The sequence below is a fragment of the Schistocerca americana genome, chromosome 6, assembly GCF_021461395.2.
Source record: "Schistocerca americana isolate TAMUIC-IGC-003095 chromosome 6, iqSchAmer2.1, whole genome shotgun sequence".
Lineage (NCBI taxonomy): Eukaryota > Metazoa > Arthropoda > Insecta > Orthoptera > Acrididae > Schistocerca > Schistocerca americana.
Genome location: NC_060124.1, coordinates 150,778,077 through 151,010,887, shown reverse-complemented (window position 1 = coordinate 151,010,887; position 232,811 = coordinate 150,778,077). Strand labels below are relative to the sequence as shown.

At 39.4% G+C, this 232,811-nt stretch overlaps 2 protein-coding genes and 1 long non-coding RNA gene across 4 annotated transcripts; 1 reads left to right on the top strand and 2 right to left on the bottom strand.

Annotated features, from left to right (window-relative positions):
- The first annotated feature begins 15,140 nt into the window (after positions 1 to 15,140).
- LOC124619907 (sister chromatid cohesion protein PDS5 homolog B-B) lies at positions 15,141 to 203,179 on the top strand. Of its 2 annotated transcripts, XM_047146540.1 has the most exons (23): positions 15,141 to 15,414; positions 17,637 to 17,748; positions 24,633 to 24,833; positions 27,405 to 27,589; positions 27,989 to 28,196; positions 32,049 to 32,308; positions 40,123 to 40,369; positions 56,423 to 56,574; positions 63,304 to 63,450; positions 79,873 to 80,110; positions 86,294 to 86,407; positions 98,960 to 99,064; positions 108,184 to 108,325; positions 117,826 to 117,977; positions 133,180 to 133,305; positions 135,322 to 135,563; positions 146,283 to 146,406; positions 156,201 to 156,420; positions 164,379 to 164,650; positions 179,429 to 179,773; positions 190,060 to 190,092; positions 198,846 to 198,896; positions 201,632 to 203,179. In XM_047146540.1, the coding sequence occupies exons 2-23, from the start codon at positions 17,665 to 17,667 to the stop codon at positions 201,707 to 201,709; spliced, it is 3,726 nt and encodes a 1,241-aa protein (XP_047002496.1). In that variant the 5' UTR covers positions 15,141 to 15,414; positions 17,637 to 17,664; the 3' UTR covers positions 201,710 to 203,179. The 2 variants fall into 2 exon arrangements, with proteins under 2 accessions (XP_047002496.1, XP_047002497.1); XM_047146541.1 differs by lacking the exon at positions 190,060 to 190,092.
- Positions 200,801 to 209,248, bottom strand: LOC124619909. The gene is made up of 3 exons (XR_006980162.1): positions 209,170 to 209,248; positions 203,816 to 203,850; positions 200,801 to 200,904 (listed from the first exon to the last, which is right to left on the bottom strand). It is a non-coding gene; the product is annotated as an uncharacterized LOC124619909 (long non-coding RNA).
- Positions 209,249 to 225,492: 16,244 nt separating this feature from the next.
- LOC124619908 (tRNA wybutosine-synthesizing protein 2 homolog) lies at positions 225,493 to 227,064 on the bottom strand. Its single transcript, XM_047146543.1, has one exon. It carries the CDS (start codon positions 226,948 to 226,950, stop codon positions 225,571 to 225,573), a length of 1,380 nt encoding a protein of 459 aa, XP_047002499.1. The 5' UTR covers positions 226,951 to 227,064; the 3' UTR covers positions 225,493 to 225,570.
- Between the last annotated feature and the right edge of the window lie 5,747 nt (positions 227,065 to 232,811).

Here is a 232,811-nt window from a genome sequence, read left to right as displayed (position 1 = left end):
GAGGCTCTAAATGTAAATATGGGCATTTCAGATCAAGACACACTAGTAACGTGTATAAAGTCTTCTACACACAAGGTATTAGAAAGTAAGAGGCCAGGTATATAAAAGGCACACCTACCCAGAAAAGGTGAATATCTTTATTTAACTATTAGCAGAAGAAATCTGAAATAATATATTTTAAAAACCTACAACCATTAAATAATTCAGTCCATTTTACAGTTTTTTATGATCCTATTTGAGATGAGTTTTTCTAAAAACTCACAAAAATGAATGTTGTGGCAGTAACAGCAGCCAGTATTTATCACCTGCTATCAGAATATCTAGTCAAACTTCACAGAATGTGTTAAAACATAAAAGAACATTTATAGGAAAGTGATTTAAACAGCTGAGACAGTGGACAATGACAAAGGGGTTATATGAAGAGCAAACAAACCAAAAGCAATACAGGATATAGTAAAAAAGAACTATACAAAAGTGTTAAAAATCAATATGACATTTGTTAAAAGATGATCATGGAGTGGGGGATACCCTGGTCAATAAATGCCATACGATAATTTCATTTCAATGGAGAATAAAATATCTTCAGGAATCAACGAGGATGTGGTGGTCATAATTAACACTTGACACCATGTGGCCAATGCCAGCCACAGCAGAGCCTCACTCATGCCTGAGTATGCACTCACTGGCCTGACAGTGAAACATCCCCCACTAAAAATCTGCCAGTTGACATATTAAATGTTCCAGTACCTATCAGAACAACTCTCGCATACCATAAACGCATCTTATCAAAAGGAGTGTTTCTACAAAGATTAAAAATTTCCAAATTAAAACCACTGTATAAAAATGATAATTTGTATGAAGTAGGAAACTATAGCTTAATAGCTTCATTATCTGCAGGGTTTGCAAAAGCCTGAGTACAAAATCAGTTATTACTCAATTCACTGAAAATATTCTAATAGGACTGGACCAACAACAACAGAACAGGAATGAACTTAGATTTATTGGAGGCATGCAGTACAGTCCAACATAATATACTGCTACATAAGTTAGAAGTTATTGATATACCATAGGAATCAAGAAATGATTAGTAACATCTCAAGAATAGTTGAAATTACTTCAACAAATATGAGAATTGAAGTACTGTCTACAGAACTGATATTCATACATAGTGTAGCAGTAGGGGTACCACAGGGCAGTGTGCTGTAACCTCTCTCATTTATTGATGTAAATGATGTCAAGATTCCAATTTATGGTACCCATGTAGCTATGTTTGATGATGATACAAATTTTCATATAATTGTTGTAAACCAGGTACTGTCAACATCTGTGATTAGAATTTTAGGATATATACAAAACTGGTTTGAAATGATCAAGTTAACACTAAATCTTTCAAAAACTAACTATATTTATTTCTGGAAAACAGATCATGACTTGGCTCCCAGAATTAAAAATAAACAAACTGGGAGAATAGGTGTCGCCAATTTTTGGGTGTGCAAATTGATGAAAATTTACACTGGAAAGCCCCATCCTCTATCTCATTAACAAGCTAAGCTCTGCTATATTTACACCAACTCTGCAACTCTATATGGCCTCATCTTCTGGGATCATAACAACATAAACCAGAAAACCATCTTCATTAAACAAAAGTGAGAGGTTATAATAATTATCAACAGTTCAATGCTAACGCCATCTAAACCATTATTTCACTAGCTAAATATTCAACCATTTCTAAATAGAAAAAAGTGTAATTAATATAAAAACATACATTGACTATTTCAAACCCTGAGATCTTCATTCTTAATGTCATAAGAAAAGGTGAACAAGGTTTTGGCGTGAGAACACACACATCCTGGGTACCAGATTGTACATCAAACTTCAGGTGCAAATAAAAGAAATAGTAAATGTTCTTCATTTAAGAAAACGATACTCAAAATGTTTGCGATCAACTGCTATTATAATGTAAATGAGTACCTGCGTCCTGCAATGAACTTGTAGCAAATAACTATACCCATTTACTATATGTCAACAGCACTTTTAATTAAGTGGTTGTTGTAATGTGAATGAATATTTTGAACAAAACTGTTAGATTTTATTTGTACGTAAATGTCAACTACATATTCCACACAAAAATCCTTTTTCATACGTTTTCGTAATTAATCACTGCTGTATATGTAATTCTGAAACCAGTGCTGTGCAGGATACTGTACACCCTTGTATTCTTGCTATGTGTTTTTTGAAAATATGCATACAACATATATTGTCTCACGATGTCCGCAACTGGCTCTAGACCAGTGTTTTTAAACCTTTCTCAATGCGCGACCCCTTTCCAAGTAAAAATATTCTGGCGACCACCAGAACCATAATAAAAATATGTCAGCGATTCAAAGGCAACACATTTAATTTTGTTTCTATTGATACTATACTGACCGAGAAATCAAGTTCAATATGAAGAGGTCGTAGTGCTTTGCGAACAGAGATATAATTATAACTTTGCCGCGGTACTGGCGCGGCGGTGAGAATGGGTTAGCAGGGGCATAGTCGCGCGTTTTCTGTCACTACACTCAGTTGTCCGAGTACGCCAGCAAGTGGGGACGTGATTACTGTCTTCGCTCTGAGTGAGCATAAAATGGACAAGTTTCTTTAAAGATCTGTGCAGCCCTCCACGTCTGGTACAAGTGGCAGTGGCGGAAGCTAATCAAAATCGAAAAAAAATAGACTTTGCAACGACAGTTATCTGAAGTCTGGTTTTGCAGTCATGAAAAATAAACCTCAATGTGTAATTTGCGACGATGTATTGTCACGTGAGATTATGAAACCATCAAAGCTTCTGGATCACCACTCAACTATACGTTCCAAAGAAGCTGATAGACCGTCGGATTTCTTCGAAAGGGAACTGAAAACCACAGTCTAATATAACAGTCGCGACACTTCGCCTCGATTTTGTTGCCTACAGCGCCAGCAGCGCCCCAAGCGGCTGGTAGGTTACACTGTGAGTTCGGCGCGATCGTGAAGGAGAATAGTGGTTGTTTATTTTGATTTTTACAATGGCTTTTACTGGCGGGAGCGTTTGTAGCGCAATAAATTGCACCAACAACAGAAAGAAGACACCAAAGCTGTCTTTTTTTAGGTTTCCTAAGGATCCTGAGTGGTATAACCATCATGTTACTAAACTGTATCGTCAGGATTCACTTGCAAACTATATGTGTATAAATGATGAATGTTTCGTTTTAGGAGCAGAAAATGGCTTGTTAATAGCAGGCGAGAAGACCTCATGAAGAAAGACCCAGTGTACCTGTATAGTAATATTAGGTTTTGTTCGCTACATTTCGAACAAAACCACTTCATGAACGCAGACAACAACAAACTCGTGTGGAATGCAGTACCCACCCTGTTTGACATTCCAAATAAGCCACCTCAGCTGACGATGAAGAGGAAACTGCCACAAAGATTCGACAGTCAATCTAAAGCAGTAAAACAGTCCTATGACACAGAAGCAGCTGGTTCAGCTCACCATGTATCAGTGCCAGATTCGTGTGAATCGTCAACACAGACCTGCTTTGACGATGAAGTGGTTAGATTAAGTGCAGCTGTTCGTGTCTTGCAAAAGCGTGTGAAGTGTCAGAATGTGCAAATCGCTAGACTTCGAGCGAAACTATTACGGGACAAGGAAAGTGCCTACAGACAGCGACAGAAATTGTATCAGAAGGAGCAAGTGAACAAGGACAAACGAATGTTAAAGACTATAGGATCCCGATATTTAAAAAAAGATGCCCTTGACTTGTTGTTAAGCCAGATTAGCATGCCATTGAAAGAGAAACGTGCTGCAAGATGGAAAGACGAAAATAAGCTGTTTGCTCTAAATTTACTATATTACAGCACTCAGGCATACAGGTTTTTATCAGAATGTTTTATGCTTCCATCAGTGCGTACACTACAAAGGTATGTGGAAGGCATACAAATAAAATGTGGGATAAATGACAATATATTCCATCTTTTAAAGCAAAAGGTGCAACATTTTTCTGATAATGATAAACTTGTGAATATGTCATTGGATGAAATGTCGCTAATGGCAAATTTGACATATGACAGCACTTCTGACACTGTTATTGGTTTTGAGGACTTGGGGTTTACACGCACAGCTAAAATTGCCAACAGTGTGTTGGTGATAATGATTAATGGCATTTTTTCATGTTTCAAACAACCATTGCTTTACTGTTTTTGTAAAGGAACAGTGGGAGCTATTCATTTGACTGCTATATTTTATGAAGTAGTCAAAAGACTTAAGGAAATTGGCTTGGTTGTGAAGACCTGTGTGACTGATCAGGGTTCAAATTTTGTGGACTGGAGAAAGAGACTGGGAATTACACAAGACAATCCAAGTTTGGTATATGAGGAGCAGAAGATCTATTTCTTCTATGACACCCCACATTTGTTTAAGAGCATCAGAAACAACCTACTTAGGTATGACATAATTCATACATCAAATGATGGTTTGGTTGGTACTGCTTCTTGGAAGGACATTTCTCAGCTCTTTTCAAATGACTTGCACAGGAAATACAAGTTAGCTCCCAAGCTGACTAAAAAAGCTGTCGAACTGCCAGCTTTTTCAAAAATGAAAGTGGGTACTGCAGTTCGTGTGTTAAGCCATACAGTGGCAGCTGGTATTGACACACTTGTGTTTTGTGGTAGTATGCCATTATCTGCAACTGGCACTTCAGACTTTTGTCAGAAAGTTAATGACATTTTTGATATCTTTAATACATACAGTGTGAAAGGGCCTGTGCATCTAAGGAACTGTATTAGGAGTGATTCAGAGCATCTGGATGTTCTACATGTGATGAAGCCATGGATTCACTCTTGGAAATTTGTAGGCTCTGATGGAAAAGATTACTCCCTGAGGATAAAATGTGTAAAGGGGCTTCTAAGCAATATATGTGCTTTGGAAATGCTTGCTGCCGAGGTACTGACTGGAACAAAATTGTACTTATTCTCACGTAAAATTAACCAAGACACATTGGAAAACCCATCTCCAAGGCAATTTTGTGCTGCATTTAACAACTGTACACTAAGCAAACTGATAAATTCTTCTAATGTGGCAAGCAGTAATTGTGAAGGAATTGACTGGGGTCAGGCAATACTGGACATGAAATCTGCTCAAACATTAAAGGTCTCACAGTTGTTATGCAGTAGTGATACAAGTTCTGCAACAAAGCTACCAAATGTGGAAGTTCCAGCAGACCTTGGAGAACAAAACAGTATGAGATATGTGTTTGGTTACATCTTGAAGAAACTTTTTTCTTTACATAATTGTGTCAAGTGCAGGAATCTACTTGTAGACAACAGCCAGGACTTAGATGCAAATGACAAATTTTATTGCCATTTCAAAAGCTACGAAGACAATTTTGGAAGCTTCGTTATTTGCAGTGAAAATATTTGTTTATTTTTTAGGGATTGTGAAAATCAGATGGCTTCAGTTTTTGATGAACATTCTCACAAGAAAAACTGTGGTGAATTATATGTGAACTTGTTGATGGCTGTCCCAAGTTTTCCTCCTGGATGTTGTGAAGAAACTAAGCTGCTGTTAATCAAGTTATTTGTTAAAGTGAGACTCGTTTACAGGCTGAAATATTGGAATCAAGACGTAGTTTCTAACAACAAGAAAGCAAATAAGAAACTGAAGAAGTTGGCTCATTTGGGCTGCTGATTTCTTTGGTATGTATTTCGTTCACTTCTGTTGTTAGTCACTTAATTTCCCTTGCTTCTTTCGTGTGATGACATTATTTTGTCAGCACCTTCTTCACTGACAGATTGTTTGAAAATTATACAAATATTTGGTTTTTCGTGAAATGTAGTGTAATCAGCTCATTATAGTGTTTTCAGCATATTCTTCCCACTATTTGGCAGTTGCTTGTCCCACTTAGAATAATAAAAAGATGAAGGTCGTACTTGTGGCAACAGGCGAAAATGACAAACAAACGCAGTAGGCCTACAGAACGATAAACGAGCTGTCGATCGTTTTTGCAAGTAGAGGTACATGTCTGTGCTTCTGACATGTGAATCTGTGTGTTTATATTCTTTTGATATGAACGTGGTAAGCTGCAATTCTGTCCAATGTCACAAGTGTTTCTTCACGAATGTGTTGTAGCTTGCCACTCTATTCATGATTTTTGTCTGTGCTGGCGCTTATTTTAGAATCATTTTTAGAAACATATATGCCTTCTGATACCACACAAACCCTTGGAGGCAAGAAAATAACTCAAATAATGCGGAAATTACGTAGGAAATGGATGTAAACAAACATTATGCTTACGACGCGTCTGACGTTCACCTTACCTACCGCTTGGAGCGCTAGTGTCGCTCCATCTGTCAAACGGCAACAACTTTTACAGCAGTGAGTGTCGCGACTGTTATATTAGACTGTGCTGAAAACACTTAACCAGCAACAAACTACTAAGATTCAGGTAATAAAATAGAAATGTTATTTGTTGATTTAAAATAGTACTAATGTTTCTGATTTTTTATTTGTTTTTCTGATTTAAATTTTTTTAATTGTAGATATCCAGTGTCGACGAGAAAGCGTTACTAGCTAACTACAGAGTCACATTCCGAGTCGCTAAAGTAGGGAAGCCGCATACAGATGCAGAAAATCTTATTTTGCCAGCAGCCCTGGATATGGTTGAAATTATGTTAGATAAGCAAGAGGCAAACAAGCTAAGGAGCATATCACTTTCTGATAATACCATTGAACGCAGAATAAACGATATGACTGGTGATATTCGAGAACAGTTAGCCGAGAATTTGAAGAAGAGCCCACATTTCGCTTTGCAGTTTGATGAATCTACTGACGTTTCACAGTGTGCTCAATTTATAGCATTTGTGCGCTTTGAAGCAGATGAAACTATCATGGAAGACATTTTATTTTGCTAAGCTCTCCCTGTGAACACTACTCGCCAGTGTTTGTATGACATGTTTTTGGAAAGCACTCGCAACTACGAGATTGAGTGAACAAAATGTATCGTCACTTCTAGTGATGGTGCTAAAGTGAGACTGGCAGTAAATGTGGGCTCGTCGTGAAATTACAATCAATAATGCCAAATTTTTCGTGGACACACTGCTTTCTTTATCGACAAGCTCTGGCAGGTACGATTTTAACTTCTGATTTAAATGATGTGCTCAAAGAGGTGATCAGAGTTCTAAACTCTCTCAAAAGTAAAGCGTTCCAAACTCGACTGTTTAGGATCATTTGTGAAGACATGGGTTTGCTCCACCAAAATCTCTTTTATAACACAGAGGTCAGGTGGCTTTCCAAAGGAAAGGTTACAAGTTCTGGGACTAAAAGATTAACTGTTAATGTTCTTACAAGATTCTAAATCTGGATATGCGAATTACTTTTGTGACCCTGTTTGGCTATTAAAATTATCATTTCTCACAGACCATTTTAACCACCTAAATATTTTAAACAAGAGCCTCTAAGGGAAAGAAGGAAAAAATTATAACAGCTAAGGATAAAATCGAAGGATTCCTCGCAAAACTTGGTTTGTGCTCAACGTTTTTACAAAAAAAAAAAAATAGTGTTTGAGTCTTTCCCTTGTATTCAGACAATTGTCGAAGAAATTGCAATGTACCAGCGGTGGTACCAAGTTCTCACATTCCTTGAATGATACAGAGCTTGCATAATTTGGAAGAGAAACTGTTAAGTCACTTTCCAGAGCTGAATTCTGTCGCTGACAACGATCATAGATGGATCCTAAATGCTTTTTTAGAGATTTCAGTACAACTGGCTGATCTGAGCATGATGACAAAAGCAACACATGGATTTAGCAGCTGACAGGACACTTAAAATGGAATTCAATTAGCGAAAGATTGACGTCTTCTGGATGAAGAGAAAAGAAGAGGATCCACAGCCGGCAAAGGAAGCTCTGAAATTATAAGTGCCATCGCCACTTCCTACTTTTGTGAATTAGTGTTATTTTCAGTGGTGAACGTAAAAACTAAGAAGAGAAAGAGACTTCAACTAGAAAATGAGTTAGTGATTTGTGTCTCAAAAATAGAACCACGATTTGACAAAATATTAATAAATAAATAGGCACAGCCTTCTCATTGAAACTGTTGTATTTTCCTTGTAGTCAAGGACCTATAACCCTTGCTTACTGTCACCTGGCTAAGTGTCACCTGTGGCAGATATCACTGGTGTGGCTCTATGAATAAAAACTGTTCAGAACAATAAAATCTTAGTAAGAGCCAAGTATGCTTTCCACTAATACAAATGAGAGACATTAGTCATCAGGCATCAAATTGCAGTTGTGCCGATAAAGCACTGTGCATTTGCGTATAATCGCTGGATCGTACTATTATGTTATTGACTACATTTGACAGAATGGCTTCTGCACCGCGCGAAAGAAATGACAATGAAATAACAGAAAACGAGGAGGAAAAAAGAACGAAATTTTTTACATCAGTGTTATTATTATTATTATTATTACGACGAACAAAGTACATTAGACGCTCCGACAAAGACAACGCCGCCGACAACACAGTTTTCAGTATTATAAAAAAAAAAAAAAAAAAAATGCGATATTCCTCGCGTCAATTATTATAGATGATACCTCCGCTCGGGTCTCCTCGGCGATGTTGCAAAATCCTCCGTGAATGTGTTGCAAGCAAAACTGTTACTTCATGGCCTTGAAATACCATCCATATTAGCTATGTCGTCGTTAACCAACACGAATTTAATAAAACTGCACATTAACCAATACGTAGTCAGATGTTCCATTCAGCTAGCCGTCTTCTGTGTTTATGACTCATTTTGAAGAGAAGGTAAAAACAAATGCCTTTAAGCGACTTCATATAAAAAAGGATGTACATTTTATAAACTGTTTTAGTATTTTTTCGGGATGGAATGCATTATCCTTTTTTTCATGATTTCCAACAGAAAAATATGTTTCGCATAACGAGTGTTTCGTAATGCAGATAAGACTCAGAACTGAATTATCCTCGTTAAACGAGGTCACGCTATAGTCAATTTCTAAACAAGAAGATTTTTTTTTCGAGTTTCTCACAGTTACGCATTGGATCCTCTTCATTTAGTTATCAATTAGTTCCTGGAAACAGTTTTCCTGCTTTGTGTTTATTTATCGTTAAAACGGTGTATTTATTATAAATCGATGTCCATTATGCTCAATTCAGAATTAATGTTACATGAGGAATCCTAAATTTTAATATAAAATAAATACCATATCCCATAGGCCTATGTTTTTGTATTACAGAATCCCTAGTTTTGAGACATGAAGCAAAATGGTTATTTCATTTACTTTCAACCAGTTCCAAAAGAAGACAGCATTTCTCTGTAATTAATTGGGAGAATATGTAGTATATATTTTTACAAATGATGGTACTAGCTTTTTGTAAGATATTTTTCAACTCTTTTATAAAGTACTATCAAAGAAACAATGATTCACTTCACGACAATCACCACAATTAAGTACACGAAAGTAATGAGAAATTAACCAGGTGCCCAGCAACGACGATTTTGTGGGAATCCCGATGAAGCCACAGAACTAGGAAAATACAAACAACGTCAACATCCAGTGTGTGAATTAAAGTCTGGGTTGAGTTCAGACATCCTAGATCTGCTCGATAGTAATTGCTGTACTTCGTGCCTTGTGTTACTGCTGCCAATCGTAGCGATCCATTGTTTGGTTCGAAGCTTGTTACCAAAATGCATTCTAGTAAATGCGGTGCCAAATCCTGCACGTGAGCTGTGCGCCTGTTGTTGCAGCCTTTTTGTATCACATTTGAACGTGAGCGTCTTTTTAAATGCGCTTACATAAGTTGCTCTCGTTCTGTGTGATATTTTTGTCACATCAGATGATTGGCACGTAAACTAGGTTGTCAGTAATACATAAGAAGCTGTCACTGCACCGCCGTTCCAGCCCGGAAGTTGATGTGGTCTTTTGCCTCTGTAAACCTCTCAGAGGTAAATGACTGTCGCCGCCCTAGATCAATTCCGCAGAAGTGGGAAGAGATCGATAGACATCGTGTTGCTTCTCACTGCTACAAGTGTTTGCGTATTTGAACTCTTCAACAGGTGAACGAGAGCGAATTTGCAAGGTGCTTTCACAAAACCTGGTCACTTCCGTGTGACATTTATACCATGGCAGATGATCGTCATGCAACATACGTTACCAGCCATGCTGCAACTTCTTTCTCCTGCGACCTCCTCCGCCCCTCCCTCTAGGTTGCGACCCACAGGTTCAAAAATACTGCTCCTAACCATGGGATTCCAGGTTCAATTCCTGGGCGGGTCGAAAATTTTCACTCGGAGACAGTGTGTTTGTGTTGTCATCGTTTTGTAACATCGTCACTTACGTCCAAGTCGCCAAAGTGGTGTCAAACGCAACAGGTAGCTCTCCACTCACAGATGGGGCTCCCAGAAAATAATGTCATACAGTCATTTCATTTCATTTCGTCTCTTGGTGAATAAACAGATCAGGTTAACATAAATAATTTTCTTTTCTGGCCAATAGAAAATCCAAAACACCATAAGCCATAATGGTGTGACTTAAGGCAATGTAATGTTTTCCATATAAATTAACGACATGGTCAGCAGCATGCTACATGCTCTTCCAAACGCAGCGATGTTTCTGGGCAAATGTCTGCGCGTTTCGGATCTGTGTCGTCAAAGTGCTGGATGTGAACAGGAGATTTCTGCAGATATGAGATGTGCGCAAACATGGAAGTTGGAGGTGGAGGTTCGAGTGAAGTTGCTCAAATCTGTGGGTTCAAATCACATCTGCGCATACACGACGGAATGTGTGGTTTTAGAAATCGCCACATATCTGGCGCACTTAAACGTATTTGAGTCAGTTAGGCGTTTCTCGTCTGTGTGTGCGTCGTAGCGAATTTTAAAATGGCAAACACATGTCAGTGTTCTAGAAAGTTCATCTGCGGATTTATCGAAATGTGTAGGAGTCAGATATGTTTGTGGAAAATTAAAAGCAGGGAATACAACGATGAGGATAAGAAGGAAGCTGCATATAATAGAGAAATTTATGGCAGTGGACCATACGGCAAACAGAGAAATGGTACCTAATTAAAAAAAATCGCTATGAAGGTGAAACGTCGAATTCACTACTACAACAGTAGAAGTAAAGCTTTCCAGATACTTGTAGACTATGCCATGAATCCCTCTCTAGAGTTCAGAACAGAGTTTTACTTTCTGATGCATTCTGGTGGGGAAATGAAAATTTTGATTCAGATGCAAAATTTACTACAGCTCATTGGCCATGTATATAATTTCTAAGAATATAGGTTACTGTGTTTCAAACAAGTATAAAACTCTAAAAATGTTATCTGTAACTTGTTAGAATTGAGACAGCCTACAGTATTTTACTGGTCTTCGTGAAATCGTCCGTCAGTACAGTGTAAATAGTTTCGGAGGTATTGGGTGTGATTACACTCAACATGAACTGCAGTAGCTAATTCTAGATCCTCATAACTCCTGTTGCCAGGAATGTTAACGTCACTGTCAGTCGCTCACGTAGAGAAATTGCTCTCCTCACACAAGTATTTTCTTGTATTGCACAAGGTGTATGAGCGTCGAAAGACAATTATATTTTTCGAAGCCATCTTCAAATAATTACGCCAGTCGCTGGGTTCGCCCTACAACTCGGAAAGTAAATTTATGTGCAAAAACTGTCTTCGCTGAAGCAGCTACACTCCAGACCATTTGCATTGGTCTTTCTGCTTGTCACATTTCGTTTGGCTTTGTTTTGCAACATAAGCTGCAAACACGACCATTACGAAATTTCCTCATTTCTGGGCAAATTAAATAAACTTTTAGGTTATGAGGAGATAGTCACCTGCCTCTGAAACTGCTTTTCTACCGCGAGAGATGGCGGGCGTTCAGTAGACTGGCACTTGTTGAATATACCACATTTGCAGCGATCTGTTGTACACAAAGACTATTGTACAGATACCTTTGCAGGCAGCTCGTTGCATGTGATCGAGCAGTAAGAATATTCGGTGGCTATGCTGTGATGTAAAGGATTTGGACAACATTTGCAACTGGTATAATGAATATAATTTTTCTTTAAATGAGAACTAAGGCGAAAAGAAAACTTAGATATGTTGGAAAGATTCTTGTAAAATTTAGTGCTTCTCTATAGGAAATTCCATTTAAGATGTAGTGAAATCAATTCTAGGGTCTTGTTCCAATATTTGGAGCCACGATAACCGATATCAAACGAATTTAGAGATGTGCTGCTAGGGTCATAAAAAGTTTTACAGAAATGCCTGGGGAATTTAAACGGGAGTTCTTAGAAGGTAGAAACAGTAGTTATCGAAAGCTCTCTTGGGTAAATTTAGAGAAACTGTATTCGATGAAGACTATGTGACCACTATGCTGTCACCATCATATATCTCATGTAGGGCTCACAAAAACAGATCAGAGGCGTTTTATGCGTACATAGACATAAATACATTCTTCTCTTACTCAGCATTCGAATGGAAGAGAAGAAAACCGCCGGCTGGAGTGGCCGAGGGGCTCTAGGCGCTACAGTCTGGAACCGTGCGACCGCTACGGTCGCAGGTTCGAATCCTGCCTCGGGCATGGATGTGTGTGATGTCCTTAGGTTAGTTAGGTTTAAGTAGTTCTAAGTTCTAGGGGACTGATGACCTCAGAAGTTAAGTCCCATAGTGCTCAGAGCCATTTGAACCATTTTGAGAAGAAAACCCATAATATGACTAAAATTTATCCTTTGTCATGTACTGTACAGTGATGTGCAGAGCGTTATACATAGTAATAGATTTTGATGTCAGTGCCTTCTGTCATGCCTAGAATTTATTGCGCTAGCGTCTTGGATGTGCTTTCTTATATGGGTGTAGTGTGTTTTCCCAGAACCCTTCCAACACTCTATTCGTCAGACGATAGCATGGTTACCTGGCGAGGATTGCCTGCTAGCCAGACACACACATGGTGCATGTAGTCTCAGTGAGCGAGCTGCCCGTGTGTAGAATTAGGAAGGCATGTGATCTATCTGATTTGGACTAAGGGCAGATTGTGATGCCCAGATTCCTGGCATGAGTATTTCGGAAACTGTACGACTTGTCAGGTGTTCGAGTAGTGCTGGAGCGATTGTCTTCACCATGGCAAAACCAAGGTGAAACCATGTCCAGATGTCTTGAGGCTGCCCGGGCACCCCTCATTACAGGTGTTGGATGTCGTAGGCTGGGCAGACTGGTAAAAGAGGAGGGTCGGCCAACTCGTGGTGGAACTAACATAAGACTTTAATGCTGGGCAGAGTAGAAGTGTGTCTGAACACACAGTGCACTGACCATTCCTTATGATGGGCCTCCGCATCTGGTAGCCCATGCTTGTGCCTTGTGTTAACCATTGACAGTTTTAACCGAAATGGCTGCATGACCCTCGGTTTGGATTTTAGTGCAATGGCAGATCATTGTACAGTCTGAGTAATCCCGATACCTCTTTCACCATGCCGATAGGAGGGCATTAATCCATCGTCTTCCAGGGGCACAGCTCCTTGGCACCTGGATGGCAAGAGGGAGACATGCTGGTGGCGACTCCGTTATGCTCTGGGGAACAATCACTTGGGCAGACCACGTACATCCCTTCATGACGATCTTGTTTCCTGACGGCAGTGGCATTTTTCAGTAAAATAATGCACCATGTCACAAGCTTAGGGGTGTGATGGAATGGTTGAAGGAACACAGTGGCTAGTTCCAGTTGCTGTGCTGGCCCTCCAACTCGCAGGTCCGATCCAGATCAGACACCTGGGATGTGATTGAATGTGGGGTCAGAGCTCACCCCCCCCCCCCCCCCCACTCCTACCCGCAATGTATGGCAATTAGGTGACTTGTAGTAACACCAGCTCCCTCCAGCGACCTACCAAGGTCTCATTGTTTTGATTCTACGGTGTGTTGCCGCTGTTATCTGTGTCAAAGGTGGATTGGCTATTAGGAAGGTGGTCATAAGGTTTTGGCTAATCAGTGTATATTTTATGCGATTGTACTACAGTATTTTTCCTTTAATGTTAGTTAGTTTAATGTTTCATGGATCATTTGCATGATAATTCGTAACGATGTGGAACAAATCATTTTACTTACAGATCGCAACTTAATTTTTAAATGTTGCTATATGCTGAACATTTATTTATTTTTAATATCTATAGATGTTAGTTAGTCCTACCCACCACCTTTTACACATTACAGTAACAGAAATTCTTCTACAGAACAGATGTTATAAGGAGAAACTTTTTTAGTTTATTTTTAATTTTTACTTTCGTATTTGTCAGACATTTTATATCCCTGGGGAAGTTATTTTTTTGCTGCGTTTTTCGCCCTGTTGTTACTGGGTAGTATCTAATAGTGATACTTACCCTATCTGATAAATCGCATAGTATCAATTTATTTTCCTGTAATTATTGAGCTGTCTTTTGCAACCATGAATTCGTTCATTTATTCACAACATTCGCACACTAATGTGATATGAGGAATATTGTGCCACTAACATACGCAACTCTTAAATACAGCAAGAAATTTGTTAAAGAATTCATGTAGACTATAAACAAGAAAAGGAACAGGTCAAATCCTTGTAGGCTCCCATATTTTACTTTATAGAGACCAGAATTTTTATTTGACTAATCAACTACCATTTGTTTTCTGTTAGTCAAATAGAATTTCGGTTATAGTAGTGCTGCGTCAGTTATTCTATAATTTTCGTATGTCTTGATTAGTATGGTGTATAATTTGGTGTCAATGACCTTGCTTAGCTTTGTTCTTAACTAGTCAATAGCATTACAGTGGTAGCGATGGTTCACTCGGCTACATGCGTGGATGACATCGTAGAACTTTCCCTTGTGTTTATAGTTTATGAATTTCAAGCTTTATTCTATACATATTTTTTTTATCAGTATGGTAAGCGCATCGTGTAGTAGTATTTAAGGGATAAATCATAATATATCAGGCGACTATAATTTTGATAAATTAAAATATATCCATAATTAAGGGGATTTTCCGCCTTCGTAATTACGCTCAAGTAAACATTAAACAGTGGGTCTGTATACCCAATGTCATAGATAACATTGATCGTCAGGTTTTGGGTAATGTGTTGGCGCCCCTGTTTTTCGCGTTCCGTGGCTACAGAAGGGGTGTATTTTTCCCGCAGTTTTAATGTTAGGTGTAATGTGTGTTGTTTTCATTCGTCCGTTTGATCGTGTGATTGTGTAAAAACAATATACGTATCGCATATTTTTCCCTTTAGCTAGATGTTGACAAAACACAGTGTGGAAGTGAAGATGATACCGAGTGAAATTGGTGTTTGTGATTAAATAACAGTTCTCTGACATCTATTAGTATACAGTTGAAGGAAAGATAAGACTGCATGTTGTATTTGAGGTAATGCCATATTTGAGGTGACATTAGATTCATTTGAAGCTGAACATTTTGCGTTAGTTGCGTGTTTTGCAGATGATCGTTCATTAGCAATCGTTTATGACCCATATATATTGATGTTCGGCAAACACGAGGTATAAACAAACTTGAAATTGGGATAAAACTGATCTTGCAGCAAATGGGTGTTAATTTCATTGGTGTCAGACTTCAAGTGTTTTACGTCAGTAAATGTAAAAACAAATGACGCTAGAAAACTCTTTAACTTTCGTTTGTATTGTGAATCAGTCTTGGTTGTCAACAACATACCTATTAATTAATGTAAAATTATTAAAGGTACCATTTGTTAGTGATGTTTTGTTCGTGTTTATTACACGTGCATCGTAATCCAGACTTTGGTGTACTCCAAAAAGCTATGGAAAACGGTACTCCGTTTCTGAACCCGAATTTATAAATTTAACATTCGACGCATCACGATCTTTTATCGTTTATTCAGTTCGTACAGAGCTGCTGCTACAGCGCCCACGCATATAGTGTTTAGTGTTGTGTTTTATGACAACAAATTTCATTGTTTTTCCTGTTCCGCATAGCCATTTATTTGGTCAGTCGTTCTTTGCGTTTGTTATTTACATCACATTTATCTTATGTTGGAGTTTGCTGGATTGTAGAAAAAGCTAGGTTAATTATGTATGATATTGACATAAACGTAAAATGATTTTTTAAGAAATCAGCATACACAAAGATGACCATTTAATAGTTAAATGGATGTCGCATAATAGCCCTAAAACCATGAGGACATAGGCCCTAGTTAGATATTTATGTAACACCCTTGGTACCCTTCACCCATAAATGTGACAGATCTAACTAGGAGGTATACAACCTTGAGTTGAGGTAGTCACTGAGTGTGGAGGAGGATGAGAGTGGGTTTCGTGTTTCTGATGTACTTAACAATCTATGGCAAATTTGAGTTTAAAGAATGCCAGTTACATGCTCATATTATTGCACAATTTCTGTCCAAATACTTCTTTGAGGAAGCGAGTTTAGTTTAAACTACCATACATAGAAGCATAATAGGTATACAAAAATAGATAACTATCCACTAAATACAGTACACACCAACTGGTGGTCAGGCACATAACTAGGCGGAAGATCAGGTAGTGTGTAGGGCCCATCAGTAAAGTCCTTTGTCAATGTTAGTAACATCATACACAGCTGTTACTGCTGCCTGGTGGAATGAGATCTAACAAAATACTCTGCCACTGTTGCCTCCCAATGCTAGTACTTGGTGGATAGCAGTCTACCGTCTTATACACAATTCCATTCTGGAATTTTCTGTTGTATGCGTAGTAGCTGCGTGGATTTGTTCAGTCTGTTTGGAAGTAGTTCCATACAGTTAACTGCAATGCTTGCACTGTAATCACATCCTGTTTTATAACCTTTTGTTTCTCTTGTATTCTTAACATTTTCAGCTTTGAGTATACAAACTTGGTATAAGCTACACTATTGTACAGTTGTCACTTTTTTCTAACCATAATATTTCATGTTAAATAGGCTCATCATTATTCTGATTCATCACTAGTTGTGCTGTTCTGTATAGTAGTTAGTATCAGATTATATCATTAATGAGGGACGTCAGATTATGATTTATTCACGAACTTTTAAATTCTGTGAAACTGGTGTCCCTCCTGGTGAATAAAATAATCATACAACTTATGGGAATGCAACTGCATGGCATCTTTGGCAGTTGTAAAAGATGTCACCTGGCTACAATCCTATAAATTGTTTAGATCTTGTGAAATCTTCTCATCATCATCTGGGGAAGCAATATGAAAGACATATTTTCAAGAAACAGCATATGAGAGACTAGTGCTACCTATTCTACACCATTGCTGTGTTGTATGTTTCTTTCCAAGCAGACGCAGAACCTATCAAAGAAACCTTGCAAACGAGATTAGTGAGTTATGTGCAGGGGAAATTATTTTTTTCCTCATTCTGTAGGTGAATGATTGAGAGCTAGGATTGTCTGATTTTGGTGGATACTGGTATAATGTAGCTACCAAGTGTTCTCTGTTGCCATACTGTTATGTTCTGTCCCCCTAGTTGTCTGATTTTTATGTTCTGTTATGTAATTTCATACATGTGAGTGTAGAAAGAAAGACTAAATTTTAATGTTTGTTGGTGGACTTTGTTGTTTGCCACTTAAGTTTTCTGTGTTGTTGTTTTTATAGGTTGTGGATGGTGTTCTAAGGAAAAAGGATGCCACATGATATAGTGTACCCTCAGGGCTGCCGGCCAGTCACTGATGACCTTGGTCCGGATGAACTTATTAGAAGGCTCAAAGTAAGTTTTAATGAGTATATCAGTACATTTGATTGTATGGGTAAGTTTATTTAATTTAGTGTGACATATCTTTCCTTGGAAATGGATACTGGAGGAGGATTAAGATTATGGTTTAATTTCCAATCAACATAAAGTTAATTAAAGATAGGTCAGAAGTTTGGGACTGGAAAAGGATTGGGAAGGAAATAAGTTATGTCTGTTCCAAAGGGATCATTTCAACATTCATTTTAATCTAAGTCTGAATGATGGTGTGGAGCCATGAACACACTTCAGCCCAGTGAGAGTTCAGGCCTTTAATCACTGTGTTACCTCACTTTGTGTAGGCCTGTAAGGAGAGTTGCAGGAGTACAAAAAGTAGTATTAGCCAATGCTGGTGTTCAGAAATAAAATAGTGGACAGCAAAACCAAATTTTTTGTTTTTTCCTGTATCCATTTGTTTGCCTGCTTTCCTAGTAATTTCCTTTATGCATTTATTCATTGTTCACTAAGCAGCCCTCTCTTGTGATGTTTTTGCATGAAAAGTCCCAAGCCTCACTGTCACAAATAAAAACTAATAATAGATCATTGGTTATAAGCTTTCTTCTCACTGCAATGGAAGCTTAGTTTGAAAATTATGTTTACAGCAGCTACCCTAAATACAAAAACTTTTAAGGCGGTTCGGTGACTACATTATTAACTTGTACTCCTTTAAATATAAGCATCTGTTATGTACTTAAAAAATTGCCTTTAACTGTAATGTTGGTTTCAACATTGCATGCCTTCATTGAATGTTCACATTTGAAGTGTTATACCCTTGCCTTCTCCCAACTTTCGAATTAAAATAACTGTGGCATTGTAATTGATTTCCAGGCCTACTTTCAAATTAGGTATATTAGGTTCTTCAGTTCAGTGTCGAGATATAATTGCACTAAAGGCACAGAGGAAGATGTGAATTTGTAATAGAGGCATAGCAACATAGTTGTGGTCATCGAATAATCTGCAAATGTGTGTGTGTGTGTGTGTGTGTGTGTGTGTGTGTGTGTGTTGCACTGAATGATACATTTTGAAAGATCCAGTTTACAATGAGTAACTATTTCCCAGTTTATCAAACTGAAATATTCCAAGTATGAATGGGCTTAAGAAGATCGTACATTCTATATAAGCCAAGTGAAGTAGTTCATTTGTAGGACACTGGCCTCAGATTCAGGAAAATGTAGGCTCATACTCTGACTATCCTTGTTTAGGTATCTGTGGTTTTCCCAAATCACATCCAACAAATGCTCGGGTGATTAATATAGATTGGTATACTTTTTTTTCTTTTTTTTAAAGTGATAAATCATGTATTATTCTAAAAAAACATCCTTACTATTACACAAATAAATTTATACTGTCCTGTGCATCTCCAGGGAATGAAGTGAAAATTTCCTTTGGGGCAGCAGTGAATAGATTGCTTTGACCAACTTTTTTCAGTTCTAACATTTTCAGTACTCCGATGATACCTGATGGAGGCAATTTCAAAGATGCATATAGTTTTAGTGAATAAACCACCTTTATTAGGACCTTGCCTAGTATGGCAGTGCGGGTCTCCTGCATCGTTCCCCTGTGCTTTGTCAAGAAGCATGGGACTTCATTTCCATTCCATTACTATGGATAGGAGATTCATGGGGCAGTGGAATTTTGTCTTTTCTCACTCTATTCTTGTGAAATAGAATGATTGCTGCAATGTTTAAATTTTGAGAAAATATTTTCTTTCTCAGACATTCTGTGAATAAATTCCTTTTGTGTAATTTCATCCGGTTTCCACCATTTCTATTGAAACATTTTCACTTCCAGGCCCTTACTCTTTCTTCATATCTCAAATGGCTTCCTATACTTCAACGAGCATTACTTCCAGAATTTTATTGTTGTTATTATGAACTGTCTGTGCTTCCAATGCATCTCTTGAACTGTTCTAGTATTTAAGGAGATCTTGGAAACTCAGTACAATTTCTCTGTTTGTTACCACCGTAACTTGATGGAAATGTGATGTCTACCCAACACTAGGTTGTTTTCTTTTCTCCGTACTTTTATTGATTTCAGTTGTTTGTCTCACATAGTGAATTTTCTTTTCATCTTTTGATATCCTCATCAATGCATATTTCAATAGTTTTGTTTCATTCAGCAAATGTGAAGATCACATTGCATTTGCTTGAAACTCTCACTGCCTTTTTAATAGCCACCTTATTCAATTTGATATTTACTCTCATTGTACCTGTTAAAATTATAGAGAGTTATATTAGAGTACTCTCTTTGAAATTCTGAAGGTATCATGGGTAAAACACTGGGAGCAAAAGGCTGTTTTCCAGTTGTACAGTAACCAGTTGGCAGTTACAAGAGTCAGGGGCCATGGAAGGGAAGCAGTGGTTGAGGAGGCAGTGAGACAGGATTGTTATTCAATCTGTACATTGAGCAAACAATAAAGGAAACCAAAGAAAAATTTGGAGTGGGAATTGAAAGTTCAGCAAGAAGAAATAAAACGTTTGAGGTCTGTCAATGACATTGTAATTCTGTCAGAGGCAGCAAAGGACTTGCAAGAGCAGTTGAATGGAATGGATGTCACATTGAAAGGAAGCTATAAGATGAACATCAACACAAGCAAAACAAAGGTAATGGAATGTAGCCAAATTAAATCAAGTGATGCTGAGAAAATTAGATTAGGAAACTCGACACTAAAAGTAATAGACAAGTTTTTCTATTTAGCCAGCAAAGTAAGTGATGATGGCCGAAGCAAAGAGGAAATAAAGTGTAGACTGGCAATGGCAAGAAAAGTTTTTCTGAAGAAGAGGAATTTGTTAACAATAAACACAGATTTAAGTGTTTGGAATACTTTTCTGATGGTATTTGCTGCAGTGTAACTGTATATTAAAGTGAAACATGGACGATAAACAGTTTAGACAAGAAGAGAAGCTTTTGGAGTTTGGTGATACAGAAGAACACAAGAGATCGGATGGGTTGATAGTGTAATGAAGGGATACTGAATGGAACAGGGGAGACAAGACATTTGTCGCACAACTAGACTAAAAGAAGAGGTTGGTTAATTGGACACATTCTAAGACGTCAAGGGATCACCAATTTAGTATTGGAGGGGGGGGGGGGGGGGTTAAAACTTGTAGAGTAAGCAGATTCAGAAGGATTTCGGTTGCAGTAGTTATTCAGAGATGACAAGGCTTGCACAGGGTAGAGTAGCATGGAGAGCTGCATCATACTAGTCTTCGGACTGAACACCACAACAACATATTAGAAGAACCAAGGGGCGTAAAAACAAGGAAATAGTATATTGAGTACCAAATGTGGAAATAAGACAAAGAGAGTTTTCTCTCTTTTCAAATCAGTTTTGGGTCCATAGTGTGTTGGTGCAATACCGTACTCCCCCGCCCCCCCCCCCCTCCCGCCAACCCACAGGGAAAGAGATCTCGATTGTGATGATCTATATTGTAGCCCAAGGTCTAGGTCATGTTGGAAGTTGATAACTTCTATTATTTTCAAGGTATTATGTTTACAACCTGGAGTTTAAACCTCTGCTTGCATGACACTCCTCCAAGCAGTAGTCAGTTTATTCCATTTTTTACATGGAACATACTATCAGTGGTCATCAAAGCAGCATTGATGCATTCTAAGAGCTGTTCCAGTGTTCTTGGCATTGGGATTACATGAACATGGTCTGCTCAGTCCATCGAAGCAGAAGTTAGTCACTTAGTAGCGATGAACGTTGCCGCTCTAATGAGTGGGTGCCCCATCTTGTTGGAGGATGAAATTCTTGGAATCAGCAGTCAGGTGTGGAAACAACTACTACTCCAACATATCAAGGTAAGAAGTAGCTATCACAGTCTTCTCACAGATGAGGAATGGCCCTTACAGCTTCGTCAGTGACATTGCACGGAGAACATTAACCTTCAGTAACTCTTGTTGATGTTCCACTGTTTCATGAGAATTTTCAGTGTCCTACACTCTACAGTGTGGTGAACAACCTTTCCACATAAATGGAAGGTTGCTTTGTTGCGGAATATCAGTGTGGAGGTGATATATTAATCCCCTTGTTTTGTCACCATTTTCTCAAGGTACTACACTCATAATGCCAGCATACTCTGTGAGTTTACGGTTCTGCGTATGCACCAGTAATATTTGTACATTTAATACTTTGAAAAATATAGAACATTGAAAATTAATCAATCCTTTACAGTGGCCTTGCAGATGAGATTATGAGTGTTTTGGTGCATATTGCACCCATATATCGAACATAAACAATGAAAAATATGAGAAGGGTCCACTACGTAATTTCTACCCCATTTAGTAGTCCATTGTTATAGTTGTGACATTTTGCAAATTAACTTTAAAAATTCATTAGAGGATATAATATTGATAATGTGTTGCCTATTCGCATTTGTCTTGGGATCCTTGGCTGAAGTTTGTTTGTTTGATATTTTAGATGTTTTCGCTGCATGAATGGCTGCCATTGTCAGAGATTCAGCCTCCATTCCTGGTGACAGATACAGCAATAGAGATTGAATCTTTGACAATGCCAGTCATTTGTGCTGGTGAAACATCAGAAAAATTGTTAAACGAAAGGCGACAGAGCATCCTGGGTCAAAGCCAACAGGTAATAGATCAATAACCTCTCACCATCTTGCCAAACTTCTCTGAAGCTTTTCTGAGTGCCCTGCTGGTAAGTGTGTTGCCCATCTAAAGTGCAGTTAGAATCCTGCTCTGGCACTCAGTTTTAATCTTCCAGGAAGTTTCGGAACCATGTACGTTGTTTGTTCTTTGTACAATGTTGGTGTCATATGCACCCAATGAATGAGTCAGTTCTGTGACTGCTGTCACACTTCGCTCCTTCTGGGCCATTTGGTAGTCATATTTTGCTTGTTACATGTTTATAAATTTGTATACCAAGTGTAGGCCACAGTGGTGCATAATTGCTAATGGTTTATTTCAGGTATTACATACAGCAGTGCCAGTCTAAATTCATCACCAACCCATGACACAAATGAGATTCATTGCCTAGGCTCCATATTAGACCCAGTCCTATTTCTCTTCTATGTTAATGACTTACCATCAAATATCAGCTACCCATCAGTTCTGTTTGCAGATGATACTTGTGTCTTAGACGAAAATCAGGATTCGGGAAAAATTCCCAAATCTGTGATTAGTACCTTAGAATCTTGGCTTCAGCTAAATGGGTTGAATCTAAACATATCTAAGACCCACATGATGCAATTCAAAACCAAACAGTCAAAATGTGAGCAGGTTAAGATTGTTCTCAACAACCAAGATATAGAAGGAGCAAATTCTTAGGTTTTAATATAGATAAAAGTTTAAGCTGGCAGGCACACATTGTATACCTAGCAAACAAACTGAGCAGCTTTGCATTTGCAATGCAAATTTTATCAACTGCAGCTGACACTGACACATAGAAAGTAGCATATACAAGCTACATTGAATCCATTATTAGGTACGGTATTGAAACTTCCTGGCAGGTTAAAACTGTGTGCCGGACCGAGACTCGAACTCGGGACCTTTGCCTTTCGCAGGCAAGTGCTCTAGGAGGTAGGAGGCGAGGTACTGGCAGAAGTAAAGCTGTTAGGACGGGGCGTGAGTCGTACTTGGGTAGCTCAGTTGGTAGAGCACTTGCCCGCGAAAGGCAAAGGTCCCTAGTTTGAGTCTCGGTCCGGCACACAGTTTTAACCTGCCAGGAAGTTTCATATCGGTGCACACTCCGCTGCAGAGTGAAAATCTCATTCAGGTACAGTATAGTTTTTGGGGGCAACTCGACAAACATAGTGCGGATACTAAAAATGCAGAAAAAAAAACCACTCGAAATATTTGCACCGCAAATCATAAAAAATCACGTCGTCCCTTGTTTAGAAAACTTAAAATATTAACTCTGTCATCCCTATACATATGAGATTATTATATTTTTGTACATCATACATGAATTATATGAGGGAAACCATTTTGTCCATTCACATGGTACTAGAAACGAAGAAAATTTCATGCTCCCCACCTACTGCGTCCAACTGTGTGCCCAGGGACCTCAGTGCATGGGAATGAAAATTAGTGATAAATTAAAAGGGAACAATTTAATACAGATGAATTTAGAGCCACTTAAAAGAAAGCTATATGAGGCACTGACACGGAAATGTTACTACTCAGGATGCAGTGTGTTACATATCCCAAGAAATAACCTTAGTGTTATATTTTATTTTAGTACTATTATTTATTAGTGTAATAATCATTGCAACATATCAGCATGTTAGCGGAAATTTTCTTGAGAGAAATTTCAGATGGCCACTGCTTGAAATGGTTTGAAAAATAATGGTGGTATGCAAAAAAAAATTAATGCTTCAATAAATTTTACTTGTGGGTATTATGTATACTCATGTTCAGTAGTGCTGTGAGCTAGTGTGAAAGAATGATCTTTTTACCTGTCACGGTTCAGATGCTATACGAACAAACTGATCACTGATCCAAAGGTCTCGTGTTTGATTTCCAGACAGACCTATGATTTTTATGTGTCACTTACCACTTCTTTTACCTCCAGCAGTGTTTGTTGATGTGTAAAATGGTGAGTTGCACAGTGCTTCATAATCCGCATTATATTGTAGGTTCCCCTATAATTGGCTGTGCGAGTTCGAAGGTTGGAGGAAGGGAATAGCTTACCACCTCCAATTGGACAGTGTCTTGTAAACCACAGTAGTGCTCAAAAAATAAATAAAAAATAAAAAAAAGTCTACATATTGATAACTGCTTTACTTACCAGCAATCACTTGAACTGTTGTCTTCTCTTGAAATTCAGTGTGATAGGGGCCTGTGTTTCTTAGTTCAGAAATTTTGTGACACAGATTTATTTCATAATTATTATTTTGCAGACATTGGCGCATACATTGCAAGCAATGGACCAAGATGAGGGCATGTATCAACAGTACATTCCATTGGCATTACATCTGGCTGATGACTACTTTTTGCATCACCCAAGCCGAGATGTCCAGTTACTCATTGCTTGCTGTATTGCAGATGTCCTCAGGGTATATGCACCAGAGGCTCCGTACAAGGATCCAGAGCAGGTTAAGGTGTGTATTCTTTTTTTTGGTAAATTCTCACTTTCTATCCTGTAGATATGCTCTTGAAACCAGTTCTATTTTACTCTTCTTTCGTAGTGCTGCCATTGATATTCTTTTTTTGGGTACCTTTTATCTATTATTTGCTAATTTTCTCATTCACTTCTCGTTGTTTGTTAGTCGGCATACATGTCACCAATGTTTCACTACAGTTTTTATTCAGAAAAATAAAAATTTATCAGACTCAAGAACATACAAGAAAAAAATGTATCCAAGTGACAGCAAAAATTGTTGATAACAGTCACAATATGAATTTCTTGTGTGAAATTTTAAAAGTAAATCTGTTATACAAAGTATGCCTAATACAATTTTTCATTACTGACAGTGGTCAGAACACCACACCATCTCTGACATAATCATACAGTGATGACTCTAGAGTTATTATCTTCTAGTTTTATGACCAGTGAAGATATGAGACTTTGCTTTGTTCTTGGCATCTGAAATTATTTTGATTTCTTACTTTTTCATGCTTTGTATTTCTGATGAAACTTAGGAACATGTTATGGCACATTCAGATAAGCTTTTGGAGCTGTACTGCAGCAGTGACTAACGGAGTCTAGAGAGTAATTGAGATTCTGTGGCATATGGCTTGGATTTCAGTCCCACAGATTTCACTATGATTCAATTTTCTCATGGATTTTTGAGAGTTGCTTCAAACTGCATAGGCAGATTGACATTTGAGTTCTCAACTTCATTTACAATGAATATAAAAGAATACAAAAATACAATTGCTGCATGCTCTTATTGTTAGTAAATACAATGTTCATTTCATGATTACCACATTGTCAGTTACAATATAACTAAAACTTGGTTATTGATGTTAATATTATGAGGATTGACTGAAAAGTTATGCCTCCACCTTCGTAACTCTTCAACAGTTGGCAGCATTGGTATTTGTCAGGTACTGACTTGTTCTGTAGCTTCTTCTCTACAGCTCCAGTCGGCAGGAAGTCGTAGCAGTGAATGGTTGTGTGGTTACAGTGTAAAGTATGGAACCCTGCGCTGATGGTTGGTCAATGCGATTTAAGCAATGTGCAGTCATTAAATTCTAGACAGCAGAAGGTGTCACCCCAAAGGAGGTTCATCAGAGAATGAAAGTGGTTTATGGTGATTGTGTTGATGTGAATACTGTGCGTCATTGGGTGAGTAAGTTTAAATACGTTGAGGCAGAAACATCTGACCTGCATGACACACAAAGAGTTGGGTGTCCTGTGACAGCAGCCAATGAGTTTCTGAAGCAAAATATTGACAGATTGATTCAGGACAATCGTCGTATCACTCGGAGAAAAATTGCAAGCACAATCAGCATTTCACAAGAACATGTGGGTCACATTACTGCTTTGCTTGGCTATCGGAAGATATGTGCACGATGGGTTCACCGGGTGCTGACTCCTGAAATGAAAGCACACAGACTTGAAATTTGCCAGGAACTCCTCTCGCATTACGAGAATGAAAGTGGTGCCTTTCTCCATCCAATTGTGACAGGAGACGAAATGTGGGTACACCATTAAGACCCGGAGATGAAACGTTAGTATATGGAATATCGACACACAGACTCGCCCCAGAAAAATAAATTCAAGACGCTGCCCTCAGCTGGAAAAATCATGGCTACAGTGTTCTGGAATGCAGGTGGTGTTATCCATGTTGATTTCCTTGATTGTGGAACTACAATAAATTCAGATCGTTACATCACAACGCTGTGAACTCTGAAACAACGGCTAACAAGCGTCTGAAAGGGAAGGGGCTGAATCTCACCACCGTACGGCATCCTCCATACAGTCCAGATTTAGCACCATCTGACTTCCATCTGTTCCCGATAATGAAATATGATCTGCGGGGACATCATACCCTTCTGATGAAGACATTGAGAGAACTGTGACTGTGGTTGCGGAAACAGTGTCAACTTCTTCCGTGATGGCTTCAGTAAACTTGTTCATCGTTGGCAGAAATTTATCCAATTGGCTGGTGACTATGTGGAAAAGTGAATATTGGTAATTAAGGACCACATTCTAAGGATTATTACTGCATTTGATTTATTAAAATATTCCCATCCAAACCCAATTAATGAAGGTGGAGGCATTACTTTTCATTCAACCCTCATAGTTTTGAGTTGTATTTATGTCTATTTTGTGCTGAATGTGTTATTTGTGCTGCTGGGTTAAGTTTAGCCTGTTTATACAGTTTCACCATTTTTTATTTCAGATATTTTATTCTGGTAATTGTGTATGAACTTCCTGTCTGCTCTTGAGTTTGTCATCAACTCACTTACCGTTGAACATTTATTTTAAATTTCTTCATTGTAAAACTATTGTACAGAGTTCTGTTGTGATATTATGGTTTCAAATATGTCATACCTTTGTGTTTTTGTCTTGTTTATGTATGAACTGCATTTAATTTTCATATCATTTTTTGTACACAACCAAAGCGTTGCTGTGTAATACAATTTTAAGTGTACTTTTAGGAAGAGTAGGAAATGAATATACACACTGAAGGCCATAACATGTTGTCTTCTGTTATTTTCAGACAATCTTCTTATTCCTTATAAAGCAGTTGTCAGGATTGAAAGATCCAAAAGATCCTGCTTTCAAGCGCTATTTTTATCTTTTGGAGAATTTGGCATACGTCAAGTCATTTAACATGTGTTTTGAGTTGGATGACTGCCAAGAAATATTTTGTAAACTTTTCTCACTTATGTTCAGAATTGTCAAGTAAGTACCAAGTCATTTAGAATGTAAGGATCAAAATAAATTTTGTTATATCTCTTTGTAGTGTTTAGTCCTATTTGGCTGTATTGTTGAGTTCCATACATTTTAAGAAACAACAGAATACTATGTTTTGAGTTAGTAAGTAGTATTTTATGTATATTAGCATAACTTTTTGTATTTTCTGTTGCGAAATATACAGTAATTAGTCACACCTTTACATATAAACACAATTATTCAGATTTCAACATAAATTTCTCATTAATATAACTGAAATTAAATATATACTTTTCTTACGAATATTAAGAACAACTAAAGTATTAAATTTTATGAATATTTTTTTTATTTTGAAACTTATATAGTTCAAAAATGCTTGTATTATATCAGGATGATTTTCTCTTGTAGTGATGAACACTCTGGTAAAGTGAAGAGCTTTATGCTGGATGTACTATGTCCACTTATTACTGAGTCAGATTTGGTCTCTAATGAGCTCCTGAATATTATACTTATGAACATTGTGGAACCAAATAAGACTCAACGAAAGAACGCATACCTTTTGGCTAAGGAGTTGGTAATTAAATGTAGTGATACACTGGAACCATACATTCAGACTGTAAGTTTAAAGGCCGCATTGTTTTTTTACTACTTGATAGTTATATTTGTAAGTGTTGATACATATTTTTAAGTAAAAATAAATAATGTACCGTCTGTGACTAAGGTTTGATGTAACATTCTACCTTCAATTTTTTTGTTAGGAGACTGACTGATGTATTGTGAATGATATTTCAGTGAAGTTAGATTACCTGTTACTTGATATCCCCGAACTTCTGACTCGTTGCTGTCTAGACTTTTTAATCTGAAACAGTAAACCTGAACTTCAGAAAAATAGTTTTCTGTCCACTAGTGATGAAGTAATAAAACCTTCAAACACCCCCCCCCCCCCCCCAAAACCCCCAAATTGAGTATTTCCTGGGAACGTGAAGACCAGGACAGGGTGGTGCCGTCATTGTGTTTATGCCCGAGAAACAGGAAGAGCCCTAACATGCTGCATGTCTGTAAGTCAGTGCTCTGCGTTGTGCTTTGCAAACACTGACTGGCATTTCTTTGACTCTACTACTCACAAACTTCAAAACATTTGTTCACAGTGTAATACATATGAATGCATGTTTAATTTGAATAGAACACATTAATTTTAATTCTGAAATGTCATTTTTATATAAAAATTTAGTACAGTATGCCTTTTTTGCAAATGTCTTCTTGTTTGCACACATGGTGGGCGACATGTTTCTTCCAGCATCTTTTTAAAACCAATTCCTATAAACAAATTGGTTATTCTATTTGGGATATATTGGCCTAATAACGTATTTTCCGTATCACAAATAGGATATTTATTTTGTGCACTTTGCTTCTACAAACTTACCACCAAAACATGAAGTATTAAGATTATGGATGCCCAAAAATAACTGTCTAAAATATCCTGTAACCTCAGGGCAATTTTCAAAGGCATCCTACTTTTAATGGTTATTTGAACATGGGCAGCTTCAGTTAATAGAGGAGAGAAAAAAATTAGACTCGGGGACACAAGATTTGTCAAATATTCAATAGTATTCTGGATTGAGCCCCACACTGTGAAATAAACTTCCATTTCATTCTATTAAGCTGTATCTGCTAAGGGATGTCAAATTAAACACCTTTCAGCCATCTAGTTTCCAAACTTATTTTATTTAGCTACCAGTTTTAGCATTTTACATCATCATCTCCAGGCCTCTGACCGATGTGTAGGAAAATTCATTGTCGGTTCTGATCAAAACAGCTGGCAGCATTACTGGTATTAGTAGATTTTTGCTATAGCGATCACTTCAACCATCATCTACCAGCTCTGAGTCTGGGTCGGCAGATGATGGTTGAAGTGATCACTATAGCAAAAATCTACAAATATCAGTATTGCTGGCCCCTGTTTTGGTCAGAACCGAGTTAGAATCTTCCTGCTCGTCATTCAGGGGTCTGAAAATGGCATAGTAAAACGCTGAAACTGGTAGCCAAATAAAATAAGTTTGGAAACTAGATGACTGAAAGGTGTTTAATTTGACATGCAGTATAGAACAGCTGAGACCTGCAACTATCAGAGACTTGATGTATCTGCTAATGATGAGATCTGCCAGTGAAGTAAACTGACTATAAGTGGAATAGTTGCATGTTATGACTCTTTCATTTGACATGTTGTGTTGGGATATATGTTAGGCAGACTTTGTGATATGTCTGAATTAACTAATTTTTTTATGTATATATGTTGTCACAGTATGTGTGCTACCACTCTCAAATGGATCTGGGTAATTCTGTTTCAGGTCATTCCATATCAACCCACCGAGGCCTCTCTGCAAGACCATGAAGGGTTTAGCTGAAATTTTATGTGAACATTCGCACATGTCTCCAATGAACATTGGTAAAGTTTAACGACTGCCAAAGCAACACAGGCCAGGATATACTCCTTTGATTCCATGCGCGGCTGTGCAGAGCGAGCATGTATTTCTGGTGACTTCAAGCTGTTATCTTGGGCAATAATTTGTTGTAAAGAATGAAATATGGCTATCTTGTACAACTTTTGTTGTCTTAAGAATAATAATGAAACGAATCTTAAGAGCCACATTCAGCTGGAAAATTTTTGGCAGAATTTCCCGAAAAAATTAGTGTCCAAAAAACTTCAAATTTGGCTAAGGCATGATGAATGTGAAACTTGGCATTTAGTAATCTAACAACACAAGGGTCGTAAATATAAAATTTTGTTTATTATGTACCCCTTTAGAGCACTGAACAACTTAATTGAAGAATTTGTAAAAAGGTCAAAAATGCAGTATGTTCGACTTGATTTTGCAACAAAATATGTTCTACAAAACTTTCCAAACTGAGCCTATTAGAAAGGCCATGGTTTTAACTGCAAAGAAAAAAAAAAAACTTGATTATCCATCGTGGGCTGACAATGCTAGATAATTTGAATCGGAGCTGGCACGGAAATCATGTCATGGAAAAAAATGTAGACTTCGGATCCCTATATATCATAGAGTAAAGAAATGCTGAACATAAAATTCATACACAGTAGCTTGGTAGCATAGGGATGTGGAACACAAAATTTCATTCACCTACTACTATCCAGTAGTCTACAGATTTGGTGGCAAGACAAATTTTTTTTTGAAAATACGATGTATTGGAAACTTTTATAAATACTGTCTTCTGTCGACATTTCAAAACCAGTCTCCTTTGGAAAAATGTGTTGTCAAATTTGTAAACTATTAAACTATTGAAAATAGTAGGTGAATGAAATTTTGTATTCCACATCCTTGTGCTACTGAGCTGTTTCATATAAGTTTCACACTCAGCATTTGTTTACTCTGTGAGCTCTATTGCATTTTTTCCTTGCCATGATTTCTGCTCCCAACTTTGACTGCACTGGATAATCAAATGCATTTTTTTCTTTGCGGTTAAAACCATGATACTTCTAATGAGGCCACTTTGGAAAGTTTTGTAGAACATAATTTTTTGCAAAATCAGGTGAAAACATCGCATTTTTTACCTTTTTACAAAATCTTCAACTTCTGCACTTAATTTATTTAGCATTGGAAAGTGGTATGTAAATTACATTTTATATTTGAGGATCTTGTGTAGTTAGCTTGCTGCATGCCAAGTGTCGCATTCGTCATACCGTTAGTACCTGAGACGTAAGAGGCCAGACTTTGAACTTTTATCGGCTTCTGTTTTTTTGGGTTATTTTGCCTAAAATTTTCTGGCTGAATATAGCTCATAAAATTATTTTTATTTTTATTCTTAAGAGAACACACAAATTTCTTTCAACGAAATATTGCCTGTGATATAACAGCTGAAAGTTGCCAGAAATTCATGCTCACTCTGTGCAAAGTTGCGTATGAAGTCAAACAAGTGACTATATCTTGGCCAGTATTGCTTCAGTAAATGTTAAACTGTCTCAGTGTTCATTGAAGACATGTGCGAATGTTCACATAAAATTTCACTGAAATCGGTAATGGTCGAGCAGGAAAATGTTCCCAAATTAGGCAATTTGACAAGGAATGGCCCTTACATTTGCAATAAATGCTATAATATATTAAGTGATTAAATTCACACTCCTTATTGTCCCATGTATCACACAATCTTTCTGGTAAGAGAGAACTTACGATGGATTACTCTTGCATAAAATATTTTGTTTCTCAACATTGTTGATATTGCTTTGTTCTTAAGGTTCCAGCAAAAGTGAAGATGCTTCTTTTGGGGTTATTTCCTTTTCTAAAATTTGTGCACTATCCATGATGACCATTTCATCAGTAAAATGTTAAGCTGTAAATCTTATTTCCTTTCTTTTAGGCATCACTGATTTTGTATCATATTGATAGGTCATTGCAGATGTAGTCATTTTGATGTAAATAACTTGTATGTATTGTATTTCTCTTAATTGCAGTTTTTCAACCATGTGCTCATTTTGGGGAAAGAAGAAAAGCAGTTGGAGATTTGTGGAAAAGTTTATGATCTCATATATGAACTGAACCATATATGCCCGAGTGTGTTACTTGCAGTACTCCCACAGTTGGAGTGCAAGCTGAAAAGCAGTCAGGAGTCTGAACGGTTAGGTGCTGTTTCTCTGTTAGCACGGATGTTCAGCGAGCGTGACTCAAATCTTGCACGTCACCATACTCAACTCTGGAGGGCATTCCTTGGGAGGTATACTCTCTACTTCTTGTCTCATCCAAATTAATTTTAAGTGCATATTTACTAAACTTCAGTTACATGGAGTTGCCTTTTGTCTCTTGTAGTTAACCTTATATTTAGAAAGAGTATGTACTTTTTCGTTTTTATGAACACTAAGTGCTAGTTAGTGGTAATGAAACAATTTTCAGACAAATAATGTCATAAATTATAAGGAAAGTACATTACTCCAGATGAGATCCTACTCCCTTTTTTCCCCAAGTAGTGGGTTCATTAATGAAAGGCAGAAAATTACTTTTGTAATACAATTGGATAGATAGAAAACCTACTCACCAAGTGGCGGCAGGAGAGAACACGTAAAAAGTTAAGAAAACGTGCAAGCTTTCAGAGTTGGAGGCTCCTCCTTCTGGCATAAGGGTTGAAGTGCAAGGAAGAGAGATGAAAGAAAAGGAGTGGTGAGACTTTGGGAACAAGTAAAGTTACGCAAAAGTTGACCAGAACCCCAGGTCAGGGGAGACTTACTGGATGGGATGAGTGGGAAAGATTGATTGTTGGGGACTCAACAATCAGTCTTTCCTTCTCATCCCATTTGTTAAGTTACCCCTGACCTGGAGCTGGGCAATTTTCCAGAACTGTATATGTTCGCTACATCTCGCCAGTTCTTTTCTTTCATCTATCTTCCTCAGCCTTCAGCCCTTATGCCAGAAAACAGAGCCACTGCCTCCGAAAACTTGCACAGTTTCTTAACTTTTACATGTGTTTCTCCTGCCGCAATTTGGTGAGTAGATTTTTTATCTATCCAATTGTATTTTCAAAAACTGATTATTTTTGTAGAAAATGAGTTTTGGCATTTAGGATCAACGTTCTGATTTGCTGTATGAAGTAATTTCCTTGCAATATGGTGACTCTCTCTGACACACAACTTGTTTAGTGCTACCTACTGCAGCCATATTGCTTATAGGAATTATTGTACATTTGAAATGTCATATGCCATAAACGACAGGAGATGTTTTGTGTGTTGGCAAGACAACTGAACTGTATCTCTGCTTTGGCTAATGATGTCTATTGTTGATATTCTCTGCACCCTTCCTGCCCCTCTGTCCTAGCTTGTTTCTGTTACAGTCTCGTGATTAAAATTTATTTACTTACTATTTTCCCTTTTAGCCCATCTTATTTTCTGACTCGACACACTCTCTCTCTCTCTCTCTCTCTCTCTCTCTCTCTCTCTCTCTCTCTCTCTCCCCCCCCCCCCTCCTTCCTCTCTCTTTCCCACCCTCCTCCACCCCACCTCTCCTCTACGGTGTATGCTTCATCACCACTAGCTTACGTTTTCTCTGTTGTTGATAATTTCTGTATAATTTTTTGCGTACGATTTTCCTTTGAGTTTTTGAAATCCCACATGCTAATGCTGGTTTTATTCTCTTCCTGTATGGTTGGCTCTTCTTTGCCCTAAGGTAAAGTATACTCTTCTGCTTAATTCCTAAGGCCACACCCTATGCAAGCATCAGAAGTGACCAACAGCAATTGAGACCCGAATATGTTAGACTCCAGAAACAAGCAGCAGCATTGTGCAGTACGGTCAGGTGTCTTGTGTGCAAGCAGCGATCTCCTGCTACAAGGTGGCTCTAGAGCTGACCAGCCGTTTCTATAAAACGGTGCCCGTAAACTAGAGAATGCTGGAGCTTGAGAGTAAGGCAACAAAATTAGTTTTACTTAGGAAAATGAGGTGATAAAAGAGCGATGTGCTTTACCTTATTTACTCGAATCTAAGCCACACCTGAAAAATGAGACTCGAAAGCAAGGAAAAAAAATAAATAAAATCCCGAATCTAAGCCGCACCTGAAATTTGAGACTCGAAATTCAAGGTGAGAGAAAAGTTTTAGGCCGCATCTCCAAATCGAAACAAAGTTGGTCCATTGTAATATGAGACACAATTTAGGTCAAATGACTGACAATACAGCTACTGTAGTTTGTTTCGAGTCGTAAGCTTAGCAGTTAAGCTTTACCAGGTAGCCATTGCTATGCGTCAGGCGTTCCGTCCTTATTTATACGGGTACCCTTCCTTTTTCTCGTGCTTCGTCTGGTTTGTATTGATTGCTTATTTTTCTTTGAACTGATATGCGCCGTTTTCTTTGTTATAGGTGTTTACGTCACTCTAAGCTGAAAATTCATTACTGTACTGTGACATGCATTGTTTGTCGCATTCCGATGGTGCGTGTTTACGGCCTGTCGCCACTCGTGGCATGGCTTGCTTTTGTGCGCGCTACAGCCGCTTTTTTTTTAATAAAAAGTCTCATTAGCGAAACAATGGTGAGAGACTGCTATTTGTTGTTACTTACACTGCTGCTTTCTTTGATAATGATCAACAAGAACCAAATAATAGACTGCGTATGATAGAAGATGTTCTGAACGAGAGTTTAGTGAAAATTTTTCTCTGTTTGAGTATCTTTGCAGGCACCTCTTTAGTACATTACATTCTGCACAGAAATTAGAGTCATCTTAGATTAAAAATCTAGTCAATTGCTGTGCTTAATTTCTGACTGTATCACTATTAGGCATAAGAATAATACGAATATAAACATGACACGATATGTGTGTTCTTCCACGTTTGCTGTTTGTCTCACTCTAGTTTCGTTGTTTATTAGGCAGACAGGATTTAAATGAGATAGCAGCAAACACGAAACAATACAAGGCAAAATGTTTATATTCTTATTATTCTTATGGTGAAGAGAATACTGCATGTGATTCACAATTCATAAAAGTTCCTATTAGCAACCATCTCTTCTCACAGGTAGGAAAAAATTCAGAACGTAGAGTTGGCCATATTGACAAACATCCCAAACAGTCTTGCCAGTCGGATTTTTGTAGTACATTGAAATGCTGCTACATTCAAAGATGAACAATACGGAATTTGTATTTACTTCGTTGGATAATGTACGAAAATGCAGTGGTCGAAACTTGGGGCGGAGAAAAAACTCGTCTCCCACCTTTTTTTTCTTTAATTTATTGACTGATGCAGAGGTTTTGGTGCCAGTATTTATCTTTGTGCCTACAAAACATGCCTGTGTAGCACTACATATATTTGACGGCAGAAGTTAGTTGTGGCGGCACACACCAACATTTTTCAGAACTTCCACTTGCTTTGCACTCGATTCTAAGCCGCAGGCGGTTTTTTGGATTACAAAAACTGGAAAAAAGTTCGGCTTAGATTCGAGTAAATACGGTAAATTCACAAAAGGAAGAATATTCATGGAGAAGTTCACAATTTGCATCATCAGATGTGAAGATCACCAAACATGTTCTTCCCAGTCCCTAGAGTGGAAACACCTTTTCACCACCAACCCTAACAATTGGACTCAACCAAGACCATTGTTGAACACTGCCTAACTCAGTTCACTCCTCCATCCAACTATGACCCACCTCCACTGCTCCCAAATCACCCCCTGTTAACTTTCCAGAATTTCTGAACATGGAAGCGTGCCTCACCATCATTCCCCAAATTTCTCAATGTGCAAACTAACCTTACATCTGCAGAAAGAACTGCAATTCACCACCTAAAAACTGATCTCAATCTTATAATCCTACCTGTTGACAAAGGCTTTGAAACCACAAAGTTTACCGGACAGAAGAACTCCGCAAGCTGTCAGATTCATCCACCAACAAACCCTGCCATATAGTGGCCCCATTCCAGAAATCAATCACGATCTCCAGTCTCCCCTCAAATCCTTATGCCCATTTCAGAACCTCTTGCCAGAGTCAATCTCTTTCCTCACCCCAACCTCTCGCTGCACTCCTACCTTCTACATGTTTCCTAAAGTCCACAAACTTGCAACCATTCGGGATGCCCCATTGTGGCCGGTTACGTGCTGCCACTGAGAGAATCTGTGCTCTCATAGAACACCACCTTCAGCCTATTACCCGCAGCCAACCTTCCTATACAAAAGATATCAACCATTTCCTCCAACTCTCCACAGTTCCTGTTCCTTTACCACATGTTGCCATGCTCATCACTATTGATGCCACCTCCCTTTATACTAACATCCCTAATGCCAATGGCCTTATCACTTTTGCACACTACCTTTCTCAATACTCCACAGATTCCAAACCAACAACCACCTTCCTAGTTGCTATGACCAATTATATTCTCACCTACAATTACTTTTACTTTGAAGGCATTACCAACAAACAAATACGGAGTACGGCCAAGGGCACCCACAGGGCACCATCCTGTGCCAACCTATTCATGGGCCATTGAGAGGAATCCTTCCTAAACGCCCAGAATCCCAAACCCGTCACTTCATTCAAATTCATCGATGACATCTTTTTGATCTGGATCGAGGGTGAGGACACCCTATCCACATTCCTCTAGAACCTCAACATTTTCTTCCCCATTCACTTCACCTCCTCCCACTCAACCCAACAAGCCTCCTTCGTTGATGCTGACCTCCACCTCAAAGATGGCTACATCAGTACCTCCATCCAAATCAAATCTACCAGCCACCAGCAATACCTCCACTTTGACAGCTGCCACCCACTCCATACCAAGAAGGCCCTTCGATACAGCCTAGCCCCCCCGTGCCAGTCACATCTGTAGGGTGGTCTCTGTCGAAATATACTGAGGGTGTCAGACCATGCCTTATCTCTCCAGTCACCCACCACCTCCCATGTTCCACCGGTCATCCACAGAGGAGCATTTCCTTCACGCCTCAGTATCACTCAGGACTGGAGCAACTAAATCACATTCTCCTCCCTGGTTTCAACTACCTCTCGTCGTGCCCTGAAATGAGGAATGTCCTACCCAATACCCTTCCCACAGTGGTATTCCACTGTCCATCTGTACACGATCCCTGCTCCCAACCCTTTGACTCATCGCTCAGATCTCTGTAATAGACCTAGATGCAAGACCTGTTCCATACATCCTCCCACCACCACCTACTCCAGTCTGGTCACAAACATCACCTATCCTATCAAAGGCGGGGCTATCTATTAAACCAGTCATGTGATCTACAACCTAAGCTGTAACCACCGTGCTGCATTCTACTTGGGTATGGCAACCAACAAGCTGCCTGTTTGCATGAATGGCCGCTGACAAACTGTGGCCAAGAAACAACTGGACCACCTGTTGCTCAGCACACCACCCAACCCAACATTCTTCATTTCAGTGTCTGCTTCACAACCTGTGCCATTTGAATCCTTCCCACCATCATCAGCTTTTCTGGATTGCGCAGGTGGAAACTCTCCCTGCAATATATCCTACATTCCTGTAATGCTCCTGGCCCCTAGTTTTGTTAATCATTGTCCTTACCATTCTAGCCTCTACCTGTTCCGATGCCAGCACTACACAGCCTTTTGTGGCACCAATGCACTGCTAGTCTTTTTATGTCTCTCCATTTTCGCTACCACCCTACTTCCTCCCTGCTCCCTCCGCCCTCCGTGTAACTTTCTGACTGCAGCTAGTTACCCTACCGACTCTCCAACTCACCCTCTGTGCTCCCACAACCAGCAGAGTACTGTCCCCCACCCCTACCTGCTATCCCTCCCCCTCCCCCAGCCACCACATTACCCCTACCACCCAGTTGCCTCTCCCATCATGCACTGCTGCTAACAATCTGGCCTCAGCAGCCAGTGACTGTGCGCGTGCGAGCGCACGCTCGCGTGGGTGTGTGGGTGCAGGTGCGCATGCGCAAAGGGCTTGTTGGCCGAAAAGTTCACATTTTGATAGTCTTTTTGTCTGCCTGTCTGCGACCCAACTTCTCCATTATATGGTGAGTAGCCACTATCCTTTTCATGATACTGTTACATGGCTTCCAGGACTTTCCGTTGTTTGGTTTAGACACATTCTTCAAACATACGTGAATGAGCAGACAGACATTCAATTATCTCATCAATAAATTAAAGAGTGGGTGTTACCAACATGATGACGAACTTAGCAGCTGATAGGTACGGAAGAATGACTGACTGCAGTAAAAATGGAGGAACGTGTGATATTCCAGAGGAGGTGTCCTTGGTGTGATGGTAGAATCATAGGCTAATAATCAGAATCATTTTTGGTACTGGGTTCGGTCCTGGCTACTTCTTATGTTTTAACTGACTTGGTTACAATCCTGTCTCCAATTTCGTGTAGTTAGTTTTATCTGTACTGTTTACAGTGCATCTCGAAGTACATTTTTAAGATTTTGCCAAAGTACTTGATCCTTAAATGTATATATACCTATCCCAGTATATCACATATATTAAATTCCTAATGAAACACAATCAACAACTATGAAATTTTACTGATATTTGGTTGTTGGGAACATAATTCATCAGAAATCAATGTTAAGGCCAAATGTTTCTGTTAATCAAAACAGTGTGCGTAAGTAAAGCATTCAAAGTTTGTGAAAAGTGAGTCTAAAGTTTAATGAACTGATTTGCCTAAAAGTAATAAGTGAAATATGTTCGAGAAACACATGATACACCTCATTTTCTGTATATGAATTCAAGCCTCTTTCAGAGGCGTGTGAAATGTTTCTGTGATCAATTTTATTTCTTTTAGACAAATCATTGCACAAGATATTGGACTGATTTTTTAAAATATTTTTTTGATTTTTGAGTTTAATTTAGAAACCAGATGAACTTTTTGACATTTCATTCACATAGATAGCAGCAGTTATTCATGAAATATTTTAATTTTTCGTCAGATCAGTAATTAGGTTTTTCTTAATTATGCTGATTACTTTCAAGCAGTTAAATATTTTCTTGTAAAAGTAGACCTCACATTGGTCACTGTGATTCCCTATTTGCCCATTATTCACACTTAATTTTGCTATGAAAATTTGGACAAAAACTCATTGTGTAATTTACAGGGAGTCTGGTTTTGCTCCGCAGAAACATTTGACAAAAATATATTGGTTGTTATTCATTGACAAAATGTGTCCTTATTGTGTGCCGTTGTATCCAAAAAACCTCATTTTGATATCTTTAACTGTTTATGAAAAGATGATGATTTTTATGACCACTTGATTCCCGATGCATAGGAAAGGATTAAGACATGCCGCGAGCAACCTGTCTGTGGATTTAATAGCCAATATCTTGAGAATGAAAATAGATATCATTTGGCTCTCAACTTTAAATATAGTTTTGATATATTGGCCACATTTCGTATCCAATAATGTATGGCCTAATATGTGCTGCACACAAAGTCTTTGCACTGTTATTTTACCAATGCAAATTCTTAAAAATTTTGTACAGTCATTTACTTAATTTCGTGCTGCTCAGTAACTATGACGAACAATGAAATAAATTTGGTCTTTCATCAAGCTGCAAGATACAGAAGAATCAAATTGTTTCATCAGATGTTTCTCATAAAATCGGATGCTAAGTATTTCATAGCAGCTGGTGCGTCCCATCCAGTGCTTCAAAGAGAGGATTCGTAGATGTTGCTCTCACTGTTGTGTGCTCCAGCAACAAGATTAAAACACATTTGAATTCATACGTCACAAGTTGTAGCAGAGAACAGGCAGTGCCGTGGGCGTTGCTCACCAAGGACAGTTCTGTAACTATACCTGTGGTGGTTTTTTGTTGTCTGAAGACATGGTGCGCAGTTGGTCGCTTCTGTCGCTTATGCAGGATGCAGCCTAAGTAATATTGTTTCCTCCAGCTGTGTGTGCACTTTTTACCATTGGAAGTAATCTCTGACTTCTGGAGGCAGGTGCCAACTTTATTTTCATCTGCATCGGTTGCCTGAAACATGATTATGTGATGGGTCAGATAATGAGACTGCTTTATTGTATGTGTAATTTAATTCTCAAGTTTCTTTTGTATTATTAATGCTGTGTTTCAATTAACAGGTTTAATGACATTAGTGTGGCAATACGCATTAAATGTGTGCAGCATTCCATGCATTTCCTCCTAAATCATCCTGAGCTGAGGAAGGACATAACAGAGACACTGAAGTTGAGACAGCATGATTCAGAAGAAAATGTGAGATATGAAGTTGTGATGGCCATTGTTCAAACAGCCAAAAGGGATTTTGAGGTTGTGTCTGATAGTGAAGATCTTCTTGAGTTTGTAAAGGAAAGAACATTAGACAAAAAGGTATTGTTTTCTATTGTTCTAAGCGTAAGTTACGTACTTGGTAACATACTTTATATATATCAATGTAGTAAAACCACAGAATGAAAATGTAAAATTTTTAGGCATCTGGATTGATAACAACCTGGTACCAGTGTGTCAACCACAAAGCTCAGTGCTGTCTGCTTTGCATTTAAAAATATTTATCAATGTGTTGACTTGCAGGTGGGATTGCTAGCATACTTTCACCCAGTGCTGTACTGGTGCAATGCAGCTGAGGAGGGAGGGGGGGGGGGGGGATTGCTACGGAGATTGGTAGTAATATTGCAGAAGCCCCGTCAGTGGTCGTGGGATTTGTACACACCGAATGGTGTTCTTGGTTAATAATAAAAGTAAATTTAGGGTGAACTGTGAAATACACAACTACAACATCAGAAGTAAAATTTATTTCTAGATACAAGCATCAATGTAGGGTTTAGAATGGTGTTTTACATTCTGGTGTCAAATTCTTTAACTGGTTGTCAGTAGATATCAGGAGAAAATTTGAAATCCCCAGATATTCCAAAACAAAGTAAAGAATGCTGTATTAGCCACTCCTTGTGTAATTTATCAGAATATTTGGGCTCTGGGATATTAAATACCAATTAATACATAATGTTTCTCTTAAACCTATTTAAAATATTTTCCAGTATGTAGGCAGGTGATAGTATTCTGTGAAACAAGTAAAATCCCACAGTACCATTTGGAATAGATAAATACGAATCATAGCTGATTGGTACACTTTACATAAGTAGCCTACAGTGACTGCTTGCTAAAGTACACTGAGGTGACAAAAGTTGTAGATATCTCTTAATATTGAGTCGGACTTCCCTTTGCCTGACGCAATGCAGCAACTCGATGTGGCATGGACTCAGCATGTCCGTGGAAGCCCCCTGCAGATATACTGAGCCATGCTGCCTCTGTAACTGTCCATAATTGTGAAAGTGTTGCTGGTGCATGATTTTGTGCACGAACCCAATATTAAGGCCCATAAATGTTTGATGGGATTCATGTTGGGTAATCTGGGTGGCCAGATCACTTAAAATGCCATTGTCATTTGGGAACATTAAAAAGTCCATGAATGGCTACAAATGGTCTCCAAGTAGCTGAACATAACCAATTAGTGACAGTGCTTGGTTTACTTGGACCAGAGGACTCAGTCTATTCCACATAAACAAAGCCCACACCATTATGGCGCCACAACTAGCTTGCACAGTGCCTTGTTGACAACTGGGTTTCATGGGGGTCTCCAGCACACTCGAACCCTTCCATCAGCTTTTACCAGCTGAAATCTGGACTCGTCTGACCAGGCCACAGTTTTCCTGTTATCTAGGGTCCAACTGATGTGGTAATGAGTGCAGTATAGGCATCACAGGTAGTGTCATGCTGTTAGCAAAGGCACTATAGTTCAATTCTTTTATCTTGGCGGCTCGCGCATGCCCGCCTAGACGCGGGAGATTGCTGCGTTGCCAGTTGCACACGACGCACGCGCCAATAGAAGCAGCGCCATAGTATAGCATAGTTCGCAAGCTTACGTTTATGGGGGAGCGCGCAGTTCGTGAAGTAAAGCCACCACGGCCGCATTAACCCTTTCGCTGCTACAAAGACGTGCTCCCTGCATTCCGCGCTGTGAGCGATTTTGTCACTGCACTGCTCGCCTGTGCAGACACATTGTGTTCCGACTGCTTTGACACTCTTTATCATTCGATTCCACAAAAACTATTTGGCTCAAAAATTAGATTTTTACCTATCTTCTTGACTGATACCTTCCCCCCATAAATGACTTAATTTTGTATCGATGTTCAACGCAGTTATGATGAAGCATTAAATACAGTAAACCATTGCACGAAATTTTGAAGAGTTTGCAGAGGTAAAAGCCCATAGAGTATACTTTCCGGATGGTCGATTTTAGTTGCCACAATGTTGAGAATGAAATGTGGACAAGATACCTAATATTTCATTTCATTTAAGTACCACATAAGTGTCGTATGTAATATTGAGAAATATTCCACCTTTCGCGACTGTAACAAAAGTTTTACTTACACTGGGCACGTTTGGCTTTATTTTAAAGCACTTCAATCAATCAAAAGGAAGTAGACAAAATACATTAAACGAAACTGTGGACTTACAAAAACATTAGGTCTCGAATATACCGTCTGTCAGTGAAGTGCTCAGAGCTATGTCAAATATAATTTTGTGTGTGGCACATACAAACAGCATTTATTTGCTAAAACACAGATGAGCCAACACAAACGTTGAATATTGTGCTACCGCAGCACAAAACTACGAAAGGTGACTTGGCAATGAAGGACACAAAATACATGATGCTTCAAAAGAGAGAAACGCGTCTGGTCTAAATAAGTCGCTTATTACAGTTGCAGAAGAGGGATATATTTCAATACCATTGGTAAAACTGCGACTGTGGAACAAAAACAAGAAATAGAACATGAATACCATTGTGTATGTGCCATACCTTTCACCGATGGAAGTGCTTTAAAATAAAGCCAAACGTGCCGTGTGTAAATAAAACTTTTATTACAGTCGCGAAAGACGGAATATTTCTCAATATTACATACAACACCTATGTGGTACTTAAATTAAATGAGATATTGTTATACAGTAAATATTATATGAAATTTAGGTATCTTGTCCACATTTCATTCTCAACATTGTGGCAACTAAAATCGACCATACGGAAAGTATACGCTATGGACTTTTACCTCTGCAAACTCTTCAAAATTTCGTGCAATGGTTTACTACATTTAATGCTGCACATCAAAACAAAATTAAGTCATTTATGGGGGGAAGGTATCAGTCAAGAAGACGTGTAAAAATCAAATTTTTTGGCCAAATAGTTTTTGGAAATCGAATGATAAGTGTGACAAAGCAGTGGGAACACCATGTGTCTGCACAGGCGAGAAGTGCAGTGATGACAAAATCGCGCACAGCTCGGAATGCGGGGAGCACATGTCTGCAGCAGCGAAAAAGTTAATGAAGAGGCAAAGCACTAGAAATTTCAATCAAACGAATAAAATTCGTGAAGTAAGCCACTCCAATATTGTTTTAAATAAAGAAAATATTAAACACCACACAAGGTTTGAACTCATAACCTTTCACTTGGCAGCCCAACACCTTAACCGTTGCGCTATCTCACCTCATCAGACAGTGTAACTCCATAAGGACTCTAACATCTCACGCAACTACTTATAAACATTGTTGGTATGACTATGAATTACTCACGCTTCGTCGAAGTACGATAGGAAATAAACAATTACCGCTGTTGTTTATTGCGAAAAAGCAGTTCGTAGGATTGAAACAAACACCTTTCCTCGCTATCGCCTGAATTAGGAGTCTTATTGCTTGTTTGGTTTAATTAATAGAATATGAAGCAATTGGTATAAAGAATGCTTTTTCCAAATTTTCTATAAAAGAAAGTCTGCTATCAAGACATTGCTTTTGTTCTATTACTTTATTTATGACTGAACATTTCTGAAACTGATGACACTCGTCCGTGCTCTGCACTGCAGTCGAGATGTGGCAACATCGTTCTCTGTTCATTGGCTGACTGTGTTTTGTGACGTCAGATGCGCAGAACGAACCTAAACTCGGCCGCCAAGATATATGACGCGCACTTTAGTGTTGGTTGTCTGTTGCCATAGCCCGTTAATGCCAAGTTTCACCACACTGTTCTAAGTGATACGTTTGTCATATGTACGACGTTGATTTCTGTGATTATTTTGCGCCGCTTTGCTTGGTTGTTCGCACTCTACAAAAACTCCACCAGTTTCGATTTTTAAGAGAAGGCTGTCAGCCACAGCATTGTCTTTGGTGAGAGGTAATGCCTGAAAATTTGCTATTCTCAGCACACTCTTTACACTGGAACACAGACTATTGAATTTCCTAATGATTTCCAAAATGGAATGCTCCACGCATCTACCTCACACTACCGCTCCAAATTCAAAGTATGTAATCTCCATTGTTCAGCCGTAATCAGGGTGGAAACCTTTTCATATGGGCCACCCGAGTAAAAATGATAGCTCCACCTATGCACATTTTTTATTCCTTGTGTATGTGGTACACTGCCACTATATGTATATGTGCATATTGCTATCCCATGACTTTAATCACCTCACTGTAGAAGCTGTCATTTTGCAAATCCATCAAGCCATCAAGGCTCTCCTCCCTCATGGAATTTACAGAACATGATATAAATAACTACCTGTGTGTAGATAGATGCCATATCATGGTTTCAGAATACACTTCTCCTTTTGTGCTAATGTTTAATATTGTATAAGTTTTTGTTACTTGTTGATTCACACAAACTTCATTGTGACTATTCGGCCCCATAAATACAGTAACACCACTATAGAAAATCTGATGGGTGAAATGTGATTTACTGATCATGCTCATTTACTAAATAAGTTTTGTGGGTAGGCTGCTTCTGCAAATGGTTGAAGTTACATGTGATATAATTCATCACTAATTGATTGGAATGAATGTGTTGGTCTTCACAATTTGACAGCAAAATATATTAAAGCTGTTTAAGAATGAATTTCATAATTTATTTGTGGTATTTATTGATATGATATGTCATGACAACAGATTAACAGTAGAGCCTCTATATGGAAATGGTAGGAGGTGATTACAGAGAGCTAATTTGAATTGGGGTGATGTGAGTGTCCAGTCAAATTGTCAGTGCTGACTCCATTATAATCTGTTGCAAATGCTAGTAGACATAACAAACAAAAGCTTGCACATCAGTGCAGAGTAGTGTGCTGCATGCTGCTTCTGTTCACTTTATATATGTATATAACATTTGATCTACGTGAGGGCTAATAGGGAATGGGAAGCACTGGTTTTTTTTTTCTGCAAAAGATTTATTGTACTACACTCACCAGTCTGCAGTGGGTTAAAATTTTAGAATATTGACAGATCGTATGTTACAAAATACTTGAGGATTCTGTGACCACTTGTTGACATTACCAGTTTCCTTTTGCCTTGGATTTTTGGCTGATGTTTATTTAATGATTTTTCTGTCATTTCAGCAGTCAGTTGAGCCAACAGGCAATGCATAAAATCGTACATTTTGGCATTCTTTTAGAACAAAGCTTATCTGTATTCCTTTATACAGTAAAAACAAGGGCTTATTACTGTTTTGGTAGTGTGTAGTAAGGGCTACTTACAGTGGTAATAATCAAAAAACTATTTTGTTTCCCTTGACACCCTATTAAATGGAATGCGGAAAAAAACAACTTTCGAAGCACCTGGCAAAGTGGTGACATGAAATTGTTTTCATTATAAATGTCCACAGTTACCTGATTTCAGCTATTTGAACTACACTAGATTGACAGTTGTACATCAGGAAATGACACGTTTTTTTGAGTTGCCTGGGAGCAAATTTGTGTGATGATTTTAATTTACATTATGGTTAATATAATTGCAAAAAACGTATATCTAACCATAGGATGAATGTCTCGACTGCGTATATCTACCATAGGACAATGTCTTGACTGTGTTTCGTGTTTAATTGTAGTATAAATATTTGCAGACTTTAATTCTGAACAACCACTGATGTTGAGTGGCAACTTCTACAAAAAAATTAGCATTCGCCATCTTCCTTCATTTTGTGCTCCTAATTTGTTGTTTATATAATTAATGAGATGAGAAAACATGCCATCAAAAAAAAATCATGTCCATGGTTTTAATTTTTGTTTTGCAGTTGTGCTTTATACTCAATATATTTTCACACAGGCAGATAACTCGGAAATATGCTACAGATCACAGTTCTACAACCATCTGGTTCACAGGTGCCAACTCCATGGGGCCTGAGGGAGCCTGAGCCCCCTCAAAAATTCGTTTGGGAACGTGGAGCCCCCCCCCCCCTCCCCCCAATAATTTAAGAAAATTATTTGTTATATTATGCTCTGTAAAATCACAAAATTATGTTGGAATTTTTTATTTTCCTTGCTTGACGATAGTTTCCTATTAAAATACATTCAGTAATGAGTTAAAATTGAAGAATTATTACGGTAGTAAGCAGGTTAACTGAAAACGAGTGGTGTGAATCATGATAGGGTTATGGTGTTGCGGGCACACGTAGAATCTGTCCCGGTGCGCGAACCTTTGGGTAAAGTCTGGCACCAGTGGGCCAGCGCTGCGGCCACAGTGACATCAAAAGGACTGGAGCAAAAGCGCCTGGAACACTCCGCCTCTCGTCGCCTTGATGCTTCGAGACATTATGATGCCCTGGCTAAATAAAGCCCAAACTGCTGTCGCAGTCACTCAGTGTGGATAGTTTGTTCAGTGCATGCTGCAGACGTGTTTAGTGTTCAGACTTTAGTGTCTAGTGGACCATTTTATATGACTATATTTTATTTGTTTACTTTAGTCTCCTAGTGTATTGTGAATTAAGTTTGCAATGGGTTAATTTGTTACAAAAAATGCGCGCTTGGAAGTTGATGATACTGCAAGTCAACCTCCAATAATTATTGTGTCGTCAGTTGCTTCATCATCTTCAGGCGAGAACCATTCACAGCCAAAACCTGGACAATCCAGTAAGGGAAGATCATTTCAGAAGTCTTGGTTGATCAAATATACATGGCTAGAATATGAAGCATCTACTGGAAAAGTTTTTTGCAAAATCTGCAAAGAGGCATATGCTGAACATCTACTACAATTTTCTTCAAAAAAGAAGATGCATTTACTTCCATAGGGTTTTCTAACTGGAAAAAGGCTCTGGAAAAATTCCGTCTTCATGAAAATATGTTTACGTATAAAGAAGGTGTTCTCACATTAAATTCTATCACTAACCAAAGTGTGGCCTCCCAATTGAATGAACAGTAAGATAGTGATATGAAGATAGGTGGTTTAGCTCTTGAGACTATTTTTACTACTGTGCAATTTCTGTGCTGACAAGGACTAGCAATTAGAGGACACGAAGATGTAAATCAAATTTTTTTCAATTGTTGGAACTCCGAAAGAATGACATACCAGAGTTTAAAGATTGGTTAGAGCGTTCGGATTATAAGTGGATGTCCCACGATATTTAAAACGAGATTATTGATCTACTAGGAAAGTCTGTGTTGAGACAAGTATTGGCTACAATCAAGATGACTGAACATTTTTCTATTGTGGTTGACAAAACAAGTGATTCTTCGATTCACAAACAAGTGTCATTTTGTATTCGTACTGTCGATGATTCCTTAATCATCAATGAAGACTTGATTGGCTTATATGAGACCCCCAACACAGAATCACAAACTCTGTTTAGTATTTTAAAAGATGTTTTTGCTCCTCTTGATTTGTCAATGGATAATTTAAGAGGACAGTGCTATGATGGTGCCTTGAATTTGAGAGGTAAGTTCAAAGGACTAAAAAGGTTAGGTTGGATATATAACCAAAAGCATGTTACGTGCACTGCACTGCTCACAGTTTAGACTTGGCCGTTTTAGAGTCTCAGACATCTTAGGTCTATGAGGGATATTAAGGCTTTAACCAAGTACTTAATAAACACTGTAAGGGAATCCAACAAAAGGATGGGACTTTTCAGAAGCATACGCTGTGAGATCACCAACGACTAAGCTGGTCTAAGACCCCTTTGCACGACTCGATGGACTGTGCGAGCTTCTAGTATCTTGAGAATATTGAAAAACTTTGAAGAACTTCTAGAGTTTTTTGAAACATTTTAGGCATGTTACAAATGTGCAGGCTACCCTGAGTCAATGTTAACAATTCAAGTCTTATTTCTTTTTACGTCTTTATTGCCATGCCGTGAACCCAGTAGAGGATGTCAATGAAAAAATTCAGAGCCTTCATCTAAGTGTTGCTGATCTGGAAAAAATATATGTGGGTTTGATTTGTATATTGAATGGAAGGCGTGATAGTTTTGAATACTTTTGGGAATTGTGATTAAAGAGAAAAACCGTCACAAGTTGATGATCCTTCGCTTCCTTGGAATTGAAGTATACCAAAGAAGTGTGGAAAAAACGAAGCCAGCTCAATGCCCACTTTCAAAACCCCAAAGGAGTACTACAAAGCTAATTAAATTGAAGTTTGTCAAACGGTGCAATCTTGCATTATTGAGAGGTTTGCTTCAGCTGGACTCACACAGGTCATTGCAGCTGAAGAAAAGTGCTTGCTTTTAGTAAACAGAGGTGAAACAAATTTGGAAAAATCGACTGAGTTTAAAAAAAATGACCTAGACATTGAGAGACCGCGCGTACACTTGAATACGTTAGCCTATATTGCTAATAAAAAACAACTGGTCTTAAAAAATGTGAGATGTAAGAAAGTATATTACACAAGAGCCTGCAATTGGAGAAATGTTACGTGAAGTAGTGAAGTGCATTAAGCTTCTCCAAGTAGTTTCAATCACAACAGCAACAGCAGAACGGTCATTTAGCACCCTTAGACGTTTGAAATCATATCTCCGACCAACAATAGGACAGAAGCGATTGAACAACTTGGCTGTTCTTAATGCCCACCTTGATCTTTTGGATGAATTGGATACCTGACCAGTCATCAGCTACTTCATATTCAGTAATCCAGTCAGACAGTCGATATTTGCACCTTTCTAAAGACACTCTAGCCCTAATAATGGCATTTAGAGCAATATTAAAAATCTTTATAAAATAGAGAATAATGTTAAACTTTTCGTTTTGAAATATTAGTACTGTATTTGTTATTTTCAAATACTTAAATATTTTTAGGGTATAAGATTCAATTAAAACCCACTATTTACATACTTTTTGATTGGAAGTATTAGGCATACTGTATTAACTTTATTAACTGTATTAAAGCGTTAACTTTGAGTTTTTGTTTTTGTTTTTGTTTAATGAACCCTGAGCCTTATTCAAAGTAAGCTTAAATTAGCAATTCCACTTATTAATCAAAGTGCTATTACTGTGCGACAGCAATATTTTGTGTTTCATTCTTTTAATGGCAGTTTAGGATTTATTTAAATATAATTTCAGTCTTTTCAGAGCCTTATATTCACTGCTCTGTAATAGTCTATAAGCATGTTTATTACTGTAAATTAAATTAGCTTTTTACGAAAATACCGTGCGTGTTTATGTTTTGTTTCATTTTTCAGAGCCAAAAAATGTGTCGTGCTTGTCGAGTTTGCCGGAGTGTTGAGTTATCGAGAGTCCAGCTTTCGGGGTTCTAATGTTGATCGTATTAGTCTAAAATGCTTTAAAAAAACTTTAAACTCGCTATTTTTCATCTAAAATTTAGAAAATTTCCCTGGGCAAGCCCCCAGTATTGGCACCCCCAATATTTTTTACAAGTCAGCGCCCCTGATTTGGTTGGTGTTTGCAGCACTGCTAATGGCCAGCTGTAGTTTCATTGACAAGTGATGTATGCTATTTTGAAGTAGCGACTTGTACAGTTTCATCCAAGACATCAGGCGTGTTGCACCATGAACCTTTTTGCCTAAAAACATTATGAAAAAGGCTAGATTGCTATTCACCATATAGTGGACACATTGAGTCACAGGCAGGCACAAGAAAAAGCTACAACACACACGAAGTGCAAATGCAGCTCACACACATGACCACTGTCTTTGGCTGCCAGGACCAAACTGCGTGTGATGGGAGAAGCAGTGTAAGTAGCAGGAGGCAGGGGCAGGGAGGGGAAGGGGGAGCAGGGTATGGGTGGGCAACGGTAAAGTGCTGTTTGTGGGAGCATACAAGGACAAGGTCGAGACAGGATAGGGCAGCTAGATGCCGTCAGGAAGGTTAGACAGAGGGCAGGAGGGGGGTGGAAAAGGAGAGAAGTAAAGAGACTGTGGGTACTTTTCTGGAATAGAAGGTTGTGGAGTGGGAATGGATGGGATAGGTGGGTGAACAATGATGTCTAATGAAGGTTCAGGGAAGGAGAGTTACAGGAAAGAAGGATAAATTGCGGGAAATTCAGTAAAGCTGGTGTTGGTGGAAAGGATTCAGATGACACAGGCTGTGAAGCAGTCATTAAAATGAAGAACTTTGTGATTGGCAGCATGCTAAGGAACTGTATGATCAAGCTGTTTCATGGTCACATTTGTCTGTGGCCATTCATGCAGACAAACAGCTTGTTGGTTGCCATTCCCATATAGAACAAAGTTTAGTTTGTTGATCAAATGACTGGTTTGACAGGTGGTGGTGGTGGTGGGGGGGGGGGGTGAGATGGGTCTTGCATCTAGGTCTTTTACGGGGGTATGAGCCAGTAGGCAAGGGGTTTGCAGCAGGGGCTGTGTAGAGATGGACAAGGATATTGTGTAGGATCTATGGGCAACGGAATGTCGCTGTGGGAGAGATGGGTGAGTCATGAGGGGTACGCTCCACTGTGACCGGATGGTGGGACTTGGGAGATGGTGTGTGTCTGGAGTGATAAGGCATGGGAGATTTATTTCTGTACAAGACTGGTACAATAATTAAGGTCTGAGAAGACCCCAGTGAGCCCTTGGTTTGTTTTGAGAGGGACTTCTTACCACTACAGATGCGATGGCCACAGGTGGCTAGGCTGTATGAAAGGGACTTCTCGCTACGTAATAGCGAAGTGAAGGTATTGGTGGTGGTTGGTAGGTTGAGATGTGTGAAGGTACAGCTGTAGCTGTCTTTGAGGTGGAGTTCAACATCAAGGAAAGTGACTTGTTGGATTGAGGAGAACCGGGTGAAGTGAATTGGGAAGAGGGTCTTGAGATTCTGGAATATGTAGATAGGGTGACCTCACCCTCATTCCACTTCACAAAGATGTCCAGTTTGTAGGTTTGGAATCCATCGGTCGTTGGGCAAGGTACATCTTCCTTCCTGGTCACTGTGATCAACTACATCCTCGCCCACAGTAACTTGTCCTTTGAAAGAATCATCTACAAATAAATTTGGGGCATATCAGTGGGCAACCACATGGCACCACACTATGCTAGCCTATTCATGGGCCATCTAAGAGAATCGTTCCTAATACCCACATTCTTAAACCCCTCACCTGGTTCAGATTCATTGTTGATATCTTTGTGATGTGGATTAAGGGTGAGGACACCCTGTCCAACTTCCTCCATAACCTCAACGCCATCTCCCTCATCTGCTTCACCTGGTCCTTCTCAAACCTACAAGCCACCTTCCTTGATGTTGATCTCCACCTCAAAGATGGGTATATCAGTACCTCTGTCCACATAAAACCTCCCAACCACCAGCAATACCTTCACTTAGACAGCTGCCACCCGTTCTATACCAAGTCCCTTCCATACATACAGCCTAGCCACCTGGGGCCATCACATCTGTAGTGACAAGCAGTCCCTCTCAAATTTACCACGGATCTCACTGAGGCCTGAGATGTTGTTGTTGTTGTGGTCTTCAGTCCTGAGACTGGTTTGATGCAGCTCTCCATGCTGCTCTATCCTGTGCAAGCCTCTTCACCTCCCAGTACCTACCGCAGCCTACATCCTTCTGAATCTGCTTAATGTATTCATCTCTTGGTCTCCCTCCACAATTTTTACCCTCCATGCTGCCCTCCGGTACTAAATTGGTGATCCCTTGATGCCTCAGAACATGTCCAACCGATCCCTTCTTCTAGTCAAGTTGTGCCACAAACTCCTCTTCTCCCCAATTCTATTCAATACCTCCTCATTAGTTATGTGATCTACCCATCTAATCTTCAGCATTCATCTGTAGCACCACATTTCGAAAGCTTCTATTCTCCTCTTGTCTAAACTATTTATTGTCCATGTTTCACTTCCATACATGGCTGTACTCCATACAAATACTTTCGGAAACGACTTCCTGACACTTAAATAATACTCGATGTTAACAACTTTCTCTTCTTCAGAAATGCTTTCCTTGCCATTGCCAGTCTACATTTTATATCCTCTCTACTTCGACCATCATCAGTTCTTTTGCTCCTCAAATAGCAAAACTCCTTTACTACTTTAAGTGTCTCATTTCCTAATCTAATTACTGCAGCATCACCCGACTTAATTCGACTACATTCCATTATTCTCATTTTGCTTTTGTTGATGTACATCGTATACCCTCCTTTCAGGACACTGTCCATTCCATTCAACTGCTCTTCCAAGTCCTTTGCTGTCTCTGACAGAATTACAATGTCATCAGCGAACCTCAAAGTTTTTATTTCTTCTCCATGGATTTTAATACCTACTCCGAACTTTTCTTTTGTTTCCTTTACTGCTTGCTCAATATACAGATTGAATAACATCGGGGATAGGCTACAACCCTGTCTCACTCCCTTCCCAACCACTGCTTCCCTTTCGTGTCCCTCGACTCTTATAACTGCCATCTGGTTTCTGTACAAATTGTAAATAGCCTTTCGCTCCCTGTATTTTACCCCTGACACCTTCAGACTTTGAGAGTATTCCAGTCAACATTGTCAAAAGCTTTCTCTAAGTCTACAAATGCTAGAAATGTAGGTTTGACTTTCCTTAATCTTTCTTTTAATATATGTCGTAGGGTCAGTATTGCCTCACGTGTTCCAACATTTCTACGGAATCCAAACTGATCTTCCCCGAGATCGGCTTCTACCAGTTTTTCCATTCGTCTGTGAGGAATTCGCGTTAGTATTTGGCAGCTGTGACTTATTAAGCCGATAGTTTGGTAATTTTCACATCTGTCAACACCTGCTTTCTTTGGGATTGGAATTATTATATTCTTCTTGAAGTCTGAGGGAATTTCGCCTGTCTCATACATCTTGCTCACCAGATGGTAGAGTTTTGTCAGGACTGGCTCTCCCAAGGCTGTCAGTAGTTCTAATGGAATATTGTCTACTGCCGGGGCCTTGTTTCGACTTGTACAGACCGTCTATATACTCCTTCCACCTTTCTGCTTTCCCTTCTTTGCTTATAACTGAGTTTCCATCTGAGCTCTTGATATTCATGCAAGTGGTTCTCTTTTCTCCAAAGGTCTCTTTAATTTTCCTGTAGGCAGTATCTATCTTACCCCTCATGAGATAAGCCTCTACATCCTTACATTTGTCCTCTAGCCATCCCTGCTTAGCTATTTTGCACTTCCTGTTGATCTCATTTTTGAGGTGTTTGTATTCCTTTTTGCCTGCTTCACTTGCTGCATTTTTGTATTTTCTCCTTTCATCAATTAAATTCAGTATCTCTTCTGTTACCCAAGGATTTCTACTAGCCCTTGTCTTTTTAAGTACTTGATCCTCTGCTGCCTTCACTATTTCATTCCTCAAAGCTACCCATTCTTCTTCTACTGTATTTCTTTCCCCCATTCCTGTCAATTGTTCCCTTATGCTCTCCCTGAAACTCTGTACAACCTCTGGTTCTTTCAGTTTATCCAGTCCCATCTCCTTAAATTCCCACCTTTTTGCAGTTTCTTCAGTTTTAATCTACAGTTCATAACCAATAGATTGTGGTCAGAGTCCACATTTGCCACTGGAAATGTCTTACAATTTAAAATCTGGTTCCTAAATCTCTTGTCTTACCATTATATAATCTATCCGAAACCTTTTAGTATCGCCAGGGTTCTTCCATGTATACAACCTTCTTTCATGATTCTTGAACCATGTGTTAGCTATGATTAAGTTATGCTCTGTGCAAAATTCTACCAGGCGGCTTCCTCTTTCATTTCTTAGCCCCAATCCATATTCACCTACTACGTTTCCTTCTCTACCTTTTCCTAATGTCGAATTCCAGTCACCCATGACTATTAAATTTTCATCTCCCTTCACTACCTGAATAATTTCTTTTATCTCATCATACATTTCATCAATTTCTTCATCATCTGCAGAGCTAGTTGGCATATAAACTTTTACTACTGTAGTAGGCGTGGGCTTCATGTCTATCTTTGCCACAGTAATGCGTTCGCTATGCTGTTTGTAGCAGCTTACCCGCACTCCTGTTTTTTTTTCCATTATAAACCTATTCCTGCATTACCCCTATTTGATTTTGTATTTATAACCCTGTATTTACCTGACCAAAAGTCTTGTTCCTCCTGCCACCGAACTTCACTAATTCCCACTATATCTAACTTTAACCTATCCATTTCCCTTTTTAAATTTTCTAACCTACCTGCCCGATTAAGGGACCTGACATTCCACGCTCCGATCCGTAGAACGCCAGTTTTCTTTCTCCTGATAACGATGTCCTCTTGAGTAGTCCCCGCCCAGAGATCCGAATGGGGGACTATTTCACCTACGGAATATTTTACCCAAGAGAACACCATCATCATTTAATCATACAGTAAAGCTGCATACCCTTGGGAAAAATTATGGCTGTAGTTTTCCCTTGGTTTCAGCCATTCGCAGTACCAGCACAGCAAGGCTGTTTTGGTTAGGGTTACAGGGCCAGATCAGTCAATCATCCAGACTGTTGCCCCTGCAACTACTGAAAAGGCTGTTGCCCCTCTTCAGGATCCTTACGTTTGTCTGGCCTCTCAACAGATACCCCTCTGTTGTGGTTGCACCTACGGTACGGCTATCTGTATCGTTGAGGCACGCAAGCCTCCCCACCAACGGCAAGGTCCATGGTTCATGGGGGGAGGCCTGAGATAGATGGAGGGTATTACTGTCCCAATCATGTACAGAAACAGGTCTCCCATGCCATATCTCTCCAGACACCTATCACCTCCCAAATTCCCACCAGCTGGCCACATAGGACCATTTCCGTCGTGACTCGGTACTACCCAGGACTGGAGCAACTGAATCCTATTCTCCACCAGGTTTTCGACTACCTCTCGCTGTGCTCTGAAATGAAGAATGCCTTACCCACAATCCTCCCCACCACTGTCACAGTAATATTCCATTGCCCATCGAACCTACCCAAAATCCTCACCCATCCGTACACAGCACATGCTCCGAACTCTTTGACTCACAGCTCATATCCCTGTAATAGACCTAAATGCAAGACCTGTCCCGTACATGTTCCCACCACCACCACCTAACTCCTCTCTGGTCACAAGCATCACCTATCTCATCAAAGACAGGGCTACCTGTGAAACCAGTCGTGTGATCTACAAGCTAAACTGCAACCACTGTGCTTCATTCTACATTGGGCATGACAACCAACAAGCTGTCTCATCAGCATGAATGGCCACCGCAAAACTGGCCAAGAAACGGCTGGACTACCCAGTTGCTGAGTGTACTGCCCTTCACAATGTTCTTCATTGTAATGACTGCTTCACATCTTGTCTGTCCTGGCCTCAGCCATCATTAGTCATTGTCATACACCCATTTCTCTCTCCTCTGTTTCCACTCCACAGCCTTCTGTTACACAAGCACACCCATAGTCTTTTTACTTCTCTCCTATTCCGCCCCTCTTGCCCTCCGTCTAACCTCCTGACTGCACCTAGCTGCCATAACCTCTTTCCACTTTGTCCCTCTATGCTCCCACAAACAGCACTTCCCCATCCCCCCAACCTGTAACATGTTCTCCCTCCCCCTCCTCGCCCCAGCTTCCTCCTTTCTCCCACCAACCAGATTGCTACTCCCACCAAACACAGTTCAATTCAATTCAATTCAGTTGCTAACATTCTGGCTTTGCAGCCAGAGACAAAGGTCATTTGTGTGAACTGTGTGTGTGTGTGTGTGTGTGTGTGTGTGTGTGTGTGTGTGTGTGTGTGTGTTTATTTCAGAAGGAGGCCTCCTGACCAAAAACTTGTGTGTTTAGTAGTCTTTCTGTTGTACCTGTCTGTGTCTCACCCCTCTGCTATATGGTGAGCAGCAGTCTTTTCTTTTCATAATATTGTCATTATTCCATACTGGATTTTCCATTATTTGATTTACATAAAAACATAGAAATACACAAAATCAGAGAAAGACATTTTTTGTCAATTTTCTCAACATAATTAATTGGCATCATAATTCCTATATTACCTTTATTCTTGTCGTAATTATGATGAGAGAGCATATTTTCCACAGTAAATTTGTGCATGCATTGATCATTAATAATGCTTTCTTGTGTGTGTGTGTGTGTGTGTGTGTGTGTGTGTGTGTGTGTATTTCATGATGAAAGAGTGAATTAAAAGTTCGGCATAAGGGGTGAAGTGGAAAGTAGTGGCACAACTTGAATTTAGAGATTGTTACTTTTCTTTCCAGTTCAAAATTCGCAAGGAGGCAATGTCGGGTCTTGCCTTGATTTATAGAAAGCACCTAAATGATGCTGATGTTCCTCAAGCTACTAAAAAGGCAGTAACTTGGATCAAAGATAAAATCCTTCATGGTTATTACATGTGTGGAATGGAAGATAGGTGAGTAAATTAAATGGTGTCAGAGGAAAATTCAATCGTCCTTACTGCAGGTACAGGTGGGTCCAGCTCATCCAGGGCACCAAGCAATTGACTCTTCCTTTTGAACTTTTCCCAACCTGTTCATCTCTCTTCCATAAGGAAAGACTTTTAGATGCAAAGATTATGATGGTATGTCACTTTTGTAAGTGCCGAGTAGGAATGCTACACATTTCATTTCCTGAATCTAAGTACTAACCAGCAATCATGTCTTGTAATTTATCACTGAGCTGAAAAAAATAAATTGTTTTGAACTGCAATTAATAAATGTTTAATTTCTGTGTTTGGTATAGTGAAAGATATTTAAAAAAAGGTGTACTCAGACAAATATCTGTAAAAATGTTTGCTTCCAATATTTTCTATCTTCAGTTAATTTGAAGATATATGTATAAAGAAAACCAAACAACTTAGAGGAATTTTACCAGGGTCTAAGAGTGAAGCAAATTCTTGCAGTACACAGTTGTAACTGCTTCCTCAGGTCATGGCAGAAGGTGTCATTTGAAACATGAAACTGATATTGGAGCTGTCACTCTGAAATACATATGAAAATAAAAACAAAACTTACTGATACATGACAGACTTCATTCGTAAAGTATACGAGAGTGGTTTGATAAGTCTGGTAAATTTCTGTGAAAGAATGGACCATTTTCGTTGCACTTCCATGGTTGGTAAGCTTTCTTATTCCGAGGATTGAATAAAGAATTCCACCAATGTATGGTCTCCAGTTCATTGTTGACAGCCGCCTGAATTGATCAGTGTGCCAACTGCGATTGAAAATAGAGAAAACCAAGATTTAGGCTGTAACTAAACATTTTCATTTGAACGGTTGGAATGCTGCACAAATCAAAACAGAATTGGATGAAGTTCATGCACCATCATTGGAGACCATTTATTTTTGAATTAATTTAAATGTTGTTGGACAAGCATGGAAGACACATTGGCCATCTAGTTGAGGTCAGCACAAAGAAAACCAATGACAAAGTGACACGCTAATGCAAGACTGCCAGATAAAAATCGTGAGATTGCTCAGGCTGTAGGTATCTTAACTGAGTGAGTGCATAATATCCTGCATGGAGAATTTGCTATGAAGAAGCTGTGTCCAAGGTGGGTCCCGCAATTGCTCATAGTTAACTAAAAGCCCATCTGGCTCAGCATCTTGGCACAATGTCTGGCATTGTTTAATCATAACCTGCAAGACATTTTGAGCTGATTTGTGACTGTTGATGAAACCTGGATCCATCATTACACACCAGAGTCAAAATGGCAGTCAGAATAATGGACCAAGGCTGGTGAAAGTGCACTGAAGAAGGCAAAAACCATTTTATCAGCCGGTAAGGTGATGGCCTCTGTTTTTTTAGGTTTAGCAAGGAATAATCCGTGTAGATTTCTTGGAAAAAGGCAGAACCATAATTGGATGTTTCATTATTGGATCGTTTGACACTTCCGTTTGCTGAGAAAAAACCAAGGTTGGCAAGCAAAAACATTCTCTTTCACCAGGATAATGCACCATCCCACACATCGGTGATAACAATGGCAGAAGTGCATAAATTGGGCTTTGAATTGATTCCTCATCCACCCTATTCAGCAGACCTAGCCTCAGATGACTTCTTCCTGTTCCGTAACTTGAAACTTTGGTTTTCTGGGAAGAAATTTTCATCAGATTAGGACGTTGTACCAGGGCTATCCACAAAGTACATTACGTTTTGGAATTTAAAATAAATAAAGTATTGGAAATTTTTTTATTATATACAGATGAAAGCCACACTTAAATACTACTTTTCTACATAGTAGCCATTTAAATTAAGGCACTTATCATAGCGATGGACGGGCTTGGAAATTCCTTTGTCGTAAAATTCGGCCGCCTGCGCCTTCAACCACGTGGTTAATAAGTAACCCGGTAGAAATACGACTTTTGTGGATTTCCTGGAAAGAGGCACTACAATCAACTCTCAAAGGTATTGCCAAACTCTGCACAACCTCAGAAGAGCAATACAAAACAAGCACAGGGGAAAGTTGGGCTCAAAGATCTTGCTGATTCACGACAACGCCCGGGCCCACACTGCAAATGCCACTCGTGAAGTTCTCGAATCTTTTAAGTGGGAGTTGTTTCCTCATCCGCCGTACAGTCCCGACCTGGCACCGAGCGACTTCCACTTATTCCCAGCAATGAAGAAGTGGTTGGCTATGCAGCGTTTTGATGACGACGCACAGCTTGAAGAAGAGGTAACCATGTGGTTGAAGGTGCATGCGGCCGAATTTTACGACGAAGGAATTTCCAAGCTCGTCCATCACTACGATAAGTGCCTTAATTTAAATGGCAACAATGTAGAAAAATAGTATTGAAGTGTGGCTTTCATCTGTATATAATAAAAAAAAAATTCCAATACTTTATTTATTTTTAATTCCAAAATGTAATGTACTTTGTGGATAGCCCTCGTAGTTGCAGTCAACAAGTATTTTGAAGAGTTTGACAGAACCTATTTTTCTGATGAGATGAAAAAGCTACATGATTGCTGGACCAAATGTCTATCCTTCAGAGGAGACTGTTGAGAAGTGAGTTGTTTAAAAACCAAACTTTTTTTTTTACCAGACTTATCAAACCAACCCTTTTATCTTTCTTTGTCTCTGTGTGTGACATGTTACCGTTTTGTATTCATTAAAATTGCTGTAGATTTTGTTTTTGGGTGCACTTACCATCATATGCTGTAGTTTTAAAGTGTTGGTTTTTATGCATGGCTAACACATTAAAAAATGCTGCTACTATGTCATAAACATGATGTGCTAAAAAGGTACAGCAATTGAGACATATTGTGGGGAAAATTCTGCAGTGATAAAAGTAAAAACCTGTTTTGAGTAAGCTAATAAATTATGAGACTGAATTGCTCTCCAGGAAGCAAAATGTGTAGTACTGCCAATACACAATATAAGTAAGAGGATTCACTGCCTAGCTTTAGGAACTAATAGTTCATTCATCTGAGAGGAGAGGGATGTGTTGGGAGGGTTAAAAAAAGGTTTGGGTCACTCAGATTCCATTGTAAGAGAGACTGTCCTGTACTGAGGATGAAGGAGACAAATATCAAACTTTTGTTTCGGTATCATTGTACACTGCTTTGCACTGCATGAACTTTCTGAACCATATAAAGATGTATACTTATCAGCTTTGAATTACCTGGGTACTGAATATGTAACAGAGATTGCAAGATGCTAGAATATATAGTGTTTCCCTGGAGGAATAGCAAGTATTCAATGATATGACAGGAATGTTCATTTCAAGGAAAAAACTTCATGTGAACATATTCCCTATTCCAACCGATTTCACATACGGTGTGTCCGCAATATTCACGTTGGTGACAGCAACACCTGACTTGAATTTTGACACTGGTTAAATTACAGACGTCATCTGCTTCCAGTAAGACTATTCACTGATGAAGCCATGTGTACACAGAATTGAATCACCAACACACACAATAATCATTGATGGTTGCAGGAAAATATACACACTGCAGTGAAAACTACGTAATTTCAAAGTTCATTTTTTGATCAGTGTTAGGTGTGGCATGATTGGTAACACATTGATTGTTCCAGTCATTTTAGCAGGGAGAATGGTGGGATATAACTTGCATCTTTCGGAAAAATTGTTGGTTGCACACCTTGAGGACATTCCTTTGGCCATGTGGACTGCAATGTACTCCCAGCGTGACAGAGCCCCTCCACACTTTACCGGACATTTGTGAGAACGTATCAATCACACTTTTGTTGCTGGATTGGTCATGTTAGTGCAATTAACTGGTCACCAAGATCTCCAGATCTTATGCCATTAGAGTTTTATTTATGAGATTGGATGACATCGGGTTGTACAAACAAAAGGTGAATACACAAGATGAACTGCTTAGTCAAATCATGGTCATTGCTGGCTTCATTAGAGAATGTGCAGAGGCTCTGGGCGAGCGGCATAACATTCTGTCTCGGAAATCATTTGGAATAGGGCATATGTCCTAACGAAGTTTTTGCTCTCTGGCACCTTTTTTTCTAATTTGTGCATTAATTAGTGTTCAGGTTGAGTGTGCGTAGTTTTTTAAACACATTGACTGCCACACTAAGTTTTAAGAAAATCTCCATCAGGCCAAGTTGCTGCTTAAAAGTGCACTAGTATTGTGGTATAGCAGTGGCTAATGCACTTCTAAGATTGACACTTACTCGATGCAGGTTTGTAAACACATTTAGGCCAATGTTTCTCATTTTAGTAGAAGATAATTATGTTTAGAATGAAATGCTTGTAGTCTTTAATTAAAAACATTACACACCAGGTCTGTTTTGTCTTGCTTATCATTTGGTCTGTGAGGTAAGATTTCATCGAAACCTGTTTATGACCAGGGATCTGTTTGGGTTATGACAAAGCAATACAAACATTGTAGACTGACATTTATGTTTGTTCTGTTCTCTGTAGTTCTTGGTCCAGTGCAAAACATCTGTCGATAAGCATGTGTCTTTAGCCTTGAAGCTGAAAATGTCAGTTGAAGAATATGAAAGTGATAGTAGTGAAGGGGTTTATGCTAAAAAGAAAATGGCGCTAAGTGGTATCGTTTTGTGATTGAAGGGAGAGGAGAAGAAAGTTGAAGAAAGACCTGATCGGAGAGGTGATCAACCGAAGTTTATACCTTTTATCTATCATTCTGGGTTTAGAATTGAAAATTTGAATATTAGGTCACATGTAGCAACAGAAACCTGATATAAACTATTTGCACCAAATAAATTTTTCAAGGAATTTGCTGAACAAACAAACTTACTTGCATCACATCAAATAGAAGATGGATATTTGCAGCACTTGGTCAAATGAAAAGTGACAATTATTTCTTTGAGTTAATACTGTGGATGGTACTACCACCCATTAATTTATATTGGTCTTATGATCTTACATATATTCAAACATTTCCAAAAAACCATGTCCAGAAGCAATTTGAAGTATTATCGAGAGTGATACGTTTTGCAGATAATACAGAGAGTAATGGTCCCAATCGTCTCTCCAAAATACCACCGCATATAGACACTTCAGAAATAAATTTTTAAAAAATATTGCAATCAAACAGAAGATACATGTATTGATGAATTTTTGATTTCCTTTTGTGGTTGCATTATATTTAGACACTATGTAAAAGAAAAGCACCACAAATATGGAATTAAAATATTTAAGAGGTACTGTGGGATCTGGTTATGCAAAAGCACTTTGTGTATATATAGGGAAAACTATGGGAAAAGAAAAACTATGCCCACTAATATTTTAATGTGTCCACAAAGAGATAAGAGGCACATGCTATACATTGACAACTGGTATAAAAGTTTAGAATTGGAAGACAAGTTAATCACTCAACTTACTCATTTAGTGGGACCACTATGTTCAGACTGACAAGAAAACCTACAACAAGCAGTATCAAAAAATTGAAAGTGGGGAGAAATTATCACAAAGAAGAAGGAAAAATGAATAACTGTTTTAAAATAACAGAGTAAGTGGGACATCCTGCTTCTGTCAAATAAGCATTCATTGGAAATGGCGAATGTTGAGGCTGATCAGAAAACAACGTGAAATCACTGATTGTAGTCAACTGTCACACAGGAAATGTGGCTCTTAACTTACCTGACCAAATGAAGCATGTAACAGTATTATGAGGATAGTTGCTACTCACCAGATAGCGGAGGTGCCAAGTCGCAGATAGGCGCACGCACACGACTGCAGTCTCTGGCTGCTGAGGCCGATGTGTGGCCTCAGCAGCTAGAGAGTGCGGTCGTGTGTGTGAGTTGCGTTTGCGTTAGTATGTGTAGGTATGTTCTATCTCTGACGAAGGCCCTGTTGGCCAAAAGCTCATTTCCTGACACTCTTTGTTGTGCCTATCTGTGACTCAGCATCTCTGCTATATGGTCAAATGAAGCTTACGGTAATCTACGAAGCAGATCTATGAAATGGTTTATAAAACTAGCATTTGAGATCTTACTGAATACTGCAACTTATGAATGCTTCCATTTTATATAAACACTTCACCAAGAAGACTGTCATTGTAACTGACTTTTGGAAGAAAGTAGCTGTACACATCATGAATTGCCAGAGCAAAAACATTCCGTGTGCCGCCATCGCACATATGACCCAAACTCAAAAAGAAAAACCTGGAAAAGTCTCTACAGTGTGAAGATTTTATAACCTATGCTTCGAAGAAAATATGGCACAATTTGTTCAAGAAATGGTCAGAAAATTTACTAAGCAGTTTCCACATGTCGTGATATTGTGAAGGACAAATGTTTTTATGTTTACCGTGTTTCAGTAAAATGCATTAAATTTTTTTGGCCAGAAATATTTAAGTACATTAATTATATGATCCTATAATAAATAAAAATTAAGGAATTGTTAAATAAATTTTAAGTAATGACTTAAAACAATGTAATTTTTTAAGTTTCATGTTATATTTTACAGTCAGTCACTGATGAGTGACATGGCCTGAATGGTAAGTTCAGTGTCTGTCACTGATGTCTGATGTGGCTCTTAACTGTTATTGTACTGTCTTCTTCTGCATGGTAGTGTTTGGGATGGGATTGACAACTGCAGTTGTGTACAACATTTTGGAATGTGCTCTTTGTTAGTTGTACAGTTATTTTTATTGGATGTATGGCATAGCCTGTTGCTGATAAGTGTTTTGGGATTTGCAGATTGCTTGTGGAGAGATTGCTCAATACTTGTTTAGTGCCATTTCAGTTACCTACTGAAGAAAGGATGAAAAAACTTTATCATCTTCTGGGAACAGTAGACGATCATGCTACAAAGGCATTTATTGAACTGGAAAAACATCAACTGGCGTGAGTAATTTATTTTATCAAAATTTAGTTCTGCCTTTCTAGTTGAAATACAACTGCTCCATGTTGATGGGAAATTTTCATCACAAATTCAGAATGTGTTTTGTTCTTTTCGAGATTTCAGAAGAGACACTTGCTATATGTATTAGTCATGCTTTCTTTCATTTTTTCTATTCATGTTTTCATAGTGTGTACTGCTTTATTTTTAGTCTAATTCATGAAAATTACTTGTAGTGGTTGGCTGGTTGGCATGGTAGTAATCTGGCAAAGCAATAGAAAAAGAGAGAACTTGAATGATGTGCACCTGTATTTGGTAAACAAATTTTAAGAAAAGGCTAATATTCTCAATATGAATGAAGCGATTTGGTAAAACTTGAAAAGCAGTTCAAATGTTCGTTTTTGTTTGAATTTTGAACCACTCTGTTTGCATCAAATTATGATCTCTCTCTCTCTCTCTCTCTCTCTCTCTCTCTCTCTCTCTCTCTCACCCCCCCCCCCCCCACACACACACACACTCTCTCCATTGACATAAGATAAAATGAGAATTTACGTAAATAATGCTACCAGAATGCATCAACAAGTGCAAAATAAGAATAAGAATTTGAAAAATTCACAGTAGCAAAGACTCACAAAACAATATATCATCATCTTAATTAATGAATAAAATTCATGATAATGAGGCATTTGTGCACCTTTGATACATTGTGGAATTCTGCAATTAACACTCAAAAAAGAGTAATAAAAATAAAAATATCAAATTTATTAATTCCTGAAGTAAGCAAAGTGACTGAATACTAAGTGTCTTCGTGAACTACAGAAAATCTATCTCATTTGTCAGTGTATAAAATGCACTTTTTTCTCTTTGAAAAGAGGCCCAAAAACTGGATTCATCCACAGGTAGCAAGTGAAGGTTTGTCCATTTCTCCAAAATTTCTATGTTTTGACTTGCAACAGTTCGTTGCTAATTTCCTTTTGAAATTTGAGCATTTCAGTTGTGAAGAGATCAGTGAATACACGTGTTGTCGTTAACGGTTTTTATATTGTTTTTTCAAACTTCAGTTATTGTTTAGTGTGGAGATCTACTTCAGTTGTACCTACGTATATTGGTTTTATTTGCAAACTATGGCTGGAAAACAATGTTGCTACACTATTTACAAGTGATTGCATATGCTACAGAGCTTGGAAACAGGGCTAAAGAAAGGCATTTTGGGCTGCCACCAACTGAAAAAGATAACTTGGCAGACTCAGGAAGATTTTTTTTTTTTTAAAGCACCATTTAGTTGACATAATCTGCAAAATGAATATGTTAAATGGCCAAAACTTGAAGCAGAACTCGGTACTTGGATTTTGGAGAACAGATAAGGCAGAATTTTAGTTTCTACAAAAATGATCATTCATCAAGTGAAAGCAGTATACACTAACAAAGGGGTTGCTAACTTTACTGGATCAACATAATGATGTTCAAATATTTATGATATTAATGAAGAGGTATCGGTTTTATATGCAGAACAATACAAAAAGTATCACAGAAGACGCCAACTGAGTACAAAGAACAAATTTTGAATTTCGTTGCTTTATCATTAATGCAAGGGAAATCATGTTTGTTAAAACTTTGGGGCACAAAAAGACTCATTACACAGTCGTTTTATCCTACTGTGCTGATGGGGCAAAATTGCAGCCACTTTTGATTTTTAAAAGAAAGTTGCTTCCTAAGGAATAATTGCCGAAAGGAGAATTTGTCCACGATTATAATAAAGACCAGATGAATGGAGGAGGAATGAGATTGTAGATGGATAAAATTTGGTGTAGGTGACCTGGAGGCCTACTGAAGAAGCCTGCCCCAATAGTATGGCATCTTTGTCACAGACTTTAAAAATTTGCCGAATGAATTGAAGACTCTGTTAGCTGTAATTCCAGAAGGGCTAACTAGTTTACTTCAACCATTAGATGTATGTGTCAATAGACCATTCAAAGGACTTACAGAGGAGGAGTGGAACAGATGGATGCAGTCTACAGATTTTGAAACTACACTGTGAGGAAGGAGAAAGAGACCATGCATTTCTCAAGTTTGTGAGTGTTTCAAAGCTTCATGGGATACTAGAAAAATCGAAACAGTGATTAAATCATTTAAGAAGGGTGAAATCAATAATGAACTGGATGGTACAGAGGATAACTTATTCTATGAGGATTCAGATTCTTATATGGTGGCTTCAGGTATTTCATCCTTCAGCTTTGATGATGATTTTTGCGGGTGAGCACTTTTTCCTACTTATATTTCCAAGATATTTGATGTACATGCACATGTGTGCTATAATTCTTTTGCAGTAAATGTATTAAGTCATGTGATTTACAAGCTAAGCTGGAACCACTGTGCTGCATTCTATGTAGGCATGAAAACCAACAAGCTGTCTGTCCGCATGAATGGCCACCGACAAACTGTGGCCAAAAAATAAGTGGACCACCCTGTTGCTGAACACGCTGCCAAACATGATACCCCTCATCTCAATGACTGCTTCACAGCATGTGCCATACGGGTCCTTCCCACCGACACCAGCTTTACTGAATTGCGCTGGTGGGAAATTTCCCTGCAATACATCCTACGTTCCTGTAACCCTCCTGGCCTCAACCTTCGTTAGTCACTGTCCTCACCCATCCAGCCCCCTCCCTGTACCCATTCCAGCACTACACAGCTGTAATTTCACCGCAAACCCAGTCTTTTAATTTTTATTTCTCTCCTTTCTGCTACTTACCCCCCCCCCCCCCCCCCTCCCTCCCCCGCCCCCCTCCCCGTCCGCACCTTCTCTCCTGCCCTCCGTCTAAACTGCAACAATTCACTGTCTGCCATTCCCACCATACTATCCATCCCCCTCCCCGCCCCAGCCTCCTCCTTACCCCCACCCGGTCGCCACCCCCATCCGGTCGCCACTCCCATCATGTGCTGGTGGTGCTGCTGCTCGCAGCATAGTTTCAGCTCTCTGAAACTGGAGACTGCAGATGTGTGTGCAAGTTGCGTTTGTGTGTGTGCAAGTTGCGTTTGTGTGTGTGTGTGTGTGTGTGTGTGTGTGTGTGTGTGTGTGTCGCTGTCAAAGGCTTTAATGGCCGAAAGCTATGATTGTGTTAATCTTTTTATTGTGCCTATCGTGACTCGGCATCTCCGCTATATGGTGAGTAGCAACTTTCCTTCTCTGATTAATTTCTTGTTAGTTTGCTTATTACACATAGCTGGAGTGTTGTTATTGTTGCAGAATCCATTATGTACTGCAGAGTGCTTTAATATGAGAAAAGAAGTTATGTTAGAGTGGACATGAAACATAGGTCTTGGCTTCACTTAACACAATTTTATTCTTTTTCTGTTGCTGAACGTCAGTCTTGATGGTTACAGGTTATTGTTGCCAGCTTAAGCATAGATTTAAGCATAGATTCTCTTATTACAAATTCTCTCTTTAATAAAGCGTGTCGTAAGTGGTAAATAGCTTGCATAGTTACTGAAACTTTCAGTCATCAGTACTTAACATAAGTGCTATTAATTCTTGGTTTTAAAAAATATTTTGTAAATAGTGCCAGCCACGCCCTACAGTTCTGCCTTAGATGCAGAAGCCTTGCTCACACATGCAAAAACTTATTCACACATGGAAACAGATAAGAAGTGAGAAATTTACTTGGACTCTAATCACTTTAAATATATTTATAAATTGATAAGCAAACTAACCAATTCCAAAATAGGAGACTGTTTTGGACTCTGTAATGCATTATAAAGTGTGTAGCAAGAGAAATCAAAATAACACTTCTCTCACTGTCTTAGTAGTAGATGAAGAAACTTTCTCAAATTGTTTGAAACATTGGCAATGCAACTTCCAAACAATTTCAATGGTAGCAATCATATCCAAGATAATAGAAAATTGGACACCTAACCAGATGTATAGCTGTATCGAAAGCAACAAAATTTCAGATGAGCAGTTGTCCCATTCTGGTTGCAGCTATCAACTCTGCACACAATTGAAGTTTTGGTGAATAATGTTTGTAAGGAAGGGTATGAAAGAAGACTGCCTGTGTATGGAAAACATTGATTTAACCAAAGCATTTGACTCAGTGCCTCGTGACATAGTGTTTAAAAAGTTAGGCTACTATAGCATTGCAGAAAAATCATTCTGTTTATCCAAATATTATTTAGGCAATAGGTTACAGCTTATATAAGCAGATATCAGCAATACTCCCATTAAAAGGAGGAAGAACAAAGGTTTTTGGACCTTTCCTATTTTTTGTACATTAATTTTCTTCTTCTTACTCCTCCTCCTCCTCGTCTTTTCACATTATTCTACACGGTGGGTGTCGTCGTATGGGTTTTGCCAGTGTCAGTGGTAGTTGGTGGCTTTATGCCCTTCCCGATTCCATGTGTACATTACTGACTTTTCAAATTATATACCGTGAAAGAATGTGCTATATGCTGATGATGTGACAATAATAACTGCAGGTGGTAATTTACAAGTTTTGCTAGATAACAGAGAAATGACGAAGAAGACTAGCAGCTGGCATTAAGGGGACAAAAACAGAAGAAATAATTTGTAATCTCAATATAATAAAATCAAAACAGTGTAATTTATTACACTGATCATGGACTGGAAACTTTAGGGAAGGATACACAAATTGTTTTCACATTAAACTAGCTCATATACTATTTTATTGTATAAATTGAAGAACAGTATCAGGAGACAGGTGTCACTCCACTCATACTTTGATTTCTTCCATTCCCATGTGCAGTATGGAATATTGCTTTGGGTAATTCCACAGGAGCTATACGTCTTTTCAGAAGAAAGCAATCAGGTATGTGCTAGAATTACCTCTCAAAGATGCTGCAGAAATTTCTTTAAATGTCGCATAATAGTGACAGTGCCTAGCCTGTACATATATAACTGTTTAATGCGTGCTAGAGAAAAAATCGGGGAAAATTTGTCATGAGATGTCATAATGTGTGTACACAGAACCAGACACAGTCAGTGGATGGATTTGCGTAAAGACTTGGCTGTAGTCCAGAATTTCGAACAAGTTACCATCCTCGCATCCTACAGACCACTAAATGTGTATGAGCGTAGTACACAAACTTTGTCAAAGTACAATGAATTCTGTTCAGTTCAAGAATTTCTGGAAAGTAATCATTATGATACGTGGTTTTCCTAAGTAATTAAGAATATCTTTTACTTTGTAAAATAGTTATTTTATGTGGCCATGCGTATAATTGATTTTTGTATACAACTTGACTCCCCTGTAAGCTTTGAAGACAATTGTATGAAAATACTGAAAGGCAAATAAAGATTCTGATTCTGATTATGCATATCTATCATTTTGCAATTTCTTCCAACCACTTCTAAGTGGTAATGTGTGTCTACTGAAATGGGCTTGGCTTGAGACAACAATTTTACAGTACATACGTGCACTATACTACCTTTTGTTCCAATTGGTAAATCACTAGATGCTGTGATAGTGTGATTGATTCAATCAGAAACAAGGCATTGGTTCTGAAATAAACTTTAGAGGTGATGAATATGTATAAATTCTGTTGTAAATTACAGTAACCCAGCCCTAAATTTTCTAATGCTAAACTTGTAATTCATTAATAAAACAATGTTAGTCATTCAGGTCATGTTAGGTGTCAATTTGGTTTCAGGTGCCCACCCCAATTTTGTATTACGGCATTTGAATAATAATCCAGCAGTGTGTGCATGTTTCAATAATAATCCAGTTGCCACTGCATTAAGGACACATTACATTGTCTCAACTAGTAGGTTATTGAACTTAACACCTGATATTATCACAGGGGCATATTTGGCATCTCCTTAAGCACCCACCATTTCATTCTTATAAACTTATGTACAAAAATGGATACTTTTTTTTTAATTTAGGAAGGTTCTTATTTCATCTAATTACAAAATAAAGCATATTTATTACAAATTTAGCACACAAATTTTATTTAAAGTTCAATATCTATTTAGTGAAATAATCTGTGTAGATTCGTATTACTACAATTAACAATAGTTTGTCTTTTTGTGGTACAGTTTGAAACAGTCTGGCATGCACAGTAGAACTTTACAGACAGGGTACCACCATACCGTTTTTTTCTTGAAGACATTACACTGGACAGTTTTGCTTTTTCTGTGCAAACTTTGCAGAATGGTGGTATGCATCTTCTTTTCTGTGAAAGGAATTCTGTCAGCAAAATGCATTCCTAGAAGTATGTTGCTACACACATTTTGGGGAATAGCAGTATGTTGATATATACCCCCTTTGTTTGCAATTTCCTCATCTAATTGCAGAAAATGATTTGCCACTGGCAGCCTTTGTACTGATTATTTCATGTTTTTCAGTACGCCATTCCATTTGGAGTCTTTTGAAAGGTAGTAAGGTATAAGTTGGTCATTCCTGTTTGCACCAGTAGTGTTGAGTTTGTAGTCCAGAATGGCATGAGGTTTTATGTTCTTAGTGATCCCTATGCTGATACAAATCTCGGCTTCTGTTTTTTCATCTTGCGAAGACTTGACACACACCACACACAGAATCTCTCTTGTGGCCCCCCCCCCCCCCCCCCACCTCCGCCACTTCAGGCACAACGGATGTATCCTCCTTATAAATATACAGTCACCTTTCTTTAGCTTTTTGTTGAATACATCTTGTTTAGGAAGTCCTTTATGATTAGGCATGCACATTTCCATAGAAAGTCAATAACAGCTGGTGAACTGTGATATCTGTCCATGTAAATGGAATATCCCTCATTGAGGTGTCCAGAAAGAAGTCTCTAAAAAGGGGCAGTGACTGAATTGTCTTCCCACCTTTTTCCTGCATAAACTTCAGCACACAAAACATTCCTGACTTTGAATCACACAAGGTTAACAGTACGATACCATATTTGTTAGGTTTATTTTTTATATAGACACAGAAAACAACTCTTCCCCTGATTCCACACACACACACACACACACACACACACACACACACACACACACACACACACACCTTCATCAATGGTGGTAGGGTTTTTCCTCTTGTGAAAATGATTCTGTGAAAGCTAATGATTCAGGAAAGGTCTGATATTATGCACGGGATCATGACCATCATCATTTCTTGGAATGGATAAGACATTGTCATTTATGTTCAGATGAGAGGAATCGTGAAGAATCCTAGCCTGGAAATGGTGCACACACAAAGCTATTTGTAGACTGTTTTAATCTCACAGTCTATTTTTCTTTACTAGACATATATGCAGTATAACAGCAAAGAACAAATACATGACCACAATCCATATGCTTCACATGTTGGCAGATTTCATGTTGTTTGATCTTCTCATTTTATTTGCAATGGATTTTACCTGTTAGTTTCTACCTTGGTGTGCTTTCATTGATTCAGAAAAAAATGAAAAAATACAAATACATATTAAAAGGACCGGTGCTGTCGTCCACTTCTTCCACACGTTTTTCCTTCCTTAAATTCAGGAAATGATGGTTACTTGTCTAATGGGGCTCCATCCTAATTACGCATCAGCAGATTTTTTGAGACTAATACATCTTTTTTCATGTGGTGGCTCCAAAGATGGCACTACATTTGAAGCACTACCTTGATTAATAGGAAATATGTTAGCATTGGTGGAGGTGGAATCCCACCTCAAAACATTATGAAAGTTTAATTCACATAGCAGGTTTCTCAAGCAAAATGGCGTAGAATGATGGAACAGTGGAATAATGTATTCATTCCTGAGTCTGATTCAGAAGCAGTATTACTGTATATGCTTTCAAAAAATCTCCTCCTGCACCAGAGTCTTCAAATAGTTCATAGGAAAGCTTGTTGATCTCAGTATTGGACAAAATCTTTGACATATTTATTGGACAACGTTTCGCTAGCATAGTAAGAAACCCACAAAAACTGCAGCTCCATGCATTAGCAAAGTGATTTTTAACATGTGAGGGTTGTCCTTGAGAGGACATGGGATGCTTGCAGTGTGCCCACTACATTAGCTGTGCTTGAGCTTGGGATTCGGTGTTAGTCTTGATATTCAAACTTGTGAGTGCACTACAAATTTCACAATTTGTGCAATGTGCAGTTATAACAAAATATCCCTTGCTGGTATTAAAATCCTGAAGTTGCATCCACACACATTAACTAGTAACTTTCGAAATAATTGTGTACTGACAAGCTGTACATTTTATTACTAAATGAGGATATTGACACACAAAAATTAATTAATTGTCACTACAAATAAAAACTTGGCATTACAAAAAATATCAGATCACTCAATGAATTACATTTTATACATTTTCAATAACAAAAGCCTACTCACAAGGCAACCTCCCCATCGCACCCCCCTCAGATTTAGTTATAAGTTGGCACAGTGGATAGGCCTTGAAAAACTGAACACACATCAATCGAGAAAACAGGAAGAAGTTGTGTGGAACTATGAAAAAAATAAGCAAAATATACAAACTTGGAAGTCCATGTGCAAGATAGGTAACATCAAAGATAATTTGAGGTCAGGAGCGCCATGGTCCCGTGGTTAGCGTGAGCAGCTGCGGAACGAGAGATCCTTGGTTCAAGTCTTCCCTCGAGTGAAAAGTTTAATTTTTTATGTAATCAACTTCGCTCTCCACAATTCGAGGACATGTTCAGATTTTCTTGGACATGTGCAGGTTTTGACGGTCTACACAAGGAAAAATTTGAAAACATTAAAAACATGTTTTGACAGAGCACAGGGAAAACTGTGCGACTGTTCATTTGTTGCAGTTTATTTGACAAACTCTTATGTTTTCATCACTTTTTTGGGAGTGATTATCACATCCACAAGAAAATCTAAATCGGGCAAGGTAGAAGAATCTTTTTACCCATTCGTCAAGTGTACAAGTTAGGTGGGTCGACAACATATTCCTGTCATGTGACGCACATGCCGTCACCGGTGTTGTACAGAATATATCAGACGTGTTTTCCTGTGGAGGAATCAGTTGACCTATGACCTTGCGATCAAATGTTTTTGGTTCCCATTGGAGAGGCACGTCCTTTCGTCTATAAATCGCACGGTTTTGTGGTGCGGTCGCAAAACACAGACACTAGACTTATTACAGTGAACACAGACGTCAATGAACGAACGGACAGATCATAACTTTGCAAAAATAAAGAAAGTAAAATTTTCACTCGAGGGAAGACTTGAACCAAGGACCTCTCGTTCCGCAGCTGCTCACGCTAACCAAAGGCCACGGCGCTCCTGGGCTCACATTATCCTTGATGTTGCCTATTTTGCACATGGACTACTCAGTTTGTATATTTTGCTTGCTTTTTCATAGTCCACATAACTTCTTCCTGTTTTCTCGATTGATCTGTGTTCAGTTTTTCAAGGCCTATCCACTGTGCCAACTTCTAACTAAATCTGAGGGGGGGTGTGATGGGGAGGTTCCCTTGTCAGTGCTGAAATACTGCACACCAAGCAGTACCCAGGACACAGAGTATGCCCATAACATATGATTATTTATGCAATTGAAATTCAGTAAAAAAATATATGTCTCTCTCTCTCTCTCTCTCGTTTTGCACTTTACTGATTTTAGATTGTAAAGCTCTGAAGCAGTTAGCAATAGGAAATGGTATTGTATCCCAGGTGACAATGACTAAGAAAAGATAATAATTTACAACTGATCTGTAATTAGAAACTATTTATGACTGGCGCAGCTGTAGAGTCTAAAGGCTCTCTATGTGGTTGTTCGTATGCAGACAGTGATGATTTGGTAGTGATGTTGTCGTTTGGTAAATATGAGAATGTTCTAAAAGATTCCTTAATTGGACAACCCTTGATCATCACAACAGCATTGCAATTACGAACGGGGTCAGTTTTCATTGACGATCATACTGGATGTTACCACAGAATGTCAGATACTTAACAACTAACACATAATTGCAAACACCACCATCACATTGACCTGTCCAGAGATGAACTGTCTTCAGAATAGAATGCCCATGTCCAGTGAACCTTCTCCAATGCAGTGGGCTTGAAGTTACCTTATTCCTAACAGTTATGAGACGAAAGTCGCTGGCATGTCTATAGTGATGTAATTTGTAGATAAATTTACAAGCTGTCACAGAACATTGAGAAATGTAGCATACATAATTGTTTGTGTTTTGATAAATATTATCCCAAAAAATGTTGTTTACTGATTTGTTGTGTGTGGGGACAATGAGATGAAGTATGGAAGCAGTTAGATGTTCAGGAAGAAGTTATGCAAGTGGATATTTTAAAAGTTTAATGTAAAGAAGAGTAAGCTGGTGGGTAAAAGAAGAATGACTGAAAGGCCTATAGAGAGCATGACACTGGGTGGGCAGCAACTGAAAAAGATTGTTTCAAGTACCTGCATTTTATAATACAGAAAAAGTGACGGAGATGTCAGTTAATGTCAGAGACAAGCTGATCAATTTTTGAGTAGTGTGAAGGAATGAAATAGACATAAATTCCCCGGGGAAGTGATACAATAATGGACTGAAATGCTATATTTTATGAAATCCATGAAATGTAACTGACTGTAAGTCCTCGATTATCACCGCTGCTTTTAGTTAATAGCCATCATCTCAGTGTTCGTGTACAGCAAACAATGCATGAAACAACCAGAAATGCATATAGTACAATCAGTCATACAAGAAGTAACGTAATACCTACAAAATTTCACTTATGAATTGTATCATGTCATATCAGTATGGCTAATGGCTCTTATCAGAACTGCTAAACAGCAAAAGAATAAATGGGTATCCATATTCAAGGTGTGAAGTGCCAGATTTGAATGCACACTTACAGATGATCACGAATTATTTGTAAGCAAATCAAAGAGTTAGTGACCATAGATGTGTATGGTGAAAAAACAAACCAAAGCCAAGAAAGAGCTAGTGTTGCTTCTTGCATTTATTGTTGAAAGTTTCTAAAACATGTTAAATCGACTTTAGGATTAAGTAGGATAAATATATACCATAAAACTACGGGTCATTTGTACAAGAATACAATTAAAAGTGATTACAGTTAGCTGATGATCTGTTATAACTGTGCTTTCAACTCCTCTTGAACATGGCGTCCGGTACAGTTGTTTGTAGTGAGAAAGTGAACAAAAGTTATAGTTGTGTAGTGAAAAACGGAACATACATAAATTATAACAGTGAAATAGTGAAGCTAAATGAACGTGTATCAAGCCTGCAATTAATTGTAGATGTACTAAGGCGGGACATTGCGCATTTAGAAAATGAAAATGCCGAACTGAAAAAGGCGCGTAATATCCCGATCGCCAAAGCAAGTAAAACACGGAACTGGGAGCACAGGACTAGCATGATCACGGAAGAAAGAAGCGAAAAGGTGATAAATACAACGAATGGAACGAACCGCAGCAATAAAGGCAGTTTCAGTGTTCTACCTACAATAAACGAGTGCTCTGAAGTGGATATAGGCCTAAAGGCAGAAATAACAAGGCAACGTATGTTTACTAAGCCAAAAAGGGTTGGTCGTGTGAAACCCAGTGACTGTAGAATTACTGTGGTAACAAAAAACCGTTTTCATGCAGTAGATTCAGATATAAATGAGGAATCCATGGAAAACTGTGATGACAACAACACTCCGAATCTATATAGTGACAAGCACATGAGAAGAAACTTCCGCAATAAACGTGAAGACAAACTCAAAGTGAAAATATTCTCTGATAGCCATGGACTTGAGATCGGAAAAATACTACGTTACAGTCATTGTATACAAGCAACTAGTATTGTCAAACCAGGTGCACCCATCCAAGAACTCGTTAGAAACATAGAAACTAAAAATGATCGTCATATTGTCGTCACAGCTGGAGCCAATAATGTATATAAAAGCGACCTCCACAGTGCAACACGAAACCTTAAGGCAATACTAAATTCAACAGGAGAGAAATCAGTTTTTGTAGTCGGAATTCCACATAGGCATGACCTTTTGGAATGGTCATGTGTGAACGTGGAAATCATAAAAGCAAACAGGCAATACTCAAAGATTTGCAGGGCCTACCAAAATGCATATTTTATAAGTATGGACTCCTTGCAAAGAGACTGTTACACGAGACATGGCATGCACCTTAATAACAGAGGCAAGAAAATTCTGTGCCAAAACATCAGCATGATACTGAAAGCATCTGACAACCAAGAAGTAATTGCTGCTCTTCCAGTTCCTTGCTTGACGCATGCAGAGCCTGAAGAAATGGTTACTTCTATTGCAGCAGTAGAAGTAGAGGTGGAAGCAGCAATTGTACCTACACACATAACAAATGCTGCAGCAGCAGTACCTACCACACTTCATCTACAGGATTCAACAGCAGCAGAAGGTGAAGCAGCATCCAAATCTCCACTGTCACCAGTTGCCACAGTGCCTACAGCAGCAGCAGCAGCAGTACCTATCACACTTCACCAGCAAGATTCAACAGCAGCAGAAGAAGAAGCAACCACCTTATCTCCTCAGTCACCAGACGCCACAACAGTGCCTCCAGACACCATAACAGCAGTTCCATCAATTCCTCTAGTAGCAGCTTCATCTACAATATCATCACAAGGAGGGAAGAGTAGGTATACAACAGTAGATGTGCTACCACTCCAAGTGAACAATTTTTTAGTAAAAGGCAACAAGAGGCAGAAATCCAAAAGATAAGCTCTGAAAAACATTTGAAAACCAATCACCATAGTGTTCAGTGTGTAAGCAATAAGAGCATGGATCTTAAAATATGTTACCTTAACATTCAAGGACTGAAAGATAAAGAATTTATCATAAATGAGTTTGGTCTTGATAACCAGTTTGATTTTTTTGTCTGAGTGAACACTGGGCTAATGAGAATGAACTTGCAGTTGCCAAATTTGACAATTTTAGTATAGTAAATAGCTACTGTAGGAAAGAGCACATTAGAGGTGATGTGGCAATTTATTCCAACCAGTCACTCAATTGTACAATAACCAAACTAGACCTAAATTCCTTGTGTGATGAACAGCACTTTGAAGTTACGGGTATAATCATTAATAGTCATAAGCTAATAGTAGTATCCATGTACAGATCACCAAAGGGAAGCATTAACATATTTTTAGAAAAAATGGACATGCTATTGAGTGAATTAAGTAATATTAAATGGCTACATTATGATATTGCAATAGGAGGAGATTTGAATGCCAATTTTGATGTTACTAAATGTAAGGGTAATGTTGCAGATCTGGAAAAGTTACTAAGACAATACAATTTACATCATGTTAATAACAGGCCCACAAGAAACAAAGCATGTTTAGATAACATCTTTGTAAACTTCAAGACCACTGAAAACACATGCAAAGTTGTAGTGTTCCCATTCTTTGACCATGACTCTGTATCTCTAAATTATGCAAGTAAAATTCCCCTCAATAGGAGCAATGCAAACAGACCTGTCCCAACAGTTGTGATTACCAGACCCATAACTGAGGATAAAATTAACACATTTCGTAATTCCCTTGCTGACAGAGACTGGTTTGGCCATTGTAGTATCGATGGACATTACACATCAAGTAATGACCTGCCAGCCAAAATAATATTTGATAGATTTTTTAATGCATTCTTGACCCTATTTAACCATAGTATTCCCATAAATAAAATCAAAATAATGGACAGCAGCCACAAATCCAGATCTCAAAACAGACAAAATATATGGTACACTAAACAGCTGACAGATCTAAAGAAACAAGTTTTGTTACTGTACAACATATACAATAGTATGAAGTCTGACTGCGCCAAATCAGCCTATGTGGAATGCAGGAATGAATACAAAAAAGTCATCCTGCAAGCCAAAAAAACCTACAATGCCAACAGCATACATAATTCCACCAATAAATGCAAAACCGCTTGGAAAGTAATTAACAGTGCTGCCAGAGATACTAAAAAAGACAAAATTAATATCCCACCACAAACACTCAATGAGTTTTTTCTTAATTCAGTGAAAGAAATAGGAGATGCAATTATCAAACCAATCATTAGTCCATCAGAGTTACTCTCCCAAAATTGGGGTAGACAGTCACTAAATACAAGCATGGTAACCTTCTCCGAAGTATTGCCTAGATATGTACAAGGGATCATAAAACAACTGAAATCATATGATAGCTTAGATATATATGGCATATCATCCAACCTGCTAAAAAAAGTGTGTGACACATTCTCTATCCCTTAACCCATTGCATAAACAAGTGCTTACTTGAGGGATATTTTCCTGATGAGTTAAAACTGTCTAGGATCGTCCCAGTATACAAAAAGGGAGATAAAGACTCTCCATCTAGCTACAGGCCTATTTCAATAGTACCCGCATTCTCCAAGGTAATAGAATGCATCATGTACCAACAATTATCATCTCACTTTGAGAATCTAGGAATAATTAATGCTACACAATACGGGTTTAGGAAGAATCTGTCGACCATTGATGCAATCGACACGGTAGTCAGTTACATCCTCAAAGTTTTTGAGAACAGAGGCTTTGCTCAGGTCTCATTCTGTGACCTAAGCAAGGCCTTCGACTGTGTTGAGCACATGCCAGTACTAGAGAAACTAGAATTCTACAGCATCAAAGAAAACAGTCTCAGACTATTAAAAGCTTATCTCAACAACTGTAAACAGGTAGTTTGTGTTGGTAAGGAAATGTCAAACATGAAAATGTTAAAGTAGGTGTGCCTCAGGGATCTGTACTGGGGCCCTTCCTGCTTCTGATAATGATCAATGACCTCCCCTCGTTTATTAGATCCACCACTGTATTGTATGCAGATGATACGACTTTTCTCCATAGCAGTAACAATCTTAATGATCTTAAAACCTGTGCTGAAAATACACTCACTCATGCAGCATATTGGTTCAGAGCAAATGGTTTCCTGCTAAATGAAATTAAAACTCAGCAGATAATCTTCACTCTAAGAGACAAGCCGCTATCTGATGACCCTAGTTCTGTTAAATTCCTGGGAGTTTATTTAGACGAAAAGTTATCCTGGGGCCAACATGTAAACTATATTAGTAGTAAACTATCTAGAGTAATTTATTTATTAAGACAACTCAGAAATTGTGTACCTGAAACATACATCAGATCATCTTATTTTGCATTTTTCCAGAGTATAATATCCTATGGCATTATCTTGTGGGGTAACTGTAGTCATATACATGACATCCTATTATTGCAGAAGAAAGCCATTAGGATAATTACAAATTCTTCACATAAGGCTCACTGCAAACCCTTATTTACTAAACAAGAAATTATGACTGTAATAAACCTCTATATATACAATGTCTTAATCTTTACGAAGAAGAACCTACAAGATGTGAAACGTAGAGAAAATGTACATTGTTACAACACGAGAAGCATCAAACACGTATACACACCGTACCACAGACTATCAAAATCAATCAATAGCTATGAAGTCACAGGGCACAAGCTATTTAATAAGCTGCCACATGCCATACAGGATCTTCCTGAACATACATTCAAAGAAAGACTGCATGAATGGTTTATTGCCCACCCGTTCTATGATATCAATGAATTCTTCAACTGTAAAATGCAGTAATCGAACAGATGACCCACTGTACATTTATTGTAATATAAGCTAAAATATTTCAGTAGTCAATACCTTATCACACTGTATTATAAATTGTAACTTCATTTGACGTTGTCAATTGCTGTAATGGCCTAAAGACAATAAAATCTTTATTATTATTATTATTATTTGATGCATAGTTATTAAAATTATTATTAAAAATTAAACTTCTTCCAGCAAGCACAAGCACTTATGAATATATTTAGAAATCAGTAAGAATATATTTTAAAGATTTTGATGCAAAAAAGAAAGAAGGAAATAATTTTTCAGGTTCTGGCATATTTTATTCAGCTAGTCTGTGCGAAGATAAAGACAATTGTATATTATATCCAATGATCTTATTTGCCTATTGCCATTTAATATGATGGTGTATGTGCTGTAAAGCACAAGCATAAAATGTAGTTATCACTGAACAGGCCATAGGATTTGCAAACAAAGGAAGCACAGATTTTGGGTATGGTCAGCTGTGGTAGTGTAACTGCAAAGTAGGAAGAACTTTGCAGTTGCTCCCAACAAAAGTGCGTACCATATGTGCAAAATTATTAAGATCAACTAGAAATTAAATAATGTGATATTTCCTATTGACTCAAAGCTCAAGGGCCTTATTTGGAGAAAATGCATTGCTGTATTTGGTGATGTAGAGTTGTTATATCAGTTTCTTTCCACTGTTTTATTGTGGCGTTCAGGGTGAGGAGTGAACTATCAATAATTATTTTCATGAGCAGTCCAGTTTTCACACCAATATACGGATATCATTCTTAAATGATGTATTCATTTAGTTTTTACATTTGATCTGAAAGATGCTGATGAATTCAATATTGTTGACAGTGTCCGAAGAAGTGTCGCAGAATGGTTAGAACTTCACAGGCGGCCGCAGTCGATGGAGCGGGATCGTGAAATAGTCACTAAAGTGGCTGTGCTGTCACGGTATCTTCCAGAGCCTGTCAAGGCACAAGAGTTCCTCACGAAATTCTCTTCTGATTTGCTTAGAGATGGTGCACTACTTGCAGCTATGGAGAACATTGTCCGTCCTGATATCAGCTGCAAGGAATGTGCAGACACCACGGTAAATAAAACTGTATCCAACTAAACTGTAGAATTTGTAGTCTTTTATCAGATTTTATTTGATTTGAAAAGCTAATTGGTTCTGACTTTACCTTCGGGAGATATGCCATTGTTCAGTTGATATTTTATGTCTTAAATCTAAAGTGTTATATGAAATAAGACATGCAAATTGAAAATAATTTTAACAAAAAGTAAGGACTTCTGCAGTGTGCTGCAGAAACAGTTTGAGGTATATTGCTGCTGAAGGGATACAACATGAGTGGGATCTGTTTTCAGTTAAGACCCGAATTTAATCAGGTAAACACTGTAATTTCATCATGGATTTGTTTTCAAGAAAATAAAATCTGTGATTTTGGTCCAAGGAGGATTGCACAAGCTCTTATTTGTTTGATGTTCTCTGCTTCTTGCTTTTTGAGATAATTTTCACTATGGGTTTCTGACATGAGGGCTGCTGTGCCTGTATTAAAAAGCAAACCTAGTGGCTGGCAGCCTGAAACTGGGTAGGTGATTTGATATGCATCCAAACTCTGCAAAGGAAGACAGTGGTGGTAGCTTTCCTGATTTGAAATCAAATTATGAGGAGAATACTACAAAATGACTATTGATTACATTTCCACACGTGAACCTGCCAAATCTTTGTTTGGGAAAATCACAATCTGTGCCCATTTTACTTGTATTATTTCACAATTTGAATGCCATGTGAGACCAAAATAAACCATGAGTCCACAAGGCCTCAAGGTGCCACAGTAGTTTCACATTGGCATTTACAAATGTGTTAAATTAGTGTAAGGGGCCAATACACCGTGGAACTGTACTTGATCTGTTGAACTGTTGGTTGAATGTAATACCTGTGGCATGTAACTCATTACAGTTTATCAGGCTCTCAGGACATTTCAAAGACTTTATATACAGTTTACGAAATGCACAGTTTTAGCGCTGTTTCAAATCAGATTTTACCCAAGAAGATTCTAGAAGCAAATTTATGTGTCATCTTTCTAATTATGCCACAGATCTTGATGACACAGCATCTTTGTCTTCCTGCCTAAGTAAATCCTCTTTGTGGGGGAATATTTTCTGTTGCGCTGGGGTAGTATATCGAGATCATTGTTAACATCACATGTTAGCGGTTTGAGAAGTTTTTTTGAACTGGGTAATGGATGTATTTTTATTTCAAAGTTCATTGTAAATATGCACTGCATTTACTGTGGCCTTACCAATTAATATTTTTTATGCCTCCTTTTCAGTACCTTTTTTCTCTTCATTTCTGAAAGTAATGTAACTCCTAATCTGGTAACTCGACAAATGGTTTTGGACTTGTTGTGCTCCATTGTATGCAAATTTAACGTGCTAAAGTAGGATAAATCATGTGGCGTTACATAGGCATAACATGGCCAAAATGACCAGCGGGTCATCTCCAGGTCAAAACAGTGATTTGATCAAACTTTTTAAATTGAATTTATTGGCCTTTAGTGTACACAATGCAGCTGGTTCACATTTGCATAAAATAAATAGTTTTTGATAGGAAATTAGTGTTGGAATCTATTTTTGTTTCCATGCGCACACATTGTAAAACCAATTGTTATATAACACTTTTGTGCATTCAATTATTAGTGATATTTTGGTCTTAGATTTGCATACCTGCGACAACAGTGAATGTGCACATTGCGTAGAAATGTCTGTTGTTGTGTTGATAACAGAGCCATCACAAGTGTTGACAATGGGTGACAAAGTTTCACAGTTTCTAAAAGGATTGTGGTTCTTCCATGTAGTCTGTGTCACTCTTCTTCTCCCTAAGAGCAGATTCTTTGCCAGGAAAATCCAATCCATGAATTTATAATGTTCAGTATTTTGCCTGAAAAAGGAAATGATCCTACAGTCACCCATAAGCAACAAAAAAATTGCCATATGCTAAGTAGCATAAGGAAATGAGTGTTTCAATAGATACTTAAAAGTATTTCACTATCTTTCTGCTGAAGCTACAGTTCTATTTGCTGTTGTTGCATTCATAAATTCTCATTATCATTGTTATGTGGATAGAACACAATTTGTTTGTACATTGCTCACAAATAAAGATACTGACCCCCCCCCCCCCCCCCCTACACACATACACACACACACACACACACACACACACACACAAATGTGCATGCAGTTCAATCCTTTTCATAGTGCCTGGAGAAACCAAAGGGGACCACACCACATAGTATGGTGTAGTGGCTAGAGGTGTGTGAATTGTTTGTAGTTGCCTGCTTACTGCACTGCTTTTGTAGTAAATGAGCAGATAATCTCTGTCTCACTGGCATTTGTTTCCTGTCAGTTAAAGCACTGAAAACAAAAATATTAATACCCAGAGTCAATGTAAGTGATCATTTGGTATTTGGTATGTACATGAGGTGACAAAAGTTATGTACATGAGGCGACAAAAGTCGTGAAATACCTCCTAATATTGTCTGATATCCTTTTGCCCATTGTAATGTAGTAAAGTGATGTGACATGGACTCAACTATAGTTCAAATCTTTTATCTTGGCGGCTCGCGCATGCCCGCCCAGACGCTGGAGATTGCTGCGTTGCCAGTTGCACACGACGCACGCGCCAATAGAAGCAGCGCCATAGTATAGCATAGTTCGCAAGCTTACGTGTAGGGGGGAGCGTGCATTTCATGAAGTAAAGCCACCACGGCCGCATTAACCCGTTTGCTGCTACAAAGACGTGCTCCCTGCATTCCGCGCTGTGGGCGATTTTGTCACTGCACTGCTCGCCTGTGCAGACACATTGTGTTCCGACTGCTTTGACACTCTTTATCATTCGATTCCACAAAAACTATTTGGCTCAAAAATTAGATTTTTACCTATCTTCTTGACTGATACCTTCCCCCCATAAATGACTTAATTTTGTTTCGATGTTCAACGCAGTTCTTATGCAGTATTAAATATAGTAAAACTTTGCACGAAATTTTGAAGAGTTTGCAGAGGTAAAAGTCCGTAGAGTATACTTTCCGTATGGTCGATTTTAGTTGCCACAATGTTGAGAATGAAATGTGGACAAGATACCTATATATTTCATTTAATTTAAGTACCACATAAGTGTCGTATGTAATATTGAGAAATATTCCACCTTTCGCGACTGTAACAAAAGTTTTACTTACACTGGGCACGTTTGGCTTTATTTTAAAGCACTTCAATCAATCAAAAGGAAGCAGACAAAATACATTAAACAAAACTGTGGACTTACAAAAACATTAGGACTTGAATATACCGTCTGTCAGTGAAGTGCTCGGAGCTATGTCAAATATAATTTTGTGTGTGGCACACACAAACAGCATTTATTTGCTAAAACACTGATGAGCCAACACAAAAAACGTTGAATATTGTGCTACCGCAGCACAAAACTACGAAAGGTGACTTGGCAATGGAGGACACAAAATACAGTCCTCTTATGATGATTCAAAAGAGAGAAATGCGTCTGGTCTAAATAAGTCGCTTATTACAGTTGCAGAAGAGGGATATATTTCAATACCATTGGTAAAACTACGACTGTGGAACAAAAACAAGAAATAGAACATGAATACCATTGTGTATGTGCCATACCTTTCATCGATGGAAGTGCTTTAAAATAAAGCCAAACGCGCCGTGTGTATATAAAACTTTTATTACAGTCGCGAAAGACGGAATATTTTTCAATATTACATACGACACCTATGTGGTACTTAAATTAAATGAGATATTGTTATACAGTAAATATTATATGAAATTTAGGTATCTTGTACACATTTCATTCTCAACATTGTGGCAACTAAAATCGACCACACGGAAAGTATACGCTATGGACTTTTACCTCTGCAAATTCTTCAAAATTTCGTGCAATGGTTTACTACATTTAATGCTGCACATCAAAACAAAATTAAGTCATTTATGGGGGGAAGGTATCAGGCAAGAAGACGTGTAAAAATCAAATTTTTTGGCCAAATAGTTTTTGTGAAATCGAATGATAAGTGTGTCAAAGCAGTGGGAACACCATGTGTCTGCACAGGCGAGAAGTGCAGTGATGACAAAATCGCGCACAGCGCAGAATGCGGGGAGCACGTGTCTGCAGCAGCGAAAAAGTTAATGAAAAGGCAAAGCACTAGAAATTTCATTCAAACAAATAAAATTCGTGAAGTAAGGCACTCCAATATTGTTTTTAAATAAAGAAAATATTAAGCACCGCACAAGGTTTGAACTCATAACCTTTCACTTGGCAGCCCAACACCTTAACCGTTCCGCTACCTCAGCTAATCGAACAGTTTAACTCCATATGGACTCTAACACCTCACGCAACTACTTATAAACACTGTTGGTATGACTATGAATTACTCACGCTTCGTCAAAGTACAATAGGAAATAAACAATTACCGCTGTTCTTTATTGCGGAAAAGCAGTTCGTGAGATTGAAACAAACACCTTTCCTTGCTATTGCTTGAATTAGGAGTCTTATTGCTTGTTTGGTTTAATTAATTAATAGAATATGAAGCAATTGGTATAAATAATGCTTTTTCCAAACTTTCTGTAAAAGAAAGTCTGGTATCAAGACATTGCTTTTGTTCTATTACTTTATTTATGACTGAACGTTTCTAAAACTGAAGACACTCATCCGTGCTCTGCACTGCTGTCGAGATCTGGCAACGTCGTTCTCTGTTCATTGGCTGACTGTGTTTTGTGACGTCAGATGTGCAGAACGAACCTAAACTCGGCCGCCAAGATATATGACGCGCACTTTAGCTGTTGGAAATCCCCTGCAGAAATACTGAGTCATGCTGCCTGCACAGCCATCCATAATTATGAAAGTGTTGCCAGTGCAGGTTTTTTACACAAGCTGACATCTCAATCATGCCACCTAAACGTTTGATGTGTGGCCAAATCATTCACTCGAATTGTCTAGAATGTTCTCCAAACCAAACGCCAACAGTTGTGGCCCTTCAATGTGTCTGGCCATTGTCATTCATAAAAATTTAGTGTTTGTTTGCGAAAATGAAGTCCATGAATGGCTGCAAATGATCTCTGAGTAGCCGAACATAACCAATTCTATTCAATGATCGGTTCAGTTGAACAAGAGGACCCAGGCCATTCCATGCAAACACAACTCACCCCATTATGGGGTCACCACCAGCTTACACAGTGCCTTGTTGACAACTTGAGTCCATGGCTTCATGGGGTCTGCACCACACTCAGACTCTGCGACCATCTCTTACTGACTGAAATCAAGACTCATCTGACCAGGCCACAGTTTTCCAATTGTTTGGGGCCAACCGATATGACCACAAGTCCAGGAGAAGTGCTAATGGCGATATTGTGCTGTTAGCAAAGGCACTCTCATTGATCGTCTGCTGCCATAGCCCAGTAATGCCAGATTTCGACACACTGTCGTAATGGATACATTCGTTGTACGTCCCACATTGGTTTCTGTGAGTATTTCACACAGTGTTGCTTGTCAGTTAGCACTGACAACTGTATGCAAACACTGCTGATCTCAGACGTTAAGTGCACTATGTTGTCCATATTGAGAGGTACTGCCTAAAATTTGGTGTTCTCGGCACGCTCTTGACCCTGTTGATCTTGAAATATTGAATTTCATAATGATTTCCAAAATGGAAAATCCCACAGTTCTAGCTCCAATTACCATTCCACATTCGAAGTCTGTTAATTCTGTAATGCAGCCATAATCACATCGGAAACGTTGAGTCACCTGAGCACAAATGACAGCTCCGCCAATACACTGCCTTTTTGTATGTTATTTACACGGTGCTACTACCATCTGTATCCATGCATATTGCTATCCCATGACTTTTGTCACCACAGTGTGTTCCTCATTTACCCATAACATTTCTGTCACTATCTGTAACAAAAGAACTTAGTAAGAGATTACATAGTTAATTGTGATCAAGTGACCATATAACCATCTATTAAGCATTTGTGTTTATTGGAGAGTGGAACTGTGAACTTTTCTTTCAGCTCTTTCAGTTTTATAACTTTGAGAGAAGGGCAATAATTTAGTGTATTTTTGAAAAGGTATTGGTATTTTTCTGTTTTTACACTAAAAAAGAAAAAAACTACATTTATTTATAGTTGAGATTCTAATAACTTTCAGATGAAATGATGTTTTTTTGTAGGTGTTATTTTTAGAGTCCTTTCATTTCTTGTTTTACAGAGCTTGATTCTTAAGAAGCTTGGGCAACCTGTGATGACAAATCTGTATTATAATACTGTGAAGATGTTACTGGAGAGGATATCGTCCGTAATGGTCGATCACCAATCAATTAAGGTATTCATACAGAACTGAATAAATGTTCATTGTGTATGGAACTAATTATTATTAAGACAGAATTTTCTGTTTTGGAAGCTAATTAGAATAGATGTGTGCTTATGTGACTTACGTAGATTGCAAATAAAAATTAGGAGAGGCAGCTATTCACCTACAATTCATTTTTGGGTGTCTCTCTCTCTATCTCTCTCTTTCACACACACACACACACACACACACACACATTTTAAATCACTTGCCAATGAACTAAGTTATTGACCAAGATCCGAACCAACCAATTATATGCGCCTATTGCTTTATCTTTTGCTGAGTTTATTACAGTCTGTTTTCACATCCCCACTCTCATAAACTGTGGACCTGCCAATATGTCCTGAACATATGTTCACAATTTCAAGAGTACAGCATATTTCGTTTGTTTTCACAGATAGAAAGGTTGGACATGTTTTAGTGTGCTCGGCGATTTTCGGTTATTATAAAAAATGGAGCAAAGAATTTGCATCAAATCTTATGTAAAAAAGAGGATCAAGTGCTCTAAAACACTTGAACTGTTGACAGTGACATACTGTGAGTCTGCTCTATGTATTAAAAAAAAAAAATAGTAGTTTACAAATGGTGCAAGCTCTTCCAAGATGGCCAAGAAGATGCCAATGTCAAACCTCGCTCTGGATGCCCCAGCACATCAACAACAGATGATAACATCGAAGCAGCGAGGAAAATTTTTTTGGAAAATTGTTGAATTACTGTAAAAGAAGTTGCTAAGGATGTTGACATATTGCTCAGCTCATATCATGCAAATTTTTTGGATGTTTTGGGCATGAGACGTGTGTCGGCAAAGTGTGTTCCAAAACTTTTCAATTTTGATCAGAAGAACTGTCACAATGGCATTGCGCAGGAGCTCTTGAATGACATCAGTGATGATCCTGATTTGCTCAAAAGGGTCACAACTGGTGATGAAACATGGGTTTACGGTTATAACATTGAAACAAAATCCCAATCATCCCAATGGAAGCATCCTGGAGAGCCAAGACTAAAAAAAGCACACCAAGTTCGATCAAATGTCAAAATTTTGCTCACTGGTTTTTTTTCCCCAATTATTTTGGTGTAGCGCATCATGAATTTTTGCCTCAAGGTTTGTACGGTCAGTAAGGAGTATTACCTTGACGTTATGGGCTGTCTGCGAAAGGCAATACACAAAAAGTCTGGGATTGTGGAAAAAAAAATTTGTGGCTTTTGTATCACTACAAAGCACCTGCTCATTCATAATTGCTTGTGAGAGATTTTTGGCCAAAAACAACATGACAATCATGCCTGAGCCACCATATTTACCGGATTTGGTCCCCTGCGTCTTTTCCCTGTTCACAAATCAGAAGAGACCTATGAAAGGATGAAGATTTTCAACGATTGAGGAAATAAAATACTTTTTGTATCAAAAAGTGCTTATGATAAGCGCTTTGAGGATTGGAAGAAGTGTTGGAAAAAGTGTATTGTATTTGAGGGGGATTGCTTTGTAGGGGACAACGTGGAATACTGGTGAATAAAGTATGTTGTCATAAAAACATAAGGTCGTCTTACTTTTTGAACACACCTCATATCTCACAGAACAAGTTCCTCATGATTTGCGACTGCAGCAGTCTCCAGTAGCAGTCGTGGGCTGCGTCTGGTGCATTTATCACACAGTTTCTCTACAAAAATGGACACATGTTGAATAGCTGCTTTAACCCTGTTGGCAATTCTTGAAGAAGGGAATCTCCCAGTACTGTTATTTATTAGTTCATTTTTCCTGGGATATTAGTGAAATCAAGCACACTCTCAGGTAGAAAGCACTCTTATCTTTATAAGTAAAAATCAGTTGCCGAAGGTATAAAAGATCATCACTTGAGAACGCCTCGACCGATTGGGCATTTTTTCCCCCTTTTCTTTTTTTCCGTAATTGTCAGGACGAAGTATGTGGGAAAATTTTTTTTGGAAAATCGGGAAAGTCGTCAATTTTGATGATATTATATGAAAATCTCAGTGAAAGAATTGTGGTCATTTTTACAGTTATGCTGTCATATGTTGTCATACCAAAGAAAATTCGTGTTGAGTTTGGCAGTTCTCCTGTCACATGCTTTCATAAAAACAAAAAATTCCATTTGAGTATTTATACTTTGCGAAGAAGAATACAACTGGAAGCGATACTCCAATGTTTTATTGGTGTTGATCATATCTTTGATGTGCTGCAAAGATTGAATTGATGTCAAAAACTGCCACCAGTGAGGCATCGAAATATCAGTTGGTGTGCATGCAGTGCAGGCCAATACATGACCGCCTATTCAATGGGACTAATGAAGAGCATACACAGTGTTTGGAGCACGATCCATTATGACTCCGGAACAACAGATACAATCGAGTTTGAATAACTCAGTTGGAATTTACACACATAAGAATTTTGAACGTGACATAGCAGGTGGCCAAACATGTTGTCAGTGGTGATCATATTGGAGCGTGTTGCAAACATTCAAATAATTTCAGTTCGTGGTTTATTTCCGTGAAAAAAATGGCGCCAGGAGGTGTCAAAATATCAGTGGCGTACACACAATGCAAGTCAACTACATGATCATTGACTCAGTGAGACTGGTGAAGAGTGTAGACAGCATTTGTAGGAAAATCAAATACTAAATTATCAGGCATGATCCGTTATGGCTCTGGAGCAATGGATTCAGTCGAGTTTGACTTGCTTGGCTGGAGCTTAAGCACAGTGACTTCTGATTTATTTAAGTTCAATAAATTCATGATCTTACTGACATTGTATGAATCCCTTCTCGACTGACTGACAGATAATGCACAGCCTAAACCACTGGAGATATAGATATGTTATACAATAAACACTTTCTGTTGGACTGCCTGCAAGAAACATGTTAAACCGTGCTGTGAAAATATGCAGTTTTCCTTTCCTTTTGCAGTCATTTTTAACAGAAAACGGGAAAGTCGTGTTAATGGATAACTTTACAATTCTACGTGTTCCAAAATTAAAACCATGTGAATGTTGTCATTAAAGCTAATATCTTCGTAGCTCCAGCAGCTCGATAGGTCTCTCTCATATCCCATATACCAATGGTTCCAACCATTTACCCATTCATTTTGACTTCTGTTCCCAATCAAGGTTCCATTTGTAATAACAATAAATAAGATCAGAGAGGGGAGGGAGGAGGTGGACAGAGTGGGTGGGTGGGGGGGGGGATGAATGTAAAGAAGGGGAAGGAGGATATGGACAGAGAGATGTAGGAGGAAGAAATGGATAGAGTGAGTGTGGGATAAGAGATGAGCAGGGAGTGGGGAGTGGAGGGAAGATAATGTATGGAGATTGGGAGGGGGGTGGGAGGAGGAGGAGGAGGAGGAGGAGATGGACAAAGGGGGCTGAAGGAGAGGGAAATTAGGACATACCTCCAATTCCCATACATATTTAACAATTGCAAAGCATTGCTGGATTTGCTAGTTTACTATGAATAACACTGGGTATTGCAGAATATACTTCTATGAAATTAATAAGAAAGTCCCTGAGTCTTTTGGAAAACATAAGGTATAAGTAATAAATACTCTATAGTGCTGAAACAGCATACTTTCGTAGTATGCAAGTTATAACACAAAAAGCATCAAATATGAGAACCCTTAATCTATAAAATCATAGTTTCTCATTATTTTACAATTACAAATTGTACTAAAAGTGAAGCATTTTTGAGAGATCCTCAGTGTGCTTTTAAAAGTCTTATACCCCTAGCATGAATGTTCGTATATAAAAACTGCCAAATACAGATTACAACTCCATATGACTTAATCCAGTATGGCACCTCCTAAATTCTGCTCTTGACATAAAACCAGTGTTGCATCTCATTGGTCACATTGCTCTCCCTAAGGCAATAATTCTCCTTCGCACAGTCTTCCTTTCATTCTCCACAGTGTATGGGATACGAAATTCTATTCTGTGACATCACTAAACTGTACCAGCTCCTCATTTACAAACACATTCATGTACCACGAAAGGATGTCCTTACTGTAGCTGCAGTCAAAATGGAGGGGTATCTGTGCAGAGACCAGACAAATATACAGTTCCTGAAGAGAGGCAGCAGTGATTTCAATAGTTCCTGGGACAAAAGTCTGGATTATTGACTTATCTGGCCTTTTAACATTAGCCAGAAGGGCCTTCCTATGCAGGTACTACAAAAGGTTGAAAGCAATGTGAAATTACAGCCATTATTTTTCCAGAGGGCATGCAGCTCTACTATTTGGTTAAATCATGATGGTATCCTCTTGGGTAAAATGTTCTGGAGGGCATATACTTTGTTGGGGTCTCCAGGCAGGGACTACACAGGGGGATGTCATCATCCATCCATACTGCTGTTTATACATATGACTATTAAAGGAGAAATAGTTGTAGGTTGATACTACCCTAAGCAGTGGAATAAATTCTGCAGTTAAACTAAACAGTCATTCTACTTGTTGCAGTGTGGAATGTCAGCAGAAAGACTGGAACTTCTGTTCTGATGACAGGGTGTATACGACCCGGGAGATCTGGGAAAAACACGGGAATTTTTTCATCCGGGAGAAAACCGAGAAAAACCCGGGAATTTTTTAGAATTCCGGGAATTTTTCATTGTTTTAGTTTTCAGTTAAATTTTTGTAACTTTGACTGGTAAGAACCAATACTCTAACAAAGAATATTACTGCATCTCGCTACTGCAGATTAATACTGCAGCAATAAAAAACGAACGAGAGAAAAAAAGAAAATAAAACTTTAATTTGCAAAGGAAATGCACCATATACAACAACAAAACACATTGCTCATACAAGCGTTTGCCAACAGCAAAACGCGTCAAAGGCTTAACGAAGACTATTCATGACAACAAATTGCCTCCGATGAGCGTGACGTCACAATTGTTTACATTAGATTTGTTTGAGCAGTTGCGAGCGAGATTATGAGCATGTACACTTGAGTCGCGTTTCAGTAGTACCCTCTCCTGCTACTGGCTACAGAAGTGTGGCAGTTAGCAGTATAAGCAATAGCAGCAAGCAGCCAGATGCTATCCGGAAAAATTTTACTGGTGCGCCTAAGCTGCCAGATTCATGTATGCGCAACAGGCCCGGAACTAGGGGGCGGGGGCAAACGGGTATCTGCCCCGGGCGACAGTTTCAGTGGGGGGAGGGGAGAGGGGCACCAAATTCATATTATTGAGGAAATGGACCTTGTTTCACAAAGCGCCAAGCATCCAGCGCTCGTTGGTATATCGATTACTCATATGATTTTGAACGCATCCCTGTTGGTTTTTGAACAAATTCTAAGTTGATTTCTGAAATAATCGCAAGTTGATTTTTGAATGCGTGCATAGTGTACTTGATGTGTCTGTCAGGGGAATCCGCTTCGCATCTAGAAAGAAACTATCCTGCAGACCAAAGGGAATGGGTCTATATGAGCTGAGCGGAATAAAGCCGAACGGGTGAATGAATGCCAATCGCCGTTTATGTGGTTCATTGGGTTTGCAAATGATCAGCGTTGTTATAACTACTAGCGAATTCCATAGATTCAGACTAACAGAGTGGAAATAAATGAATAAAAGGAATAACAGGCACAAATATTGCGTATTTTCTCCTCCGTGTATCCAAGGAAATGAAATTTTGACATAAAATTTTTGGCCAGACCGCCACACTACTAAGGGCCACTTATACAGTCCCCGGCTAGCAGCCGCTACAGTTCTTTTCTGGGAGTAGTGCGGAAAACGCGTTGTACGAACACGTAATAACGCCTAACCGGAGAATAAATGCGGGTTAACTAAACCAGTGATTGTGGCAGGGAGGTGAAGTTAACCAGAGAATAAGTTTTGACACTGGCAGGAATAGTTACAGAATTAGTGATGACAAGATTGTTTGTTAGAACAAGGAAGGAGAAGAAGCGGGGACTCACAAATTACGGAAGAATATGACGATTCCAAATTTATATAAAAATTTCGTACTACTACTACTTTTCGATCTAATGCTTCAGAAGCTATAGAGTATGAATGAAATGTGAAACTATTTCCTACCATAAAACTTTTTGCTTGTAGTTGGTCTAATAGGCATTTGATATTGGTACTTCGTGAATTATATTCTGTCTGGTCTTGGGTTCCATTTGTATTAACAGCTTTTTTAGTATTAGACAACATCATTTCGTTTTTTGAAGTGGCAAAGCGTTTGATGAACTTTGGTGAGATAATAGATCCTTTCACAAAAAGGAAAGGACACCATGTAAAGCTGCAGCAAAGTTAGAGAGAAATTAAGGACTGAAGAAATGTGTACTGTCTTGCTTGTCACTTCTCTTTACTCGTTTTATATATCCTATATTTAATTTTATGTCACACAAAACAGCAAGTTATTAGCTAATAGGCTGTAAAGACTGCAAATTTTCTGAAGAGTACTTGTTCTGCCGGTTACAAATAATCCCATCCAGTATTAATTGCGAGATTTTTTTAAAGAGGGGCATGATGTCAGACTGGCCAACTGGGAGCAGGAGAGGCACCACAGGACATTTTAATTTCCACTGTCCTGAATATAGTTTGATGGCACCCATTACAAAATATTACATGTTTGAATTCCACAGAGCGAAATTCAGAGACGTGCGACAGAAGAATGCTGTGTGAGGAGGCGTGGCACTGCACTTTGGCACGCTTAAGACCAAATAATATGTCTTACTTTCCCTCGAGCATATATGTTTCATGTATCAGACTCTTCAGAAAGATGTACGCTACAAAATGAACATATTTTATAAAAGTCGATTTTTTAAAATATGCAGTGTGCATGTTGCTGCAATCAGACATCTTTCCAAAACGTGTTTTTTCCCCCTGAGTTTCGTTTTCTAAAGTGCCTGGAAATTCTACGCCGGTGTATAAAACCACAACCATTGAGAGGATTGATAAGTTTTACAGTTCCGAGGAAAATTGTACTGCTACTTAAAACGGAAAAAGTGTGCTTTCATCCGGGAGAAATTCTATTTTTAACTGGAAAAAATCCGGGAATTTTTTTTTTCTCGTCCACGTATACACCCTGGATGAATACAGGATTATAAACAAATATTAAAATAGGGATAACTCGAAGCAGGTCTGATAATAAATAAAATGACAAGAATATGGGTAAATTACTACAAAGAGCATTGTGAACACGTTACCACAGCCTAGAAAGACATCAAGCCAACACCTCCTGCAGTAGTAGAAGTTTTAAGAGATTGAAAGTATATATGCCAGGGTAAAAGAAGTTATTGAACTGCTCAAGGGAGATAAAAATTTAATTGTAATGGGGGACTGGAATTTGATAATAGGTAAAAGAAGAGAAGGAAAAATAATAGAGAACATGGACTGGTTGGCAAGAAATAAAAGAGAAAGTCACATGGTAGAATTTTGCCCAGAGCATAATTTGTTCATTGCTAACACTTGGTTTAACAATCATGAAAGAAGGTTGTGGAGACATTGAAAGGTTTCAGACTGATTTATAATGGTACGACATATAGTTCGGAACCAGATTTTAAACTGTAAAACGTTGAAATGAAATGATCGTATGGCATTGTTGGCCAGGAGGCCCCATTCGGGGGAGTTCAGCCGCCGTATTGCAAGTCCATGGGGGCAGATGGGGACTCTGAGCACAGTTTATTGGTTATGACCTGCAGATTAAAACTGATGAAATTGGGAAGAAGGTGGGAAATTAAGGTTATGGGCCTGAATAAATTGGAGCCAAATGTCAATAATTTCGGAGGGAACCTTAGGCAATGTTTGACAGGAATGGGAAGGAATGCAATAGAAGATGAAGGGATAGCATTGCAGGCTGAAATATGTAGCATATTCCAAACCTAAGGTCTGCTTGGTCATAAGAAATAAACTCATGAGGAAATGTTTTTATTGACCGTAATATTGTACTACATACCTGCTTTACTTTTACACATAATCACCATTCATATCTATACACTTTTTGTGAAACTGGACCAGCCTCTTATACCCCTCTTCAGAGAAGTCTGCCACCTGAGAATTGAACCAATTGGTAACGCCAGTCTTGAGTTTGAAATCATTATGCACCCAGTTCCATTTTTTCAAATGTAAGAAGAGGAAATAGCGACTTGGTGTGAGGCCAGGCCTATACAGAGGGTGCTTAAAAAGTTTCCAACAAAAGACTTGGTTTCTGCAGCAGTGTGAGGGCATGTGTTGTCGTGAAGGAGGATTAGCCAGACGGCAGTTTCCTCTAGCATCGATTTTGGATCGCACATCTCAGTTTGGTTAGTGTTTCAATGTATATGTTGACTGTAATTGTTGACCCACAATACAGGAAATCAATCAAAAGGATTCCCTTTCTGTAAACGGTAGCCATCATTTTTCTATTTGGGAGCAGAGATTGCTTAAGCTTTTTTGGTTTGGGTGAATTGAATGGCACCACTGTATCGACTGTTGTTTCAATTCTGTGTTGGTGTATGATATCCATGCTTGTCACCCGTTACAATGTGGGAAAACAAACGATCTTCATCTTGTCTATAATGCTCCAAAAACTGTCATGCACTATGCATTCTTTGCTCTTTGTGCTGATCAGTGACCATTTTTGAAGTCCACCTTGCACACAGTATGTGATATCAAAGCTATTTAGTGACAGCCCTGTAAACTGAGTTTTATATCAGCATTTTGGAATTCATCTTGAGGTTGAAGCCTTTCTATCTGTGTTTGTTTACAAATAGATTTGTTTTTAAAGAGGGACTGTCTTGATCGAAACACCCTTAAAAATAGTGTTTTGCTCAAGTCAGACCCTTTACAAAACCAAATTTATTTTGGAATTCATTAGCCAGCCCACTAACTGTCCATCACCAATCACTTTGAAGTTTTTGGTTCACTTGATCAGCTATCCTTGGATACAAAGAATATATTGAATTTAATTGAAAAAGAAGAACATGTTATAATGCATGGAATGAAGCAGGCAAATAAGAATACAGATGTCCAAAGAATGTGATTAATAGAAAATGGAGCATTGCCAGGAGAAATGGCTGGAGAAGAAACACAAGCCTGTAGAAGTGTGCATGACTATGGGAATGATAGAGGCTGCCTATAAGAAAAATTTGAAGAAAAGACAAACAGCTGTCTAAATATCAAGTGCTCAGATGGCCAGCTAGTATAGTTAAAGAAGGAAAAGCTGAAATGTGGGAGAAATGTAAGATGAGATGTACAAGTGAAATAAAGTTGAAGGCAATATAGGAAGGGAAGAGGAAGTAATTCCAAGATAAGTTGGGAGTATGATACTGTGAGAAGAATTGACACATCACTGAAAGAAGTTGAAACAAGGCCCCTAGCATAGACAACATTCTCTCTGAATTATCAAAATCCTTAAAAGAACCCATGCTGACAAAACTATTCCTTGTGGTTTGTAAGGCATATGAGACAGTCGAAATACTCTCAGACTTCAAGAAGAAAGTGACAATTTCAATTCCAAAGAAGGAGGGTGCTGAGAGATGTGAATATTAGTCAGCTGCCAATCTATTAAGCCAAGGTTACATAATTTGAAGTAAATTATTTGCAGAAGAATGGAAAAACTGGTATAATTTGATCATTGGGAGAGTAGTTCGGGGTTTGGAGAAGTTTAGAAACACACAAGGGAATATTGACCATATGACTTATCTTCAGAAGATAGGTTACAGAAATGCAAACCTATGTTTGTAGCATTACAGACATAGAGAAAGCTTTTGATAATGTTGGTCAGAGTACACTCTTTGACATTCTGAAGATAACATGGATAAAATACGGAGAACGAAATGTTATCTACAACTTGGACAGAAACCAGACTTCAGTTAAAAGTGCCAAAGGACTTTAAAAGGAGGAAGTGGTTGAGAAATGAATGAGATGGGGTTGTAGCCTATTCTCAATGTTATTTCAATTCATACATTTAACAAGCAGCAAACGAAACCAGAGAAAAATTTGGAGAGAGAATTAGAGTTCAGGGAGAAGAAATAAACATGTTGAGGTTTGCTGATGACACTGGACAGCCAAAGATGTGGAAGAACTGTTCAACAAAATGGGTAGTGTCTTCAACAGAAGTTACGAGATGAATATAAACTAAAGGAAAACAAGGTAATGGAATGTAGTAGAATTAAATCAGGTGGTGCTGAGGGAATCGTATTAGAAAATGAAACACTAAAAAGTGCCAGATGAGTTTTTCTATTTGATCAGCAGAATAACTAATTATGTTCGAAGTAGGTAGGATATAAAATGCAGAATGGTAATTGCAAGAAAATCATTTCTGAGAAAGAGAAATATGGAACATCTACTTTAAGTGAAAGCGATAAGAAGTCTTACCTAAAGGTGATAGTTGGGTGATGGCCTTATATGGAATTGAAATGTGGATGATAAACAATTTAGACATGAAGAGAATAGAAGCTTTTGAAATGTGGTACTGGAAGAAGGGATCGGTTGACACACACATCGTGAAGAATCAAGGAATAGTCAGTTTGGTATTGGAGGAAAACATTTATTGTATACATTGTAAAGGGAGATATAGATGTTGAATACATAAAGCAAGTTCAAATGATTGTACATTGCATTAGTTATGCAGCGACAAAGAGACTTGTACTGTCAAGCAATGGAAAGTCCAGTTTGGAATATGAGCAATATTATGAAATGGATAGATTGCAACTCACAGTGAGAGAGCAACTCACTGTAGAGATGACACATTGAGTTGCAGACAGACAATGAAAAGACTATTACATATTGAGAAAACACACACAGCCACACGGGGAGGTACACCTCATGCATACATGTGCTGCTGTGATCAGAATGCTACTCTCTAGGTGAACAAGAGCAGCAATCAGGATTGGGTGGGAAAGGGGGAGACATAGCAGGGTACGGGTGGGGTTTGGATTGGGGGGGGGGGGGGGGGGGCAGAAGACCGTAATAGAAAGTGCAAAAAAAAAAAAAAAAACTGGCAGTGCATGCTGGGGCTAGATGGCAGCAGGACAGTACTGCCAGGCACAGCACTGGGAGGCTGTGGGGGATGGAGTGGGAGTAGGAATGGGAAGTGGAAAAGGAGAGGAACAGAGAAGGGGAAGAGATCAGCAGGTGTGTGGGGAGAAAGGGGCACATAATGAGGGTGAGGGTATGTGAAGTGGAACGAGGTGATAGAACAGATGGGGTGGACACTGTTGGGTGGAGGGTACGAGGACAGTAAGTTGCCATAGGTTGAGGCCGGGATAATTTCGTGAGTGGAGGATGCGTTCTAAGAATTACTCCCATCTGCGCAGTTCATAAAAACTCTGGAGCTGCCAGATATAGCAATCATGTGTGCATGAGGTATACTCAGTTTTGTGTGTGTGTGTGTGTGGTTTTTTTTTTAAAGTCTTTTCATTTTGCCTGTTTGCAAGTCAGCATTTCATCTTTACGGTGAATAGCAGTCTGCCTCATAATATTGTTGAGGTTTGTACTTTGTCATGTAACACATGACATACTATGCAGAAGTACACCATCAATAACTTACAGATCCGTTTTTTTAAATTTTGCAACATGGAAGAAAAGAAAAACAGAAAACAATTTTTAGTGCTGTTTAGTGTTCTGTCTTTCTTCTTTCTTTGTGAGAAATTTGATCATGAAACGGCATGTGTCATCCTGGCAACTGTCTTCACAGTAAGCATAGGTTCTTTTCTAACATTGGGAGTAACACATCCATCCTACAGTTGTTTTAGTGTGCTTATTTGTACCAGTATAGTAGGATAGAATGACAAGAAATTATTTTCATAACATCCCTCAGGTGCAGGGTATACACATGTATTTTAAAACAACATTAATTTTGAGCATACATATTCATTACATGGGATCTGCTACTATTTTGTCCACTTCATCTTACTTGAACTTCACTTTCCGAAACAGAAAGATTTTGTGGAGCCATATTTTTAATGACTCCATTATTCCAGATTCATTTCCTGGCACAGTATGGGTGGAATGAGGATTTAAATTTTCCTCCGGTGATGAGGTAATTAGAGCTGAAGGATAAACTCTGTCTGGACAGAGATTTTTATTCTGTTCATTCCAAATGCATGCCCAGTGCTTTAACAATTTCTTTACCTCACTTGGTCACTCAGACTCCAGTAAATTTAAGAAAAACTCAATATTGACCTGCAATCTAATTTCTTCATAGGTGACACATGATTGAAAATAGAAAGGAAGAGAGATTTCTAAATGTCTTAAAATGGTTAGGAAAGTTCGAGATTACAAGAAACTTTTAATCGACTAATGTATTTCAGAATTAGCGGTTTCTACATATCATTGTTTTTCCAAGTAATTTCTTGCTATGCTATATTGATATACAGACTTCTGCCAAGAAACAGCAAAGAATATGAAGTAAATGTTGGGATCAACACTACCCTGTGCACTGCTAGCAATTCATTGTCTTAGAATATGTAGTGTCACTGCACACACTCTGTACAAAATTCATATTATAATACCTTATTGCCTACTTCTGTAAATCTGCTTTCTTATTTCAAGATGTAATTCTTACTAAAATATACAGGAAAGTTGTTTGTGTTGATATTTGTAGGTATTGGTTGGTTATATTGAAGACTGCCTGAAGGGTGGAAATATGATTGAAGAAATGGGTCTACACCCTAACACAGCTGGTGAGAGGGGCCTTAAACTACTTGTGGTGAGTAATTGCATTTAATTAGTTTTTGTAGCTGTCTAAAATATCAATCATTTGATAGTTGAGAAAAAGAGGCATTTAAGAATGAAGTGTTAGGAAAGGAATCAAATAGATCTTATTCAACTGTTGGAATGTTACAATTGTTTGTGGCCAGGTTGTCCCGTGTCCTATGATATATGCAGGAATAGTTGGGCCTGTGATGGAAAAGTATCTAATGACAGAGGCTACCAGAAATGACCACATATCCATAATTGGTAAATGTATGTCTGTTACTAGATAATACAAATATATGTTTTAAGCCTTTTGATTGTCGGGCACAAATAGGACAACTCTCTTTTTATCCAATTTCCTGACGAGTAAAATGCAATAACAATAATCAGTTTCTGCATGTTCAGCAGCTGTGGTCCTATACATACTAAAGAATTCGTGCAGGGACAGATTAAAAATTGAGAACATTGATGTAGCTGATAGTGTGGATAGTAGCCACATTCAGGTAGAGATTGCCAAAAGATAATATAAACAATAAATAAGCCAGAGACTTCAATACATGAGCTCCTGAAATGAGTTGTCCACTCTTAAACTACCATTTAAAATACTCACTCATGAATTAGCAAGGCTGAATTGATAGACTTGCTCTTTGGATGATGGAAGTGTGACTTGATGCTGTCCACCACACTACACAAGTGAGTCCAACTAAAAAGAAAATACTTGTGTATGGCAATTTTATATTGGTTTAAGAATTTCGAAATGGAGAAGTCCGAGTAATACGCTTAAGCATTTGGTGTTGGTTAGTGGACTATTTAAAAATGTTTAGGTTGTATGACTTCTTGAGGCAGATGTTTTTAGAGAAGACATAAAAATCTTCCCAGAAACTGCTTTACTGACTTTTTAATTATACAACCTGTTAAATCTGTAAGCTATGTTTTTACAAGGCATCTTTGACTAAGAACATTGTATAAATTAATTCTGGGCACAGAAGACTGGAATATATAAAACCTGGGTAGTGATATAAGCCATATTCAGGGACTGTAAATTAGAAATACAAACATCCTCTTGTTTTCATAAGGATTGTTGAAATTCATATACAGTGCCAGTACAAAAGTTGTTACAGTGTTCTCCAAAGAAGTGACTTTATGACAGAAATATCGCAAATCTATGACAGATATGCTGTAGTGATAGAGCTTCAAACATCACAGGGGCACTTATAGTTACAACAGGTGTATACAGTAATGAAAAAAATAAAGATAGTAAATTATAAGAGACTAAATCAAGCAGTGGAAAATCGAGAGTGGAATAACAGCAATACTAAAAGGACAGATTGCTACTCACCACATAGAGCAGGCATTGAGTCGCAGACCGCACATTTAAGTTTTTGGCTAAGATGCCTTCATTGGAAACAGAAACACACTCTCCTGCCACTGTGGCCTGACTGCAGACTACAGACTGTAGCTGTGTCTGACATAAGCAGCAGCAGCCTGCATTGGGAATGGTGGGTGGGGGGGTTGGGGGTTGTAAGGAAGAGGGATAGCAGGATCGAGGTGGGAGAAAGTGTTGTGCTGCCTGTGAGAGAGTGCAGGGACAGACATCTGTATGACCCTCTTACAAGGAAATGGTCCAGTCCAGCATATCAAAACCTGCCCTTACATTTTTTTTATGTATTAAGAATATACTGAAAGAAACACAGTGTTGAAGTTTTAGCTGCTAAGACACACTGCAAGTATAAAGGTTATTCCACTCCATGATAGGCTGATTGGATGCATGTGCAACATGGCTGGTACATATCCTTGACTGACGGCACATCGGTAAACAGTTAACAAAGCGCAACACAATCATAATTTGTAAAGCAAATTTCAGTTTCCGTTCATAGTTTCACTGACACAGTTGTTCACAGTTATTGCTCAAATTTGTAACTCATTGAGTATCCATAATAATTAGCAGCTGCCTTTGTGGTATCACAAAGTGTTAAGAGTGGAGGTAAACCAAGTTTTTATATACTTTCTAATAGCACCTGTCTCTGTGCAGATTCTGGAGTTCCACAGGAACCTGATAGCCAATTACTGTTTTTATTTTTCGACCTTACAAAGATAGAACAAGAAGAATGTGGTATGCAGTTGAAATCACCTACTTCTCCTGAAGACTTACATATGTATTATTCATCAGATAGTTTCTTGGACATTAATTTGAATGAAATCAACATTTCATTAGAAGAAAGAAGAAGTAACTCTGACTATTTCCTGAATTGTGGTTCGAACAATGATTGTTGATTGAAGTCCAGAGCAAAAATACAATACCTTCCTAACCTAAAGAAAACGTGGAGAGTAATAGCTTTCAGTGACAAAGAAAAGGCTGGAAATCTTTTGATTAAATGAAGGAGGACCAAATACTTGAAGTTAATTTGTCTGCAAAGCAGGTTTTGTTTTGTAAAATTTGAATGTAACTTATCTAAATGGAAGAAAGATTTACACCCAGTGCGAAATATGCACACAGCATTGTATCTGTCTTCAAGAACCTTAAAGCAAATTAGGGCCAAAATTAAAAAAAAAAAAAAAAAAAAAAAAAAGACTGTTTGGTTCCAGATATCATCTTTTTGACATAGCAAAATCTGGAAAAATGGGAGAGAGTAATTTTCAATACTACATCTGAAATGTCTTATTACCAATCACTGTGAATAATTTAGTGATTTTGTTGGACCTTTGGCCTAGACATAATGACACCTCTGGCTTTGAGAAGAATGAAAAGACTGTTAATATAATTTGGATTCCACCCGGAACTAATCGTTTGATTCAGCCGCCAATAAAGAAATTTTTTGACAGTGTAAAGCATTATTCAGAAAATTGCCAGACAATCTAATTTCCAATAGCTCTTTATCATGCCAGGTTTATCATCGTAACAGTATTGTTAACTTCAGTCATTTGTGCATTGTCAGTTTGCATTAACACAGTTTACAAATGTGACAAAGTATGTCTGGTACACTGCAAAATATCCAGAACAAAAGCCATGATCATTTCGTACTCTGTCTCAATTCTGTCTAAATAAAACTAGTAATTACTGTCAAGTGCCTGTATATGCCAATTTTTTTTTTGGTACCAGGTGTGACTTACCGAAGGAAAATGTTTATTTTCATCATCCAGTACACCCTTCACATTTTTGTGATGACTAGAGAGAATAAACAAGGAACTGTTTCATTGTTAGTAAAATATAAATTATTCAAAAATTACCATAAGAACTGTGCTACAAATTTTTTTTATAAGATATTTCATATCAACAAATTAAAGTCATCTGTAATGTAACACAATACACTGCTTTGATTTTGTTTCCTCTGCCAGTCAGTTGTGTAACAGTTACATCTGCAACAGTTTAACTGTCAATATGAACTACACATTATTCAAAAAATTAAGATGTGATACATTTTTGGTATGTTCAAGTGCTTCAAATTCACATGTGTGCACCTTGAACTCTGTGCTATGCAGTGCTACACTTTCTCATCATGTCTGTGTCTGCGTAAGAATAAGAATATTTATTAGCCGTTCAGTATTTTCTTATACAATGGGCTTTGTCTATAAGCTCAATTACAGTATAAAGGTGGTTATATTCTCATAACAATGTATATATAAATCATATGAATGTTAGTATAGTACAATAAAAAAAGAAAACATTATAGAAATTTATATTAAGTGGGGAGTATTCATGTTGATGACATTATGTCATTATCATATACATGTTGATAACACTATGTCATCATCCTAAGATATTGATACAAATATAGAGCACTCGAAGTAGGTCTATTATGGCTATATGTTAGATATTATTTTTCCAAATTTAGGTCCTACTTCAGGCAGAGGTACCTTTCTCTATGTTAAAACAGCAAATCTGCCATATTACAATCTTTATATTCATCAACTGAGTAAAATGCTTTACCTTTGAGCCATTGACCCAATGTTGTCTTAAATTTATTTTTAGATACTGTTTGTACAATTTTAGGGAGCATATTAAACAGTTAGAGGCCTACATATTTATAACTATTATGTATATTTGATGTGACTTACCATACGAAAGCGCTGGCAGGTCGATAGAAACACAAACAGACACATACATACACACAGAATTCAAGCTTTCGCAACAGACTGTTGCCTCATCAGGAAAGAGGGAAGGAGAGGGAAAGACGAAAGGAAGTGGGTTTTAAGGGAGAGGGTAAGGAGTCATTCCAATCCCGGGAGCGGAAAGACTTACCTTAGGGGGGAAAAAAGAACGGGCATACACTCGCGCGCGCACACACACACATATCCATCCACACATATACAGACACAAGCAGACATATTTAAAATAAATATATTTTTCCCGCATGGAATGTTTCCCTCTATTATATTAACTATTATGTATCTTGGACAATCTAGAGTATGGCAGATCAATTGTGTGGTTTTGTCTTGTATTATGGGTGTGGACAGATGACCTAAGGGTATATTGAGCTATGCTTCCTTTTACATGTAATAAGCAATAATAGATGTACAAACAAGGAACTGTCATGATGTTAAATTTCTTGAAATGTTCCCTGCATGTATCCCTAGGAGATTAACCCACTATACAGTGAAGAGCTTTTTTTGCCATCTGAAAATTGATACTGAAATGGGAGAATTTCCCCAGAACAGAATACCATATGAAAGATGGGGGTGGATATAAGCAAAATATGAATGCAGCAGTAAGTTTTGGCTGACATTATTTCTGAGCTTATAAAGTAGGAACATAGCACGTGCAAGTTTAGAACAGACATATGTGATATGTTTATCCCAGCTAACTTTCTGGTCAATCATAATTCCTAACAGTTTAACAGACTTATTTTCTTTGTTTGATACCTTCAAGTTAAAGAATATTTCCTCAGTTTTTGCTTCATTTATGAATAGGGAGTTTGTACTAAACCAATGAACCGATTTTTCAAACATTATATTATTTTTTTCTCCTACAGATTCAAGAGCCTGTCCTGAATTGATAAAAGTTGTATCGTCCGCATAGAGGACTGTTTTACAGGGTAAATACGTATTCAAGGGATTGTGTACTAGGCAGGAAGGGCTGTACAAACTACTATTATAAGTGGTTCTTTGTGTTACAGAACTGAGCACTGTAACATTATTTTTTTTCTTGGTTTAATAGTTCCAGTGTGCCTTAGCAGCTACAATTTTGACAGGGCATTTCCCTTGGTATATTCTTCCTGTGTGAAAAATTTCAGGATAGGTTATGACATGTTAGATTTGACAATTCCCTTGTTAGTGTGTGCTCCCCATGGTCCCTACCCCCACCCCCACCCTCAACCTTGTTTAGAACACAGACAACAAATTAGGACTAACCTATTTCAAAGAAGTAAATTTTGTCACCACCATGAGCTTTCAGTGTCAGTTGTTCTCAGTTGTTCAGGATTATCTGGGTGATATCATCATTCACACAAGGGTCACTAAAGCCATGGATTGAATGGGATATGCTTTTTACATCTCCCATTGGACAAGAACACAGTGTTTTTATAGTGAAGCTGATACCCACTAACAGAGTTGTATGTTTTATTAAACAGTTCTCCCTTGTTTGTGTTTTAATTTGTAGTGTTCCAATGAACAGTTTCCAGGATATTCATTGCTGTTACCCTTGTCACCCTACCATAATAGCTGCTCATGATATTCTCTTTGACCTTAGTCATACTGCTTGCTTAATTCTCTCTCTCTCTCTCTCTCTCTCTCTCTCTCTCTCTCTCTCTCTCTCTCTCTCTCTCTCAGCCCGAAGCCAGGTGGATATCCCACGGAATGAACTGGCCAACCATTTGCATAGAGAAGCATTTACTTGCCCGTCATTTGTGTTGATTACCCAAGGTGAGAATTTGTTGGTGCAAATAAGACCTCTTCTCACTTGGTGAGCTACTGCCATCCCTATTAAACTCTGTACTGTAAGGAGACAACTGCTGCCTGGTGCTGCTCCCTTCATTTCTCTGCGAAGGGAACCACATCGTCTCTGCATCAGACTAACCTATAGTTTTATCATATGTAATGAGCCACCCCCATATCGTAGTTGCAGAGCCTTACAGACAGTAGCTCATTTCCAGGTGGGGTGCCACTTCCTTCTGGATCTCTTAAATTTGGTCTTCTGGATTCTTTGTCTCTAATATTGGCAGATGACGCAGGACAGTTTATCCACTTCATTTTTTCCATGAAAGTAGTTTTTATTCTCAGTTATAAAGTTGTAAACTTTTTTCAGTCTGGATGGAGGGAGGTCGGAGTTGGTGTATCTCTCACCACATGCCGGATATGAGTGACTCTCGACCCAACTTTCTATGCCAGCTGCCTTAATCATCTCTTACTCTGTTTACTTTCTTTTATATTTGGTTAGCTCTTTTTTTCTGCCAAAGCCTATTTTCTGTTTTAGGGGCAGCATTCCTGTGATGAGTGGGTGCTGTTCTCATCTTTAACACTTTGACTATAGCGGATTGGTGGTTTGACAATTATAGGAGGGTAAGCCCATATTGCATGCAGGACCCTGGGGACACTTCTTTGCCTTACCCAAGTGGTTATTTTTCTCAGTGTGTTTCATTAATGCTAGTCCATTTAACAAAGGAGAATTAGTGGAAAAATTTGTGTAGTAAAATATTTTTGTACAGTAATAGAGGGGACTGTGATGAATAACTCTCTAAATATCCTGCCCAGAGGGGTGTGAGCATGGGGGTGAGAGGCATGTGAAGGTAACTTCATGTTTTTCTTGACTATCTTGAAAACTGTGGCTCATAGTGAAAATATTTCATAGTACAAAAGTAAGCTACATTAAATTTATTACAAAAAATGTCTGATTCATTTTTTCCTATGCCATATGGTTTCTGCATTGTAGGGATGGGCAAATCACACATTATTAAAAATAATGTTTTGATAGTATTAAATTAATGTATATTGCTTAGCAATGTGGGTCAGAACTACTATTTAATGTTTGTACCACACCGAAGTGCAGTAGAGCAGCGTTAAGGATTAATTGGTTATAATAGCGTGGAAAGACTGGGTGGGGGTTGAGGGAAGGTATCTCGCATGGGGTTGTGGGTGTGCGTTTCTATCCTCCATGGGCCTGCAAAATAAAGAGTGAGCAGGCAATTCCCCATTCTGTACTGCACTGCATCACAAAAATCAACTTCAGGATGCTTCACAAAGTTATACGACCCTTCTGCAGCTCACTGTAAGAATCACTGGCGATGCAGTGTGCAAACGTGCTTGGAGGTGTCTATTTTCCACAGAGTGCTTTAACACTTCATAGTATACAGATACAAATTACTAATGATAAGAACACAAGAAACACATGTGGACAGAATTTACGTAAATCTTCGAATGCTGTTCTACAATGATAGAGGAAAATTGATTCTTAGTCATCCTATAGGACAGCTGTGACACTCTTTTGGGGAAGGTAATTCCCCCTCCACCCCACCACCACCACAAGTGCTGCCCACTTTGCAGTCTGCAGATGGACTATACCTTCCCAGCATTTCCTGTCCACTTCCCTCATGTGAGTAGACAAACCAATTCCACTGAGCTCATGTTTGTATAGTTATTTTCTTTGTATTAAGTAACTGTTCATGTGAAGTTGAAGCTCAACAACTGGAGCTGTCAGCTGTATACCACACTGAGTATCCTGCCCCAAGAGTAACATGCTGTTAATTTTTATTTGACAATGTTGCTTTCATTGTCTCCACTGTCAGTGGCTGGAATACTTTTTACAGCTTGAGGTATCAAATGCATCACCACAGTCTTGGCTCTCCCACTATCCGAAGACACACAGAGGCTTAAATTGGCTTTCTCCATAGCAGATGTAGGTCACCTAGATGTTATGGAACGTAAGATATTTTAACATCAGTCAAGGAATGCATTACAGCAGATTACTGTTCCAGACGTGAATATATTCACAACCTACCTCGGAAGATATACTGTGGATATATAGTAAGCTGCTCCACTCAGTGCAGTCCACTCTACAATGATCAGCAGTTCTGGAATGGCAGAGATTTAGACAGTCTACCAGTAAAAGAATTAATCGCGAGAGAAATTGAGTTCATTAATACACTACCAAGTGACTACAACATGGTTATATGGTGGAAAACATATAAATGAAGTTTTAATGTATACAGTAAACAGTCTTAACATCCTGCCCGAGAAGGACCCTGTGGTTCCTTTTTGTGACGCAGTGCAGTAGAGAGAATGGGGAACTCTCGGCTCACTCTTCATTTTGCAGACCTGAGGAGGAGGGAAGTGCTTGCCCACAGTCTGGCAGTCTACCTTCCCTCATACTTCTGATCTCCAACCCCACCTTTCCAACCTATTACACTTCCAGATTCCTTAATATGTTTCTACTGCATTTAGATGTGGTAGAAACATTTAATATTTGTTCCTTACTCATCTTATTTAACAATATACATTAAACAGTTACATCCTGCCCCTTCTAGTCTTGTTTTCCACATATTCCTTTCTTCGCCTGCTGATTCTGGAGAGAAATTGCACAGTGCTCATCTTGTTAGACCTCTTAATTTTCACCTCTTTTCTTGTGGTTTTCCCACTTTCATACATTATTACGTTCCGGACATACATTCTCAGAAATTTCGTCCTCAAAAAAAGCACATATTTGATACTAGTAGATTTCGTTTAACAAGACATGATCTCTTTGTCAGTTTCTTTTACAATTTTTTAAATAGCAATTTGTTTTTTTTATTTCTTCTAACAATGTTAAAATACAAGCACTGCACAGTTAAGAGAAGCTAGCATTGATGTTGAGAATACAGATGATAAATCTGTTGAAACATCAGGAATAACTTTCTTGGTATGAGAGAGAGTCATAGATGATAAAACCATAGTAGAAGACAGAGACTGGAATCTGTCCAAAAAGTAATTGAGGACATTGGGTGTAATTGCTAATCTGTGGTGAAGAGTTTGGCGAAAAGGAGGAAGTAATTATAGACTGTTCCAAACCAGTCACCACTTGATCCCAGAAAGGATCAGGGTAATCAATATTGTGTCATATTGATTGACAGTTGTTTTCATTTTACTCTTAATGTTAATTGCATGTATAAATTACATTTTGTGCAGTTTTATTCTTCTTAAATATTCAGCTTTTTCTGTTTTCAGATCTTGTCATTTGTCTTCCCATCACACTTCTTACACGAAGATGTTATCACACACCTAGTTTCATTCCTCGACATGGAGGATGAGACAGTGGCACCGCTAGTACTTTCTGTTCTTACATTCCTTGGACGATACAAGCCTATAGGTAAGTCACATTTGAGTTAAGACATCATATATGTGTGATTTGACACAGAGTAGTATGTATGATTCAGAATTCATTCTTGCAAGTACTGCACCATTCTTTTGAGTACATGGTAGTTATGTTATATTATGTTATGTGGTTTATTCATCTCATTACATACAATTTTCAAATCATTTGATTTGATGTACAGGAGACATGTCAAGGTTTACAAAAGAAACTTTTTTCACTTTTTTAAGAGAAATACAAAAGTTAACATTATATTTTACATTTCTAAGTTACAGCTACACATGTACATAAAATAATACATGTAATACAATCCCTGTGTTCAGATTGTGAAGCTGTCCTCAATGAATTCATCGACGGAATAATAACCCTTTTCCACCAGAAGAGTAAAGAGCAATCTTTTCAGTGAACTAATCTCCATTTTAAATATATTACTGCCTTTTATTTTATTGAAAATTTTTAACCCCATATACTCTGGCATTTGGGCATAAAGTTTTAAATGATGTGTTGGAAGTTTGAAGTTATCTCTGTGGTGAGTGCTGTAGTTGTGGTCAAAATGGAAAGTGTCTAGTGTATGTTGATTTCTATATAGGAACACCACCATCTCATAAATGTAAAGTAAGGGAATAGATAGTATTTTTAAATTTTTTAACAGTGGTCGACAGGATTCCCGTTTTTTTGCAACACACATGTTTCTTTTGTAATACTAGGAGCCTAAAGTGCGCGTCATTTATGACGGCGGCCGAGTTTAGGTTTATTCTGCGCATCTGACGTCACAAAACACAGTCAGCCAATGAACAGAGAACGACGTTGCCAGAGCTCGACTGCAGTACAGAGCGCAGACGAGTGTCTTCAGTTTTATAAACGTTCAATCATAAATAAAGTAATTGAACAAAATAAATGTCTTGAAAGCAGACTTTCTATAAAAGAAAGTTTGGAAAAAGCATTCTTTATACCAATTGCTTCATATTCTATTAATTAATGAAACCAAACAAGCAATAAGCCTCCTAATTCAGGCGATTGCAAGGAAAGGTGTTTGTATCATTCTCACTAAACTCTTTTTCGCAATAAAGAACAGCGGTAATTGTTATTTCCTATTGTACTTTGACGAAACGTGAGTAATTCATAGTCATACCAACAGTGTTTGTCGGCATTTTGCATGATATTTTAAAGTCATCTGCCGGGAGGGTTATTGTATAACAAGTTAGCGTAATGGTTAAAGTTTATTGCTGCTAAGCGAAAGGTTCAGAGTTCAAACCTTGTTTGGTGCTTAATATTTTCATTCTTTAAAAACAATATCGAAGTGTCTTACTTCATGAATTTTATTCGTTTGAATGTAACTTTTTTGAAATTTTTAGTGGCAACTAAAATCGACCATATGGAAAGTGTACGCTATGGATTTTTACCTCTGCAAACTCTTCAAAATTTCGTGCAATGGTTTACTACATCTGATGCTTCACAATAACTGCGTTGAACATCGAAACAAAATTAAGTCATTTATGGGGGGAAGGTATCAGTCAAGAAGATGTGTAAAAATCAAATTTTTGGGCCAAATAGTTTTTGTGAAATCGAATGATAAAGTGTGTCAAAGCAGTCGAAACACCATGTGTCGGCACAGGCGAGCAGTGCAGTGATGACAAAATTGCGCGCAGCGCGGAATGCGGAGAGCACGTCTCTGTAGCAGCGAAAGGGTTAATGCGGCCGTGATGGCTTTACTTCGTAAACTGCGTGCTCCCCCCTTTTATATAAGTTTGCGAACTATACTATACTATGGCGCTGCTTCTCTTGGTGCGTACAACTGGCAGCAATCTCCCGCGTCTGGGCGGGCATGCGCGAACCGCTAATATAAAAGAATTCAACTATAGTGACATTTGCTGAATTTCCCCAGAAGATTATGCCGTAACGAATAACTGTCTCAAAGTAGCTACTCAATAGCAAATGCCTTTGTGTTACAGTAGTAATATTGCTTGTTTTAATCTATCACATATTTAACTTTTAATTGATTGAGATTGAGGAGGAATACTAACAACTGAAAATACTACTGAAAAAGATAGCATCATAGTGACAGATACGCTTGAGTGTTGTCATTGTTCACTTTTTAGGGACACACTGAGATAGTTGATCTACTTAAAGAGAACCTCTTTTGTCAGCTTTATTATTATTATTATTTCTTCTATTTTTCTCAGACCTTAGGTCTGGTTAAAAATGGAAAGTGACGCGGACCTTCATCAAGCGTGACTTCCTTTTAACTGTATGGTATATGTTACATTGTATTTAGGAACTTTCGGGTTATTGAACACGTATCAATAATTACGGATTTCTGTAGTTGTATATATACATTTGGATGTAGCTGTATTGCATTGATGTACTGGTGGATATCGTGTGGTATGACTCCTGTAGTTGATAGTATAATCGGTATAACGTCAACTTTATCCTGATGCCACCTGTCCTTGACTTCCTCAGCCAGTTGGATGTATTTTTCAATTTTTTCTCCTGTTTTCTTCTGTATATTTGTTGTATTGGGTATGGATATTTCGATTAGTTGTGTTAATTTCTTCTTTTTATTGGTGAGTATGATGTCAGGTTTGTTATGTGGTGTTGTTTTATCTGTTATAATGGTTCTGTTCCAGTATAATTTGTATTCATCATTCTCCAGTACATTTTGTGGTGCATACTTGTATGTGGGAACATGTTGTTTTATTAGTTTGTTTTATGGCAAGTTGTTGATGTATTATTTTTGTTACATTGTCATGTCTTCTGGGATATTCTGTATTTGCTAGTATTGTACATCCACTTGTGATGTGATCTACTGTTTCTATTTGTTGTTTGCAAAGTCTGCATTTATCTGTTGTGGTATTGGGATCTTTAATAATATGCTTGCTGTAATATCTGGTGTTTATTGTTTGATCCTGTATTGCAATCATGAATCCTTCCGTCTCACTGTATATATTGCCTTTTCTTAGCCATGTGTTGGATGCGTCTTGCTCGATGTGTGGCTGTGTTAGATGATACGGGTGCTTGCCATGTAGTGTTTTCTTTTTCCAATTTACTTTCTTCGTATCTGTTGATGTTATGTGATCTAAAGGGTTGTAGAAGTGGTTATGAAATTGCAGTGGTGTAGCCGATGTATTTATATGAGTGATTGCTTTGTGTATTTTGCTAGTTTCTGCTCGTTCTAGAAAGAATTTTCTTAAATTGTCTACCTGTCCATAATGTAGGTTTTTTATATCAATAAATCCCCTTCCTCCTTCCTTTCTGCTTAATGTGAATCTTTCTGTTGCTGAATGTATGTGATGTATTCTATGTTTGTGGCATTGTGATCGTGTAAGTGTATTGAGTGCTTCTAGGTCTGTGTTACTCCATTTCACTACTCCAAATGAGTAGGTCAATATTGGTATAGCATAAGTATTTATAGCTTTTGTCTTGTTTCTTGCTGTCAATTCTGTTTTAAGTATTTTTGTTAGTCTTTGTCTGTATTTTTCTTTTGTTCTTCTTTAATATTTGTATTATCTATTCCTATTTTTTGTCTGTATCCTAGATATTTATAGGCATCTGTTTTTTCCATCGCTTCTATGGAGTCACTGTGGTTATTCAATTTGTAATCTTCTTGTTTAGTGTGTTTTCCCTTGACTATGCTATTTTTCTTACATTTGTCTGTTCCAAAAGCCATATTTACATCATTGCTGAATACTTCTGTTATCTTTAGTAATTGGTTGAGTTGTTGATTGGTTGCTGCCAGTAGTTTTAGATCATCCATGTATAGCAAATGTGTGATTTTGTGTGGGTATGTTCCAGTAATATTATATCCATAATTTAATAGAGGGAAACATTCCATGCGGGAAAAATATATTTAAAAACAAAGATGATGTGACTTATGTATGTGGCTGTTTGTGTTTCTATCGACCTGCCAGCGCTTTCGTATGGTAAGTCACATCATCTTTGTTTTTAAATATATATCCATAATTTGTATTATTTAGCATGTTGGATAGTGGGTTCAGAGCAAGACAGAACCAGAAAGGACTTAATGAGTCTCCTTGGTATATTCCACGCTTAATCTGTATTGGCTGTGATGTGATATTATCTTAATTTGTTCGGATATTAAGTGTGGTTTTCCAGTTTTTCATTACTATGTTTAGGAACTGTATCAATTTAGGATCTACTTTGTATATTTCCAATATCTGTAGTAACCATGAGTGGGGTACACTATCAAAAGCTTTTTGGTAATCAATGTATGCGTAGTGTAGCGACCTTTGTTTTGTTTTAGCTTGATATGTCACCTCTGCATCTATTATCAGTTGCTCTTTGCAGCAGCCTTTTTGTTCTTCATTTATAATTTTGCTCTGTGTTGTATGTGTCATTAATTTCTGTGTAATGACTGAAGTTAATATTTTGTAGAGTGTTGGTGGGCATGTTATGGGGCGATATTTAGCTGGGTTTGCTGTGTCTGCTTGATCTTTAGGTTTCAGATAAGTTATTCCATGTGTAAGTGTATCAGGGAATGTGTACGGGTCTGCAATGTAACTGTTAAATAATTTAGTTAGATGTGAATGTGTTGAGGTGAACTTCTTTAGCCAGAAATTTGCTATTTTATCATTTCCAGGGGCTTTCCAATTGTGTGTAGAATTAATTGCTCGGGTGACTTCATGTTGCAAAATTATCACTTCAGGCATTTGTGGTATCATCTTGTATGAGTCTGTTTCTGCTTGTATCCACCATGCATGCCTGTTACGTTGTACCGGGTTTGACCATATGTTGCTCCAGAAGTGTTCCATGTCTGTTATGTTTGGTGGATTGTCTATTTTAATGTGTGTGTTATCTATTGTTTGGTAAAATCTCTTTTGGTTTGTGTTGAATGTTTGGTTTTGTTTCCTTCTATTTTCACTTTTTTTGTACCTTCTAAGTCGTTTGGCCAATGCTTGTAATTTCTGCTTCTTTTCATCTAATTGTTCTATTGCTTCTTGTTGTGGGATTTTACCTAACCTTTTTCGTTTTTTGTCTGATATTTCATTTTTTATAAATTGTGTTAGCTGTCCGATGTCTTTTCTCAGTTTTTCTATTCTGATCTGTAGCCTGTGTTGCCATGCTGGTTTTGTGGGTTTCTTCTGTGTGTTGGTTGGTTCTCATCTCTGCCTAGTGTGTATATTTAGTGTAGTGAGTGCTCCGATATAAACCAGTAGTTGTAACTCTTCCATAGTTGTGTTTTCATTTACTTTGTTGTGTATGATTGTGTTGATAGTTTTTATTGTTTCCACTTGTGGGTTATTTGGCGGTCTATGCAAGAATGGTCTAATGTCTGTATTTGTGTCTTTGTATTCTATATATGTCAGCTGAAATTTTTCTTCTATATCTAATATGTGTGTCACTTCGTGTTCTATTTGAGCTTCTTCTGGTGGCTGTCTTAAGATTTTGTTTTCCTCTGATTGTTGAATTGATGCGTGTTGTTCTTTGTTTGTTTGCTCTGGGATGTTTGAGTCCATTACTGTATTTTCTTCTTCTTCTGATTGCACATTATTTTGTTCCAGTATTTGTTGTACTTGTTGTTTGATGTTTTCTAATTCTGACTGGGGTATCCTGTTATTTTTTATTATTACACGGATCTGATCAGCTAGTCGTTGTTCTGTTAAAAATTTTAATCCTGGGTATCTGGTAATAAATGTTGAGTATACTTGTGATCTGTATCCAGTTGTGTTGGTTCCTAGGTTTGTTGCTTGGTAATAACAGGACATGAGGTGTCGATTAACTTCATCTGACCATCTCATCCTCTGTCTTTGTTTTCCTTCTAGGGTGGTTGCAGGAAGCATATCCTGCAAAACACCTCTATTTGGATTTAAATCATTTTCCAGTCGGCTAGCAGTGTCGTTACCATTGTGGGCGGGCATAGGGTTCAAGCGTCGTCCCCGACCATGACGGCGCTTGTTCGAGGCTTCTTTAGTTCTGTCCTGAACCAAGTAATCACACTAAAAGGGGGGTTAGCCGTGTTAGTGGTTTGTTCTTTTCGTCGCCTTTTACGACTGGCAGAACATACCGGAGGCCTATTCTTTTCCCGGGCCTCCACGGGGTTTATTATTATTATTATCATCTTTTGACCAAACAGATGCCTGTGTACTAGTTCCACTCATTCTGTCTACGCTTTCTTGATGTGTGTAATGTTCATTGTTGGGAGTCTTTGAATGTTTACTCAAAATCGCAAACATTATGAATCTGTTTCCACTTTCCTGAACAGCCACACATAGAGAGGTCTTAGGGTTAAAAACCATCAAAACAGAAATTACTGTGGGAAAATTAATATTATTTTAAGGAGGTGATGATTTACAGCTTCGAAAAATCATAATTTGTTGTCATAGATATGCCACTTTATGAAGACTACCACTTTGTCTGTTGCTTATCCAAAAACTGATAGTTTTAATAAAGTGGCATGCAGCTGCTGGGCCAAATGCAGAATGTATATGCCCCAGGACAACCGGAAAATCTGGGAAAGACCAGGGAGCTTTTTATTGTTTTAGTTTTCACATAAATTTTTGTAATTTTGACTGGTAACAATTGATACTCTGTTAAAGAATATTACCATATCCCGCTACTGCAGAATGATAATATTGCAACAATAAAACATAAATGAAAGAAAATTAACCAAACTGAAACTTCAGTTACAAGGGAAATGGGGAAATGCACCATTTACAACAAAACACCATGCACACACAAGTGTCTGCCAACAGCAAAATGTGCCAAAGTGCTTAGGACGAAGACCACAACAAACTGCTTGCAATGAGCGAGACATCACAACTGTTTACATTAAGTTCATTTGAGCAGTTGCCAGCGAGTGCATGTGCAGTTGAGTCACGTATGAGCAGCACCTTCTCCCGCTTCAGCTGCTTAAGTGTGGCTGTTAGCTGCATCAGCAGTGGCAGCAGGCAGCCAACACTACCCCTGATCCTTGTCTACGTTTAATGCTTTTGCTGTTTCCCCTTTGTTTACAACTTGCACATCAAATGAAAATAAAATAAATTTCTGTGGCCGGGAGCTATCAGGTGAATTAAAATACATTCACATAATTACGGAATGCTGAAATATATTATTAGTTTCCTTTCCGGTTGTATTTTATTTCCACGTTTTTGGCAGTTAGTATTAATCGCTTTGCAGAACAATGAAGTTATTTTTGTTGGTCTGATAAAGAAATTTGGATTTTATCAATCTTTCTCACTGAGGCCGTATGTTTATTTGAAACGAAGTGTTTCATTCCACAGTACTGGCCAGCTCCAACTGTTTGCTGAATTTTAACGGCACATTTTCACCTTCTGCCACTTACATATGGCATTATGTCATAATAAAGAACCAAGTGTGAGATAATACAGTGCAGTGCAGTGCAGTGCAGTGCAGTGCAGTGCAGATACTCGAAGAAAATTTACATCCTGTAAACCACACTGAAAAACTTAGTATCAGGTTGGGGCTACTTCATTGTGAATCTGGACGTATGAATGTGCACTTCAAGCCGAATTAAGCATTTTAGTATTGTTTACGAAGTTCCAGTGCTCTTTATGACATAATGTAAGATCTCTTAATGCTCTATACCTATGAACGGGCTTCTCACGTCGTCATAGCTGTACATGCCTAGTAACGCCTGGTTTCTGGCGCTCTCTGGCAACTGCGTAATGAACCCTTTTCTAACAGGTCTTGGGAAAATACTGTGAATGGTAGTTTGAAAAGCATCACTTTCAAAGTAAATTTCCTTTTACGCATGATGAATTACGTTACATGTGAGAATGTGTGAGGAATTTCTTAAATTACAGAGCGTTGACTCTCATTTAAAACTTAACACTTTGAGGACTGGCTATCTAGAAGAGTTTCAAGCCCAGAAGACTAGACATTTATATCATTATTTTAAATGTTACTGGCACATTTGTGTGAAGTATCTTAACTGGCACATTTGTGTGAAGTATCTTAACTGGCACATTTGTGTGAAGTATCTTAACTGGCACATTTGTGTGAAGTATCTTAAAGTGTAAAACACGCAAAAAAAAAGGACCAACATTATATGTGAAAGCTTAGTTTTTCTTGTACCTACGCTATGTATATTAATTGAAACCATTAACTTTTCCTATTTGTGTGTTTGCGCTACCAAAGTGATGTTGCTATTTGCTAACTAAATCACGTATCCTATGCTCTGAATATCTGCTGTCATCAGCTGGCGAGATCACGTGACATGGTCTATGATTAGCTTATAAAAGGGCATCACAATTTCATTTTCAATTTTTTGGAAACGAACATACTGCGTTTGGTGGATTTCAAATGTATGCTTTCATAAAATGAAAATATGCAGCGTATTGTGATATGAAAATATGCAGTGTGCACATTGCTGCACATCAAAGATTTTTCCAATTTCTCTTTTTATTTTTGTTTATTTTTGTCTGGATTTCATTTTCTAAAGTGCTGGGAAGTTCTAGGCCTGTGCATAAAACGTTGACCATTCAAAGGATTGATAAGTTTTACAGTTAAGAGAGAAAGTATACTGTCACTTGACATGGAAAAAGTGTATTTTCACCTGGGAAATAGTGTGTATATTTTCCAGGAAATCCGGAAAAAATCCACGAATTTGCCTTTCCTTGTCCGTATGTACACCCTGAAATCATCATTTATCAAAAATTAATATTAACACATAATAGATAATTTGTGTGGTGTTTTTGAAACAGATTTCCTCATTATGGATAAATGTTAAAATTTTATGAGGTATACGAGGTGTCTCAGGAGGAACGGTACAATATTCAGGGCTATGACAGGAATGACCGTTCGAGGCAAAAAGTTGTAGTAAACATGGACTCTAAAATGCATACATTAAGAGCTATGAATATATGTTCATCTTCACTGCTGTGAAACACTTCTTATCTACTGAACAAATGCTCATAGTAGCACTTCATGTGTCCATTTTAGAGCTCATGTATACTAGACTTTTTTTTTCTTAATTTGGTCCATATCACCTCCTCTCAAAATGTGAAAAGCAAAGAGCTTGCAGTAGGAGAGATTTGCTTCACCATATTGAAGATGATGAAGAGCTCATAGCTCTTAGGATTACATTTTAGCACCCATGTTTATTAGACTTTTTCGCTTTGAATGATGGTTCTGAATATTGACCATTCCTCCTGGGACACTTTTATTTTGGGAACTGGAAGACGAGTAAGTCACTAAGATGGTATGCTCGGAGAGTCATAAGGAGACAGAATTAACTGCCTATAATGGTGAGTTCTGATATTTGTTTGTAACTTTACTGTTATAATTTTTGTTATATATCTGTTCTGAAATGAATTATTCCTTCCTGTGGAGCAAATTAACATTTAAGAACAGAAGGTGTAAATCTTATTCATTCACATGTTAGTGAGAGATGAGTGCATTTTGTGACAGTATCATATGGAAGTTAAGTGTAGGAGTATATATGTGAAGACAATAAATGCTTATATACTACAAAATGCTATAAAGCTAAAATCTCATTTTCTCTAACTTGGGTGTTGCAGGAGAGCTGTTTCCTGACATTGTCAGAGATCTTGTACCAGTATGTAAAAAATTTGCCGAGGTGGGAACAACAAAACAAGCAAAGCAAGCTATTCGATGCTTGTATGTTAATCTCACTCATAATGTGGACTCCATATTCACAGAAATACTGGAGGTAAGTGTTCTCTCTCTCTCTCTCTCTCTCTCTCTCTCTCTCTCTTTAATTACATGTCATCCCTTTGTATCCTAGATTTTTCAAACCCTTTAACAAAGACTATAAAAATGTACATTGAGTAATTCTTTAATCTGGGATATGCCTTAGTAGACTCACTAAGTCAGAGTACATAAGCATGCTTATTGGTTGTGCCAGAGGAATGTAACATCATGTAGATGACACAAAAGCCACATGCTTATGCTGGAGGAATGTATCATCATGTAGGCGACACAAAAATCCAACATTTGTTTACAGATAATCAGTACAACCTCATCACAAAGTTTCTGGCAGTTATCTTCATAGGCCAGGTATTCTGAAGTCCAACAGAACTCTTCATGCCTGTAAGATCTGGAAGACTACAGTCTCAATACTTGAACACAGAGGACACCCAAAAGCAAATGGCACTCTCGAAACTTATCAGTTACGAAGGTACTACAACACACAATCTTATATACATTAATGCTTTAAATAGTCGGTGATTTGTGACCATATGAAATTTAACAAAACATGACAAAATTGATATAACAGATCCATTGGTTCTAGAAACATTAAAGTGCTCTGTCACACACATACAAGTCTGTGGTTGATTTCACTGTGTCTTCAACCTTGTAGTAAGTGCTTGCTCGTCACTGAGCCTTAGTGTTTCGTTCTTTCCAGTGCTCCAAGAACACGAAATACAACAAGGAAAAGAAAGAAATGGTATTAGTATTTGATCCTCATCAGCCCACTAACACATGGCCCAGATAGACATTTCTCAAGCAATATAGCTAGTACAGTTTGTATATTTTCCTTACACACTAAACATTTAATGTGTATGATCCTCTTAACCACACAGGTAGTGTGTAATTCCCTTAAAAGGAACTAATAAGCAAAGCATGCTAGTACAACTGTCTGTATCTAAAAGCAAGCTAGTACAACTGCCCCTCCAACAAAACTTATGGAATATTTCAACCTCCCTTAATTTAGAAAAGATAGCAAGATAAATTTGCAACTGCTAATGATTATCACAATATTGTTAACAAAAATTTCTTATTATTTACTATTAAACAAAAATTAGTGAGTCTTCAGTTGGGCAAATACATACTCAGCTTATCATGATATCATCAACAGATATAACCATATCTTTTTAGGTTTACTCATCCACCCTCCCGAATTGTGACAACATGTCATCACGTAGGTGCAACAAATGATATCACATCTAATTACCTTAAATGTTGTAAGAAATCCCATATTGCTCCAGTACATCAATTTTTTTATCCAGTGTGTTACCATTACACCACTTGCTCTTTTCAGTAAAATTCATACAGTTCAAAACATCTCTCATATGATGCATGACTACTTATTATAATATGATCTCCTTTCCCTGCTGAGTCTCATATTTTTAGCCGTTTACTTATCTTGTCTACATCCATTTTCATCCCCATTGCACCCCATTTTTAAAATTGTGTTAATTATTCCCAACAAATTATCCTCACCCCCCTATCGTATCTCACCCCACAAGTGACTACAAATTCTACTTTGCGTGCCTTGCTTCGCACACTTTGCATTGCATCACACTTAAACAAGCATCCCCCTCATGCCTCCTAGTGAACAAACTTACTGTATTACAATGAAACCACCATACATATAAATATATTCCTCTTTGACACCTCAGTCCCAAAGTAAACACCCCAAGTTCTCTCAGCTGCCACTTGAATTACCCAGTTCTCATATGAGATCAGCCTAATGTTTCAAATCAGAGTTGTTACTTATCACACTCTACACCACATTTTTCCTGCCTGTGTATATCGCTTCATATCAGTGTTGTTCCTCGAACCTAATTGCTTATTGGATTTTGGGTATGCTAGCAAATATGCATTTTTGTGAGATTATTATATTATTTCAAAAGGCACATGGTACATGTGCCAGAATTTCTTTATTTCAGAGTCATTTCATTGACCATTTCTTGGTCTTAACCAAAACTATATCCCCAATTTCAAAGAAAGTTGGTTTCAATCTATTGTCGTGCCATCTCTTACTTTCTCCTTCCCCTTTTATTCATTTGAACCTTCACACTTTTCTCCTTCTCTTCAGAAATTAGCTCATGAATAACTGGGAATGCAGTCTCTTCATTTATGAAATTACTAGGGTTCACACCCAGCGTGAGCTTATGCAGAGAAAATACTGTGGCCTCATGACGTCTCAAATAGAGGGACGTAGGTAGCCCATGAAGTATATTTTTGATGGCAGTAAGCCCTGCATGCACTATTCAGCTCCCTCATAACTCTCTCGCCCATAGTTCCTTGTGGGGAAGGAGCCAAAATTTTAACTTGCCTTATACCATTCCTCTTCATGTACTGCCTGAACCACTTAAGACACAAATTGGGATCCATTGTCTGATTTTAAGGCCTCTTGTTTGCCCAGTTAAGGTAGATAATTCTTTTCGAATGTATCAACGAGAGTCCTTTCATATGCTCTCTTGACGAATAAGAGTTTGACAGATTTTGTAAGTGTATCTTAGATCACTAAAATATAACTACACAATCCTTATGACACTAGAAAGGGGACAAACAAATCTACTGCTAGTAGTTCTTTATATCTAGTAGTCAGTACACTTGGTCTCAAACTTTGGTCTAGCCTTTATTAGACACAATTTCTTCAGGAATTAATGTTCCAAATATTCTGTGTCTTTTGGCCTCCAGTGCTTCGCATCGGCAGATTGACGGTGGTGCCGTTTCATTCTCTTTGCCACAATCTCCACGTGGTAGCTTCTTTCTCTGTACCCATTGTTTTCAGGTGTTTCCTGAAGCTCTTATGGCCAGTCATTCGTCTTATCATGAGTTTGATCTTTCTCTTTGTCTTTATCCTTGTCTTCTATTCTGCATGCTGCCTACCAATCCAGCTATGTAGTTTCGATTTTACTGTCAACTTAGTGATGGTTCCTCTAACCTCACAAGGTATTCATGGCATTTTGCATGATCTTTGATCACATCGCAGGAGATGATAGATACTTCAGGGCTGCTTGGGTGCCCGAGTGAATGTGGATTACACGATCGTTTTGCACATAAATAGCTCCTCGTCCATACACACTCTGATATCAAATATCTGTGACTGGAAAACTGTGGCCAGTTTCCCTAGAGAGACTGTGGTCTCTAGTGTATGCTGTACCCAGTATACCCCAGTCCCAGCACCTTTGATTTTGAATGGTCAGTAAGCAAGACTAGGTCTCTAGAACCACATCATGTTTCATTCTCCCACTGATACCTACTTCCAGTTGTTACATTGAAAGGTTTATTGAAGCAGCTGTGAGCTTCCCTAACCATTTCTATATTTTTCATATGCGTTATATTTTTGTGGGATTCTGGAAATTCCAAAGATTTTCAATTTTTAGCGTGTATGCCCATGCCACAGTCTCCACTGTAACACAAGGATGTAGTGGGGTTATGATCAGCATAGTCTCCATCCAGCTCTGGGTATGATGCCAATTCCACCTTTTGTGGCTAGGTAGGCAAGTGTCTGCACCTTTCCAAGCTCCTAAGCAACAATTTTCTATTCTACTTTATTCCACCATACTGTAGCCCCATAGGTCTTACACTGAAGCGTCAAAGAAACTAGTATAAGCATGCGTATGCAAATATAGAGATATGTAAACAGGCAGAATAAGATGCTGCGGTCAGCAATGCCTTTATAAGAAAACAAGTGTCTGGCGCAGTTGTTAGATTGGTTACTGCTGCTACAATGGCAGGTTATCAAGACTTAAGTGAGTTTGAACGTGGTGTTATAGTTGGCACATGAGCAATGGGACACAGCATCTCCGAGGTAGCAATGAAGTGGGAATTTTCCCATACGACCATTTCACGGGTGTACGATGAATCTCAGGAACCCAGTAAAACATCAAATCTCTGACTTCACTGTGGCTAGAAAAAGATTCTGCAATAACAGGACCAACAACGACTGAAGAGTTTCAATGTGACAGAAGTGCAACCCTTCCGCAAATTGCTGCAGATTTCAGTGCTGGACCATCAACAAGTGTCAGCATGCTAACCAGTCAATGAAAAATCATCGATATGGGCTTTTGGGGCCGAAGGCCCACTCCTTGATGACTGCATGACACAAACCTTTATGCCTCACCTGGGCCCATCATCATAGACGTTGGACTGTTGATGACTGGAAACATGTTGCCTGGTTGGACAAGTCTCGTTTAAAATTTTATCGATTGGATGGATGTGCATGGGTATGAAGACAGCCTCATGAATCCATGGACCCTGCATGTCAGTAGGAGACTGTTCAAGCAGCTGGAGGCACTGTAAGGGTGACGAGCATGTACAGTTGGAGTGATACGGACCCCTAATAGGTATAGATATTACTCTGACAGGTGACACATACGCAAGCTTCCTCTCTGATCAACTGCATCCATTCATGTCCATTGTGCATTCTGACGGACTTGGGCAATTCCCACATGTCCAGAACAGAGTGGTTCCAGGAACAGTCTTCTGAGTTTAAACACTTCCGCTGGCTATCAAACTCCCCAGACATGAACATAGTTGAGTATATCTGGGATGCCTTGCAACATGCTGTTCAGAGGACATCCACCCCCTTGTACTCTCAGGGATTTTTGGACAGCCCTGCAGGATTGATGGTGTCAGTTCCCTCCAGCACTTCTTCAGACATTAGCTGAGTCCACGCCACGACATGTTGCAGCACTTCTGTGTGCTCGAATGGGCCCTACATGATATTAGGTAGGTATCCCAATCTATTTGGCTCTTCAGTGTATAACAGTGGTGTAGATCCTGTACATGCTCCTGAGACGTATACCCCATTTTGCCTGCAGGCCCTTCTGGTTCACTTGTGAGCTGCTTTTGCCATGGAACATATATTCATCATGTGGAGGGTTCATGTTAGTTTTGCATCCAGGTTTACTCCCAGATAATTTACTACCTACTGCCAGAATTTCATTGAAGAGCATAAGATTCCAGTACACGTTCCATGTATGCTTCCTATACCTGTTTCGCACAATGTTCAGTGCACACTCTACCATTGTTTGATCATCATCATCATACCTTAGGCAAAAGTAACCTCGGGTATTTAGCTCTTTAATGAATTTATTCAACACTAGGTTCCACACCTCCTGTCTCAAAACAGGTAATTTTATTTTTATACAAAACCTTTCTTAGGTTGTTACACTGTCTGTCTGTAAATTCTTATATATTTTTCTCTTTGTCAATTATCATTTTCCCCTGCCACCCAGCACTGTTGTCCCTTGAGCCATACTCCTTCAGCATACCCTGTTTCCGAATGAATACATCTTAAAGATAGTTCCATCTGATTTTTATCTACCTGGTCAACGAATGGTGCCTCCTGAACGTACCTATTTAAATCATAGCAAAACACCGTGTTTGCAAAATCGGAAACAGTAGTAGAAACAAAACATCTCCTTGCGGACACCCTCTGGTGCTGTTCATCATCATTTTCTCATTCACTATGGTGGCTTCTACCTTTCATTTACTCAGCATGGTATTAATCCACCTTCATATAGTGGTCTTAATGCCATACTCTTTTGCAGCGCTGTCCTTGGTTCTGCAGCTTTACCCATGGATTCGGAGGTTGTTTTGCTTACTGCCCCCTCAGCATCAAGCAGAGCTTTGATTTGCTTGGTTGATAAACATGTTGGTTTTCATGTAGAGGAACCTCAGGTAAACTGCTTTACTGATGTGTACAGTAACAGTGTTTACTATTTTCAACACACATCAAAAAAAGTTTTGCATCGCCTCGGTTCCAAGAGTTCTAGAACCTGTACAGAAAATTGGAATAGAGATAAACATCATTTCCGCCCTTTTTATTGCTCATGGAAACCACACATTGCATGTTGTACCATCATACAGCGAGACCTTTAGAGAACGTGGTCCAGTTTGCTGTACACACCGGTACCTCTAATACCCAGTAGCACTTCCTCGTGCATTGATGCGTGCCTGTATTCGTCGTGGCATGCTATCCACAAGTTCATCAAGGCACTGTTGGTCCAGATTGTCCCACTCCTCAACGGCGATTCAGCGTAGATCCCTCAGAGTGGTTGGTGGGTCATGTCGTCCATAAACAGCCCTGTTCAATGTATCCGAGGCATGTTCGATAGGGTTCATGTCTGGAGAACATTCAAGCCACTCTAGTCAAGCGATGTTGTTATCCTGAAGGAAATCATTCACAAGATGTGCACGATAGCGGCGCGAGTTGTCGCCCATGAAGACGAATGCCTCGCCAATATGCTGCCGATGACGATTGTCTGGTTGAAGGCATATGTGACACTTATCGGTGAAGAGAATGTGATGCCAGTTCTGAGTGGTCCATTCGGCATGTTTTTGAGCCCATCTGTATCACGCTGCATGGTATCGTGGTTGCAAAGAAGAACCTCGCCATGGAAATCAGGAGTGAAGTTGCATATCATGCAGCCTATTGCACACAGTTTGAGTCATTACATGAGTCCTGTGGCTGCATCAAAACATTATTCATCATAGTGACATTGCTGTCAGGGTTCTTCCGAGCCATAATCCATAGGTAGCAGCCATCCACTGTAGTAGTAGCCCTTGGGCGGCCCGAGTGAGGCATTTCATTGACAGTTCCTGTCTCTCTGTACCTTCTCCATGCCTGAACAACATCACTTTGGTTCACTCCGAGATGCCTGGACACATCCCTTGTTGAGAACCCTTCCTGGCACAAAGTAACATTGCGGACACAGTTGAACCGCGGTATTGACCATCTAGGCATGGTTGAACTACAGACAACACGAGCTGTGTACCTCCTTCCTGGTGGAATGACTGGAACTGATCAGCTGTCGGACCCCCTCTGTCTAATAGGCACTGCTCATGCTTGGTTGTTTACATCTTTGGGTGGGTTTAGTGACGTCTCTGAAAAAACAAAGGGACTGTGTCTATGATACAATATCCACAGTCAACTTCTATCTTTAGGAATTCGGGGAACAGGGGTGATGCAAAACTTTTTTTGATGTGTGTAGAAGAAAGGAGGACAGACTGATTGGTCTCATATCCTTATCCTTGGCATGATCTATTCTCCTTAGCTTCGGAGTGAAGACAACCTTCACTGTCCTCCAAGCATTAGGAATAACTCGTGCTATTAGAATGGCTCTGAACAGTCTGTATGGAAGTCTGATGAATTTATCTCCTGCTTATGGCAGCAGAGCCAGAAAGCTTCTGTCTGAGCTTGGTGACACTTGTAATAATCCCACTGCCCACTGGATTTTCTTGAAGTAATTTCATTTTCTAGCAGGTTCCCAGTTGTCCTGTTTGTTACCTGTAAGCCAGTGCTTCACAGCAATTGAATGTACGTGTGTGCTATCTGCTAGAGTGCATTGAGGGAAGAGTCTTGAGGAGCATATCCATTGTCTCATACGCTGCCCTTGTATACCCTCCACCCTCCTTTTATAGAGCGCCTCATGTACTAGTTGCTATTCTTGACAGGGTTTTGTGAAGTCTGGTGGCTCTGACAGTTGTACCTTCAGTTTCCTCACAGAATACCTTCCAGGATGATGGTTTCGCTTGCTTTATAGCAAGGTCATATTTGGCAAGGGACTCCCTATGCTTTGCTCTTTGACCTTTCCTTCTTACAGAGTTGCAGTCTTCTTACCTGCTTCGTTCAAAATCCCAAGACGTTGTATCACCAAGGTACAATTATGTATGTGAATGTATTGGTGATCGTACTGTTTTTGCACATATTGTGATCATACTGTTTTCTAAGTATGAGGTCATAATGACAGAAGTCACTTTACCTGCCACTTCCTTTAAATCTATTGAATTTCATATCAAAATTTTGACTTCCGTTAAGTAAGAGTTCAGGGCTTTCGTATATGAGTCCCAGTCTGCTTTCCTAGGATTCCTATAATCCATGGTCTGTTTAATGCTCATTTCAACTGCAAACTTGATACAGATGTCAGATAAGAATGGCTCCATCTGCATGTGAATTTTTTGATGTAACTGCCCATTAAGATGGACCCAGTAGTTATGTCAGTTATTTGTTCCCTTCTTCTGTTCCTGATGGTAGGTTCCCTAGCCCTATTCCAGAAGTCTATATTGTTTTCTTGTAGGTATTCCAGTAGACACTCACCTCTGCTGTTGATGTCACTCCTTCCTTACACCAGGTTGCTGGCATTGGCATCAGAACCATCCAACAGTTGTTCATTCAACTGCAAGCATCTATCCACAAGTCTTTTCACTTTCTGGGGAGGATGAGCACTGCCCTTGTAAGTAGACCAATACAAATTCCCTCGTGCATCCTTCCTCATGCTGTTTCATCCTTATGGTCACCAAGTCCCTGGAACAGAAGTTTTTGCCATCGGTCTGAATGAAATTCCATTCTTGACACAAATGGGTTTTAAAAATCAGCTTACCTCCGGTTCCTGGTAGGCCTGATATGCCCCTTTTGTATAAATAGGGTTCCTGGATCAGTGGCATGTCCACCTCCTGTCTTCCTGGAAGGCGCATCAAGGCGGCAGTTGCTACCTTACTGTGTTTCAGGTTTACCTGCAACACTTACAGTAACTTGTGAGAACTATGCAACCTTCTTGTTGATTACCCTCCAGTCATCTGTCAAGCCTGTCTGGTTTTGCACATGTACATTCACAAATAGAATCTTTGGAGGAACATCCTCAAGAAGCTTAGGTATCCAAATTGATATGTGTGTGTGTTGACCAGCAGCTTTACCTCCTCCCATTGAGCTATCTTGGGCACCATCTCTGTAAGCCAGTCTGCTGTTCCCATCCTCACTGACAAAGATTAGAGAACCCTCCTGCATTTGGGACCTAGACTTGCAGCTTCCCTAATGTTTTCAAAGAGAATCATATAAACTAGCTTCTCCTGTTGCGAGGTGATGCTATGCTACCACAGACATAGCCATCAGTTTCATGCAAACACAGTAAGTTAAACTGTAAGCCACCGCCCCCCCCTCTCCCCCTCTCCACCAAATGCGCGCGCACGCGCCCACACACACACGCACACACGCACACGCACACGCACACGCACACACACACACACACACACACACACACACACACACACACACACACACACACACACACGCGCGCGCGCGCGACAGTGAGGGCTTCCAACTTGAACTGACTATAATTCCTTTCTGTTGCTGACAATATTCGACTACCAGATGCAGTTGTCCAAGACACTCTTCCATCCCCAGTCCATCACCACATGTGTCTGTAGAGATACAAAATAGTATACTGACATCAGGATGGTATAGTATTTTGCTGATGAGCAGTTCCTCTTTCAGTCTTTCAAACTGCTCTTCACATAGTTTGATCCACACTAAAGTGTCATTCCTCTTTAGCTGCTGCAATATGTGGGGATCATTAAATAAATGCCCACTCACAAATTTGTAATCAAAATCAAACAGGCCCAACATTGCTTTCAATTGCTTTTGGTTTATGGTCGCTGTAAATTCGTATAAGCTTTCAGCTACTCAGGATCTGGTAATATCATACCCTCAGTAATGTATCCCAAAAGCTTCACTTTTTTCCTTCAGTCTCCCTTAGCCCCCCCCCCCCCCTCCCCTCCCCCCTCCCCCAAGCAAAACAGATAGTGCATCATTCAACAAATTAGATTGCTCTTCCCAATTTTTAGTCAGGATAAAAATATCATTAACCTGACGTAACAGAGCCCTACCCAAAACTTCATCCACCTGAAATAGATAGCATTTTCCTTTGTGGAGGAAGGCAGTACGTTTTCTTGATTTTTCTGTAAACTTTATGTTCCAGTACCTGCAAGTAATGTCTAATGACATTAAGTACTTGGTTCCTTGGAACTTTTGAAACATATCCTCCATGTTTCATTTACACCTCCTGTCTCAAAACGGGTCATTTTATTTCTACACAGAACCTTTCTTAGGTCTTTACACTGTCTGTCTGTAAATTCTCATATATCTTTCTCTTTGTCAATTATCATTTTCTCCTGCCACCCAGCACTGTTGTCCCTTGAGCCATATTCCTTCAGCGTACCCTGTTTCCGAATGAATACATCTTAAAGATAGTTCCATCTGATTTTTATCTACCTGGTCAACAAATGGATCCTCCTGAACATACCTGTTTAAATCAGAGCAAAATACCCTGTTTGCGAAGTCAGTTTTCCTTTTCAATTTGTTGATCAATTCTACCCTAAAAAGCAATTCTACCTTTAACCCAAGAATGACCAGAAATCTAAATTTGATTGCTTGTCCCAGTATTGAAATATGCAATGAAATTTCGTACTTAAATCCTTTTGTCAATTTCCTGGTACTCTTTGTACCAGCATGGCTACAATTCCATCTGCATAGCCATTGACTCATATCGTGCCTGTGAATTCCCACAAACCTCACTTCTGCTCCCTAGCAAATCTTTCATGGGAAAACTTTGTGTTTGAGCTTGGATGACTGAATGGTTCTCTTTCTCTTCATCCACCAAGGACTGCTCTTCATCTAATAACTCACCACTAATCCTATAGTCTGCATATTTCCCAATCTATCCAACAGATTCAGATTGCAACATTGTTTCAGTTCACTGTCCTCATCAAAAACAAATTCCATTTTCTCTTCACTTTCACTTTCTGGTTCGCCTTCCTCCTCAAATATTCTCTCCTGTTGCCTCTCATTCTCACCTTAAACGTCTGTGTGCAACAATTTTATCCACATTCATTCCTCTTAAAATGTGAGTATTCATAAAGTCAAAACACACACACACACACACACACACTATCACTCACTCACTCTCGCACGTGCGCTTCAGGAAACTGTTTCATTTCATCCACCTGTCTCGCCAAAGATCCAAATTCCAATCATTCACTCCCAGAACAACTGTATTTCCCTTTATTTAAACTACATCTTCTCTCAATATGTATCTCACTCCCCATATAGTCCTCCCAGTGCTTGTTATCTTGTGGCTCTCTTTCCAATCATGTGCACAGGTGCAAGTATGCCCACACTGAATGCCACGTAGACTCCTAAGATGACATGACTGCTGCAATTGCAGTCAGAGTGCTTCATCTGCAAGCATGTGCAGTAGGAAAATTTAAAGATTCCAGAACTGCATCAACAGCAGTTATTTCATTCTGTCCCTGCTTATGAGCACGCAGTAAACGCAGACTGTTGGGAGCAAATGCGTCAAGCCACACTTGTGTCAATTGGCCAGAACGAAACTTTCTAGATTAGTAAACCACTTAATCATGCGAAATAGGGCCAGTTTTGAGACCAGTGGCTATAACTGTAGCTGACTTAACCCCTTTCATATTGTTGTCTTAGATCACCATTAACTTTGTGTGCCTGCAAGCTCTTGGGCACACCTTATGACTTCACGCCACAAATAGCAATGGGCACAACTTAATCACAAAATTTCTGACAGTACCTATCTCCTACCCATTGTGCTGCACTCACACAACACTACTTTGATATTAAATATCCTACTGTTTATGGCCAGATTGAGTATCATTCAGTTTAATGTAAGTGCAGGTAAAGGGTGAACCACATGTTGTTGTTGTTGTTGTTGTTGTTGTTGTGGTCTTCAGTCCTGAGACTGGTTTGATGCAGCTCTCTATGCTACTCTATCCTGTGCAAGCTTCTTCATCTCCCAGTACTTACTGCAGCCTACATCCTTCTGAATCTGCTTAGTGTATTCATCTCTTGGTCTCCCTCTACGATTTTTACCCTCCACGCGGCCCTCCAATGCTAAATTTGTGATCCCTTGATGCCTCAGGACATGTCCTACCAACTGGTCCCTTCTTCTTGCCAAGTTGTGCCATAAACTCCTCTTCTCCCCAATTCTATTCAATACCTCCTCATTAGTTATGTGATCTACCCATCTAATCTTCAGCATTCTTCTGTAGCACCACATTTCAAAAGCTTCTATTCTCTTCTTGTCTAAACTATTTATTGTCCATGTTTCACTTCCATACATGGCTACACTCCATACAAATACTTTCAGAAACGACTTCCTGACACTTAAATCAATACTGGATGTTAACAAATTTCTCTTCTTCAGAAACGCTTACCTTGCCATTGCCAGTCTACATTTTATATCCTCTCTACTTCGACCATCATCAGTTATTTTGCTCCCCAAATAGCAAAACTCCTTTACTACTTTAAGTGTCTCATTTCCTAATCTAATTCCCTAAGCATCACCCGACTTAATTCGACTACATTCCATTATCCTCGTTTTGCTTTTGTTGATGTTCATCTTATATCCTCCTTTCAAGACACTGTCCATTCCATTCAACTGCTCTTCCAAGTCCTTTGGTGTCTCTGCCAGAATTACAATGTCATCGGCGAACCTCAAAGTTTTTATTTCTTCTCCATGGATTTTAATACCAACTCCGAATTTTTCTTTTGTTTCCTTTACTGCTTGCTCAATATACAGATTGAATAACATCGGGGATAGGCTACAAACCCTGTCTCACTCCCTTCCCAACCACTGCTTCCCTTTCATGTCCCTCGACTCTTGTAACTGCCATCTGGTTTCTGTACAAATTGTAAATGCCTTTTGCTCGCTGTATTTTACCCCTGCCACCTTCAGACTTTGAAAGAGAGTATTCCAGTCAGCATTGTCAAAAGCTTTCTCTAAGTCTACAAATGATAGAAATGTAGGTTTGCCTTTCCTTCATCTTTCTTCTAAGATAAGTCGTAAGGTCAGTATTGCCTCACGTGTTCCAATATGTCTACGGAATCCAAACTGATCTTCCCCAACGTCGGCTTCTACTAGTTTTTCCATTCGTCTGTAAAGAATTCGCATTAGTATTTTGCAGCTGTGGCTTATTAGGCTGATTGTTCGGTAGTTTTCACATCTGTCAACACCTACTTTCTTTGGGATTGGAATTATTATATTCTTCTTGAAGTCTGAGGGTATTTCGCCTGTCTCATACGTCTTGGTCACCAGATGGTAGAATTTTGTCAGGACTGGCTCTCCCAAGGCCGTCAGTAGTTCTAATGAAATGTTGTCTACTCCCGGGGCCTTGTGGATAACGGGGAAAGAACCCACCTGCTTTGTTACAAGCCTGGTAGGAACAATGATAACAGTCTTACTGACCAGACTTGAATTTAGAATGTGAGCATACAACGGCACTCAGGTCTACATCTACATTTATACTCTGCAAATTACTATGAAGTTCATTTCAGAGGGTAAGTCCCATTGTATCAGTTATTAGGGTTTCTTCCTGTTCCATTCACGTTTAGAGCACTGGAAGAATGATTGTTGGAATGCCTCTATGCATGCAGAAATTATTCTAATCTTATCCTCAAGATCCCTTTGTGTGCGATGTGCAGGGGGTTGTGGTATATTCCTAGAGTCGTCATTTAAAGCTGGGTCTTGAAACTTTGTTAATGGACTTTCTTGGAATAGTTTGTGTTTATCTTCAGTATTCTTCCAGTTCAGTTCCTTCCTTGTCTCTGTGACACGCTCCAACAGATAAACAAATCTGTGACCATTCTTACTGCCCTTTGCACTTCTCTGTATATGTTCAATGTCCCCTGTTAGTCCTATGTGCTTCGTGTCCCACACACTTGAGCAATATTCGAGATCCACTTGCATGAGTGATTTCTAAGCGATCTCCTTTGTAGACTGATTGTACTTCCCAAGTATTCCACCATTAAGCTGAAGTCTACATCTGCTTTACCCACGACTGAACCTTTGTGATCATTCCATTTCATATCCCTAAAAAGTGTTACCCCAAGTATTTCTGTGAGTTTGCTTGTTCCAACAGTGACTCATAGGATGCTATGTTCTTTTCGTTTTGTGAAGTGCAAAATTTTACATTTCTGAACATTTAGGGCAAGTTGCCAATCTCTGCGCCGTGTTGAAATCTTACCAAGATCTGACTGAATATTTATGCAACTTCTTTCAGATAGTGCTTCATTATAGATAACTACATGATCTGCAAAAAGATTGATTTTACTATTAATATTGTCTGCAAGATTACATATGAACAGCAAGGGTCCCAACACACTTCCCTGGGGCACACCTGAAGTTACTTTTACATCTGACGATGACTCTCGATCCAATATAACATGCTGTGTCCTCCCTTTCTTAATGATCAAGGTACTTTGAAAAATTGAAGCTTTTAAAAAGGGTCTGTCCTCTCCAGTCATCTGCAGCCATCTCCCTGCAGTAAATTTCTTGTCTATCTGTCTATACCTTATCACCATAATCATTATCAGCCATTCAACTGTCATTTCTGGATAAAGGTCTCCTCTAGACATTTTCATGCCTAATGGGCTTCAGCCTTATGTATCCATGTTGCTCCTACATGTTTCTAATGCTCCCTAGGCACTCTCCAGAAGATTGTCATCATGGGTCTTTTCTTGGCTGGGAATTCAGCAAAATCTTGTTGGGTCCATATACTGCACATTCACTTGTCTGCAAGTCTCTCCCACTTCTGTTTCATATTCATTACTGTCACAATTGTGTGTTTTGTTTACACCTATGAAGTAATTGTCTTCAGTTGCGTAAGTACAAAAAGTCATCAAATCATCATTGTTAATTTCAACTGTTTTGTTTTAAGTATATTTTATGCTTTGTTTTGGGCTTATTGTTATTAATTTCCAGGCATACTTTCAAATGTGACCCATTAACTTCTTCCATTTTTTGCTTAAGTTTGTCTGCATTTGAGACAAATGGAACAACGTTATCAGCAAATTGATGTGGTTAAGATATTTCATCAACACATATTCCATCATGTATGACCAGTGGGAATAGTTTTTGTGATACGTAACTCCTTACCTGACCACCACTATCCTGATTAATTCTAAAGGAAACATTTTTATTGATTTGTACACTTGCGTTCTTCGATATATGAATGTGGGTGTAATCAGTGCCTTGTTTTCCAATGGAGTAAGGCAATTCCTCAAAATTGGAACAGTGCTTTAACTGTTCTGCATCACAAGAAAGGAGACAGATGAAATATGAAAACTAAAGAATGTGTTGACCTACTCTCCGTAAGGTACTTGGTATTCACTAAAACTAACTGCATTTTTTTCATCATCCAAAGAAACATGCAGGCCTTAGAAGTGGATGTAGCTCGTTGAACCACTGGCAAATTATGTATGATGTTACAGAACATAACAAAATATTTTTCTTATCATGATTGTAAAATTAGTGAACATAGTAGATCTCATTTCTACATATGGTTCTTTAATACTTTTTGTCTATTTGCAGAAAGTTAAATCAAACCTGAATCAAAGTTCAGAATATTATCGAACTGCCATAGTAGCTCTGGGGCATATCGCTTATAACCTGCCCGACAGATATCCAGTTCATCTAAAGAACATAGTATCTAGGAAGGTAAGTTCACATACTTATTCATTTTGATTGTAGCCGGATGCTTGTTTTTCAGTGGGTCAGCAATACATTAAGTCCAACTGAAATGTGGTAAACAAATTAAAGGACACTCCAACATAGTTTTTTAAATATTATTATTGATAGCAGTACACAGTTTCAAAATGAAAAGCTAGTGTCAACCAAACCTCGTGGAAATATGAGGGTCACTCCAAAAGAAATGCACACTATTTTTGTATAAAAACAGTTTTTATTCTGCATGTGTGAAAGTTTTATACTGTGTAGATACATCCTTTCAACTTGTTTTCAAACTTAGTTCAACCTGTTCCTGTGAGTGGCGCCGTCACAGCATGTCTTCAAGATGGCTGCTACACTTGACATTCATCAGAAGCAACATGCTGTCATAGAATTCCTGTGCTGTGAAAACGAGACAGTGGGAAACATCCACAAGAGGTTGAAAAAGTTGTATGGAGATGCTGCTGTCGATCACAGTACAGTTAGTCGGTGGGCAAGCAGGTTACGTGATGAAAGCGGGCACAGCAATATTGAGGATTGTCCTCACAGCGGCATGCCTGGCACTGCACACACTCCAGACAATGTGCAGAGAGTTAATGAATTGTTGACTGCTCACAGACGCATCACAGTGAAAGAATTGTCACGCTACGTTGTGATATGAGAAGGAAGTGGTTGCAGAATACTGAAAGTGTTGGCGTTAGAAAAGGTTTGTGCCAGGTGGGTTCCCAGGATGTGGACAGTGGCTCACAAAGAAACAAGAAAAATGGTATGCAGCGAACTTTTGGAACAGTACGAGAATGGTGGAGATGAATTTCTTGGAAGAATTGTGACAGGTGATGAAACATGGCTCCATCATTTTTCACCAGAGATGAAGAGGCAATCAGTGGAGTGGCATCATGCAAATTCACCCAAGAAAAAAATATTCAAAACCATACCTTCTGCTGGAAAAGTTATGGCTCTGGCGTTTTTCGATTCCGAAGGACTCTTGCTTGTGGACATCAAGCCAAGTGGAACCACCATAAATTCTGATGCATATGTGACGACACTGAAGAAACTTCAAGCTCGACTGAGTCATGTTCGACCATATTGGCAAAAGCAGGATGTTTTGCTGTTGCACGACAATGCACGGCCACATGTCAGTCAAAAAACCATGGAAGCGATCACAAAACTCGGATGGACAACACTGAAACACCTGCCTTACGGTCCTGACCTGGCTCCATGTGACTATCATCTCTTTGGGAACAAGGTTTGAAGATGATGACTCCCTTGTGCACGCTGCCAAACAGGGGCTCCAACAGGTTGGTCCAGAATTTTACCATGCGGGTGTACAGACTCTGGTTCCAAGATGGCGTAAGGCAGTTGAGAGGGATGGAAATTATGTGGAGAAATGAAAATATTGTCCCTAAAGGATGTATCTACACACTGTACAACTTTCAACCATGTCGAGTAAACTATGGATTAAAAAAAAATAGTGTGAATTTCTTTTGGAGTGACCCTCATACATATGCTCATAGTTTATCTTAAAAGAGAAGGTGCATGCAAATACAGAGACCTTTTAATAAATTATGCAGAAAGTAAAGTGACACTCTGGTGAGGGGCATTCAGAGAAATATGCAGTGCTGTGAAAGACTGAGCTAAATCAGTAAAGAGTAGAATACTACTTAAGGAAACTTTAGGTTTCTGCTGTGTTGAGTAAAGCTATGACAAATTTGTTTACATAATATATCGTGGAAACTTGACGCTGAATTTTCCTACAGTATGAGGTGGCACATTGGTTAAGACATTAAACATGCCTTTGGGAGAATGTTTTTATTGAGACTTTGCCTTTCTGAGGTTTTTCAATTGATTAAGTTGAATGCCAGAATAGTTCGTTTGAAAATAGCGTGTGTGGTGCCTCAACTAAACGGCTACCACTGCTCCTTCCATTGTTCAAATAAAATTGGTTTTATGTTATAATTTTGCTGCATTGATGAGCAGCTGAATTCATGAGCTCACTTTTCATTTCAGATTGTGAAAGAGTTGCTTGTGAAAGAAGCACCTCAGTGCGATTCTGTGAGCTGCGCATTGGGGAACTGGTGTCTGCAAGACCAGTTGCCAGAGGAAACTAGGTGTAAACTAGAGGGCATGAAAACAATGGCTCGTTGGCTATTGGGCCTCAAAGAAGATGTGCTCTCTGCTCAGAAAACTTTTCGTATGTTGAATGCATTTGTCATGCATGATGGTGACCTTCTGCAGCAAGGCAGATACAGGTTTGTAGACGTGCACATATGTTTAATTACAGACTGTGGGTATTGTGAATGAGATCAGTTTTCAGTCCAAGAATGTCATTTATTTGAAACAAACATTTTTGTCATTTAAAATTACTCATAATTAATTTAGTTAGGGCATTATCATATGAATCAAACAAAAATTATATTATTTGCTTCCAGCATATTATGATCCATACAGCAGTGTGTAAAGAATAGTATACAATGGGATCCTTAATAATAATGCAACAAAAACATAACAGGTATTGGCACAACAAGTACACACAACACATTGAAATAAGTCTGTGTATGTGTTGAAATAAAATCACACATGGTGTGGTCAATGTCTAAAAATCAAATAACGTGAATGGCTGTGAACTTGGCATCCTTCAGGTAGTGCCAGAAGAAGAAGGTGGCTGTAAATCAGATACTGGGGAGGGAGGAGTGGCACAAGCCCTTTGAAATCTGAAATCGCTTCTCAGTGAAAACACAGATCCAAGAAAGTCATGTTACAGGCTGTAGGAGCCATAGTGTTGTCTTTCGGAAACCACATGTCAGTGGCTGGTATAGTGTTTAAAAATGGTTGCTCTATTTATATGTAGCACTCACTATACACTGTGCCGTGAAAAAATCTGAAGAATATGTGCATGTGTTACGTTGCACACCACTCACTTACTCATTTGAACTGAGGGAACTAGTGCAATTGATGTGGGCTTTGTGTGGCTCAGATGTGTTAGTTTTGTGCAGCCACATTTCCATCAAAGTGGAACCATACCTTGTCGGACCAAAACCAGTAGTCATTACGAGTAACCTGAAACACTGAAAGAAAGCTAAACATTTTCCATTGCCTTAAAATAACAGCTCATAAACAGCACGAATTCTGTATTGATTGTGCTTCACTTTTGCAATGCCATGTTATAACTATTAACAGTGAGGCTAGACACTGGGATTTAAAAGGAATATGCAGCTTTCATCTCTGTCAATTTTCTGCTGTCAACACTTTATATTGACCACTTTTGGCTGCATCTGTAACATTTTTTTGTCTTTTTGAACTTGTCTTACGGTTGCTTGATAGTGGACTAGGTCGATGCATCTTAGTTTATTTTTCTGTGCGGGCATTCTGAGTCCCGAATAACAGGCACAACTGAAGTACTGTGTGGTAATGAATGCTTTTTGTTGTAATCCGTAACCAGTTTTTTCCTCAGTTGAACAGGGTTCATACTGGCAACAAAGAAGAAACAATCTTTGATAAGCTTGTGTCTCTTTTGTAGCATCCTGTAGCACCAAAGGAAGCAGCATAAACACTGAAATAAAATGAATACCCAGTCAAACTAAAACAACAAACTGTTCATGGTTTACACATGACATAATGCGAACCCTAAGTTATTTTGTCACAACTCTGATGTGAAATTAACTATTCTGTGTGTGTTTGGCTATATTATAAGGGCTATCCGGAAAGTAACAGGTGTTGTGAAATAAAAGAATTAACACTTATGGAAAAACCGAGTGTTATTGTATACATTTGAAACGTGCCCTCTTAAGCTATTCTACATAATCATCTACATAAGCACCATTCAAATTTAAGGAAAAGTTTTTCAATACCACCACAGTAGAAACCAGATGTCTGCAATTGTACCGAGCGAGGTGGCGCAGTGGTTAGACACTGGACTCACATTCGGGAGGACGACGGTTCAATCCCGCGTCCGGCCATCCTGATTTAGGTTTTCCGTGATTTCCCTAAATCAGTCCAGGCAAATGCCGGGATGGTTCCTCTGAAAGGGCACGGCCGACTTCCTTCCCCATCCTTCCCTAATCCGATGAGACCGATGACCACGCAGTCTGGTCTCCTTCCCCAAACCAACCAACCAACCAATCTGCAATTGCAACTACTGGTTTATGCCAGCATGTAGTTTGGCGTCAGTATCAAAGTGTAGTCACATGTCTTTTACTGGGAAGATGTAGTCATTTGGTGCCAAATCCAGGCTGTATGATGGATGATCAAAAACCGCCTATCGAAAACCCTGTAGGAGATCTTGGGTATGATTGGCTGTGTGTGGACATGCAGTTACTTTCTGGATGGCCCTTACATAAGTAAATGGAAGTGCCAAAATTTAGTTCCAGCTGTACATAACATCAAGATTAGAAACGCCAATTTGCATTCTGCTACAGGGAAAAAGACTATCAGAACCAGAGTAGAAATATACGGCAGCTGATTATCTCTACTTCTAGTTTAATATATTTATTCTTTTGGTCCTGAATATAATTCAAGGACAAGGCATCAGAGATGGCTGGATTTCAATGGAGTAGTGTTCTTGCTATGTTGGAATGTGTTTTACGTTAATGTAATTAATGTGTCATCTTTACCTGTGGACTAGTTTTGTTTATGTGGTTTTACTGAAAGTATAAAGCACTCCGTCTTCAGGCCACAACTGGCCCATCAGGACCATCCGACCGCTGTGTCATCCTCAGTTGAGGGTGCGGATAGGAGGGGCATGTGGTCAGCACACCGCTCTCCCGATCGTTATGATGATTTTCTTTGACCTGAGCCGCTACTGTTCAGTCGAGTAGCTCCTCAATTGGTATCACGAGGCTGAGTGCACCCCGAAAAATGGCAGCAGCGCATGGCGGCTGGATGGTCACCCATCCAAGTGCCGGCCATGCCCGACAGTGCTTAACTTCGATGATCTCACGGGAACCGGTGTATCCTCTTGCCACTGAAAGTATAGACAGGTGCAAAGATTCCATATTGTCAAAACTCTTTTCAGGAGACCAGAGGAAGGAATCAGATACTTAACAAGGAAAATAAATGAAGTTTATTTGGTAATGGATCTTACCTGAACCACCTTGGTTTTGCTGGTTACATTGTATTGTTTGCCTCTGTTGTACAAAGGACATTCAAAAGGTTTTGCACAGTCGTCCTATATTTTTTTTTTTTTTTCCACAAGGAGAATGAAATTTTTTGTGATCATACTAGGAACATTTAGATATACATTGAGCCTACTCAATGTAGCCTCCACCAGTTGTGATGCATCTGGCACAACGTTCATTCCATGATGTAAATGCACTTTGGTAAAATTCTGGGGATTGACTTTTACACTATCGCTTGACACAGGAAATAAGGTCTTTCTCACTATCAAATGTTTTACCATGCAGGTGGGCCTTGAGACGACCAAAGAGGTAAAAATCAGACAGAGCCAAGTCAGGAATGTAGGGAGGAGAGGAACAATTGTCCAACCCATTTTCCTGATTTTCTCCTGCATCATAAGGGCTGTATGGGGATTGGCATTGTCATGGTGTAGTCTGATGAGCTGCTGAAGCTGTGGTCTGTGTGTCTTGATGGCACGGTGCAGCTTGTCCAATGGCAAACAGTAACAGTCCCGGTTAGTTGTGGAGCCAGGTTCCAAAAGGTCAATGAAAATGACACCACACTGATCCCAGAAGAAGGAGGCCATCATCTTTTTGCCTGCTGTTCATGAAAGTCTTGGTTTATTCTTCTGAGAGGAACGCGGATGACGCCACCCCATGGATTGGATTTTGCTCTCAGGTTCGGACAGAAACAACCATGTTTCATCCTGAGTAATGACACTGTCAAAACAGTGTTTCTAATATTGAAGAGGAACTCCGTCACTGACCATTGTCGTAACCAGACATCTACTTCATAGTTCTATTATGGCTCACCTGTAAATAAAAGAAAATACTTTTATATACCAACTTATAGCTGTATGTTCCAAGTGTGTTCACAAAAAATTTCATTCTCCTCCTTCAAAAAATAAAAAAATTAGAAACGACTGTGCAAAACCTTTTTAATGCCGTTTGTAGATGCAAAATTTAATAGAGAGAGTTTGAAAATAGACTTTGAAATCAATTATAATGCAACTAAAATAATGTATCATCAACACAACAAAAAAGAAAATAGCACTGATTATCAACAGACTTATTGAACTAGTTGATGGGCTTTTATATTTAGGCACATTTAAGACTATGACTGGTTGGACAGCAAAAGAAATGAACAGGAGAGTAAAAATTACCTAGAGTGCTGTTAGCAAACCAAATTCTGTTCAAAAGGAAAATTATGGTGCGTCTAAATCAAAAAGTTTAATATCAGTACCTGTTACCAATTGTGACTTATGGTAGTAAGACATAGACCTAACTTGTAAAAACCATTAAAAAACTGAGAATTGCTCAATGAGCAGTGAAGAAAGTGCATTTTTTTCTAGTTACTGGGAGAGACAGGGAAACAAACACATGTGACTTTTTAGGCTTTCTCAGTGGATTGTTGCAAATACACTTCTTGTGTTTGCCTTTGCCAACTGATAATATTGTGCAAATCCCACAGTATTTCATCAATGCAATTATTTGATATCTTCAGGTGGTGGTAGTTGCTGTTGTCACAGCTTCGAGACGCAACTAATGCCAAATTTGCAGCGACATCTAAATTTATCAAGGGAGGAGTAGGAAATATGTATGCACAAGGAGACACTCAGAGTTGGATGAAAGCAGTGCTCATAGTGACTCCTACCAGGAGCCAATGAGAGGCATTCCATGTGCACAGTGGGCAATGACTGTGTTACCAGAAACCCTGTGGTTAAAAGATGAATTATAAATCTCTGCAAAGAGCTGTGTCCTGTCATGAATCAGAGGTTCTTGTTTCACCTGTTTTATTTTAATGGCAGCCAGTCTGTATTCCAGGCAGTGCTTAACTGAAAACCTGCATCCCTGTTGATTGTCTGCTGTACAGATATGTACGGTCTCCTTAAGAGCACAATCTCAGAACGGTGACACTGAGGATTGAACTTCTGTCTTTTTGTAGAACGTGCAATGCCCCGTGTTCAGGCAGTGCTCCACTACCACTGATTTATCAGGTTGACCCATTGGTGTATGACGATCATCATGTTCTTGCATGGTTCGACAAGTCTGCCCAATATAAGGTTTTTCTTCTTGGCATGGGATGTTATGTATACCACCTTTTCTGAGGCCAAGTTTGTCTTTGACTGAACACAACAAATTCCACAATTTTGCTGGAAGATGGAAAACATGCTTGATTCTGTGTCTCTTGAGATTCTTTCTGTTCTTGAAGACAAAATACAGCAAGAATGCTGTTGTAATGAGTGCCTTTGTATATATATATTTACATCTCTGCATCAAACTTGCTTTGATCAAAATACATTGCATATCTATCTTGCAGAATAACCATTCTGCTTGAAGACCATTCTTAGGTGTTGTAGCTAACCAGGCAAACATTCTGTGGGACAGCGGGTTGGGTAACAGTCTGTGGGACAGTGGGTTGGATAACAAAATTAGGAAATTATCTTATATTCTGTCGCTGTCTGTTACGAGAGCCTGAAAACTATTTTTGCGGTCAGACAGAAAGTGATGGAGAACATACTGTCCATAATTTCCAGCCTGCAAGTCCACATTCTTTTTCTTCTCACAGAAAGAAATATTTCTATTTACTCAACAGTATCAGGAACTACGATTATAAATAAAAGTTTTGAGTTCCAACCGATTCAATTATATTCAGAAAAAGTTCAGACGCAAAACATAATAATGTGCCTGACAATAACAATAATGTTCCTCTCATAAACAGCACTAGTAGCAGAGGCGAACTCTACTGTAAGTTTCAATTAAATGATCTTTCGCCCTGACTTCTTATAATCAAAGTTAATTGCTTGCCACAAAAGTGAAAAATCATCTCACCACTTGCCAAGCGGTTTTGTTAATATTACAGGCGGCACACAAACAGTTACTTCCATGAAATCTAAGCATTTCAGGATGGAGTACAGTCCTCATGAGTTTACTTTCTGTTTGTACTGAAAACATGAGTTTAGTTGCAGCCTGGCTGCGATGTCATCTGAGGCGGCGCGTAAGCCGGGGTTTGACTGATGCGGACTGATTGATAGTTGGGCGCAAAGTGCTTATCTCTACTGCCTCTCTGGCCATATTTGTATATGAGCACAGTGGATGGCCTAAGGGAACATCTGTTGTCATCTGTTATACGCCCAGGTAGCAGCATCTAAATGAATACTTTCTCAGGCACATTTTATGTAATAACTCTGCCATGAATCAATTTACAACCTTCGTAATTTTTATATGAATGGAGTAAATTTGGCTTTAATTACAGAGAAAGTTTCAGCTCGTCTGCATTTAAACTTTGCCGGCTAGAATTTTTAGAACAGAACTAACAGTACAACATGACCTCTGAACTGCAACTTAAAGAAATCTTGTATTGATTGTTATTTACATCAAAGTATTGAAACTTTTTGTAGCTTTATTATTTAATGGGTTTCATCAGGTGCTGTAATCAGAACTTTCTATCATTAATATAAATGATACTTAATCTATTACAGAGGAGGATGCTTTTGTTCCAAATTTAGTTTCCAGTAAATTACTCGAAAACTATTAGAGGTACCTAAATGGGGTCACATACTTAAGGTTTTTATGTCAAACTGATGCTTCATACCAATTTTCATCTTTCTAAGTCTAATATTTAGTGCCTTCAATTTTTCGTAATAACACCAGTTTTGACCAAATTATTGCTCCAGTCAAGTTAAGACTTGAAACACTTGATTTTAGATACATTTGCACATTCTGAACAATTTTGGGGTTTCTAGCTGTATTATTTAGTGCCACTTGTTTTTTTCATTTAAAACGATTATTTAGGGAAACACATTCAACTCATTACTCGGTGATTTAACAATTTAAACATTAATATACTGAAGCATATATTGACAAAGTTTGGAAAAGCTACTTTATATTCTTAGATTATTGTGCAATACTTTGTAAGCTACGCACAGGTGCTTTATGATGGCATTGTGCTAGTAGATGCGAACTGGGGAAAGTCCCAGCACACTCGCTTGCCTTTATATCTTTCAAATGATTTACCGTATTTACTCGAATCTAAGCCGCACTTTTTTTCCAGTTTTTGTAATCCAAAAAACTGCCCACGGCTTAGAATCGAGTGCAAAGCAAATGGAAGTTCTGAAAAATGTTGGTAGGTGCCGCCACAACTAACTTCTGCCGTCGAATATATGTAGCGCTGCACAGGTATGCTTTGTAAGCACAAAGATAAATACTGGCGCCAAAACCTCTGCGTCAGTTAATAAATTTTAACAAACAAAAAGGTGGAAGACGGGCTTTTTTTTCTCCGCCCCGAGTTTCGACCACTTCATTTTCATACATTATCCAACGAAGTAAATACAAATTCCGTATTGTTCATTTCAAATGTAGCAGAATTTCAATGTACTACAAAAATCCGACTGGCAAGACTGTTTGGGATGTTTGTCAATACGGCCAACTCTACGTTCTGAATTTTTTCCTACCTGTGAGAAGAGATGGTTGCTAATAGGAACCTGATGAAATGTGAGTCACATGCAGTATTCTCTTCACCATAAGAATAATACGAATATAAACATTTTGCCATGTATTCTTTCGTGTTTGCTGCTATCTCATTTAAATCCTGTCTGCCTAATAAACTACGAAACTAGAGTGAGACAACAGCAAACGCGGAAGAATATACGTATCGTGCCATGCTTATATTCGTATTATTCTTATGCCTAATAGTGATACAGTCAGAAATGAAGCACGGCAACTGACTAGATTTTTAAATCTAAGATGACTAATTTCTGTGTAGAATTTGATGTACTAAAGAAGCGGCCACAAAGATTTTCAAACGCAGAAAAATTTTCGCCTAACTCTCGTTCAGAACATGTTCTATCATACGCAGTCTACTATTTTTGGTTTTTGTTGATCATTATCAAAGAAAGCAGCAGTGTAAGTAACAACAAATAGCAGTCTCTTGCCATTGTTTTGCTAATGAGACGATTCCTCACTACTACTTCTTTTTTTTTTTTTTTTTTTTTTTTTTTTTTTTTTTTTTTTTTTTTTTTTTTTTTTAAAAGCGCAGTAGCGCGCACAAAAGCAAGCCATGCCGCGAGTGGCAACAGGTCGTAAACACGCACTATCAGAATGCGACAAACAATGCATGACACAGTACAGTAATGCATTTTCAGCTTAGAGTGTGACACTTATCAGATCAAAGCAATATAAGCAATCGATTCAAACCAGACGAAGCGCGTGAAAAAGGAAAGGTACCGGTATAAATACGGACGGAGCGCCTGACGCATAGCAATGGCTACCTGGTAAGGCTTAACTGCTAAGCTTACGACTCGAACCAAACTACTGTGGCTGTATCGTCATTCAATCGACCTAAATTGTGTTTCATATTACAATGGACCACCTTTGTTTCAATTTGGAGGTGCGGCCTAAAACTTTTCTCTCCCCTTGAATTTTGAGTCTCAAATTTCAGGTGCGGCTTAGATTCGGGAATTTTTTTTTTTCCTTTATTTAGAGTCTCATTTTTCAGGTGCGGCTTAGATTCGAGTGCGGCTTAGATTCGAGTAAATATGGTAGTGCTTGTTTTGCCACATGTCGGTATCTGAGACGAGATGAGCTCTACATACCAGAGAGTTTGAAATGCTACTATGTTGTGCGGAGTGATGACAGCTTGTGGCCTGCAAATATAACTCTGTTTGCTTCAGTTTGTGTAGACCCTATGTCCCAGTGTACCATCGATTTTTCTTCTAACCGTGACACTCAGGAATGATGAGATGACATCTTTTTCCATTTCCATGGTGAACTGAATACTCGGATGGAGTGAATTCAAATGTGAAAAAACATAGGTAATGTCTGTACTCCATGAAGCCACACCACAAATGTATCACCTACATGCTGCCAGAAGCAGCTAACTGCAGTGCCTTTTCCTCATTGTCTTCCATAAAATACTTGGCCACCATGGGAGACAAAGAACTTCCCATGGCAACACCATCCAGTTGTTTGAAATACTAGTTATTGAATAAGAAATAAATTGAGTGTAAGAACATGTTTAAACAATGTCACAATGTCTTTCTCAGACTTACTGCTGATAAACACTAATGAGTCCTGTAGCGGTATTTTCATGAATAAAGATGTAATCAAAGCTAACCACAAGATGTGACGGTTGTAGTTAAAGCGTCTTCAGTCATCCTGTGGAGTCTCTGAATTTCAGATGTGATGATCACATATGCTTACAAGGGGTCCCTACAATGAAGTAAGACGTTTAGCCAGGGAATAGGTAGCGTTGCCTGGGCGAAGAGAAGACCCATTCTTATGGATCTTCGGTAGGTCATACAGTCTTCAGTTAGGTGCAGCCTGTTGTTGCAGATGCTTGATGATGATAGTCAGAATAGAACTCTTGAGAAGGTCTAAAGTTTTTCTCTGAATTTTGCACATGCAGAATTGTCAAGCAGTGCCTGTATCTTGCCATTGTACAGAGTTGGTGACAGAAGGATGGTGGTTTTCCACTTGTCGGCAGATAAAATAATGAGGTTTTCGTCTGCTCTGAAGTTAAGCAGAGCCTTCCTTTCTGCTGATGTGATATTAAACTTTTTAGATGGGGCTCGCATTAAAATTTAGTTTGGCAGGTGTCCCTCCTAATCTGTTTTATTACTGGGAAAACCGCTATGTCGTCTAAGATCTTATGTGTGAGATTAAACATACTGGGCAAACTTGTCGAACCATGCAACAACATTATGTTGAAGACCATCGTGGACCAATAAATCAGTGGTAGTGGAGCATTGCCTGAACACAGGGCATTGCATGTTTTACAATAAGACAGAAGTTTAATCCTCAGTGTCATTATTCTGCGTTTGTGTCCTTAAGGAGGCCGTACATATCTGTACAGCAGACAATCAACAGGGATGTAGGTTTTCAGCTAAACACTGCCTGGAATACAGACTGGCTGCCATTAAAATAAAACAGGAGAAACAAGAACCTCTGATTCATGACGGGACACAGCTCTTCACAGAGATTTATGTCATCTTTTAACCACAGGGCATCTGGTAACACAGTCATTGCCCACTGTGAACATGTGGAATGCCTCTCATCTACTCGTAGTAGGAGTCACTATGAGCACTGCTTTCATCCAACTCTGAGCATCTCCCTGTGCATACGTATTTCCTGCTCCTCACTTGATAATTTTAGTGGCCGCTGCAAATTTGGCATCAGTTGCCTCTTGCAGCTGTGACAACAGCAACTACCACCACCTGAAGATATCAAATAATTCCATTGATGAAATATTGTGGGATTTGCACTATATTATCAGGCAGTAAAGACAAACACAAGAAGTGTATTTGCAACAATCCACTGGGAAATCCTAAAAAGCCACACATGCAAGGGCAACTTTGCTGCTTATCATTGATGACTGTAATGCATGGTAAAGTGTAGAGTATTCGTGAAGATGGGGATATCGAGTTGTTGTTGTTGTTGGTGGTGGTGGTGGTGGTGGTGGTGGTGGTGGTGATATGCAGGGTGCTTCAGAACTACTGTACATGCACTTTTACTCAAAAACATTGTATTCTATTCTGCATCATCAAAGTGGTCTCCAAATTAAGTACCGAAAGAAAGTCAAAAAGAAAAAAATATTGGAAATTTTGACACGCAAGCAACAAATGATTTTTGGTCCAAGTATCGTGCAATACTTATTTGAGTGTTACTGAGAGGGGTAAAAAGAACACACAACGCATTGAACCATGTAGCTTACTGAATAGTGCCAGTTCCATCACATGTAGTTTAAGGTATTGTTTGTGTAGTTCTTCATAATGTAACACTGCATCTTTGGTTTGTCATTATTATTTGTCTTTATTGCTTTTGTGTTACAATTGTATTACTGTTGTTGATCTTTCACAGTAAAGCAGAAATGGCTTGGCTGCGATTAGGAGCGGGCTGTGCTATGCTGAAAATATGTGAACAGAAGGGTGTTGGAGATCAGTACAGTGCAGAACAGTTTTACAACCTGTCACGCCTCATGACGGTAAGAAATTGCTCTACCATAACCATTACAAAAGTGAGCTGTTCATGCATGCATTTTGTAAAGCATACCTACCAGCTCTCCCGGTGTAGGTGGGAGAGTCTCAGTTTTCCACTTTTTCTCCTGCCTCCTGGTTATTCCATTATTTCTCCTGATTCTTCCATTATTTCTCCCAATTTTAGCTAATTATTGTTCTGTTTTGAAAACTTACAATTTGCTTTGCAGCTGTTTATAAAAAATCTTTCACTCATTAGTCTTTTTAATCAATATACAAGGTGTGTGAGAAAAGTAATGCGACTGACAACACTGTGAGTGATTTGGCAGTGCTGTGTGTGTCCATGCTTTCCAGATGTTGAGTCCAAGTTTCAGCTCTGTACAGCCATTAAGTTATTTGTGAGAGCACTATCAGTAAAGCTTTGTGTGTGTGTGTGTGTGTGTGTGTGTGTGTGTGTGTGTGTGTGAAATGGAACAGTGGAATTTAGAGCAGTTTTACGCAATTGAGTTTAACACCGAACTTGGAGAATCTGCGCGTGTGACCTTTGAAAAATTTAAACAAGTTTTTCACTGGCAGAAACATTTTGGTAGGCCAAGAATGTATTGAAGATGAACCTTACTCAAGGATGCCTTTAACTTCAAAAACACATGGAAATATAAAACGTGTGTCTTAACAGTAAGGATTATGGGTGATCCATTAAACTTAAAACACTTTTACTGTACATCAAACATTGACTGAAGGTTTGCAAGTGCAAAAGGTTGGTGCCAGAATGGTGCTGAAAAAACTCATAACTGAGCAGAAGGACAATCGAAGAAACGTATGTGTTGATCTTGAGAAGACAGCCAATGACCACTAGTGATTCAATAATGTGATTACGGGTGAAGAATCCTGGCATTTTGAGTATGATCCTGAGTCAGAGCGGCAAAGTGAGGAGAGCGCACTGAAATATCTCCTCGACCGAGAAAAGCTTGAATGAGCAAATCAAAGATGAAAACAATGCTGTGTTGATGTGCATTTTTGACACTAGGGGTACCGTGCATAAAACATTTTTTCCTCCAGGACAAACTGTCACCCAAGTGTTTACAAATATGTCCTTGGAAGGCTCAAGAATAGCTTGAATCAATTGAGACTGGACATTGCGCACAAGTGGATGCTTCATCATGGCAGCACCCCATGTTACATGGCCACTACTACCATAGAATTTTTTACCTCAAAAAGCATTCCTGTTGTTCCACAGCCCCCTTTCACCTGATCTGAGTCCTTGTGATTGTTACTTTCCTCAAAGTTGAAGAATGTCTTAGCCTGTCTTTTTGGGACTCTGGAGAACATTCAAAATAATTTTACCAACATGTTAGAGCCTACTAGTTGAAACCTTTCAGTGCTACCACCAAGACAGGGAACAACGCCTTCAATGGTATATAGCTGCCGAAGGGAACTGCTTTGAAGGGGACGTTATTGCTGTTTGAAGAAAATAACGTTGGGAAAAAATGGAAATGTCGTGTGGCTAGGGCCTCCCGTTGGGTAGACCGTTCGCCTGGTGCAGGTCTTTCGATTTGACGCCACTTCGGCGACCTGCGCGTTGATGGGGATGAAATGATGATGATTAGGACAACACAACACCCAGTTCCTGAGCGGAGAAAATCCCCGACCCAGCCAGGAATCGAACCCGGGCCCTTAGGATTGACAGTCTGTCACGCTGACCACTCAGCTACCGGGGCGGACAACATTGGGAAATAAAAAGTCAGTATTGTTACTTTTCACACACACCTCATACATATCGAAGTTCATAGATCTCAGGAAGTCACGCGAGACATCTGTATCAGTTGGTATTCTCCCTTCTCCGTGCACATTTTGCAAAATGTACAAGCATATTGTTCAGTGTTGTGCACTGTTTGGACTTGATTCTGTGTGTTGTCACTATGTTTAAGTGAAGTCGCTCATCATAGACTTTTTGATATTCAATATAAGTCCTAAGCTGCTGAATTCTGTCTTCCCCTTAGTCGTTATTAGAAGTATTGTGGCTGTTGGTCTAGTGGTCAAGTGCACCGAAAGGTTGTGGGTTTGTCTGTCATTAACCTAGCCTTCATCTCACAGTGACGTGAAGATTCACTTGTAACTTCATGTAGTTCAAATTCTTTTGTTGACATGTAGGTCCCCTTTCCCCACTGGGATCACTGTGGTAAGTTAGGGACGTGATTTGCTGGAAGTCTTGCCCAGTTGAAAGGCTTGCGCCAGGTCATTGAGCCACACGGAATTGTTCTATTTATTATTATTATTATTATTATTATTATTATTATTATTATACATCAATTGTACACAAATACTGGATCTTACAAATGACGTTGATGAGTGGCAGGACAGACACAGAACTAAATTTCCAATCATTTTGATCAGTTTTAGTCCTTAGAAACACAGCTTAAATTTTTGCCAGTGAAACAAAAATACCAACTAACTTCATTTATGAGGCACAGGAAATTGGGAACAAGTAATGTGATCAGCTAACCACATTTGACTCATGATTTTTTGTGCTCACTTCCCATCATTAACCATGATTCATTCAAATACCTCAGATTACAATAAGGAACCACTTACATTTAAACCATCACATACAAAATGGTGATCCACAGAATGCGTTTTATTGGTGAAGGACTTTGAAGATTCAACAAATTTACTGAAGAGACTGTGTACCCTACATTCCTTCACCCTCTTCTCAAACGTTTCTATGCAGTAGGGGATCCATATTGGATAGGATTGATGAAATATCTTGAAAAAGCTCAGAGAAGGGCAGCTCCTTAAAAGGAAAAACAGCTCCTTAAAAGGAAAAAAAAAAAAACACACACACACACACACACACCTTGGGGCTGTGTGTGCATGTTTCACATAATTTATATCACCAACTTTCGGAGAATTTATTGTCTTGATGAAATCTGAGCTCGCACAGAAAGATTTAGCTGTTCTTTCTTCGCATGTTCTCATAGAGAGTGGAGCAGCAGATAAGTACTCTGAAAGTGGTTCTGTGCATTCTTTGCCAAACACTGAAGCATAAGTTGCAGAGTAGTTGTGTAGGTGTATCTTTACACCCCTCTGACTTTGAATGAGTGCACGATTTAAGATTATCACCAACCGAAAGCACTTCCATATTTTCAAGCTGAGCAATAAAACCACTGCAGCTGTAATATCCTTTTATTTTTAGGCATACTGGTTTCTCATCTCTTACAGTTGCATCTTCAGGTGCAACTCTGTATATAAGTGGAAAAACAATTACTTATAAAAGTATATAGTCCCAGGATAGGATGAAACTGTAATGGGGATGTGTATGAAAGATGTACTCACAGGAGTCAAGTCATGATGTACATAATATATTATGGGAAGAACCAGTGTTCAGTGTCAATCCCATGGAATAGATTATCTGCTAAAAATGCGTTTGTCCTAAAAGTGATAAAATATTGTGGAGAATGCTCCCATTAAACTTGTGGAGAAGGATAAAAAACAATGAAGAGGAATTTTATTTAATGTCTCAAAGTATTAGAAGAAAATGTAAGAGGCACTCACTGAACATTAATGTGTAGAAGTGAACACCCACTGTCACATGCTACCTAGGCAACAATCCACTTGCTAAAGACTTTTGACCACCATAATAGCAGTATGTCAAAGAAAATGGACTGCTGTGTATAGGATCCCGTTAAAACCTAGGGTCAAACATGATGCTATAAAAAGCTGGTGTAATCCATGACCTGAAGCTTTAGTTGGCAACCCACATAACATGCAGATTGCATGAAAACAGACAGAAAGGAAGAATACTAAAGTGTAGTGCAGGAACAACAATAAGAAAACAGGTCATACCCACAAACAAGTTGACATGCTGCAAATACAGAAGGGACATTAAAGATTGATTATAAGCAAGAAACTTACCGAAAATAGAGGTAGGTACTATTGTGGGAAGTACGCACCAGAATGCCCAAGCTCAAGTAAGAAACATGAGTAATTAACCAGCAAGTGGCGTGGGCTTGCACCATGAAAAGAGTGCGTGGACATTGAAGTGGGAACAATATGAAGTCGGTGTGTCAAACTCTTGCAGAGTAGACAAGAGGGCTGAGTAGGTCCCCTTAAAATTAGTATTCAATACAACTTTTAATATATGCCTAATTGAATGTAGGGTGCCATAGGTCAGTAAGTACGAGGGCAGTTCAATAAGTAATGCAACACATTTTTTTTCTCGGCCAATTTTGGCTGAAAAAACCGGAAATTTCTTGTGGAATATTTTCAAACATTCCCGCGTCGTCTCGCATAGTTTCATTGACTTCCGACAGGTGGCAGCGCTGTACGGAGCTGTTAAAATGGCGTCTGTAACGGATGTGCGTTGCAAACAACGGGCAGTGATCGAGTTTCGTTTGGCAGAAAACCAGGGCATCTCAGATATTCATAGGCGCTTGCAGAATGTCTACGGTGATCTGGCAGTGGACAAAAGCATGGTGAGTCGTTGGGCAAAGCGTGTGTCATCATCGCCGCAAGGTCAAGTAAGACTGTCTGATCTCCCGCGTGCGGGCCGGCTGTGCACAGCTGTGACTCCTGCAATGGCGGAGCGTGCGATCACACTCGTTCGAGATGATCGACGGATCACCATCAAACAACTCAGTGCTCAACTTGACATCTCTGTTGGTAGTGCTGTCACAATTGTTCACCAGTTGGGATATTCAAAGGTTTGTTCCCGCTGGGTCCCTCGTTGTCTAACCGAACACCATAAAGAGCAAAGGAGAGCCATCTGTGCGGAATTGCTTGCTCGTCATGTGGCTGAGGGTGACAATTTTTTGTCAAAGATTGTTACAGGCGATGAAACATGGGTTCATCACTTCGAACCTGAAACAAAACGGCAATCAATGGAGTGGCGCCACACCCACTCCCCTACCAAGAAAAAGTTTAAAGCCATACCCTCAGCCGGTAAAGTCATGGTTACAGTGTTCTGGGACGTTGAAGGGGTTATTCTGTTCGATGTCCTTCCCCATGGTCAAACGATCAACTCTGAAGTGTATTGTGCTACTCTTCAGAAATTGAAGAAACGACTTCAGCGTGTTCGTAGGCACAAAAATCTGAACGAACTTCTCCTTCTTCATGACAACGCAAGACCTCACACAAGTCTTCGCACCCGAGAGGAGCTCACAAAACTTCAGTGGACTGTTCTTCCTCATGCACCCTACAGCCCCGATCTCGCACCGTCGGATTTCCATGTTTGCCCCAAGGAAGGACGCAATCCGTGGGAGGCACTACGCGGATGATGAAGAAGTTATTGATGCAGTACGACGTTGGCTCCGACATCGACCAGTGGAATGGTACCGTGCAAGCATACAGGCCCTCATTTCAAGGTGGCGTAAGGCCGTAGCATTGAATGGAGATTACGTTGAAAAATAGTGTTGTGTAGCTAAAAGATTGGGGAATAACCTGGTGTATTTCAATGCTGAATAAAACAACCCCTGTTTCAGAAAAAAAATGTGTTGCATTACTTATTGAACTGCCCTCGTATATTTTCCTTTTGACATGTTCAGAATGTGATGCAATTACTTAAACAATCTACACTTGTCTACCAATTTGTTTCGTAAAGTATTGATACCATGCAGAAATGAAGTAATCACCTGTGTGTGTGTGTGTGTGTGTGTGTGTGTGTGTGTGTGTGTGTGTGACCTATCAAAATTGCACTTTGCATTACATTTTGCGGGATTATGCCAAGAAAGAAAAGTTATTTATCTTGTGAAGGGAAGTTGCTACTCACCATATAGCGGAGATATTGAGTTGAGATAGGCACAACAAAAAGATTCACACAATTATGGCTTTCGGCCATTAAGGCCTTTGTCAGCAGTACACACACACACACACACACACAAACAAACAAACAAACAAACAAACAAACAAACAAACGCATCTTGCACAGACGTCTGCAGTCTCAGAGAGCTGAAACTACACTGCAAGCAGGAGCACCAGTGCGTCATGGGAGTGGCGACTGGGTGGGGGTAAAGAGAAGGCTGGGGGCTGGGAGGGAGAGGGATAGTATGGTGGGAAGTGGCAGACAGTGAAGTGTTGTAGTTTAGACAGAGGGCACGAGAGATGGTGCGGAGGGGGGAGGGGGTAAGTAGCAGAAAGGAGAGAAATAAAAATTAAAAGACTGGGTGTGGCAGTGAAATGACAGCTGTGTAGTGCTGGAATGGGAACAGGGAGGGGGCTGGATGGGTGAGGACAGTGACTAACGAAGGTTGAGGCCAGGAGGGTTACGGGAATGTAGGATGTATTGCAGGGAAAGTTCCCACCTGCGCAGTTCAGAAAAGCTGGTGGAAGGATCCATATATCACAGGCTGTAAAGCAGTTATTGAGATCAGGGGTATCATGTTTGGCTGCGTGTTCAGCAACAGGGTGGTCCACTTGTTATTTGGCTACAGTTTGCTGTTGGCCATTCATGCGGATAGACAGCTTAATGGTTGTCATGCCTACGTAGAATGCAGCACAGTGATTGCAGCTTAGCTTGTAAATCACATGACTGGTTTCACAGGTAGCCCTGCCTTTGATGGGATAGTTGATGTTAGTGATGGGACTGGAGTAGGTGGTGGTAGGAGGATGTATGGGGCAGGTCTTGAATCTATGTCTATTACAGGGGTATGAGCTATGAGGTAAGGGTTTGGGAGCAGGGGTTGTGTAAGGATGGACAAGTATATTGTGTAGGTTCTTTTTGTTGTGCCTATCGCGACTCAGCATCTCCGCTATATGGTGAATAGCAACTTTCCTTCTCCGGTATTGTGACATTCCATCCTGGATTTTCCATTGTTTGAGTTATTTATCTGGGGTGGGTGAATTGCTTCCTTACATTTTTTAGAGTGGTCATGGTAGTCTAGCAGGTAGAGCACTAGGCACAGGCACTGAAGGTCGCAGGTTCAATCCTGGAGAGAGGTGGGTATTTTTCCTGGTTCCAGTCCCTCAGGACATCCCAAGGTCCACTCAGTCTGCTATCAAATGAACATTTTGTTTTGGCAAAAACCAACAGCATGAACAAACTTCAAAACAACGCATGACACTGTGCTGCATGTTGTTATTTACAACTGGTTTCAGTCTGAAACCATTTTCATGGCAGCTATATGACTCACAAAAATAGACCTAATGTTACAATGAAAATAAAACATGAAATCCACAGATGACGACCAAATACTTGTGAAAAATGTTACAGTTGTGTTGTATGTTATACATGTCTTGAGATAAGGTTAACCAGCAATGCATGGACTGCCACTACCTCAAAAGACATTACACAGATCAATGCCAACAAACACATAATGAACATTGTGACTGAGTGGAAAAGTGGCAGCAAGTTCTGTATAAACTGAAAGCAAAACAAGTCAAAGAGGTCAAGAGACAAAGAACAACAACATGGAAAATCTAAGGATGTTGTCATTAAATAACTATGTGATTATTGAATCACACTCTCCAACTATGTACAGTTGTAATTGAAATTCATATTTCACAATGATAAGGATGAAATAAAATATAAAATTACAGATATACAAGATTTGATGAACATGAAAATGCAAAATAGTTTTCAGCCTTTCAGTAAACGTAACCATTTGTGGAATATCAATTAGTGTGATTACATAAATGTAATTGGAACGCAAAAATAGTATGAAAATTGCATACCTTTTGCATAACTTGGAAAAATATAAAATAAATATAGAGTATGTAGATGAAGTGCATCAACAAAAAAAGCCAAGTCTCTACGTGTGTTTTGTATTTCTCCAAGTGATGCAAAAAGTGTGCAATTTTCATAATATTTTTGTTATCTACTTAAATTTATGTAATCACATTACAGAGCATGTAGATAAAGTGCATCTAAAATTGTATGAATGCAACCAAAAGCCAATAATCTATATTCATTTTTAATTTTTCCAAGTATGCAATTTTCATACTATTTTTGTGATCCACTTAAATTTACTTAATCGTGTTAATTCATATTCCACGAGTGATTAATTTACTCAAAGGCTGAAGACTATTTTGTGTTTTCATTTTCGTTAAATCTTGTATACCTGTAATTTTATATTTCACTTCATTCTTATCATTGTGAAATATTAATTACAATTAGAACTGTACGTAGTGAGACAGTGTGATTCAGTAATAAAATAATGATTTAATGACAACATCCTTAGGTTTGGCATGTTATTTCTCTCTGATTCTTGTGGTCTTTGACTTGTTTTGTTTTCAGACTATAAATAACTTGCTGTCACTTTTCCAGTCAGTCCTCATCTTGATTTTGTGTTTGGTCACATTTGTCAAAATTGATTTATCTGATGTCTTCTGATCTTAGAGGCATTCCACGTATTTCTCGTTAACTTCATCTCAAGACATGTATGACATATGATACACCTGTAATATTTTTCGTAAGTATTTGGTTCTCATCTGTGGATTTCATGTTTTATTTCCATTGTCACATGTGGTCTATTTTTGTTTTTTTAGATAACTGCTGTGAAGATTGCTTAAAACCAAAACTGGTTGCAAATAAGTATTGTTACAGGCAGCACAGTGTCAGCATTTTTTTGAAATGCTATCAAATGTGTACTATACATCTTTCCTGCTGGTGAAAGTTTGTCAGGGCAATGGACTTGCCACCCCATGCCCCCCCCCCCCCCCCCCCCATGCTATGATGAAGAAAGGTAGTACTGTACCTACAGTCAGGCCAGTAGCCCAGTCATGGGCTGTGCAGCACAGACACTTTGATTCACATTTTCTGGTGTTCCCTGTCACCTACAGAACTTGCTTCAGTTATAGAGGCCAGAATACAATAAATCTATGCTTTTCCGTGTAACTATAAGTCTTTAATGTTTTGAGAAAAAATGAGGAACAACTACAGAATAGTAGCTTCCTTTTTGTTTCCAAACCATAAACTAAATGAACAGTGTTTTTCTTTGTCAGAACTATTGAGGATGATGACACGTGGAAGCTTCTGTTCTTTCCAGACAAGGCTTTCTAAACTTGCTAAAGAGCCTCAAAGAATGTATTTGGTAATGGGATGCTAGTTATCGTAACCTTTCAGTTACTCCATAAGATGATAAACATTATTTATTGGCTTATGATGTGCATTCTTCCTTTTGTACATGTTTACCATCACTATAACTGGAATATATGTTCCTAGGAGACACAATTAGAGGCAGGTTTTGCAACAGGCTTGTTTAAATTTGTGAGAGTTAGTGGAAATGTATTCAGTAGGGCTATCGCAGGAGCTAATGAAATTGAAAGAATCCATTGGTACATCTTTTGTTTCCTTTGACATAGGGTTTGGAGCAAATTCGTCATTTGCCTAGCAACTGTGTACATTATCCAGTATTCTTCCACATGTCTCTTCCTCTAAATAATGGAAATTCCTGTTTTTATTGCATGTTTGTCAAACCTGTGCAAGTTGTTCCTGCTTCAGATAATGGTAAATAGAAGTGTCTGTTGTGCTTAAAATATTTCTGATATTCATTTCGTACTTCCGTTCTGAGTTTGCTTACAGAGCAGTGCTACGGGGAGGGGGGGGGGGGGGATTTTATGAAACCTTGGGTATATTTATGTAACTGTAAGTTATCAAAAGTAGAATCTTCAAGTTTGTTAATTTGGAGGATGTTATAGATTTAGTTTTTATATATGACCAACTTTTAAGCTACTGTGACAGGCACCTTTCATCACGGTGACTCACCTAGATGAGCTCATCTTGTAACAGTAACTAAAACAGCCACATAAATTGTTTTATTAATGTTCAGTTCTAAGAGAGAGTGATTAATTTTGATTTTATTTTCTGCAGGATGAGGTACCACAGGTGCGTGAAATCTTTGCAACAAAACTACACAAAGGACTTGGACGAGGAATTCCTCAGAAATGTCTCCCACTGGATTTCATGGGTTTCTATGCTCTTGGTGGTATTGAACCCGATAAGAGAATAAAGATGCTTATTAAGCAGAATATGGTTGTAGATATTAATAAAAGAAGAGAATATGTCAAAAGTATCTCCATGGGTGCAATAGGTTAGTACATTAGCTTTCGAGTAACTGTATTTATTTATGTATATGTCTTTCTTTGTTCCAGAATATTTGCTGTTTCTAGGCTCATCATACAATAGATCTTTTCACTCAACTCTCAAAAGCCATGTGGCAAACAGTGTATTTGCAACTTTCACATTGTTGAAGGTCGGAATATTTTATTTCCAGCTGCCGGTGATATTTAAATACTTACAAAGTGTCATCTCAGAGATAGTTATTGCCTGCTTGAGGAATTCAAAGTGTGCTTTGACAGTTTCTACATAAAATAATAAGTCAGTTTTACTGTCTGGTCAAGTAAATTGTGATGTGATATTGCCTTTTGCAGTGTTACATCTTTTATGCACCTCTTTTACTGACATCCTGCAGGATCAAGAGTGAGGATCCCCTGACCACATCATGGGGAAATAAATGTTTCATGTTTCAGAATAATTGAAACTAAAATTCATGTTTAGATATGATAACTGAAATTTTTGGCTATTATGTTATGCTGACAGCAAAATTAATCAGGTGTCATTAGAACAATACTCCTGTTTGTAGATGTGTCATTCATTATAGGCAAGAACATGTTTCAAGTATGAATCCTTTCAGAGACTTCTGTTTTGGAACGCCACAATACTTTAGAACTGATGTAAAAGATTTTAGTGCTCTTCCTGCACCTTTATAGTAAGGAATAGATAGTTAGTATGCAAACAGATCAAATATTTTTTCTTGGTTCTTGATGCAGTGTGGTATTTTCACCCCTTAAACCTTGCCAATTCACCCATACAGTTTCATGAAGAGATGTTTGAGTGGTCAACGTAATCCCTGTTCACACCTTTAGGGATCCTCCCTGATTTTGGTCTGTTTTCACAATGTTTGGGTCCCAAAATTGTGTTCCGCGTTCCCTCCAGATGTGAATCCGTCGAGAATTACTCTCCAGACCAAATCACAACTCATCTGTAAAAAAACATTGGGTTGTGTACACCGTTTGCTTCGATACAAAATGTCCAGTGGTTGCTGCAAGGTCAGATGCCAGTACCATCATGTCCTTAGAGCCAAATAACAGTTCTCTCTTTCAGATGCCACATGTGGTTGTCCCTGCCCTTGTCTTCAGGGTACAGTTTCAGTCTCTATGAACTGTCGCCACGTCCGAGAAACAACAGAAGGATTTACATTACGCCATCCGGCCACACAAGTTTGTAACTGTCCTACTTCCATTCTTCCTCTAGTCCTCCATCACAGTGAGTCTGGGAGGCCTTTTGTCTGTGCCATACTGCACTGCCTGTGACTATGTACACAGGGATTTTGGATGTGGGACTACCAGGCAAACACCACCCAATTTGATAGGTGCCCTTATGTCATTGTCGGTGTGGTTGTCCGTTATCTGGAATGCCTTTTTCTGTGCAGAACATGGTCATAGGACTTCTGTTGATAGTTTATATTATAACCTCGTGAATTAGTCACAGGATGGGGAAATAGCAGATTGTTGCTTTAATTTTGTACACCAGTGTAAATGACAGTGTGGATACTGTTGGAAACTACATGAGGAATTTATGGATAGTTCCATAGTACAAGGGTAGGAACTTAAATAGTGGCAACTATTTATTCACTACCGACACAAAAGAGTTACATGTTTTGCACCTGTTACTGTCCATCAAAGTAGTTGGCAGCTTTGTGTAGAGCCCATTGCCAGCGATGTGGAAGGCATAGTATACCATTAGCAGAGCCTGTTCTATTGATGGTGCAAATGGAGCGGTCTGAAGTTATGGTATTTCTTGTGTACGACTGTGACGGTGTTATCCTAACGCATTACGTTCCTCCACGGCAGACCGTCAATGCACAGTATTACTGTTCGTCTTTCGAGCATCACCTGCGACCAATTTTGCGAAAGAAGCGGCGACACTTTCTGCGCAACCCATCCGTCATTTGCATGACAATGTGCAGGTGCATACAACACAAGCTGTGGCTGCTCTGTTCGGTCAGTGGAACTGGGAAGTACTGTACCATCCACCATACTCCCCGGACTTAAGTCCTTGTGACTTTGATTTAGTTCCGAAAATGGAGGAACCACTTCGTGGCATTCACTTCAGAACTGTTCCAGAGATTCGACAGGCAGTAGACTGCTCCATTCGCACCATCAACAGAACAGGCTCTGCTAACGCTATACTACGCCTTCCACATCGCTGGCAATGGGTTCTACACACCACTGGTACCGAGCGAGGTGGCGCAGTGGTTAGACACTGGACTCGCATTCGGAAGGACGACGGTTCAATCCCGCATCCGGCCATCCTGATTTAGGTTTTCCGTGATTTCCCTAAATCACTTCAGGCAAATGCCGGGATGGTTCCTCTGAAAGGGCACGGCCGACTTCCTTCCCCATCCTTCCCTAATCCGATGAGACCGATGACCAAGCTGTCTGGTCTTCCCCAAACCAACCAACCAACCAACACCACTGGTGACTACTTTGAAGGACAGTAACAGGTGCAAACAAGTAACTCTTTTGTATCAGTTGTGAATAAATAGTTGCCACTATTTAAGTTCCATCCCTCGTATGTAAAAAACACACATTGCCAGAAAGTAGTAGCAAAATGAACAAAAGCCTACACAATTCAGTGCTAGCGGTAAAACCTTATCATTTGAACGTCGTTGTAAGCAAATATAATGAATTGTGTATAAATTGGAGGAAAGACCTTATGTTATTTGACTACACTATTAATAATCAACTGGAAACAGCTACAACTGTTAAACATCTATGAGTATGTATACTTTTTTGGTATGATTTACGTTGTAACAACCACTTGAAACGATTTAGGAAGTATGGGTCCTAGAAACAGATTCGTTGGCTAGAAGTGGACCGGGTCATTCTCAGCGGGATCCACTGAATGGTCAACTAACCTCTTAATCACAGTTTGACAATGATAATTCATTCAGATGGACAACTGGTTGGTGGTCAAGTCCACATAAATCGCTGTGCAGAAGTTACAGCAGAGCTGATATATGGTATGCGGCTTTCACAGATGACCCTACCTCTTATACAATTGGATATGTCTGTGACAAGACTGGAATTGGATGTGTTTCCTCTTTACGCCACACCCAGTCCCAAGCCCTTGCCACAAGATCATGCCACTGCGGAAGATCCAGATGCAAGTCCTGTCCTATGTACCCATCAAGGATCCCTCTTCATCTGTTCTATCTCCCCCTCCAATCCAGACTGCCACATCATTGTGTGCTGTGCACAGCCCCTGTGCCTGCAGCCAGAAAGAGCTCATTGGTGACAAATTCCTGTCCGGTGTACCTTTTGCCTCTCCTTCCCAACTGTCAGCCACACTTCCCCAATCCTCCCTCCCATTCCCCATCTCCTTTCTCTTCTCACCCACTCCACCCGACACATCCCACCACCTCAGTTTAGCTTCAGTGCTCGCACAGTGTAGTCAGCGAGGTCAATGTATCTGGAGGAGGGAGGGAGGGAGAGAGAGAGAGAGAGAGAGAGAGAGAGAGAGAGAGAGAGAGAGAGAGAGAGGCAAGTAGTGTTCTCAGTCTTGTTTACGTACCTGTGGACGACTAAGTATGTATGTTTACTCTTTCAATTATTTATATTCATCCATAGGCTTTAAATATTGTTTGTCAACCTGTGGCCCTTGCGAAGCAGAATTAATAGATACAGAGAAGATTCAAAGTGGACCAGCACATTTTGTCATGTGTTCATTTAGTAAGTGTTTGTGTGATGGAAATGATTATTCAACTCGAATGATAGATATCACAAGTGAAGTATTGTATATCACACAGAGGCTTACTGTTAAATTTACAAAAGTAGAAGTTCTTTGAAGACTGGTAATATGTTGCTTTCTCCTACTTATATCTCAGTAATGAATTAAACAACAAAATTCCAGCAATTTGGAATCATAAGTAGGCATTCTTTCTGCACATTGTTCAACAGTAGAATAGGAAGGAGGAAGATTATGGTGGTATACAAAGTCTCTGCCATACACTGTAAGGCGGTTTTCAAAGCATAGATATAGGTGTGAAAGACTAAGTTTTGGATCTTTATATGTGCATTTTGGGGGCAATGTGACACCAATTTCACTCTTCAAGCATACCTTGTGGACTAACTCAAAGTGTCTACTAATCACAGGTTCCCCTCCGTAACACTTAAATTCCTTACTCTCTGGACTGAAGATGTATTAGAATCTCTGTGCACTGAAGCTGTGTAATTAGAATCTCTGGGAGTGACTTGAAGTGTGAGATGATCTATATTTATGAGATGTGACTGGTTACCACACTGTTTGTGAAAGGCAGCAATCCAGCTTACAGTCCTTGTCTTACCAGCAATCATTCTTCCCATGAACCATACCCAACTAGAACTGGAAAATGAGGAAGTAATAGTGGTACACAAACTGTCCTTCACTACACACCGTAGGGGGTGTGCAGTACCACCAAGGTTTAGAATCTATTAATCAACTTCTTTACTGAAACTACCTGGCAGATTAAAACTGTGTGCCCGACCGAGACTCGAACTCGGGACCTTTGCCTTTCGCGGGCAAGTGCTCTACCATCTGAGCTACCGAAGCACGACTCACGCCCGGTACTCACAGCTTTACTTCTGCCAGTATCTCGTCTCCTACCTTCCAAACTTTACAGAAGCTCTCCTGCGAACCTGCAGAACTAGCACTCCTGAAAGAAAGTTTGGAAGGTAGGAGATGAGATACTGGCAGAAGTAAAGCTGTGAGTACCGGGCGTGAGTCTTGCTTCGGTAGCTCAGATGGTAGAGCACTTGCCCGCGAAAGGCAAAGGTCCCGAGTTCGAGTCTCGGTCGGGCGCACAGTTTTAATCTGCCAGGAAGTTTCATATCAGCGCACACTCCGCTGCAGAGTGAAAATCTCAATCTGGAAACTTCTTTACTGAAAATATGGCCTCCCCCTCGTGCATACATACATAGTGACTCTATGTGATGCACGCAGCAACTGTAATATGCTTAATAGTTCCTAAAGAAACACCAAGTCATATGAACTTGGCCCCATAGTCCTTAGCATTGTGATTGGCCCTGATGTAAAAGTGTCACTATGCTTTCTGTAAGTGCGATGGTGGCCAGTCAACACAGAGGAAAACATTATCAAGTGAAGAATTACTGTGGTCTGCTGTCAGAAGGCCAAGGTAGTGTCCTTTGTGCTTGCACAACACGAGTAGCCACCTCCTAGCAGCAAACATCAACGGTCTCATTGTCAGCGTGCTAGGTGGGCAAATGATGTTAGTTCAGGCTGTAGCATCAGTGCCAACCCCAGAATGGCAGACAGAATAAACATGCACTCCAAGAGCATGGCATGAAGACAGTTGGCAGGACAACCAACATAACAAATGTGCTATTCAGAGTGGCCAAAGACAAATTGGGTTTACGGAATATTGTGCACTTGTGACAAAGTGTGTATCAGAAGTACTGAGCAGTTCATTAACACCAAGGTCACGGAACACAAATGTAAGTAAAACTTCACTGAAACTCAAGTTCTATCTGTGAAAAGTAGTTGCCATATTTGTTTATTCTGAGAAGACAGAGAGATCTATAAGCATTATACCAACTTTTAACAACAAAAAGGAAAGTCTCAGGGTAAGTGAATGTTGGATTCCTATGTCTTGCACAAAATGATAAAGGTGGTTAATAAGTGGGAGAACAGAGTGGTGATGGCCACAGAGAAGTGCTTGGATAGTGATACCGAAGAGTTTGATATCAATTCATTATAAGTAATGGAGGATAATGAGAGTACCAGCTACTTAAGTTGTTGAGACCTCATCAAATTATCAAAGAAACTCGTCCGCTGAAGAACCCAAAACAGATTTCTACAGACAATATGCCTTTCGGTGTCTCATTTACTACTTGCAGGTTGTCCTTGCCTACAAAATTCCAGACAAAATGCACAGATCAGTTGACAGATTACATGTGTGCTTTCAAAGATACTGTGCCTGTGCAGCAGCTTGCAGGCATATGAGTTGGCTTCTGTGCAGCCTAAACTAAGATAATTTCCCCACTTAGTACACTGACGTTGACGTTAGCTGCTATGATGTGGCTACTCATGTTGTGCATGTGCCCAGGAACTTTCCTCTTCCCATCTCCCTTAGCCATTTGACAGTAGACATCTCATGGCATGACCATAGTAGTTATTCACTTGATAACATACCTTTTTCATGTGGTGACTGGCCACTGTGGAATTTACAGAAAGTGTGGTGTTACATCAGGGCCATATATACCGCTATGGGCCTGCAGAGCAAATTGATAGGATTGGGAGTTTCTTTATGAACTATTAAGTATATTACAGCTGTTGGGTAGATCCCTTAAAGTCCCTGTACAAGGAGGCACAAGGGGCACTCATATTTTCAGTAAAGAAGTTGATTAATAGATTCTAAACCTATGTGGTATTCTATAACACAGTAAATACCTTTTTCATGGCATCACACAACATGTTTGTGAGTTATTATAGCTCAGGAGAAACACTTGCATAAAAACATATCATAGTAGTTTTGGAACAGACAAGTAATTACACAGTGGTAGGCCAGAACTGTAACCTGGATTGCCTTTCATAAACACTGTACTAGTCAATCACGCCTCACAAAACATCTCTCAACACTTCAACATATCACGCTCAGAGATTCTAACCGCACAGCTTCAGTGCAAAAACTATGTGAAGTTTGAGTATTATGGAGGGTAATCAACAATATGTAGACACTTTGAGCTAGTACATGAGGCGTGCCCAAAGAGTGCAATGGTGCCTCCCAAAAGGATTCAAAACAGAGCTTACCACATGCACATCTATAATCTGTAAATCATCTTACATTGCATGGCAGAAATATGTTAAATTTTGCTTAGTATTGTGTTTTATCCTCAGAATGCATGTTGTGGGTAAAGCAAACCAAAAGACTGTGATTTGTTGGCAGAACACTTTAAAGTGCAACAGGTTTAATAAAGAGACTGCTTATATCACACTTGTCAGCCTTCTTTTTGAATATTGTTGTGCAATGAGGGATCTGTGTCACAGGGAACTAACATGTGACACAGACATGATATGTGAATTGGATGGCAATCATTAAAACAAAGGCATTTTTCATTGCAGCAGTATGTTGTGAAATTTCTATCACTAGCTTCCTCTTCCAATTTCAAAAATATTCGGTTGGCACCCACCTACTTAGGGAGAATTGATGATCATGATAAAATAAGAGAACTCGGAGCTCGCACACAAAGATTTAAGTGCTCGTTTTCCCGCATGCTATTCGAGAGTGGAACAGTAAAGAAATAACTTTAAGGCAGTTCAATGAAACCCTTGCCAGGCACTTAATTGTGATTGTGGAGCAATCGTGTAGATGTAGAAACAGTTGTATCTCATGTCCGACATACCATAGCCCACATATTCTTCTCGTTCATGTTACATGTTACACATATGTTGTATGCACTCCTCCTATGGATTGGAGGCTCATACAAAAGGTTAAGTAAATATGGGTGGGGGGCAGGGCTCAGTTTTTGTGCCATTCCTCATGAGTAATGCTTCGAGTCAATAGAAATACTTTTGAAGTTAGAACCTTTACTGCCAGTCCATTGTTATCTTGTAATCATTTCACTGTTTCCCACTGGTTTCAAAGTTCAAGATATTTAAAAAACTAGAGATTTGATTATATTATAAACACTGTCTGGGAATTTTTGCCCAATTTTTCCTCTTTCAGCAGCTGGTATATAAATATTAGTTATAAAATAAATAAATTTTAATGTAATTATAATTATTAATATTGTGGTACATAATATTAAAAATATGAATAATAATATTAATGTTACAACAGACTTAGGACATGGATGAATTGGGAAGATAGTTGATTTAAATAATATAATTTTATCAGTTTAATAGTAAATGTCTAGTTTTCTAATTGTTGTAGTACGTGTGTTGGTTACTTTAAGAAACATGTATTTCTGTTTTTTTAATGTTCATTAGCTGGCCTGCTAGATAAAGGACTCACCCAATTGACACACATTCTTCCTGACTACATGATGGTATTTGCTGTACCTGTGCTGACTCATCATCCTTTCTATACTTCTCATGAAGACTTGGATCAGCTCATGAAAATCAAACAGTGCCTCTGGTTTGTTATGGAACCACTCATAACAAAAAATGATCTCTATTGCTTTGGGTTCTACAAGAGTCTCATTGAAAGGATGAAGAATCACAAAGATGCATTTAAAGGAGATGAGGATGCTGTGAATCACGTGAGTACCGCTTACATACTTTTTTTTAAAAAAAAAGTCTGAAGCTGTTAGTATATACATGTATCAAATTGATGTGCCCAAAATGAAGTTCTGTTAGTGTGTACTAATTGCTAATATGACAATGGGTGTCCAGAGGGTAATGGGAGGAACAACAGCTTACAATTAAAATTGTAAATAAAACTGGAGATGAACTATTGTTTTGCTTCCATTAGTCTGATAAATAGATAATGATGTCCAGTCACAGAATTCTCGACTAGAATACTCATAAAATCTTAATCTTATAGCCCCCTGCGGATCCAGGGGTAAGAATAGGCCCGAGGTATTCCTGCCTGTTGTAAGAGGTGACTAAAAGTAGTCTCACGCATTTGGGCCTTTATGTGGTGGTCCCCTATAGGGTTTGACCACCATTTTTCAAAATTTTCCTGAAGAGCGAGCCAGTTAGGGAAGGGCGCCTTACATGGTACATGTGTCCATTGTGCATTGAGATTTTTAGTCCACTTTCTCGTTGACGCATTGCATTCCCGCCAGTTGTCTATCTCTTTGGCGAGTACAACTTCCTGGGTGCTGTTTCCACCACACACTATGCAGTGTCACTTTGTGCTGACGGTGACCATGAACTTCTTTGTACCTCATATCCAGCATGGTAGCCAGTCCGTTGTGGTGGGGCCACCATGTACCCTATTGATTGTAGCTTCCTGACAACAAAGGGATCACTCTGCTGCTTGCGCTGCTTACTCCCCATGTATGCCAAGGAGTAGATACCCGTCACCCTGGGGCATCGAGAATCCCAGAAATGGCCATCCTGCCAGGTGGCCTTTGCTGTGGCTGGGTGGTGCCCATGCGGAGGGCCCCTGGTCGGAGTGGGTGGCATCAGGGCGGATGACACGTCATGAAGCGTAGTACATCATCTCTTGCTGGTGGTCCGCCGCCAGCAGTCTCTAAGTGGGCAAAGTTTAACTTTAATGCTGAGAAATATGACCCCAAGTTATTCCCCACCCTGGCCACACCATGAGAGGAATGCCAGGCTAAGGATGGCAGTGAAGCTTATTTGCCCCGGTACCTCGTATGTACGAGAGTTGATGGGGAATCTTTCATGTCCATGAAGCCTCAGTTTTTTGTGGAGCATTTGGAAGACAAGTTCGGGGAGGTGGAGGAGGGCTTGTCCAAAATGTGCTCTGGGTCAGCATCCTCTGCCCAGTCACGGGCGTAACTCTCTTGTGGCAAGTTGGGGGATGTTTCCGTTACCATCATGTGTCATAAGAGCTTAATTATGGTCCAGAGTATTACATTCAGCAGGGACCTTCTTTTGCAATCTGATGACGAGCTGCGCGCCAATTAAGAGTGGCGAGATGTTCATTTCGTCCGGCGCATCCATCGGGGTCCGAGGGATAACCTGGTTGCCACCGGTCCCTTCATCTTGGCCCTCGAGGGTGATACATTGCCTGAGAAGGTCAAGGTGATTGTCTACTGCTGTGACGTCAAGCCATGTATCCCTCCCCCGATGTGGTGCTTTAAGTGCTGGAAATTCAGCCATATGTCTTCACGCTGTACTTCCAGCCCCACATGTTGAGATAGTTGACTACCATTGCATCCCAATACTCCATGCACCTTGCTCACCAGAATGCAGGATTTTATAGAAAGAGAGGAAAATCATGGAGTATAAGAACCTGGACCGACTGACCTACACTGAGGTTAAGAGGAAATTTGAGCGCCTACATCCTGTGGCTATGACCACCTCGTACACCACCACTACGAGAACAGTTCTCGCCCCATCAGCTCCTTGAATTCCTGTCGCCTCTCAGAACTGGGAGACTAGACCTGCTGCCTTGATGGTGGGGGGCACTTCTTTCCCTGTTGCTCCCACACCACCTACTTTGGGAGCAACGCCTCATCGGCTGATTTAGTTTTATGTTTTGTTCATGTTCTTTTTATCAGTTTTAGTACGTGTCCTTTGTCCCTCTGTGTCCTCCACCCTAGTGCTTCTAGGGTGAAGGTTTTAATGCTTTGCAGAGTGGCTGGCTTATCCTTTTTTATTCCCATGGTCAGCCAGCCATGGTAATCTGCTTTGTTGTTTTAATCTGTTCATCCCGTTTCTTGCGTTTCTGTGGTTTTCTTGTCCCCTTTTGTCCATTTACATGTTTGCTGCCCTTCATCATTCTTGTGATTTTTCCTTTCATTCCGTTTTGAGTTGTCAGTCTCGTTTGTTTTATTCTCACACTTGTGGCATTGAGGGACTGATGACCTCTTAGTTTTGTCCCTTTCCCCCTCTTTTAATCCAACCAAACAACCAACCAACCTAGTCTTATAGATATTTTGGTTGGTCTTTGTTTAAGTCAGTAGAGGGAAATGGCAACCAATTTAGAAGTAAAGGCGTCATTGATTGGCACACACAAAAAGAGAATGGAAACTTTGCCACCTGTGCACCTATCTTGTGCTGACAGGACACACAGCCAGAAAGTGTAGGTGCACAGGTGCGCGTGTGTGTGTGAGTGTGTGCAGGTGCGCGTCTTTGTTTGTGTTTCATTTCGGGTGTTTTGTTGGCAGGTTCTGCATCACATAACTTGAGTGAATTTATAATACGTTGACAAGAAATGGATTGAGAATGTAGTCTCTCAGAAGGATGGTGTGATCACTTCTGCCATGGCATTCTGGGCAAAATATTTGTATATTTCTTCTACATTATTAAAATATACTAATGAGGAAACACTTGCTCTCACATACAATAAAATATAGTTCTGAGAAATTTGGAATTTGAGTGTGGAAATAACTGAAAGATTCGAAAAAAAATGTGATTTAGTAAAATCAACACCCAGAAACATATCTTATTAAAAGTTTTACAGGGAGTAATATCAAAAGTGCCATGAAAACCAGTCGTGAACCTTTGGTTGAATATAAAAAAATGTTGGACAACACTCCCTGTCATCTTCATATGTAATTTATAATAGAAGGCTAAAAACGTTTCTCAGGCAAATGTTCATTACGGTGGTAATCAAAGGTGCCACTTGTTTTGCGTATGAAATTAATTGGCCCTCCCCCCCCCCCTCCCCCTCCCTCCCTGTGGCAAACTGCTTATGTCAGTGGCCTCTTTTAATCTTTGTTTGACCTGTTCGTGATTACAAATGCTTAAAAATTCATATCTGTCTTTTTGTAAGTTAGAAATTGATTATGTAATACAGGTGGTTTCAAAGAGATTAATACACTATCACAAGACTATATTTTCAATATAAATGAAAGTGGAGCACATGGAGTACATTTTAATGTAGACACAGTATTGTTAAAGCTTTTATTTTCAAAATCACCATCCAGTTTTACAAGGATATATATTTTACATGCATGCAGATGCAACCAAGAGGTAATTCTTACAGTTATATCTAGGATCAAAGTTTTTATTTACCTTTCAATGTTGTCTGCCCTGGTATCCAGTCTTCTTTAGCTGTCGAATTAAATTTCTCCACACACAATTGTTTTATAAATGTTATGTTGCAGATAACATTCCTGGAAGCTGTCCAACCTTTCACAGTAGCTCAAATAATCTGTTGGAGTTAATTCTGGGTGGTAAGGAGGAAGGTCTAAAGCATTGTGTACTGCAGTTTGTCGAGTCTTATCAGTGGATTACCCAACAGTCCTTGAGTGGTTCGTCAAATGAACTCGTATAGAACAGGTTTCAGCATGTCATCTGAGAATGGGTTACATTCCTTTGTCTGCCAATTTGAAATATCATCTTTAGTAGAATGAGACATAAATGTAAACAATGTGTCTGTTTCCCTCTTTAAATTAATTTTTTACATTGCTTTGAATATGCAATTCTTTTATCTTGGATGATGATTCTCTCGAACAGTATTGAGCCTGCCTCCCTCCTCCCCCCCCCCCCCCCCCTCTCTCTCTCTCTCTCTCTCTCTTTCTCTTTCTCTCTCCAGTTGAAACCTAATTTCTTTAATAACGCCTTACAGTAGGGTTACTATCTTGAAAGTCTTTAGATTGTTTCAACTTCTTCTTAACTCCTTCCACTGTAGGAACTTGTTTTTCAGTCAGATAAAAATAGTTGTAAACGTTTCCCCTCCCCCCCCCCCCCCCCCCCCTCCCCCCGCCGCTCCAGGGTGCTCATCACTCGGGTTTGTGTTTGGCTACCACAGGGCCCCAGTGTATGCAGCACTTTTTGCCTTACGAGCTGTATGTGTATCCTCTTGCTATTCATTTTCCCCTCCCTTGGGGAACATGTCTGGGGTATTATTGGGAATGTTCTGCATTCTGTTGCTGACTTGCGAACAATCTCAACTTCAGTTTTGGCTCCTTTTTCCTTTCTTTGTTTCCCTTCTCCTCTCGTTCCTCCACTTCAGCGTTTGAGGATCCTCTTTTTTTTTTTTTCTTCCTCCTCCCTGTGCACTCCTGAAGGCCAGCCCACGCATCTGACACGTAAAAGGTGACTGGGTAACCCATAATTCGCAGCCCCAAGTCAACAGGTAGGACCTGGTACAGGCCAGGCCCAGGGAGGAGTGATTGCCTGAGCTGTAACCTTCCCAGATTGCACGTTGGTCCCTCCGTCAGGTGTTCGGGAGGTGTGAAGACTCACCTAAGGTTGGTGCGCCCTCTTGTGTACAGGCCCCCAGTTGGAAGGAGCACGCCATCGGAGACGCTGGCAATTGTGGGGGATTTCCTCACTATGAGTCACTCATCCTCTCCATCAACGTCGACGAAATGTAAACGTAATGAGACTAATGATTCAAAGACCCTTCCTGCTGCTCCACGATTCCTCACGTTTTCACATATGGAAGACGGTCACTCCTTCTCCACGGTAAATCCGTTTATTATGCAGAAAGGTGTTGGTGCAATCGCTGGCCCTATGAAATCCTGCTCTCGTTTATGGAATGGCACCTTGCTTATGGAGACGGCTTCTGATGTTCAAGCACAACAATTACTTGCTGCCTTGCTTCTCCACGGCTACCCTGTTCGTGTCGAGGCACATAGAACTTTGAATTCTTCCTGTGGTGTGATTTACACCAGGCTGCTTGACGGTCCAGCTGAGGCTGAAATACAATCTTACCTCTCCAATCAGGGTGTCATTGCCATCCATTGTGTAATGAAAAAGATTGATTCCTCCCTGGTGCCCACCCACACTCTTTTTCTCACCTGTGGCAGGGTGGTGCTGGCATCCAAGATTAAAGCTGGCTATAAATCATCACAGTCTGGCCATACATTTCGAATCCGATGCGTTGTTACCAGTGTCATCGGTTCAATCACACCAGAACATCTTGTCGACACCCAGCCAAATGCGTAACCTGTGGCAGGGATGCACACGAGGACGATGTCCACCTCCCTCTCCATGCTGTATCAACTGCAATGGTGGCCACACCGCCTCCTCCCAGGATTGTCCCGTGTATCTAGATGAGTGGGCTGTTCAAGAGATTCAGGTAAAGGAGAAAGTGTCTTACCCAGTAGCTCGCAAGTTACTGGTTAGTCGCAAACCCTGTGTTCTCCCTTCTGGCACTTATAGTTCAGTTCTTGTTACCCCTGCTCCATGAAGGACAAACTGTCAAACTCTTGCATAAAGGGGCAGAGCTACCTACTATACAACTGGCAGGCAGGAAAGGCCAGAAGGAGTACTCCCGAGAAGACTTCCTCCGTCCCTTCAGCCAAACACCACCCAAGTCTTCCTCTACCCGGAAGGGCTTAAAGAAATTCGCTAAAGACAAACGGTCTTCCCCTTCACCAACTCGAAGATCCTGCTCCATGGTGTCGCCACATGGTCGCTTAGCCCGGCTGGCCTCTGTCTCGCCAGTGCACACCACCAACCGTTTTTCGGCGTTGGACTCCACCCACCGACCACGCAAGCACGCCGATGCTCCACATTACTTACCGATTTATTTTGACCTTCCCCCTGAGGTCGGCAGTCCATCTTATGGGGGCATCGTGCTGCTCGTACAAGATGACGTTCATAGCCAGCCCATCTCCCTGACTACCCGTCATCAAGCTATTACCTTTCGGCTATTTCTTCCCCACCTGACTTTTTCCCTCTTTACCATTTATGTACCTCCATCATTCGATGTCACCAGGGCAGACTTCCCTCAGCTTATTGTTGGGCAGCTACCTCTCCCATTTTTGCTACTTGGTGACTTTAATGTGCATCATCTCCTTTGGGGTTCTTCCAGGACCTGTCGGAGAGGTGCCCTTTTGGCTGACCTTCTTAACCAAGTCAACCTCTTCTGCCTTAATACTGGTGCACCCACTTTCCTTTCTGACTCCTCGCTCACCTATTCCCACTTGGACCTATCCTTGTGCACTGCCCAGCTTGCCCATCGTCTTGAGTGGTCCGTTCTTTCTGACACCTACTCAAGCGACCATTTCCCGTGTGCTCTCCGTTTGCTGACTCCTACCCCATCCACTTGCATACTCAAATAGCAGCTTACTAAGGCTGACTGGCAACTTTACTCCTCCGTGGCGACTTTTGCAGAACAAGGTTTTTTCAGTTGTGATGACCAGGTGGACTTGTAATGTTATTCGAGCCTCACTGTCCTTTTCTTAACTATTTTGGCCTAATTTTACTCTGAGAAGCTCAGTAATGTATGTAAATACCAAGTGAAGTGCAGCTGGTCAGCAAGAAACTCTTAAGCGTGCAATGCCCGCACCGGTAGTAGCTGTGAATCTTTGAGTATGATTTATTATATAAAAGAGGACTGTTAATCTGTATCTTTTGGAAAGAGGACGTGTTGCTAGGCCGTCGCTCAGAATGTATTGTTACATTTAATGAAAATTGCTATTTCAGTGATAAAACCGAGTAAAGTATGTGTAAGAGTTTTATGTATACAAACTTTCTGGAAGTGAAGAATAGAAATATCTTGTATTTGGAAAAGGAAGTGAACTTCATTGTCATCGCTGGCTATCAGTCAACAGAATAGCAAGTGTACAAAGTTCACTAAAATACAGGAAAGGAAATGCATTCTCTGTAGTTTTCATTCAGTACGAAACAACCTCTCATCCTTTCTTAATTGCAGTGATTGGATTATGTTCCTGTATAATAGTATGGTGCCAAACTCCACTGACCAATTTTGATGCAACAGGACGTGTAGTTTGAAGGAAGTTTTGTGTGCCAAGCAATCTCCATTTCTCACGAAAAGCAGGTTGCTGTTTGATCTTATTTACTTACAACAGTGGTCCCTTAGGTATGAAGAGTTACGAAAATTTGGGCTCAAAGCTATCCACAACATGACCAAGTAACTAACAGAGTCCTATTTTAAACCTTGAAGAACAATAACTTCCTCCAAATTCCATAATACGTCACCAACTGGTGCAGAAGCTGATCATTTAAGGAGGCAGCAACCAAAATTCAGGTACCATTTACAACTTATAGTAAAGTCGCAATGAAAAATCAATTTCTCTCTCCAAACACATATATAAATATTCATGCTATTAAGATAAATCATTTTATAGACAATCTCACAGTTGTTATCCTTACTACTGCAGAACATTCCATTCCTCGCACTTCCTCTTTACCACGTCATGCCCCAGTCCCTTGGTGGACTGAGGTGTGCTGCGACGTAATTTGTGCACAGTGACGTGCTCACCTTGTTTTTAACCGCCACCCTTTGCTGGAAAACTGCGTTAATTATAAACAGATGTCTGCAAAGTGTTGTCGAGTTCTCTGGGATAGCAAAAGAGCTACTTGGATTTCATTCACTAGTTCTTTTAACAGTATCCACACCTTCCTCTGTCATGTGGATCAACCTCCGACAGCTCTCTGGAACCAAGATCCGTTCCCCAATTTCCAGCCTGACAGTAGCTATCTTCAACTCCTTGGGCCACCTTTTTACAGAAGTTTCGAGCTCTTCCCACTATCACCCTGCCCTTATCCAAAGGAAATGAGGGGAGGCGGCGCGGGCGATACCCTTCTCTTCTCCAAATCGTGAGTGCTACAATACCGCCTTCACTATGAGGGAGCTAGATCATGCTCCCAGTTCATCCCCATCCTCCTCCCCAGGGCCAGATGCTATCAACATTCAGATATTGCAGCACCTCTCTCTTGCGGGGAAAGCACTTTAACACACAAAACCGCATCTGGGCTGAGGACACATTTCTTGGACGCTGGCTTGAAACCACAGTCATACCCATACGTAAGCCCGGTAAGGACAGAAACCTTCCTTCTAGCTACCACCCCATCTTTCTTACCAGCTACATTTTCAAGGTGATGGAACGTATGATTCATGCCCGGCTGGTGTGGTGGCTCAAATCTCGCCATTTACTCAAAAGTGCACAGTGTGGATTTTGAGTGCGGCATTCTGCACTTGACCACCTCGTTACTTTGTCCACCCATGTCATGAATGGTTTTCTGTGGAAATCCCAGACTGTGGCCATGTTTTTCGATTTGTAGAAGGCCTACGACACCTGCTGGAGAACTGGTATCCTCCGTACTCTGCCCTGTTTTCTTCGGGCATTTTTACAAGACCGAGTTTTCAAGGTGCGTGTGGGTTCTGCTTTGTCGGACACCCTTATTCAGGCAAATGGTGTGCCTCACGGTTCCGTCCTGAGCATCATCCTCTTTGCTATTGCCATTAACCCTATCATGGCCTGTCTCCCGCCGGGCGTCTCTGGCTCCCTTTTTGTCGATGATTTTGCCATCTATAGCAGTTCTCCACAGACCTGCCTCACTAAGCGGCATCTTAAGTGCTGTCTCGTTCGGCTTCACTCCTGCAGCATCACCAATGGCTTTCGCTTTTCCACTGACAAAACCATCTGTATGAATTTCTGCCAGCACAAATGGTTTCTCCCACCATCTCTACATCTTGGGCCTGTTGCCTTTCCGTTCTTTGACACTACGTAATTCCTGGGGCTCATGCTCGATAGGAAACCGCCTTCGTCCTCCCATGTTTCTCATCTGGCAGCCCGCTTTACACAGTCCCTCAGTGTCCTGTGTGTCCTCAATGGTACTTCTTGGGGTGCTACCCTCCTCCTTTTGTACCGCTCCCTTGTCCATTCGAAACTCGGCTATGGGTGCTTTGTTTATGCATCTGCACGCCCATCCCTTTTACACCGTCTCGACACTCTCCATCATTATGGCATCCATTTGGCGACGCGTGCCTTTTACACCAGCCGGGTTGAGAGTCTGTATGCTGAAGCTGCTGTACTACCACTTTCCTACCGCTGTGACTTTCGCCTCAGCAGGTATGCATGCCGTTTGTCTGCCATGCGTGGCCACCCTTCCTATGCCTCCTTCTTTGATGATTCCTTTGATCGTCAGTATGGGGCTCATCCCTCATCTCTGTTACCTCTTGGAGCCCACTTTCTACGGTGGCTTAATGTCACACTGCCTGTAACTTTCCCCGTGGGTGTGAACCTTTCACCACCTTGGCTTCATGAAGCAGCCCATGTTAACTTTGGCCTTCATTGGCTTCCTAAGGATATTACTCCAGCCTCAGTCTATCGCATTCAGTTTCACGACCTTCACATGGAATTTAGCAATAGTACCTTTGTATACAGTGATGGCTCTCGGACTGACCGTGGGGTTGGGTGTGCATTCATCATTGGCACCCGTGTCTTTTGATATCAGCTTCCAGCCCATTCCTCAGTATTTACAGCCAAGCTTTTCGTCTTGTACCAGATCGCAGGGTACATCCGGCAACACAGCCTTCCCAATTATGTCCTGTGCGCCGACTCGGTCAGCACCGCCAAAGTCTCTGTGCACTGTACACTGCTCATCCCTTAGTGCAGTGGGTACAGGAAAACTTGTCACTTGCTCACTCTTGGTGGAGCCAATGTCATGTTTCTTCGGGTCCCTGGTCATATCGATCTGCCAGGAAACGAAGCTGCTGACGCTGCTGCCAATGCTGCAGTCCTCTTACCTCAGCCCGCCAGTACCTTTGTTTCCTCCGATGATCTCTGCGTTGCCGTCTGTCAGGAGGTGGTGTACCTTTGGCATCTCCACTGGTCATCCCTTCATGGGAATAAGCTTTGGCATATGAAGCCTCTCCTGGCGCCTTGGACGACCTCCTCTCGGCCCTTCCGCTGAGAGGAGATTATTTTAACTTGGCTGTGTATTGGGCACTGCCTTTTTAGCCATCATCATTTGCTCAGTGGCACTACCACACCACTTTGTATGCATTGCGCCTAAATTTTAACTGTCTGCCACTACCTCCTGGAATGCCCTTTTTTTAATAATTTACGTTCCATCTTAGGTTTGGCATCTGGTTTATCAGCTGTTTTAGCAAATGACGTGTGGGCTGTCGCTCGTGTTTTACGTTTTACCTGCTGAAGCAATATGGTGAAGGCAGTTTAATTTTTAATTTTGGATCTCCCTTTTTGTAAGGTGTTTTTTAGTCCTTTTCTCACGTGTCTCATTCAGATGTCTCCTATTCTTTCCATTGGGACTGACATATTGCGTTTCCCTTGCCTCTGTGTTTGCGTTCTATAGTTTTGACTTGGGCACGTATGGTCTCAGTTGTTTTTTGCGCCCTAAAACAAAACAAAACAAACAAATAGCCTTAAGAAAACTATCAGTTTCTATAACTATTTTGCAATTAAATTTTTTATCTGGAGTTACTTACTTATTTCCTCTGCCAGATTCCGATAGCCTGCCTTTCTTTTTAATTTGTGGGAGATAGCTGTGTGAAGTGCCTGTTGCCACATTGGCCCTAAGCTGAACTTGCTGCACGGTAATGTTCCTTCCCTAAGAGGACTTGTCTTCCATAAACATTATAACACGTCTCGAGACCTGACTATTCAGTTTTCTGCCTGTCAGTTTTCAAGTACTAATAGGCATCATAATTTCAATCTGAAGTCACTGTGTACTACTAATAGAAACTCAGGAAAACACTAAGGATGATAGAACTTGTACTGCACACACAACGGACACACGTGGCAAACTGAAAACAGTCAGATGTATTAGTGCTGAACAGTACCCCTCTGCCCATGTGTTGTGGGCACCTGTTAGTCACATTGTAACGGTCGGGAAGATTTCGGATATCTGGTGCGGAGTGTATTTCAGGTATGACAGTTCACACCTAAAGCTGTTGGACAAGGAGGTGCAAAGACAGATTTTTCACAATCTCTCCCACTATTCCAGTCCCCCTCCCCAACAAAAAGGCCACATACCATATGGATGATTGACTGATCTGGCCTTGTAACACTAACCGAAATTGCCTTGCTGTTCTGGTACTGCGAACGGCTGAAAGCGAGGGGAAACTACAGCCGTAATTTATCCCGAGAGCATGCAGCTTTACTGTATGATTGAATGATGGTGGCGTCCTCTTGGGTAAAATATTCCCGAGGTAAAATAGTCCCCCATTCGGATCTCTGGGCAAGGACTACTCAAGAGGACGTCGTTATCGGGAGAAAGAAAACTGGCATTCTATGGATTGGAGTGTGGAATGTCAGATCCCTTAATCGGGCAGATAGGTCAGAAAATTTAAAAAGGGAAATGGATAGGTTAAAGTTAGATATAGTGGGAATTAGTGAAGTTCGGTGGCAGGAGGAACAAGACTTTTGGTCAGGTGAATACAGGGTTATAAATACAAAATCAAATAGGGGTAATGCAGGAGTAGGTTTAATAATGAATAACAAAATAGGAGTGCGGGTAAGCTACTACAAACAGCATAGTAAATGCATTATTATGGCCAAGATAGACACGAAGCCCATGCCGACTACAGTAGTGCAAGTTTATATGCCAACTAGCTCTGCAGATGATGAAGAAATTGATGAAATGTATGATGAGATAAAAGATATTATTCAGATAGTGAAGGGAGAAGAAAATTTAATAGTCATGGGTGACTGGAATTCGAGAGTAGGAAAATGGAGAGAAGGAAACATAGTAGGTGAATATGGATTGGGGCTAAGAAATGAAAGAGGAAGCCGCCTGGTAGAATTTTGCACAGGGCATCACTTAATCATAGCTAACACATGGTTCAAGCATCATGAAAGAAGGTTGTATACATTGAAGAACCCTGGAGATACTAAAAGGTATCAGATAGATTATATAATGGTAAGACAGAGATTTAGGAACCAGGTTTTAAATTGTAAGACATTTCCAGGGGCAGATGTGGACTCTGACCACAATCTATTGGTTATGAACTGTAGATTAAAACTGAAGAAACTGCAAAAAGGTGGGAATTTAAGGAGATGGGACCTGGATAAACTGAAAGAACCAGAGGTTGTACAGCGTTTTAGGGAGAGCATAAGGGAACAATTGACAGGAATGGGGGAAAGAAATACAGTAGAAGAAGAATGGGTAGCTTTGAGGGGTGAAATAGTGAAGGCAGCAGAGGATCAAATAGGTAAAATGATGAGGGCTAGTAGAAACCCTTGGGTAACAGAATAAATATTGAATTTAATTGATGAAAGGAGAAAACATAAAAATGTAGTAAATGCAGCAGGCAAAAAGGAATACAAACATCTCAAAAATGAGATCGACAGGAAGTGCAAAACTGCTAAGCAGGGATGGCTAGAGGACAAATTGTAGGATGTAGAGGCTTATCTCACTAGGGTTAAGATAGATACTGCCTACAGGAAAATTAAAGAAACCTTTGGAGAAAGGAGAACCACTTGCATGAATATCAAGAGCTTTGATGGAAACCCAGTTCTAAGCAAAGAAGGGAAAGCAGAAAGGTGGAAGGAGTATATAGAGGGTGGATACAAGGGCGTTGTACTTATAGAGGGTGTATACAAGGGTGTTGTACTTGAGGACAGTATTATGGAAATGAAAGAGGATGTAGATGAAGATGAAATGGGAGATATGATACTGCGTGAAGAGTTTGACAGAGCACTGAAAGACCTGAGTCGAAACAAGGCCCCTGGAGTAGACAATATTCCATTAGAACTACTGACAGCCTTGGGAGAGCCAGTCCTGACAAAACTATACCATCTGGTGAGCAAGATGTACGAGACAGGCAAAATACCCTCAGACTTCAAGAAAAATATAATAATTTCAATCCCAAAGAAAGCAGGTGTTGACAGGTGTGAAAATTACCGAACTATCAGTTTAATAAGTCACAGCTGCAAAATACTAACGCGAATTATTTACAGACGAATGGAAAACTGATAGAAACCGACCTTGGGGAAGATCAGTTTGGATTCCGTAGAAATGTTGGAACATGTGAGGCAATACTAACCCTACGACTTATCTTAGAAGAAAGATTAAGGAAAGGCAAACCTAAGTTTCTAGCATTTGTAGACTTAGAGAAAGCTTTTGACAATGTTGACTGGAATACTCTCTTTCAAATTCTGAAGGTGGCAGGGGTAAAATACAGGGAGCGAAAGGCTATTTATAATTTGTACAGAAAGCAGATGGCAGTTACAAGAGTCGAGGGGTATGAAAGGAAAGCAGTGGTTGGGAAGGGAGTGAGACAGGGTTGTAGCCTATCCCTGATGCTATTCAATCTGTATATTGAGCAAGCAATAAAGGAAACAAAAGAAAGGTTAGGAGTAGGTATTAAAATCCATGGAGAAGAAATAAAAACTTTGAGATTCGCTGATGACATTGTAATTCTGTCAGAGACAGCAAAGGACTTGGAAGAGCAGTTGAACGGAATGGACAGTGTCTTGAAAGGAGGATATAAGATGAACATCAACAAAAGCAAAACGAGGATAATGGAATGTAGTCAAATTAAGTCGGGTGATGCTGAGGGAATTAGATTAGGAAATGAGACACTTAAAGTAGTAAAGGAGTTTTGCTATTTGGGGAGCAAAATAACTGAAGATGGTCAAAGTAGAGAGGATATAAAATGTAGACTGGCAATGGCAAGGAAAGCGTTTCTGAAGAAGTAAAATTTGTTAGCATCGAGTATTGATTTAAATGTCAGGAAGTCGTTTCTGAAAGTATTTGTATGGAGTGTAGCCATGTGTGGAAGTGAAACATGGACGATAAATAGTTTGGACAAGAAGAGAATAGAAGCTTTCGAAATGTGCTGCTACAGAAGAATGTTGAAGATCAGATGGGTAAATCACATAACTAATGAGGAGGTATTGAATAGAATTAGGGAGAAGAGGAGCATGTGGCACAACGTGACTAGGAGAAGGAACGGTTGGTAGGACATGTTCTGAGACATCGAGGGATCACCAATTTAGTATGGGAGGGCAGTGTGGAGGGTAAAAATCGTAGAGGGAGACCAAGAGATGAATACACTAAGCAGATTCAGAAGGATGTAGGCTGCTGTAGGTACTGGGAGATGAAGAAGCTTGCACAGGATAGAGTAGCATGGAGAGCTGCATCAAACCATTCTCAGGACTGAAGACCACAACAACAACAACAACAACACCATGCAATCAGGCAATCTTGGAGGCCAGTGGTGCAATGCAAGATCCGTACACTCCTTGTGACTAGTCCACTGTCATGGCAGCTCATTGTAAAGAAATACTTCTACATGCAAGTGCTCCGTCCTGTGCCAGTTTAATTTTTAACTTGTTCTTGGGATTGTGGAGGAAGTCAATCACTAACATGTCCAGATATGTCATTTCTGAAACTGAGAATGCAAGCTGCACCAGGGAGAATCCTATCGGCAACCACATTAAGTGGCTCAAAGGTAAACTTTTAGTTTTGATGTGGAAGTTAAAATTTAACCCATTCATGTAGAAGATATAGTCTTGTGCAATAAGATGAATGTTTGTGAAGCACCTCTTACATTTGATGTATGTAATTAAAATTTCTGTGCTGTAAAGAAGTACGTTGGAGTGAAAAATATTTCCATCACACGTTTCTGTTAGTGAATTCACATTTGTTTTTAATTAGATAAAAATTTTTGAATTATTTTTTTATGAATGTAATTTTTGAAATTAACAGCTAAATCTCTTTTTCTGTAGAAAATGTGGGCTGTCTGTGACTTGGCAATGAGCCTCATAATGTCAAAAACAACTAATTTTGACATGAAGGAGTTCCCATCCGAGGCTCGTATACCAACTATGTACTTCCGAAGGCATGAAGATAATATCTTTGTTAACACGAGAATCTACATACCACCAGAGCTTCAGTCGTCAGCGAAGCGGAATGTACCAAGTTCCACAAATAACACTATTGGGGCACCAATTACTGGCACAATTAGTGGTACAGGAGTGGCAGATCGAGGTGCTCGTAAAGCAAGGGGTCGCCCTACTCGACCAGTTCCATCTAATACTGGCATTGGTGCAACTGGTGAAAATGATGTAAAGGTAGGAGTGGCTGATTTGCTGTTGAAGGGAAGCTTTGTAGCAATTATTCATTGTATCTTCTAATAGCTTTTTGTCTATTCAACTCATTTGTGCATTATGATCTTGAATTGATCCTTGCTTGACTGTTGTGGTGCTTGAAAAGAAAGATATCAGTGAAAAAACATATCAGTCTGTTCAGAATGAACTAATTTCATGAAGCTGTATTTTATTAACTAAATGCCACATGCATGATTCCACCAGTCACATTTTATCCTAAGAGAGAGAGGAGAGGAGAGGAGGGGGGGGGGGGGGGTAGTGTGTGGGTGGGTGGGCGGTCGGGCGTGCGCGCGCGCGCGCACGTGTGACTGTTCTGCTACTACTGAGTAACTTCAGTGACTGTAAACATAAAAGAATCACAGCGATCTGCTCAGGTACTTTGGAAGGAATTCTCATATTTTTTGACATGTCCTGTGCCTGATGTGGTGGACACACACCAGATACTTGTAGCATGAAACAAAATATGAAAATCAGTAGCAAGAATGTGACTTGTTTGGAATTATGTAGTATTTTTTCTTAATAAAGCATGGATTCATTAAATCAATTCATGTTTTAAAAAATAACACACTACTAAAGCCTGCTCGTTTACAAAAGGTATGAAATGATTTGCTTTAATGCTTCACATTTGCATGAAAAAGAAAAATCTGTGATGCCACAGCTATGAATGTTGTTTCAACAGTCCTTCGCAATCACGTTACATGTTCATTATAATATGATTGGACGGATAAAAAATCTACTCACTTAGTAGTGGCAGGAGACAGTACATATAAAAATTAAGGAAATGTCGAAGCTTTCAGAGCCAGTGGCTCCGTCTTCTGGCAGAAGGGTTGAAGGGGAACGAAGAAGGATGAAGGAAAAGGACTGGCAAGGTTTAGGAAATGGAGAGAGTTACGGAAAAGTCTCCCAGAACCCCAGCTCAGGGGAGACATATGGGATGGGATGAGAAGGAAAGACGGTATCAGTCTGATTGATTCAGTCTTTCCTTTTCATACTGTCCAGTAAAGTCTCCCATCACCAAGGCTTCTGGGCTACTTTTCCGTAACTCTTCCCATTTTCTAAACCTCAACAGTCCTGTTCTTTCACCCCTCTTCCTTCCCCATCAACACTTCTGTCAGAAGGAGGAGCCACTGGCTCTGAAAGCTTGCACATTTCTTTAACTTTTATATGTTTTTTCTCCTATCACTTCTGGTGAGGAGATTTTTTATATGTCCAATTTTTGTATATTTTCAAAAATTGATTACTTTCATTTACATGTTCATTATTTTAACTTTGTAGATCATCCTTAATGCACATGCCAGAATATTCAGCATTCATGCATGATGGTTTTCATGTCATACCACGACAGCTGCTGCCTAATACTTAACAGCTAATATTGTTTGAAGATGCATGCTGTGTAGTAAAATAAATGACTTTTGATGTCATCAGAAAGAAAGGAGCATCACTATGTCTCTCCCCCCCCCCTCTCCCCCTCCCTCTCCCTTATCTCTCTCTCTCCCCCTCTCTGTCTCCCCCCCCCCCTCTCTTTTGTTGCTTGCCCCCCCCCCCCCCCTTTTCCTCCATTGAGTGGTTGCTTGTTCACTATGACAGTAGCTACTGATCAGTAGAATGGTACTATTTCTTTGAATGAACATACAAAACTGACAATGTACTGAAACTGTTAGTAGTGGTGGGCAAAACCAAGATCTCTGTTCTGAGAGATCAAAAGGAATTAAATACATACATGTGAAGTGAGGAGAGAGGACTTTTAAAGAGTGCAGCTGGCTACAGAGCAAAAGTTTACAGTGCAGCTTGGGTACAATTACTTACCCCAGCAGTCAGTCGATGATGAAACATTGGACCTCAAAAGTTGCCTTTTCAGCTGACTTAACAGTGATTGATTAAACTGTCACTGTTACTTCTAAGTAGCCATTGTGGGACCAAAAACAAAGCTGTAAATTCTGTTACTTTAAAAGTGAGTGTTCATTTCAAACCGTCAGATTTTTTTAAATTTTTTTTTAAACAGCATTGGATAAAAGAAATTAAAAAACAACGTTTGTGTGTGTGTGTGTGTGTGTGTGTGTGTGTGTGTGTGTGTGTGTGCTGAACATTCAGTGCAACTACAGGCTCTCAGAAATTTTAGAATGGAACAAGTTGTAATGAAATTCCGTGGGATTGTGCTAAAGCAGATGTAAAGTATGCATGATCTTGTTTTCATTGTTCCTTTTTTAATGCATCTTCCTGTGTCAATTTCTATTAAATTTAACACTTAAACAAGTGAAAACTGTTGCCTGAATTACTATAGTAAGAGCCAATTATAAACAAATACGCATCAGAGTACTGAGTAGTGCGCAACTTTTTTATATTCTGTTTGAGCAAGTGCTGTTGGCACAAGCCAGTCCACAACATGAAATACAAGACAGCAATCTTGAGTGCAGTATTCAAATACTGAAGATTGGTTTTCAGGAACTTGTGAGAATTAAGAATAGTTCAATCCTCAGAATAGTTACCATTAATTTATTGGCCTGCATTTGGCTTACATTTTCGGTCTTGTTCAACACTTATCAGTTGCTGAAACCTAAAGGATGTGTGCATAATTATCAGTTTTGTATTTTTATCCTTCACTATAAACTTTTGTTTCGCGAAGCGGCAGAAAGTCCGTTAACATGAAGACATTTCATAAATATAATCTTACATGCTTTGACACTAATCAGATTGCAAAAAGTCATCTTTTTAATAACATTCTCAACTAAAGAGAGATTTGGGGGGGGGGGACCAGCAACCAAATGTGTACAAACTGGTTCATTGCTGACTTATCAGTGACCAGATGTTTGCATGTGTAGTGGGAGGTAGAGGGGGGGAGGGGTAGAGATATATAATAATGCCACAGGAAGAGTTAAAACTTGACCACTGAATTTCAAAAATCTATTATTGTGTTAGACTGTTGTATCTTTTTCTGTAGAATTGTAAAATAAGAAACATATTACCAGTGTCATTTCCTATGTTATACAATTTACGTGTCAGTTGGTACAAAAAATATTAACATCTCAAAAGAGTCGGGAATCTCCTATTATCTGTCACTCCACACTATCTTCTATCTCAAGGTGATGCAGAGCTTTCCAGTCATTTCTCTCTTTGTGTCATTGATCTCTCTGTTGATACCTTGAAATATTAAATATGGTCTCCAAGAATAAAATGAGCACTCCCAACTCTTAGACCCACTATCATCGATGTCTGGAGAACAATTAAGTATGGTTTTCCTCCCATGAGCTCTTGAACTGTAATAATATTGTCATAGTTGAACCTAGACTGTGGGTGACATTCTCGCAGTTATGATTGATACAGTGTTTCCGGATCCTTTGAAAAATTGGCTTCCATACAATGTAGCATGTGCAAGATGTACTTGAAGTTTGGGCAAAGTATCACGAAGTTTGATGCTGTAATTTATAATAATACACATTGCGATAGAGAGGTACTTCTTGCTCACTTGAGTTGCTGGTTTTGAGCAAGTAGTGGTTGCAGGTAATGCAACTGTTGGCTACATCCATATATCCACACTTGCAAAGGCCCTCCCCCCTCACAAATTCAGTGGGTACTACGTTCACAAAACTTTTGTTTCATCTTTTTATTTAAAAGAAATTTCAAATAAATAATTCTGTTGATTCACAAATTCATTAAGACAACTATTTAGGGTCATAAACATCTTTTGTTCATTACAAAGAATACGAGGGTCATTCCAAAAGAAATGCACACTATTTTTGTAAAAATACAGTTTCCATTCTGCATGTGTGAAAGTTTTACATTGTGTAGATAAACTATTCCCGCTTGTTTTCGAACTTAGTTCAACCTGTTCCTGTGAGTGGCGCCATCACAGCGTGTCTTCAAGATGGCTGCTACACTTGACGTCCGTCAGAAACAACATGCTGTCATAGCATTCCTGTGCTGTGAAAATGAGACAGTGGGAAACATCCACAAGAGGTTGAAAAAGGTGTATGGAGATGCTGCTGTCGATCACAGTATAGTTAGTCGGTGGGCAAGCAGGTTACGTGGTGAAGTGGGCACAGCAATATTGAGGATTTCCTCACAGGGGCAGGCCTCATACTGCACACACTCCAGACAGTGTGCAGAGAGTTAACGAATTGGTGACTGCTGATAGACGCATCACAGTGAACGAATTGTCACGCTACGTTGGGATAGGGGAAGGAAGTGTTTGCAGAATACTGAAAGTGTTGGCGTTAAAAAAGGTTTGTGCCAGGTGGGTTCCCAGGATGTTGACAGTGGCTCACAAAGAAACAAGAAAAATGGTATGCAGCGAACTTTTGGAACAGTACGAGAATGGTGGAAATGAATTTCTTGGAAGAATTGTGACAGGTGGTGAAACATGGCTCCATCATTTTTCACCAGAGACGAAGAGACAATCAGTGGAGTGGCATCGTGCAAATTCACCCAAGGAAAAAAAAAAATTCAAAACCACACCTCCTGCTGGAAAACTTGTGGCTGCGGTGTTTTTCGATTCTGAAGGACTCTTGCTTGTGGACATCATGCCAAGTGAAACCACCATAAATTCGATCATATGTGACGACACTGAAGAAACTTCAAGCTCGACTGAGTCGTGTTCGTCCACATTGGCAAAAGCAGGATGTTTTGCTGTTGCACGACAATGCACGGCCACATGTCAGTCAGAAAACCATGGAAGCGATCGCAAAACTCGGATGGACAACACATAAACACCCGCCTTACAGTCCTGACCTGGCTCCATGTGACTATCATCTCTTTGGGAAATTGAAAGACTCTCTTTGTGGAACAAGGTTTGAAGATGATGACTCCCTTGTGCACGCTGCCAAACAGTGGCTCCTACAGGTTGATCCAGAATTTTAGCGTGCGGCTATATGGGCAGTGGTTCCAAGATTGCATAAGGCAGTTGAGAGGGATGGAAATTATGTGGAGAAATGAAAATATTGTTCCTAAAGGATGTATCTACACACTGTAAAACTTTCAAACATATAGAATAAACTATGGATTAAAAAAAAAAAATAGTGTGCATTTCTTTTGGAGTGACCCTCGTACTACAGACCTTTGTTGACTTGTCTGTCCCTCTGCGTGGACAGAAGCATGAAGTGATCTTGTTACATAATATATTTCCCGCAATATGTAACCTACAGCTCATTGCCCACTATGATGTTCTTTCCGCAAGAGTGTCTGAAACTTAACATTTATACAAGCCAACAACAAATATTAACTATAAGCTTTATATAGATTTCGCTAATATTAAACCAATATTTTTATCATCACAGTTGAACAGTAAGAAGTTTGTTCCAAAAATTATGGAACATCCATAATTTTGCGCCAATGGTGTGTTGGAGCAAATTGCAGTAGGCATCCCTTCATGTGGATATGTTTAATGTGTAACTGCTGGAAGTTTCATTATCATATGTCTGTTAGTTATTGTTCGTTGCTGTATTGAGTAGAACGTTGTGTTGCACAGTTTGCGAATTTGGAATTGGCAGAGTTAGAGGAGCTACACGCTGCATTAAATTTTACATAAACTCAAGCGGGCCATTACAGAGACCAACCAAATGATGCAGGAAGCCTACAGTGGTGAGTGCTTAAGCCATACTTGGTGTTATTTTCAAGATGACCCTCACTTAGGATGTCCTTTGACATGTACCAACAAAGCTCATGTTAGGAACATGAACAAAATTGTGCCTGCCAATTGAAGACCGACTGTCTGAGAGATTGCAGAAGAATGTAACATTTCAGTTGGAACGTGTCATGAAATCCTGACACAGCATCTTGGAATGCATCTTGTTGCAAGTTCATCTCACAGCTCTTGAGTCAAGACCAGTAAGACCTTTGCCTCACGATAGGAGAAGAGCTTTTGGATTGCATATATGAGAATGAGATGTTCCTTAAGAGAATCATAACTGCTGAAGAGATGTGGGTCTACAGTCATGATGTTGAGACCAAGGCTCAGTCTTCACAATGAGTCAGGAAAGGTGCTCCAAGACCAAAAGAAGCTCATCTGGTTGGGTCAAAAGTAAGAGCCATGCTGATAGTTTTCTTTGTCATGACTCTTGCATCAATAACGCACCCGCACATATGTCCCTGTTGGTGCATTACTATTGCATAAAAAATGAAATCACTGTGCTGCCTCATCCTCTATATCCTCCAGACCTGATCCCTGCAGACTTTTTTTATTTTTATTTCTAAAGTTGAAAACCCCATTGAAAGGACAAAGTTTTGCGGCAATAGATGAGATAAAAGAAAATTCACAGACAGCACTTCCTATCGTCCAGCAAGTGGCGTACCAAGACTGCTTCCGGAGTGGAAATGTCATTGAGAACAGTGTATCAATTGTGGAGGAGAGTATTTTGATAAAGGCCATGCACAATAAGTAAAAGGTAAGCATAGAAAAATTTTGTGGACAAAGTTCTGGAAGTTTTTGTACAGACCTCGTATGTTGCATTGGATGTTGAGCATTTTCAGAACAGTGTGGGATTCTGTAATGTCCCACCTAGTCCCCCTGCAAGCAAGCAACACTATTTCACCATATGATCTATATTAAACCACAAGAAAAAAGGAAATATATAATACATACTTTTATCCATTAAACACAGGAATAAGAAGTCAGATTTTCATGTGCAAAATTTCAGTTTTGAGAAGTAAAAGTTACTTTGCGTCCTCTTTTAAGACAAGTAGCTCATACTACCAGCATTTCACTAGTATGACTTCATTATAATTATCCCCTGCATCAGTTTGTGAATAACTGTCATGGAATATTATTACTGTTCATCAATTGGCAATGTCAAGACTTACGAGGTGAATATTTTATTTACTTGGATTTTCATTGCCTTTCTGCAAAAATGTTAGGTATATCTTGTTGCCATGTCACTTTGAAAACACAAGTATAGCCTCTCCCTGGGTAGCATTTATATGTCCAATGCATTTTTCTTTAACAAGTCCACTTTTACGTTATAATGTGAGAACTGATTTTAAGAGACACTTACATCATAATGAAACCTGTTTATTACAGCACATATTTAATGAGAAGTAAGTTGCAATCCCATAGGATAAAGAAAAAGAAGTATACAAGGAAACGTAATAACGAAAATTTAGGGCATAATGATATGAAGTGAAAATTCCTGGAGGTAGTTACCATTGGTGTCAGCAAAAACGCTGATAGTAGTACGGTAGAAGAGAAGTGACATATAAGAAAGAATGAAATAATTAAGGCAAACCAGATCTCATTGGTATGTCCAAAGCAGAAGTGTAGAAGCCATGGATAAACTGGGAAATAATGAAGCTCTTGGATGGAAGAATGATCTTCAAGAATCTGAAGAATGAGAGAGGAAGGAACAGTATAGGTCTCCTGGGAATGGAATGAGCAGGAAGTGCAAACAGGCTAAATCACAGCGGATCAGACACACATATTAAGATATTGACAAAGATAGTATTGCAGGAAAAATCTACGCAGCATATAGGAAGATTTAATGTAATGTCAGAGTAGTAAATTATGAAGGTGTTAACTTTTTATGTGCAGATGGAGAATCTCTAGCAAATGCAAGGTAAAGAGTACGCTGAAGACCTGTGTGGTGCAGTTGAATTGTCCCAAAGTGTGAAATAGGAGGAGAAGGAATCTTAGGTGGAAGAAATAGATGAGGTCAAAGTTTAACAGATCTCTAAATGGTCTGAGCTTAAAGAAGGCAGCAGGAGAAAATGATAAACCTTCTGAATTCTTGATACCTGTGGGAGATGGGGAAACTAGAAGGTTATTTAAGTTGCTGTCGAAAATCTTTGAAATGTGACTTTTCATCATATTTTCAGAAAAGCAATATCAGGTATATGCGGAAAATGTGAAAACTATCGGATGAGTTCTGACAGATAAACTGCTGTCCAGAATAATAAATGGAAAAATAGGAAGAAAAATTGAAGACATAATGGATGATCAATTTGGTTTCAGGAAGGGAAGTATATCAGAGAAGCACTCCTCACATAGTGGATTATAATGAAAATTAGTCGGGAGGGGGGGGGGGGGGGAGGGAATCAGGATAATTTCCTAGCACCCTGGAAAAGGTTCTTGGAGAGGGACTTTGGCAATGTAAGGTGGAATAAGGTTGTCACAGTCCCTAGAAGACTGGGGCTAAAATACAGAGACAGACAAGTAACCACTGAAACTCGAAGTGGGAATAATAAGTGGTTGGTCAAGAAAGACAAGTTAGTGTTAGGAATGGTTGTTCGACTTGCTCCTCAAAAAAGCAGTGAAGCAAGTGAAAGAAAATTTCAGAAACAGCAATAAAAGTACAACGGGAACAGGTTCCAATGCTAAGATTCACAGACAGTGTAGTCTGTGTAGCCAGAGGTAGGGAAAATGTAGAAGACTTGCTGAAATGAATGAAACTGCAAAGGTGGTGAAGAGTAGTAGGAAGAAAAATAATGACTTTTTTATGTCAACATTTTGAATCAGGCAGTAGGTGATATATTAAAAAATTCTCCCCTCCAGGAAGCAAGATTACACAGGATGGTGAAGTGCACAGTTTTAAATAGTCATAAATATTTAATGATTTTAATCTCATTTAATCCAGATCCCATTTTTTTCCTTCCTCAGAGTGAAATGGGTACATGCTTGCAATAAATCATTCTTTGGGATTGCACTTGCAGCAAAATTATTACTAAGAGGCTTGTATTGTATTACCTCATTGGGTCCTAACTGTGTAATCTTTCTTTATGCTTAAAATCCTTTTAAACTGGGGAAAAGTAAGTGGTGAACCGAAACCTTGCAGCATGTTTCCTGGTCATTTGTTTACAGTATGAATGCTTAATGCTTTTGTAATGCATTTGTGTTTGCTTTGCTTTATTGCCATTTTGTGAGAGAGTGGTGTGACGTGATAATTTTCAAAATTTACAAACCTCAGTATTGTAAATATTATGTAACCTTAAAGGTTTACATATGCTGATCATGCTGGTTTTTAATAATTTGCTGGAAACATCATATTCACTGGAAACATTACCTTTTCATTTGTAATCAAGAATAAGTAAATAAAAATGATAGTAAAGTTAAACTGCAAGTCACATTTACATGGCAGGTCTTAGTTTTTGGCCCACAGTTCTTACATAGAGAAAACTAAATTCAAATTTTCCTACAATATTGTAGCTATATTTTTTATAATTATGCTAAGAAAAGTTCTTGTTGGAGTATAAATAATGGAAGAAATAAAAATAACAACTCGTCCACCGTAAAGTTGAGACATTGAGTCATCAACATGCACAAAACAAGACTTGAGAAAGTTATCATTTGGACAAATCGAACTGCAGAGCAGATAGAATATGCATACATCTGCGTTGCTACATTGTCCTGGCACTGCATCTAAGTTCGGGTGAGGCACTATATCAGCTGGTGTGGATAAAGTGAAAAAGGAATTGGAGAACAGGAGGGAGGTTGGGGAACGATGGCTGGGAGGGAGAGCCAGCAAGCACACGGCATATGAATGTGTCACTGATGAGCTCGTTCTGGCCACAAGCAGTGGCAGGTGTGTGCAATGGACAATAGTGTGGAGAACTGGAATAATGTAGTCAGATGGGACAATATAGCTATGCAGGTTTATTTGTTTTTGTGTGTCTTCTATTAGCTCTGCAGGAGAATTCGTCCGAAAGAAAGGAACGTTTTCAGGTTTGTTTATGTGCTTGTCAGTGGCTCAGTTCCGCAACTGTACATGAGTTGTTACCTTTACTCCTCCCTTTATTTTGTATATTTTTGTGTCAGATGATCCATTTCTCTTTAACTTGTTCTGTCACAGAACACGGGAAAGCACCGTTAGCTGCAGATTGACATTAAACTTTTGAGACTGAGTGCTATGTGGTGTTCTGTGGAAGCTATCTTTGTGGTTTCAGCAGAGTGCACGTAATAAAATGCAGAGATATTCCCTGCTTTACCTGTGAAATGAAGACAGAGTTTCTTCAGCTTTGAGCAGTTTAACATGGCTGTCAGTAAAATTGTAATTCATCAGCCTATTTTATGATGAAGATGTTGTATCAAATACAACCTGCATTGTACTGTACATTGCTTGTGTTACTATGTTCAGTTCCATGTTTCCATTAATGTAAAGCTTCGTGTGCTCAAGTATTTTAAAATGTTTAATTCTGTTCCAATGTAACTGTATTCATCAGTATTCATGATACCTCTGTCAACGTTTTCTGTTGATGCTACTCCTTTAAAAACATTATAATTTTCTTTGCACATGACATATTTACTGATTTCAGTTTTTTCTTACACGCAGCTTGAAGCACCCATCGAATGCATTGATGCAGAGGTAATTTATTATGAGAGCTTCTTTATACTTACACAATAGAGGCCTAAAAATATGATTTCTGATATGTTTGTTTTATGAAATAAACAAATATTTTTCACATTCCTCTTAAAGGCTTTAAAATAAAATGACGTTCATGATCATTTTGTGTGAATATACTCTATATATAATTACAGTATTGTTAGTGTGGTACTGTAAGTGTTTTAACTAAGGAGTAAACTGCATTTAACAGAATTCATTAGTTAAAAGTAAAATCTTGCTTTTCAGTAAACCTTATTTTTATTTTGGGGTATCTCAACCCTCAGAGTTTTTAAGTAACTAATGAAATTGTATCCTGAAAACTGAAATCATGTGTAAAACTTGCTTTTCCCATTTAGGTGTTACATGCATTTCCAGTTCTTTGTCAACATTATCAGTAAACTGTTTGTAGTTAAATATACCAAGCGAAGTGTGCACTGGTTCTGCATCCAATTGTCCACTCTACAACTAACTCTTAAGTGTTTTTTGCAGAGGGTTTATAGAACCATTTACAGACTATTTTTTTACTATTACTAAATTATGGGGGGAAAACGAATACACAATTTTTCCTGTGCAAGCTCTGACATCTCTAATTTTAATATTATGGTAATTTCTCCCTATGTAGGTGAAAGTCAACACAAATGTTTTTGCATCTAGGGGAGAAAGTTGGTGCTGAGAATTTCGTTAACAGATCTCACCACAGTGAAAACACTTTTGTTTTAACGATTGCCATCCCACTTCACGTATCATATCTGTGACACACACTTCCTTATTGTGCAATAACACAAAATAAGGTGCCCTTCTGATGGTTCCAATTTAAGTTGTTCATGATTGTAATCACTAGGTATTTAGTTGGATTGACAACCGTTAAATTTGTGCGATATGCTTGTTTTATGAAGTAACGAAATCTTTTCTGCACACTGCAGTCACATTTGGGAGGACAGTAGTTTGAATCCCAGTCCAGCCATCCACATCTTAAGTTTTTTGTTTTTCCCTAAACCACTTATGGCAAATGGTGGGATGGTTCCTTTGGAAAAGACACGACCTGTTTCCTTCCCTGTCCTTCGCTAATCCGAGTTTGTGCCCCATCTGCAGATATGTTGTATTTAACAGGACATTAAACCATAATCTTTCTTCCTTCCTTTTGAAAGCGTTAGAAAATATTTTCAAACAGTTACTGTCATGAACTACAGTGAAGATTTTGTTAATTTCTTATCTGCTGTCATATTTATTTACTTATTCATTTAATCCTGAAAATTTGCTTGACACTCGGTGATTGCTTGATAAGTTATGATGGATACATTGTGTCAATTAAAATTAAAGTTAATTGTGAGACGACGATGATGATGATGATGATATTGTTTATGTTATAGTTATTCAGTCTTGAAGAGTAGGTTGGGGCAGCTTGCCACAGTAGTCTATCCTATACAAGTCTCTTCACCTCTGTGTACCTACTGCAAAACACATCTGCTTGAACCCTGTTTACAGTGTTCAAGCCTTGGTCTCCTTCTACAGTTCCTACACCACACCCTTACATCAGTTACCAAATCAGCTATTCCTTGAGGTCTCAGGTCATGTTCGTCAACCTAGCTTTTATTTTAGTCAATTTGCACCATAGTTTTTATATTCTCCGCAATTTGATTCTGTACCTTTTCATTAGTTATCTGTTCCACCCATCTAATCTTAAATATTCTTCTGTATACGTTTCAAAAATTGCTATTTCCTTCTTACCTGTTCTGTTGGTCAACTTTCAGGCTACACATCAGTTAATACTATTAGAGGAAGTTTCTTAATATATTAATTTATATTTAATGTTAACATATTTCTCTTTTTCCGTAATGATTTTCTTGTTAATGCTGAGTGTACTGCAATTTCATGTAAAGCACTTTCCGCAGTGTAATTACTGCAGAAGTTTAGTGCACATATTCTGCCACTACTGCAGTATCTTTTGCTTACTGCCATACAGAAATGAGGTTGGCATAATCTTTATTTTTCGAAATGCAGTGGCAAGGAGAGGAAATTTTGCCTACTTACAGTCCACTGTGATGAGTATTTTTGTTGTGTTTCTTTTTTCATAGTCTTCATTAAGAATGTTTTCCATGGAGTAAGATAGTATATATAGTAATTTTCCCAGTGTTCATATTCAGTGCATTAATCTTCAGAAATTTGGTACACTTGTGTTCCTTTTTTGTTTGAGAAATTCATACTAATCTGCAAATAGCTTAACAATTCTATTAATTTCCTATAGTTGCCCTTATCATGCAGCTGGACAGGAAAACTACATGAATTTTGGAAATGTGATTGTTTTTTAGTTGTTGTAATAAATTTATTTGGAACTGAATGAATATGAAAACAAAAATAGGAAACGAGACGTAAGCTGTTATGTTAACTTCACAATATAATTTTTTTTGCTGTGATCAATAGAAAATTTTGTCTAGTTATGTATCTTTCCTTCTGTTCAAGGACAATAATATTTGTTATTTAACTTAATGTGATTGTATAGATAAAAAATCTACTCACCAAGCAGCAGCAGTAGGAAAATGCATACTTATAAACGGATTTGTTTAAATTTGTAAGCTTTTTGAGCCATTGACTTCTTTTCTGGCAGAAGTGTTTAAGGAGAGGGAAGAGGACAGGTGACGTTTCGGAAATGGGAAGAGTTAGGAAAAGTCAACCAAACCCCAGGCCAGAGGAGACGTTCTGGACGGGATGAGAAGGAAAGACTTTGTGGGGGACTGCACTGTGCAAGACTTTCTTCTCACCCTGTCTGGTAAGTCTCCCCTGATCAGAGGTTCTGGGTGACTTTTCCAAACTTGTCCACTTCGTAAACCTCAAGAGTCCCTTACCTTTACCCTTCTTCCTTGCCCTTCAACCCTCCTGCCAGAATGAAGAAACACTGCCTCTGAAAGCTTGTAGATTTAAATAGCTTTATGGGCATGTGTTCCTCTGCTGCTGCTTGGTGAGTAGATCTTTTTCTTCTATCAAAGTACATTTATATTTCAAAAATTGAGTCTTATGATTTAATTTTATTGTGTAAACTTTTTTTATCTGTGCTTGTTCTCAATCAAACAGAATTTTTGCAAATATGATAGCATTTATGTTGTATTCTGTGTGAAATGAGAAAGGTTGGGGACACAAAAGAGAGTAAGTAGAAAAGTAACAGCAATTTCCAATAAAGAGAGCAAAGAGTATGTAACATCAGAGACACTGTATTGCTGATTACATTGCAAGTGAAGTCACAAGCAGTAAGAAGTATCTTCTAGAGAGACTGAAACAACACCTTTGACACTGAATACGCTAATATTTTCAAAAACGGTTTTAGCAGATGATCAAGCAAACATATGGTTAGAGTACATAGGACAAACATGCAGAAACTTCAAAACCAGATATTCAGAATGTGTCAAAGCTTTAAAAAGCAACAGCTCCCGTAGCACATTTGCTGACCACCTTATAACCCACAATCACCACCCAACTAAAATAAACAGACTCAAGAATACTAAAACCCAGCCACAGCCTATACAGCAAACTGACCATTGAGGAGAACTTCCACATACAGAAGGCAACAGCAGAAGGAAAACAGGTCATAAATGAATACACCACACTCTGCAAGGGCACACTATTTAACACATTAAAGGAACTTTACAAAAAAGACAACATAAACAGTTAAAGTCTACCCCCCCCCTCCACACACACACACACACACACACACAGATATATATGGGGAAAATATATCTAAAAACAAAGATGATGTGACTTACCAAACGAAAGTGCTGGCAGGTCGATAGACACACAAACAAACACACAAAATTCAAGCTTTCGCAACAAACGGTTGCTTCATCAGGAAAGAGGGAAGGAGAGGGAAATTCGAAAGGATGTGGGTTTTAAGGAGTCATTCCAATCCCGGGAGCGGAAAGACTTACCTTAGGGGGAAAAAAGGACAGGTATACACTCGCGCGCGCGCACACACACACACACATATCCATCCGCACATACACAGACACAAGCAGACACGTCTACTGAATTAAAAAAAACTAAAAAAATTAAAAAAAAAAAAAAAAAAAACTATCCAATTTCCTGGTTTCCTACCTCCGGAAAGGCAACTCACTCACCCTTCACAACCTTTCCAGCAAACCTCAACCTCCTCTCATTGCACACAAACCTAGTCTCTCCCATCTACTCAATCTCCCACTTCCACCTCCACTCCCTCCAAAACCTCAAAATTCCAATCAACACAATCTGGAACCACAACACCCTAATTCAGTAGTTAACCTTTCCTCCAAACCTCTCTCCCAATTCGAAATCTCTGTCCTATCCAAAGGCCTCACCTTCAGCCCCACTCCCAGATTCAACCAAACAGCCCTCGTCAAAGATTTACTGTCCTACACTCGTACTCTCTGCTGGAAATATCACTTTGCCACGAAGAAAAATGATCCTAATCCTACTCCTAATTATCCAACTCCCCAAGACACTATCCAAATTGAACCCTGCCTGGAACAGTTCCGTCCTCCGTCACAGCGGGACCCACCTCCTCTTCCTCAAAATCACCCCCTCCAAACCTTCCAGGAATTTCTGACTTCCAGCCTTGCCTCTCAATCCTTCATAAAAAACCTTAATCCTACTCCCAACATCACCACTGCTGAAGCCCAAGCTATCCGTGATCTGAAGGCTGACCGTTCCATCGTCATTCTTCCAGCGGACAAGGGTTCGACGACCGTGGTACTTGATCGTCGGGAGTATGTGGCTGAGGGACTGTGTCAGCTTTCAGACAACACCACACACAAAGTTAGCCAAGGTAATCCCATTCCTGATGTCCAGGCGGAGCTTCAAGGAATCCTCAGAACCTTAGGCCCCCTACAAAACCTTTCACCTGACTCCATCAACCTCCTGACCCCACCGACACACCCAATCATCCCGGCCGCCCCATTGTAGCTGGTTACCAAGCCCCCACAGAACGTATCTCTGCCTACGTAGATCAACACCTTCAACCCATTACATGCAGTCTCCCATCCTTCATCAAAGACACCAACCACTTTCTCAAACGCCTGGAATCCTTACCCAGTCTGTTACCCCCGGAAACCATCCTTGTAACCATTGATGCCACTTCCTTATACACAAATATTCCGCACGTCCAGGGCCTCACTGCGATGGAGCACTTCCTTTCACGCCGATCAGCTGCCACCCTACCTAAAACCTCTTTCCTCGTTACCTTAGCCAGCTTCATCCTGACCCACAACTTCTTCACTTTTGAAGGCCAGACATACCAACAATTAAAGGGAACAGCCATGGGTACCAGGATGGCACCCTCGTACGCCAACCTATTCATGGGTCACTTAGAGGAAGCCTTCTTGGTTACCCAGGCCTGCCAACCCAAAGTTTGGTACAGATTTATTGATGACATCTTCATGATCTGGACTCACAGTGAAGAAGAACTCCAGAATTTCCTCTCCAACCTCAACTCCTTTGGTTCCATCAGATTCACCTGGTCCTACTCTAAATCCCATGCCACTTTCCTTGACGTTGACCTACATCTGTCCTATGGCCAGCTTCACACGTCCGTCCACATCAAACCCACCAACAAGCAACAGTACCTCCATTATGACAGCTGCTTCCCTACAGCCTAGGTCTTCATGGCAAACGAATCTGCTCCAGTCCGGAATCCCTGAACCATTACACCAACAGCCTGAAAACAGCTTTCGCATCCCGCAACTACCCTCCCGACCTGGTACAGAAGCAAATAACAAGAGCCACTTCCTCATCCCTTCGAATCCAGAACCTCCCACAGAAGAACCCCAAAAGTGCCCCACTTGTGATAGGATACTTTCCGGGACTGGACCAGACTCTGAATGTGGCTCACCAGCAGGGATACGACTTCCTCAAATCCTGCCCTGAAATGAGATCCATCCTTCATGAAATCCTCTCCACTCCACCAAGAGTGTCTTTCCGTCGTCCACCTAACCTTCGTAACCTCTTGGTTCATCCCTACGAAATCCCCAAACCACCTTCCTACCCTCTGGCTCCTACCCTTGTAACCGCCCCCGGTGTAAAACCTGTCCCATGCTCCCTCCCACCACCACCTACTCCAGTCCTATAACCCGGAAGGTGTACACGATCAAAGGCAGAGCCACGTGTGAAAGCACCCACATGATTTACCAACTGACCTGCCTACACTGTGATGCATTCTATGTGGGAATGACCAGCAACAAACTGTCCATTCGCATGAATGGACACAGGCAGACAGTGTTTGTTGGTAATGAGGATCACCCTGTGACTAAACATGCCTTGGTGCACAGCCAGCACATCTTGGCACACTGCTACACCGTCCGGGTTATCTGGATACTTCCCACTAACACCAACCTGTCAGAACTCCGGAGATGGGAACTTCCCCTTCAGTATATCCTCTCTTCTCGTTATCCGCCAGGCCTCAATCTTCGCTAATTTCAATTTGCTGCCGCTCATACCTCACCTGTCTTTCAACAACATCTTTGCCTCTGTACTTCCGCCTCGACTGACATCTCTGCCCAAACTCTTTGCCTTTACAAATGTCTGCTTGTGTCTGTGTATGTGCGGATGGATATGTGTGTGTGTGCGAGTGTATACCTGTCCTTTTTTTCCCTTAAGGTAAGTCTTTCCGCTCCCGGGATTGGAATGACTCCTTACCCTCTCCCTTAAAACCCACATCCTTTCGTCTTTCCCTCTCCTTCCTTCTTTCCTGACGAAGCAACCGTTGGTTGCCCCAACAACCACAATTACACTGTGTTTTGGTGAAGTACAAATTGCTTTTACGACCTTATTTGTGAAAATACGTGTTATATTTATGTGTGCATCATGACACCTCACCATGATGCTGAGAATAAAAGGGCTTGCTACATGAAAACATAAGTAAAAATGAATTTAGGTGCGAAATATCATGACAAACTGAATTAAGTTTAGATGATAGGTTAACTCCCAACAAAATTTCTCATCAACATCGGTTGGTTGCAGATGACAAGTTACCTGTAATAAATAATACACAAGTGGCCCTGAAAAATCATGCACACCAAGTGTAAAGGTATCAACAAAAAGAAACGAATTATTGTTTGAACTAAATATCCACATAATTTTGTAATCATTTAGTAAAAATCTTCACATTACAGATTAAATAAAACGGAAACCCACTGATGATGGCACAGTGGTGCTGAAACATGTTCGGGAACTTGGAAAAAAACGGTGTTTTGCATAACTGGCAGACCTTACATCCTACAATTTTATTTGCAAACACGGTAAACACTAGGAGCTGCAAATCCAAATGATGAATGTGGATAGAGTGCATTTGACTTACACGAAACTTATGTTGGCCGTTTCAATAGTGAGCATTCTCTGTTTATTACATCAAAGACTGAGGAGATAGATGGTAAAGGGTCTGTGACCCCCAGTGTTTTCCAAACTTGATAGAAATTCTTTACAGTAGAACACACAATTATTAAGAATTGCAATCTTCAAGATGCAGTGCTAGACATAAAAATTGCTACAGTCCCACTTTACATCAGTTGAAAATCCTCGGTGGAAAATAAACAATGCTTTGAGGAAAGACATGTCTTACCATGCAAAGTAAGCCTCAGGCAATAGAGACATACTGCTTGGGTGCTGGATCTTCTGTTCTTAATCAATTGTGATTTTGTTATCTTTACCAGTTTTTGAATCAAATCAAGTCTCATTAGAGTAAATGACGTGACCATTTCACCATCACATTGCTGTCCTTGCATCATTAATAACTGTGTTCTGTAGTACCAAGCTATAACAGAGAAAATTGTAACTTGGTGTATGCTTAATCAGCTTCAGATCAACTGATGTAGCGGTTTACACCTGCCGATTATGGTAAAACATCAGGAGTGCCCATCCTGTCCCCTTGTTTTTTTGTGGGTGTGCCAGCTAGTCCTCCCCCCTTTTTTATTGTATTTTTTTCATGTCACCTGATGAAGCAGTATCAGAGCAGTGATTGTTAATTGTTGCTTTATAGTGAACCATATTTTATTTGTGCCTTCTGTCACCCAACTTTGTGCACAAATGATTATCACCATCCTTCATTTTCAGTAAAACATTGGGCCATTTTTTTATGTGTGAGGTCATCCTACTTACTCCATTTCTTCACTTGTGAGAGGTTTCTGTTTACTTCAATCAAGACTTTTGTCTTGCTTAACAACACACAGGCTCAGTTGTGCATTTGTGATGTTAGCAACATTTCAGCAGCTCAAAAACACAAATGCCTTTGCTGATAGATTGCTCAGTCTAGCATGTTGTAAGGAGTTATGTTTTTTACCTTGTGCCATCTCTCCGCATTTGTCATTTCTGAAATATTATGATTATTTTACTTGTTTAATAAAAAAAAGAAAAATTCCTCAAATTTTCTGATACATTTGCGATCACACATCGATGTATTTGATGAAAATATGGAAGTTCACGAAGTCCAAGCCGCCCACACTATTTCAGCACTTTCGTTCGAAGCACGCTTATTATTGATAAAGTTTGCAATACTGTACGAAGAAGGGGCAATTGCTATGTCAGGTAATAAGATTTGGTTCCCTCTCACAATGTGTAGTTTGACAAGGAACAGGGAAAACAATTGTAGATGCATAATTTTTTGATCCAGGAATGTTACAACATTACACATTTTTCCTTATTGCTTACAAAAATCTAACACTTTATACTTTATTTTGCTCAGTTTTTTCCTGTTTATACATAAAAATATTCTTATTTTCTAGCCTTCTGAGGCATCGGAAACGAAGATACAGTTACCAGGAATTGAAGAAGAGGTATGTAGAAAATTAAATGTAACCTAAGGAAATAAGTTTGTTCGGAATTGTCAAATGATTTAGTTAACTGCTGATGAAATATTAGGGCCCATTTATCACTTTTTTCCTAAAATTTGCTGATTATTGAAGTTTTTTAAAGCTGTTTTATGCACTGGAAGTAGTATCAGTTCTTAGAAAGAAGTTTCTTGTGTGTGTAGCAGTACTTCTCAAAAATGTACTTGTATACACTTATGCAGAGACTTCCTGAAAATTATTTTTGTCCAATTTGACATTCAACGACTTCTCATTTGGCGTTTGCACCCACTGAAGAGTAATTTCTCACCACTTGTTATTGTACAGGGTGTCCCAAAAAGAATGACCCAATTTTAACTTGTAATAATATTAAGACAAATGCCACTAGGTAACTAAAGCAGCAGATGTAATCGGCATGCTCTAGAGTTTCAGAAAAAATCCACTAGATGTCACTGTGAGTACTGATCTGGAGCGTGCAGCCAGTCTTGCGCAATATGGCATCTGCGCAAGAGAAGGCATATTGTGTTATTGAATTTAGTCGTACTCCATCAGTGATTGCATTTCAGTGGGTGTTTCATATTTGATTTTGTGCTAAACCACCACCACCAAAGAACATTTGACGGTGGTATAAACAGTATGAAGAAATGCCTCTGTAAAGGCAAAAGTCCTGGCTGGCCATGCATTCCTGAACAAACAGTGGAACAAATCCGACGATCATTTGAGCGGAGCCCCCGCAAGTCTATGTGTTGTGCTAGCCGAGAACTTGTGTTGCCGCACATGACAGTGTGGCATGTTTTATGGCGTCATTTAGCCCTCAAACCATACCGATTACAACTGTACAGGCTCTTCAAGATACTGACAAAGTGGAGTGAGTGGACTTTAGCAATGCTACTCTAGAGGATACAGTTGATATTCAGCAATGAGGCAACTTCCCGTATTAGCGGTAAGGTTCACATTCATAATGTGCGTATATATGGGCTCGAAAATCCTCATGAAACAATTGAACACAAACGTGATTCACCAAAAGTGAATGTTTTTTGTGCTGTTTCACAAAGCAAGGTTTATGGACCCTACTTTTTTGAGGAAGAAAGCGTAACAGGACAATCATATCTTGCAATGCTACGGAACTGGTTATTCCCACAACTTGACTCTGACAATTTCATCTATCAGCAAGGTGGAGCACCACCGCACTGGCACAACAACATGCGCAGTTTCCTTAATGCCAACATGCCTCAATGTTGGATAGGGCGTACAGTACCGTGAGACCAGGCTTTACACTGTTGGCCTCCTAGGTCCCCTTACTTAACACCATGTGATTTCTTCCTGTGGGGATATGTTAAATAATGTGTTTACGTTATTCCCTTACCTCGTGACAATGATTAACTAAAAACTAGAATATCAGCTGCTGTAGCTTCAGTGACAGAAGACACCTTACGCTCAGTTTGGGATGAATTTGGCTATCTGCTAGATGTCGTCCGTGCAGCTAATGAGGAGATATTGAACATTTATGATGAATTTTTATAAACTTCTGTCTTTTCTGAGTAATTTAGTATGCAATTTGTTGGTATTGAGCCCTTCTTCCTAATAAATAATTCTGTTTAAAATCGGGTCATTCTTTTTGGGACACCCTGTATATTCCTTATGTATAGAACAGCTACTGTTATTATGTTGTATTTTTTGTATTTACTGGATCATGTTATTAGGATCATTTATGAGTTTACAGACACATTTGGTGCTTGAGGGGAGACAAGCTGTAAATTAACAAATTTTGTTCTCTTTGGTCACCATGCTTTAATGTTTTGTATTCACTTTCATGTTTTGTATTCATTTATCAAGTTCTGTGTCATTCTTATATATGCTTTAACTTCCACAAATTAATTGAATGTAATTCTTTAGCTTCATTTGTTTGGATTGTCACTGAAGTCTGATAATGAAACTGCTTCCTTCCATGTGCCGCAGACTGTCATCTTTAGAATTTTGATCTCTGAGCTGTACCCTGAAATGATAAATATGTCAGATATTGCGTAAATCCATTCCACAGTGATATTTGCAGGATGATTGTAATTAAAGTGCAGATACTCACAGAGTTCCAGTGTGGACTGTATTATCGTATGTCAGCAAAACTGGGTAGATATTCTAATGTGTCAAAGTGGAACCAATTAATGCTGGAAAAAACAATAGTTCCAGTGTGGTCACCGGGTGCAAACCTGGCGATGTGAATGCAAAAATTATGTTTAAATATGTTGCCATATGTAATGGACAAGGAACGGTAGGTTGTCATGAAAGGTCAAACATGTGAGAAAAGCATAATGTTGATTTTTATCATTAATTGTAGTTAACAAAATTTGTTTAATATGAGCATCAGGGACATTGATGAGATGCCATGCAGTGTCGGGTTTGCACCTGGTGCCCTAAACTGGAACTAATATTTTTCCAGCATAAATTGGTTCCACATTAACATATTTACCACGTTTTGCTGCCAGATATGATAATTACACCCCACAGTAGACCTCTGCAAGTTGCTGCACTTTAATTATAACCGCCCAGTATATAAGTCACCATCACATTCTTAACATTATATTACATTTATCTTAGCATGATTCTTCTAAGCTCTTATACAATGTTCTTTGAATACGTACATGGAGTACATGTAAGATGTTACCTCCAATCCTCATCTGTCCCTGGTAAGCTATGTTACAACACAATTTCTGATTGTTTTTCAGTCTGAAGGTGAATGTGGTGAACCACCAGCCAAGAGGACAATGCTTGACCTAACACCTAAAGTGGAACAGCCAGTGTGAAACTACTTCAGCATTTATTATTGTGTGAATTCGTATGCATCACTGCTTCCACCATGTTTATGGATATTGTACTGTGATGGAAGTGGTGTCACTGCCAGAGGTGTTGAAGTTAATAGAAATTGTGTGTTTTTATGAAGAGTGCAAGTGAAACTGTGAACCTTAGTGAGGACATTCACTAACAAAGTTGACACTGTCATTCAGTGAAGGTGCAACTTGCAATGCAATTGCATTCTGTGTGTTCATATATTCCGAGACTTGGCATGTGTGCTTAACACGTATGTCATCTGGCAAATATTTTCCGCAGTATTCATTACAGTGTTGTTTCTTTTTTGTATGGAAACTGTGTTTGACTTTAAAGAATGCATGGCACATGAATTATTTTGAATGTAGGTGGTTGTGCTGCGGAAGCATTGTACAGGACAGTTTGAATGGGTAAGCCCTACATTTCGTGATAGTGCATAGTTTTCATGCACTCCTTGATATTTTTCCACTTAATAAATAGTCTGAAAATGTGAACACTTCCTGGGAAATACAAGGGACATCTGGTGAAATTCATAACACTGAGTCAGATATTTTCTAGCACATAAGAACATTTCTCATTTTTCTTAGTTTCATTTTTGATAACTTACTGAAAGTAAGTGGTGTCAAAAGAACTATTTATTTACCTATTTTTTTATCTAATTGTTAGAAATGTAAGACCTTACTTTTAAGGTGCATTGCAGTTAGTGTTGAGATTAGATTTGTTGAGTTACTTGTTTTAAAATATGCTGAACCAAAGATAGTGATGAGTGGAAGAACACAATTGCAGTATAAAAACAATGTAATAATTTTGGCAGAAATAATTTTAATGTTAAATGAGTAAGTCCAGTTCCTGGCAGTCTGTAGGGTGATGGGGGTGTGTTACACATGGTTTCTTCCTATGTTGTAATGTATGAAAACTTTCAGTGACCTGTAAAACAGTGTCAGGATATTATGTTCCAATTTTCCCTTTATTCAGTTTTTGGAATAATTATTTTTCATTAAATTCATTATTTTCATGGGTATATAAACGTGGAATATGAAAGGATGTATATATCGTGCCTGCCTAGTGTTTCTGAAGTGCTCATCATACGTGATTGTTTTGCTTAATCTATATTTACGACAAAACATTGGATTCCACTAATGAGAGAAGACTTCCAGTGTTATAAATTTTTATAATTTTTTGCACTCTCAACCATAAATTTCGTAAAATTTTGTTAACTGTGCTTGTTTGTTATGTTGCTCATTCAACATCACTAAGTGAAAAAAAAAAAATCAATTGGGCTGGGGAGACAGAAACGTGCTTCGTGATGGTTGGCATTAAAAAATGCATATTAATTGTAAAGTTTCAAATTCAGTGATGTAAAGATGTATAGGGGATTTAAACTTTTTGATTTCTGTCTATATTTTTGTACATTTTACTGCTGTAATTTTCATTATTGTTTGTATTGATATTTTATTTCATTCATCCCATTTTATGAAGTGTTTAAATACAATGTGTCACAGGTAGAGACAAGTGCATGTGTAGAAGGCATTAAGAGATGTGCCACCTAATTACAGGTACCATGGACAGATATGGTTGGTCTGTATGGTAAATTTTCAGCTTTGTTTCATAAAGGAAACAAGTTGGCTTGTCACTGTCTTTGCAGAAAAAAAGGAAAAAACTGGTTAATATGTTAAATGTTAAACTTAAGTTTAACAGATTATTGAAAATCCACTGATTTAAGTCTATAGAAAGTTTATTTTAAAGTTATTATTTTACAGTGGTAGAATAACATTAAAATCAACATTATTTACATCATGGTTTAGATGTAGGGATTTTCATTTCTTTTCATTACAATGAACACCAATAAACATTACATGAGTCAATGACTGGATGAAGTAATTTTCCTTTCTTTTACTAACTTACTTTCCTGGTAATGAAGGCGTCTATAGAATGATATCTACATGACAAATAGTTATTATTAGATTAGACATATATTTTGTTCCATAGATCCATTGTGAGGAGACCTTCAAGGATGTAGAAGATTGCACGAAACAAGAATACACAAAGTATATTAACACAGAAAAGGAGATATTCTGACGTACCTTCTAGGGATCCAAGTGAAATGGTCCTCACAGATCTGGAAAAGTAAAATATCTTAAAGGTGCGTTCATTTAAAAGGTAATAACAGACTTTCACAAAACGTGTAAATTTACAATACACCAAGGTGCATACTATAATTCTTAGGCTATTGTAGCCACACATCATCAAAGAGAAATGCAGCTTACAACACCTATACATTGTTATATCACTGCACCAAAATTGTGCAGAAGCCAGATTTTACATAATACTATATTCACATTACTTGATATTAATATACACTACTGGCCATTAAAATTGCTACACCAAGAAGAAATGCAGATGACAAACGGTTATTCATTGGATGAATATATTATACTAGAACTGACACGTGATTACATTTTCACGCACTTTGGTTGCATAGATCCCGAGAAATCAGTACCCAGAACAACCACCTCTGGCCGTAATAACAGCCTTGATATGCCTGGGCATTGGGTCAAACAGAGTTTGGATGGCGTGTACAGGTACAAGGGTAACCGCAGCCAAGGTTTCTGAGCTGATAGCCCATGCTGCTGCAAACGTCGTCGAACTGCTCGTGCAGATGATTGTCGTCTTGCTAACGTCCCCATCTGTTGACTCAGGGATCGAGACGTGGCTGCACCATCCGTTACAGCCATGCGCATAAGATGCCTGTCATTTCGACTGCTAGTGATACGAGGCCGTTGGGATCCAGCACAGCATTCTGTATTACCCTCCTGAACCCTCCGATTTCATATTCTGCTAACAGTCATTGGATCTCGACCAATGCGAGCAGCAATGTCGCGATATGATAAACTGCAATCGTGATAGGCTACAATCCGACCTTAATCAAAGTCAGAAACATCATGGTACCTATTCCTCCTCCTTACATGAGGCATCAACAACGTTTCACCAGGCTACGCTGGTCAACTGCTGTTTGTGTATGGGAAATTGGTTGGAAACTTCCCTCATCTCAGCACGTTGTAGGTGTCGCCACTGGCGCCAACCTTGTGTAAATGCTCTGAAAAGCTAATCATTTGCATATCACAGCATCTTCTTCCTGTCAGTTAAATTTCACATCTGTAGCACGTCATCTTCGTGGTGTAGCGATTTTAATGGCCAATAGTGTATATTCCTCAGTTGGTAGTACTTAGGAAGAGGAGTTGGCCACCCATAAGTCCTTTAGTATCCTCTTAAAGTGAACTTTATTGATAGCTAAGCTTTTTTTAGCTGATTACAAGTTATTGAAAATGTATGTTGTTGAATAATGAACACCTTTCTTGACAAAATAAATTACCTTAAATTTTTGTAACAGAGTCCTTGAAGGTTTATAGAATGATTTATCGTGATTCGTTGTTGCTGTTCCAAGAAAGACTTGTTAATAAATTCTATTTTGTTGTTGTAAGTTTCAAGAATTCGAAAGTATTAGAAGCAGTAGAACTGCCCACTCTTGGGTTCCACACAGTATTCAGTTATTATCAATAGAATTGGAACAGTTCATTCCACGGTGTAGTGTTTTACAGTTCCCAAATGGGATTGGTGTCTTGAATGACAAAATTTAGTACTCTAGGATTCTACTCTGCCATAGCCTGTGGTTCAGTGATGTCAGACATGGACACTCTTGAAGATGTATGTTATAGAATTCTCCTTAATAGGTCAGGCACGCACTACACACAGGAAGCGGCTACTAGGGTAGCAGAGTACATGTGGTGTACACAAGGGGCTTTTTAGGTTAGAGAAACCCTCTCTTGGGGCCACAGAAAATGTGCCTGGTACACTAGCCACAGTGTCCTCACAGAACATTCATTGTCGCAGATGAGAGATGGAAAAGGTTAATATGATTGTAATAAACTGCAGGAGCATCCAAGGGAAGGTCACAGAATTAGTTTCACTCTCTGAAGATTATAAAAGCACAAATAGTATTAGGAACAGAAAGTTGGTTGAAACCAAACGTTACTGACAACGAAGTCCTAAGTTCAGATTGGAATATTTATTGTAGGGCTAGGATAGTCATCAGTGGTGATGGCCTGTGCATTGAAGTAAAAAATTTGATAAAATCTAGTGAGGTTATCAATGATTTTGATTTCGAATTAATCTGGATGAAGTTAAGTATCAAAGATCAGTCAAAAATGGTAATTGGATGCTTTTGTAGGCTGCCTGGGTCAGGAGCTCTACTGGTAGAGCACTTCAGACAGAACTTGCAGAATTTCATTAATAATTTTGCTGACCATGCCGTTGTAATAGAGGATGACTTCAACTTGCCAGGTATTGATTGGGAATACTATGCTATCAAAACTGGTCCCAGAGACAGGGATTTGTGTGACATTGTTCTGGATGTCTTGTTCAAAAATTACTTTGAGCAGATAGAGAACCAAGTTGTGAGGGTAATATCTTGGGCTTATCAAATCACTTAATGTAGAGAAAAGTATCAGTGATCGTAAGGCTGCGATAGAATCTATGACAACGGGTCTGGCAAAGAATGTTAAGAAAGGTAGGAAGATAGTTTTGCTTAGGAAGAGCGACAAGGTACAAATTTCAGAGTATCTGAGCAGTCGGCATAAAATTTTTGGTGATGAGGACGAAGTTGTGGAAAACAAATGAAATAATTCATAGGAATCATGCAATACGCCCTAGAAATATATTTTCTAAGGTCGTAAGGAATGAGAAAGACCCATCACTGTTTAATAGCTGTGTTAGAAAACTGCTACATAAACAAAGAGAACTTCATCTCAGATTCAGGAGAAGCAAAGTCCTAGCTGACAAACAAAAGCTGAACAAATGAGCATAAGAAGAGCAGCGAGAGAAATGTTCAATGACTTTGGAAGTAAAACTTGGTCAACCAATCTGAGTAAAAACCGTTAGAGGTTTTGGTCATATTTAAAATCAATAAATGAGTCAAAATCATTGATTCTTTCACTCAGTGGCCATACTGGCATTGAAACAGAAGATAACGGAGAGAAGGCCGAAATACTGAAATCGGTCTTCCAAAATTGTTTCACTGGGGAAAATGTAACATGGTCCCTCCTTTCAATCATCATACGAACTACGAATAGCAGGTATTGAGATAACTGATCGTGGAATAGCAAAACACCTACCAGGACCAGATGAGGTACCTAAAGATTCTACAAGATTATGCGAAAGAACTTCCTCTGCTTCTAGCAGTAATTTATCATAGATCGCTTGAGCAATGAAGGGTACCTAGCAACTGGAAGTAAGCGGAGATCATTTCTGTTTTTAAGAAAGGCCGTAGGACAGATATACACAGTTATAGACATATATTGTCAATGTGTTGTAGAATTATGGAACATGTTTTATGCTCAAGAATTGTGACCACCTTGGAGAAGGAAAATCTTCCCTATAAAAATCAACATGGATTCTCCAAACAGAGACCCTGCGAAACTTGCCTCACTCTGTTTCTCCGCCGGCCGCGGTGGTCTAGCGGTTCTAGGCGCTCAGTCCGGAACCGCGGGACTGCTACGGTCGCAGGTTCGAATCCTGCCTCGGGCATGGGTGTGTGTGATGTCCTTAGGTTAGTTAGGTTTAATTGGTTCTAAGTTCTAGGGGACTGATGACCACAGATGTTAAGTCCCATAGTACTCGGAGCCATTTTTTTTCTGTTTCTCCATGACATCCATAGTGCTGTAGACAATGCATTTTACACCACCCCGCACTGCCGTTTAGTGAAAAAAATAGGTGGTTAGTGAGCATCGGAGCAGATTTGTGACTGGATTCAAGACTTCCTTGCAGACAGAATTGAACATATCACTCTTAACGGAACAAAATCGACAGATGTAAAGATAATTTCTGGTGTATCCCAAGGAAGTGTAAACGATATAGTAGAAAGTTTGCAGATGATGCAGTTGGCTATAACAAAGCAGCAATGCCATAAGGTAGTAACGATTTGCAGAATGACCTCCAGAGAACTGATGAATGGTGCAGGCTGTGGCAGTTGACCTTGAACATAAACAAATGTAACATATTACGCATACATAGGAAAAGAAATCCACATCTGTTTAGCTACACTATTGATGACAAATCGCTGGAAACAGTATATGCTGTGAAATATCTAGGAGTAACTATCCAATTGACATTGAGTGGAATACTGCATAAAATGGATAGTGGGAAAAGCATGGCAGAGACAAGATTCGTAGGAAGAATCTTGAGGATAAAGGAAGTGGCTTATAAGGCTCTTGTTTGACCGAGTCTTTAGTATTGTTCATATATCTGGGATCTCTACCATATAGGACTGTAGAACAGAGAGAAGATCCAACGAAGAGCAGCACATTTCGTCACGGGATTGTTTAGTCGGCATGAGAGCATTACGGAGATGCTCGATAAACATTACAAGAGAGGCATTGTGCATCACGGAGAAATTTACTATTGAAATTTCAAGAGAGCACTTTCCACCCACATACATCTCACATAATGACCACGAGGAGAAAATTAGAGCCAATGCAGAGGCTTACCGACAGTCATTCTTTTGACACTATTCGCGAGTGTAACAGGGTTGGAGGGCTCAGTTAGTGTTACAAAAAGTAGCCTCCACCATGCACAATTAGGTGGCTTGCAGAGTATTACATACAAGTTGATGTGTATTGTAGAGCATGCAGGAAAAGGTGCTAGTACAGAAATTGCTTGTTCTCAAAGAATGATTAGAAAGGATATCTGTAGTATATGTTGGTTTTGTTCAGAGTACTTATGGAATCGTATCATTGGTCATCTCTTAAGATATTACAGCAGAATTCACTGTCATTAATACCATATGTTAACAGTTTCAAAGGTCTTGATTCACTATTGATTACGTAAAACAAGTTATTCTTCGTTGGTTCGTCTATCTTTCAGGAAGTATCAATTGGATGTTCTCCAATTTTGTCTGTCCTGTACAACTCCTGTAATATGCTGCTGACTTTGTCATTGGATTCCAAGACATGTTCTTCCTGTCCCCCTCCTCCCTGCAGTCTTTCATTTCATGATACTTTGTTGCAGGCGATTTCTTTGTGATGTGTGTCCCAACCAAAATGCTTTCTTTCTCTACTGTTCTTAAAAGGAGTTCTTCATTCATCATTCTTTCTGTCCATTTCACTTTAAGCTCTTTTATTCAAAATTATATTTCAAAACTATCCGAAATATTTTTCCTCTTTCTTTTTTGATTGCCTCTGATTAGCTGCCATATAATAATATATTGTAGACAAAGCACATTGTGAATTTCTTTCTCAGTTGTATCAGAATTCATTTTGCTCAGTTTGAAATATAAATTATTTGAACCAGTCGCATTTATTGTTCTTCACCCTATGCATAGCTGAGGATTATACTACCATCAACTTGTGGATTTATTACAATTAAAAAGGCGTGGATGCTTTACATTTATGACTTCAGTGAGCAGCCTCTATCACAGCCAAACAGGAACTCCTTGTTCGTCACTTTGTGGAGCCAGATTAAGCAGTCTGTTCCTGTGAACAATAATTTATCTATCTATCAGTGGCCACAGACTCCCTTTCCAGTCACATTTACATCATATACACTGTCTATAACCTAAACTAAGCAAAGATGTCTTATTAGGAGCCAAAAACCTATTAATGCCATTGGTGGATGTGCGCGCACACGTTTGTGCCTGGAAACAGAGAATTTTATGAGCTATATGTTTGAATCGCCTTTTTAAACATTCTCTCTCTCTACACACACGCGCCCCCCCCCCCCCCCCACACACACACACACACACCTGCGTGTGCAAATGCAAGTCCCACACAGTTGGCCACAGTTTCTGGCTGCTGAGGCCAGACTGTGAGCAGCAGCACACGATGGGAGAGGCAGCCAGGTGGTGGGGGTAAGCAGGAGGGAAGGGGTGGGGGGACAGTAAAGCTCTGCTTGTGGGAGTGTATAGGGATGAGGTGGAGAGAGGGTAGGCCAGCTACATGCAGTCGGGATGTTAGACAGAGCGCAAGGGGGGGGGGGGGGGGGAGAGAGTAGTGTAAAAGGAGAGAAGTATTAATACTGATGGTACGTTGGTGGAATAGAGAGCTGTGTAGTGCTGGAATGGGAACATTACTAACGAATGTTGAGACCAGGATGATTTCAGGAATGTAGGAGTGTTCCCAACTGTGCATTTCAGAAAAGCTGGTGCTGTTGGGAAAAACCCAGATGGCACAGTCTGTGAAGCAGTCATTTAGATGAAGAACGTTGTGTTGGGTGGCGTGCTCAGCCATGGGGTTGTTTAACTGTTTATTGGCCACAGTTTATCAGTGGCAATTCACGTGGACAAACAGCGTGTTTGTTGTCATGCCCACCAGTTCCTGTTACTTTACCACATGGTGCCCCCCTCATCTCTATTGATGCCACCTCCCTTTACACTAACATCCCTAATGCCTATGGCCTTATTGCTGTTGAACACTACCTTTTCCAATGCCAAACGGATTCCAAGCCAACAACCTCCTTAGTCGCCATGCCTAACTATATCCTCACCCACAGTTACTTATCCTCTGAAGGCATGACCTACAAATAGGGTTGGCTATGGGCACCCACATGACACCATCCTATACAAACCTATTCATGGGCCATCTAGAGGAATCCTTCCTAAACATCCAGAATCCCAAACTCCTCACCTGGTTCAGACTCATTGATGACATCTTCATGATATGAATCAGTGCTTAGGACACCCTATGCACATTGCTCCAGAACCTCAACACCTTCTCTCCCATTTGCTGTACCTGGTCCTATTCCACCCAACAAGCCAACTTCCTCAATGTTGGCCTCCCTCTCAAAGATGGCTACCTCTGTGCATATCAAACCTACCAACCACCAGCAATACATCCACTTCGACAGCTGCCACCCATTCCATACCAAGAAGTCCCTTCCCTGCACCTAGCCACCCATGGCTGTCACCATGTGTAGGGATGAACAGTCCCTCTTGAATATACCTAGGGTCTCGGTGAGGCCTTCACAGATCATAATTTCCCTCCCAATCTTATACAAAAACAGTTCTCCCATGCCTTATCTCTTGAATTACTCACCACCTTCCAAAGCCAGAGAGGAGAATTCCCCTTCGTGATTCAGTACCATCCAGGACTAGAGCAACTGAATCACATTCTCCACCAAGGTTTCGACTACCTCTCACCGTACCCTCCAATGATGAATGTCCTATCCACTATTCTTCCCACCCCTCCCATAGTGGTATTCTGCTGCCCACCAAACCTGCATTACATCCTTGTCCGTCCCTACACTACCCTGCTCCCAACCCCTGTAATAGACCTAAATGCAAGAGCTGTTCTGTACATCCTCCCACCACTCCTCTCTGGTCGTAAGCTTCACTTATCCCACCAATGGCAGGGCTACCTGTGAAACCAGTCGTGTAATCTACAAGCTAAGCTGCAACTGCTGCTGTGCTGCATTCTACATGGGCTTGACAATGGCTACCAACAAACTGTGGCCAAGAAACAGCTGGACCACCCCTTTGCAGGCACACCAACCAGCACAACTTTCTTCATTTCAGTGACTGCTTCACAGCGTTTGCCATCTGGATCCTTCCAACCAACACCAGATTTTGTGAGTGGCCTCGACCTTCGTTAGCCATTGTCCTTACCCATCTAGCTCCTTCCTTGTTCCCATTCCAGCACTACACAGCCCTCTATTACAGCAACACACTCTCAGTCTTTTTACTTCTCTCCTTTTCTGCTCCCCCCCCCCCCCCCCCTGTCCTCCATTTAACCTCCCGACTGCACATAGCTGCCCTACCCTCTCTTCACCTTGTCCCTGTATGCTCCCACAAGCAGCACTTTACAGTCCCTCACCCCTTTCCTGCTATCCCGCCCCCTCACTGCCCAGCCTCCTCCTTAACACCCAACATCCAGTTGCCTCTCCCATTATGCACTGCTGCTCATAGCCTGGCTTCAGTAGCCAGACTCCGTGGTTGTGTGTGTGCATTTTGTATATTTTTGATGGAGGCCTTGATGGCCGAAAGCTCACTTTCTGACACACTTCCACTGTGTGTGTGTTTTTTTTTTTTTTTTTTTTTTCTCAATGAAGTCCTTGTTGGCCAAAAAACTCACTTTCTGACAGTCTTTTTGTCGTGCCTATCTACAACACAGCATCTCCACTATATGGTGAGAAGCAACTATACTTTTCATAAGCATCAATATTCTACATATCCTAAAAAATTAGGCATTCGTGAGGCATTTGAAATATTTAAGTACCAAGGAAAACAATTTGAGTCCATACTAAAAATGAAACATTTACTTCAGTATCATCCCAGTTTGTAACAGCAACCTAAACTATTGAAAACACAAACACATAGTTTGCTTGATTGTTTCTCTAAGCAAGTTTGGTCTAACTCGTGAAACCCAACAGAACTATATACCAGCATTGTGCACATCTGTCACCATAAATGTGTATCTGTCTGCTTGTACTATTTATGGATGTAATTAATGTGTTACTTCATCTATTTCTTAGTTATATCATGTAATATACAAACATTTTAATACAACCACTAACTAACCCTCTAACTTTAGCAACACCAATAAATACTTCCCCTACATCAGAACACTCAAAACCAGAATCCACTCAGGCTAGGAACCCAAGAGCACTCACTGGCTTGAGCAAGAGTGATTGTAGTACCCTAACCATTAGTTGCAGAATCAAAGAGAGAACTAGATTGTTCTGCCACACTGTGAAGATCTTTATTGGGAAGTGAGTGAGTAAAAAATAAAAATAAATCAGGATCTATGAACCGCCCATGACAAGGGAACACACAGACACGATACATTCTCCTAATATTTCCTACACCTCTCTTGGACAGTACTGTTCTTATACAGTGAACATTGTCTATTCTGTGGTAGATTATTAACACAGTAGCTCTCTCTATAATACAGAAATGTGGAAAGCTTTTGTAGAATGTAAATATATTAGCATTTATTTGCTTACCGTATGATTAGCATCTTATGATGCAGGGAAACATCATTTTCTTAACAATACATATACAGATATTTAACACACAGAAAAGAAAGTCATGATTATAAATTTATTAAATTTAAAAAGCACAGAAAGTCACAGGCTTATGTCCAATTGCTGAACATACACAACTGATGCCTTGGATACTACCAGGAACTCCTTCAGATTGCCAGGAAAGGATAGATTTGGGCACGTACATATGATGTGCTGAACAGTTCGTCGTTCTGCATCACTGTCACAGCTGGTTGATTACACACTGAGTCAACACATCTTCCACTACTTGTCATTATTCTACTTCGTACAAACCAGACCTTGTGATGCTCTTCAAACCCTGGAGGTGTGATCGAGATGCAGGGCATCTTCAGCTGTTCTGGGTAGTAGTGTTCTGCTCCATTTCTGTCCATCACTCTATCATCTATCAGAGATTTTGCACTTTTTAGAGGTGTGTGATGGGAGCAAAGTCTATTTTTACTGAGTACGGAATGTCCTCACGAATAGGAGGTAAGGATCACCAGATATTTTTGTTAACTCCCAATGAGAGCAGCTTCAAGGTGCAAAAACGGGGGAGCAATATGGCTGGGAATAGGCAGCCAGAAAGTTGGGGTATTTCTGATTGTTCCTGTGGTGTTGACCCAGACTGCAGTGTAATATTCTGCCACAGGGTACACCAGTCCAAGTGCAGACCTTAGTGTTGGATCTGAGGATCCTGTGTCGTGCCACAGAGTTTCCGTAAGATGATGTTTCTTGACTTTATCTTGGGAGCAGTTTTCAGCAAGTGGTCTTTGAAACTGAGTGTCCTGTCAAGAGTGACTACCTCAGGGAAGCGTGGAGTTGTTGATAGGCACACACAAAAGGAAGAAACATTTTGGTTTTGTCATTTGAGGAACTGTACAGGTGTAGGTAGGTTTGTGTGTGTGTGTGTGTGTGTGTGTGTGTGTGTGTTTTGTTCTCAGATGTACAGTATGTGACAGTGTATATATTTTTACTTCGCCCAAGATGTTTTAATTGGATTTTATAAATTGGGAAACTTCTTTTTGTATTGTTCTTCATTCACTGCACACACTTGGTGAAACAATTATTTGGATTTCTTCTGGTACTCAAACAAAAATTATAGATTTAATACATTATTTGTCAGTCTATCACTTCTCAAGATCTCCAGACATGTCATCAACATGTCTACTGTAAATCCTTCACAGATTATGAAATTAAATGCATTATTAGAAACACAAACAAAGGTGTCTCTGAAATTTCTTGGCATATTAAACTGTGTGTCAGACTGGGACCTGAACAGACCCGGCCTTTTTCACAGATAACGCTCTTACTGGCTGAACAAGTCAACCATGATATGGAAACTGCCGATTTAATTCAATACTTATTGTTCAACACAATGGAAAATCTACAACTGGATACGTGTGATGTTTGGAAAAATCTCCTCTTACACAATAGCCACAACAATGAATAGAGAACACTGACCAGAGATGGAGATTACATTAGTTTTCAGATAAGTGAATTCACTGTCAGAAGTTGAGTGAGGGCTAAAGAATGTTTGAGGTAGGAGGCAGCAGTTAGAAGAACAAAATTCTAGTACTGTAACAACCTCCGAGTTGCATTATTCACTATATACACCACCACATGATGCTCATGGCAGCACAAATTGCTGAACAAGAAGCATTTATTGTTTTTTATTCAGTCTGCTGGTTTAGTTGAATGGTTAGACTATGGGAAAAGTGGTATAGCCCTCTGCTTTCCATAACTCAAGGAAAACTGATAGCTGTAAGTTATTTATCTCAATTTGCTCATTTTAGTTTTTGGGCACCTTATATTAGGAAATACCGGGTGATCAAAAAGTCGGTATAAATTTGAAAACTTAATAATGTAGATAGAGAGGTAAAAATTGACACACATGCTTGAAATGACATGAGGTTTTATTAGGACAAAAAAAAAAAAAAAAAAACAAAAAAAAAACGAAGTTCACAAAATGTCCGACAGATGGCGTCGTTTGGTGATGATCGTGTGCTCAGCCGCCACTTTCGTCATGCTTGGCCTCCCAGGTCCCCAGACTTCAGTCTGTGCGATTATTGGCTTTGGGGTTACCTGCAGTCGCAAGTGTATCGTGATCGACCGACATCTCTAGGGATGCTGAAAGACAACATCCGACGCCAATGCCTCACCATAACTCCGGACATACTTTACAGTGCTGTTCACAACATTATTCCTTGACTACAGCTATTGTTGAGGAACGATGGTGGACATATTGAGCATTTCCTGTAAAGAACATCATCTTTGCTTTGTCTTACTTTTTTATGCTAATTATTGCTATTCTGATCAGATGAAGCGCCATCTGTCGGACATTTTTTATAAAACCCCATGTCATTCCAAGCGTGTGTGTCAATTTGTCCCTCTCTATCTACATTATTCCGTGATTTATTAAGTTTTCAAATTTATACTGACTTTTTGATCACCCGGTATATTCTTGCTACGAGTACATTATAAAAATTCACACCTTTTGTTTCCTGACAGATGGTCACAATCAGAAGAGTAGCTTCAGATAACCCAATATTTTTATCATAGGTGAAATAAGGAACAGACAAAATAGATACATAGTGAATTTTTCGAGTGGTACTCTAGAACTGAAAAATAGTAAAATACATCCTAATGTGCATGGGAAAAAATGTGATAACAGCACGATACAAGTTTCAATACTGCATATACTGTGTTATGGCCTGATGGAGTAAAGTATTATCAACCAAGCTTTATGCACATTCCTCACCTTTTCCATTCTGATGTTTACATTCTCTAATTTAAAATATGTCACCACAAAACATGAGCACACATATTTTGACAAATTTATATCTTGTATCAAGAACATTTTGTAAAAATCATCAGATTGAATACAAAAGTTTGAAGAAATTCCATGTGTTCCTTTAACTACCTTCCTCCGTCATCCTTTTAGGTTAGTTTGAAGAAGTTCCATGTGTTCCTTTAACCACCTTCCTCCTTCATTCTTTTACGTGTTATGTTAGCATTGGTTATCAGAATTAGTTTCAGCACATACTGACATAAAACAGAAAACACAGGTAGGAATGATAAATAAAGCAAGGTCTCTTCTCTCAGCTCCTTTGCCAGGTATTCATAGTGTGGGGTGATTTCATTCTTCCTTTCTGGAAATGGTAACGAAAATGTAAGCAGATGGTGCTAACAATGTCACACTGCTTTTTTTCAAATACTGGTCATGTGACAATTTCCCCCAAATAGGCTGTGCACATTCTCATTTTCCTTCTAAAGATATACAAATGAAACAAAGTGTGACTAATACTTAAGATTCAGAATGAATTTTCACTCTGCAGCAGAGCATGCACCGATATGAAACTTCTTGGCAGATTAACATTGTATGCCAGATATGAACTTGAACCTAGAACTTTGGATAGCTCAGTCAGTACAGCACTTGCCTGTGAAATGCAAATGTCCTGGCTTTGATTTACATCGAGCACACAGTTTAATCTGCCAGAAAGTTTCAAATCAGTGCTCATTCTGCCTGAGAGTGAGACTTAATTCTGGAAACAACCCCCAGGCTATGGCTGAGCCATGTCACCGCAATATCCTTTGTTCCATAAGTGCTAGTTCTGCAAGAGATGCAGGAGAACTTCTGTGATGTTAGAAAGGTAAGAGATGAGTAACTGGCAGAAGTGAAGCTGTGAGGATGGATCATGAGGCATGCTTGGATATTTGGCTCCGAAAGGCATCGGCCCCAGGTTTGAACCTCGTCTAACTTGTAGGTTTGATTTGCCAGGAAGTTTTCAACGTTTGACTGTTTAGTTCAAGTTCACATTGCCTGATGTCAGTTACTGACTTTTAATTGATTTATTTAGGGGTAACACACAAACTCATTGGCATGAGGTGTATTTCCTGATAGTCTCAAATATGCTGCACTGACAACCGTATTTAAAAATAGAGGTAAGAAAATCATTTATTGTAATCAACTTTCACTCTGCCAGCTATTTTCAAAAATTTTGTGAAAAATAGTCCACCACAGATTACTGATTGCCTTTTCTAAGTAGAACTTTTTAACTGCCTCTGTTAACTTTTACAATGGATCAGCTACAGAAAAAAAGTGATACTATGCCTAGCTTCTGAAACTAGTAGTTTCTTCCTTGAGGAGGAAAGAGGGATAGTTTGGAGAAGATTAAAAATGGAGAGACGAATCGAGATCCCAGGATGAGAGGGGCCCGCCTTTTTTTTACATTCGTCTATCAGCAGTATCATACGTTTTGCCTTCTGAAAGCAAGTTGTTACTGATCTGGGCACCAGTCCGAAGGCTTAATTGATGCAGCTCTCCATGCTGCTCTTTTCATCTCTGAATAATTGCTGCAAGCTATATCCAATTGAACGTGCTTACTGTACTCATGTCTTAGTATCCCTTTACAATTCTTACCTGCCAAACTTCCCTCCATTACCAAACTGATTATTTCTTCATGCCTCAGGATGTTTTCCCATTTTGATTCAATACCTTCTCCTTAGTTACTCAAATTGGTCATATTTTCAGCAGTCTCGTGGAGCACTCCATTTCAAAAGCTTCTGCTCTCTTCTTGTCTTAGCTGATTATCATTTAGGTTTCACTTCTGTACAAAGTTACAGCCCAGAAAAATACAAGAGTTGAAGAGAACTATGGAAACACACACACACACACACACACACACACACACACACACACACACAAACACAAAAAAAAAAAACCTATGATGCCTAATACAAAGCAGGAAACCCACTGCCATTCAAAACAGCTTCCAGTCATTTTGGAGTGGTCAAATACTGAACACCTATGGCCATCAAGGTAATCTTATACCATTTTTCCTGCAAAATAGTGGAATTAGATTAGGAAATGAGACAGTAAAGGAGTTTTGCTATTTGAGGAGCAAAATAACTGATGATGGTCAAAGTAGAGAGGATATAAAATGTAGACTGGCAATGGCAAGGAAAGCGTTTCTGAAGAAGAGATATTTGTTAACATCGAATATAGATTTAAGTGTCAGGAAGTCATTTCTGAAAGTATTTGTATGGAGTGTAGCCATGTACGGAAGTGAAACATGGACGATAAATAGTTTGGACAAGAAGAGAATAGAAGCTTTCGAAATCTGGTGCTACAGAAGAATGCTGAAGATTAGATGGTTAGATCATATAACTAATGAGGAGGTATTGAATAGCATTGGGGAGAAGAGAAGTTTGTGGCACAACTTGACTAGAAGACGGGATCGGTTGGTAGGACATGTTCTGAGGCATCAAGGGATCACCAATTTAGTATTGGAGGGCAGTGTGGAGGGTAAAAATCGTAGAGGGAGACCAAGAGATGAATAAACTAAGCAGATTCAGAAGGATGTAGGCTGCAGTAGGTACTGGGAGATGAAGAAGCTTGCACAGGATAGAGTAGCATGGAGAGTTGCATCAAACCAGTCTCAGGACTGAAGACCACAACAACAACAACAGTGGCAAGTTCAGATAATAATGATGGAGATGGATAGCAATCACACACCATTCTCTGCAAAGTACTCCACCAGAGATTATTATTGAGATCTGGTGACTGTGGTTAGGGGAAATGTGACAATTCATACTTGTGCTCACAACACCAGTCCTGGATGATACAAGTTGTATGAACAGGGGCCTGGTGTCTTGGAACACAGCAGCACCTTTAAATAGCACACACTGAACCATGGGATGGACCTGATCAGCCAAATGGTCACACAATCCTTGACAGTAATGCGAACTTGTAAACTAAGCATGGGGCCCATGGAATACAACAATATGGCTGCACAAATCACCACCATACTCTTTAATGTTTCAATCTTGGTATGTAAATTTGCCCCAAATTGGAAACAGAGTGAAACAAGACCTATCCAACCAAATGAGTTTCTTATATTGCTCCATGGTCCAGGTTTTATGGCTTTGGCACTGTACTTTCCCGTTATGGGCATCTGCAGCATTGATGAGTGGTTTTGGAATTCCAGGTTGTCCTGCAGTCCATGCTTCTGGAGCTCCTTTTGTGTTGTTTCAGTGCTGACAGGGTTCACAAGTGCAACATTCACTTCTGCAGTGACTTTTGCAACTGTTGTCCTCTTATTTTTCGTCACAATCATCCTCACTGACCGCCTCTCGCAATCACTCTGCATACACATCCACCTTGTAGCTTAGTGGATGATGTTTTTCCATTCTCCCTGTATGCCATTTAAATATTTGATACAGAGCCCCTTGAAACACCAATAACTTCGGCTGCCTTCATTACAGAAGCTCTGGGCATATAAGCTCCAACAATTTGCCCGCGTTCAAATTAACTTAGCTCTGACATAATGCACTCACCACTACACAGAACACTGTTCTGACCATTACTCATACTTATGTATTGAGGACATTGCACAGGTGCTATTCGTGATGAAATACAACAGCGCAACCTGTGGACTCGGCTAGGATCTGCGTTTATGTTCAAGTGTGCATTTCTTACAGTGTTTCCATATTATTGTTCAACCAGAAAAGACTTCCTAACACTTATATTAAAGGTTAACAAATATCTCTTTTTTTGGAATTGTTACAGCCAGTCTGCCTTTTATATCATCTCTACTTTGGCCTTCATAAGTTAGTTTTCTGCCCAAATAGCAAAATAATCATCAACAGCGCAACCTGTGGACTTGACTAGGATCTGCATTTATGTTCAAGTGTGCATTTCTTACAGTGTTTCCATATTATTGTTCAACCATATTCCTAATCTAATTCACCACGTCTCGCCTGATTTAATTTGACTTTGTTCCATTGCTCTTGTTTCCCATATGTTGATGTTCATCATAACCTCTTTTCAAGGCACCATGAATTCCATTTGACAACTCTTCCTATGCTGTCTCTGACAGAATTACTAGATTATATGAAAATCTCAAAGATTTTATTTCATTTTCTTGGACTTAAATTCTCTATCCAAATTTCTTCTTGTTTCCCTTTACTGCTTGCTCAATGTATAGATTGAATAACATCAACAGCCTTGTACCATTGCCTACTGAACTACTGCTTTGCTTTAATGTCCTTTGCTCCCTTTTAATTTACCACTTGCTACCTTCAGAATTTCAAAGAGCGTATTCCAATCAACACTGTCAAAAGCATTCCTAAATTAACAAATGCTAAAAATGTAAGTTTGCCTTTCTTTAACCAAGCTTCTAAGATACACTGTAGGGTCAGTATTGCTTCACGTGTTCCTACATGTCTTTAAAACCCAGACTGATCTTTCCCAAGGTCAGCTTCTGGCAGTTTTTCCATTCTTCTATAAGTAATTTGTGTCAGTATTTTGCAAGCATGAATTATTCAACTGATAGTTTGCTGACATTCACACCTGTCCTCTTTGGAATTACTACATTCTTCTTGAAAACTGTCTCATATCTTGCACACTAGTTGGAATAGTTTTGTCATGGCTGGCTCTCCCAGGTTCTCAATAATTCTCCTTGTTTTGCCTTAGATAAGTACTGGTCAGCAATTCTATCACATAGTTATTTTCTTGAAAGAATTTTCCTTTGATACATATAAAAAAGTAATATGCAATTTCATATCTGTAGTCATGGTACAGTTAACTAACTATCCAGCTGATATATTCTGTGAATGACAAGAATTTGATTATGCAGATCTCAATATTCTACCGAACCCTTCTTGCATAGAAGGAATATTACTTTAATAAGGGTCACATTGACAAGTTGCTCCTCAGCAATAAAATTCAACACAAAAAGGAACTGCACCAGGGCAGATTAAAGGAAGACATCAAAGCAATTCAGAGATGTGTTGCTAGGTTTGTTACCAGTAGGTTTGATCAACACACAAGTGTTACAGAAATGTTTTATGAACTTAAAATTTCAGTCCCTGGAGAGATGACAGTGATCTTTTCACAAATCACTATCAAGAAAATTTAGAGAACAGAGATTTATGACAGATTGCAGAACAATCCCACTGCTGCCAAAGTATATTTCACGTAAGGATCACAAAGAGAAGATAATAGAAATTGGGGCTTGTGTGGAGGCACATGGGAAGTTTTTGTCCCCAAAGTCCATTTGCGAGTGGATAGGAAAGGAAATGACTAGTAGTGGTACATGGTACCCTCCGCTATACCCATATGGTGGCTTGTGAAATGTGTATGCAGATAAAAATAAAATATGTAGTCTCATAATGTTGAGTTATGGATCTACTCCTATATTTATTCTTCATAAATGACATATGAATGACTGAATACTATTCAAAAACTGTAATTCAATAAGAGACAAAGAGTAGCTCTATTTCAAATAACTGAAAAAGCAACAACTTTCTTTTTATTTACTTTAACCAATTATGATGCATATCAGTTAATTTTGTCAGAAGTAACATATATTGATGTGTAATTAAGTTCTTGTAGTAACTGCTAGTTAATGGGAATATGACTATCATGTTTTAGACATCTGCATGGAACATCATCACATACAAAAGGAATCAACTATGTTTGAAGATTCTTGTTGTTGTTGTGGTCTTCAGTCCTGAGACTGGTTTGATGCAGCTCTCCATGCTACTCTATCCTGTGCAAGCTTTTTCATCTCCCAGTACCTACTGCAACCTACATCCTTCTGAATCTGCTTAGTGTATTCATCTCTTGGTCTCCCTCTACGATTTTTACCCTCCACGGTGCCCTCCAATACTAAATTGGTGATCCCTTGATGCCTCAGAACATGTCCTACCAACCGATCCCTTCTTCTGGTCAAGTTGTGCCACAAACTTCTCTTCTCCCCAATCCTATTCAATACTTCCTCATTAGTTATGTGATCTACCCATCTAATCTTCAGCATTCTTCTGTAGCACCACATTTCGAAAGCTTCTATTCTCTTCTTGTCCAAACTATTTATCGTCCATGTTTCACTTCCATACATGGCTACACTCCATACGAATACTTTCAGAAATGACTTCCTGACACTTAAATCAATACTGGATGTTAACAAATTTCTCTTCTTCAGAAACGCTTTCCTTGCCATTCCCAGCCTACATTTTATATCCTCTCTACTTCGACCATCATCAGTTATTTTGCTCCCCAAATAGCAAAACTCCTTTACTACTTTAAGTGCCTCATTTCCTAATCTAATTCCCTCAGCATCACCCGACTTAATTAGACTACATTCCATTATCCTTGTTTTGCTTTTGTTGATGTTCATCTTATATCCTCCTTTCAAGACACTGTCCATTCCATTCAACTGCTCTTCCAAGTCCTTTGCTGTCTCTGACAGAATTACAATGTCATCGGCGAACCTCAAAGTTTTTATTTCTTCTCCATGAATTTTAATACCTACTCCTAATTTTTCTTTTGTTTCCTTCACTGCTTGCTCAATATACAGACTGAACAACATCGGGGAGAGGCTACAACCCTGTCTTACTCCCTTCCCAACCACTGCTTCCCTTTCATGTCCCTCGACTCTTATAACTGCCATCTGGTTTCTGTACAAATTGTAAATAGCCTTTCGCTCCCTGTATTTTACCCCTGCCACCTTTAGAATTTGAAAGAGAGTATTCCAGTCAACATTGTCAAAAGCTTTCTCTAAGTCTACAAATGCTAGAAATGTAGGTTTGCCTTTCCTTTATCTTTCTTCTAAGATAAGTCGTAAGGTCAGTATTGCCTCACGTGTTCCAGTGTTTCTACGGAATCCAAACTGATCTTCCCCGAGGTTGGCTTCTACTAATTTTTCCATTCGTCTGTAAAGAATTCGTGTTAGTATTTTGCAGCTGTGACTTATTAAACTGATAGTTCGGTAATTTTCACATCTGTCAACACCTGCTTTCTTTGGGATTGGAATTATTATATTCTTCTTGAAGTCTGAGGGTATTTCGCCTGTTTCATACATCTTGCTCACCAGATGGTAGAGTTTTGTCAGGACTGGCTCTCCCACGGCCGTCAGTAGTTCCAATGGAATATTGTCTACTCCGGGGGCCTTGTTTCGACTCAGGTCCTTCAGTGCTCTGTCAAACTCTTCACGCAGTATCATATCTCCCATTTCATCTTCATCTACATCCTCTTCCATTTCCATAATATTGTCCTCAAGTACATCGCCCTTGTATAGACCCTCTATATACTCCTTCCACCTTTCTGCTTTCCCTTCTTTGCTTAGAACTGGGTTTCCATCTGAGCTCTTGATATTCATACAAGTCGTTCTCTTATCTCCAAAGGTCTCTTTAATTTTCCTGTAGGCAGTATCTATCTTACCCCTAGTGAGATAGGCCTCTACATCCTTACATTTGTCCTCTAGCCATCCCTGCTTAGCCATTTTGCACTTCCTGTTGATCTCATTTTTGAGACGTTTGTATTCCTTTTTGCCTGTTTCACTTACTGCATTTTTATATTTTCTCCTTTCATCAATTAAATTCAGTATTTCTTCTGTTACCCAAGGATTTCTACTAGCCCTCGTCTTTTTACCTACTTGATCCTCTGCTGCCTTCACTACTTCATCCCTCAAAGCTACCCATTCTTCTTCTACTGTATTTATTTCCCCCATTCCTGTCAATTGCTCCATTATGCTCTCCCTGAATCTCTGTACAACCTCTGGTTCTTTTAGTTTATCCAGGTCCCATCTCCTTAAATTCCCACCTTTTTGCAGTTTCTTCAGTTTTAATCTACAGGTCATAACCAATAGATTGTGGTCGGAGTCCACATCTGCCCCTGGAAATGTCTTACAATTTAAAACCTGGTTCCTAAATCTCTGTCTTACCATTATATAATCTATCTGATACCTTTTAGTATCTCCAGGGTTCTTCCATGTATACAACCTTCTTTTATGATTCTTAAACCAAGTGTTAGTTATGATTATGTTGTGCTCTGTGCAAAATTCTACAAGGCGGCTTCCTCTTTCATTTCTGTCCCCCAATCCATATTCACCTACTATGTTTCCTTCTCTCCCTTTTCCTACACTCGAATTCCAGTCACCCATGACTATTAAATTTTCGTCTCCCTTCACAATCTGAATAATTTCTTTTATTTCCTCATACATTTCTTCAATTTCTTCGTCATCTGCAGAGCTAGTTGGCATATAAACTTGTACTACTGTAGTAGGTGTGGGCTTCGTATCTATCTTGGCCACAATAATGCGTTCACTATGAAGATTCTTATAACAATAAAAAGTTGAGTGTATGCCTTTGATCCAGTGGTGTGATTGGTAGGTAATGTACAATGACAGCATCTTGCACTGGTAGAGTGAGTCCAGGACTTTAATTGCAATCTCATGACCTATAAGCAAGCATGGCACTGAAGGTATCTCTCTAAACTACTAAGATGCCTACTACTGGATCTTGACTAAACACCAATGGATTGGTATCAGAATAGATTTCCTCCAGTAAAGTGTGAGATTAACTTGTCAGAATGTCATTTGTGCTGTACTACAATCTCTAGTCAAGGTTCCTCTTGGGATTCCTCAAATACATTATCTAATTTAGCCTACATTGACCTTTCTATGTTTGTCGACTGGGCAGTGGCCAATTAAGACCTAAGAATTGTGTCAATCATGAATTCTGTCAGCTATTTCTGATCACAATAGTCACTTGTAAAAGATCGCACCTTGGGAGCATTTTGGTAAGTCTGGAGTACTGTAACACTGCAGTTATAACAATGCTCTAAGTTTGTGTACCACATAACAGCAGCAGACATCAGAACAGGTAACACATTTTCAGTTCAGTGGGAAAAATTTTGAGATAACATGTAGGCCTAAATCAGTTATTTTCCCCAATAATAACGAAGAGGTTGTTCTTAAAATGTGTGCTCTACTATGAGAAAACATAACAAAATAAGGATTAAACAGTAAACGATTTACTGAATTAAGTCATCCCAGACACTTACAGGAAAAAACAGCTCTAATTCAGGAAAATTGAGCATTAGAGGCTGAATTCTTCAAAGAACAATTTTTGGAATGAATTTCTGGGGTTAGTATGATGCTCCAATAAAAACTAAAGTTCACAGTACTGAATGGGGTCCCAATAATACGTAACAGTTGCTATGAATAAATTCTAAGAAATTTTGGGTAACCTGACAGCTGTGATATCACACTCTTTAAAATGATTATTGACCGTACCTAGACATGTGCTATAGAATTTTCTTTCTTTTAGAGAAACTGGTGGTTCATAAGTGTGACTGAATTAGTTACTCCCATTTGAGCTCATCAACAAATATGTTTAATTTGTGTGTAATCATTTGGAAATCGGAGAACAATTTTATTAGCGAGCAGCATTTTCAATTATGCCTGGCCAGAATAAAATATGGAGATAAACAGTATCCCTTACAACAACAAAATAACCAACTGCTGACAGTACACAAGTATTCATTGGTTAAAAAGGAATTCAACTGTGGAATTTTCCAAGATATTATGGTGCCCTACTTGACATCCTTCAAATATGTGATGGAAAATGATCATAACATCAAGAGCTAAACATTAACCTATCTGCTCCTGAATACATGCTCGATGTCTGAACTCTTACACCTTGCTCATGCTTGCAATACATTGACTGACATCTAATTTACAACACTTCATGGTAGATACATACAATATGTATTGTATCAACATACACAATAACCATCAAGTACAACAAGAAACTTATAGAACATACATAGTCTTCTTTTTTGAAACAGAGAAAACATACCACATAATTACATAGTAGTAATAATAACTACTTGTTCAGTAAAGTCCAGAACAGGATACGATGAGATGGGGAAAAACAGGTAAACACGAAGTACAGGTTTCACAAAATGTATTACAGTGTGATAAAAATGAACTGTTACAAAAAGACCAATTTTGTTTGATGCAGAAAGCTACACAGATCCAATCAAAGGAATACACTTTAAGTCAAGAACAAGATGGTCAACATGTGGTGCATATGACTTCACATGGTGAAGACACTGAACAGAAACTTCCCAAGGGTGGTTTTGACCATGTATGGTGTGGAGTAATGTACAGATGGTATGACAGGTATGTAAAGCCCACATTTTCCATTCAACTTTCTTCCACCTGAAATTTATATTGTTGAGCACTTGACTCTTCATATTATCTGACTGCAAACAGAATGATGTGCTACAAGCATCACAAAATGTTTCCTCTTGCTTTGACAATGTTGATATTAATTGCACACAGGTATTACAGTTACTGTTCATGCAAGTTTGCTTTTCCAAATCCTTGTCAAAGTTACCCGTAGCCTCATGTGTAATTTTGGGTTTACCAGAAGTGACATTTTCATGTAAATGTAAAACTCCACCAGAAACTGGATTCAGAGCAGCACAAGCTGTTTTCCAAGCTTTCTTAGAAGATGGGAGAAGTCCCAAGTTAACACGGTTTGCGACACCAACAGGGCACACAACACGGTTATCTCCTTCGTGAATTACACATTTCTCAACAATATTATTTTGTGATAAATTATATCGTAATGCAACAACAGCATCAGGATTCCACTCACAAGCATGCACTGTTTTCGCGCCAGCATGTATAATGTATGGCAAAGTGAAATAGCCAATACCAGCGTACATATCTACAACTACCTCTTCTCTACAGTCAAATCCTGCGACCCTATGCCGTTCTGGTGCATTACCGGCGCAAAACATATTTTTTTCTACATTCCAGCTGTACTTTATTCCATTATCAGTATGTGTTACCCAAGAGGAATTTCCCCAAACAAGCTCTGCTCTTGGTGTCCTATAGCAATCTGATTTTATCCGCTTCCTTATTGCCACTCTGTTTACCTTCAAGGTATCACACACGACAAGCCACAACTCGTTACCGACACGAGACTGCCAGACATCACTTTCGAAAGATTTATCATTACCAAAAATTACAGTATCACCATATTTCTCCCATTTTTCCGGAATTTCTCTCTCCACTTCTGCACTTATTGGCACATTTTTCTTATCCAACAACTGCTTAACGTTAGTTTTCAATTTCGCTGCCGGAGTGGTACTGGCTGCAACTAAAAAAACTTCATCACACTTCTTAAGATAAAATGGTTTGCCTTGGATTTCATATTTGTTGTCACTAACCAAATATTTCTTAACGATTTCTAGATCGTTTTTGATTGGAATACCCAACATGTTGCCATCGAGTTTCTGCACAGGGTATCTGCTATCATGAATTCCTATTGACTTCAGTTCTAATATCATATTCTGACATGTTTTCCGATCGGTCACAGCTACTACGACATCCATTACTCTAACGCCAAAAGTCTAAACATCACTATGCAGTGAACAGACTACAGAACACGAGCTTCTTAACGTAAACATTAGTTCAGAGATCACTATTACGCCCAACAAATACAAAGATATCCGAAGAAAGATGCACTATCCGGAAGCGTCTACGTAGTAAAGACCACAGGCTAACATAACAGTCGCGACACTCTGCTGTAAAAGTTGTTGCCGTTTGACAGATGGAGCGACACTAGCGCTCCAAGCGGTGGATAAGGTGAACGTCAGACGCGTCGTAAGCATAATGTTTGTTTGCATCCATTTCCTACGTAATTTCCGATTTATTCGAGTTATTTTCTTGCCTCCAAGAGTTTGTGTAGTATCAGAAGGCATATACGTTTCTAAAAATGATACTAAAATATGCGCAAGTATGGACAAAAACCATGAATAGAGTGGCAAGCTACAACACATTCGTGAGGAAACACTTGTGACATCGGACAGAACTGCAGCTTACCACGTTGATATCAAAAGAATATAAACACACAGATTCACATGTAAGAAGCACAGACACGTACCTCTACATGCAAAAGCGATCGACAGCTCGTTTATCGTTATGTAAGCTTACTGTGTTTGTCATTGTCGCCTGTTGCGACAAGCAACTGCTAAATAGTGGGAGACAAATGCTAAAAACACTATAATGAGCTGATTACATTACATTTCACGAAAAACCAAATATTTGAATAATTTTCAAACAATCTGTCTGTAGGCACTTTCCCTGTCCCGTAATAGTTTCGCTTCTGCACATTCTGACACTTCACACGCTTTTGTAAGACACGAACAGCTGCACTTAATTTAACCACTTCATCGTCAAAGCAGGTCTGTGTTGGTGATTCACACGAATCTGGCACTGATACATGGAGAGTCGAACTGGCTGCTTCTGTGTCATAGGATTGTTTTACAGCTTTAGATTGACTGTCGAATCTTTGTGGCAGTTTCTTCTTCGTCGTCAGTTGAGGGGGTTTATTTGGAATGTCAAACAGTGTGGGTACTGCATTCCAAACGAGTTTGTTATTATCTGCGTTCATGAACCGGTTTTCTTCGAAATGTAGCGAACAAAAGCTAATATTATTGTACAGGTAAACTGGGTCTTTCTTCATAAGGTCTTCTCGTCTGCTATTAACTAACCATTTTCTGCTCCTAAAACGAAACATTCATCATTTATACACATATAGTTTGCAAGTGAATCCTGACGATACAGTACATGATGATATATACCTTCCAGGATCCTTAGGAAACCTAAAAAAAGACAGCTGTTGTGTCTTCATCCTGTTGTTGCTGCAATTTATTGCGCTACAAACGCTCCCGATGGTAAAAACCATTGTATAAATCAAAATAAACAATCACTATTCGCTTTCACGATCGCGCCGAACTCACAGTTCAACCTGCCGGCCGCTTGGGGCGCTGCTGGCGCTGTAGCAACAAAATACAGGCGAAGTGTCGCGACTGTTATGTTAGACTGTGGTAAATACAGTGAAGTTCTTGTTCCGTGATTGTACAGTAAAGTCATGGTTTACCGAAGCAGAAACGTACCAGAACCAGAGTTCGAAGCGTTCCTGAAAAGCAGTGAAGCGCACATCTACATCCTGCAAACCCCCATAGGTGCATGGCATAGGGTATGTCTCATTGTACCATAGAGATGGGCCAAATGGTTATTCTGGAGTAACCGTTATCACGGTTCCAGTTATTTTTTGATAACCGTTAATTTTAACAGTTATTTTTCACTACCGATTACCAAATATTCCGACAGGGTTACAGTTAAATAACGACGTAGGTGGAAACCATCAGTTTCCTTCGTATCAACCCCTCCAAGACCCAGGCGATCATCATAGGACGTACCACCCTCACCTTCCGTCTCCATGATTTCTACCTAACCATTTATTGCCGTCCTATCCACCTCACTCCTACCCACAAATACCTTGGCCTCACCCTCGACCGCCACCTCACCTGGACTCCCCATCTCCTTACAATCCAACACAAATCGCACAACAGACTCCACCTTCCGAAACTCCTGTCCGGCCATCCTTCACACCTACAAATCCTTGATCTGCCCCATCCTTTGTTATGCCAGCGTTGCTTGGATTATTGTCCCTGTCAGGTTCTATAACGCCCTCTAAATCCTCGAGTGCCTCACCTTCTGTATCCACCTTCCATCTCCCATGCGCATCCTCTACGACCTCATCCCCTTCCCCCACCTTCTCCTTTTCCTTGAACACATCCGCACCCTGTATGTTGTCCGCCGACTCGATCCCCCCAACCCCCTGGTGTCCCCCTTCCTCACCACCCACAGCCCGTTGCTGCACCTTTACCGTTGAGTCCCGCCCCTCTTTATCTCCACACCCTCCACCTCCTTTCCCAACACAACTTCCAGCATCTACCCCTCCCGGATGATGAGCTTCACCCTGATGTCCACCCCTCCTACCAACTCGAACCCCCTTCCTCGTGCCTCCTCCTCAGGGCTTCCTCTCCTCCCCCTCCCTTCCCCTGAGCGGCTTTCCCCCTCCTACACCCTCTCCATCTCCTGTGGTCCCCTTCAGTGTCTCTGCACTTCCTCCTGCCTTGTCTTCCCTCTTCATCTCCCGTCCCATCTGTCTCCTGCCTCTTGGTGCACCCCCTGATCCCCCTATTCTTTTCATCCCACCCCCTCCCCTGCTGCACCTTGCTCTCTCCTCTTTTTCTATCCTCTCCCTTGGCAGGTTCCCCCTGGCAGTTTTTATTCTTTGTTGTGGTGCTTCATCTCTTAAAGTCTTTTTAAGGTGTCTTTGTTCTGGAGTGCTTTAATACTGTGGCCAACTTTTAACCTGTGAGTGTGACTTCAGTGTCTTTTTGTGCTCTAGGAATCACCAACTGTGCTTTTTTTTGTTTTTTTTACTTTATTTAGACTTTTTTAATTGTCCCCCCATGAAAATCCTAGTGTCAGTGCATATTGTACCTCCATTGTCTCCCCTTACTCTGCTTTTATTTCCCCCTTTTTATTGCCTTTCATTAGCTGTAATGTCACTCAGCTGAAGAGCGGCAGATTGCGTCGCTGCCACTGCCCATATGGGGCAGGGGAATGAAATCACAATAAAGGGGGAAAAAAGAATCCATCAGTTTAGTTATCAGTATAACTGTGAGTAGTGCAAAATGGCAGGAATGTTGTATGAATCATGACAAACCTTAGCTAATTAACTGCGGGCACATTTCAGTTGATGTTTGAATGATTATTAGTGTTTCATATTATACGTATGTAGGTTATCGGTCACTATTAGAAATATTATCCTCGCAGCTGCAACACATAGTATGCAAAACTTTGCCACACCGTTGTTTAAGTAAAATGTTAACAACACGCATTTTTAAATATGAAGTAATATGTAAGCTGAATATTGTAGTTTAAATTCGAAGTTTAATTTCTTGTGCTGTTCACTTAATAGAATAAGTGTACAGCCTTGTAATACAACACAAAATATATGTAATGTGATAGATTCGTTTACTCCTGCACAAGATAGTCCTATTGGGGAAAGTGTGAGTACGCTAATCCAAGTTTTATTTGAGATTTGGAAATCTGCTCAATTTCTCCAGCTACAGCATGTGTATAACATACGAAGATATGCAGATCGATAAGGTTGAGAGAGTTAAATTTCTATGATTATAACTCCATAATAAATTCAGTTGGAAAGGGCATACCACATAGAATTGTTGAAGCGCCTAAACAAGTCTGTATTTGCAATGAGAATGATGTCAGATGTAGGAGACATAAATATAAAAAAACTTACATACTATGTATGTCATAACATACTATGTATGTCATAAGTGATCATATTTTGGGGATAACTCATCAAACCAAGCAAAAGTTTTTAGCATATAAAAGTATGTAATAAATATCATTTGTGGTACAAATTCAAGAACATCATGTAGAGACCTGTTCAAGGAACATTGTATTCTAACCACTGCTTCCTAGTATATTTATTTCTTAATGACGTTTGTTGCAATTATTTTCAACCAATAGCTTAATACATAATATCAATACTAGGAATAAGAACAACAAGCTACTTAAACACCTAAAAATCACTTACCTTGGTCCAAAAAGGGGTCTAATATTCAGGAACACACATTTTCAATAAATTTACAGCAAGTCAGCTAACATTAAAAACTTGGTTTCAGATACAGCACCATTTACAGAGTGTTTGGAAGACTTTTTGATAGGCAACTCCGACTATGCAGGGACTGTTAGACGAGCTTAAGTAAAAATTCTGCTATATTTCATTTTTGACAGCACTTGGTCACAATAGTCAGGATCAAGTATTCTGTGCATGATACATTTATTAAAAGTGCATAAATTATGCTTTATCCTGCCAGTGTATAAACTCTGTAAATATTTGCAGCTCCAGTTTACTGTAATATATTCAAGTATTCTGAGAATCTCCTGACAAATTATGATGATAATAAGTATTATATTCAAATTTTTTATGTTATACTTTCTGACACGTTATTTCTCGATTTCCAAAAAACATTTGACTTGTGGTGACGATCAGGTCGACATCAGCATCGATCTGAGTATCGTCTTTGAACTAAGCTAAACATTATCTTTGTGCAGTTCCGCCATGTCAGTTCTTTGTAAGCCTTTGATGTGTTCAAGTGATAAACGAACTACTGCAAAATGGGAGTGTTGTTTGGTGTAACCGACCCGAACTTCCTCCTCACTGGTGATTCCGAGTTGTAACATCTTCCTTTTTCGCCGTTTTACTGTGTCCGCGACCTCCGCGTCGGTTATTTTCGCGCGTATTACATCGACACAGCATTCGAGCAATGACTTCAGCCCAACGCCTAACGCCGGATTTTGTGATCAACATGCATTATGTTGCAGGCGATGCACACCCGCCAGTACTACAACACGATGCGTCTCACTCGACGATTACGCCGATTTCACCGGACGTTTTCGAGCCTGCAGTAATAAGTGAGGTTAGGAGTGTGCATGACTCCGGCTATCAAACGCCTTTGTTCCCACCACATGTGCCCTCCCTCATCAACTGTGCATTTACCTCTTACTGATCTCCGTGCAGTGCAGGATCAATACCAATTTCTGCAAATGCTTCGTTGGACAACCTGCCACCGCCAGGACAACGATCTGCGACGCCGCAATCCATGCAGTACCACACGGATACCTGCCACACGGCCGGAACTGCTTCGTTCACAGGTCAAACTACTCAGCATTCGACCACGTCCGCGCCTGCCTCGGTTCAGCATCAGCACTTGCCTTCCTACTTCGATACCTCGGCCTGCAACTGGAACAATAACTTGTTATCTGTGCTTGACCTCCACCTATGTCCCACTGCTACGCCTCAGTGTTTTGTGCCATGACATTCACCTTATCCGCACACCGTTTTGAGTGGAGTGACTATGGACTATGAACAGTGAACTTTCACACATTCCGTCCCATGTTCGGCATCATTTCCCACACTGTGCTTCTGGACAGCCAGCACCTCCGCAGCCTTCCTGCAACACAGGTGGCCCCAGCTCTGATCATACATCGAGCTTTCCACAGACCAACATGCATTCTCAAACTTTGAACTTTTTCTCACCTGTCGCCCACGCGCCGGCTCCAGTCGAGCTTTCGGTACCATGCTTGGCACATCTCGGTGCCACTTCCATGTCGGTCTTCCGCGACGCGTCAATCCGAACACATCCGCAACATGATGAGTTGCCGCAACCGCAATCGACACATTATGGTGTCACATCCGCGTCGGCCTTCCGCATCGTGACGGATCGTACTCAACCACAACGTGTCACCTTCACGCTGCCACAAGAACAGCCATCATTGCCACATCCCCTGGAGGCACACTCTCCTG

What these genes read in the sequence shown, in the direction of transcription:
- LOC124619907 (XM_047146540.1), top strand. Translation starts at nt 17,665, where the DNA reads ATGCCACATGATATAGTGTACCCTCAGGGCTGCCGGCCAGTCACTGAT. An exon ending in AGGATCCAGAGCAGGTTAAG is followed by an intron (nt 24,834 to 27,404) that starts GTGTGTATTCTT and finishes TGTTATTTTCAG; the next exon opens with ACAATCTTCTTATTCCTTAT. An exon ending in AAAGAACATTAGACAAAAAG is followed by an intron (nt 40,370 to 56,422) that starts GTATTGTTTTCT and finishes TTTTCTTTCCAG; the next exon opens with TTCAAAATTCGCAAGGAGGC.
- LOC124619908 (XM_047146543.1), bottom strand. Translation starts at nt 226,950, where the DNA reads ATGGATGTCGTAGTAGCTGTGACCGATCGGAAAACATGTCAGAATATG.